This window comes from Rhipicephalus microplus, chromosome 8 (genome assembly GCF_043290135.1).
Source record: "Rhipicephalus microplus isolate Deutch F79 chromosome 8, USDA_Rmic, whole genome shotgun sequence".
NCBI classification, from domain to species: Eukaryota; Metazoa; Arthropoda; class Arachnida; order Ixodida; family Ixodidae; genus Rhipicephalus; species Rhipicephalus microplus.
In genome coordinates, this window is record NC_134707.1 from 63,528,154 (window position 1) to 63,816,511 (window position 288,358).

At 47.0% G+C, this 288,358-nt stretch overlaps 4 protein-coding genes across 10 annotated transcripts; all 4 read right to left on the reverse strand.

The window, feature by feature from the left end:
• Window positions 1–25,527: 25,527 nt before the first annotated feature.
• LOC119187299 (venom metalloproteinase antarease TserMP_A-like) lies at window positions 25,528–147,139 on the reverse strand. 4 transcript variants are annotated; one of them, XM_075872014.1, is made up of 14 exons: window positions 146,840–147,139; window positions 134,462–134,622; window positions 130,169–130,261; window positions 128,671–128,794; window positions 125,953–126,003; window positions 125,271–125,401; window positions 121,414–121,485; window positions 115,803–115,963; window positions 113,567–113,619; window positions 110,345–110,453; window positions 100,180–100,347; window positions 96,636–96,771; window positions 49,843–50,029; window positions 25,528–25,574 (listed from the first exon to the last, which is right to left on the reverse strand). In XM_075872014.1, exons 1-13 carry the CDS (start codon window positions 146,913–146,915, stop codon window positions 49,958–49,960), a joined length of 1,407 nt encoding a protein of 468 aa, XP_075728129.1. In that variant the 5' UTR covers window positions 146,916–147,139; the 3' UTR covers window positions 25,528–25,574; window positions 49,843–49,957. The 4 variants fall into 4 exon arrangements, with proteins under 4 accessions (XP_075728129.1, XP_075728128.1, XP_075728130.1 ...); XM_075872013.1 differs by lacking the exon at window positions 25,528–25,574 and adding an exon at window positions 33,660–33,875 and having other exon boundaries at window positions 146,840–147,135; XM_075872015.1 differs by lacking the exons at window positions 25,528–25,574; window positions 125,953–126,003 and adding an exon at window positions 33,660–33,875 and having other exon boundaries at window positions 146,840–147,138.
• Window positions 135,549–138,530, reverse strand: LOC142769163 (uncharacterized). The gene has a single exon (XM_075872133.1). The coding sequence runs from the start codon at window positions 138,237–138,239 to the stop codon at window positions 135,549–135,551; it is 2,691 nt and encodes an 896-aa protein (XP_075728248.1). The 5' UTR covers window positions 138,240–138,530.
• On the reverse strand, window positions 139,112–141,067 carry LOC142769164 (uncharacterized). Its single transcript, XM_075872134.1, has one exon. It carries the CDS (start codon window positions 141,065–141,067, stop codon window positions 139,112–139,114), a length of 1,956 nt encoding a protein of 651 aa, XP_075728249.1.
• Window positions 147,140–189,929: 42,790 nt separating the features above from the next.
• Window positions 189,930–252,291, reverse strand: LOC119182049 (venom metalloproteinase antarease TserMP_A-like). Of its 4 annotated transcripts, XM_075872017.1 has the most exons (14): window positions 252,039–252,291; window positions 248,804–248,964; window positions 236,021–236,113; window positions 232,138–232,261; window positions 230,731–230,775; window positions 218,780–218,910; window positions 214,854–214,925; window positions 210,932–211,092; window positions 209,205–209,257; window positions 202,422–202,530; window positions 200,266–200,433; window positions 197,344–197,479; window positions 193,784–193,978; window positions 189,930–190,193 (listed from the first exon to the last, which is right to left on the reverse strand). In XM_075872017.1, exons 1-14 carry the CDS (start codon window positions 252,112–252,114, stop codon window positions 190,107–190,109), a joined length of 1,611 nt encoding a protein of 536 aa, XP_075728132.1. In that variant the 5' UTR covers window positions 252,115–252,291; the 3' UTR covers window positions 189,930–190,106. The 4 variants fall into 4 exon arrangements, with proteins under 4 accessions (XP_075728132.1, XP_075728134.1, XP_075728133.1 ...); XM_075872019.1 differs by lacking the exon at window positions 236,021–236,113; XM_075872018.1 differs by lacking the exon at window positions 230,731–230,775.
• Between the last annotated feature and the right edge of the window lie 36,067 nt (window positions 252,292–288,358).

The window sequence follows — 288,358 nt, forward strand, 5'->3', positions numbered from 1 at the left end:
AACCAGCATGGCAGCTCCTACCACATCCACAGCTACCCTTCCATCGCAGACCATTCTTCCCTCCCAGGTGACTCTTGAACATCCTCGCGTTCCTGAAGTTTTCCATGGGGAAGAGTATGAGGATGTCGAGGACTGGCTCGAACAGTTCGAACGGATCGCTGTATCTAACCACTGGAACGAACAGCACAAACTTGGCCGTGCATATTTCGCCCTGGAAGATAGCGCTCGCACGTGGTACGAGAACCACGAGGCTACTTTCCAATCTTGGGAAGATTTCCGTCGAAAGCTCCTCGCCACATTTTTGAACAAGGACCGACTGGATCGCGCACAGCAACTGATTGAGGCTCGCGCACAAAAACCCAACGAAACAGCCGCCATGTACGCAGAGGGTATGATCCGTCTGTTTCGACGAGCTGACCCTGACATGCCCGAGGCGAAGAAGGTGCGTTACCTAATGCAGGGTGTCAAAGAACCAGTGTTTGCGGGCCTCGTACGAAATCCACCTACAACAGTAGATGAATTCATAAGAGAGGCGACTGTCATCGAGCGCTCACTGCGACAACGATACCGTCCCTTTGACCGCCTGCCGAACCACACGGCAGTAAGTTCTGCAGCTAAGAACACTGCCGTGTGTGAAAGTTCCCTGCGACAAATGATTAGGGAAATACTGCGTGAGGAATTTCGGACCCTCTGCATCCCTCCTACCCAACCGCCCGTCGCATCTGGTGCCGAATTCGTCCGCCAGGAGTTGAGGCAAGCCGTTACACCACCGGCCCCAAGTCCTGAGCCACATCCAGCGAGCTACGCTGATGTGGTCCGTCGTCATCCACCGTCATTTGTGGCGACCCCCTTCCAGCCACGACCCGCGGCCGTACTTTGGTGGCAACAGGATTCCATGAGACGACCACCAGTTCGCCGAACTGACTTGTGGCGCATGGCCGACCGTCGACCTATTTGCTTCCGCTGCGGAGAACCAGGTCACATTGCTCGCTATTGCTGTCATAGCGATTCCGGCTTCGGGAACTTTTCTCGTCCCGCTTCTTTCCACTCTGAACACCGTCGTGCTCACGATGCCGATCAACTGTCGACTGGCCAAGCAACTACACCGCGTCGCTGGCGATCTCCATCTCCTGCGCGTCACCGTGACTTCCCTCAGAGCTACGCGGACGTCACCAGAGTCCGTTCGCCTAGCCCGCGCCGGGAAAACTAACTGCTGCGACCTCCGGGGGCAAGGTTGCCAATCGTCGAGACACCGAAAAGTTCCCCCTATCATCGCAAGAAGATATGACGACAACCACGACGAATACGACGACGAATACGATGACGAATACGACGATGAATACGACGACGAATACTAATGCCGGTGAAGTTGTACGTGCTGATCTTGGCGTTTTCATTGACGGACATTACGTTACAGCACTGGTCGACGCTGGCGCCGACTTCTCAATCATGCGACAAGAACTCGCCGACCGCTTTAGAAAGGTCAAGACACCGTGGACAGGGCCACACATAAGGAGTGCTGGTGGTCAGCTGATGATTCCCACGGGTAAATGCACCACTCGACTTCGCATTGGGGATTCTAGCTTCGTGGCCACTTTCGTCCTGTTGCCAGACTGCTGTAAAGAGCTAATTTTGGGCATGAATTTTCTTCGAGATCATGGCGCTGTTATCAACATCCCTCAACGTATGGTGACGTTTTGCGCACATCCGTATGTCGACGACCGCAGCGACGAACTACGCGGCAGTTTGCAAATAGCCGACGATGCGACGCTCCCACCGAGATCCTGCTGCCTTGTGCCCGTGTCCAGTGGGTGGCCTTCCTATATAGTCGCTCTTTTGCTCACGCAAGGCATTTCCATCGCGAGAGGCATCCTAACGCTTACTGGTGGACAGGCAGAAGTGCTCCTTACAAACTTCAGCAACGAGCGCCGTCAAATCCAGAAGGGTACCGCAATTGCCTACTTCGACGATATAGACCAAGCCGGGGATTGCTGTGCTTTGCAAACAGATGACGCGACAGTCCCTGCCTCGACAACTTTGTCGGTGGACATCTGCTCCACGCTACCGCCCTCTGATAGGAAGCGTCTGCTGGGACTTATACACCAATTCGAAGACTGCTTTTCGCGTACGTCAAAGGTCCAGCGGACACCATTGACCAAGCACCGCATCATTACCGAAGACAACACGCGACCGATTCGGTAGAACCCCTACCGTGTGGCTCCGAAAGAACGCGAGGAGATTAAGAAGCAAGTACAGAAGGTGCTCATGGATGACGTCATACAACCTTCTAAAAGTCCTTGAGCGTCCCCCGTGGTTTTGGTCAAGAAAAAAGACGACAGCTTGCGTTTCTGTATTGATTATCGCAAGTTGAACCAAGTCACGAAGAAAGACGTCTATCCACTGCCTCGCATAGACGACTCACTCGATCGGCTGCGTCATGCGCGTTATTTCTCTTCAATGGACCTCCGAAGCGGCTACTGGCAGATAGAAGTCGACGAGAGAAATCGTGAAAAAACGGCCTTTGTGACGCCTGATGGCCTTTACGAATTTAAGGTGCTTCCTTTTGGGTTGTGCTCTGCGCCAGCCACTTTTCAGCGTCTCATGGGCACCGTACTATCGGGTCTGAAGTGGCAAACATGCTTAGTCTATCTGGACGATGTTGTATTCTCAGCCTCATTCGAGGAACATCTCAGCCGTCTATCCACGGTACTTCAAGCCATACGCTAGGCCGCCCTGATTTTAAAACCACAAAAATGTCATTTTGGTTTCAACGAACTCAGCTTCCTAGGCCACGTCGTCAGTCACGAGGGTGTTCGGCCTGACCCGGCCAAAATAGACGCCGTAGCGCAATTTCCTGCACCCCGTGACAAAAAGGCTGTGAGGTGCTTCTTAGGGTTGTGCGCCTATTACCGGCGATTTATAGAGGACTTTTCGTCTATTGCGGCGCCAACGACACGACTCACACGTGAGGACGTCCCCTTCTTTTGGGGTGAACAGGACCAAATGGCATTCAATGAACTGCGACAACGCTTGCAAATACCTCCAGTCCTTGCACACTTCGACCAGGACGCCCCTACAGTACTTCACACTGACGCCAGCAATGTAGGTCTAGGTGGCGTTCTGGTGCAGTGGCAAGACGGCTGTGAAAGAGTAATAGCCTACGCTAGCAGAACTCTCTCTCGCACGGAGGAGAACTACTCGACCACCGAAAAGGAGTGTCTCGCCGTGGTGTGGGCAGTCATCAAATTTCGTCCGTATTTGTACGGCCGCTCCTTCAAGGTTGTTAGCGACCATCACTCTTTGTGCTCGCTCACCAACCTTAAAGATCCATCTGGTCGTTTGGCGCGCTGGAGCCTAAGACTTCAAGAGTTTGACATGACCATCGTCTACAAATCTGGAAAGAGGCACACCGACGCCGACTGTCTCTCACGGTTGCCAGTGGAAACTGTCGCTCCTGATGACGAAAACATCGACGCGGCATTCTTGGGAGTTGTCAACACGGCCATTATTGCACGAGAGCAGCGCAGTGACCCTGAGCTGTTACCACTCATTGAATATTTAGAAGGACGACGTAAAGACGTGCCGCGGTTATTTGCTAGAGGACTGCCATCTTTTTGCATGCGGAACGATGTTCTCTCTAAGAAGAACTTCTCACCAACCGGTAACCCGCACTTGCTCGTCGTGCCTGCCTCTCTTCGAAAAGAAATTATGGAAGCGTGCCATGATGAAGCAACTTCTGGTCATCTAGGCTACAGCCGAAAATTGTGCCGAATACGATGCAAGTACTACTGGCCAAAGTTACCTGCTGCTGTTAACCATCACGTGCGAACGTGCACCGACTGCCAAAGACGCAAAGCGCCTCCCAGCAAGCCAGCCGGTCTTTTACATCCAGTCGAAGCACCAGAAAAGCCGTTCACCCAGATTGGAATGGATTTCCTGGGTCCCTTTCCAACTTCCACAACAGGGAACAGATGGATTATTGTGGTCACTGATTACCTGTCCCGTTATGCGGAGACTAAAGCTATGCAGCGTGGCACAGCAGCAGAAGCCGCTCAGTTTTTCATCGAAAATATCGTCCTTCGGCATGGCGTTCCGACAACAGTGATCACAGACAGAGGACCTGCCTTCACTGCCGAGCTTCTGGAGTCGGTGCTCAGACTCAGCAGTGCAGCTCACCGGAGAACAACTGCATACCATCCGCAGACAAACGGACTGACGGAGCGCCGCAATAGGACCCTCACAGACATGATCAGTATGTACGTTGACACGGAACATAAAAACTGGGATCAGATATTTCCGTACGTGACCTTTGCTTATAACACCGCTTGACAAGAAACCACTGGAATGACACCGTTCAGTCTGATCTATGGTCGCGAAGTCACGACAACATTGGACGCCATGTTGCTGCATGAGTGTGACGACATCCATGTAGACGCCGAAGATTTCACTCAGCGTGCCGAAGAAGCCAGACAGCTCGCGCGCGTGCGCATCTATCAGCAGCTTCAAGATGCACAACGCTACGACACCCGACACAAGTTTGTTAGCTACTCAGCAGGCGACAAAGTGTGGGTCTGGATTCCGATACGTCGACGTGGACTGTCTGAGAAACTGCTAAGACGGTACTTTGGTCCATACAGCGTCACGCGACGCTTGAGCGACGTGAACTACAAAGTCATTCCCGACACTAATTGTAGTTCTTAGCGCCAAAAGCGTTTGCCCGAAGTCGTGCACGTCGTGCGTATGAAACCGTATTTATCGAATTAATTAGCTCCCGGTTACCGTTTTCGTACGATCACTTCATACGCCTGGTAGAGCACTTAAGTTGCGCATCGGAACGATGCTTCTTTCGGAGGGAGGCAAATGTTACGTGCTTGCCCAAGAAAGACGATGACAGTAGTGCATGTGCCACGAAGGACTACGAAATGAACGAAGAAGAAGAGCTCGCTTGCGCGTTCTAATTAAAAAAAGATCGACCTGCATCTGGTGTCTCAGTCTCTATGGCAAGACCTCTGTTTTGACGTCGTGACAATATCATGAGAACTAACTGACAATAACACTGGAGAAAGCATAGGGGATGTTATTAGAAGTAATTGTAGAGTAAATGTGAAGAAAAAAAAGTGAACGAAAAGATAACTTGCCACTGGCAGAATCCAAACCTACAACCTTTGAATAACCCGTCCGATTCTCTACAGTCAAAACCCGCAATAACGAAAATCCGCGAGTACGAAATCCTCGCGACAAACAAATATTTCCGGATCCCCAGCGAACGTTGATAGAAGCCCATGTATTACGTATCTCGCGGCAACGAAATGTTTTTGGACAGCGATCCCACATTAACGAATTTTCTACCATGGTGCGGGCCTTAATTTACTCTCTTGTTAAAGTTTAACTGTCAAAAATATGCTCGTATGCGTGTTATACGCACTAAAAATTTGTAAACGTCTGCTTTGCCGTGGTAGCGTGGGTACCGCCATTTTTGTTTACTTATATCAGTGATGGGGCCTGTGTCCGGCAACATGCCTGGCCACACTGCAGCAGGCGATGGCAAATGATCATGTTGGAGTGCAGAGGGCGCCGTCAGATGAGCTCAACAGGCTGAAGCAACACCAACGGTTGGAATCAATTAAAACGACGAATAGAAGACTGGAACTGGTGACGAAATCAAGATGAAGTTACAATGGCGTCTGAGAAAAGCTTGATGCCGGAAGCGGATTCTCCGTTGATCGCAAAAAAAAAAGAAAGAATGGCAACAATATCATCATCATGTTAAGCAGCCTTGCAGCGACACAATCCCATCCTTCGTTGCGTCCATCATTTCGTCACTCTTTTCGTTCTGCTGGCCATATCAGTGTTTTTATGTCTCATACTTCCGGCAACAAAATTCTTACGGAAACGAAATTTTTCGGTTTCCCTGACGATTTCGTTATTGCGGGTTTTGATTGTATCACCGAGCTACAATTGTGGTCAGCCCCCCATCCACTTTATAGGATATATAAAGCGTGACAGAAGTGCGCAGATGAGCAGCCTTGTGGATTTAAACGGAGCTCCAATCAGCGCCATCTCATGCCATTGCAGCGAATGTGCAACTATTATGCCTTTTCGGAGTAACGTAGAACATGATCTTATTACTTATTCTCTCGGATACCAGCTCAAGGCATAAAGTCTGACAGAACGAAGCCCCCTGCTATGAAAGAAAGAAAGTGCAAACCTCATAAACTAACTGCGATATTTTTTCAAACATTTCAAGTAAACACGTGCATCGTGTGCAGAATGCCGTCGCGATCAAAGATTCTACACGTGGAAGCGCTACCAGCTGGCGGCGCGCCACAATTTCCAAAAATCAATCCCTCTTTTCTTCCAGGCCTTTTGTGCCCCCGCGTGGCGCGCCGTTCCAATATCCCTGGCGCGCCGATCCAAATATGCTGTGATTAGTAGAGAAAGAGTCTACGACTTCGGTAAGTCTGCAAGCAGCTGGGGGCAGCGTACAAAGCAGCAAGAGCGGGAAGGGCACGCATGTGCTGCAAGGATGATCACACCTCACGCCAGACAAAGCTCCAGTCTAAGATACTTCGCATCTCAAGAGCAATGGCAACTGTTTACCCTGACGTAAACCAGCAGGCCAATTCCTCAGCGAATGCCAGAAGGTCAACCAGGAGCAATTGCCTTCCCTCTCCATTCTCGCTGGTCTTGCCCACGAGTGTTCGAAAAAGAAATTAACTGCAATTGGTCACCTTGTTTACCGTGGCGTAAACCAATTGGCCGACTGCTCAGCAAACGTCAGTAGAAGACGAACCAGGACACTTCGCCTTTCTTCTCCATTCTCATTGATACGGCCTCAGGCTCTGCGTTACAATGAACCGAATACCTATGTTATGGCTGTTTTGAGCCCGGGACAGAAAATCACGCAGTCTTCTCACAAAAGGTGCCAAGCGTGACAGAAGTGCGCAGATGAGCAGCCTTCTTCGTTTCTTTTCTTTCTTATATTCTTTTTTTTTGTACTCAAACCTAATCATAATAAAGTTTCATCTTACACTAAAAAAGCTAGTTATATCCCAAAATTCGTCATGAATGTACGTTCTTAAAACTATATTTATTGCAAGACTACTTTCATTTACTTTGCTATAACAGATATCATATCGAGGTTTGAGTGTAGCTCTATTTCTTCTTATTTCTTCCCCTTTCTGTTCTCTATGTGTTTCTTTTTATTATTTTCCTTTCTTTCTATTTCCCACTTGCTTCCATTTTTTCTTTTTCTGCTGATGATTAAAAGGGATCAATCATCGAGGAGCTCAAAGGGCAAGAAAAAGACTTCTTGTGCAGGCATTCTCTCCATATGCTACACAAGAAGTGACAACAACAACATGCTGCTCAAACCTCATCTCAACAAAGTTGCATAATACATGACAATAAGTTTGTTATATCCGAAAATTCATTACAGAGGTTTACTCCAAACAATACATCAATTGAAAGGCTATTGTTATATAATTCATTACACTGAATATTTGGTTACATCATGGTTTGAGTTACAGTATACGAAAGCCTGGCCTCCCTAAAGCATAACTTGTAAGCCTAACTACATTTATGTCGCAAGTTTCAGCAAAGGAAACTTGCTGCAAGCCAGTAATGTCGTAACTTTTTCATTACTGTAAGCGCTAATCCACATTATGAGCACAAATATTTGACTGAATAAAAAATTATCATGATGCCTTTACAATATACCATATTTACTCACGCAATGAACGCACTTTTTTTTCGGGAAAAATTGGCGCATAATTTGGGGTGCATTCTTTATGCGGGGCGAATTTAATGACAACTTTTTCGGGATGAGCGACAAATGTAGTGATGGGAAAAAAGTTAGGTCGCTGAGCTTTTTGCAATTGATAAACGCATGCACTGTTTGGAAACATCTTCTTTGTTGCACTTCACTCATATTCGGTGGTTGGACCTTCTGCAAGCTGTCCGTGCAGAAGTGTGTCACAGTTCTGTGTGCTGACGTGGTCAAGAGCTCCACACGCTAGGTGGCGACAGTTGCACCCAATTTTTGGCACTCTCTCAAACCAAAACTGATTGATAATGAGGAGCCTGTAATTAATTATCTGTCACGTGCTGCAGCAAATGATGTGTCGTGTCATCACTAACAGGCCCCCAGCTACGCATTGGAGCAGAAAAACGCGAGGTCAAAGTTTTTGTGTCAGTACCCCTCTAAGCATGAAGAGCAAATCGCAACTGAAGCGATAATCGGGGTTGCTACCATGTTGCGGAAATAGCCATGATATTTTCTGTGCGACAAGCGTTTTTTTTTCTGGTTTTCCAGAAACTTGCGACACGATGGTGACGAATGGCTCGTGGTGGAGCAAGTGAAATATAGGCATCAATAAAATGTGATGCGGAATGCTGGCGAAATTTCGCACACGAGTCGAGAAACTGATGCCACACGGACGAAGAATCTTGTGAATGCCGAAAGGAACAACAGAGTGAAGCGAGTACCAACTTTCAAATTATTGCAATTTCAAGTTGCAGTGCAGACACAGCCTTGCAGCAAGTTTCTTCCGAGTGTCCCCCAATCTCTTCCTTGTTCCTCTGCTGTTTTTGACGTAACCATGCGTCAATGCCAACAATACGAATTAGGCATCATTATGTGCGGAATTTCGTCAGCTAAAAACATTGCCCACTCGTGTTTTTTCCACGTAATTATAGTACACAAACCTTCAGCTCTAGGAAATACCTGCTCGCGCATTTTGACTGAAAGTGCATTTCCTCACGCACTGTCAATCAACAGTTTATAAAGCCTACGTGCTAAGCTGCGGCACTAACGTTACTTATTTCACCTATACCTTGGTGATGACAACAGGCAAGCTAGCTAAGCTTTGCAACTCCATCGTCAACAAACCTGCCATAAAATGTTTTTAAGTTGAATCCTTCATGACGATAAGTAGGGTTTCGGGGCACGAGGGCCATAGGTGGCCAAAAGGCGCCATGGCTCTTCATATGGTGTTGGCGATGACCGATGGTTGCAATGGCGGTGTATCACGGCTGTAGAGAGGCCTTAAGTTAGGCGCTATACACCCAAACCTGAGAATAACAATGTTGCATCTCGCACGATAAATAAACTCGTTACATCAAAAACTTTGTTACAAAGGTATATTCATAACACTACAGCTATTGCTAGACTATTGTAAATTCACTTCGTTATAACAGATATTTTGTTATATCCGGGTTTGTTATATTGAGGTTTGAGTGTATAGGAGCGTAAAAAGGGCGTACAAAGTTTCAACCTTATAAACCGCCATGCTGCAGAGAGAAACTTAAGCACTGCTCATGTCAATAGGCCATTGAGAATGTTTTATAAATAAGATACCTATAAGTAAACTGTTTCGTAGCAGCCTTACACTGATCTGTTTACTCGCTTAGACACTGCTTAGGTTGAATGCTCACCCACATCATTTGCGTGGTGGTATTCTATGGCCAGTATTCGCAGTGACGGAAAGTTGGTGCTGATGGGTTGAACTGCGTCGGTTTCAAGCTTACTGCACCGGTCGGCAAGAAACTCCTGCAACATGAACAATCATCAAAAACCAACCGAACACAGAGCTTAAGCCTCAATCGCAAGGCTGTCAGACACTTCGCTTATGTCATTGCAAGGGTAGTGGCATTCGTCGTGACACAGCATTTCCTTATTGCTTTCCCTACACGCTTGAATAGGCTTCTCATCAAGAGCGTCGGCCAACATCACCAGGGTGCCATTTCACCAGGGTGCAACATCACCAGGGTGCCATCACCAGGGTGATGGCACCCTGGTGATGTTGAACTTCCTGATGACGGACAATAGTACCGCGATAAAGTGTGTGACAGTTTGTGAGGTAATTGATTGACTGATTTTTGGGGTTTAACGTCCCAAACCACGCTATGATTATCAGAGACGCTGTAGTGGAGGGCTCCGGAAATTTGGACCACCTGGGGTTCTTTGACGTGCACCCATATCTGAGCACATGGGCCTACAACATTTCCACCTCCATCGGAAATGCAGCCGCCGCAGCCGGGATTTGATCCCGCGACCTGCGGAGACTTTTTTTTTTTGAGGTGGTGCATCCTGGCATCTCTTCTTCTAACTACCTTCTGTGCAATAGCGGACTGCTACATTTTCTTATTTCGCAGCCACGCAGTTCAATCGATTGAGAGGTTAATGCTCGAGGCCATGTGTGTGTGCACAAGATCACAGCAGTTTCATGACGCTACCACTATTTTTATTTATATTTGTATTTATTCAGTAGTGCAGATGTTATACTAGTTCAACCAAGGTGAGGGCAAAAACAAAAAAGAAAACATAGTAAGCATAGCATAGTTTTCAGAAGGCAACAAACAAGCATTTTGATCTATTTAGTGCAGTTGTCTTAAGCTTTGTGCAAAGGGGAGAGCACAAAAAGTCAAGGTGACCGAAGAACTCCAAGTCCTCCTCTGCACTGACACACTCTAACGATATTGAAAATTCGGGGCCACATTTGGGGCACAACCGCAGAAAGCTGTCTGTGATGACAAACGAAAATCATGTATACGATTTCAGCATTGCATTTTTGTTGCACTCCGTAAGTATTGGCTCGCTCGCAAATAGGCAGCTAGTTTGCGGTGTCACTTCGTATCGCAGCGTTCAACCAGACAGCCACTACTGATGTGAGTAACGAAGTTCCTACTAAATCGCTAGCGGTGCACGATCCCTTTCTAAATGCCATTCCCTCTTCTGAAAAATGATCACGCAACAATAAAAAAAAGCGCCAGGCCTGCGCGGAAGGCGCAGGACCACCACAGGGAAAGCTAGAAGAGCAGCCTTTCAGAGGATTTTCTAAACACTCACTGGGTAACTGCTGCAATCACACTTGCAGACTTTGCTATGCTATTTTTCGTCATTCTTCCGAGAAAGCATTGTATCCGCTAAACACTTGCAAGAAATTTTGTACCAATTGTTCATGCAGTGGCTGACGACGATGAGCAATTACGCCCGAGGTGGGTATGCACCACAGTTCATAGGTGCCACAGCTAACTTAAAAAACAAGCCACCGTCCCATTCATGGCCTTTCCCCCTAAGAGGGTTGCGCCAAGATGTTGAAGAACCAACTAACCAATCATAGGCGATCAAAAACAAGCTTTTGTAATGTGTTGGACGATTCGACGACGCACTCGTTACACTATTCGCATTGTGTGGTGCCTCGTTGTTCCTTTACTGTTCTAAAACGCTTTATCACTCGTATTAACACAGTTATTTTCCCAGCATCAAGCCTGCCTAAGGCAAGTTTGCGAACAAGTCCCAAGCATCGGCGTGGCTCAGCGGATTCTGCTTTCGGCCACGGTAGTCAACGAACGCAGGATGCAGGGCTCCGTCGGGGCGGTTTCAGCGGCCCTTGAGGGCTGCGGTAGCAGGTCAACTGAACAGTACCAAGTGATTCCGCCTCATCTGCCAACAGGACGCGTTGCCTTAAATACTGTGTTTTTGCACGGATACGTTCGAGCGAGACCCTACAGGGTTGAAGATTTCAGAGACGCGTTGGGCCCCACTGGAGTGCTAACGGACGTCATTGCACTCGGAGCGTACCAGATTAATCACGTCTGGGCGGTTACACTGAACGGAGAAGACGCGATGAAGAAACTGCTGGCCTTCAAGGAACTTCAGATGAAGGGACACCGGTGTCTCATCGTTGATCCCCAGGACCAACAGATAAATCTGCGGCTTCATTGGCTGCTTTGCGGAGTCGCCGATGAGGATGTGCGGACGGCGTTCGCGGCCTTCGGCAATGTTGTCGAAGTGAATCGAGAGCACTGGAGAGTCGATGGCGTCAGCGACAAAGCGTCGACGACGAGAACCGTGCTACTCAAGTTAAAGAGTGGAGTTACGGTGGAGGACCTTCCGCACCAAGTCCGCGTTGCAGGGGAATGGGCCCTAGTTGTGGCGCCGGGCACGCCTATGCAATACTTGCGGTGCAAAGGGATTGGTCATGTACGGCGAGACTGCAGGGTGCCACGGTGTTCAATTTGTCGGCGATTCGGACATCGAGACGCTCAGTGCGTCCGGTCATATGCAGCAGTTACGAGCGCTGCAACGTGCTATGAAATCGAAGAGCAGACAAAGGACGCCGCTGAGGCGGAAGACGCGGCTAAGGGGGCAGGAGACGTGGCTAGTTCTCTGGCTGAATGTGGGCCGGTTTCGCCTGAAGATTATGATACAGCGTCGGAACCCGAGGAGAAAGAAACGGCTAAGGCGGACACCAGCCAAGAGAATTCTACTGAAGACGCATAAAGCCAATTGGTGGGCATGTCAACGCAAGCGGTGAGAGGACGCGACATTCCAGCGCACAGAATGACCAGCGGGATCAACACGAGCTCGGCGGTCAAGCGTTCGCTGGAGCAATCGGCGGGCTCTGCTCACGAAGGCAAAGTTGATGGACCACCAGCGAAGGCGACACCGGGGCGGCGCTCGAGCCTCAGGGCGAGGTCCAATCTACCTGTGGACCGACCGGTTGGCCCTCCAAGGGACCAGCAGCTAACTGATGACGGACCACCGGATGGCCCCGGAGACGTCTAGCAGGGAGCTAGACGTACACGGTAAGCACCATGCTCCGTGCCTACCCCCTCCTTTTTTTAGTGAGTAACGATGGCTAATCACTGGGCACTGAGCTTTGCAACCTTAAATGTCCGAGGTCTGGCCTCCAGGAAAAAGCAGGCTCAAGTGTATCGCTTGTTAATTGACCAAGATAATGACGTGTTAGCCATGCAGGAGACAAAAGTTGAAGGTGAGGAGGAGACCCGGAGCATGATGCTGTGGTTTACGTCTAAATATTATGCCATAGTTAGTCACGCAAATGAAACTTCGGCCGGTTGTGTGCTTTTTGTTAAAAAGATTCCGGGATTGATTGTTGAAAGTCGCTTTTCTTGTGACTCTGGTAGAAAAATGACTTGTGATTTTTGTACTAGCGGAATTGAATTGCGCGTCATTTGTGTCTATGCACCGAACGTGGAGGCAGACCGAGAAACTTTCTTTTCGTTAATTAAGCAACATTTACGGACACCAAAACAGCTTGTTTTATTGTGGAATTTCAACTGTGTATTGAGCGCGAAGGATAGACTTAATAACCGCCATGTGCGAGACAGAAGTGTTGAAGTGCTCTATGACTTGCTGAATGAATCTAACCTGCATGATGTTGCGGAGTGCCTCGAAGCAGGTCGCGAAGTTCGATTTACGCATTTTCAGGGAACCAGTCACACACGTCTTTATAGGATATACATGTCAGGGGATACGCTAGCTAAAAGCAATAGTTACACAGTCTTACCTGTCTCTTTCTCTGACCATTGTCTTGTACAATGCAACATGGAACTTAAACAAAAAGAAAACAAATTTAGTTGGGATTTATGGAACTTTAACACTAAACTACTTCGGGATGACATTTTCAATAATTCTGTGATTGAGGGAATTAAGAACATTAAAGTGATCGGAGCCTGTAATGTTGGCGAGGAATGGGAGCTTTTGAAGCAAAGCGTTAAAATGAAAGCCATATCGAGATCTAGTACTTTAAAATATCAAGAAAGAATGAAAGGAAATGAACTCAGAACAATGCTTGAGAAATTGGTAGCATTAGAAAGCAAGGAGTTCGGTGCATATAAAGAAGATATTCGAACGGTGAAACGACAAATTGAGCTAGTAGAGCAGGAACGCTACAGAAAAGCCCTTATTCGAGCGAGAGCAGAGGCGTGGGCTATGGGGGAGACTCCTATCAAGCGCGCACTTGGAATCGAGAAATCCCGAGCGCGTCGTAATCACATCGACGAAATAGAGGAAAATAGAATTCTGCTGAATACTAACAGTACTATCGCTGAAGCTTTCTTTCGGTATTACAACGGTCTCTTCGCTGCCGCATTAGTAGATGTTACGAAGTTCAAGGACACTTTCTTGAGCCGGATGCCACAATTATCCCTCGAAACGAAGGAAGCGTTAGAGAGGCCTATAACCGTTTCTGGAATTGAATATGCAATAAATAGTCTCGCCGCTGGGAAGTCACTGGGGCCTGACGGTCTCGGTGCGATGTGGTATAAAGCTTTTAAAACAGAAGTTTCACCAGTGTTACAAGCTCTGTTCAAGGAAGCCTACGCAAACAAAGCCTTACCACCTTCAATTGCCGACACGCACACTATTCTAATACCTAAGACGGTTGACAAAGCAAAATTAAAACTAGTTTTGTCATATAGGCCCATTTCGCTAACCAACACTGACTACAAAATACTCATGAAAGTATTGGCAGGTAGATTGCAGTCCGCAATCACCAGAATAGTTGGGGAGCACCAAACGTGCGGCATCAAGGGGCGCTCAATATTGATGAACACACACACAATGCGATGTGTCCTTGAGAGTTGCGGTGCTTTTAATTCTAATGTTGCGATCCTCCAGCTTGATTTAGAAAAGGCTTTTGACTGCGTCCCGCAACATGTGTTATTCTCCATACTGGAACATGTCAATGTCGGATCGGTGATTACAGAGGGCATAGTTTTGGCGTATAAGAACTCTACTACACGACTAATTATTAACAAGATCCCGGGGTATCCCATTAGGCTGGAACATTCTGTACGCCAGGGATGTCTCGCAAGTCCACTCTTAATTTGTTTGCATTGTACATAGAGAACTTATGCTTGGCCATAATAGAAAACGAGACCATCCGTAGTTTCAGACTGCTTGACGCCGAGGTAAAGGTTTTGGCATACGCTGATGATGTAGCAGTGTATTTCACTGCCAAAGAGAGTGTACAAGAGACAGTTGCCGTTGTTAAAAATTTAGGAGAAATTACAGGAAGTGGGGTTACTTGGGGAAAGTGTGTGGGGTTGTGGCACAGAGACTGGACATCAACCCCAAATACCTATGCTAACGTTCACTGGTTTAATACTCCAGTAAAATATCTAGGCGTGCCTATCCAGCACTACAAAGCACCAATGATTACTGGACTGAACAAATAAAAGAAACGCGCGAAAGGACAGCGCAGTGGAATGGCAACTGTCTCTCAATGTTTGCCAGAGCCACTGTATGCAACATATTTCTAATGAGCAAATTATGGTATGTGATGCAGGTTTTGTGTTGCTCGCGGGTGCATGTGCAAAAGCTGCATAGGATATTTGCTGTGTTTATATGGGGGTCTACTTGGGAAAAATGTAGTAGGACAAATCTGTTCCGAAGAGTAAAACAGGGGGGACTAAGCCTGTCGCATCTGTTCATGCGACAATTAGTTAATCGTTTTATTTTCTTTCGAGATGTTCAACACCTCTTTTTAAGAACGGTATGCCAGTTACGCCTTTGTCGTGTTCTGCCTAACTTTGTGGTTAGCACCGCAAGCATGCCGGGAGCTACGCGAGGTTTCTTTAAGGAAGTTGCAGACAGGGTCCGGTTCTTGTCAGTACGGTTTTCCAATGAATACCTTTCTTCGGTCGGGAGAAAGAAATTACATAAAGACATATGCTACATGATTTTTCCAGTTCCTATGTATAGGTTAATTATTAGCGGGGGAGAAGGCAATGATGTTTTTAAGCGTGTTAAGAAAATGCGAATTCAGCCTAGTGCAAGAAGCTTTTTCTTTAAATACACTCCGGAACACTGCCGGTTAAAACTTTTTTAGAAGATAGAGGAGTTTATATGCCATGGGGTTCGCGCTGTTTGATCTGCCGAAAGCCGGAGACAATAGATCACGTTTTTCTGCACTGTTGGGAAGGGGTATACTTCTTGGATGTTTTACAGAGAACTTTAAAAAAGGAACTTCCCTTATATTCACTGGGTATCATGTTTTTAACAGTAGAAAAAGAGGAGGGACTGCCTTTTGATCTTATAATGCTGCTTGGCCTCCATTGTCTATGGCGGGCAAGAATGGCCGGTTACTACTGTGACCCTGACAGGCGTCCGGCCCGTATGCTGTTCCGCGAAAGCATTTCTCAGTACATTGATCTACTCAAACAACAAGATTTTGTTCCAGAATGGCTCTCCAGGGTCGAACCCCTGGTGAACCTGAAGGAATGTTAGCACTGTAATCACTAATAGTTCCGCGGCTTTTTTTGTCATCACTTCTGTCTGTTACTGTTTACAGTGACTTATATTGATGTGTGTACCTTGTGCGAAACCGGTAATAAAGAAAAAAAAGATTTTCACTGTAATCACAAGCAGAGGTGTGGCTCTTCAGATAGGACACTTGCTTGCCACGCAAACGAGCCAGGTTCGACACCCACTCATTCCAAGAATATTTGATTATTTATTTTCTTAGTGTGTTTCTCATTTTTTGGTCACGCAAGGAATTCGACTTTTCGCTCACAATGAACGACGCCGGAATTTTTGAGAAACGAGTCCCTTAACGCTGTCCCGGTAATAAATGAGGGAAGGAAGTATGGTTTCACATAATGACTGCGCTACTGGGGCCAGTCTTCAACTTCTTCCCTTACACTTATGTTAAAAAAACGCCGCCAGCATCTTCCCAGAGGGGGAACTCGAGGAAATGCGCTGCCGAGTGGGGGGGGGGTATCACGTGAATATTGCGCAAGTGGGGTTTGCTTTGGGAATGCCTAATTGTTATTTCCTCTTCATTATTCTTACTTATTGAACGAAAGAGAAGCCTTGCCTTCAACTAGTGGTGAGGCGCTGATGCTGGGTTGTGCCCAACTACTTGTTGAAGGCACTGTTGCTTTCATATAATATACTCGAGTCGAGCAAAGCGTCAAGTAAAGCGAAAGGCAAGACGCCCGTATACGAACGCGTGATCCAGTGCCTACATATACGCGGTGGTCAATGAACTGTTACGCAGCGCGAGCAGTCGGTTTTTATAATAGCCGACGCTGCCTGCGACGGCCTTGCGAGGAGAGAGAAGAGAAAGGGAGCAACAGTTGTGACGAGACGCGAGCACGCAACGCGAGACACGAGACGCGAGCATGCGCAGTGGAGGTGTCGACGGGGCTACCGACGCCGGATTTTTGACAAGGTGCGACAATAAAATGTTCCGCACTAAAGAGCATTTGATATGAAGCAAACACTATATCATTTAACTTGAACACCTATCGTAACCATACGGAGTAAACAGCTCTTCTAAATTCATACTTTTGTAGCTGATCTAACCCCCGTAAAGCACACCAAAATTACGCCGAAGTGCAAAAAAAATTGTTAGCTACTTCGTGTAGTAACCTCTCGCACCTATGCTTTTAAACTACACAACCACTCTCATTCCAGCCTAACAGAAAGTTAAAAGAAGATCAACGCACCCTTATCAAGTTAATCAGGTCCAGAAAAGTTTGCCACTGAAAAAAATATAAAATTCGTTTGAGACAAGCACAAAACAAGTAATATATACCAAAATTTGTGCACTCAAACGCACGCCGTCACAGACAACCATAAGATTAAAGGAACACTCGTAACTATATTCTCATTCAAATTAGCCTTAAAAATACGGCAGGAAGAATGGAAGAATTTCAAGCTGAGAACCCAAAACTAGAATTGCATGCTTTAGACATCCAGTATTCTTAGAAGTGTAGAGTGAAGTCTAAATGATAGTGATAAAAGAAATGTTTGAGAATGAATGATGATAAATGAATTCCAACTTCACGGTTCATGTTTGTGCGAGCTGTTATTGAATTAAGCGGAGCATATAAAAAAAAGAGTAGGCTGACGATTTTTTTTCTATTGCAGTTGCCTTTTTTCAGTTTTAAGTAGATTACAGAGCCCTCGTTAATGCAGCTATTGTGACTGGGTAGAAATTTAGGTTAAGAAAATTACAGAAGATAAGAAATCTACGTTTGCCGAAGCTCATACGATGCGGGCTGAACTTAATCATGATGTTGCTTAGGTAACTAATAAAGTCACTTCTATTATTGAAAAGCTAAATAACAGTGACTGCAAAAAAATATGTCCTACTTACAGTGAGACTGTCTCCTTCCATGCATAGGTTTGTAATCTTGTTTCGCTGAGCGCACTGTGAAAAAAGCATTGGGGGACACGTAAGCTCGGCCTTTTCAAAGTTGACACGATAGCGACACGCCCAATGAAGATGGGGTGATGTTTTATCACCCAATTTAGCTGTCATTACGTGCTTTGTATTTTCCTTAGGTTGCAAAAAAATTACATCTCTTTCCGAGTTTTGAACTATCGATCAGTAAATAAGTTATCATGCACCTCCACATCAGATATAATCACGATGATACCAACTGCTCAGCTTATGACTCCAGCTTTTAAGCTCCTTTAGCGTTGACAGTTCAGAGTCAAGTGGTGGACATTCGCCAGATATCTGAGTATGTAACCTGGTAAAAGGCACACACTGTCGAAGTGAGTAGCAACCGCACTGACACACTCGTGAATGATTCGATATCGCTACTCCAATTTTAGGAATGTATTTGTTACCTGTTTTGTATCTTCTGCTCGCTGTATATTAGCGATGCATTTCTGGACCTTGCAAGGCCTTACAGACCGTAAACGTAGGGAATAACCGGGTACAAAAAATCGGATACACACGAACAGCGTCCACGTGTTTCTGCTTTTTGCTCTGCGGTTATCGCTTACTCTGTCCGCAAGCATGCTAAACCAGCTAGCTCCATCTTCAATCTATGAAAGTGACGTACTCGTCAAAGTCTGTTTAGTTCTAGAGGGCCAGGTCACATGTGTTGCAATGTGCTAATTTCATACAAGAAAAAAACACCTAATGAACTGATATGGCAGCGCGATAAAACGATAAGATAAAGTCACTGGCTCGTTTTTAAACAGCTGGATCAAGGCAACTTCTTCATTGAACAAGGAGTTATTTTCTCAGGATGTTTAGTGTCTTTTCATGTCTTATTGCGCTACCACGAACTCAGTAAGGACAAGTACAAAACAAATCTACGTAATCTGTTCTATTTGTTCTTACATCAATCTTGGACAGAGTGACCTGTCATGAAGGCAAGTAAACTAGCCTTCAGAGAAGCGTTACTTGAACGTCCTCAACGAAATAAAACTTTTCTAACACAGAAAAGTTGAAGCACCAGTCTTGATGGAAACGACAGAAGTAGTTGTTCTTACCTTGTCGAGGCCGTTGACGTCAGGTACACTTAAGGTAACCGGAGCGTCACAGATAACGGGTACCATAGCCAAGTACTCCTCACATGTGTAATTGTAGAGATGCCTTGGAAGAGCGTATCCACTGGAACACCACTGCACAATGAACTCTGTAACACCTACAAGAGGAGAAGTGCGTGCAATGAGGAGAAGACTTTGAATGTTGACTGTGTCGGCCTTGCCAGTTTTAGAATTTCTGCCAAAGATTTTGTTCTGTTCTGAGAGCCTACACTATGATAATGTAAGAATTAATGGCCAGGTTAAGTCAAGCACATCATTGGGACTGTGGAGAGGGCAACCCCCGACAATGTAGGCTGATCCTCTAATATGACAGCTTTAGAGGATCATCACTGCCGAATGGAGCCCCTTGATTGCATTTGCGTTCAGATACCACGATGACCAGTGCTTTTTGAGTGTTGACGAATTTTTCAACCATGGATCAAGTGACTGAGAGAAGAATCAAAAGGCTGAAATGGGAACTAACCAAAATGAATCTCCGCGTGTGTAGATTAGCCCTGAAGTTTTCAATTTGTTTCCACCAAGTGACTATTTCACTAAAAAAAAAGCTCAAAGTTCTGGAACCGCAACAGTAGCGCTACTCATGACAGACGGGTTTCTACTTTATCCACGCAGCTTTCTTTGTTTTTGCAGTCGTGATGACTGCTGCTTCAAAACATCCATTAAACATAGCACGGAAAGATTTTGTTGCAGGCGCTTGTTGTTCCATTTGTTGGAGGCAACTAATGCACCATTTGTAAGTTGGTCAGAAAAATGACAGAAAAATTACGCCTGACGAGTGAAACTGGCTAAAAACGAACACTGACGGCATTGTATACTTAAGAACCGCATTCATAAACCAACCTCAACCTTACCTAGAGTTTTCGTCATCGGTTTTAAGCCGTTATTGCTCTTGCTGCGCAAAGTAGGCTAGTGTACGTGAAGAACTCTCGTTGCTATATTGCACCCTGTTACCATTTCTGTGCGCTTATAACGCACGTGACAGAGAGTACAGAAACTTGAGGAAAACGTAAGAAAAGGCCAAGGTTGGTTCGTGATTACGGGCCTTAAAACCCACTGGAGCGTTTTCGTAAGATGTCAACACTGTCGTTGGAGCACGCAATAGGGGCAGGAACGAGCAATCCTTCCCCCCCTAATCATCTATAGGGGGCACCTATTCTGCCTTACATCTTTACTTAGACCATTCATGCAACATTTAGCCTATAGTTGTGGTTACACACGACTTTTTTTTTTACTATGACTAAGAAGGACCACTGATGTTTCATTCGAAGAACTGTTCACGCCGCGCCATTTCCGGAAAGCCTAGGACAAACTGCGGGCCTTTGTGAAGAGCACGACCTCGCTTTATTTTTGTTTTCCCATTTGTTGTGGACATTTGTTTTTTGTGTTCAACCTACAGCCTGCAGAAGGGAGGGGCATCGTGAGTAAACTTGAGCTTTCCGCCCTCTGATAGAGAACCGAGTGCACCCAAATTTATATCGTGTATGAAAGCACGTACGGGTTATCAATGCGATTCATTAATGCCCACCGTACACTCTTATTGACCGTGTTTTCTTTTTGGCTTTTACGGACGCTTAGGAACGTACCGTAACTTTGGTTGCGGTCTTCTTCCGGGAGAGTTGCCGCCACAGAAGCGTCGAGGGCCAGTGTCAGGGTGAGGACCTTGTAGTTAACGTCGTAGTTGGTGCACTGAAAGTGGCCATGAAATAATGCTATTATCAATCGCAATTGGCTATTCTGAAGGCTTTAGCGCGGTTTGCTGAGAGATGGTGACAATGCGCAGCATTTTTATATACAGCCCACATTAGTTAATCTCGTTTTGTATATGCATTTACTTACTGTAGTGTAGCCCCAAATAAGGCAAATAAACAGCAAGTAAACAAACATTAACGTGTATAAGAAAAGCAGTGTGAATTTAAAGAAGAAAAAGCTTAGAAATTGTTGAAGTGAAGTAATAGCACGAAAACATTTCACGAAATATGGCGTTCAGAACTGAAAACATTTGAAGAGTGCACGAGGAAATCAAATGCCAGTAGTCGGTCTCTATGAAATACGTCACTAATATCGAGGAGTGATATGAAATAGGTTGATTAAAAGAGGCACTAATGCATGTAGGCAAACAGTTAACTTCACTTTTCAACAGTAAAGAAAAAAAAAGATTTATTGGATTGATGAATGAGCATCATTTGGTCCTTCGGAACGTGATTTAGCACGTTGTGGGCCACTCCCACCTCGAAACAGAAAGACCAAGTCTCTCTGCTGCGTCGCGGGCCCATCGACGTAAAAAAATATAGGGCACAACGAGGCACATCCTCCATCGATTAAAGGCAACACAATTATTCGCACTTACGTGGTACCATGCTGCGTTTTTACTGCAAAGAACCTAATAATGTCAATGAGCGCAGCTCGTCTTTCAAACGAGGTGACGTCAGCCTGAGTACGACCTCAAATACACATCGGAAGTGAATCTTTATTGCCCGGAATAAATTCCAGTTATTCGTTGATAAGTTCACATGTGTCTTAAGCTCGGGCTCCGAATACCTCTTTATATGTCGATGGGGCGCACGAGTCAGGTGCAGTTAGGGTTAAACATGCCATAAATTTATATAGGGCTCGAGACGATCAGAATTGTAAGCGTTGTAAGCCTGTTTAAAATATACATTTCCGTACAAAATGTTTTACAAATTCCCAAGTTCAAGCTTAACACATTCACACCATACTCTTTGCGAAACCATTATAGCGTCACGTTTTAGGCAGAGGGACTGATTACATTGAGAAGGACGATTCGCTTCATTGAGGGTTTACTTCTGTTCATGACGAAGCTGATAAAGATCGGAGTTGATTAGCACTTACATTGATTTGTTCGCGTACTTTCTCCGTGTCATTTGCCTGAAACAACAAGACGTGCACGTGTGGTCATGTTGTTGAAGAAAACTTGGTGCAACGAACATTTACAACTAAGAAAAGATTAGATTAGGATAGCGTATGGAAGTCCACATAGCCAAAGTTTTCGAAAGAGATAACGAAAGAAGAGGCGACAATGATGGCGCACTCAAAGTTCTTATTCAATGAGCGAAGTACTCTTTACCTCCAAAGCGAGAGAAAAAAAAACCCATGAAAGAAGTGGGCGATGAAGTGTGTCGGAAAAGAAGGCCGAACACAAACTACACAAGGACACAGAAGACATGGACGAGATCCGAATCGTACTGATCCGTGCCTACAGCGTCCTTGTGTAGTTTGTGCGCAACCATCTTTAGTGTGCAAGTGTGAACTAACTTGCCCCACAGCAAATTTCATTGCAGTATCAAAATTTATGTACATGTCATGCATTACATTCGTGAAACTCATTTTCGGCCCGCCACTTCAGGGAACTGCTTATTTGGTTATTCTTCTTTGGTACAAGTACACCTACAGGTAATCACAGTTCATGTTATATACTAGGCTAACACTGAAAAGGCTTACGGCAGGCACAGTACCTCGTGAGCTGCTGTTCAAGAATGGACAACGCACCTCATTTGATCGTGCACTCATGGATACTTAATCTCTCCATGAAGGTACTTAAGAGCCAAAAACAGGCAAGATACTAAGTGTCTTCATGCTTGTCCAAGCTTCTGTACTCCTACGCGTTTCGTTCTTTATGTACATATATCGTGCTTTCAGTCATTTCTTAGATGGTCAAAAATTTTGCTGCGGAAAATCAAGGGACGACTTACATTGTACGGTGTGCAGATGTCAAGAGGCTGTTCATCATAGCAGTGAGTCTGGTAAACAAAAATGAAATTCTGAGTACACTTTTTTTTCAAGCGGAATTTGGTAAATGACTTTTACAACACTATCTAGATGGGAAACCAAGTTGCCGAGACGGTAGGCTTGTTGTACCGTGAAAACCGCTATCTTGTTGTACCGTGTGCAACCGCTATCGACTATCAAGCTTAGCATGAGTAGCTTCATTGTGCTTATGAAAAGAAAGAAATTTTAATTGTCAAAAAAACGCGCACGTTGCGTAAGTCGGACGAATTTACACACCACTTTGCACATAACACTCATATTTACATCCTCCCCGATTTTTTTCATTGCCCGTGTGCTCAGTTCAAGTCATCCGCGTGGGCCCGCAGTTGAAAAAGAGCTGCGAAATTTGTGTTGTTTAATTTCCGCTGTACATGCTCGTAAATATACTGCGAATGCTGCATTAAATTGTCTATTTACAACAAACAGTCAGTTTCAGGCAAGCTACGAGACTTGCGTGTCGGGCGTAGTTATGTATGCAAAGTGGAGAATTCTGTGTGTCTTTAGAAATTTTGTCAGCTTTTTTTTGAATATTTTATTCAACTGTATTATTTCTCGGCTTTGAAGAAAAAAGTCTTCGTTTATAGTCAAACGTATGACATCGGCAGATATCTGAGGATGAATGAAAATTTCCGACTTATTGAAAACGCTTACAACTTTTGTAGTGGACATATTTACTTAGAGTCGCCAACTTGAAAGACATGGCAGCTGAGCCTAAAGTAACAGCATAGCTTGGTGGCAGTCCTTCTTCCTGTTCATTATTTCTTGCATTCTTAGCTTTTTTCAGTCACTCTATTTGCGTTGTCTTTTTTGTTCTGTATTGTTCCCATTACTTCCCATCTATTTATTTCTCACTCTAATGATTTCTTCCTATTTCACGCTTTCTATCTCTACTTGTACTTCTTCCGTAGGTTTCTGTCAGCCTTTTCGCTCTCCGTTTCCATCTGATATTTTCATTTTTTTTCTATTTTTCTTCGCCATCTTTTCCTGGTGTCTCTTTCTTTCTTTTTCTATGTCCTCTCCATCTTTATATATTTCTTTTATTCATTTTACACACTGCTTCTTTCATTGTTTATTTCTCTTCAATTTTTAGCACTGTATCTTTTTTCTCTCTTTGTGTCTGCTTCTATTTGAGTTGTCTCCTTCTTTCCACACATTTGTATCTTGTTACGCTCTTGCCTTAATTTCTCTGTTTCCTCCTGGTAATATACCTAACGGCTTCTTTTGTCTTCCTTTTTCATTTATTTTTTTTCCATTCCTTTTTTCTCTTCATGTATCCCACTTTCACGCATTCCCGTTCGCCGAACAGAGTTAGGACCAGCGCCTGAGCCAAAGAGAAACGAGTGTTTGTGGCTCTGTGAACAAGTCGCCGAAGAGATGCGGGACTGGCGAAAGCCGTCCATATATATGTATTGTCCTCAAACCGATGAAGTGACGTGCCATGAAGTCACGACGCCGCAATGTGCACAATGAAACGACCAAAATTGTTTCGGTGGCGACACCCTCCTTGAAGAAAAAGAGGTGTCAGCGTGGACTGCAGCGCCACCCCGCTGATTGAGCGTGATGAGCGGTGACCCTTTTGATGCGATTGGTAGTAAGAGCAGGCACCCATCGGCCAGTAGTTTTCTCACTTAAAGCAAGGGACACCTCGGTGTCAAAGCTACGGTGTCGTCGCTACGCCCATGTCAAAGACGTTACCTGGGCGGGGGGGGGGGGCAACACCGTTGAAAGTGGCGTGTCCAGTGATTGGGCAGTGTGGTTTGGAGTCATTCCCTCATCCTTATATCTGGGGAAAAACGACCCTTCATAACCGATTCCTGCGGGGCGCTTCGAGAGCCTTCGACACGAGATCGTCACGATATACGACGAACTATTCGCCTGAATGTTCGTGGTGTAGCGAAGTGCTCGCTGGCGAAGTGCTCGCCTGCAATAACGTAAAAAAAAACTGCAAAGTTTTCCTCTTCAGTTCTTTTCATGCGTCTTCCACCCGGGTCCCCAGTGTGGGTAATGGCGAGGTCCCAACAACTCAACGCCAGAGTAGCAGCAGTTGGGATGCAGAGAACCTTCGGGTGCAACAGGGGCCAGTTTGACAGGCGCAGCATATGTACTTGTTTTTGAATAATATATGCAAGGAAGCAAGAAAGAAACTGGGGAGAAAGGTAAAGCACGGATGTTAACCAGTCTAGAGAGACCGGTATGCTACCCTACACTGGGGACAGGAATTACGGAGTTAGAAAGATGGAAAGAAATAGAGGAGAGCACGCACACAGAAAGTCGCACTTCACAGCCATCATAACACTTTTAGTCTACAACCACCGTTGCAAAGCTGTTGCCTTCAAAAAGCTGAAGACTGCTTTGATCGCCTCCACCTGTAGTGACCTTTCCGGACGACAATAATAGGTGCAAATTACCTAAAAAACCTTGCATGAAACGATGATGAAACTGATGGTAAAGCAGTATTGAGAGTGGTGATAAAAAACAAAGGTACCCGGGCTTCCAGATTTTCGTAATTGCAGCATGAGCCCAGTGTGCACTACAGCAACATGCGCCAATGGAGCGCTTTGGTGAGAATATATTTGACTCGTTACTATCTGCTGATTTCTAATACGGGGCTGGTTGGTGCATATGAAACGGCTTACCGTGTCAGCGGTCAGAAAGTCAGGCACAGTGATGCTAGTGCAGGGCGCTGCAAAGAAAAGGGACATATTCAATGGAAGGTAGCGTTACCATATTAGCGGCTCAGAAGAATTACCGCAGTAGAATAAACGAACGTCGGCATATTTAAGGCTGTTTTTTGTTGTTACACAACCTGAAGGAAATAATAGACATTTCACAAAACGTACAAGGAAAGTCATTGAGAGTAATTCTTATGAAAGTTCAAGAATAGACAACCTACGAATTTGGGATAAATCATTCGATGCTCTATACTGACTGAGCCCTTCGATCCACCTGATTTGGTACATCTGGGCGTGTAAAAGTGGCAAGCTTATTCAGCGCAACTCGTAGTCGTGACGGCGAGTGTGAAAGCCTCTTTATTGCCTGCTGGCTCTATGGAGCATGGGATCTATTTTTGAAGTTGCCGCTCTCCAATCACACCATAAAAATACGTAACTTAGCGAAGGATACTCCGGGTGCCCAAAGTGGGTTGATATCTTTTTTTGTTAGTCGTGAGTTAGAGCAGTTTAGAAGCTGCCACTGAAAGGCACTTCGCCACGCAAGGCTTGCTCACTTATTGTAAAATAATTTCAAATACGTAATTTATTTTTATTCAGAAATAGCGCCAATTCAAGGGAGCCACATACAAACTTTATTTACGTGTGTCTCGTGTACGTCCTGGGCATAAAAAATATCAGTGAATTTTGAGCGTGCAACAAGAAAAAATTAAAGCAAATGAAAATGTGGTGCTGGTTTCAATGCGGAAACAGTGATACGGACACTCCCGGCAACTTTTTGCCATCCCCGTTGACATCATGTTCTGTGTGAAGGCCACGTCAATAACGTCACCCCGTGCATCGTAAGTTCTATACGCAAGTAACATCGCTGCACGTGTGAGGCCAACAGGGCATGACTCCTCAGTGGGAAAGCAAACGCACCTGGCCTCTTTCGTCGGGCGCAGGAGCAACGGTTGGCGGGGCCGGGGGGCTACGTTGCCCAAGCCACATCCAGGAATTTTCCACACAAGGGTATGTTCGGGAGCGCTGGTGTGGGCGCTATCTCGACAGACACCAAGAGACGACCTGTGAACTTGCAGTGCTATATGAACGCATATTTATCAGACAGAGCACTCGCAGCTCGGAAACTACCTCGATCCATGGGAATCGCAGTCACATTCCTTTAAACGAGCATTCTGTTAAGTTTGGAGAGATGAGATCTACACGAGTTATCTGCTACTTCCTGTGTTGATTCCTAAGGCCACCTTGGCATTGGTCCTTGCCTCTCCCGCCACAATGGTGGCTTCCTAGGTATAGTACTTTCGTCACACAGGTGATTTCACGAAATATTCAAGCCCTTCGGCAAGTGCTCGCCCCCATCCCTTTTTCCCACCACCCGGAAAAAGATATTTCATTCAATAATGGCCTACCAGCGCGGCATATCCATAACTAGTCAAAATACATGAGCAGGTTCGTACAAGTCACAATACTTGGCTCAAAGCACTAAACTTGACATAGGTCACGAATAGCCTACTGTTTAACTTGAAGTGGAAACCCAAAACGAGTGAGATCTGTCAAGTTTTTTTAGTACGGTTGCCTTCAAGCAATTTTGATAAATATTTGAGCACTTCGAGCGAGAGTCTATGCAGTAAGACAGGAGCCATTGCATAACTAGGAGGCCGAAAGTATTCGCCGGCATAGCGAGATTAGTTTAGGAATAACGTGAGGGCATTTTTCTTCTTCAATGAAGCAAACTAGCTCATTGGACGATTACGCTAGTTTTATTGTCCAGCTGCCGCACAGAAATGATTCTCCGTGTATCAACAAGACGCAAAGGTAACCTCGGAAAGCTTCGAGTGCTAAGCAGTATTTCATTCGCCTAAATTCACAATATTTCATGCTTATCTAAATGCAGCACGGTAATTGGTCTACTTCTTGGCACCACCGGGACATCCCGGTATTGATAACAAAAAGGTTTTTAAAAATGTTGATCAGTTTACAATGCCACTAACACTTCGTCAACCAATAACATGTCTCCAAGGACAAAAAAAAGTGCACCGCTACTATACTGAGTACTGAACCACCAATTGATGCAGCTAAACTGATATCTGTGGACCGCAGAGTTTTCGTGAGTTAACTTCACCCCAAAAATATATAGTGGGCTCAGCGAGACCCTTGTAATAAATATTAGGCGAATGTTCTTTCTAAACATCTCTCACTATTCACAAAAACTGTTCGGCACATTTCTTAAACTGGAGATTTCGGCGAATGAATATGCTCTGAACTCAATATTGGGCTAAGCGAAGTGTTTGTAGACATTGCCGTTATGTACTGCAGGTGCTTTTCTGCAAGAAGCACACCTCTAAGGTAATACTTCCTTAATGGAAGCGCACTTTTCGAGAATCGCTGCTGAATTACTCCAGTAACGTGGTGGCAGTGCTTACCAGATCCTGCTTCTGCTGCAGCCAGCAGTGATAAAATGGCTGAAACAATAATAGTCACCATGTTGTCTGCTACGAGACTGAATGCCACGGACTCGGGGCTCGGGACGCAACAGCGCTCCTTTTATCGTTCGCGCCGAAACGAAAAGTCATGCCCACCTGTGGACTTTCCGTAAGTGAACAGACACGTGCGCCGCACATTGCACGCGTTATAGCCCATGCACGTGTTGACAGAACAGCTTGGAATGGTCGCGATAGCTATGTGAAGGATATTCAAGGAAGATCGGATACCTAAGCCATGCGACAGGATGCTATTGCAAGAGAAAATAGTTGAGCCTGCTGTTCTGCCGAATATGTTGCAGCTGAAGAGAAAAAGCGTGTGCGAATGAATCACGTGTTCTTAGTACTGCCGCCACGGGTCCAATAAATTAGCCTTGTCAATGGCAATTTTTGTAGCTTCAGAAGTCATCGCCGCTGAAGGCTTTACGCACGACGCGTTTTCTGCATCCATATGCAGTTATCGACCCTCTAGTAATGATCCGCAGGTGATAATGAAAAGGAGGGACGAATAAAAAATTGGCAGATCCCACGTTTAGTAAGAATCGATGATATGCGCCGCACGAATGAGAATGTTTGACATGTCACTTTAAAATCAGCTCACCGTTACGAGGTGGAGGTAAATGAAGCGTACATGACTTACGTGTCATGATTATCATGTTTGGATGTGTCGTTTACCTTCGTCATCTTTTCACACCACGCGATACCAAACTTAGCATATGTGCAACTAGCGGAATGGCCGCGAGCACGCTATGAGCGTGGTATGTTGTCATGTTCTTACATGACACATGTGTCAGGATTATCATGTTTGCACCAGTTATACATTTCGTCACCCACTAACGTCACGTAACATTTCCGATGGAGGCGGAAATGCTGTAGGCCCGTGTGCTCAGATTTGGGTGCACGTTAAAGAACCCCAGGTGGTCGAAATTTCCGGAGCCCTCCACTACGGCGTCTCTCATAATTATATGGTGGTTTTGGGACGTTAAACCCCACATATCAATTAACGTCACGTAACACCAAATTTGGTATATGCGGAGCTAGCAAAACGGTCACGAGCGCATTATGAAGGGCCCAATATACTCCAATGTAGCGTTTACGCGCGCGCACGGCGGACACAGCGATGCTACATTAGCAAAGCGCGAGCACTCTATATTCTGACGTCAGGCGCGACCAGCGTCCGTCGGCACCCCGACGCCAACCGTCGCGAAATGCGACATGCCGCATTTCGCGCCGATGCGTTACCCAGGCAACACTGCGTCTCCCTCTCTTTGTGACGGAGGGGCACCGGACGCGCTAAAACGCGCATGCGTCCAAGCAACGCAGCGCAGCGCGTGCCTGCGAGTATATGGCAGGACCGGCACCTGGCGTGGCAACGCCGGCGAGCCCGCGCACCACGTCACGTCAAAATGTATTGGCGCCTTGACTGTGGCATGTAGGCATGTTCTCACATGACACGCATCTCATGATTATCATGTTTCCACCAGTCACATACCTTCGTCATCCATTGGCGTCCCTTAAGAAATTTGGCATAGGTGAAGCTAGTGAAACACCGCTAGCGCATCATCAGCGTGGCATGTAATCATGTTACATGACCCGCATGTCGTGATTATCATGTTTCGATGTGTCATTTACCTATGTCGTCTGTTCGCGTCGCGTAATACCAAGTTTTGTACATGTGAAGCTAGCGAAACGGCCGCGAGCGCATCGTGGGCATAGCATGTAGTCAGGTTGTTACATGACATGCCTTTCATGTCCATCACGTTTGTACCAGTATCATACCTTCGTCATCCATTCACGTCTTGTAACACCAAACTTAGTATATGTTAAGCTAGAGAAATGGCCGTCAGCGCATCATGAGCCTGGCATGTCGCAATGTCGTTACATGACACGCATCTCTTGATTATTATGTTTGCACCAGGTACATACCTTCTTCATCCATTCACGTACTGTAATACCAAATCTTGTATATATGACGCTAGCGAAACGGCCGGGAGCGCATAATGAGCGTGGCATGTAGTCTTGTTGTTACATGACGCACATGTGATGATTTTTTTGTTAGGGTCTGTCGCTTGTGTTCGCCATTTAATCATGTCATGCCATACCAGTTTCGCAAAATGCCATGTGAACGAAACTACACCTAGAGCTGCAGGACTATGCAATGTAAATCATGACAATCATGACATACATGCTGTCACACAGGTCCCTTTAATTAGGCAGGCGATCGCCGGGCTAATTCCAAGGGCCGAAGTATCGGCCCCCCCGAACCGCCCCACGAAAGCGTGGGCAATTTAGAAGTGGTCCTTTTTGGCGCGGCAGCGGACGCCGGCTGTGGCCCAAAGAACAAGTCAGAGCCGAGAGTTGATAAACAAAACAAAATTATATTCTCAATAATGGCAGATCAAAAAACACCATACACAAATATGCACCCTCCACAATAGTTGCATACAATATGTCACCAATCAAACAACGTACTACACAGTACAATCAGCCACACTCGAAACAACGGACACAGACAACAATACGCACTACAATGCAGTCGCATGCATTGAACAACCAAGACACCTAAAGACTAAAGAGATAGAAGACCTATTCAGTCCAAAGTTCTTGGAACAAAAGTCGGGATGGTACTCTTCCGAGAATCACTCACTCAACGTCCAGCGTTGTTGTCGTTCCGTTGCCCCTGAAGTTTCTCTTCCAGAAAACCTCGCAAAAGTTTCTCTTCCAGGAAACCTCGCGTCTTCAATTGGCCTCTCTCCAAGCTTCAAACTTCTTCGCCGGAAACACGTCGGCTTCACACACGCAGCTGTTGCCACGCGTCTTCGCTCGATAGCGGTAAACACACACTCTTGCCTGTAGCTCGAGTCGTCACCCCTCAGGTGGAAATCATCTTCTTCTCCCGCTTTGTCTCTACGGACAAAACCTTCGCCAACTACACGGCGGTATACCCTACGCACTCTGGCGCTAACTTCCGTCTTCTCCTGCTCTCTCGTCTCGGCCGCTCGATTAAATACCTTCCACGCGAGATTCCAGAAAGTTCTCGTCATTTCGTCGGCGCGATACGCAGCAAAGGCTGGGGAGAGGGCGAGACGGTTCGAATGCCCTCCGCGTCGGATGACTCAACTCGGCATGACCACGCCTCTTTCGTTCTAGAAATTTCCAGTGCTTGCTCGGCCGCCGGTGTGGGTTGAGGAGGCTCGTCGGCGAAGCCACGCTTCCGAGAGGAGAGGCTCGCGCTCCCGGGGAGCCTTTAGATGTTTGTTTTCTTTTTTTTTGTTGACCTCGCGGCGTCACTCCGGCGGTTCGTAGCGAGAATTTGGCGGCGTGCCCTTTTTGAGCGCTCGTTCTGTGACACATGCCATAATTTTTATGTGATGACTAGTCAAGTATGTTTTTCATACAGTCATGTTGTGCTATACCAAGTTTGGTATCAATACCATTACTGAAATGGCCAGGAGAGCTAAAAGTCGTTGGCGGATAGATAGATAGATACGCTAAATGTCGCCGAAGATCGCTAAGAAATGTTTCACATTAAATATCTGCAATAATCATTAGCAGGGACAGTTTCGAGTGCGATTCGAAACGGGTGTCAAGCCAACCAGTTTGCAACCGTGGAATCCCATCCAACGCCTACGTCCTAAGAGCGCACCACCAGATCCTTCGCCCACACGAATTGGTGACGCGAGCTCCTGCTAATACTTGGCCTGAGAGACGCACTTTCGATACCAACATGGTTGTGTCTACATTGCCTATATATGAAGAAAAAACACTCTGGAATTGGACGCTTTGAAATGTTGCGAATCATGTTCGGTTTGATTTTCTGCTAAGAACCTATTCTGAAACTGAAACCGGCCATGGTATCGACGAATAGGCACCTGGATACGCGCACTTGGTCTATGCTGGCTGACATGAAGATACAATAAGATGAAATTTTGTGAACATGACAAGCGCTCGTAACCTGTCCACATTAAGAAGCAGTGCATTGGTGAATCACTGTAATTTGTCAGTAATTTGTGAATAAATGTGGAATGTCTCATGAAGGCTTAGAACACCTTTCGAGTCTGCTTATTCTTTCATTACACATGGTTCGCCTTCTTCCACTGCCCACCAACAGAGACAAGGCCACGCTTCGGTGCTGTGCGCATCTCGTCACTAGCCAGGCGTCCATGCTGGCGCTTCACCCATGTCAGGATCAAACTCCGAAGAGCAGTACAATCTCCGTGTCTTTGGGTATGTAAGGCCACTGTTCAATGCGTTTCGATGGTGCATAAACAGAAGAAAATTGCTTGTGCAGTCACATGTGGAAGCTTTTTGAAACCACCATTGCGTTTTTCTGCGACAAAGACATTCCTTTGCGGTACCTTGCCTGTTACGTTATTCATACACAACTGTCTGATGACAAGTTAGCTCGTACATCAGTGTAGATCTTCACTCCTCATTATCTCACGCTCGCGAGCGTGGGATAATAAGAAATTTGAAGTGGTGCCGTGAAGACACACAGGATTCTAGAAAAGGAATCCAGGCAATCGAAGAAAAACCGAATCCCAGAGTCGTCACCAGTCGGCACCATGACGCAACACCGAGATCATTGGCATTATCGTTACTATCGCATCGTCACTCAGTGCCTGTGGCATTGCCTGGGTGATTGTTGGACACGCCAAATGCTGTTGATGTAACGGACTCTGTTCATACTTTGATCGCAAAGCTTTAGCATTGAAGGTAACAAGGGAAGGCCACATATCGAGCTCAAAATTTAACGTAATTGCTCCTTCAAGAAAAACGGACATTTACTGGCGGCTGTGATAGTACGTAACGTCGCGTGTCATGGCAGAGTGACTCACTGTGACAAAATGTGTGTGTGTGTGTGTGCTCTTTCATTCTGGTTCCTTTTTTTCCTTTCCATTCTTTGGTCTACCTTATCCCGTTCCCATGTATGGGGTAGCAAACCGGTTGTTTTAAACATGTTAACCTAGCTCTCAGATTATACTTCTCTATTTCTTCTCTCTTGACAACCATAACAAATGAGACGTAGTTAAGGCGTTCGCCTTAGAAGCATCATAAGACGCAGAAAGCAACCACCAGTTTCGGTGTCAATTACAATCTGAGGGATTGAAAAATCGCCATGTGATTATGTATTTATATGACGTCACAGTGACGCGGCACATTGCAGAAATTTGTGTCATAAAACGGAATCATCACACCGTCGCGTGACGCGACTTCGCACGATGACGACCTCATGCGGAATAGTCGCCTGGGCAAAGTGAGCCAATCTGGGAGGCAATGGAAAGCCACTTGAGGTGCAAAAAGATTGCAGTGCCCGCGATGTCGGATAAAGTGCAAAATCATGATAGGTACGAAAAATTTTATAGCACATGGATTAACACAATTGACTCAGAAGGAAAAGGAGACAAAGAAAATGTCTTTCGCCTTTTCGGTCGTCTTCTGCAAATTCACAAGAGACCACGTCTTGTTTTCGCTAGTTATTTTAATGTGCAGATGACGCCTGCTTGTCATTATCAGGTAATGCCTTTCAATATGCTCGTACCATTTTCGCAAAATAGTATATGGCTGCTGCCGTATTTATGTACGAGAAAATAGAAGAAATGATTGGATATCCAAATGGCTCAGTTGGTAAAAACAAATATTTTATTTTAATTGTTCAGTGGTTCCCAGTTTTGTGCTCTCACAACACAAAGATTATTTCGTATCATTCTATACTTGAAACTCTTGTTTATAAAAGCGGCAGAAGTAATGTCATGTCTGGAATGTGCGGTCAGTATGATACATGTTATATATTTCGGTCCAGTTATGTTCACCACAAACACCTCGCCAGCACGTCTGTAAACAAGCAAAATAGAGTAATGGACCATATGCAAAATTGCTTTGTGCTCTGGCAACACTGTGCATTTTTACCCCACCGCCATTTTAATGTGGGCGAGCGGTCGACAACAACGCGTTCGCTAGTACGGCCGTACGACTCCTGAACACTTGTTTCACTGCGCTGAGCTACTGCGATGGGCACAACAAGACGTTTCCCAGTGCCCAAACATGCGATGTGGACAAACTGTTTGGGAATATTGCTACATCTTGCCACTTGTATGTCATCGCATCTTTCGGAAAGCGGTGGAAGGATACCTACAAGATATAAGCAAACAAACATTCAGTGCGACGTCATGAGCTAGGTTTCTCTTAGCTGTTTAAACGATTGTTTACAGGCACAGGCACTATCACAAATTCATCTCACAGGGAATAGAGGTCACACTTATATGTGCATTGCAGGGCTAATGATGCACTTGTAATAGGACCCCCTCCCCCTCAGTTTTTTTATGGGCACACTCCCGTTTCCTAGCAGCCTTTCCTAGTTATGGCCCTTCACAGCAAGCCTTAAGAGGCATTAGTCACTTGTGGACACTCGGGGGAATTTAAATAAGTTAATTTTTATATCTAAGTAGCTTCAAAGGCTTCTAGGAGCTGCGAGTGTAAGGCAGCCAAAATGCTGAATCCCATAAAACTAAGTTATGGCTGTCTCCACAGATCTATGTTTTATATGCAACATGAAACATTTTTCAAGTGAGGTGAGTTGCAACTAAAAAAAACCAGCTGCAACGCAACTGAGCCAAACAGACTAAAATGCAGAGAATAAATCCCGTCTTACGAATAAATAGGACTGCCGCGCACTGAACTCATGCAGAACGTCATTCAGTCAAGCCCTGGCGATACTCATGGTGTTAGTTTTCGAAACCTACGGCAGTGCGCCCCACTATCTTTTCGATTTTATTTCGTTGGTAAAGGAAAATTAGTGAGGGAGGCCCTAGTGGAAAAGTTGCGTCTGCGCATGTTGAGGGAATTGAAGTTAAGTGCCTGAGCAGATACTTTTCTGTTCCAAAGTGGGCATAGCCCTTATCTTCCAAATGACTGCTTTATTGCTCCGCGGTGACTGTACTTGCGGACACAACGGAGCTTGAACGCGGACAAGCAACCAAGCTGCCTTTCTAGGATGCGTGTACGGCATGTTACTCGGAGTAGCGAAAGCTCTGCTCGTCTCTATGCGCAATCACCTTCAAAAATAACATTTCTACGTCGTCTACCTACATGGTGTAATATCGTCACAAAAAAGCCCGTCCTAACAGTTCGGTTCTGTCACACTTTTTACCCCACCAGCAGTGGCGGACTCTCTATTCGACTGCAGGGAACCACCGGCGCTCTTCGATTTACCATCTCAGACTCACCGCGGATAGTCGGCGGGTAGTCCGAGGCTTCCCCGAAGTCATAAAAAATTTGAATGCCACACAGCTTTTCAGCGAGTTCGCAACGGTAAATCGAAGAGCAGCTCTGTCGTGTAGAGTCCCGACGTAGTGAAAACACCTAGTCGCAAAGCTGACAAACCTATAAAAACACGGCCTGTCTATGTAACACAGAAAAATGGTTAGTCCTGCATTGCTCTCGTGCAGCCCGCGCACCGCGGAGATACATTCATCCTAGACTGTGCCCATAAATTCTTGTGCACGTTATACCCTGTTTTGCGTTTAAATGATCGCTGCAAAATCGTAATTCATGCCGCATACCTAGCTCCCATCGCTGTCTGTGACTCCGCGCTGCTTGCACAGCGGCACACAGCAGTGTACTGACATTTCGCCAGCAAAAAAATCTCACTGCGACAGTCGAAGCGTTGAAACGCGTACGTTCACATGTGGGTCGCCCGCGCGTAGTGGTCAAGCCTCGCCAGCATCAAAATGGCGGATATGGTACTGGCTGCGTTCACTAGATGGCGCTAGTAATTTCGCATATTGCCTATTATCAAGATGAGCCTGACGGTAAAAGTAAAATTCCCAGAAATGGGGCACTGCTGATGATACCAAGCTCGATGCTTTTTTTAGGCACCTTGATTCCAAACTTCATGTAGCTAGACTTATGTTCGCTCGAAGAAAAGCATTATAGCTCAGAAGTTATGATATCAAGGCTACAGTACGCGAGAGCTGTCTCGCGTCGTTTAGTAACTGGTGCTAAATTCTACACTAAGTAGCCTCAACTGAAACAGAACTTGAGAGAGAGAGAGAGAGAAATAAATAAAAGGAAGAGAGAGTGAGGTTAACCTAGACGAACTGGTTTGCTACCCTGTACGGGGGTGGGGAAAAGGGTCGGAAAGAGGATAGAAATAGAGAGATAAAAAATATATTAGAAAAAAAAACACATGCGCACACATTCAGGGAACTCCGATCACAGTCGTTTGGACAGGCCGGTTGAACGCAAGAAGCGCAGGAGCGCCTTCACAGCCTTCTTCTGCGACACAAAGTCTTGTCGGCAGCGCAGGATTCTTTCTTCGAAAGTGGCTGGTTGTCCAGTTGGTCTAGTGCATTGCAGAGTGACTGTCTCTCCGAGCAGTATTGTGGGTATTCACACAGAATGTGCCCAGTTGTTTCATCACTGCCACAATGGTCGCATGCAGCGGTGTCGGCCATTCCTATACGGAACGCGTACGCATTGGTAAATGCGACGCCCAACCATAGTCTGCACAGCATAGTAGCGTCTCGTCGGCGTAATTCCAGAGGAATTCGAAGACTAAGAGTTGGGTCCAAAGTGCCTAACCGTGCATAGATGAAAGTGACTCGTTCCATTGTGACGAGGTGCGCTTGCGAGCAAGCATGTGGAGTTTCCGTGCAGCGTCAGTTCTGGAAAGCGGAATTGATATTTCATCGCTTTCAGTATGGGCAAAACGGACAGCTAGATCGGCCCGTTCATTGCCAATTATTGCACAATGACTTGAGAGCCATTGAAAGGCTATTTCATGTCCTTCCTCAATGAGTTGGTGAGTGTTTTCTGCAATCTCAAATACCAGCTGTTTGTACGGGCCGTGGCGTAAAGGTGATAGAAGGGATTGCAGTGCCGCCTTTGAGTCACTGAAAATTGTCCATTTTTGTGGCTGTTGGTCGTTGATGCATTGCAATGTGGCCCGAAGAGCTGTGAGCTCTGCTCCCTTTGATGTCGTAAGGTGGGAGGTATTGAATTTTCTTGTCGCGTCTTTTATCGGTATAACAAATGATGCCGTTGAACTCTTCTGTAAAACAGAGCCGCCGGTGTATACGTGTATACAGCCTTGATACGTCTCGTATAACAAGAGCAGAGCAAGCTGTCTAAGAGCAGGTGACGACATATCTGCTTTTTTCTGGATGTCAGGTATAGTTAGCCTGATGTTAGCCTGAGTCAGGCACCAGGGAGGAGTCGAAGGCCTGGCGGCGGGTGTGAAGCATGTTGGCAAAGAATCGTTATATGTGGTGACCATTTGGCAAAATGACGAACATGGTCTGTCTGCTGGTAAAGAGGCTTGGTGGTGGCAGGGTGTCCGAGCAATATGCCTTATATGTGTCCTGAGTGCCTCAAAGTCGATATGTGTCGTGATGGGGTGGTCACCAGCGATAGCTATAGTAGCCATTGTCGACGCACTACGAGGCAAGCCGAGTCAAATCCAGAGTGCCTGGGACTGAACACTCTGTAGCGTTTGAAGGCTTGTTTTGCTTGCATTGGTCAATGTCGGTAAACTGTACCGCAGAAATCCGAGAAAAAGTACTGTGTACAGCTGTAGCATTGCACTGGGAGACATTCCCCAAGTCTTCCCTGCAAAGAACTTCAGTATACTACAGATGTCCATTAACCGTTTCTTCATGTACGAAACGTGATCGCTCCATGAGAGATTCCTGTCAATTATGACGCCCAAAAACTTGTGCGATCGAACGTAGGGTACAGTTTGACCATTGATGCTTATAGTGTACTTATCCATAGGCTTTCATGTAAAAGCTACGAGGGCACATTTCTCGAAAGAAATTTCCAAGCCTTGATTTCGTAGGTAGCGTAATGTTTCAGTGGAAGCTTTTTGAATTCTCCCTCGTAACTGCAGGCGTGTTACAGCCGATGTCCAAATGCAGATATCATCTGCGTACTTTGATAGCCTGACCGTGCTTGGCAGATGCTAAGTGAGAGCAATTAACGCAAGATTGAACAGCACAGGGCTTAGTACGCCACCCTGGGGGACGCCACGGTGGCTGTAATGTGGAGAGGTTAGACCGTCTTCAGTGCTGACAAAGAAGGATCGCATTGACAAATAACTACGTATCCAGCGATACATCCGACCACCTACTCCTACATCTTCGAGAGCGGTGAGAACAGCTTCATGCGTAACGTTGTCGTACGCCCCTTTAACGTCTAGGAACAAAGATGCGCAGAGACGCTTACGGCCTTTCTCGTGTTGGACGTAAGTGACCAGGTCGACTACGTTATCAATCGATGCTCGACCACGCCGAAAACCTGCCATGGCATCTGGGTAGATGTTGTTACACTCCAAGAACCACTCCAGGCATCCCAGGATCATCCTCTCCATAACTTTGCCTACACAACTAGCCAATGCGATCGGACGATAAGATGAGAGCTCCAACGGTGACTTGCCTGGTTTCAGAAGTGGAACTAGGCGACTTGTCTTCCAGCTTGTCGGGAGCGCTCCATCTTGCCAGGATTTGTTGTACAGCTCCAAAAGGAGGATTCTCACGCGTTCACCCAGATGACACAAGGCCCTATAAGAAATTCTATCGGGCCCTGGTGCCGACGGGCGTCCACACAAAGCTAGTGCTGCTCTGAGCTCCCCGATTGAAAAAGGCATATCCATGCGGGAATCCAGTGTTTGTGGACAGTTAGTCGAGGGCAATAGGCTATTGGGCACTGCGAGTGGCCCAGATACTCTGGCACAGAAGTCTTCTGCCATGTCAATGCCACGTCTCTGTTCAGAAAGTGCGAGACCTCGTACCGTCTTCCACAATTGGGATAAAGGTTTTCGTGGGTCAAGTGACTCACAAAAAACAGTCCAACGTTGTGACTCGAGTTTAATTATCCAGCGCTGAATCTTCTTTTGTACACGTCGCGCAATTCGTAAGTCTTCTATTGCCTCCGTGCGTCGGTATCTTCGTTCAGCACGCCGTCGGATTGCTCGAAGTCGTTCTAGCTCGATATCAAATTCCGTTACTTTGGGAGAGCTGGTTAGGGTACACGTAGTATCGTGTATTGTGCTTTTAATTATCTCCTCTATGTCGAGGGATATGTTTGCCTCACATTGCTCTTCCATGCGAGACTGGAATTTCAACCAGTCTACTCTCTGAATACTATCGCGTACCTTAGCACAGGACAATCCTTCGATTTTGACGTAAGTAGGAGTGTGGTCACTTCCATGCGTTTATATGTCTGGAAACCACTCAGCACGCCTGACGAGGCCTCGTGAGACAAAGGCCAGGTCAAGGCAGCTGCTATACCTTGAACCACGTAGGAACGTTGGACTGCCATCATTTAGCAAGAAAAGTTGGTTGTCGGAGGCGAAGGACACCAACTCTCTCCCTTTAACATCGGTCTTCGAACTTCCCCATATTGTATGATGGGCGTCGAAGTCGCCAATTATAATGCATGGGTGAGAAGTTGCTGACAGGATACCTTGTAGTCTTGTATGGTCGAAACGGCTTGACGGAGAGAGGTAGGCACCCACAACCGTGATGGTAAGTCTCCTTTTCACTGTTATACTTATATATTGATTGTCGTCATGGGGTGACGCCGGATGATGGATGTAGGTGAGGTCGCGGCGAATAAACATCAGAACTTTGCTATTGTCCGCAGTTGTAGACGACATGAATGACTCATAACCAGAAAGTCTGATTTCTTTCTGTAAATTCAGCTCGCAGATGACAATGATGGGGAAGTTATTGCTGCACACAAACCGACGGAAATCGGCGATGCGTGACCTCAGTCCCTGGGCATTCCATTGAATAATCGCTGCCTTTTGGACCTCTTCTCTGAAAGACAGTGGCTGGTGAGCCATTATTTACTCAAGCGCTGCGAGTACTGGACTCAAAGCGTCCAGTAATTGCAATGCACTTCTTGCTGACGGTGTGTGCATGTTGCTTAACAACAAGCGAATGGCGTTAATTAAGGGTCGCAAAAGAGCTATCACTTGCTGACCTGTGTTCCGCAAGTCCTCCATTACAGCAGCTTGCTCTGAAGAAGACGGCTTCTGCTGCAGCTCTTCTGAGCGTTGTGTACGCGTAAGTGGAGGCCACTCTTCTGTAGAGACTGGTCTGCCCCTTTGCTCTTTTACAACGTCTGTGTTTGCCGTGCTTGAAACTGCAGCTGGCGATCTTTCCTGATGCGTCGACTTATTGCCTGAAGTTGGCGCTGTCCGACGTGAAGACCTTCGACGGCGGCGTCGTCTTCGCCGGATTTTCTCAGCAGCTTCTTTGTGGGTTGAGCTGTCTCGTACCATTTGGTTCAGAATAGAAAATTCTTTTTTTATGTGCGGACATTCTTTCGAAGAAGCCTTGTGAGCACCCTGACAGTTAGGACACCTCAGTGTCGTAGCACTACAGTTGTCTTCCGCGTGTGGTTCGGCGCACCGGGGGCTCGCTGCGGAGCTCCTGCAAACACCCTTTACATGGCGGATCTTCTGACAATTGAAGCATTGCACGGGTTTAGGAATAAACAGTCGAACTTGTTGACGAAAGTGGCCAACCTTCACGTATGCGGGAAGACAGTCACCTTTGAACGTTACTCTCCCACAGCGTGTGTTACCAAGCCGTCCAACACTGACAATGACGTAGTCTTGACTCACTGGTTTTATAAGTATTGGAAGATCTTCATTTGGGATTTCTGTGTTAATGTCGTAAATGACTCCTGATGTGGTCGCACCATCGGCTGGTATGATGGACCTAACTTCAATGTTTCCCAGTTGTGTTACTTGTTGCAGCGTGCTCAGCGCACTCGGGTGCACCACATCGACAGCCAGGATGTTTCTTCTTGTATTAAGCCGTACTTCTTTAATCTCCTCCGGCCCAGTGTTCTCGAAATAGAGTGAAAGCGCTTGCCTGTTCAGAGCACGCAGGCTTTCGGTAGCGTTCTTTGGCACGAACAGGATTGAATGGGGCCATCGCTGGGGCACCGCTTTCACGGTGGCTGTACTTGACACCGGCGATGAATTGATGATCCGTCGCTTGGCCTTGCGGTGCAGGACAGGTTGAAAGCCGTCGTCTGAGGACTCGTCGCAAGATGCGGAGTACATCTCCGTGTCATCGCTCTCACTGGAAGTGTTTCGTCGCTTCCTCGAGGTAGTGTCCGCGGTCGAACCGGAGTCGGACGTCACCCCGTGAGGTTGTACATCCATTACCGCAACGTACGGGGCAATACACCGCACAACTGCAGCGAAAAGTCTAGAAAAGCACTGAGACGAGCGAGATGTGTTCTACCAACAGAACTTGAAATTCGTGTAAACACATGCATCAGAACTTGAAATTCGTGTAAACACAGGCATCGCGACTTTCGAAAGTGAGAATGTTTTTAGGCAGGCGAAGTGCAAAAACAGAAGCAGCGAAAGGACCGAAACGTGCAAGGCGCTCAAGCTCTGGTCCAGTCACCGCCCGCGTATATTGCACTTCTGATGCCGGAAAATGCCGCGTTACCTAGAAAGCGCATAGAAACTAAAGTTGATCCGCTTGCTTTTACAAGGTAGTTGCGCTCTGTCAGCGGCACTCTAGTTCGCACAGCTGAATTCTCCGGCAGCGCCTCCTTCTCCGGTAGCGTCTCCGTGCTTGCTCGCGAAACGCTGCACTGCGTTAACGTGGACTCCGAGCCCTGAGCGCGTCCACTTGACGCGGTTGCCCATTGGTTCAACGAACATTCAAAAAACAAAAGTGAGCCTTCGAGCCGGGACCACATAGCAACGCATCGCCAGAGAGAGGGGAACGAGCCGAGATTCGAGCCGGGACCGGAGAGCAACGCACCGCAGAGCGAGCCGAGACGCGAGTGGCGTCGGACGTATCCGATCGAGCTCCTGCACCGAGTCCAGTTTCCTTATACATGCAACCACTGCCGATTCACCTGTAACTTAGCCTAATACAGTTTTTCTTAAAATTTGAACCTTGCTTTGACTACATTCATTCGGACATCACTGACATGGCGCAGTCGACAGGATGTGAATCGACCGAGCTGCATGCGGAGAAGGAAACGACGCCACGAGAAGGAGCGACGCCACGCCGTGCATCGTCTCAGGACTCCGAAACGACCATCGTCGAAAGCGTGTTCACGACCCTCGACCACAGCATGATGGCCAATGCAACGAAAAAGCAACTCGTCGACGAGCTGAAAGCACGAGGTCTACGGTGCTCTGGACGAAAGGACGAGCTCATCGCAAGAATCATCCGCGACAACATCACTCGCCAAGCCCTAGAGCCGACGGACTCGTCAACGAAGGACCAGGCTGCCTACGACGACGACAGGCAGGCGCACCTGGAGACACTGTCCGCCGACAACGCGAGGCTTTGCGCTGAACTGAGAAGCCTGCGAGCCCAGCTTAACCGTGCGACCACGAGTGAACGTAAGACATTGCACGAAGCCCATCAGAACGCTTCACTGCCAACGGAACGGGTGACGACTCCAACCCTCGGGCTGCACCATTCCGTCTCTGCTGACATAACGATGTCCTCGCGTTCGACGCGGCCACCGTCACTGAACGACGGCACCAACCAAGACGCGGCACGCCCCGCCGCGCCGACCGTTTCAACGCATGAGGGAGAACCTTCCATGGCCGAGATCCTCGCCGCGCTCGTGAACACACAAGCCCTGCTCGCCAACACGCTGTCGAGAGGTCCACCGACGACGAGCCCGATCCAGATTCATTCCACAAGCGACACGCCATCCTCAATCCCCTTGTTCGATGGGACGCCGCAACATAGTGCTCACGAATGGATTACGCAAGTGGAGAGAATCGCAGCGCTCGCCCACTGGACGCCATCGCTGACGTTGGTGACAGCAGCAAGCTGCTTGACGGGATCTGCCAAGGATTGGCACAGCGCCTACGGCTCACAGTATGACAGCTGGGAGCAATGGAAGGAAGCGCTCATTCTCCGATTCAAACGAAAGCTGACAATGCAGGAGTTCCTGGAACTGCAGACGAAGCGACGCCTTCAGAGCCAAGAGACGATCGTCGAGTACATGTACTCGAAGAACGCCATTCTGAACAAGGCGCCGTACCGTTTAGCAGAGGAAGAACGTATTTTCCTCATTCTCAGCAGCATCGAGGACGACACATGGGCCAACCCACTCGCAACGCAGCTGTATGGCACAGTAACCGAACTCATTGACAGAGCGGCTTTGCTCGACGCGAGGCGTCGCACGACCGTGTGTGCCGAGAACGACAAGAAAGCGTCATCGTCTACAGCAAGCCGTGGTCAGGGTTCGAACCAGCGGGTGCCAGCCAGCAGCTCTGCCAACTTGCTGAAGGCCAACCCGCGCAGCGATTTCTCGGGAGCTCCACACCCGCGGCCCATCTCTGCTCGTTCGTGCTTCAACTGCGGCGACATCGGTCACCTGTCCCGTGATTGCAGAAAGCCGAAAACGCCAGCAACGATCAGAGCGGACGAGAAACGAGCGAAGAGGGACAATAGCAGCCACGAAACAGGGACTACGTCACCTAGGCAAGCGAACTGTTTTTTGCATTCGACGGGCGGCACATTACCAATAGTGTGCGGTACTGCTAACAACCGACCCGTCCGCGTGTGCATTGACAGTGGCGCCAACTTATCCATCATGAGTGCCAATGCCTTGACGGACGACATTCCCACGCACGCATGGGTATCGCGCAAGAACATTGAAGTTCTCAACCGCAGCATGTGCCCAACTCTCGCTGCAACGCTTGATGTGACATTGGGCACCACGAATGTGCGACTCGAAGACGTCGTGGTAACGGAACTGCCCAGCGGCATCGACCTGATTCTGGGATCAGACTGGCGACGAGTCGCGAACGTCGACGTAACGTTTCACACGTCAAACGATGTGACTATCGTTCCAGTCGAGCCCTCCGGAAAATTTTCATCGTCCGAAGTGCCACCCCCGAAACAAGGCACACCACACTGCACCGGGGAAACGCTTATTGCGACGTTCTGCCGGCAATCGGACGAGAGTGTTTCCAAAGACGAAGGCTACGTGCGTCTCAACACGAAATGTCCCGCGCCCGACGAAGACTTCACGAGTCTAGTCGAAGACGCCACGCGGAAGATGACAAAGGATGCCACCGAGGCAGAGAGGGAACAGCTTCACGCAATTCTGTTAAGACATCACCAAGCGTTCACTTCCAAAGGCGACACTTTGGGCGTGTGTCCTCACACCGAACACAGCATCGAACTCAGAGACAATATACCAGTGTCATCGAGGCCGTACAGGTGCTCACCGGCTGATCGCAAGGTCATCCGAGAACAGGTGAATGACTACCTCTCCAAGGGTATCATAAGGCCGAGCGAAAGCGAGTACGGTGCCCCAACGATAGTCGTCGACCAACCGCACCACCCGACGACTCCACGAAGAATGGTACACGACTATCGCAAGCTCAACGAGAAAACCATCAACCCTTCTTATTTAATGCCCGTCATGGATGACGTTATTGACGATGTCATGAGCGACGGATCGGCTTACTTCACTGTGTTGGACGTGAAGACGGCATTTCTGACTATACGAATGAAGGCGGACGACGTACACAAGACCGCATTCGTCACTCCAGACGGAAAGTACGAATACCTTCAAATGGCCTTTGGGTTTTGCAAGGCTCCTCAGACCATGCAAAGAGTCATGCGTCGCACGTTCGATGGCTTACCTAGGACAGCTACGTACATGGACGATGTCGGGCAGGGAACCACAACAGTGAAGGAGGCTTTGGATTTGCTGAACGAAGCACTCAGGAGAGTCGTGATCAACGGCTTGAAGATGGATCTCCGGAAATGCCAGTTGATTCAAGACAAAGTATCTTTCCTGGGTTACGTGATCTCCGCCGAAGGACGAACACTGGACGAATCCAGAGTTGCCGCTGTCGAGAAGTTCGAGCCGCATCGCAACGCAAAGAAGCTGTACTCCTTCCTGCAGTTTGCTAACCACTACCGAAAGTTCATACCGGAGTTTGCAAAGGTCACGCACAAGCTACGGCGCCTTCTGGCGAAGGACGTTCCTTTTGTATAGACTGACGCTCATGAAGCAACCGTCAACGCCATAAAACACGCCTTGAAGAACCCACCGATTTTGGCGAGCTTCCGCCCAAACTGCCCGACTAACGTTCACGTCGACGCTTCGCAAACCGGGCTGGGTGCGGTGCTTTCTCAAACTCAAGACGGAAAGGAGCGAATCATAGAGTACGCAAGCAGATCACTAAACGAGCACGATCGTGGTCTACACTCTAATATGCTCGAGTGCATGGCGCTCCACTGGGCGATCACTGAGAAGTTTTCGGTCTACCTGAGAGGAGGCCCTCGTTTTACAGTGTTCACGGACAACTTCAGCTTGTCATACCTCGTACAAAAGGGAGCCAGCAACCGCAGATTTGCGAGGTGGACGCTCTACGTAGCAGAGTACACCTTCGACGTCAAGCACAAGCCGGGACGCCAGAACTCCGCTGCTGATGCACTCTCGAGGCAGTCGGAATCTGCAGAGGCTTTCGACCAGGGCGTTTCGACCCGAGACCTCCACTGCTACGCAGTAGTGGTCGGCAAACACAGTCGCCTACGCGAGTTTCAGGAGAAGGATACTGACTGCGAAAAATTTCGGGAGGAGGCCAAGCACAAATCTTCAGACTACGAGATCGAAAACGACATACTGGTGAAGAAATCTCTCGAGGGAGGACGGGTCCGTCGGAGGGTGATCATTTCCGCTGCCCTCCGAAGCAGTGTGATGATCGTTTTCCACGACAACAACGGCCACCTAGGCGTCGAGAAGACAAGAGACCTGATCCAGCGAAAGTACTGGTGGCCATCGATGAGAAAGGACATACGCGAGTATGTTGACTCCTGCCACACGTGCCAGACTATCAACGCCCGCACGTCACGGAATGAAGGTTGCCTCACCCCCACGCGATATTCCTACTGAGCCAAACGCTGTGATATCCCTGGATCACATGGGTCCGCTAAACGAGAAGGGAGACCACATCCTCGTGTGTATCGACCACGCCACGAGATACATGGACGCCGTGACCGTACCGAGCACTTCGTCGACGCACAACCTTGACTTCATGACAAACCGGAGGATTCCGCGATTTGGAGTTCCCAGTGTCATTATTACGGACCAAGCCAAGGGATTCGTGAACAAGAAAACCAACTAATTCTATCACAGACTGAGAATTACTCATCAGAACTCCCCACAGTACTGGCCACAATAAACGGACTGATTAAGCGAATGGTAGGAACGTTGAACCAGGTGCTACGCAAAATGCTAAACAACAAGGACAAATGGCAGAAGGAACTACCCCGAGCAGCGCTAGCAATCAACGCCACGAAGCATCGTCACAGTGGCCACAGCCCATTTCGACTCATGCACGGCTACGACCCAAAACTGCCAGGAGAGCTCAACCTCGCCTCAGTCGAGGGAGACATCGACGAGTCTCATAGACTACACGACTTGGCAAGGGGACGTGCGGAGACAAGAGAGAGGCTACTGCAGAGTCAGCGCAAAACAACGGTCCGATACGACAAGAAGCGGCGAACTCCGAGGTTCATAACGGGAGACCTCGTCCGGCTTGAGTTGAGCGCTCGAGGCACATTAGACCCTCGCTATGAAGGTCCATTCGAGATAACAGCCCTCGTCGGAGGAAACAGGGCCGAGATCCAAAGAGTACCCCACACACAGGGCATGATCAACCAAAAAATTGTCAACGTGAAGCAGCTTCGTAGATATAAGGAGCCGCTCCTAGAAGTTACGGACCATCGCCATCCAACGACACGCACGCCTGAGGACAGGCGCAATTTTCGTGAGGGCCGTGTCAGCGGCACTCTAGTTCGCACAGCTGAATTCTCCGGCAGCGTCTCATTCTCCGGCAGCGCCTCCTTCTCCGGTAGCGTCTCCGTGCTTGCTCGGGAAACGCTGCACTGCGTTAACGTGGACTCCGAGCCCTGAGCGCGTCCACTCGACGCGGTTGCCCATTGGTTCAACGAACATTCAAAAAACAAAAGTGAGCCTTCAAGCCGGGACCGCATAGCAACGCATCGCCAGAGAGAGGGGAACGAGCCGAGATTCGAGCCGGGACCGGAGAGCAACGCACCGCAGAGCGAGCCGAGACGCCAGTGGCGTCGGACGTATCCGATCGAGCTCCTGCACCGAGTCCAGTTTCCTTATACATGCAACCACTGCCGATTCACCTGTAACTTATCACAATACAGTTTTTCTTAAAATTTGAACCTTGCCTTGACTACATTCATTCGGACATCGCTGACACGCTTCATATGTGACTACGGAAGTCTATGCGCGAGCTAACGAATCAAAGAAATATGCATTGCGAAACAGCCACAGATTTCTATCTGCTGAACTCCAAACAGGTAGGAAAAAACAAAGACGCGGACAATTTCCTGCTGCTCAAATCACATGAACCACCGTAGAAGGAGGGCAGTCCGTCTGCTTCGCAAATCGGGAGACCATGGAAGATAGTGCTTTAGCACGCTTCACGACAGCCGCCGCAGACAGGCCTCCGTTCATGCGAAGCTTTATTTTCATGTACGGTATCCGTGGATGTTCTCACCGCGCATCTGAGCTAAAACGCCATCGGTGACCGCAGGCAGATAAAAAATTTGGGGGTCACTCAGACTGAGTCTCACCGAGATTTTTCTCAGCCTGTAGCTCACTCCGACTCAGACTTCAGGCTTCAACAAAGCCTGAATAGACCTGAGTGGCTCGACTGACGCATCATTTAGCGTGATATCAGCTCTTTTGATTAAGGTGTCAACACTCGTTGACGTCAACATGTTACGTAATCGATACTCTACAATATGCATTTTGATCGTGTACCTCAATATACGAGTTATCAGTGATCCCAATCCAGCAGTAAGGACTTTTCTATTAATGAAACGTGTGACATGAACGAGGGTTTTGTAAATAACTTCCCATGAAAAGCTCACGTGGGGACTCATTGCTTCTTCCCAATTCATGCCTCTGATCACGAAGGCGAAAATGCTGTAGGCACGTGTGCCCATATTTGGGTGCGCGGTAACAAACCACAGGTGGTCAAAATTTCCTGTGCGCTCAGCTATGGCGTCTCGTAAAATCATATTGCTATGGTATGAGCCGGGCTGTAGTATGTGCCGGGTAGGTAGAAGAGGAAGACGACGTTGTCTGGTGTGGGCTGAGGACTCTATCTTTACCGCGACTGTCGAACTTCATCCTCACTCTGTAAATAAATCCACATATCCTTTAAATCAACCGTAACAGTTTTGTGATGGAGGCGCTGGGTAATCAACCAAGCAACACGACACTTCAAGCGCCTGATCTACGACGAAGCCGCCGCCTTGCTGGACTGCCCCCGTTACCACTGGCAGCTGAGATGTCTCACGGCGAAGAAGGAAACCGGATCCCCGCAGCTGCAGACCTTCTACCAGTCCTAGCAGCACCGCTAGTGCCAGGTTCGCGTGCGGCTGGTCCCTGGTTGCGTCAGGATCTGATAGTGCCTCGCACATTCGGTAGCAAATCTGGCGAGGACGTGGACGCCTGGCTCACACACTACAAACGGGTGAGCGAATACTACCAGTGGGACGCGGCGACCCAGCTGACCAATGTAGCACAGCAATGATGTCTTAACGGGCACAGCACTCGTGTGGTACGAGAACCACGAAGATGCCCTCACGTCGTGGGATCGCTTCGTTTCCGAAATAAGAGCGTGTTTTGGTTTGGAGACTCCGTAGCTAAGAGAAAGCAAGCCGAACAAACGTTACTGCAGAGAGCTCAGATCGCAGGAGAGACGTGCACGACCTATGTCGAGGCAATCTTGAAGCTCTGCAAGATTGTCAGCCCTTCTATGTCAGAGGAAGACAAAGTTGGCCACCTGTTGAAGGACATTGCCAAGAATGTGTATCAGTTCCTCATCGGCAAAGACAGCCTTGCTACGGTAACTGACGTCATAAACCACTGTCGCACATTCGAGACCCTGAAGATGCGACGTATCACCCCCTAGTTAGGTCGCCTACCGAATGTAACCACCGTAGCAATATTATAGTTTCGGGACGTTAAATCACACATATCAATCAAATCAATCAATGCCTCTGATCAATAACATACATAGATGCCGCTTGAAGGTTAGTGTGTTCATATATGCGTCAATACACTTGAGTATAAATATAAGCTGACATAGGGCTGTCAATAAGGCTAAAAATGAATAGTCGGAACTGTATGTCAGCCATGAAAGACGGAGGTCACTCAGGGCAACTCAAAAGCTATAGTTTCTGCTTAGCACTTACCGAGGCACAGCTTAAATAATATTTTTCTCAACCAGACTCACTCGGACTAGAACTCGTCAATTTATTACTCACCCGACTGAGTCGACTCAGGAGAGAGTTTGCTTACCCATGACTCAATATAGTTTAAATTAACTTAAATTAAACTTATACTAAACCTAAATTAATCTTAGAACCCAAATTTCCCAAGTTTTGTTTGAGGGGAACAGATAAGCAAAACTTTTCCAAATGAATTTCAGACGTCACCGTGAAGTTACATACACTGCCACTGTTAGGTACACATAGTGGTAGGTCAGCGTTCTATTTGGAACATTTAGTAACACGAGAAAATCACAATGTGTAATCTACACAGCTGAAAACGCGCTAATACGACAATGTATTTCAGTGAAAACCTAATTAGTAGGTATGGTTACAGTTCAGTGGGAAGTCCTGGGCGCTGGCATGACATGTTGGTTGTGAACACTTATAATAGAAAAAAAGGTCCATGCCACCTTTGTCAAGCTAGTGAGTGCAAGCGAAAAATATGGTACGAGTACCTTGTTCTCGCCACACGACATTGCTTCCAGCAAATTGTGGGGCTGGCATTCCTTTAGGTCTTCATAATTATATAAATCATCGTAAGCACTCAAGTCAATACTAATGTCCTCCCGTTCATGGAAGTTGGAGATCTTTGACTTCCAGCAACAGTTTATTTTTGCACTGTTGGTAGTCAGTGTAACTTTGCTGAAAAAAAAATCAAATTAGCAAACATGTAAAGATGTACTAGGCCTAAGTATTATAATAATGTGAATAGAAAAGAGTCATTTCACCCACTCACTCACTCACTTACAGTAAGCGTGGCATTGATTTAAAAAAAATGAAAGGAGCTAATTAGAAAAATGTGGGCAGCCCTACTTTAGTTGAACGATGGGGAAGTGCCAAACACTCCCTGTCCCCGTTTTTCTCGTTTTGATTCATTTCATTCACGACCGAATTTTGGGGTCGGCTCAATACCGACATATTGCTTGTGATTGTCTGGCTGTCACCTTGGGATTTTCCTTACATGGTTTTCGTTTCGCTGATGAGGATATGTGGGATTTAACGTCCCAAAACTACCATATGATTATGAGAGACAATGTAGTGGAGAGTTCCAGAAATTGTGACCATCTGGGGTTCTTTAACGTGCACCCAAATCTGAGTACACAGGCCGACATCATTTTCGCCTCCATCGAAAATACATCCGCCGTCACGGGGGTTCGATCCCACGACTTGCGGGTCAGTAGCCGAATACCTTGGCCACTAGGCCACCGCGGCGGGGCTGCAATTTGGGTGCTGTGCCTGTTTTCCGAAATATGATTGAGCCGTCGAAGTCGTCACTCTTCATCTGCTTTCTCAGCTCTGAGATCTTCCCATTGTGGATCCCGAGCGAGTGCGCGTCATCGTTTTCGGCAAGCCTCCTAGGTGGCGTCCGTGGCAAACAAATAACAAAAATTCTTTACGTACACATAACATGCTAGCTATACTTTTAGTTTGTTTTGCTATTCGTGACTCCAGCTGAGCGCTCTCCCCCAAGCGGCCAAGCCTGAAAATGACGCTAACAGGTACAAATTTGATAGGAGATGTGTTACCACGTTGCCACCATTGTGTAGCGGCCTTTATTTTCGCCATGTTGAATGCGGGAGCCCCAAAAAGGAAAAAGTGACGTAGAAAGACCATTGCTGTGGGCCGAAATGTGTGGTGTCGCGGTGGAAAGATGGCAAAGTATTGTTCAATCACTCCCCGAAAAATGCAGACGACGCGCGACAGAGATTGGTTTAAATCAGAAACTTGCCCATTGGGAAGAAGTCGACGGACACTAAGGTAGTTTGTTTTGATGCACCCGAGGGCTTTATTCGCCTCGGTTAGCACACCATTATCTAGTGTATGTTCATTATTCAAGCTTTTTTTCAGCGCGTAGTATAGTTTCGTTTATATAACCGCTTTGGGAAGTTTGTAGCGTTACATGTATGAGTGCATTTTTCGCATGTGCTCGTTTTATGCGCAACTCATAGTGTGACCTATTCTGAAATCAAGCTGTGGTAATTCTTCCCTCCGAACATTTTTTTCGCATGTATATATATATATATATATATATATATATATATATATATATATATATATATATATATATATATATATATATATATATATATATATATATATATATATATTGATACGTGTATAGAACTGTCGCCCCGACACAGCTGAATTGGCACCCAAATGAAGAAGACGACAACGTGGTTGTAGTGGGTTGGACTCTCAAGCTTCTCCCGTTGGCCTGCTTGACTGTGCGCTCTCTAAGCCGTTAGCAAGACCATCTCTCGGTGAATAAATCTTTCCCGTAACGTCTTTTGGTGGAAGGTGCTGGGTCTTCACACAACCCGGCTCTGGAACTCCGCAGTGGACGCCAGGTTTGTCCAGCCACGATGCCTGAAACTGGCACTCAGGCCTCGCCATCCGCGCCGGCTCCATCACCTGTGATTCCCCCCCCCCATCTTCTCGACACTGGCACGTTTTCCGGGACGGACAGCACGGACGTCGAAGAATGGCTCGCATTATTCGAGCGCGTCAGCAAGCACTACAGGTGGGACGAAACGCTTATGCTGGCAAATATTCTATTCTACCTACGTGGTACAGCACGCGCCTGGTATGAGACGCATGAAGAAGAATTAACCAGCTGGGACACATGCAAGCAAAAGCTTCGCGATTTTTTCGGTCGGTCAGTTGCTCGTCAGATGACAGCCAGGCAGGAACTCGCGTCACGTGTTCAATCATCGACGGAGTCGCACGTCACGTACACCCAAGACGTACTGGCACTGTGCCGGAAGACTGACAAAAACATGTCCGAGGCGGACAAGATCAGTAACGTGTTGAAAGGCATTGCTGATGATGCTTTCAACGTACTAATGTGCAAGAACTGCACCACTGTTGACTCCATCATATCTGAATGCCGGCGATTTGAGCAAGCTAAAAGCAGGCGAATCACCCACCACATCGCGAGACTACCAAACACTGCTGCGACTTCGTCTTGCGAGGATTCTGCAGCGCCCCGTTCACTTGCGCCTCCTGCCAATATCGCAAGGATTGTTCGCCAGGAGCTGGAAGCCATGGCACCCGCTTCCTATCAGCCCCCTGCGCAAGACAACTGGGCAACAGTCTCGCTTATTCAAGCCGTCGTACGTCAGGAGTTTTCCAACCTGGGCGTCCAGGTTCCCCAGCCCGCCAGACTTATGCCGCAGCCCATGAGCACTCCCGTCCACAACGCTGACCACCACTCTGCTCCACTTGTCGCTGCGGCAGCTTCGACTCCTCGGTTTCCACCACGCTACCGAAATCCATCTGAGTGGCGCACGCATGATGATCGACCAATCTGCTTTTCTTGCTCTCGAGTTGGGCACATCTCCCGCCATTGCCGCAACAGGTCGTATTTCCGGCCAAGCTTTCGTAATGTAGATCGCCGTCAGACCGCGGACACTATTCGCAACCCGGTTTTCCGGATGACCATATTCTGGACCCTTCAGCTCGCCGTTCATTTCCACGCTCCGACAGTCCTACGCTGACGTCGTCGCCCAGAGAAACTGGTCTAGCCGCTCGCCGTCACCGCAGGGTCGGCCGTCACGCTCCCCTCAACGCCACCGCTCTCCGTCACCGGCTTATTCTGCCCATTCCCCGGGAAACTGACGAGTGCAGCTCCTGGAGGTGGCGCTGCGTTGACGACTTGGAACGAAAACCCTCAACCGGCTACAAATTCAAGACGCAATTTACTTCGGGTGTTCGTTGATGGCCACGCCGTTACTGCTCTAATTGACACTGGTGCCCAAGTATCTGTTATGAGTTCTGCACTTCGATCTCGCCTGAAAAAGGTTCTCACACTAGCTATGTTCTCTACTGTTGGAGTTGCCAACGGAAGTCGAACATCGGTGCTTGGTATGTGCACTGCCCGCGTTACTGTTGCTGGCCACCACACTTCCGTTCTCTTCGCAGTCCTCGATGCTTGCCCACACGACGTCATCCTTGGAATTGACTTCTTAACCGCCCACTCCGCCCTCATCGATTGTTCTACCAGTATCTTACGGCTCGAATTGCCTTTGTGCTTCGATTTCACTCCTCCAAGTCGCACTCGGCTACGATCCGTGGAGTCTATACGGCTACCGCCCCAGGCTGCTATGTACATTCCTCTGTTGCCCTCCCCGTCCGTTCCTGATGGAGACTATCTGGTAGCTCCCCTCATTGATTTGACCCTTACTCACCACATCGCACTACCACATACTATAGTGGTTGTTGCTAACAACACGGTGCTACTTCCAGTTCTGAACTTCTCTACGTCGACCCAAGTGCTTCCCCAAGGCATCACTTTAGCCGATTTTTCCACCCTTGATGAATGTTCGATTTGTTCTTTTACACCTGACACTAAGACCATGACGAAACCTGTCATCACCTCGCAAAATAAGGCGTTCCTCGACAAAATGATATCCAGCGACCTCTTACCTTCCCAAGTTGCGGCGCTCCGGGGTGTTCTATTTTCTTACCTGGATATCTTTGACGTTGACGACCGTCCCCTGGGCCACACAAGTGCCGTAACCCACCGCATCGACACCGGCGACGCCAGTCCACTTCACAAACGCCCTTATCGCTTGTCACGTGCTGAGCGCCAAGTAATACAGACGGAGGTCGAGAAAATGCTGAGTAAAGACGTCATTGAGCCGTCATCGAGTCCTTGGGCCTCCCCTGTGGTCTTAGTTAAAAAGAAGGACAACACCTGGCGTTTTTGCGTCGACTGTCGCCACGTGAATCGGATCACCAAGAAGGACGTTTATCTTTTACCTCGAATCGATGATGCGGTCGACCGCCTCCACGGCGCCAACTATTTCTCGTCCCTTGACCTTCGATCCGGATATTGGCAAATTTCGGTAGACGACGGCGACCGCGAGAAGACGGCATTCATCACACCCGACGGCCTTTACCAATTCAAGGTCATGCCTTTTGGGTTGTGCAATGCCCCGGCTACTTTTGAACGTATGATGGACTCCCTTCTTCGCGGTTTCAAATGGTCGACCTGCCTCTGCTATCTGGATGATGTAATAGTTTTCTCGCCCACCTTCGAAAGCCACCTGTCTCGTCTCTGGGCAATTCTTGACGTTTTTCGTTGCGCTGGTCTCAACTGAATTCGTCGAAATGCTCATTTGGACGTCGGCAGATTAAACTACTTGGCCACCTTGTTGACGCCACTGGTGTTCAACCCGACCCTGACAAAGTCCGTGCAGTCCGAGAATTCCCAGTTCCGCGTTTCACACAAAAAGTTCGCAGTTTTATTGGGCTCTACTCATACTTCCGCCACTTTGTCTTCAATTTCCCGGATATTGCTAGGCCCCTCACGGATCTCCTCAAAAAGAATGTGGCATTTTCTTGGGGAAGGGACCAAGAACATTCCTTCGCGTCACTAATTACCGCCCTCACATCACCACCTGTGTTGGCTCATTTTGATCCAGCGGCTCGAACAGAGCTTCGCACCAATGCAAGCGGCCATGGCATTGGTGCTATACTCGCTCAGATACAGAATGGCACCAACCGTGTGATAGCCTATGCTAGCCGCCTTTTGTCGCAAGTGGAACAAAATTATTCCATCACTGAGCGGGAATGCTTAGCCCTCGTTTGGGCTATTGCGAAATTCCGTCCGTACTTATACGGACGTCCGTTCGCCGTCATCACGGACCATCATGCGCTTTGCTGGTTGTCGACGCTTAAGGACTCTACAGGAAGACTCGGCCGATGGGCACTTCGATTACAGAAGTACACGTTCTCGGTTGTTTACAAATCTGGAAAGCTGCACAGCAATGCTGACTGCTTATCCCGGTGTGATGGTTAAGGACGTTCGTCACTATGTTTGCTTATAGCGGACGAGAAAGGATTAACATGAACTTTTTATTTCATGGCATGGGTGGAACGGCTGACGACGCACGGATACGCTACCGTGTGCAGCGCCGTTGAGTCGGACGTCGCGGCCAACTCAGCCGTCAGGGTCGCAACTCCGGAGATCCAGGATCAGGCCACGGCTCCCGAGGACCACGCCCGGTAGGCCTCGCCCACGAACCTGCTCCCGGCCACTGCACCCAGGCAGGAGCCGTTCAGCAGGCCCCGTCCTTGGACCTTGTACAGGCCCACGGACTCGACCTCTACCGGACACACCGGAGCTCGACCTGGCCGACACGTACGGGTCCCACGTCCGGCTTAGGAACGCTTTCAGGAACTCGTCCTCTCGAGTGGCGCACTGCTTCGTCTGCCTTCGTGGCCTCAACCCTCGAGCTCTCTTTTCCGCACGTTCCTTCTTCTTGGCCAGGGCACCGCCAGGTACCCTCGGGTGCACCCTGTAGCTCATGAGCTCGTGGCCCACGTCCGAGTCTGGCGCGTCGCTCGGCACCGCTCGGCGATCCTAGATTCAGCCAGCAACTCCCCTGGCATATGGATCCTCGGCCACTCTGAATCCACGCCCGGCTCCGTGCTCCTCTGTGCGCACTCCCGTGTCTCGCCCGGCAGAACGTCTCGCTCGTGCCTTGCCGATGTGTGACGCTCTGGTGACACCGGCGCTTGATGGCGTGGGTGCGGCCACGGAGCAGTCAACCCGCAAAGGAGACGCGATGCTCCATGCGGGGCATGGCCATCCCGTCCAGCGAAGAGCGTGCGCCGAGACGCGATGCTCGACGCAACCGTGACCATTAGCCAGGCCACGTTCATCGCTGTGTCGAACGGCTGACCGTGAAGACGCCTCGCCGAGATCCGCGATGCCCTCGGCAAGGAAGAGAACAGCAGGCCAGGCCGCGCCCCGAGATGCAGTACTCGTGCCGGCAATGCCACCCCAGCTGGTGGTTGGACGGCAGCAGCGTGGACGGCCGCGTTCCCTAGCCGGAACCTGGCTCGCCTGCGTCCGACGCTTCGGCCCGCTGTCTCCCGTCTGCCGCTGCTTCGGCTCGTCCCCAGCCACAAAGCCCACTGCCACGTGATGGTCGCCCGTGGCCCAATCGTGGCACGCCACCTCTATGGGCCAGCACAGGTCATCAGCTGATTCGCCGACATTCACGCGCACAATACACGCGCCTTGCCCCGCACTTCCGTCGTTGTCGTTTTCTTCACTCATCCCACCCGGCACCCTGTTGATCCACCTAGCTCCACTGATTTGGAATCTGATGCCTGCGTTTTAGCCATCACTGACTTTCTGAACGTGGCTGACGAACAGCGCCAAGATCCATCGCTGCTCACCATCATTGACCGCCTTCGATCGCGTTATGCTGACCCTTCTCTTAGCAGATACCTTCTTTAAGACAACGTTTTGTACCGCCGCAACTTACCCCGACGGCGCGGAACGTTTACTCGTCGTACCGCATCACCTGCGAAAGGATGTTCTGCGACAATTCCACGACGCTCCAACTTCTGGACATCTAGGAGTCTCCAGAACTTTCGACCGCATTCGACGACGAGTATTCTGGAAGGGTCTGTACCGCTCTGTTCACCGTTACGTCACATCTTGTGACCTCTGCCAGTGCCGAAAGAAGCCTACGACTCCCCCTGCCGGTCTACTTCAACCTATCGAAGTTCCAGCCGAGCCATTTTATTGAGTGGGGTTGGACTTGCTAGGCCCTTTTCCTACTTCTACAACTGGAAATAAATGAATTGCAGTGGCCACAGACTATGCCACTCGGTATGCAATCACTCGAGCGCTACCAACCAGCTGCGCAACCGACGTTGCCGACTTCCTGCTGTTCGACATTATTCTCCAGCATGGCGCTCCGACTCATCTGCCCACAGACCGTGGTCGCTACTTTCTATCTCGTGTGGTTGATGATCTACTCCGATCTTGTGCTACCCGTCACAACTTCACCACATCTTACCACCCTCAGACTAACGGCCTTACGGAGCGACTAAACCACACATTGACGGACATGCTTTCCATGTACGTATCTACCGACCACACTTATTGGGACATAGCTCTTCCGTTCGTAACCTTCGCCTATAACTCGTCGCGTCATGAAACAGCGGGCTACTCCCCTTTTTATCTACTCTACGGACGTCATCCCTTACTGCCCTTCAACATACTGCTTTCATCAGACCACCCATCCTCCACCTAGTACGCTCAGGATGCAATCACCCGTGCCCGCACGGCCCCTGCGGTAGCGCGTGCTCGGTTATCGTCGTCGCAGACAGCACAGAAGTCTCTTTGAGACCGTCGACATAGAGATGCCGTTTTTTCTGCGGGATCTCTTGTTCTCCTGTGGCTCCCATCTCGACGTGTTGGCCTCTGCGAGAAACTACTATCACGATACGCTGGGCCCTACCAAGTCATTCGTCAGGTCACACCTGTGACCTACGAGATTGCCGTTACCACAAACTCATCAGCTGCTGCACCCAGAACGGAAGTGGTCCACGTTTCTCGTCCCAAGCCTTACAACGCCGACTCGCTCATTTAACAGGCACCGAGACGGTGCCTTACGGGCCGGGGTGATGATACGTTTATGGAACTGTCGGCCCGACACAGCTGAATTGGCACCCAAATGAAGAAGACGACAACGTGGTTGTAGTGGGTTGGACTCTCAAGCTTCTCCCGTTGGCCTGCTTGACTGTGTGCTCTCTAAGCCGTTAGCAAGACCAGCTCGGGGTGATAAATCTTTCCCGTAACAATATATATATACATATTGTAATGAATTAATGAATCTGAGTAACGGACGCTCTGCTGGCAACGAAGAAGACGATGATGATCGGTGGCTGCAGTAGTAGCTCGCGCACGTCGTTCGCCATTAGCCAGACCTGCCTGTTAAAGCTCATTTTGCCAAGCTGCGTCTGAACCTTTCTCGACGTACAACACCTCTATTTTAAGTGGTGGAGGAGCCGGGGTTCCCATCAACCTGGAACTTCGCAATCGGACGCTACCCTCACCGTTCACCATGACTGCTCCTGGCCCTTCTCAAGCTGCCTCGCCAACGACAGTCTACTGTACTGGCGCGCCTCGGCAACGTGACCCACCAATTTTTCGCGGCAACGATGAACAAGACGTCGAGGACTGGCTCGTCGAGTACGAAATCGTAAGCGCTTCCAACAAGTGGAACGCCTGCGACCAGCTCACAAACGTGCGCTTTTACCTAGCTGATGTGGCCAGCCTCTGGTTCAAGAACCACCAAGGCGAAATTACCAACTGGTCCGCCTTCAAGACCACCATCTCCGCGGTCTTCGGCCGTCCCGCCGTGCGCCGGCTTCGCGCGGAACAGCGTCTCCGTAGTCGAGTCCAGCGCAGGGACGAGACCTTTACGAGTTACATTGAAGATGTCTTGTCCCTTTGCAAGCGCGTCGATGAATCTCTAACCGAACGCGACAAAATCAAGCACATCATCAAAGGAGTTGACGACGATACCTTCCAGATGCTCGTCGCTAGGAATCCACAGACCGTCACCGATGTGTTCCACTTCTGTCAGGAGTACGACGAGTTGCGTAAGCAGCGTGTCTCGACACGCAGAGCCGCAGAAGATACGGCTGAAGTTTCCGCCCTCGTACACGACGTCGCTGCTGATCAGACCGTCTTACTCCCCCAAATCAAACAATTCATTCGTGAGGAAGTTGCGCGTCAGCTTTCTCTTGTGGCCGAAGCATCCGCGCCAGTGACCTCGTTAGACCCACGTCTACGCCAGGTCATTGAGACACAGGTCGCGCAAGCACTGCCTCCATCGCCACCTGTCCCTACGCCGCTGACCTACGCTGCCGTCGTTGCTAGACCCCCAGCCCCACCTGTCTCTGGTGCATACCGGGGCACCGGGTCCTCCTACCCTACGACGCTGCCTACATACACGGCACCCCATCCCGTTTCGCCCCCTGCACCTTCTGTCGTTAACCCATGGCGCACCTTGGATAATCGACCCATCTGTTTCGCATGCGGTTTCGTGGGACATATAGCACGCTACTGTCGCCGTCGCAACTTCCAGCCTCCAGACCATGGGAATTCTGCAATTTACCAGGCTGCCCAGAATCCCCGGCGACCATCTTCTCCTATCACCGACTCATTGTCCCCACGACGCCCCGTCGATTCTCGCCGGTCATTACCACTCCGTCGCCGATCTGTCTCCCCGATGCTTCGGCGCACGAGCCCCGCTCGAGAGGAAAACTGACAGCCGCAGTTCCGGAGGCAAGAACTGCGTCGTCGTCGAACTTTCTAAGACCTCCTCTTTGTCCGTCCAACGAAATTGATGTGCTAGTAGAAGGTGTTGCTGTACGTGCACATGTCGACACCGGCGCCGTCGTTTCTGTAATTAGTGAAAAACTGTGTCGCGATTTGAGAAAAGTTATAACGCCGCTTACGAATCTTGCTCTGCGTACAGCCACCTCCCATTTCATCGCGCCGACAGCTCAGTGCACAGCACGCGTTCTTATTCAAGATGTTTGGTACGCCGTCAACTTTGTTGTTCTCCCACGTTCATCTTACGACGTGATACTAGGATGGGATTTCCTTTCTACCCATCAGGCTCTCGTCGACTGCGCTCGTGCTGAACTCACGTTGACGAATCCGTGCCTTGATATCGACCACCACAGTCCCTCGAAAGTGTTTGCCGCAGCTGACGTCCGCATCGCGCCGTTGTCCGCCGTCCTAGTGCCTGTGTTTTCCCCTGCTGCCACTAACTCGACGCTCCTGTTCCAACCAACTATAGCTAGTGTGCAACACCGAACCATCGTCCTCCCGTTTGCCGTCATCAACTTTTCCAATGGTTCGGCGGTACTTTATGCGTGCAACGTTTCTGCTTGCCCGTACATCCTGCTACGCGGTCAGTGTCTGGGAAGCCTCGAGACCTTAAATTGTATTTTCGAAGAACCGATCTATCCAGACAAGCCATTTCTACCGACTTGTGCCATTACACCCGCAACTGACGCTAATGAACCTATGGATGTATTCCGCAAGTCCATCGATTGTAACCTCACGCCTGGGCAGCAGAAACAGCTGATCAAGCTCCTACAGCGTTTTCGAGCCTCGTTTGACCACAATCAGCCTTCCTTAGGTAGAGTGTCATCTGTTGTACACCGTATAGATACCGGTCAAGAGACGCCATTACGGCAGCGTCCATATCGTGTGTCAACTACCGAACGCCGTGCCATCAATGAACAGGTTGACGACATGCTGACACGTGGCATAATCGAACCGTCAAGCAGTCCCTGGGCCTCTCCAGTTGTGTTGGTGAAGAAGAAGGACGGATCCATCAGGTTTTGCGTGGACTACCGGCGTCTCAACCGAATCACGCGCAAGGATGTCTATCCGCTGCCACGCATTGACGATGCCTTGGACTGCCTACAGGGAGCCGAATTTTTCTCTTCTTTAGATCTCCGCTCTGGATACTGGCAGGTACCCATGGCAGAGGCTGATCGTGAAAAAACTGCTTTCATCACACCCGACGGGCTTTACGAATTCACAGTGATGCCCTTCGGCCTCTGCAACGCGCCAGCTACTTTCGAGCGGATGATGGACTCTATCCTTCGAGGCCTCAAATGGAACGTTTGCCTTTGTTATTTAGATGATATTGTCGTCTTTTCAACTGATTTTGCAACCCATTTAACCCGCCTCGAGAAAGTCCTCGCGTGTATATCTGCCGCGGGGCTGCAACTGAATCTGAAGAAGTGCAATTTCGCCGCTCGAAAGCTTACGATCCTTGGCCACGTGGTTTCAAAAGACGGCATTCTTCCTGACCCTGCCAAACTTACAGCCGTTTCAGCGTTTCCCAAACCGACCACCATGAAAGAGCTCCGAAGCTTCATAGGCCTTTGCTCTTACTTCCGGCGCTTCGTCCGCAATTTCGCGACGATCATCGCTCCTTTGACCAAGCTCCTCGCCGGCTCCAGAGACCTTTCAGCCTGGTCTGCCACCTGTGACGACTCTTTCAATGAACTGCGCCGCCTCCTCACGTCGCCGCCTATTCTGCGACACTACGACCCATCGGCACCCACAGAGATCCACACCGACGCTAGTGGTGTCGGGCTAGGCGCTATTCTTGCACAGAAGAAAGACGGCTTCCAAGAGTACGTGGTTGCCTACGCAAGCCGAACTCTTAGCAAAGCCGAAAGCAACTATTCTGTCACCGAAAAGGAATGCCTCGCCATTATTTGGGCGATAGAAAAATTTCGACCTTACGTGTACGGGCGCCCTTTTGACGTCGTGACTGACCACCACGCCCTCTGCTGGTTGTCGTCATTGAAGGATCCAAGCGGTCGCCTCGCCCGATGGGCATTACGCCTCCAAGAATATAATATTCGCGTGGTCTATCGCTCCGGCCGGAAACATTCGGACGCAGACGCCCTATCCCGTTCGCCTCTACCACCTGACCCGGACTGCTGCGAAAGTATAACCTGTGATGCCACTGGCGTCACCATCGCCGACATGCCATCTGAGCAACGCAAGGACCCTTGGGTTGCTTCGATTCTAGACATCCTGGCTGGGCGGACGGCTTCCCCCCCTTCTCGCACGTTGCGTCGGCAAGTGGAGCACTTCGCCACTCGCGACGACGTGCTGTACCGACGCAACTACGCACCCGGTGGACGTCAGTGGCTACTCGTGATTCCACGTCATCTGCGATCCGAAATTTGTTAAACGTTTCATGACGACCCACAATGTGGCCACGCAGGTTTCCTGAAGACTTATTCTCGCATACGTCTCCGATATTACTGGCGTGGCATGTACCGTTTTATACGACAATACGTTCGGGCCTGCTCGACGTGCCAGAGACGAAAAACTCCCCCTTGTCACGCCAGTGGTACCTTGCTACCCTTACCATGCCCATCTCGACCATTCGACCGCGTCGGCATCGATATCTATGGTCCCCTTCCCAACACTGCTGACGGTAACCGCTGGATCATAGTTGCCGTCGACCATCTCACGCGGTATGCCGAAACTTCATCCCTTCCCTCGTCTACAGCAAAAGACGTTGCGACTTTCGTTCTTCACAACATCGTATTACGTCATGGAGCACCTCGGGAGTTACTGAGCGATCGTGGTCGCGTATTCTTGTCAGACGTCATCACAGCATTGCTGCGTGAGTGCCACGTCGTTCACCGCACTACAAGCGCCTATCATCCTCAGACCAATGGAATGACAGAGCGCTTCAACCGCACCCTTGGTGACATGCTGTCTATGTATATCTCGTCAGACCACTCCAATTGGGACCGAGTGCTCCCGTTTATCACGTTCGCTTATAATACCGCCATTCAAAGCACTACAGGGTTCTCTCCTTTTTTCCTCCTTTACGGACGCGAACCTTCTTGCACTATGGACACCATTATTTCGTACAAACCTGACTCCTCAGAGTCCACGACTTTGTCTCAAGCCGCTACATACGCTGAGGAATGCCGCCAACTGGCAAGAGCATTCACAACCCAAGACCAAGGACGCCAAAAGCACCACCATGACGCATCAAATAACACCACTTCCTACTATCCAGGTTCACTCGTCTGGCTGCATGTTCCCTCTGCTACACCTGGCCTTTCTACCAAGTTGGTCCCCAAGTATCACGGCCCATATCGTGTGCTACAAAAAACGTCACCGGTGAATTACCTCATCGAGCCACTGGAACCATCTTCTGACCAACGTCGTCGTGGCCAGGAAATTGTCCGCGTCTCGAGACTTAAGCCCTGCTACGACCCTCCCGTGTTTACTTGTCCATAGGTCGCCAGGATGGCTCCTTATTTCGCGGGGAGTAATTGTAATGAATTAATGAATCTGAGTAACGGACGCTCTGCTGGCAACGAAGAAGACGATGATGATCGGTGGCTGCAGTAGTAGCTCGCGCACGTCGTTCGCCATTAGCCAGACCTGCCTGTTAAAGCTCATTTTGCCAAGCTGCGTCTGAACCTTTCTCGACGTACAACACCTCTATTTTAATATATATATATATATATATTGCATCGGCGCATTGGTGCATTTATAATGTGGATGCATATATCTGGTTTGAATATCTACTACATCCAATATGAACAAGTGGGTGCTCGGAAACCCGCAGTCTTATTCATTAGTAACCTACTAACATGAATCGGTGAACAAAAAAAAGAGAACTTCCATTACAACACAAACGATGATTTGCATTATCTGAAGATACACTGTCCCAGGCTTAGCTCCGTTCTGTCATCAAGTGAACGGCAGGCGTATTCAGTTTCTGACGGGACAGCGGAACTCAATAGGATCCATGGAATCGGCAGCACGAGTCACAGCGTAGTTACCTAGAACTCTGTTAAGGCCTTGCCTGTAGCAGTGTAGCAACGCAGTGAAAAAGAGATAATACCTTTCGTAGAAGCCTGCTACACATGAGAACTTGCCTCCCTCAACTTCGGGCTCACCAGATAGCTCCTTCAATTTGAAGTAGGTCTGATGCGATTGGTCGAAGAGGCTCGATGTTTGCGCACACAGCGCAACTATTCCCGTTATTTGGCCAGTCAAATTCTTTATGCCAATGAGAATAAGACAGTTCGCAGCCAGCACCCTTTCGCCTTTGACAAAAAAAAAACGCGATTCGACGCCACAATCGAGAAACTTCAGCACAGCGCCGAGCAAAAGTGTCTGCTAACCCTGCTAAGCGCAGCCATCTTTGTTTTTTTTCGATCAGCACTGCTCGCGCACGAAGCGTTTTAGGGAGTTGCGAATAGGCATTTGATGGACATTTGGGATGTGAAGAGAGAGAGAAAGAGCTTGAAAAAAAAGGCGCATCTTCTGCAGCCCTAGTTTGGCTCAGCAGTTTGGCTTGCAGATGATGAGCTTACAGGACTGGGGTGAGGTTAATAAATTCTGAGAAGAGTGAAGAAGGGAAACAGTGCCCATGACTGAGAACGCAGTGGGTGGCTTCTATATCCGGTTGTCCAGTTCAGTGTCCTCAACAAAGTGAAAAACCACCTGGAAGACCTGGGTGTAGTACCCTGCACGGAAAAAGAGGTCCCTGGGTGTAGCTGCGGGCATCCTATGGCGACGGAGTGTGGCGAGCAAGGCGGCTCGTTATGCGCGAAGCGATGGGCAAACACACAATAGGTGCCGGATGGTTTCGTCTGCTCCGCACGCAGTACACGCAGGGAACAAGGCTCTGTCAAGTCAATGACACCGGGCATGGCTTTCGAGATGGCGGGCGCGCAGCGAGTTTATCTCCGGGCTTCCGGCCGTCGCGATTGCACGGAAAGCGTGTTTCCAGAGGTGGGCGTGGCCCGCTGCGTTCTCCGTGCCGCGGCGCTTCCACTGAGGACCGGAAAGGCTGTGGCGCTAGTGCAGCTTCCAGGTGGCGAGAGTGCGAAGTTATATAAAAGCTTTGTGCTTTTATATAACTTCGCACTCATTTGGAAATATCGGGTCAATGTAAACGACAGAAAAAATTATTGCTGGGGCGTGTATATTCTCAAATGGGTCAATCTGTTGTAAAAATAACAGACCCTTTGTTATTCAAGACTGCAATTTCTCAGCAATGCTTGTAACTATACGCAGTTTCCATTATCTACCTTTGTCTTGTATGTGCTTGAATTCTTACTTATACATTTTTAGTTGACTTATGTTGCCTTCCTGATTTGCGCATCTGACACTTCTTTCTTTATTTTGTCTTTTTTTTCTTGTGTGTTATAAATGTTGTTGAGGAGCAATACAGTGCTCGGCGCGCGAGGGATAAATAAAAAAGCAATAAAACCACGTCGCGCTGCACGTCACAGCTGTGATCACGTTAGGGCGCCAGCAATAATTCTCGAAACAGCGTTAAAATGTAAAGCAGCCGTTGTTACATGAAACGAATGAGGAAGGAACCCACTCATTTATGGTTAACTCGTGAGCGCAGAATGAGGCAATTTAATTTCGCTTGGAAACTGTGGTCCCAATTTTTATGTATTCCGTGTGCGCCGCGCAGCCAGAAAACTTTAGCGGTGATTTTCACTCATTCGCGAAAAAAAATTCTTGCGCATGATCGAATCCTGTGCGCTTTGCTTTCCCTCGTGGTCTTCGCCGCCACCAGAATCCACCGTGAATACGCCCTCTCACGGTAGCGAGGTGCTCAAGGTGATACACATTACTTTTGCTGGGGAGTGCGGCGAGTGGGACGGCCGGAGAGAAACACGCCCCACGCCTGCAATCTTAAGGGCCATGCACCGGGCTGCAGTGCAGAAGCAGCCAATGCGTAAACGAAGTAGAAGGAATCTCTTCTTCTTGGTGAAACCACGGTCAGGCCGCCGGGTGGGCGGTTCTATTCTGACTAAAAGATCTTCAGAGGGACAGCGTAATAGTAGCCTCCTCAATGTGAGCCTCGAAAACTCTCAGGAGACCACTGCGCGGCATACGGAGATGAAGAACTGAAGCGCTTCTTTCGCCATGGTGGCTGCCTGCTCATATTCCTGGATTCTCTATGAGATGGGACCCATTGCACAGAAACATCAATGCCACTGCCAAGGAGCGCATGCAGCTTGCTGACGAGCAGCTGCCATCCGACGGCTGCCCATTCCAGCTTCGCCATGAGCAGCAACGCAGCTATTTAGTGACATACAACAGCCATGAGGCACATTGAAGAGTCTGTCACTTGGAGGTAAACGCCCAGGTGGAGACCGACTGTCTGCAGCGGTAGAGCAGTCGGCAAAGGGGAGATGACAGGAGGCTTTCCTACCAAGTGCTGGAATTACACAGCTAGGAAGCTGTGGCCGAGCCTGTGGAGGAGGATGGAGCCGTCAGTGTACGCAATAAGCCTTCCAGCGAGCTCTTCCTCAAGCTGGGAGGCAGGCGCCTGCTAGAGTGCAGGCTGGTGAGTGACCCTTCGAGAGTTCTTCCCGACCGGTAATGATAGCCAGTGGTTTTTCTCACTAGCCACATTTATCACTAGCCCCCCCCCCTCCGTCCTTCATTTTAGTCCATGGTTGGGACATATTAGTAACAAACACCAAGTTCTTAACAACTAACAAGTTCTTATCATGTACACCACTTATTTACAAAGCCCAAAATACACACAGTTTAAGAGCGTAACGAAAAATTGGTCTCATTGTATTGAAGCCAGACCAGTGACCGGTGCCCTTGGTTCAGCTTTTCTGAACGTTGCACTGCTGAGTTTGGCTGCTGCTGTACCCCAGAATATGGCTACTGGCGCCCAGAGGGGGGCCGCAGCACAGAAGGTTGCACTACGCTTGGAGACAGTGGCTGCGTGTGACATGGAAGTTTGCATTACGTTAGAAAACGGCAGATGCAGCCCGGCAGGTTCAAACATGTCAGCAGGTGGGAGCTGTGACAAGGCAGGTGGCAGTGCGCAAGCAGGCGGTAGCTGCGACAAGGCAGGCTGTGGTGTGGCAGCAGGTGGCGGATCGGACACGAAAGGTTAGAGCTATGCAGGCTAAGTCACCATGACCGGAAACTACAACCCAGGTAGCTTTGGCTAGTGAGAAGCACCTCCCCCTCCTCTGGAATACAGGAAAGCTTGGAAGCATTTCATGCACGGTCGTCTTCAAGTCTGTAAGAAGCAGGTCCCTTCTTTTGCGACACTTCGGTTGCTGAGAATATGCAGTCGCCTTAAAGCGAACAGGTGGTTTCTTGACGTGAGCAGTGACACCTGCTGCCATCCCTGGTTCCTTGACAGCTCTCGTTTTGACACTCTACAGCTTGCAGCTGTGCTGTTGACACGGGACTCTACTATGTAATAGGGACAATTTCTTAACTGTTTTTTGGCAAAGGCTGACGTTGAAAAGCCAACGTAATTCAGCCCGGTTTGAGGGATCCTGTCATACAGCAGAGCTGCAGCGGAAACCGGAGTTCCTTCTGCCTTTTGCAGTTCTTTTTTTCTTTTTCTGCAGTTCTTGCAGTTTTTTGCAGTTCCATTTTCCAATTGCCTGTGGAGTAGCCCTGTAAATAGCAGGGTAGTCTATGACTGTTTGTAAGAGTCGTAGTTTTTCGAGAAGCGCATCTTGAATAAAGTTTCCGAATGTCTGCTGCAACCATTCTCTTTCTCCATTCTCCTAAGGGCAGTGTCCTAGCTAATGAAAAAGATGGATGGACCTGCCTTGCAGAAAGGTAATGAATTCACGTGAGCTTGACAGCCCTATAGCCGCAAACAATTTCCTCAGGGTAGCCTTCGCGACCAAGATCATTTCTCAAGTCTTTCACTGTGCTCATGGATAGCTCACGACAAAAATTTACGTCTGCCAATTGAAGTGGTAATCAACAAGCGTTATAGCAGTATGCCGTTGTGAGGCGCACAATTCAATAGACTAACGATGTATAAAACAAGCTGTTGCCATGGTCTTTCAGGTCATTGAACCGGTTGCAATGGTGCTGGAGATGCCTTGCAAGATTTACCTTACTCTAGACACATGTGGCAGTTTTTCAGTGCTGTCTCAACTGGCCAATACGTGCGTGGCCAGGAGAGCCACCCAAGAAATCGCGCTTCGGTGCGCGTGATACCAAGTTGCCTCTCGTGTGTGGTGGCAATGATCTGGCCAGTGAGAATGTCGCAATCACGAAAAACTTTGCACTCTGTAGAAGATCATTAACAGAAATTTCCTTTCTTATAAACTCCTCATCGAGTAATTGATTTTGTTGATCGATATGTCCTTTTTAACTTCCTGCAACCACCTTATGATTATGGCAGACGCCGTTTAGAGGGCTCCGGAAATTTCTAACACCTGGTGTTCTTTAAAGTGCACCCAAAATCTGAGCACAGCACATGGGCCTACAAGATTTTTGCCTCTATCGATAATGCAGCCGTCGCAACTGGGATTCAATCCCGCAACCTGCGGGTCAGCAGCCGAGTACCTTAGCCACTAGAGCGTCGTGGCGGGCCTAGGACTTTTGTGGCGGCCAGAAACTAGGCTCTAATCACGGTTTCTAGACAACCACAGTCGAGGAGGGCCTCTGCCACACAAGCTGGCTCAGTGAGCGACAGAGTTTGTGCGACACATGTGCATCGGTGAAGGCATTTGTGGAGCCCTTGTGGTATTTGACAATGACGTTATCGCAAAGCAGTCAGGAACTCCTTGCGATTTAAGGTAAGCAACTTCCACGTCTTTATTACGACACCAAAGGAAGAAGTGCAGGGTGGTCTGGATTTCGAAATGGCCACCACAAGGGTGTGTGTGCCATCGCCCACATGCCCAACTACATTCCAGTGTTTCTGGTTCCCCGACCTAATTCTTTTTCTCCGCAAGAGACAACGTACGAGATGCGAAAGCGACTGAGCCGAGCTCTTGAACATTTTGTTGCTGGAGGACTGCTCCCATTTCATAGTCGGAAGCATCTGTCCATACAATCGTACTGAGTTTTAACCATGAACTCTATCTTATCTGTAAGTAGCGTGATACCACGTGCAGTGACCTTGTGCCCTAGAAATACCAGCTCTCGAACGTAAAGCACAATTGTTTAGTTTCAGGCCCGCATCCTTGATTTTCTGCAGGGCTATTTCAAGTTCAAGAGGTGTTGTTCTGCATTCTTGCCAATAATGATCGCATCCTAAATATAGAACAACACACTAGGGCGACAGTACTGCTAGAAGTACTGCCATCATCATCTGAAATACCAATTAAGCAGAATATAAACCAAAGTGTACTATCTTGAAGTAGAAGAGTCCATCGTGAGTGATGAAGACTGTCAGGACTCTGCTGTGAGGTGCAAAAGAACTTGATTGTAAGCGGAAGCCGAGCCATGTTTTAAGAAGTGTGTAGCGCCTAATGAATCATGGAGAAGCTCTTGTGTGTGGTAACGGTAAGCTATCTGGAACAATAGCCTTATTCGGCTCTACACAGAGTCTGACGCTGCCGTCGTTCTACGAAAGCGCATTATGACGGGGTTCATCAAGTCTTAAGTAACGCATTTACGTCACGGAACTAACGTAAAAATACGTATAACTAGATGACAAAGAAGAAATGTTGCGTCAAGGGGATTTGAACCCACGACCTCTGGATGTTCGACTATAGATGCCGGGTACACTTCACTGCACTACGATCATATTTTTTAAGAAGACAGTGAACTTTGCCGTTTTCTTCCTCTTCTTTTTTGTTCATGTTTGTCCTTTGTTTGATGTATATTTATTTGTCACGCCGCTACATGGTTGTGCGCTTTAAAACTACGTCTTTTATATCTACCGCTGCCCTCTCAAAGCGTTCTTGGTAAAGTACAGTAATTTTATCTTCACCGTAACATCTGTGATTAGTTCTTTCAATGCGTCGTTTCTAAGCATACGTCAAATTCTGCACATTTCCAAAAGAAGTTCGATTTGGTCAATGCTTTAACACACCCCCAGGTGGCAATGTTACCCCAAGCATCGGCACCGATCATAGCGTCTATTAACACCAAACCTCTAAAACGTGCCTGTTTCACTTTAATGTAACTCCACGTTACTTACGCTTGCCCGTGAATAATCGCGCTGCCCAAAGGAAAGACACGACACGCGTTGCGTTTCCTCTGGTCGGGCAGTGGTGTTCAATAACTCCTACATGTCGCCAGTAGGCGGCAGCCTGAGCTCGGCATCCAATCAGTCACGCTCTTCTGGCTATTACGTCGCTTTCTCTGGCTCTCCTCTAACCGTTAATTACCACAGCTTTTTATTCCAAAGACTGCCCTTTGGCATAACAAGGATACCTAGAAACGGCACAGGCTCATCACACAACTAAACAAGTTAAACTCATGCATAAAATTTAGCAAGGATCGGCAGAACGGTCCTCTTATTCATCCTTGTAAGTCCGAAGGGCGACCAGGATGGCGATCTGTTGTGCTAAATGACGAAGGGGCGCTTGCTCTAGGCTCGGGCAGCTAATTACATGAATTTTCACAGTACTTTGTGGTAAATGGCGGACACGTCGAGACTAATGGCGTCATCCATTGGCAGATTTAGAGCACTTGCGGTAATACTTTTTTCTGCTCCACGTGGAGCACGTCTATTCCATTCGAAGATTGAAAGTGCTCCCTGTATGTTCCATTGGCATATATAGAGCAGCTCCGTCACGAGATCCGCTACACGGAGCAACATTTTCTACTTCGCGAAAATCGGTGGATTCAACCAGAAGTAGCAAGCGAATCTTGCCATGAAACGGTACGACCTTTAATCGTGCCCACGGACGCTAGTCGCATCGATTGTGCGTGGTGTCGGAACTCACGATTTGTTAGCCTATAGTCGCTGTTCGAAGCGTGCCCACTCATGCAAGAAGAGAGACGCGCGAATCGTGTTCCATTGTGACCCTGCCATATGCTTCAGAGGGAGTGCGTGTGTTCCTTTGGTAGATTTCCTCCTGTGGCTCTTCGCCAGAGTGGAATGCTCCGGCGCAGAGATCGTCAGCCACTCCGAATCAGCCAGTCAATAACACCATTAGTGTAAGCATACTTGCGAAGAAGCAAAAAGGATAAGGATGAACTTCCTGCCGACGTTGGCTCTTGCGATCCCAACTGGCCTCCTCAAGGCAGTCCAGTGTGTCACACTATCCCGGAGAGAAGTATTGCGTTCTATGTTGTTTACTAGTCTTATACGCCCTGGCCACCGGTAAAAAATGGAACAATAAGTATACATAACTACAACGGTTTGTTTATTGACTAGTGATGGACGTGTCGTTAGTCATCTGGATGTAGATGTATGAGTAGATGTGCACGTGGATGCATCCACATTAATGCTATATCTGTCAAACATCAATAGACATCACGCAAGTTCTTTTATATCAATGTACTGTAAACAATCAACTATACCTCGGTAACACATTTTACTTTCATGTGTTATCAATTCCTATGACAGATGGATAAATTATGTTTTTCTAACAACGACAATGGGGACACCCAATCAGAAGCATCGATGTGCTCAATTAGTCAAAGCCCTATATTATTTGAAGCTCATTTGAAACTGGCGCATGAAGAGAATATTGCAGATGACGAAGCTTGAAAGTGATAGTCTGCACACGCGGACAAGCGTTCACACGATGCAAGAACCCCATAGCAAGGCCCAAGTTTGAACTGAAAATTGGAGCGAACTCGCTTGCCAGGGCTGGCGAAAGGTTTGCTAAACCGGGCTGTATGTTGGAAAATGCGGAAATGGAACGAGGTACCGAGTCCTTGGCCGACGTCGACGGAGCAGAAGACGTAGTTGTATGTTAGCCCTTAAAATAACTCTCAATGCGAAGACTTCAAGCCTGAATGCCGTGAAGTCCGATAAGTTAAGTTCCTCGGCGAACAACATCAAACAAAGTGACACAGTGTGCCATTTGAACTGTACGTCTGGCGTCAAACAATCCAATGGGACGCTGGGAATAGTAAAACAAACTGACGTGTGGTGCAGGTGAAGCGAAATTCTATGCAAATGTCGACAAAATTATCGCTCTGGCAAACGTGAGACAGACGACCCAGAACCAACAAGTGACTGTCCTACATCAGACACCAGCACTTCTATTTTTTTAATGTTTCATTACTGTAAATCTCAGAGGGATGATAACAGGTCAACAATCTAAGACAATGATTTAATACAATCAAAAGAAAAAAAAAAGAAAAAGGCAACTATATATCAATAAAACAAGCATACAAGCGCACTTTCAACACTACAAACATATTGGCACATTGTTTGAATAAGAACGAAAAAATATTGTATCACCATAGCATATTTTTGAGGCTATCAAGTCGCCTTCTACTAGTTCTGTGAAAGTGGCGAAGGCTGCGCTTCTCGTAATGGAGGGAACATGTTATTCCATTCTCTGATCTCAAGTGGGAAGAAGGAGAACTTGAAAACATCTGTGTGAAATTTGAAAAGGGCAAATGTATGAGAGTGTTTGTGGCGGGCGGTTCTATCTGCGGATGGTCTTACGCAGAGGGACTTATTTATGGGTTTATGACTGTGTAACAGTTGTTACATTACGTTCAAGCGTGCCAATTTCCTCGTTTTTTATGGTTAGTAATCCAGCCTTCTAGGGCGATTCCACAGGTGAATCTGAGTGATTTATTTTGTTCAAAATGTGAATTTTTTCACGAGGGGAAAGTCGCACAGTAAGAACTTGAGCAGCCCTGCTACTCGAAGAAACATCGTCATCACATTCAACTTCGCGGACGCTGCCTTGCAGTTGGGTTCGTTTACAGTTGCATACATTCTGAAAGTGACCCTTGCAAAAGCAAAACAAACAGCTTTTCCCCTGTGCTGGGCAATGCGTATTCGATGCGAAGTGGTCCCAAGGTATTTGTAAACTGGCAGCGTAAGTTCCATAGAAGCTCATGTATTCAGTTGTTGGCGGCTCGTTGTCCCCGTCACAATCTACGTACGGAGGAAACGACTTAAATAAGCAAAAAGTAAAATATTAATATATGACGTCAGAACCATGTAGGAAATTTGCGGTACATGGCGCGAAATTTTTTTGTTGCTGACCATTTTCATGGCGTTATAAATACGCAATTTTACTGCGCCTGATGACTCTGATGACTCGCTGACTGTGTGCGCGAGAGAAAAACAAGACAAAGTATAAAGTTGGAGGAAGCACGCTTGTTTTATTAGCCAAATAGCGTACTCACTATATACACGACAAACTTTGATGATATTTGATGTTTTGTGGCGCAAGGGCCATTTCATGGCCAAAGAGCGCCAGTCCGCCTTACTAGAGATATGGACAATGATTGTGAAAAGCGGCTGTATAGGGATTATAGCATTCCTCGCATCAAGGCGGGTAAAAACATAAAAGTAATAAAATAATGACCATGCCGTGAAAGGTTATGGTGTTAATGGATGACAAAAGTTTGTGATAATAAAAAAAAGATGGTGGACATGTATGGCATAGCACAAGTGTCTCACTCGTTCACACCCTTGCGTCCAAGGGCCGCGGGGCAAGTGCTCTGTTGAGTGTAGCCACCGCAGTGGAGACCTCTTTACAGAGGTCGTGCTACGAAATGCCCGGGTATATGGTATGCAAAGTACGAATTCTTTTTACAGAAGCTAACAATGATTTATGAGTAAAAAGTCGTTCCCTACCGACGAACATTGCAGGATGTAGTGGTATCTGTTGTCTGTAGGGTAATGGAAAGTGTCTTTTTAGCTTGTCTAATTCTTTACACTGTATTAGAATGTGAAGTACGGTGAGTGCTTCTCCACATCTGTCACACAAAGGTGGATCGCCTCCGGATAAAAGAAAAGAATGTGTTGTGTGAGTATGTCCTGTTCTTAACCTTCTAAGGATTACTTCTGTGTGGCGTGACTTTGATACTGGTGGCCAATGACCAAGTTGCGGCTTGATGACATGCAATTGATTACCTGTGTATGTGTCCCATGTGCTCTGCCAGTAGCCCCTGAGCTTTTGTTTTAGAAAAGGTTTCAAGTCGAGTGCAGGAACTGGTATCGATATACTGGAAGCGGTCAGCGGTTTTGTTGGTGGATCCAGCTATAGCTGGTCCAGCAGAACGTTGTCTTGTATTTCGCGGTGTCCTGACACCCAGCAGACTACAACAGGCTGCTTAGATGAGTAGACTGTGCATAAGAGCAAATAAAGCGAGACAAAGACAAGGTTCTTGTGCTTTTTGAGAGTTTTCAGAGCTTTTACTACGCTGAGAGAATCTGTATATACTATTGCCTTCTGTAGTTTTATTTGTTTGTTGTGTTTGACAACCACGAGTATCGCATAAGCTTCGCCGATGAAAATGCTTGAATCAGAGTGCAAGGCGCCAGCTTCCGAAAAAGATGGGCCCACGGCTGCGTACGAGACAGAAGTGTCGGACTTTGAAGCATCTTAGAACTCAGGACATGTGTATTTATGTTGTAGTTCTAGGAAGTATGTCTTGATTTGTGCAATTGGTGCATGCTTGGTAACCTCCAAAAAAATTCCCAAGCATTTCCCTGAGGGTGAACATGGTTAAGTGCGAATGCACGGGGTGATGCTATGAGGGGTATTAATTCGCACTATTATATTTAATAATCACACTACGGTGCCTTTATGGTGTAATGGTTCATGGGAATCGCAATTTGATCACACGGGGGAGTTTACGTTAACTCACTGGCGAATGCCAACGGATTTTAACTTTACTTCCCCTCATAGCATCACCCCGTGCATTCGCACTTAACCATGTTCACCCTCGGGAAAATGCTTGGGAGTTTTATTACTGATGATAATGATTGAAGTGTAATTAATGAATTTAAGTGTTGTTTGTCATGAAGCATTTGTACACAGATACATTATATACGAAGTATTATTTATTTACACTTCACGACGCGTCCGGACGAGCAAAGTCCAGGGCTCGCACCCTCTCCCGCGCGGCACGTTCACTGGCTGGAACGGCTTCGGGAACGTCCACTCGCCGTTGACGATTGCGAGCGGCGTCTTGACGCCGGCCTTCATCGCCCTTCTCCGCCTGACGCTTGCGTTGTCGTTCCGCTTCTTGGGCCGCGTTCGCGGCTCGATGCTGACGCCTCATCTCGGCCTCGCGAGCGCGCAGTTCACCATCCGCTGCACGCTTCGCCCGCTTGTCCTCGGCCTCGCGAGCGCGTAGTTCGGCATCCGCTGCACGCTTCGCCCGTTTGCATTCGGCCTCGCGAGCACGCAGTTCGGCATCCACTGCACGCTTCGCCCGCTTACGTTCGATCTCACGAGCCCTTCGCAGCGCCGCCTTGTCTTCCAACGTCGGCGAAACCACCGCGGTACCGTCACCTCCAACGACGGGTGCAGTGGTGGCATTCGGTTGTACTGCATTCGTTGTTGATGGTAGCGTTGCCTCCGGGACATCCATCGCACGACCCGCTCTCGACGGGAGACAGAGAGAAGGTGGGCGCGCGAGAGAGAGGGGTGCGCGCGCAGCTGCAGCGAGTGAGGAGAGCGGAGGAACGAACGAAGGGGGAGGGGGTATAAGGCGCGTTACTGACACTGATATCAGCGTCGCGTCTGTGGCTTATTCGGTAGAGCGTCGCGCTGCGGCCCGCCAAGTCCTCTTTCTTTTAAAGATAGAGAGAAGACTGCGGACGCCGCCGACGGCGGTGGATGGTTTGGGGTCGCTTATGAAGTGTATTCACACTTAAAAGACACGTCGCAATCTATTGCCTGCCATTGCCATGGTGGCAGGCATACTGCGGGAGCCATCAAACGGTGTTCAAGTGGCACACCGGTTTCCTTCGCTAGGCTTCTCACACGGAGTGAGTAGGGCTGTCTCATAGAATGCCGTTTCTCAAACACAGCAAGGCTTGATATGTCACTAATTGTGGAATGTGATGGGTGATCCTTGTCTGCATTTACATTATGATATTATTTAAAAGACTTGTCACATCTCTGTAGGTGGAGCGACCATTCGTTCAATTCCACGTACAGGCTTTCCACAGGGCAAGTGCGAAAAGCAGCCGTGGAGAGACGGATGCCTAGATGACGAACTGGGTCAAGCATTTTAAGGGCAATAGGTGTCGCAGACTGGTATGCTATTTTCTCACAGTCTAGGCGGGTACGTACGAGGCTTTTATACAAAATCAATAAACACTTCTTGTCGCTTCCTCACGTAGTGCGAGACAACACATTTATAACGTTCATAGCTTTTATGCACTTGTTTTTTAAATATTTGATGTGTGGTATGAAGGTTAGCTCGGTGTCCAAGATAAGACTTAAGAATTTGTGTTCGGTGTTAACAGAAAGACGTTGACCATGCAGTTGAATATCGGGTTCGGGATGAATGCCTCTCTTTCTGGAGAACAAGACACACGTGCTTTTTTGTGGGTTCAGTCGCAATCCGTTTTCCTCTGCCCATTTGGAGACCTTGTTTAAACCAAGCTGAACCAGGCGCTCACACATGGCCAGATTGAAAGATCTAAAGCCAAGCTGGACGTCATCGACATATGTACAATAAACCATATTGTGAGGGATGGACAAGCGCAAAGAATTCATTTTGATGAGAAAAAGCGCGCAACTAAGTACACCACCTTGCGGCACGCCTGTTTTTTCGGAGAAATGTTTGGGAAAGAACGCTGCCTACTCGAACTCGGAATGTCCGGTTTGACAGGCCATTTTTGATTATAGTAAGCATTCTGCCACGCACGCCAAGGTGGGATAGGTCTCTTAGTATTCCAAAGCGCCATGTTGTATCATATGCCTTTTCGATATCGAGGAACACAGAGAGGAAGCATTCGTTATGAACCAAAGCGTTTCTGATCTGTGCCTCGATACGAACAAGGTGGTCGGTGGTGGATCTACTCTTTCGAAACCCGCACTGAAATGGGTCGAGTAAATTTTTTGTCTGAAGAATATGTATAAGTCGGCAGTTTATCATTTTTTCGAATACTTTGCACAAGCAGCTTGTAAGCGCAATAGGCCTATAACTTGAAGCTAAAGAAGGGTCCTTGCCCTCTTTCAAAATGGGAATAACAATAGCCTATTTCCAGGAAGTAGGGATAGCGCCGGAGAACCAGATAGCATTGTACAAACAAAGTAAGGTTTTTCGCGTTTCCATTGGTAGCTTTTTAACATTTCGTAAACCACATGGTCAGAACCTGCAGCGGAATCACTGCAGGAGTTCAGTGATGTTTGGAGCTCAGCTCAGCTGAACGCTTGGTTGTAAGCCTCGTATCTCGTACATTTGTGTTCGAGTTTTTGCTTTTCTATTTTCGTTCTGTATTTTTGGAAAGCGTCAGTATAGTGCAAGCAGCTAGACAGCCGCTCGAAGTGTGCACCGAGGAAGTTCGCCTGATCTTCCAAGGTGTCACCCTGTGTGTTTACAAGTGGGAGTGTGTGTGCTTGTCTTCCTGCTACCCTGCCAACCATGTTCTAGACTTTTGCTTCCTGTGTATATAAATTGATCCCTGATAAAACTTGTGCCAACTTTTCCTTCTGGCCTGCCGACGCGTTCTCCTGACCTGATACTTCATTTTCTTAAAGATGTCAAGATTTTCGGCCGTTGGCGAGTTCCGAAGCAACCTCCATGCTTTGTTTTGCTACTTGCGCGCATTTCGGCACTCTGAGTTCCACCATGGCACACGCCGTTTTCCAGAGCGTCTATTCGTTTGTGGGATGAATTTTGTTGCTGCATCAATCAGAAACGCTATGAAGTAGTTGACAGCCGCATCAATGCTTAAAGTGCACATGTCGCGCCAATTTAAATGATTGATGGTATAAAACTGTTCCCAGTTGGCTTTGCTTAATAGCCATTTCGGAACCTGTGGCGGGCATTCAGTTGATGTAGGTGTGCTCAAAACTACGGGAAAATGGTCACTTCCGTAGGGATTAGTGATGACTTTCCAATGAAGTAGAGGCACAAGTGATTGAGATACTATGCTTGGGTCTATTGAGGAATAGGTGTATTGTTAGCGAGGTTATAATAGGTTGGTTCTTTTCAATCCAGGAGACAGGCACTGGAAGAGACAAGAAACTTTTCAATCAGTCGACCTCGGGCGTCACAACGAGAGTCGCCCCATAGCCTGCTATGTGAATTGATGTCTCCAAGGAAAACAAAAGGTTCCGGAAGTTCATCGATAGAGGACTGGAAGTCGTGATTTTGTAGGTGATAGCTAGGAGGTACGTAAAGAGTGCAAATTGTGGTCAGTTTGTCGAAAAGCACAGCACGAATAGCCAATGCCTCAAGGGATGTTTGGAGCTGTGTGTGCATGCAATCCCTTGGTTCACGATAATGGCAACACCTCCGGATGATGTCATGGCATCATCACGGTTCTTTCGGAAAATAACGTACTTACGAAGGAAGTTGGTGTATTTTGAATTTAGGTGCGTTTCTTGTACACATAGAACTTTTGGTGAGCGTTCGTGTCAAAGTTCTTGGACGTCGTCAAGGTTTTTGAGAAGGCCCCTGACGTTCCAGTGTATAATTTGAGTGTTCATGGTGAAAGTAAAGTAGTGCTGTGTGTACGAAAAGTGAGTGGCTGTTTAGTTGGAGAGTTCGAATTCAAGTAACAGGGCTGTTATCAGGCCCTGTTATGAGCTTTTTAGTTCTCTTGGCGCGCTCCAGAGAGCCGCACCGCTCTTCCGGCACCAGAGGTGCCGCCGTATCCATTGCCTCCTTGGAGGCACTGGATGCCCGCTCACGCGATTTGGTTGTTCAAAGTTAGGGCCTCGCCTGGTGAGGTGAGGACTTGAGACCCGAGGACCCTGGAGTCTCTGGTCGCTGTTCAATAGTAGGCGGAGTAGGTTCAACTACTGCTGCCTTGGAGGCAGGCGCCACAGTCGATGGATGATGATGTTTGATGTTTTATGGCGCAAGGGCCATTTCACGGCCAAAGAGCGCCAGTTCATCTTACTAAAAATATGGACAATGATTGTGATAAGCGGCTCTATAAGGGCCATAAAATTCATCGTAGTAAGGCGGGTAAAAACATACAAGTAATAAAATCATGACCATGCCGTGAAAGGTGTGTGTGATGTGAACAGATGACAAAAGTTGGTGATAATAAAAGACGATGGTGTACATGTATGGCATTAGCACAAGTGCCTTACTCGTTGATACCCTTGCGTCCAAGGGCCGTGAGGCATGTGCTTTCTTGTGTAGCCACCGCAGCAAAAACCTCTCTGGAGAGGTCTTGCTACGGTATGCCCGAGTATATGAGATGAAAGCTATGAATTTCTTTTAAAAACGCTAACAATGATTTATGACCAACAAGCGGTTCCCTACCGACAAAAATTGGAGGGTGTAAAGGTATATGTTGTCGGTAGAGTAATGGAAAATGTTGTTTTCTCAGAGTTTCTAAGTGTTTACACTGAATTAACATGTGAAGGACGGTTAAGGATTCACCACATCTGTCACATAATAGTGGATCGCCACCAGACAACACATATGTGTGTGTCGTGTATGTGTGTCCTATCCTGAGTCGTTAGTGTTACCTCTGTATGACGCGATTTCGATACGGGCAGCCAATGACCAAGGTGTGGCTTAATAATGTGTAGTTTGTTTTGTGTGTGTGTATTCCACTTGCTCTGCCAGTAGTCCCTAAGGTTTCGTTTGAGAGACGGCATAAGATCGAGGGCCGGGATTGATATGGTTGTAGGGGCAGTGATTTTGTGGACGGATGCAGCGAGCTGATCCGCCCTCACGTTGCCTTGGATCTCACGGTGCCCTGGCACCCAGCACACTACAACATGTTGTTTAAGTGTGTAGAGTGTGCACAAAATGGAGTAAAGTGAGACAAGGACCGGGTTTTTTGTTTTTTAAGACTGTGCAGAGCCGTTACCACACTGAGGGAGTCTGTATAAATTACTGCTTTTTGTATTTGTAATTGTTTGATGTGTTTAGCTGCCACAAGTATCGCGTAAGCTTCCGCTGTGAAGATACTTGTGCGTGGATGTAGAGGGCCAGCATCCGAAAAGGAAGGGCCAACAACAGCGTAGGACACAGAGGAGTTGGACTTAGAGGCATCTGTAAAGAACTCAGGACGTGTGTATTTGTGTTGAAGTTCGAGGAAGTATGTTCGAATATGGGCAATAGGCGCATGCTTTGTAACTTCTAGAAAAGATACATCGCAGTCTATAGTCTGCCACTGCCACTGTGGCGGGTATGCTACAGGAGCCATTAAACTGTGTTCAAGTGACACTGCAGTTTCTTCAGCTAGACACTACAGGCGAACTGAGAAGGGCTGCCTCATCGAGGCCTGTTTTGAAACAGAGTTGAGCTCGACAAATCATTAATTGTAGAGTATGAGGGGTGCTCCTTGTCTGCTTTCACCTTAAGGAAATAAACAAAGGACATGTAAGTTCTCTGCAGATGAAGCGACCACTCATTTGACTCAACATAAAGGCTTTCTACGGGGCTGGTGCGAAAAGCACCCGTAGAAAGGCGGATGCCCAAATGGTGCACGGGGTCCAGCATCTTCAAGGCACTTTGAGTAGCAGACTGATAGACAACGGCCCCATAATCTAAGCGGGTGCGAATGAGGCTTCTATAGAGATTCACGAGGCATTGCTTATCACTACCCCACGTAGTACGTGACAACACTTTTATAACATTCATGGTTTTTAAACATTTTGTTTTTAAATACTTGATGTACGGTACGAAGGTCAACTTGTCCAAGATTAAGCCTAAAAATTTATGCTCGGCTTTGACGGACAGACGTTGCCCGTTCAGTCGAATGTCAGGTTCCGAGTGCATGCCTCTCTTTCGAGAGAACAAAACACACGTGCTTTTTTGTGGGTTCAGTCGAAATCTGTTTTCATCTACCCATTTGGAGACCTTATTTAAACCCAGCTGAACCTGCCGCTCACACATGGCCAAGTTGCATGACTTGAAGCCAAGCTGAACGTCGTCGACATATGTACAATAGAACATATTGCGGGGAATGGACAAGTGCAAAGAATTCATTTTGATAATAAAAAGTGTGCAGCTAAGCACGCCACCTTGTGGCACGCCTGTTTCCTGGACAAACGTTTGGGAGAGCACACTGCCCAGACGGACGCGGAATGTCCGGTTTGACAGGTAACTTTCGATTATATGAAACATTCTTCCGCGCACACCAAGGTGGGACAGGTCTCTTAGAATTCCAAACCGCCATGTTGTATCATACGCCTTTTCGATGTCGAGGAACACAGAGAGAAAATATTGCCTATGGACGAAGGCGTCTCTGATCTGTGCCTTGATACGAACAAGGTGGTCTGTGGTGGATCTACTTTCTCGAAACCCGCACTGAAATGGGTCGAGCAAATTGTTTGTCTCAAGAATATGTATAAGTCGGCAGTTTATCATTTTTTCGAATACTTTGCACAAGCAGCTTGTAAGTGCAATAGGCCTATAACTTGAAGCTAAAGAAGGGTCCTTGCCCTCTTTCAAAATGGGAATAATAATAGCCTCTTTCCAGGAGGTAGGGATAGTGCCAGAAAACCAGATAGCATTGTACAAACAAAATAGGGTTTGTCTTGTTTCGGCTGGTAGGTTTTTTAACATTTCATATACCACACGGTCAGAGCCTGGGGCAGAAGTACTGCAGGAGTTTAGGGATGTTCGGAGCTCCGCTAGACTGAAAGCTTGGTTATATGCCTCGTATCTAGTGGATTTGTGTTCGACTGTCTGCTTTTCTATTCTTGTTCCGTATTTTTCGAAAGTGTCAGTATAGTGGGACGAGCTGGATACCCGTTCAAAATGTGCCCCGAGGAAGTTTGCCTGATCTTCCAAGGTATCACCTTGAGTATTTACGAGTGGAAGTGTGTGTACTTGTTTCCCTGCTATCCTACCGACCATGTTCCAGAATTTGGCCTCTTGTGTGTATGAATTGATCCCTGACAAAAACTTCTGCAGCTTTTTCTTCTGGCCTGCCGACATGTTCTCCTGCCTTGAGACTTTATTTTCTTGAAGGTGTCAAGATTTTTGGCTGTCGGTGAGTTCCGAAGCAGCCTCCAAGCTCTGTTTTGATGTTTGCGCGCGTTTTGGCATTCAGAGTTCCACCATGGCACATGCCGTTTTCCTGGGTGTCCATTTGTTTGTGGGATGCATTTTGTTGCAGCATCAATCAAAAAAGCTGTGAAGTAGTCGACAGCAACATCAATGCTTAAAGTACATATGTCACTCCAATCTATAAGAGCGATGGTATGAAACCGTTTCCAGTCGGCTCTCTTTATGAGCCATTTGGGAACACGGGGTGTACACTCAGTTGCTGTAGTTGTGCTCAAAACTATGGGAAAGTGGTCACTTCCGTACAGATTACTGACGACTTTCAACTGGAGTAGAGGCACAAGAGATGGAGATACTATGCTTAGGTCTATGGAGGAGTAGGTGTTACGTGCGAGATTATAATAGGTTGGTTCTTTACGGTTTAGGAGACACGCGCTCGACGAGAGAAGGAACTGTTCGATCAGTCGACCTGGCGCGTCATACCGAGAGTCACCCCATAGCCTGCTATGCGCAATAAAGTCTCGAATGAGAACATAAGGTTCCGGAAGTTCATCAATTAAAGAGTGTAAATCACGTTTTTGCAGCTGATAACAAGGAGGAATGTAAATCGTGCAGATTGTGATCAGTTTATCGAAAAGAACCGCTCGAACAGCCACTGCCTCAAGGGATGTTTGGAGTTGTAAATGTGTGCATGCAATTCCTTGATTCACTATGATGGCAGCACCTCCGGATGATGTCATGGCATCATCACGGTCCTTTCGAAAAATAACGTATTTGCGAAGAAAATTTGTGTGTTTTGAATTAAGGTGTGTTTCTTGTACACACAGCACTTTTGGTGAGTGTTCGTGTAGGAGTTCTCGGATGTCGTCAAGGTTTCTGAGAAGGCCCCTGACGTTCCATTGTATAATTTGAGTGTTCATGGTGAATGTAAAATAATGCTGTGTGTACGAAAAGCGAGTGGCTGTTTAGACGGGGAGTTTGAGTTCACTTAACAGGGCCGTCACCAGGCCCTGTTATTTGCTTTTTTGTTTTCTTGGCGCGCTCCAAGGAGCCACGCCGCTCTTTCGGCACCAAGGGTGCCGACGTATCCATTGCCTTCTCGGAGGCACTGGATGCCCGCACGCTCGGGCTGTTCGGATTTTGGGCCTCGCCTGGTGAGGGAAAGCCTTGAGACCCGAAGACTCTGGAGTCTCCGGTCTCTGTTTGGCAGTAGGCCGTGTAGCCTGGGCTACAGCCGCCTTGGGGGCAGGTGCCACAGCCGACGGCTCGCTCTGCGCGGGCCGAAGGGGTGGCGAGGGCTGTGCGGCTTTGCCCCCTGACGCGCGGCATCAGCATATGTTGCGCTGTAAAATGGCGACACTCTTCGTCTTGCTTCTTTGAATGTGATGTTTTCTTTGACTTTAAGAGTGATTATTTCTTTTTTTTTCTTTCAGTTAGGACACGAACGCGAATACGCGGCGTGTTCCCCGTCACAATTCACGCAGTGAGGCGTAGTAACACAGGCGTAGTTCTGCGAGCCATGACCATATCGTTGACATTTATAACACCGTCTTGGATTGGGAATGTAGGGACGGACAGAGAGTTTGATGTAGCCTGTGTCTATAGATGAAGGCAGTGTGCTAGATGCAAAAGTGAGTATTATATGTTTGGTAGGTATTTCTTTGTTGTCGCGTCTGATGACGATTCGTTTCACATCCGTGACATTTTGCTCTTTACACCCTTCAAGCAGTTCCTGTTCAGACATTTCAAGAAGGTCTGCTTCTGAAACAACTCCGCGTGAGGTGTTCGTTGATCTATGAGGTGAAACAGATACTGGGATATTACCAAATGCTTTGAGACTGTCACGTTTTTCATAGTGGTGTTTTTCTGGCAGCTCAAGGAGAAGGTCTCCGCTAGCCATCTTTGTAACCTTGTATCCTGGGCCAAAGAGCTCAGTCAGAGATTTAGCAACGAGAAATGGAGATATGGCTCTGGCTTGTTTTGTTGGCTTTTCGCTGTGCACTACATATAATTTCGGAAAGCATTGTCTGGGTTGGTTGAAAATTAATATTTCATCGGTGCGTCTCCTCTTAAGCGGAAGACGATCTAGGAGATGGGGAAATGCAGGTGTTCCCATAGTAGTGTACTTTTTTTTCGGCAGCAATGGCGACCACCCACCATGGAGTCCAACCAGGGGACGCTGAAGCACTTAATTGCATAAGGCTGCAGACGCCAGCCATACATTGCCACTATAACCAAATATAACTACTCAACGTTGAGTAATTACACAAGGTTAACCCTTGCCGCCAGGAAAAATCGGAAGTAAGTGGAAGAGAGAAGAAGACAGGACCGATTTAAAGATGAGAAAAGAATAAGATGTAGGAAGAGAGAGATAGGAAAAGGCGACTGCCGATTTCCCCTGGGTGGGTCAGCCCAGGGGTGCCGTCTACGTGAAGCCGGGGCCAAAGGGGTGTGTTGCCTCTGCCGGGGGGCCTTAACGGTCCAATCACCCAGCATTGGCTCAACCCCCAGGATCCCCTTTTCCCCGCACACGGCAAAGCCACGCACGGCTAGGCGTGAGAGGGGGTCAAAACTACCCCGTTAGCTCGGGTCCGTGGTGTCGCTACACACCAAACGCCTACTTGCGCAGGTGCCCCTGCGGGGGCCACAGTCGATGGATCGCTCTGTGCCGGCCGAAGGACTGGCAAGGGCTGGTGCGACGCTGCCTTCTGACGCGCCACATCAGCATATGTGGAGCCATAAAATGGCGAGACTCTTCTTCTTGCTTCTTTAAATGTAATGTTTTCTCTATACTTTAATGTGATAATCTCTTTTTTTTCAAAAAGAACAGAAGCGTGAGTATGCGGCATGATTCCCGTCACAGTTCACACAGTGTGCCGGTGCTTCGCAGTTGTCGGACGCGTGGCCCACGACTCCACACAGAGCACAAGTCTTCCGGCCACGACAGCTTTGCGGGCCGTGGCCATATCTCTGACATTGGAAGCAACGGCGGGGGTTAGGAATTTATGGCCTCACGGAAGTCTGTGTATACCTGGTTTGAATGGTTTCGGGCAGATCGCTCGAAGCAAAGGTATTAGGTGTTTAGTCCTTTTTTCTCTTCTTATCTTAATACGTTGTACGTTGGTCCCGTTCTGGATCTTCCATCGTTCCAAAAGTTCAGCTTCGGTCAGGTCAAGCAAATCTGCATCTGATACTACACAGCGAGCCGCATTCATAGACCTGTGTGGTGTAATACTAATTGATGTGTCGCCAAAAGTTCTAAGAGAGTTCAGCTCTTCAAATTGGTCTTTCTCTCGTATCTCAAGAAGTAGATCTCCGCTGGCCATTTTGGTAACCGTGTAGCCGGCCACGGGAGTTTCGGTTAAGCACCTATCCACTACGAAAGGGGATACAGTTCTGGCTTGTTCGTTAGTTTTCTCGCAGTGTATGACATGGAAGTGAGGAAAGATTTGTTTTTGCCGGTTGAAAAAAATTGTTGTCTTCGGTGCGTACCCGCTTTGAGGAGGAACGATCACTAAGCAAGGGAAATGCTTTATGCATGCTAATTGTATGTTGTTCAGCAGCGTTGGCGGCCACCCACCACGGAGCCTAACGAGGGGATGCTGCAAGTTGGCGGATGGTGAAAGCTTGCAGACGTCAGCCGTACAACCCTGCTATAACCCAATGCGCCTAGGCCAAGGTAGGCTATTTGCACAGGGTTAACCCTTGCCACCGAAAACATTGGAAGTGAACAGAAGGGAGAAGTAGACAGTAACGATAAAAAGAAAGAAAGAAAGACGAAGATGTTGGGAGAGATAGGAAAAGGCGACGGCCGATTTGCCCTGGGTGGGTCAGCCCAGGGGTGCCGTCTACGTGAAGCCGGGGCTAATGGGGTGTGTGGCCTCTGCCAGGGGGCCTTAATGGTCCAATCACCCGGCATCGGCTCAACCCCCAGGATCCCCTTTCCCCCGGAAACTACAAAGCCACGCACTGTGACAGAAGTGTTCACGAGCACACAAGCATATAAAATAGTTCGAAAACTGACGTTGCCCAATCGTGGAAAACCACTGCAGCGAGACAGCAGTCTTGAGAATGTCGCTTTGGCAACCGTAGAGTAAAGCGTCTCGTTGCTCAGCGTGTCGCATTGATCGTCGCCGAAGGTGAGGGCAAGTGGGCAGTGCACCAGGGATAGCAGTCGGCAGTCGCAAAAGCGGCTATCTGCACATTCTCTGAGCTAGTCCAGCTCTGAAATGTCATGGCAGTAAACAGAAAATAAGTAAATAAATAAACTACAAAAGGTACACGCTCAAAGCCACCACGCAGAAGTGAGCGATGCCTCGTAGACCTGGAAATGCGACAAACTAAACACATACCTTGATAACAGATGGCCTGGATACGCCCTCTTCATTCTTTACACTCGACCAAAAAGTGGGGAAATCAATGATTCAGCCAAGTGTCGGATAAACCATGAAAAATTACAGTGATCTTTCACGTATAAAAATTACTATTTGAAAAATATTAGTGGTCCAGTAATCTTCGCCTTTAAAGGGGCCCTGAAACACTTTTTCAAGTAATCACGGAACAAATTCTCCGGAAGAGCTTATTGCCTCACAAATTCAACGCCGCAAAAATTTTAAGAATCCGTCCAGTACGAGTGGAGTTGCAAAGGTTTGTCGCATGCTGCAATTCCATTCTCTGTTCTTTCGTCCCAACGAAAGCGCCGGAAGTCAAGCAGAGAGGGATGGCAGGGCCACAGAAAAACGTCACGCGCGCCTTTTGACCTTGAGCAATTTTTTTTAATTTTTTTACTTCGAATGTGCGGCTTTCTTAGTGTGATCGCGCGCGCAAGCGTGGACAAGTAGTGGCCTCCCGCGGCGATCTCTGTAAAGAGCGAGCACGCTATGTTCAAATGAGCTAATGGCTGATATAGATGGGCTTGCTACGTGTGGTTTTCGAGCATATTCCGTGATTTGTGGAAAGAAGAGAAAGCAATTTTCAGCTGGCTTTCATAAGTTATTGGGAATTCCAGGCCTCGTGCTGCGCTATATTATTTGGCTCGCGTGTTGTCGGGAGCCTCTACTACCGATCAGCACCGTTTTCTGACCATGCTCAAAAAGTGTTGCAGGGCTCCTTTAAGAGTTGAACGCAGTAGCGATATTCTGTTCCTATAGTGCGTGCTTGACACACGTGATGTATGAAACCTTTTCGAACATGCTATGCACCCACTACGTGGCCTTAAGGTTGCAATGACGCGTGTGCCTATTGTAGTGGGTGATGAACTAGCTTCAAAATATGAAGTAGTTGCGATGATGCCGCGTTCTGACACTCGGTGACAACGTAGTATTGTAATGCGAATTATTACGGCAATGTTTTATGTTGTATTATAAAGCATGTACCCAGGACGCGTGAGTTTGGTAAAGCATGAAAGTTAATTTCACTGCATTTCCAAGCAGAGAGACTCATTTTTTACGTATTCACAAGCAGATGTGTGGCTGTGTGGTAGAACATTTGCTTTTAGCGCAAACGACCCGGGTTTGATTCCAGCTCATACCCAGAATTTTCGTTATTTTATTTGCATCTGTCTCAATCTTGCGGTCACGCAAAGATGCTTGAATATCCGGCCACGCAAGCATAACTTTTTCGCTCAAAATCAATGACGCTGACGCAGGAATTTCTGGGAAACGATCTATTAACGCCATAGCGTTAAAAATATATTGAGTTGTTTCTTTCGGTTCTTTTGCCCCTCCTCACCTGGTCGCACTTCAATCTTCGAAGGGGGTTCAATGCCTGTGGGAACAAGCTTTCGACACTTCTCGTTCCAAGTTTCGCGACGCGCACAATTCGACCATAGTGGTCTCTCGAGACACATCACAAACAGTGCGGCGACGCGCAGCGCCTACTGTGCTCTCTATTGCGGTCAGGGGGTGCTGCAGCTCGAAGCAGAATTTGCACCGAGCTCTCAGACGAAAATGATGGATGAGCTCTCAAGCGATAACAGCAGAGGTACGCGGTTGAAAGCTAGGCCAGAAACGAATTCGTTCCGCAGAGAGCAATCTTGTGAAACGAACGAACAATGCGACACTAGCTGCCGTAACGTGGCAACAAAATAATGAGATTACTCGCCTCAGTGTTGACACTGGCGGGGGAAAACGATGATGCTCGATGACATGACTTCGAAAAGTGGTACCGTAATTCCTCGGGTGCTGTGTTGTATTCGCCAGAAGTCGCCGCGGCAGGCCTATGCACCCCCAAACAATGCAAAAAAGGACGGCCTTTCGTCGGTCTGGCGCGAATTCGGTGGGCCCAGACGCCACCAGGTACTCATTGAGCATCTGCTCGCACTGCTCCTGTGGCAGTGGCGGTCGGTCGGGCGTCGCAATGAAAAACGGTGGCGGAGCGAGTCCGGGGAACCTCGTGCTGTGGCGGCACGAACGGGATGCACTCGCAGTTGCTTGAGTGTGTTTACAACGTCCTCAAGACCCTTTACTTAAAATGTACTGTAAACCAGAGATGTTTACGGAGCACGCGAGCATGTGGCCAGGAGCCTCTGCGCTACATTGCCGCTACGCCAGCGACGATCGACAGGAGCGCAGCGGCCAAGACACATCCCTCCTTTATTTGACAGCCATTCTGTTTTATGACTAAACGCAAACATTTACCACCTTTTACACTTTAACACGACGCACTCTTCGGTAAGCTGCGGCTACTTACTTCTTTCTCGAGAGCAGTCATTCGGCATGGCTGTTATCAGTAAGAACCTTTCTTGCGAACTGATATCTACCCAACCATACGCCGTTCGAAGCACGTCGCGATATCTGATTGTGCTATCGAAGCAGAAGTGTGACGGTTGTGGGGCAGACAGATTTTGTGTGAAACCTGTGAAGCAACAATAAGCAGCGCGACAAGAGAAAAATGAAAGGCCAGATGAATATTCCAACAAGATCCACTTTCGGCCCTGTGCTGTGGTCGACGGTAAATGGTGTACCGCTAGGTGGCACGTAAAAGCAGTTTGGCGCGCGCTCGTGTGGTCTGTGAACTTTTGTGGTCGACTGTACATGGGTTTTTCCAGCAATGAATAAATGCGCCCCCTGGGAATTGAAGAAAATAAACGAAATCGAAACTGAATTGAACAGTGTGTAGCGAGAAGGTCCTGGCTGGGCTAGGCGTTTCCAAGTTTTGCGGAGTGCTGCTCGGTCGATTGGTACGCGTGATGAAAGACGGCTGCACGAAGCGTTCCCATGATCTCTCTAGCAAACAAAGCTTCAGCATATAGGTAATCTGATTATCTGATTATCTACCGCGTCGGCATCGATTCCCCGTCTCAGAGCAGCAGCTCGTAACACCCAGCAGCTCCTTTCTTTCACAAACGTGGCTGCTACAGCGAGTGAAGTGACCTTCGTGCGCTGCCTGGGCAGCTCCAACGCAAACTTTGCGGTGGAAACATCAGGCTATGTACATACCAGCCTCTCACGATATGAGCCCACGCGTACGGTTGATCACGCTGTGTGGGGCAAAGTACAGGTGGTGCAGCGGAAAGGAGCTCACGCATCGCCACTCCAGGGAAGAACGAGCAGGACGACGACTTTGAAAGTGCACCCTTCGCGCCAACTCGCTGGTGGTACAGAGAACACGCTGAAGCCTTTTTGAGTTCTGCATAATGCCAGGTGGTAAATGATCTGTGTAAATGGCTTGCCGTACGTATGCCGAAGTACCTATGCTCCATGAGTGAGCCATTTAACACGGCGCGCTGCAAAGTGAGGGGTCGTACTACATTCAAATACTTGGTGATGCACTTCGGGAAATAATTCTTTTAAACTGTGTTCGTTTTATATATATATTAGAAAACGCATACGCTGTGAAGAGATATATTAGAGGTCTGAGGACGTTATGTTTATCAGCGGCAAGACAGCGTGACCAGTCGTCCACAGAGGTGGCAGTGTTTACAAGCACGAGTCCAGCGTTGGTGTTGCTGTTGAATCAAATCCCGCATTCTAAACAGTGCATATAGAAAAGATGACGACCACGGCAGCGGTGACCCAGATAGTAAGAGGCAATCAAAAGTGTTCATATGTCCGTCATTCGGATAATACGCGAAGAATGGCTACAATAAGGTAAGGCTAACAAATCCAGGGTAAAAGCTATGCCACCACGCTCTGGCTTCATACGGAATGTAAGAGCGCATGCAACCTTGGTCCTGACATACGTTTTCCCCATGTTGTTACGCGTAAAGTGCCCAGACTTTTAAGTGAGTTGCGAGCTCTGTACAAGCCAGTGGGCTCGGGGCGGAACAGTGTAAGGGATAGCGAGCCAGAACAGCTGTGCAATCGGTTATTAGGTAACACGTGGTGTCTCTGTGCGGCACCTTTTCGTGTTCGCGTTCGACAGATTGTGCTGGCCTAAACAACTCCACTGCTAAGAAGGGCTGCTATAGAAAAGATGAGTGATACAGCCGTAGAATTGAAGAAGGATGTGTTACTGTCATTTCAGAATGTGCTTCCTTCATTATTTGGGACGTTTCAATCATGCTATGAATTAAATACAAGCTATTAGTTTGTAGTTGTTAAAAGCTTGTGTGATACAGTTTTAAACGTGGCGGAATCAGCGTTACTGTAAAAACAGTTTCTTCAGCGCACTAAAACACCACGCTTTTCAACGCATGTAAAACTTATAGTCACCAAAATACACTGTCTGTGAGGATGATGAAACTTGGAATGTTTCACGCTTGTGCGTATTAGTAGGCACTTATGTTGTTGAAAGTGAGAATTTGAAACAAATTTGCGAGCACGAATTTAGAAGACAGTACAGATCCGAATGAAATATTGTCACGACGCAGACACAGCAGGAGTCTAATATAGAAGAGCTCACTTTAATTAAAAATGAAAGGCGCTCGTAAAGAGGACCGGGCAAGAGCTTCGTCTTCCTCTCTGGCTGTGCGAGCTCTCCTCTGCAGGTTGAATGCGGCATTTGCCTCCCTCCAGGAAGAGGATTGACCCGATGCTCGGCTACAGAATACGCGGTGTATGTAGTTGACGTATTACGCAACTGGCTCACTGCAATATGGCTTCATCCGCACAACGTGTACGATTTCAGATTTTTGAGCTCGCGAAGAACTGTCAGGGATGACCTCATAATTCCCGTCACTTAGGCGCCGTATAACATTGTAGGAACCGAAGTACTTCTTCAGTAACTTTTCAGAAAGGCCGCGTCGGCGAATAGGGCTCCAGACTCACACTTTCTCGCCTGGTTGATAACTGACATATCGGTGTCACCGGTTATAACGTTGTGCGTCATAACTCTGCTGTCAGGCGATTCGCACGCGTGCTAGCTGCCGTGCCTCTTCAGCTCGTTGGGTAAAGGCTTGAACATCCGTGTCTGTATCCTCGCAGTCGTGCAGCAGCACGGCATCAAGCTTTGTCGTCACTTCACGGCCATAAAGAAGACTAAATGGCATGCTCCGTGTAGTTTCCTGCTGCACCGTATTATAGGCAGACGTCACGTATGGTAGAACGTCGTCCCAATTTTTATGATCCACGTCGACGTACATAGTGAGCATATCAGCAATTGTCTTGTTGAGGCGTTCTGTTAAGCCTTTGGTTTGTGGGTGGTAGGAAATAGTTTTTGGATGCGCTGTTCCACTCAATTCAAGCACTGACTTGAGGAGCATGGCCGCGAAAGTGGTACCTCTGCCTGTTAATATAATTCTAGGAGCACCATGCCTCAGAACGATATTTTCAATGAAAAATCGTGCCGCTTCTACTGCGGTTACACTTGATAAAGCCTTTATTTCTGCGTAGCGAGTAAGATAGTCTGTTGCGACAATCACCCACTTGTTTCCAGTATGCGAAGTCGGAAATTGTCCAAGGAGATCCATTCCGATTTGGGCAAAAGGCATGGTGGGCACATGAACTGGTTGCAACAATCCGGCTGGTTTTAAAGGTGACGATTTTCGTCGTTGACAATCGAGGCACGTGCGGACGTAATGCTTTACAGTGCCTGGAAGATTCGGCCAGTAGTACTTCTGTTGGATTCTGGCCAATGTGCGCGTGTATCTCAGGTGACCGGAGGTTGGCTCATCGTGGCAAGCACTAAGGATCTCATCGCGAATGGATGTCGGGACAACAAGTAAGTGGGCATTTCCGCTGGGGGCAAAGTTCTTCTTGTATAGGACACCACTGCGCAAGCAGAATCATGGCAGGCTCCTTGCAAATATCTTGGGAACGCTTGTAGACTGGCCTTTAAGAAAATAATAAGAGGGAGTAACTCACTGTATTCTTTCTGTTTAGACGAAATGGTGACTGTCTATACCACTCCTAAAAATGCCATGTCATCATCTTCTGAGACATCATCTTGCTTTATTGGCGACCTGGATAAGCAATCAGCATCAGAGTGCTGCCGCCCCGGCTTATAGACGACCGTCATATCGAATTCTTGTAGGCGTAAGCTCCAGCGCGCTAGCCGACCGGATGGGTCCTTCAAGTTGGTCAGCCAGCAAAGGGAGTGGTGGTCGCTGTCTACGTGGAAGGGACGGCCGTAGAGGTATGGGCGAAACTTCAGAACTGCCCATACTACAGTAAGACATTCCTTTTCCGTTGTGGAAGAATGGGACTCGGCACGGGAAAGCGTCCTACTTGCATATGCAATCAATCTCTCGGCTGAGTCTTGCCACTGGACGAATACAGCGCCTAAACCTACGTTGCTGGCATCAGTGTGTATCATGGTTGGAGCGTCCTCGTCAAAGTGAGCAAGCACAGGTGGTGTCTGCAGGTGCTGTCGTAGACCGTCAAATTCTGCTTGTTCCTCTTCGCCCCATAAAAATGGAACATCGTCTCTCGTTATGCGTGTTAAGGGCGATGCTATGTGCGAGAAATTGGCGATAAACCTGCGGTAGTAGGTGCAAAGGCCAAGAAAACGTCTTACGGCCTTCTTTTTTGTTGGCACTGAAAGTTTTCGAACGGCGTCGATCTTGTCGGGGTCCGGACAAACACCTTCATGGCTCACCACATGTCCTGAGAATCGGAGTTCCTTGAAACTGAAATGACATTTCTCAGGTTTCAGCGATAAGCCAGCGGACCGTATTGCTCGAAATACTTATAGCAACCGTCTTAGATGTTGCTCGAATGTTGGTGAGAAAACAATGACGTCGTCGAGGTATACCAGACACGTCTGCCACTTAAGGCTTGATAGGACGGTATCCATCAGTCTCTGAAATGTTGCTGGGGCTGAGCACAATCTGAAGGGCAAGACTTTAAACTCGTAAATCCCGTCAGGCGTAACAAAAACAGTCTTTTCTCTGTCCCGCTCATCGACCTCGATTTGCCAATAACCGCTTTTCAGGTCCATCGACGAGAAGAAGCGTGCATGCCTCAACCGGTCAAGTGAATCGTCAATATGCGGTAGTGGGTATACGTCTTTGTTTGTCACGCGGTTCAGCTTGCGGTAGTCCACACAGAAGCGTAAGCTGCCGTTTTTTTTCTTAACTAGCACTACCGGTGATGCCCAAGGGCTTTTTGATGGCTGAATGATGTCATCATTGAGCATTTTCTGGACTTGTTCTTGGATTGCTTCGCGTTCTTTCGGTGCCACGCGGTATGGGTTTTGTCGAATTGGTCTTGCCGTCTCTTCCGTTATAATTCGGTACTTTGTCAGTGGCGTTTGATTTACCCTCGAGGTCGACAAAAAACAACCTTCAAACTGGCCGAGAATATCTAGAAGACTCTGCCTCTACGCTGGCGATAAATCTGCTCACGTCGACAGGCAGTGGTGTTGAAGCGGCCGGCGTCTCTGCCTGTTGTACTGCGAAGCACTCTCGGAGCTCTACGATTTCTTCGGAGTATGCAACTGTAGTACCCTCTGTGATGTGTCGAAGCTCGTTGCTGAAGTTTGTCAACAGGACCTCTGCTTGCCCAGACACTACGCTGACGAGACTTCTGGCAATAGCGATTCCTCGAGAGAGTAAAAGCATCAATATTTGTTCCGCGACACCTTCTCCAGTATGCTGCGTGTTACACGTGACAGAGACGAGGCAGCATGACAACGGTGGCATGGTCACGTCTTAAATCACGCGCATTGGCTTGCGCTGTAGCGCTGCGCTAAGGTCCGTTGAGAAGGTCAGTACACCGTCCGGTATATTTATGATGGCACCGTACTTCCGCAAGAAAGCCATACCCAAGATGGCCTGTTTACAACACTCAGAAAGAATAACGAAGGTTGCCACGAATGATGAATCCCCGATCTTTATTCGTGCGGTGCATTTTCCGGTAGGCGTCAGCAGCTGGCCTCCGGCTTCTGTAATTTGCGGCCCCGTCCATTTCATTTTTACCTTCTTCATTTTGTCGGCCAGATTCGCACTCATTATTAAAAAGTCCGCAACAGTGTCCACCAGTGCGGTCACGTCGTGACCGTCAATTGAAAGTGTAATGTCGGCGGTGACAATCTGGTCTTTCGTCGGTTCATTCGAAATGTGCGGCACTTCGTGCGGCGGTAATGGGGGATTTTCAAATCTTCGGCAATTCGTAACCTTCCACCCTAAGGTCGCTGCTTTTAGTTTCCCCAGCGTGGACTGGGAGATCTTCCTCCCGCCATGTCCGTGGTGCTACCTCTATTAGATTGGGGAAAATGACCTGGGAAGGGCGAGCGTGACCGGAACCCAGGAGGAACATGCTCGTTTCAACGTTGCGTCTTCCGTCGAAATAGCACTGAGGGGTAGTGGACGGAAATCCTTGATACCCAGCAACGCGATCAGGACAATACCGCACGATGTGGCCTGCTTCCCCACAATGGAAGCACAGGGGCCTGTAGTCAAGGTTACGCCATATGTCGGTTTTGCGGAGTGGGGGTCGCATCGGCGTCGACGTTTCCCTGTAGTACCAAGGCACTGTCGGCGGCTGTTGCTGGTGGTACTGCTGAGGTGGCGGCACGTTAGATCTAGGCTGTCGACGGAGAATATCTGCATATGTTGGCCTAATCATTTGAGTGTTCGGCTTGGGAAGTGAAAGCGCTTGCCTTATTTATGGGCGAACAACTTCTGTGACCGACGCAATCGCGCAGTCATTCGGTGTGGCGGTGAGCTTCTTCACCTCTTCTTGCACAATTTCGCGTATCAGGTCACGCAAAGAACGCTCGTCAGGTGTCACAGTGGTCACGGCAGTTGCACTGATTTGTCCGCTGTTGTTTGGACGGTCGTACTGGCGGTACCATAGCTGTAGTGCGCGCTCGATGGCGGTCGCCTCCTTCGAAAATTCGTCGACGCTTGAAGGTGGGTTCTGTACGAGACCAGCAAACAGCTGCTCTTTAACACCACGCATGAGGTGGCTGATCTTTCTGTTCTCCGACATATTGGGATCGGCTCGATGAAAGAGACGAGCCATGTCCTCAACAAACATAGCAACAGACTCGTTGGGCTTTTGAAACCGCGATTCGAGGAGTCGTTGTGCATGTTCCCGCCTTTCGACGTTTGCGAAGGTGTCCAGGAACGTCCACCGGAACTCGTCTAACTTTGACCAAACGCGATTCGTGAACCACGTGCGAGCCCCGTCTTGACTTCTGTGCGGCGTTCCACCCGTTAACGTTGGCTGTGCGCTCGAACTCCTCATGCCAATCATCTGCGTCCTCATATGTGTTGCCATGGAAGTCCACATGGGTTTTAGGGGTGAAAACAGTGATCTGTGTCGTTCTTGGGCTCGTCATGGTGGGGCAACTGCTTCCCGGCGTGGTCATGTTTTCCGTCCAAGGAGCGAACTCAGGACTCAGGCCTAACAGGCGGCGGCTGGCGCAGTGAACGGGTGTTTCGACGAGCGGAAGTCTGTGGACTAGATCCCGGGCTGTTGGAAGGTGTCCTGGACATGTACCCAGCACCTCCACCAGTGTCACGACGCAGACACAGCAGGAGTCCAATATAGAAGAGCTCTTTTTAATTAAAAATGAAAGGCGCTCGTGATGATGATGATGAAGTTGATGATGATGATGATGACCTCTTAAGGATGGCGCTCACCCACAGAGGGGAATGGGCCAAGAACCGGGTGGCAGGATACTTAAATGAAACTAAAATGAAAATGAAGCCAATCTGAAGAAGTAGTTTAAAAATAATACTACAGAAAAAATGTTTGCTGAGCAAGCGGTCAAACCATCTCTTGTTTTTGATAGACATAACTACGAATTACAAACTAAATATCTGAAAAGGTTGGGGTTCACTAGCAAGGTAATCTTTTTGTTGCGTTGATGTAATCAAACACAGTGGAGCATACATCCCTGTGGCAGTAACCAAATGAAGTTCCGCCAAGTGATAAAATTACTGGTAGATTTACTTGTATTCCTAGCTTTTGTATCGAAGCTACTAAAAATCTTTTTCTCTGATAAAAATAACGTTGGCAGAATAAAAAGAAATGTTCAATTGTTTCAATTTCGTTGCACCAAATCCATAGCGGTGACGCCTTGAGTCGAGCTTTGTTAAGGTAATAATTTAGTTGCGGAACTGCACAGTGCAATCTGGTATAAGTGACCTCTAACTGGCGAGATGCACACCACTGTTTATTCCAGAAATAGCTCAAATGCTCGAAATCTTTGAATCTATCCAAATTAGTAAAGAGTACCGGGCAAGAGCTTCGTCTTCCTCTCTGGCTGTGCGAGCTCTCCTCTGCAGGTTGAATGCGGCAATATAATGTATTTCCCCGATTATTACGCTACCACAATAGTAACGCCAGGGACAAGGAATTGAATGCAGGCTGCGGCAGCTGCATTTTCGATTGAGGCGAAAGTGCTTGAAACCGAGAAGATGAGATTAGGTGCATGTGAAAGAACACCAGCTGGTCTAAATTTCATTTCTAGAGCCCTCCGCTACATGCGCGGCGGCTCTCGTAATCGTCTCCTGGTTTTGGGACGTTAAACCCCAGATACTCTTAGGGTGACTTTCGATTGGGTGCAGAAAGAAAAAAAAAACTGAAATAGAATATTCGTGTTGAATATTTTACTTTTCACACAACTTGAACTTCGATATTGCATTTAAGCGCGAGGGTCAACTCCAAGTAGCGAGAATGGGGAAAACGCTCGCGCTACATTTAAATGAATACATAGTAATAATACAGTGACATGAGCACGTACCTTTTGTGCTTCCACGTCGTCATGTTCTGGATGTTTATTTTTACAAAACGTCTCTGCAGTCATATTTTGCCCAGGATAAAATTTGTTCAAGTAGTTGGCTTTTGTATGGACCTGAATGCAAGACTCCGACAAAGTGCTGCGTAAGAAAAAAAAATAACATCCTCGTAAATTACGCTTGTTTGTTGCTTTGTTTATTAATACTGTCAACCCCAGGTGGGATTTTATTTCGCAGGTGTGGGAACACAATTTTACAAGACATTTAATGCCAAGTTTAAATGCAAGCAAAAAATGAAACAGCTGAGAAGTACATAAAAAATAGAAAGATACAGAGAACCAAGGTATGTACACTAACCATGGCACGCATTGAAAATAAAATATAACACCAGCATGTACACTCATGCTTGTACGCGCTACATGCCCTGCATGTAGCACGTAGACAGGATAACCGCTGGTCATTAAGGGTAACTAACTGGATTCCCAGAGAAGGCAAGCGGGTTAGGGGGAGACAGAAGGTTAGGTGGGCAGATGAGATTAGGAAGTTTACGGGTATAAATTGGCAGCAGCAAGCACAGGACCGGGTTAACTGGCGGAACATGGGAGAGGCCTTTGTCCTGCAGTAGACGTAGTCAAGCTGATGATGATTATGATGATGATGATGTACACTCACACTGCGCGCATTGAAAAAAAACAACAACAAATATGGCCATAATACTTGAACTAGAGGGAGAAAAGAAAAACAAATAATAAAAATAAGGGCTATAACCAATTTGTTACAGTTATACGAGGTTTCCTATTCCTGCCCTGCCATTAAAATGACCAAGTCAAGCGCGAATAACACACATGGCCAGGCAGTTTTTTTTCATCGCAATCTTTAATTTCGCGGAGAGCACTGATTTCATGTTGAGGCGTGAAGTTGAACCAAAATAATAAGGGATGTTTCTATTCCGTAATCACATCGGAGAGGGACATAGTTCCGCATGACGTCAAAGACCCGCAATAAAAGGACGGAGAATATGCTCTGGAACTTCACTGAAAATGAAATGGCGCACCTTGCTCATTGCTTTTGTTGTTAGGTTTTGCTAATGTTCTTCCCTTCTCTCTGTTTCTTTTCTATTTTTTTCTTTTATCATCTCCTTCTCTTCCAGACATTTCTTCCCCTCTTTGCTTCTCTATTTCTCATTGTTACTACACTATACTTTACTCTCTACCCTTCTCCTTTATCTCCTTCTGACACCATATCTCCTTATCACCCTTCCGATTCACACTCCCTTGCTGCACTACATCGCACAAGACTATGATACGCTCTGCTAGAGGGCCTGCCAGGCCATGCAGGGTAGAACATTTTGCACACCTAATCGAATTTCAAGGAAAGCCAGTACCTTTTGTTCATCAGTTTTTTGTTGATGATCTCGACATCGTCGTAGTATTGTCTATTATTGTAAATGTCTGTTATTCCTCTATAGGCAGCGTTAACAAGCCCGTAGTAAAGGAAGAAAAAAAACAGCAGAGTAGTTCGGATGCTCGCTTTGGTTTAGAGAGTATCTGAGTTCGAAGACCACTTCATGAAGAGTTTTTTTTTTCGCCAGGAATTCTTTTCCTCCTTTTTTCTTTCTTTTTCTCTGTACTGATCATCTCGCCAACCAGAGTTATTTTAGGCCAAGCCGGAAAAATTGGCTCAGCTGTTCTAAGAGTTAAGCAGCAGGAGTTGAAGACAAATGCGCGAACGTGGTGATCCCGTGCCTGTTCATAATGTTGAATGTTCTTTTCCTACAGACTAACTACGGCGAGCTTTGACAGCTTCGCTTTCAAAAATTCGTGACACTTTGTACTTTGCTCACGGAATCACTGCGTTGCATTGCGGTATAGAGTGAGGAAGAAAACCCCTACGGAGCAGCATTACTCCTACCAGTCTCTAAAAATGTGACATTTAGTTCACAAAGTGCAAACTGTCAGTGAGGCGTTGCGAGGCTCGCGCGCACACGCACATTCGCACGCATGGCTGATCGAACTGGTTCGCCGCTGTGCATCACTTACATTGCGGCGCCAGCAGACGACCCTCTCGTTCTGCGCGCTTAGATGCTGCGGTTGACATTCTGTCCAGGTATGAGGCACGATTAAGCTAGACGATTGCACCTTGCATTCACCCGTAGACACGATAAGCGTCTCCATAGAAGCGCAGAAACTATGCTTCGTGGTTTATGTCAGGACATGAAAGTTATTCGCAAGCCTGCGCAACAAGGCAACAATATCGTGCATTGGAGTTCATGGGGCAAACTGGGGGCTATTGTTGAATAAAAATGGCAGAATATGGCTCGCTCTTCCATGGCTTGTAGCTGTACGAATGTTTGCCACGCAGAAAAGCTACAGTATTGGCTGCTTAGGCGAAACAACAAAATACTAACGCATTTTTTCTAATCTTGCACGAGAACAGGCTAGTGACTACTGCTTTTCTTTTTAGTTGTTACAAGAAGCACGACAAACTTTCTATGTATTTGTGCAGCTTATTTATCATGTCTATAAACGCACATCATTCAAATTTTTTTAGCTGAATTCTGTTTCTTGCGGAGCATGCATGCCACATCTTTAGGTGCGCAGAACGAGAGCGACGTCTACTGGCGCCGCTGTATACATGGCGTGCGCCACTGAGCCTATTCGGACGGCATGCGAAAGCACGCTAGTCTTGCAGCGTCACGCTGGCTTTGTGAAGTTTGTGAACTAAACGCCGACTGTTTAGCGGCCGGAAAGAGTAATCCCGCTCTGTAGGTGCTCTCCCCGTCACTCTATGCCACAATGAAACACTTTGGTTTCCCGAGCACTCACGAGCGGCAGCACATGTGCCGGCGGCCACACGCTCCGAGTGTCTTGTTTCCATCTGCGAGTATGGTAAATACTAAAAGGTTTCAACCAGATATCCATCTTCCCATTTGGTAATGCACCAAGGTATATAACCTGTTACCACACTCGCCGCAAGACACGAGCCACGCGCGTAATAAATTCCACTAATGTCTACGGTAGATTCCAATGTTACTCTCCTTCCACATGTCGTGCTCTGCACGACATGGTGTTGTGGTGTTAGGTGGGGTGTTAGGTGGTGTTGCACCGCCTTCAAAATGACTCTGCCAGTGGCTTATAAAATACATGTTTAGTGATGCCGCCATCACGTGACATGATGTAGTTGCATCATCAGAGAATGCCACCCCGACATCTTGGTGATATCACAAATACTCGCTCCGCATTGTTACAACCTCTGCTGAAATTATGAACGACGTAGCCCTCATCAAATTGTCAGTAATGACAATTGCTCAAATAACAGCTCCTTCGTTTCATTACGAGCCCGTGAAGATCGAGCGTATACTACATGTCCCCTTCATCGCAGTCACTGCCTCATTGTGGCGTAGTCTGGACTACTACTTAAGAAGGCGCCATTATACAAATGACTGGTTGGTGGAGCGCAGAAATAAACCTGCGTCCTTAAGCCGCATTACAGAACAAAGCAGTTCTTTCCCACCCTACGAGCTCGTGATATTCAACTGCCTTCACCTACCAGAGATATATCTTGATTTGGGCCACTGAGCAGTTTGAAAACTTGTGCGAATTCTCTCCATGAGGCGCTGTGCTCATCAAGTATCCATCCTTCCAAGAACAGTTAAGTGCATCGGGATAGCCTTCGATGGGAAGTGTTAGATTTTCGTCGTCATGACTGGCCCCTAGTCTGAAAAAAAAGCAAGCCTGCTCATGGACATTGCCTCAAGGAACACTCCGCATTACCACTCTATCGAAGGACGTGAAATATGTGGGCAAAACATGTTTTACTTCAGTGAGGTCTCTGTGGTAGCTTGCCTGGTTTTTGCATGGTTATTCTATTCATGAAGATTTATGTGCCTCTAGTTCACCTCCTTGTAGCTCATATGAGTGTATACTGTCGGAAATCATTAGGTGAACACATTGTTATTTAATAACTGTGAGCTATTGTTGCCAGTAAAAGTTCGAAACACTTACTTCGCTTACATACATTGATAACAGTGGTACAAGATGTATAGTTCCTAGACAGTCGGGGTCATGTTTGCAGTGATATGCTACTCTTTAAACCATGCAACCTTCGTACTAATGCTGGAGTTACCTTATCTTTAACGTTATTAGGGCAAGTATGGTCCTGTTAAGTTCACGGTGTAACAATAGACAAGTGCTGACACTCTCCCCACAATGCGCTGAAAAGCGCAATGCCAGTGGGTCCAGATAATGCTAGGGCCGTTATCAGTTATCTGGCAGCTTTTTCGGTGCCTTCTTAGATGACACTGTGACGAGCGGGGTCAGCCGTCTTGACAGCACGTTCGGCAGAAAAGCACATGCGGCCTATACTGGGTCTTTTTGCTGGTATGTGTGACCACGCTGTTGAGAAGTCATGCTTTTTGTTCGCGTGCGTTTAATGCATTCTATCGATGAAGGTAACGAAGAATATCTGAGAGATTTCCGCAATGGTTAAAACTTGTCTTGTACCGAACGGCCGTTTTGGCTATCGGACTGGTGTGGAGCACGTGCCGCTCTTCAAAGTGCCATCTGACTGTGATCGTATGGGACAATGGCCTCGTGCAATACCAAAGGTAGACCAAAACGTAATGTCTACGGGCCATTACTACGCCAAAGATTTTACAGAGGACATAATTTTCACGGGATTTCACGCAGAGTTGAAGCGAAGAGTGCTACTCAATGTGCCAAAGCGGCCATTCCTACCTTAGTCCCGAACTGTCCGAAGTACCCCACACGGTTAAGTACAGCGAGTACTAGTGAATTCCTGTCGATGACAACGTTACTTTCCAGGACCGCCGGACCATCACTGATATCAGTGTTGCGTATGACACCCATGCACGTGCTGTGTGGAGCCGTTTTGTAGGCGCCGACTTCGGAGTCCTCACCTCCAACCAGGCTTAGGCTAATTGTGGAGCATTTGTCCGTGTTGTGCCTCTCAGGAGTGCTAGCAACCATAATACTTTGCAGTTGAGACAGATTACGTCCTCGATGGTCTGTGACGGGTTGAGTGCGGCCGCATCGATGATATCCCTTCCAATGATGCTGGGGCCTGTCTTGGTTAGGTCCTCCTCTTGGTCTGATTACAATCTTGACGTGTTTCTTCAATATAGGTGGCCTGCGAGATGCTGTCACAATTCGGTTTTTCAATATATTGTTACACGCAAGAAGTACACGAAAAGGTTGAAAAACAGGCGAGCCTGGATGGTTCGCGTTTACTTCCACAAGGGGTCTCGAGACAGCACACCCAACGTCGTCTTCCTTCTTCACCTTTTTTCTGAATGTTCATTCGCGCTGTATGCGCCGTGCATTGCAACCGCTCGTGACATTTCCCCGTTGGCAGACGAAGCCCGCCGGGCGAGTCACTCAGTGGTTCGTGCATTGCATAGCTTCATGCGAGCGACGTGCGCCACTTCTGTTTTAGCCGAGCGCCGTCCAGTGCTTGTGAGCCGTGCTATGCGGTAGTTGACCTCACTGAGGCGTTCGAGGATAACGTAGGGCCCGACATAGTGAGCGAGAAATTTCTGGTACAGGCCACGTTTCCGTAAAGGCGTCCAGAGCCACACCTGATCTCCAGGATTGAAGTGAACATGTCGGTGACGGTCGTCATAGCGGATCTTTGACCGGTCTTGCGAGGTGACGGTGCGTAGCCGAGCGAGGCGTCGCGCTTCTTCTGCTTTACAGAGAATCTCGTTGATCGGCTCACTGTGATGAGCAGAGTAGGGAAGCATAGTGTCAAGATTATAGCGTGGTGGACGAGCATAAAGGAGAAAGAAAGGTGAGTAACCAGTGGTCTCATGTCTTGCGGTGTTGAAAGCATAGGTGATGAAAGGCAAAATTGTGTCCCAGTTTTTGTGCGCGGAGTCGATGTACATGGACAGCATGTTGGCAAGCGTTCGGTTCGTGCGTTCCACTAGACCATTAGTCTGTGGATGGTATGGAGTGGAATGGCGGAAGCTTGATGAGCACAGACGAAGGGTCTCTTCGACAACATCCGCGGTAAATTGCCGCCCACGGTCGCTGATTACGATGCGAGGAGGTCCGTGTCTGAGGATAACTTGAAACAGCAAGAAGATGGAAACGTCTTTTGCTGTGGCCGACGGCAGTGCTGCCGTCTCACAATAACGGGTTAAGTGGTCTACGCAAACGATGACCCAACGATTGCCGTCTGTGGATCGCGGAAAAGGGCCCAGAAGATCTATACCAACTTGCTCAAAGGGGGTGCTAGGAGGCGAAACAGGCTGAAGGCGACCAGACGGCGCGTCAGTTGGTCGCTTGTAACGCTGACATTGGGTGCAGCTGGCGACGTACCGTTCGGTATCATTGCGCATCCGGGGCCAATAGAAGCGTTCCTGAGCACGGTAGAGTGTTCTTGTGCATCCAAGATGTCCGGAAGTTGGTTCGTCGTGCATGGCAGATAATACGTGACTGCGAAGGCTCTTGGGGACAACCAAAAGGTAGCGCGCACCGGTAGCCGAGAAGTTCGTCTTATATAGGGCGCCGTCACGTAAGCGAAAACGATTGTCTGCAGCGGACTCCCGCGCGGCCGCGAATAGCGGCTGTAAGCTGTCGTCTTTCCTCTGCTCTGATATGAAGGTATCCATATCCGGGAATCCCGTGGACACAAAAGCGATGTATTCATCAAAGTTGTCCGCGTCACATTCAGTCGTTGGGAGTGGCAGGCGAGAGAGACAATCAGCATCAGCGTGTCGCCGGCCGCTCTTGTAGGAAACAACGAAATCATACTCCTGCAGACGGAGCGCCCAGCGTGCTAGTCGACCAGAGGGATCCCGAAGATTCACAAGCCAGCATAGAGAGTGATGATCCGTGACGACAGTAAAGGGGCGCCCGTAGAGATACGATCGAAACCGTTGCACAGCGAAGACGACCGCCAGACACTCTTGTTCGGTGACAGTGTAGTTGCGCTCGGGGCGACTCAATGAGCGGCTAGCGTACGATATCACATGCTCGCTGTCGCCGACACGCTGAACTAGTACGGCGCCAATGCCAACACCACTAGCATCGGTATGAACTTCTGTCGGTGATGACGGATTGAAGTGGCGAAGAATAGGCTGGGACGTCAACAGTAGCTTTAGCTGCCGAAACGATGAGTCGCATTCCGAGCTCCACTCGAAAGGAACACCTTTTTGGAGAAGGCATGTGAGCGGATGAGCTATGTCAGCAAATTTGGGAATGAAACGGCGAAAGTAGGAGCATAACCCTAAAAAACTTCGTAGCTGCTTCACAGAGCGAGGTGCCTCGAATGCCTCCACAGCTGTTGTCTTTTGTGGATCTGGTCGTATACCTTCTTTGTCTATCAGGTGTCCCAGCACAAGTGTCTGTCGTTCACCAAAATGGCACTTTTTAGAATTAAGCACAAGACCGGCCTTCCTCAAGCAGTTTAGTACCAAGTCCAGGCGCTCGTTATGCTCACGAAATGTTCGGCCGAAGATCACAACGTCGTCTAGGTAGCACATACAAACTTCCCACTTCAAACCGCGAAGTATAGTGTCCATGAACCTTTCAAACGTTGCGGGGGCGTTACAAAGCCCGAAAGGCATCACGTTGAATTCAAATAGTCCATCGGGCGTTACAAAAGCGGTCTTCTCTCTGTCATCCGGGTGCATAGGGATTTGCCAGTAACCTGATCGTAAATCCACAGAAGAGAAGTAAGAAGCCGCAAAGAGGCAATCGATGGCGTCGTCAATTCGTGGGAGTGGATATACGTCTTTCCTAGTAACGGCATTTAGGCGACGGTAATCGACACAGAATCGCCACGTGCCGTCTTTCTTCTTCACCAGTATCACTGGAGCTGCCCAAGGGCTAGACGATTCCCGAATTACTCCTTTACCCATCATTTCTTCGACTTGAGCGCTGATGATCTTTCGCTCCGCAGAGGACACACGATATGGTTTTTGACGAATCGGTTCAGCGGATCCTGTGTTGATGCGATGGCGAGTACGGGATGCAGGAATCGATGTGGGGCCGTCGTGCTGTGCAAAGTCGAATATTGAAGAGTGTTTCGAGAGCAGGGCCATCAAAACACGACGTTCATGGTCACTGAGCGATGTAGCTACCATTCCGAGCATGTGTTCGTTTGCGGTGTGCGAGACACTGGTTTGTGCTGTATCCGGTAGTTCTGCAAGCACTGCCATAGGTATAAATGACTCTCCCTGAAACGTAGCAAGTTTTAGGCCTTGAGACAGCACTACTGCTTCAGTGGAGCAATTTAGCGTCCATAGCCCTGCGCATCCATCGGTAACTGAAACCATACAATACGGAACCAACACATTTTTCTTAAGACAGTTTCTATGGACCGGTTCCACTGCAACATCGAACGAAGTACTAACAGAAGACGAACAAACAACAGGAACGCGCATCGCGGATAAAGCGGGCACAACAGTGTCTTCAGAAACACAAAACACACTCTCTTGCTGGGATGATTCTTCTAAGAGCGCAGAGGACACACTTCCGCAAATACTGAGTTCTCCTGTTCGGCAGTCAACATTGGCGCCACACAATTTCAAAAAGTCAATGCCGAGAATTACATCGTGTGTGGAACGCGGAAGCACGGTAAACTCAGTGTTAAAGGTTTGACCACCCAAGGAGACATCCACGTTACACACACCAACCGGGTATAATGAGTCCCCACTCACTCCACGAAAGCTTGTGCTGTGGTCCCAATGAAACATAACCTTGCGTCCCAGCAGATTTTTGAACACCACACTCATGACAGAAACAGTTGCTCCCGTGTCGACTAAAGCCATGGTAGAAACGCCATCAATAAGTACATTAACCTTATTCTTCAGCATGAAGATAGGTGGAGGTATCCGAGTCGGCAGCAAAGATTTTCCAGCGACCTCACCTCCATCGGCCGCGCTGGCTAGTTTCCCGGCGGTGGTGACGCGAAGCGGCGTCGAGGAGATGATGACGTCACACGCCGTCTGGGAGATGGAGATCGAGACGCTCGGAAAGCTGGTGGTGGTGTCAGAGTACGTTCGGAGGCAGGAGAGCGGTAACGGTTTCGATACCTTTCTTGTTCTCCAGAATAGCTGTCCAGAGGGAAGTGACGGCTTCTTTCTTCTCGGAAGTAGCCTTCAAAAGTGGTGTTTCCTGGCCTATTAGTGTCCATTGCACGACCACCGTGTTGCATAAACGATCCCGACTGTCCATTGCTGAATGCCCGACGTCGGTTACAATACCTAGCTATGTGGCCAGGCGTGCCACAGTTGTAACACACGGGCAGAGGGCGAACTTCCGGACGCTGATTGAAATATTCCACAGCGGCCACAGGCTGAGAGTAACTCATCCCCTCCCCTTGGATGTCGTAGGCAGTGCTGGGTCTTCGTGGGCGAACGTCGCGTGGATGCTGATCAAAACGCCGATCAATCGAGTCGTAATGGCGTTGTTCGGTCTGGCCATAATGCGGGTCGTGTCGGTAGCTGTTACAATCCGCAGCATTCACCGAATGCTGCCAAGTAGCCGGAGGAGATGCGCAGACGGCGTCTCGGAAAGCGACGGAGGCGCAACGCGGCACCGCATAACGCGTTTGTTCTTCGTGCCGCAGGAGCTCCTCACGGACAATCTGCCGAATGGTAGCTGAGAGGTCTGTCTGCGGACTCGCGTCAACGCTGGCCACAGTCGTGACATTGGCTAGCCGTCCAAACTTCGGCGTGATTCGGCGAGTTTTCAGCGCCTCGAATGTGCGGCAGTGCCGAATCACGTCTGATACGGTGTTCAGGTTGTCTTTTCCAATGAGGAAGTTATAGACGTCTTCCGCAATACCTTTTAAAAGGTGTCCCACTTTATCTTCCTCGGGCATTCGAGAGTCGATGGTCTTACACAGCTTGAGAACTTCTTCAATATATGTCGTGCAAGTCTCGCCGATCACCTGAGCTCTCTGAGCTAAAGCTGTTTCCGCTCGTTTCTTCTTAGTGTCCGAGTCGCTAAAGCACTTCTTCATTTCTTCAATAAGACTGCTCCATGTAGTAAGCGTGTCGGCGTGGTTTTCATACCAAACCAGGGCCGTGTCCGTCAAATAAAAAACGACATGCCTGAGCTGGCTGGCCGGGTTCCAGTTGTTGCATTGGCTTACCCTTTCGTAATGGGTCAGCCATTCATCGAAGTCTTCCCCTGGCTTTGCTGAGAACGGCCGTGGCTCTCGGTAATGCTGATACAGCGGTGGTCTTGCCGAGGCATTGCTGAGGGGGTCATTTTGCTCCAGAGACATGTCGGGGCGCGATGGCGAAAGTCCGGCAAGGCGACGGCTTCTACGAAGTTCTGGTGCTGACGGCTCCGTCGTAGGTCGTGGGAGGTACCCAGCACAGCTCCACCAAATGTTACACGCAAGAAGTACACGAAAAGGTTGAAAAACAGGCGAGCCTGGATGGTTCGCGTTTACTTCCACAAGGGGTCTCGAGACAGCACACCCAACGTCGTCTTCCTTCTTCACCTTTTTTCTGAATGTTCATTCGCGCTGTATGCGCCGTGCATTGCAACCGCTCGTGACAATATGACCACCCGTATTCATCCTGGGAGCCTTGCTGATGCAATGCCCATACCAACTCGAAGTGCTTACGTGGTGAATGACTCAGCTGGCTACGGCACTTGTTCTCTTCGAAGATTCTGTTTTCCAGCGATATTTCTCAGTAAACCCTTCGGGAGGGGGGAGGGGGAGGGCAAATCCAACTTTTCTACAATTATTTCTGTCATTGCTGACTTGTCGGTAGCAGTCGCCGACCCTCTTGCAGCAGCACCGTGCGGCGCACGCTAAGGCCTACCACAGTGGTGGTGTGGTTTGATCACACAGTCTTATAAAGTAGAAAACTCGACCCACCGTGAGAGCCTCAGTATCGGAGCAATCCACAGCACTTTACATCTTGGTTGGTAACATCTTGGAAGCATTGGGTGTGAAATGTCGGCTGAACACCTTTCAGAAAACAGGAATTTCAATGCTCTAGTGCCATTTTTCTGCGTTCCTTTGGCCACGGTGCCATTTTTCAGCTCGCAGCCCGTTGCACCCGCGAGACCGAACATTATCTGGCCGCTCAGGCACGCTCAGCGTCAACAGCCTAATATTCTTACACGATGGTCAAGTATAGAATACCGGTTGAATAGAACTTCTGGTTATAGAACTTCTAGAATAGAACTTCTACAAGCGCACGGCCTTATCGACGCGACATTAAGGAGGTACGGAGGGGATCAGAAAAAGAAAAACGTGAACAGCTACATTCATGCGAAAATGGATGACCGCCGAAGCTGTAACAACGTCGATGCTGTGACAACCTTCCACTAAAGTAAACTCGATCACCGCTCGTCGCTCAAGCGTACGCGAACTGTGCTGTCTCTCCTACTCGAGTTCCTCTCAGAGCTCTACGTCGTACTTCAGCGCCACCACACTGTGCCGAATGCAGTGCCACCTCAACACACTTCTCCTTCAACCTTGCTATTCGTCACAGGTAACCTCCTTGATTAGCGGCCTGCCAGGGCTATACGTAGTGGTCATGCTCCTGTATATCGAAGATACGGGCGTGAGCAACTGTACTAACACATGGGCTAGAGGGAAACCGTTTAACTATGAAAACGGCCAAGCCTGGACGACCACTTCAGACAAACCATAAAGAAAGGAACACATGGGTCTCGAAATAGAGGGTCTTGTCTTGAGCTGTGCGTGCTACTGTTTCAGCATTAAAAGTTATTTCACCCAGCCACATGAAGGGCTGCCGTAGATGCTTGATAATATGCACCACATTATCTGCAGACGCGTGTAGTGTGTACCTAAGCAAATGTGAAATAATGTACGTACTTTGCGCGGACTCTGGGCACTTTACAGACTGCAAAAAATATTCGTCGCCCAGGCATCTTAGCCATCGACAACGCGTGCTCACAACCTTGTTGAACTTGAGTGAGCCAAGTAAAAAATGACAGTTTCTAGTGTACTAGAGTGTGTGCTATGTAAAGATGGCTATACGTAATACGTAGCGCACGTCCACAAATGAAAAAAAAACACGACACGAGTCACTGCAAAGCAAAATCACCTGCAACCATTTTTCTGCCTGTGGCTCCACCACTTCGTCTTACACCATTCACGAAAAGCAGGCTTTAGGGACGCTTTTCAGGCTAGCCTCTCTGATATTTACTTCATTAAGTATTACTGACGTTGTTTTTCTCGAAATTTCTTCTCTGTTGGCACCAAAGGATACCAGAAAGTGTGCTCTTTCTTTGCGAGCATGCTGTTATTCTCGGTGACTTCTAGTCCGATCAGTCTACCTCGGTGCAAAAGTAGTTATAGTGCTTCGATGCTGACCAGAAGGTCGGAGACTTAATTCCGGCCGTGGCGGTCGCATTCCCATGGAGGAGAAATGATTGAAGCCCATGTACTGTGCGATGTCAGTGCACGATAAAGAGCACCAGATGGTCGAAAATCCGGAGCCCTCCACTACGACGTCTGTCATAATCATTTCGTGGCATTCAGACATAAAACCCCCGAGAATATTATTCTGCAGGTCCATGAGCTCAAATTTGGGCGCACTTTAAGGAACCCCAGATGGTCGAAATTTCCGCAGCCCTCCACTACGGCGTCTTTCATAATCATATAGTGGTTTTGGGACGTTGAACCCCACATATAAATCAAATAATCCGATAATATTATTGCCGAGCATAATGAAAAACTCAAGAACAACAAAACAAACTTACGTCACCTGGCCCATCGGAATCTTGTATCTCGGAGCGCGCCCTAACGCTTGGTCATGTGCCTAACCTGAGCACATCCACAGAGTTTAACCTCTGTAGCTCCATAAACTCAACAGGCCTAGAAACCTTTACGCCGAGCTGTATGTTTAAGCAAACTGATGTCATCCAAGATTCAAAATAAGCATGCCTGTAGACTTATACTCCTAGTTGTATGTTTAAGTTAACTGATGAGAGCAAACAATCATCTTGTTCACAAAAACAAACAAAAAACCTTGCTTATCTTTCAGAACAGAGGTTCACGGTTCTTTACATGGTAGCCACACCGAAACGGTAATTAAAAGTCTTTGTGAGTACGCGTGACATGAATCACTTAGGAAAAAAATATGATAGAACGGTGTTAGGAGTGAGTGAGTGATTGAGGAAGTGAATAAGCGAGCGAGCGAAGCAACTTTACTGAAGAAACCAGAGGACTGAGGCCCCGGCTAAGGCGTTGTCAGGGGCGATGGAGAAATCCTGTCTCCAAGGGCCTCCCGGGCTGACTGGATGGCCCACACTTGTTGGAACTAAAAGATGTTGTAAGTGTTGCATGAGAAATCAGTTGCACTGGATTAATCCCTTCAGTCACGAACTTTGAAGGATATTTAAGGAGGCCTCTAAATTTGTATTTATGCAAACGTCTTGGAGAACACCGCAGACTAATACAGTCACACCTTTTCAATCACTATTTGAGGAAACATTAAATAGTTTCTCAAACGCGAAAAACTTATTTATGAATATTGACGAGCAATGTATCTTGTGTTATTTCACAAAAAAAGTTATTCGTAAACGAATTAAGGGCATTTTCAAGTTGGTGATTTGCATATCACAAATGCCACTGTTCACAGCTGCAATGCCTTGCAAAAGGTATGTAGAATTTCTTTGATGAAAATACCAGCCCTGCTTATGCTACCAGAGCATGTATTTAGGATGCAAAAAAGAAAAAAAAAACATACGCATGAGCGATCTCATGAGCCATCGTAGATACTCCGCTGTAGAGCAGTGGCTCGTCTTCTACAACTGCAGCACTGTAGTTTGTGCAAACTCCGCCCAAATTAGTCACACCTGCATGATTCGAGCATTGACATTGAAAAGAAAAAAATGTTTCTCTGCAATAGCGTAGCAATGAATGGGATAGAAACAAAGTGTATGATTAAACGGAGTAAAGCTGGCACGTAATACTTCTGGATCCGATCACGAATAACTATACAAAACGTCGGTGTGAAAGAGAACGGCTGCTCCAGGCTGGAAACTACCTTCAACAGTTTCCTCGCGTTGAGAGTACCCCACGTATAAGGGTGTACGAGCCGTCTGCTGATCTCTGCCGAGGTTTTGAAGTAAAAGAATACCATGCCCTTAGAGTCAAAGTCCACAGTTGCTGCTCTAGTGTCAGTGAAGGCCTTCATGTCGGCGCAACGAAAGTCGTCATGTTGGGCGCTGCGTATGCGATTCTATATGCAATGTTCTGAACGACCCCATCAATTTTCGAGCTGCGGTTGCTTAACGGGGCTAGGCGAAAAACCGTCAACATTTTCTGTCACGCTGCCTTTCGTGCGTTTCCGCCATGGAATAGGTCGGTTTAAGTCTCCGCTACTTCCAATACTCCTAGTGTGTTTTTTGACGTCCCACATTAGCTTGGGTGATGTCACAAGTCACAGACGCTATCAAGCGGGTTAACAAGAACCGCTTTGTTTGTCGGCGGTTCTTTCTTCTAGCACGGTGAGCCAACAAACAGAGCGTGGCGAAAGAAAGAGCCATGCCAGAAAGGGCCGCCTATAGACTATCTAAGGGTTTGAGACGTGTATTACCGTTAACGTTCGCTGTAGACTAGTGGTGCGCGAGTGGAACGACCCAACCAAACTTGAAGCCCTCAATGGTAACCGAAAAACAATATATATATATATATATATATATATATATATATATATATATATATATATATATATATATATATATATATATATAATTATATAAAACCTCTTCCTCTTACTTTTTGACCTTGGGACATACTTCTGTGCCAGCTGACGAGTCAGTCAGTTCAAGCTTACTGTAGACGACGTGGTTGTCACGATAAAAGAGCTACAGCGGGGTGTGCCTTTCCCGCTTTCATGTTTCTTCCAATGGCAGGACTGACTTGACTTGACTTGTGTCGCTTGTTTTTGTGTAGTTTAGCAGCTGACTTTATGGCTTGTTTCTTGGCCTTGCGCACACCACCTGCTGGTCCCTTATCTCGTAGATGCTCAATCTTACAACTGAGATGCGGTCGGGGCTAATCAAAAGAACTGAAACGTGCTAGTACGGCCGAGTACATGCTTGCATGGGCATCTTTTTGTTTCTTCGTGTTCAATTGATTGATTTGCGGTGGTTGGCTAACTTTCTGGCAATGTTCCGGGTCCAGCCATCCTTTCTTGACGCTTGAGTCCTCAGCATGAAGCTCTTGAGATTGGCTTCGGATGAAATCGCCCTCCTCTTGGCTGGATACATGCAGGCATCATATGTATGATAATACATCTGGCGAAAGATCACTTGAGTGGTCAGTACTTTTGTCAAGCCCCAAGTCATTGTCATCAGTGCCAAACACACATACACGCTGGTGCAACACCTGTTGAACGGCAGTGAATTCTTGTTCTAACTGAGGAATTACGTGGGAATCACGTAGTTGCGGCCATGGCGATTACAACGTGGTATCGGTCAAGTAAAGTTCCGCCACGTTTGGTTCACGCGGCATCACATTAGGTAACCCTTTTTTTGGTTCGAGGAATAACCATGTGTGCTGGGGTTTTTGCGGCAACGGTGAAAACAGTGAACGGGCTGTAGCAGACGTTGCCTGTGTAAAAAAAAGGCGTCGAGCTCTGGGATGGTGAATTTCTGATGAGTGAGGTGGCCGGACGATGAGCTCAGCGTGAGCGGCTTTAAACCAGTCCTCTCCCAGGATCGAAAGCAAGGACTTTATAGCCAGAGCTAGAACCTCAATGACTGCAGCAATAGACCCCACAGCGATGCGAGTACATAATGTACCAACTGCCATGACGGCAATATCGCTTACAACAGATATGGAAGACTTGGAGCATCTTAACAGGTTCGAAAATCCAACAACACTAGCATTGTGTGTTTGGAACCACTACCTTGAAACGCATCAACAAGGCCTACAAGTGGAATGTAGGCTTGAATTACGGCACACTGCACAAATCGTTTTTCGAGTGGCTCTGAAGCTTGAAATCAGGCCATGGAAGAAAGATTCGTTTGTTGTCCCTCAGTATTGCATCTGGAACGAGGGCACTTGGATGCAAAATGGCTAGTTTGCCGTCAATGACTGCATGTGGCCTTGCTTAGGTCATGCGCCATTTCTAGAGCTGATTGCAGAGTAAGGACTGCTTCGCTCTTCCTATGGTAACGAGGAAATACTACACGAGACTGGCGACTGAGCCGCCGGGGCTGGTGACGAAGATCAGTAGTTCATATTATCAATCTGCTGTACAGGCATGGCAGGCACTCGTGATGCTGATGTTGTGTTTGCAATGGCCGGCTGACTTGGGAAAACAGAGGCGTGCTCTAAAGATCGGTCGAGTTGGGCGATGATGGACAGAAATACACTTAAAGTTGGTGGCCGTTGGGCAGTGATCGTTGTTGCTAAATGTGGGTCGCGCACACCTTGTAGTGCTTATACAATGCACTGAGGATCTGCCAGTTGGACGAGACATTGTGAAGTTATGCACAGTTTCACCAACAAGTAGTCAACGAGGTTTTAAATGCGCGACTGGAGGCATCTGATGACTATGTGCTGCCACTGCAAGAGCGTAAGCTTGTCCCAAACTGATTCTCGAACGCAGCTTTGAAGTTCTTACACGTGTCAACCTGGTTTCCTGCCACGCTTTTCCGATTTGCAGCAGAGCCACGGAGCTTACCCAGTGCTACCGCGAGGAGACTGGACGCTGACCATGTCTGCGCATGACTACGCCAAGCCTTCACTACGGCCGATTCAGCAAATATTTTTATTGCTAGTTGAACTTTTACAGAGACTCTAAATTGATAATGGTGCATAATAATAATGACTTGCTGAGCGCAAGAATCGTGGCAACACACATGTCTCTTGTGGATGCTATTTGTTTGTTGCACTGACACGCAGTAATTTTTTATCATTAGTTTTATTGCTATGTCTTGTAGTGAGGAGAACCTACCTTGAACTTTCCTGTTGATACATGTGCCGTTGACCTCCATCGCAAGGTTGCCTCTAGGAAAGAAAAAAAAAGTATTTACCTTGTCACACTTCAAAAAAAAAATAGAACTGAAAGAAGCACGAAAGGACGAAAATAGAGCTGCAGATGAAAGAAATCTCGAAAATGATCGCGTTGTCATGATCAATTTGTTGTCATGTAGTACTCGTTAATTGTAGAGATTCTACATTTGTTATTCAACACTCGTGTCCTCACTTCTTGCTTCATTATTGCCAGAGATTGAACATTGCAGCTGCTTTTGGCAATCGCTTCCCAGCGCAATACAAGAAGTAGAAAACAAAGAGGTTGATAGGGCAAATGATTAGTCACGAGAAAATCTTATTGAAAAAGAGGTGTGCTTAAAATTAACCAGGAGTGATTGATTAGGAACTATGGCTGACCAGGGGCTGCTCCTAACGACCGAAAGGTGAGGTAAGCACCATAATCTTAGAAGAAAGTCTCACAGGTATACTGTCGCAGAAAAAAAATTCATTGGCTTCTTAGGGTTCTGACTGTTTAAAATATTCTGTTTACTCAAATATCCTAGTACATTGTTGATCTTTGGCAAGCTACTACAAGACCTACAGCCTTTCTTTAACTAAATGCAGCTCGTAATGCGAGTTTAAACTGTGGTTGCATTGTCTCCGTCATAAATTAAAAAAAAACAATGGTTCCGGCCTTATATACACCATGCCATGGGGATTTAGTATGTAGCATATAGAACAACAATTCTTAAACGAAGAATAATTTTCATGCACCTTACTGCACTGACTTTTATTGCTGAAAATCAGTGTCCATTAGGGCTTGCGAACCCTGAAGGCTAAGTGCTTCATGCACTCCATAGTGATTTAAAATGAAGAATGGCCATGCCTTTTTTTATTACAGCATACAGTATTTGCGAACACGGAAACTACAGTTATATTCAAATTCTTAGTATGATTAATTTGAGGTTCCACAAAAGTTGCTTTCATAAGTATACAAAGGCGTATCGCAGTAAGCTCATAGTGTACGTCGCGACAAACAGCTAGCCAATAATATATCTCTAACAAGAATAAAGCTTCTGCTAACGAGAAGACACACCTGATTGATTGATTGATTGATTGATTGACTGATTTATTTGTGGGGTTTAACCTCCCAAAACCACCATATAATTATGAGAGACGCCGCAGGAGCCCTCCACTACGGCGTCTCTCATTTTTTGGCCACGTGAGGCTCTTTAGGAGAAGACAAACGTGCGAGATTTTGCGAGTATAGATTGAAAATTGTGCTATGACATCGTAATGTTCAATATTTGTTTCGGTGATCTTGGTTAGAGGATCACGTACGATGGTCAGGGGAAACGCTGTAGACCTAAATCTGAAAGTTACGATAGCTCGAACTTTGATTTCTCCTCCTTTTTTTCTTCCAACTTCGGAGAAAATTTACGTGGTGCGCTTGGTATGCGCTAAAACATGAATGTGAAAGCCATCTCAAGCCTCTCTCAATTGAAGCACAAGCACCATGGCCAGTTTGCACGACAACTTTCACAAGCTTTTACATTAGCAAGTTTAGTGATTCTTGATTTGGGCAACTTTCGGTCACGTTGCCCAAACGTGATTTTCTTTATTGTATAAAAAATCAGTTGAAAATTTTTTTTTCAGAAGCGAAGCTCAGTTCATATGCGCGGTTTGTACTTGTAAGTTCATGTTCTCTTCCAATAGGCTTTCACTTGTGAGCACAGTACTTTGTGTCTTTCCTGTCCTTTTTGCCTACCTTGGTGCACACTTTTTGATCTCAGAACTTTTCAGAACGCGCGTCTAGCCTCATTAAGGAGCACGAACATGTGATCAATAATTGTGAAAGTCTTCAGTTCCCCGTCGGGCTTAACCCACTGCTAAACGCCGGGGCCACAGGTTTAAGCTTTTGCTGGTTAAACATTTGTACAGTATACGTGGGCGATGATTTTTTGAGACCTTGGTCATTTATTGTACCCAGGTTTGAAGTATTGAAAGCCTTGTTTCAGGCTTTTATTTACTTCATTTCGAGCGTGAATCCGTGAACACGCCAAATGAGATCTTTGGACAGGTGACAACCCAGAGCCTCAAAACGCGATTCCCTTCAAGAATCTCAAACGCTGAGCATCTAGAGCTAGAAAAACGCCGCGTTCTTTGAAAATAACGCACGACGGTACTCACACACATGATCACTAGAGTCTGTCTACCTGGTAAGCTGCAAAAGGAGGTCGCAACCTTCCAAACCACATTCATTTTTCAGGTCTACAGTGGCATTCAATGCGTCAAGTATGTCTGCCGCACAGGTATTGTGGTTGTTCAGCTCGTAGAGTGTTGGTCCACAGATATTTCTGCCAGCTATGGAATCGTTCTGCAAAAAGAGACACACAGAACACTAAATACACCGGGGAAAAAGAAGCAGACGCCAAGCCTGCGCTGCACACAGCACAGTAATATCGTAAGCAAGAACAGTGGCCATATTAGAGCCCGTATGAGCTCCATTGAACAGACATCAGCAAGTAGACGATAGTTATAGCGCGAGAACAAAACGACGACACAGAGACAAGAAGGACACGAAAGACACGAGCGTGTCCGTCTTGTCTCTGTGTCGTCGTTTTTTTCTCGCGCTATAACTATCGTCATGCCATAACAACTAGCCCAAGCTGTCACACAGCAAGTAGAGCTGCGAGGTATCCAGCACGTTAATATTCGTTGTTTCGCCAAAAATGAGACTGTTCATTTCGCCATATTTGATTTTGCTGCGAAGTAGTGAGGTACGCAATGATTGTCTATGCGGTGATTCGTGCACCTACAACACTGCCCACTTTGATGATGCTGTGACTAATGACGAAAAGTTATATGCTGAGGCCTTTGTAATTGGCAGAAAGCTTGAGACGACTTACTCGTCACGCAACTCAGATCGTGTGTTGCATACTGCGATTCTACTCTTCAGCCACGCACTATTACAAATGTTAACATGATTTTTCTATCGACATGATGCGTGAGCAGGTCGTTTTCAGATATTGCGCGGCTCTGTGTGAGCTCACGAACCATGAAGCAATGCACCTTAAATCGGTACTGGTTTGTGCCCTGTTTCTTTTCTGAACATGCGTAATATCGGAGGCGGTACATAGCCACCTAAATTGGCCATTTCTGTGTGGTCAAAAGAGCCTGACGTTCTGTAATAATAATAATAATAATAATAATAATAATAATAATAATAATAATAATAATACTGTTGGTATAATTACACATTTTAGGTGAAGATTTCGATTTATTTCAAGCTCGCGCATACATGATGTACCGGAGACGTCATAGTGGCCGATGGCACCACTAGTGCACCCTTGCGCATGCGCACGAGGTGAGGACGATGACATGCAGCAACCATATTGAGACAAGCCAACCTTTCAGCGCATTGGCGGAACAATGAAGAAGGTAACATTATATTGACTGATACACAAAGTAAGGCCCGGAGGTGACTTAGGTTATAAGTAAGGTTAGCAGGTACCATGTCTTGAGGCCTTGTCGACGCATGTACCGATTGTATGTTTCGGCATTTCGATCAGTACATGCCCACTTAAGAGGTCAGTAATTGAGACGTAGTCGTCATGCAGACAAGTGAGTCGCTCTAAATTAGCAAGAAGGAAAGCTTTACGAAGAGGTTGCGCATCAAGCAGGTGAAAGGAATTTCTGTCTGCTTCATACATGTAGTGCTGTAAATCCTATCAAACCGCCTTGGCTGCCCGTATTAAAGCGTACCTTTCAGTAGCGGTAAGCACCTTTCTAAAGCACGTACTTAAGTGCAAACACGCTTTATAATTGTCATATTTCAACTTCACACTTTCTTTATGTGTGTTGGCTATTTTCTTGATTGATTGATATGTGGGGTTTAACGTCCCAAAACCACTATATGATTATGAGAGACGCCGTAGTGGAGGGCTCCGGAAATTTAGACCACCTGGGGTTCTTTAACGTGTACCCAAATCTGTTGGCTATTTTCTTGGAAAGTAAGTAAAGCCATCTATCTTGTGCGCCAATATGAGGAGACAGGGGCTTGAAACGCGCCTGGCACTGTGATCGTGTCTGGACAAGGAGTGCGGGTTCGTTCAACTGCGCGTTTGTGTGAGTTCGACAGAATGTGTGAGTTCGACGAACGTTAGGATCGGGCCCCGTGCAATGAACTTTAGTACGTGTGTTGCCTCATGAGAATTTTTTTATGCTAGTACTTTTATACTAACCTTTGAAATGCGGTTTTTTTTGTTCAAATAATTTATTTTAAGCAAACTCTCATTTGTGAGTCCCAGGTTTTCAGCATATCAAAAAATAATAAAAGTTTGCGTGGAGGAACCCGAAGAAATATCGAAAGCATTTGAAAAACTATACTTATTTCCAACTCGATTAATAACAAGCTATGCAAGGCTTTTGCTTATTTGAAATATAAAAAAGCCAAATTGGTCTATGATTTTCTTAGCAAAAACACAAATAATGCAGTGTAATTAGTTGAAAATACGCAACCCGTTTTATTCTTTCAAGTTAGAATAGAACTGCCTGCGTAACACATTGAAACTGGCTTTTTGTCCAATCTCTTGCAGCTCATTGTAACGTTGCCCATGTATCGTTCCTTCATGATCTTTTTGGCCACTCAGCTCCGCACTATGTATTTTTGCGTACGACGCACAATGTATTGTGTCGCATCGGCCATTTTTAAAAGAATCGCATCCTTTCTAGCAGCATGAACACATTCAGCAAGCAATTCAATTTTCGTGCATCCCTACAGTTGGACCATCTTCCAGAAAACATTTTAGGTTTAGTGATAACTGCTCGTTTCGTGGAGCCTTAAACGACACCAATGACAAGACTGGTACCTAATTTTCCTGTATAGCCGCGTTCCACATGTATTATTTATTTATTTATTTATTTATTTATTTACTACACACCGACAGCACACCTCATGGCATTATAGTGGAGGGGAAAAGACCAATGAAAATTCACAGCATACAGTGCGGTAGCAAGTTCTAGCAGCATCAAGAAAAAATACATAAATACACACTTAAGAACATCATTACCGTAACACTAGAATGCAACATACCGATTCTATAAAGCATACCTGTGCAAATAATCATAAACAATACAAAATAAGAAGTGTACTAGAATACATAAGCTTATTTAACAAGAAAGTTCATTATAATAACAAAAGCACAAATATATCACAAATACTAAACCATAAAAAATTAAGATACAGCAGCAGTGATCACTAGCAGTAGCATGAGGGACCAGTAATACAGCAAGAATTATTCTACCAGTACAAAAATATGTCATAAGGTGATATAATGTGTTCTTATTCTGGGATATTCTGTATACATTGTATACCTCTTAGCTTGTTTATTCACAGAATGGGTTGTAAAAACAGCTTCCTGGAAGTCAGTTTTAGTGAAGGTTTCCGAAGGCTACCAGCGCCTAGTGTGATTTGGCACGGGCGGCGAGATTGGAGGCACTGAAAGCTTTTTCCACCTCGCGTTGTTTTGCGGGGACTCCGGGATCGCCACACCTTTGACCGAGCCACGATGTCACATGATGACTTTATAACGCGAGGTGACACTACGTGGCGTCGTGATTACGTCATAGTGTGACGTAGCACATAATTGTGATTTTTTAACAGCGGAGCCATTCTAGCTTTGAAGTAACACCACGCGGCACCCAAGAAACTTGGATGCAGTAAGTTCCTGATCACAGGAATCAACTAAGCTCTTAGAGTATTCTCTAAATACACTAGATATAATAACATAGTAATATCTGGGATTCAGCGTCTTAGTAAAAGCACGACATCATCATGAGAGGCACTGTTGTGGAGGGCTTCGGAAATTTCGACCATCAGAGGTTTTTAACATGCACACTAAATGTAAGTACACGAGCCTAAAACATTTTCGCCTCCTTCGAAAATGCAGCCAACCCAGCCGGAAAACATATACACTAGAGAAAACTCCTGCGCTAGTGTCTATGGCAGCAGCAGCGCACCGTGCTTCAGTCAACATGGGAATGATGAGTAGTATACGGGCTTGTCTAATTTTCATTATTTCAGCTCCGTATGGCTCTGTGTGGCTTGAATGCGCTTTGCCGCAAGACGAAGTCCCACCAATGTTGAGCTGTTGCACTTCACCGTCTTAAAGTTTTAGGCTCACAAATTCAAAATGGGTAACGAAGTTAGGAGTGGTTCGTTCTTTTATTTGAAACAAAAGCAAAACAGAGCAATAAACAAAGCCTCAAGCGTGTTTGAAACCGCAAGCACGAAGACTACAGGAAAATTTGCGTACTACCCGTCGTTCGGATGGTGGCTGAACTAACGCAGCACCAGAGTCCTTCCTAGTTAGTTTTAGGAAACTCTATCGGTAAACCCCACAGCCAAGTACAACAGGGGTAACAGAAAGCGATGACAGCGAAGGGAGAGAACGGAGCGCAGGAGATTGATGGGGAGCAGTGGGGAGTGACGTTGGAGCCTAGGAAAAGGAGAGATTTAGGCCTAGAGTGAAACGAGGACTGGTCAGGCAGTGAGCCAGAGAAGAGGAGGGATGCGAGTGCGAAAGAGACTGACAACTGGCCCGAGCACGTGATTAGATTGATTGATATGTGGGGTTTAACGTCCCAAAACCACCACATGATTATGAGAGACGCCGTAGTGGAGGGCTCCGGAAATTTTGACCACCTGGGGTTCTTTAACGCGCACCCAAATCTGAGCACACGGGCCTACAACACTTCCGCCTCCATTGGAACTGCAGGTGCCGCAACCGTGATTCGATCCCGCAACCTGCGGGTCACTAGCCGAGTACCTTAGCCACTATAGAGACCACTGCGGTGGGGCAACGTGATTGGATCCCAGCAGAAATGAGAAGACCGTGAAATATAGCGACAGCTTCGATCATTCTCTTCGCGTTGCGACTAGGATATATATATATATATATATATATATATATATATATATATATATATATATATATATATATATATATATATTCAAATTGTGCTGGAAAGCAATCAAAACCGTAATGTTGGGCATCCTAGAGAAAGATCCTTATAGCAGTGGTGTCTATCTCTTTGCTGCGTGTAGTCGCTTAATCTGATGCTGTCATGCGCTACAGTCATCCAAATTTGAGTGTGTGTATTTCTATGGAACCCCACCAAATGCGGCGCTGCCTAGGACGTAAAAGGACTTGCACTGTAACAAGTGACGCTGCCTTTGTGGTGGCCGGTGGACTAAGTCGAGCGGCGGCGCATGAGCGCGGAGTGCGGGGCATTTGCAGTAAACCACCGCACTCGAAGACGAGTCGCTCTTGCGCTCACCGTTTGCAGCGCGTAACCATGTGTTGTCACATCTGCATACAACTTCATATTCACCGCAGATAGAAAATTCTCATAACACAAGTTTCACGGCGTTTTCCACTCTGCCATCCCATGATTAGACTCGCTGACCGGTAAACATTCCGTAGCGCTAAACAAAATGGACATGATAAAAAAACTTGCCGGTTCCTTTGAGCGGAAACTCTGTTATCCGATGTGGAGAGGAGGGACCACCAATATCGTTTTGCGTAATTGCACGAGCTGTCACACTACTTTGACATGTAGATCCCTACCGTGACGGGGAGTGAATTTTTTTTCAGGTACCACCGAGTAGCCGACGAATACCGGAGTAACACGAGGAGTATATGAAATGTGTACTGAGGCAATTAGGTTACTTTGTTTCTTCACATGGCAGATCGTATTTAAGGCTTATCAGGCCATCGTACTAGAATGACACAAACATATATGCGCCACTTCCAAAAAGCTCACCTCATATTTGATAATTCGATTAAGCTGCAACTTGACCGCCGGTTTCTCCATGTCAGTGAACCAGAAGTTAGCCTGTAGGTGCAGAGAAAAAGCCTCGATAGTAAGAGTCGTCGGCAACCTGCAGGGCGTCAGTTCGATAGTTGAAAATGCAACTTGAACACTGTATAACGAATTTAGTATAGTCGCGGAGGATGCTATGAACAATTATTTTCATTGCAGCTAAAATCTTGATTTGTACATGAACCTGCTTGCTATAGGAAAAAAAAAGAAAGTCGCACCCGCTATTGCTATAACCTGAATAGCAAGTTTGAATCCACTTACAAATTGTATGGCTACATAAGCAGCATTAGTAGCATGTTCATGAGCTCATAACGACAGCGTCCCAGAATACCGAGAGGGATTGCAAAAACATAACGAAAACTTTCGGCAGGCAAGAGGTCGATGAAAGTTCGTATCATCAGGCTTCATGGTGAGGATGAAAATGCAGTTACTGACCAAGTGATCGCAAGGTCACTGACCAACCCGTAGGGCTCCCGAAACGTGCCTGTGTTCTCACCTTGACTTGTTGAGTTGCCACGCCCTCATACTAAATAACTCACGGGCGACTGGTGGCCTATTATGTCACGCCTTTCGTCCCATTGCCAAGAAAGTGATTGCTCTAGCTACTACCAGCCTAATATTATGTCTTAGTTTCCCGTCACTATTAAGCAGAAACCATTATCGAGAAGCTCCACCATGTCCTGTTTTTTAAAAGGCATGAAAATGTGCACAAGAGCAACGTTGCACCAACGTTGACCATGAGCGCAGGTACGCGTCTTTCATGCCAAATTGCTGGAGCACGAGAGAACTGACCTTAGGCGAAATCGCACAATCCATTCATTCGTTTGTCTACATAAATATAGTCTGATTTCATGCTTATAACATATCTAGCGGAGAAAGAAAACCAGCGTGGGAAGCGAAGCCATCGTAATTATGTTTTTTGCTTACTTGTCGGCCGATTTGACCGACATGTTGGTCGGGAAATTGACAACTACCAATATTTAGCACGAAGAGAAGTTTCATACGGGTTCCTCGGGATAGAAAACTTCTCAGTTGAAAAAAAATTGCCCACTGGTTCGGGAAATAAAAACCCGGGATCAACGCCTTTCCTGGGAGCCGTCCTATCAGTCGAGCTAACTAGCGTGCTAGCAATTAGCATGGCGACGGTGAATCAGCACATGGGCATAGAATGCCACAAGTGAGTTCTGCGAAAGCTTAGAAGGTCGCAGAAGTCTTAATTTATAATCCCACTCTCGCTTATTTCGACAACTAGCGGTTGATGTTTTGTGCAGCAATGCTTTTGTGTTTAAGCTAGCAAAAGAAATATAAACCTGGCACCTAGGGCTATAGACTTGACTTTTTGTTTGAGCTTGGATAAAAATTCTGAAAGTACAGTAGGGTGGAAGCTGAACAAAAAAAAACTGGAATAAATGCTTACCAACATAATTGAACAAATTGTTTCACACGCTTATCTGTATTAGTGCTTACTCAATTGTGTTCTTTGTTATTAAAGTTGTCTTGAAAGAAATATGCATTAGTACGTTTATTTGTAACAAACACTCTGTTGTTTGCCAGTATGACGTATCACAAGCTGAGGCGTCCCCCACCGTCCCCCCTAAGTACATAGAAGCACACCATTCTTTCATTTCGTAAGTGCATGACTGCAGACATCACCACATAGCCACAATGTGTTTTGTTTTCAAATGCGATGGCTAGCATACCATGCTGCTCGCCACAACACACTGATCAGTGTTAGTGTATGTTCTCAAAAAAGCTAACTTGAGAGATCACAGCCAAATTTCATCTTAAATGATAATAGAAGGGCAAGTTATGTCCCTTGCTGATTCTTTCTTTCGTTCACTCCAGGATAATACAGAGAAAGAAAAAGGCAAATCGACGTTATTTCAAATAGAAAGGTTCTACATAGGCAAATTTTAAAAGTTAGTATGTAGTTGCACTTGATAGACAATCTAAGAACAGTGCCTACGCTGAAAAACGTTCTCGCTGCTTTACTATCATAGAGCTCTCGAGGCAACTACCTTCATAATAGACGTTTTTATAAATAGGCTTATGAGCATAGTACTCATAACTTGAAAACAATTCACAATGACTGACTATAGGGCTGTACTAATTAATAATTTTTATTAGCTTATTAACTATGGAGATGTATGAATTGAGACATTTAGATAAGTTCATTGCAGTGTTCCAGGAATGCATAAAGGTACGTTGTTCGTAATTTTAATCCCCTCCATTCCTTTCCTTAGCGCCTGTTAAAATGCAAGTTCACAGCCTTGACTGGTTGACGACCTATTGGGCAGATCGTAAGCTCTAAGGCAATTGTGCCTTGCACCTGTAGGACAAAAATTGGCTGACAGATCCGAAAATCCTGCCATGAACTGAGCAGGTTGAAGGAGCAAATGGAAATTGCTTTCTTCTTTTTTATTGAGAAAATTTCCCTGAGAAGCATATGAGCAGAATTGGCAGGATGTTATAGCCATGTGGTCCTCTGCAGGTAAATAATGATATGATTGATTTAAGCATGTTAGCGAAGGTAAGAGTCACTGATTAAATTCAATGACCATGACTTCTACGATCGAAGAACATGTATTGAAATAAGATCTCAATGTAAATAAGAAAGGAAATAGTCATGCCAACCGACTAACGCTAAGAAGCAGCCAAAGTGGTCGATTTCAAATGTTTAACGTGCTCTTCTTGCATGATTCTAAGCCTCTCCTTGACCCGCAGGGCGCGGGTTCGAATCCCGGCTGCGGCGGCTGCATTTCCGATGGAGGCGGAAATGTTGTAGGCCCGTGTGCTCAGATTTGGGTGCACGTTAAAGAACCCCAGGTGGTCTAAATTTCCGGAGCCCTCCACTACGGCGTCTCTCATAATCATAGAGTGGTTTTGGGACGTTAAACCCCACATATCAATCAATCAATTAAGCCTCTCCTTAGCGTACACAGGGTTAAGTCAAACTACGGCCTGTCACCGACCATGCAAAAGAGTCGAAGCTACCGCACCAGAACGTTACAACACCAGAACAAAACTGAATGGCACCCTGGTTGAAGCGAGGACCTTTCATTGCTCGTACTAGGCTCGCACCAAGTCAGGCTAACGGCGCGGTAGCTGTGCGGACTATCTCCGTCTGAGAGCAGTGGCTTGGTGGCTGCTGATCCTCAGCGAATGCGTGACTAGGCGAGGTTAGATCATTTGGCTTGATTATTGACGAGCAAAAGGGTGGAGGGTTTTCCACGCTCACATGGCCTTTTGCCTTGAGGCTCTTGTATCTTGAAGTTTGAGTCCATAAAAATAGACAACTTCAACATAATTGAAGGAAAGTAGCTGTAACACATACGCAATAAAAAAGATATCTTCTCGCAGAACCGAAATAAAGGAAGCTCCTTTTGCCGATCTACAATAATGAATATAACTCTTTTCAAAGACTAACTGGGATTAGTTTTGCAAGGGCTGTCCCGAGATAAAACATTTGGTTAAGGCAACATCCACTTTGAAATAACTGATGAAGATGGACCGAGATATGTAAATTATATGGCTAAAGCACAACTTTTTGGGGGCGCAGAAAAGCTTATTAATTTTTCACTACCAGTGAGCTCCTTAACGTTCCACTAAATATCATTACGCGGCTGCCTTCGCACTCATCCCGCACCGAAATAAAACTGTAATTCCGCGGACCAGGAATTCATGGGATCGTGCTGAAGCTCGACAACCCTATACCTTAGTCACTAAGATACCAATACAGGCAAGAATAACAATATTGTGCCGAAGAAAATGTTCGAAATTAATGTCTCGCAGCTTACCGCATTCATTTCCGTCCCTACATAAGTTACGAGATCCTCAGTTCCATCGAACACGCTCCAGTATGTGGGGCCCGCTACCACGCACACTTCGACAACAAACTCACTGGTACAGTTGCTTATACTTGTTCTCGCTGAAAAATCAAAAGAAAAAAAACTATAATATATTACTGCTTGGCCGGAACATCACAAGTAATTTATCTTAGAAATGTTACATAGAACAACGCTTAAGACTTCTGAATTTCAAGTAAAGGGACAATTGTAAGTAATAGGTTGTACATTATATCAAGGCGGAAAAGAAGTGGTTTTGTCAGCTTGATACTGGTCATATTTATAGAGATACCACATGTAGGTCATGGTGCGCCAATATTTAGAGCAAGAAAGACAACTGAATTTCAACGTCTCGTGTAGAAGAGGTCACCCATCTGTCCGTCCGTCCGTTCATGCATCCATCAGTCCGTCCTTGTGTACATCTATTGGTGCGTCCGTTCGTGCCTTTGTTGGTCCATCCGTCTGTCCGTCTGGACACATGGATGAATGGGCAGACACATGAGCGGATGCACATATGGACCAAGGCACGGACGCTTCGCTCCACTCATCATCATTCACTCCGGGGATATGTTGTGATTTTTTTCTCTGAAAGCGCAACATATTTGCGGCAAAAAGAACTACAGTATGTACTTGCCAGTACTTTTCGTGTTGTCCTTTGTGCACGTATCATTCGTGAAATGTACAGCTGCACCAGGAAAAGAAAAGCAGTTAAAAGAATGAGACAATTTGTTATGTTTTGTTTACTCTGTTAGAGCATGAAGACGTGCACAATGCAAAGCTACGAACTGCAATATTTGGGTTTCAGTTTGATCCTGCTCAAAATTTGATCACTAAATGGCCGACACACGTGAAATAAAATAACAAGCAGCAGTGTATCAAAGCTTGCATTCTCATTGTTACTCTAGCGTAGAACATAATTTTTGAGTATATATAGACCCCACATGCGTCCACAAAGACGAAAAACAATCGTCGACGGCTGCAAGACGAAGTGATGAAAAAATCACGTGATGACACCATACGTCACCAGAATATCCAACGTTATTGTGTCGTAATTGTGACGTCACTGTGACTTTACGAAATGTGACACCATGTAACGACCGCGTACGGTCAAACATGAGCCGATCTCGTGAGCGGTGCTGGAAAACCAGCTCAGGTACAGAAACCTTGAAGTGTGGTGTTGGCCAGAATCAATACAAATGACCGAAAAGATGAAGAACCAAGCCTTTCGCTCTAAGGTTGTTTAGACGAACGCATAAAAACTTATGGGCCATTTTCGCCATCTTGATTAGGTAGAGAAATAGCAGACTTGAGAAATAACAGAATTGATCACCAAACCTTGTTAGAAAAATTGTTTTATTACGGGATTAGAGGCATCGCGCTCGATTTAATAGAAAGCTACCTTAGTGATCGGTACCAGTGTGTGTCTATAAATAGGCAAACATCTATGCCCAAAAAAATCAAACGCGGTGTACCACAGGGAAGCATATTAGGACCTCTTCCATTTAACCTTTATATCAATGATATTGTAAATGTGGATCACTCAATAACGTACATTATTTATGCAGATGATACAAGCTTATTCTTTACGGGAACAAATATAGACGATTTGATAAAAGCAGCTAATAAAACGTTAGTCAATTTTTCGAAATGGTCCTGCCAAAATTCGTTACAGATCAACAGCTCTAAAACCAAGGCCGTTCTTTTCCGTGCGAAAGGAATGACATGTACGTACACACAAAAACTGATGCTAAATAATTTCAATATCGAACTTTCAGAGACTGCCAAAACTTTGGGCGTCATCTTTCATCAACATATGTTCTGGAATTCTCACACTGAACAATTGTGTATTAAGCTAAGAAAAGCGCTTGGCGTGCTGAGAAGGTGTCAGTCGTTTCTACCGCTCCCCCAGAAACTTCTTATCTTTAATACGCTTTTTTGTTCTCATCTACGCTATTGTCAGTTGGTATGGGCTTCTGGAACTGAAACATCAAAACAAAAGTTGTATACACTTCAAAAAAGCGCTTTACGGGCTGTTGCAAATATAGGTTACAGAGAACACACATCCCATTTATTTGTCAAGTTTAAAGTTTTAAAGTTTTGTGTTGCATATGAACATAACTTGTTGTTGTCTTTGAGGTCTGAAATTCGAAAGAATTGCGCAAACCTGAGAGGCTCAGCACACTTACAGCCGAACATTTTGTTGCGTCCGATGCGGAGTTCTGAACACTGGCACATCCCCCGACCGCGAACAAATTACGGACTCCAAATGCTAAAACATTCTGTTCCCCATATACTAAATAAGTTCAAGCTCACAGAACAGCAATTGCGTCTCCTTTCAAGTAGTGATATATTAAACCTGTTTGTATAAGGAGCTATAAACCCAGAAAAATTGCACCCAGTACTTGTAAATGCATGAAATTTTAAGTGTACCCGTTTCTGTTATAGCGTCTTATTTTGGTTGCCTTTTTTTCCAATACTTGTTTGTTTGTAAACACCCAAGTGTGCATCTATTCTGTACTTCATAAACAACCACTAGAATGTTATTTTCTTTTCTTTTTTCTTTCAATCATACGTGAGCACCGTATGGAGTTTGGTGTGCCATTGTTTCTGTGTCCTTGTACAAATGGGAGGTGGGGCTAGTAAGCTGCTATAGCGCAGCTTTTTTCATACTTTCCATGCCACAATTGTTTCTTGTTTGTGTAAATCACGGTGTATCGTGGTGGTGAAATAAATTTCAACTTTCAACTTTCAACACAAGACACGAGATACCTCAGTACACTGCTGAATAGCACTATTGAGTGCGCACGTCTGATTGAACCATCAGCTACATACACGTAAGCCCATATCTATTTTCAGGCACTTACAATAAGTAACAATGGTCACTGCCAGGGTAATCCTCGCGCTATGGCATGAACCTTTTCATAATTCTTTAGATGCAGAGCTACCGAAACCTTGTGCAAAGTCTTACTACTTTTTGTTGTTGATAAGGTGGTCTTGAAAGACCTCTATTGTGAAATGATTGCCACTAGTGGAAATATTAGAGTATGACGAAAGGCTGGGGTACGCCCTTCTTCTGAATTGTACCGAGCGTCTGTACGTAGAAAGAGAGAGAAACGAGAAAAGAGGAAGGCAGGGAAGTTAAGGATTGAACCTACGACTCGCATTTCAGTTCCATCTCATGATGTTCCAGGAAAGTAATATGGCCACATGTTCTTTGGTACAGTTCATGAGAACTCGCGATGAAGAACTGTACAGGCATTTGATCTTTCCGGTGCATTCCTGCCTAAAGACAGACATGTTTTCTTTTTGTTTGTTTGGTGATGGATCTATACGCTTTGTTTTTGTGACTTACGTGAATTCATAGGAGTGCTTGATCTTTCTTCGACCGTAAATACATCGTGAGGAATGAGACCTTCATCAGAACGTTGGGAAAGAACAGCCGGCGTAATCCTGAGTTGATCGCTCAAGATTCCTCTCTGAAATGCAGAAATAACGATGCCATGGATGCCATCGCACAGGAGGAAGTAAAAGGTTCCCCCGTCACCACGCAATATATTTTTATAGAACCGTGTCCTGGAAACTTATGACCAGCACTCTGTGTTTGCAAAACCTGAACATGAATTTAATACAAGTAATAAAAATGGTAAATATTATGTGCTTAGCTCAGTAATACAAATGTCAGGTATTGTAATTTACTCCATAAATAATTGGCGCACGTTGGTTTTGTTGTGCAATCTATGGGGAACAAAAACTGCCGCTCGATCAGACATTCGTAATATATTAAGAAACTCATTCCTTACTGCAGTGAGGAATGGAAGTGGCTGTTGTCATAGCTCCAAATGTATGTTAATGTGGTTCAAACAAGATAATGATTGAGAAGACCAGAGAAGGGGAAAAGAAAACTGTAAAAGTAGCTACAAACGCAAAACAAATGTTAATTTAGTCTCTTTTGTTCACGTTTCTGAAAATCAATAAACAAAGAGTTTTGACTTTGTTTCGAACGTTTTTGTGAAGTACTTGCATTAAATACAATTTGCCTGCAATCAACTAGAAACAAAGCCCATACATTAGGTGATGAATATTTGAAATAAGCTGCAGTGGTAAATTCAGACTCCCTAATAGTGACATTTCGCTCGTATGTGCAAATGAGTATTCACGTTGATGTGATTGATGCTCCTTGTTGTGCATTTGCGACTTCGTGACGCGGTGTTGTTCACAGTCCCCTTCTATTAAAAACGTATCTTACAGAAACCCCGCTTGCAGAACATGTATCATTCACGAAACTCTCAATTCGACAGCACGCTGGAATAATGGTGGACATTCTTGAAACGATGGGATGTGCTCTCGTAGGATTTTCTATCATTATTTGCTTGTGTAAGGCCTTAAAATCTTACGATTTCTATGATGATATCAACCAGCTTGCACAAAGTTCACATAATTTTTGCATTGTGCACAAGACTTGCGAATGCCATGAGAACAATAAATGTTACGCGGCTTCATATGTACTATCTAGAATAGTCGAGCTTGAAAATCAACCTCTTAGTGTTATTCGCTGTCGGTCGGACTTGTCTCCTCAGCCCCCCCCCCCTTCCCTCCACTCTAACTTGATGAGACAGATGCTTGCGCTAGTTGGGGACTGGGAATTAACATATTTGCACAACGCAAGACTACGAGTAGTTACGACGCAACTACAGAAGACGAGACAAGGACAGAATTAGCACTTTTTCTGTCCGTGTCTCTTCTTCTGTAGTTGCACCGTAACTACTCGTGCAAATATGTTAAATCCCCTGTAAGTTTTGCACATAATCTGGTCAGGTAGTCTAGCGTCATTTTCGTTAGCCACCACTCACCACCTCCACGCCGTTTTCCTTTCGCCTCACGATAATCGAAGAACGCTGCTCCGTGTCGTGGTACAAGTCGCGCTCGAGTTCCGGCCCGTTCAGCTGGAACAAAGTAGGTGAAAACACACAGTGGTAAACCTCTGGCAGAACAAAAAAGTATGTTCTACGGATGATAGAAAGGAGAAGGAAGTTTTTCGAAATGAATAAATGCGGGTCCTATCCTGGTTTCTGAACAAAAGTACATAAGTGACGAGAACTTTGCTGGGTTCCAGGATTGAAACTCGGTACCATTGCTTATCTAATGTCGACATCTCACCATTCAAGTTAATGAAGAAACTCTATACCAATTTATTGCGATATATGGACACTCTCAGCTGCATTTCGCCGCCAGCGTCGGCGTCGATGTCATAAACCGTATATGTATATTTATCTATATAAATGAATACGCAAGAAAAAAAAAGCCAAATAAAAGACTCCGGCACGCGGAATCGAACGTGGGACTTCCCCGCCATGAATGCAAGGCGTTAACCACTGAGAAACCGAGACGTGCCTCCCTAAACGTTTAAATGGCAAGCCATTTATATCTACCTCTTCTTGCTGCTGGTGGGCATGTCGAGGGAGGGGGGGTAACTGTCGTGTTTTTAGCTTTATCAGCAAGTAACGCAATGAGTGCGTGGCAGCGGCTCCCATCTCTCACGCGTACTTTGGCCCGCAGAAAGGAGGGGAGTGGACGATCTCTTGCGGGCCCTTATCTCCAGGTGGGGAGGATCGCACGTCTTGGCTGGCGTTGGGAGTGCATGTAAGGATTCTGTTGTAGTTATGGGGCGCACAAAGGTCACTGCAATCCTTGCACAGCCTCCGTTTGCGAAAAGGGCGTGCTTTTCAGACACAGCGAAGTAACAACTGAGACGCTTATTCGTATTCATCTCTACCTGTGAGTACGTTTCGTGCGTCATTTGTGCGTGAAAAGCGCGGGGCACGTTTCGATCTACTTTCTATTTCTGCGCGTGACCTTCCAATTTGTGGCTATCACGTTTATTGCTTCGCCTTTGAGGCGGAGCTGTGACTTTTTTTGGATATTCGCAAATTTGAGCATAATATTTGCTCGGGTGTAACGTTTCGAAACTACCATAATATTTCGAGAGACACCATAGTGGAGGGCTTCGGAAAGGTCGATCACCTGGGGTTCTTCAACATGCACCTAAATAGAAGCACACGGGCCTTAATCATTGTCTCCTCTATCAAAAATGCGGTCCCGCGATCTGCGGGTCAGCAGCCGAGTGCTTCAGCCACTATACCACCGTGGCCGGAATTCGTAAAAACTAGTTTACAATTTTCGCCGGCACTTAGAACATTTTCAGGCTCTTTGAAGCGTGGTCGCGCTGGCTGCACTGGCGCTCTACGAAGCTTGATATCAGGGAGCCTTGATGCGGGCACATCTAAGTACTACGCCGCCACGTCTACCCCGAAAATGGACGCCATTGTATGCTCTACTTGTAGATTGATTTGTTGCCGCTCAGCAATCAGCTACAGCCTCCCGGGTAACACCGATTGCATATGGATACAATACAAGAACGTGGATTCTGGGTGCGAACTGGGTTAGATGGATGGATGGAGGAGTTTTGTTTTTGTAGTCCTGAAAAAGGAGCAATGAAGGAGGATGGACAGGGAGGTTTCTATGCGAATGCGCGAGCTGCATCTCAGTATAGTCCTGAGAAACACGGCTAGCACGCAGTGGGCTTCTCCCAGGTTGGGACAGGCAGGTGAAGCCTCACCGCCTCATCGCACGCTCTCTGGACCACCCAAAGCTGATCGCCCTCGTTGGGGTTTTTGGTGGCGGAGAACTACTTCTTGGCGTGGTTGGCTTGATAGCTTCCCAGTAATCAGGGGCATCGCCAGAGCATATTCTCTAAAGTAACTCCTTCCCCACAACGGGGGCACAAGCTGGTAGTGTAAATATTGGGGTAAATCGTATGAGAGAAGGTGAGATTTGAATATGCATCCATTTGTAAGAGTCTAAGTGTTATCCCCTGGGCTGTGCAGCTTTCTGTAAGGAGGGGGGTGCACCCTATTGCTTAGGTAGTTGTGCTGTGTTAGATCATTGTATGTCGTATGCTGATCCCTATAGTCCATCGTCGTGGGCTAGGGAGAACCGCCATGTGCGCGGAACGTCATATACCGCGACCCTTGAAGTGGACCAGCTTGTATTGGAAACCTGAATAAACATTTAGCCAATCACGAAGCATTGCAGTGAAAGCCATGTGCATTTAGTTCCTGGGATTGTGCTAAAACTGGTCGATGGCAATTTTTTTTTATTTCATAACATTCGTGTACAGGCATAGATAGCCACGCGGAAACGTTTGGAGAAGTATTGGTACCGCAAAGATTTGTTTCTGTGCAGGTATGTTGTTCGCAATATGAAAACTCAGCAAAGCTTCCCAGTTCGCATAATTTCGCTAACCAACGTGTTGCAGTGGCGCTAATGAAATGCCTATTTTATTGCTGGCGCCTTGATCTCTAATCTGTACGCCAATGCTAACGTGCGAAGGAAAACATAAGAGCGAGTGTGAACAAGAGATATGAAATACGGTATCATCGCAGCGAAGACGGCAAGTTCGCTTTGTGTCTGTGATGTGACGGGCCCTCACGAAAGAATCTTTCGTGAACCTGTTTGAGAAAGGGCAGCATGCAGGTTCTACTGCTTGGAAAGATCTTGCTTATTAAGAAAAAAATCCGTCTTCGGCTTCACGAGCAGCAACGAATATAAAAATGCTGACCTTAAAGAGGTTAGAAATGTGAACTAGAAAGTAACTCCTACACTCTGCGTTGTTCTTCGGCAAAGCTTAACAGTACTTTTACAGAATCAGACATCTGTTGTGCTGCTGCGCACTTTGTAGATAGTGGCACATGGTTGTAAACTTGAGGAAGTCGATTGGTGGCGGGCGTTAGACGAAACTTTTTATTTGCGTGAACTTGTGCTAAAAGAAATGCGAAGTTAACGTTCAGGCAATACATACTCCACATTTATAGACCAACCGTGGTGATGAAATGGCTGAAGTACTCGGCTGCTGATCCCCAAGTCGCGGAATCGAATCCCGTCTGCGGCAGCTGCATTTTCGATGGAGGCTAAAATGCTGTCGGCCCGTGTGCTCAGATTTCGGTGCACGTTAAAGAACTCCAGGTGGTCTAAATTTCCGGAGCCTTCACTACGGCACCTCTCATAATCATATGGTGGTTTTGGGACGTTAAACCTCAAACATCAATCATTACTCGACATTGATAGTGGCAAGTATTGTGGTCGGTAATTTTCTCCGCAGTAAAGCACGTCGGACTTTTATTTTGGTGGCCTCAAAGATTATGTTATTATATTAAAGTCAACCATTCACGTACTGCCCACAATCTTATCAGAATATTCTCAGATTATCTGAAATGTTTCTAGACACTCGGGCCTTGTTCGCGCAAAGTGGTGGTTATATGCGTAGCGGACTGGTTACCAAAAAAATCACAGCATATCCGCGGAGTGAATGATGATGAGCGGCGCAGAGCGTCCGTCCATCCATCCATTCGCCCGTCTGACCGTCCGTCCGTCCGTCCGTCCGTCCGCCCACCCGCCCGCCCGACCGCCTGCCTGCCTGCCTGCCTACCTGCCTGCCTGCCTGCCTGCCTGCCTGCCTGCCTGCCTGCCTGCCTGTCTGTCTGTCTGTCTGTCTGTCTGTCTGTCTGTCTGTCTGTCTGTCTGTCTGTCTGTCTGTCTGTGGATATGCTGTGCTGGCTAAGGCAGATGGATAGACTCCCCTAGACCATAAAGAGCTTCACACCTAAAGATACAAAAAAAAACAAAACAAGAGCGCGTGGGAAAACTGCTACTGCTGATGGCGACTACAAATCATTTCTGAGCTGTCTGGGCTTGCCTTCAGGCCACCCACACGCTGTGTAATTCACAACGTGTGCTGCTTGCTGCAGTTCTACGTTACTGCAAAGCAATACTACCCAGTTAACTGTAACTATCTTCCCTTTACGTGAAGCCCACACAAGCTTTCTTTCCGGAACACTTTCAAACCCTGGCGTGACCCTGTGGCAGTACTTAAAACCCAGACGGCCTTGGATCAATTACTGGAGAGAGCCAGCAATATTGTTTGCATCCATCTAACTTTTGTCGCACAGAAACTCACAATTTTTTTCTCGCAACAACGACACCGATCCAGACACCAACACCTTAGTTTCTGCGACGCAGTTTCTGAATGTCATCACATGAAACCGTGGGCTTTGAATGCGCTAGGCACTTAGTGATGTGAAACTCACGATTATGCTATGTGTTTCAGTGCCAGAGGCTGATGTAAGGATGAACTCTCTTGCGAGTATTGAACTTTTGCGAAGGTGAAGAGTCAGGCCCGTATGGATGTTCAGCGACAAGTCGCCGTCATCAGCCCTACCTTCAATCAGTCTTGGGTACACACGTGTTTCTGAAACGAAAATAATACCACAAGTAGTGAGTGGCATTAAACAATTCTGAAAATGCAAATAGGCACCATAAAAACCTGTGCTACGTCACTTAGACTCGTAGTAAAAGTAGATATTTGCTATACCTGTAGGTCAAAATGAACCTCAACATGATGTAGGAGAAGTTTATACCATTGACCAAAAACAAATGAGTCAAAGAATACTGCAACAAATGTAGAATGTGATGCCAGTGAAAGTGACTGTTGCAATGATATCACGAACCAATCTCTGCGCGTGACATGGCACAACGAAAAATGGCAGCATTTCCACGGAGTGAATGATGGAGAGTAGGGCGAAGCATTCGTCTGTCCACTCGTTCTTGCTTCCGTCCGTCCATGCGTCCATCTGTGTGACCGTCCATGCGTCCATCCGCCCGTCCGTGCGTGCGTCTGTTCGTGCGTCCGTCCCTGCGTTCGTCCATGCATCCGCCCCTGCGTCCGTTCATGCGTCCATCCAAGCATCTGTCTGTGTGTGCGTTCATCCATCTATTCGACACTCCAAGTACCACCATCTCGCATCTTTTCATCATATATTTCTCATATAGAAGCACCGCCATCCAGCGGACATTCCAAGGACTAAACGAGAGGTGGCACACGAACACTTTCATACGGCTTGCGCTTCGGGTCTACTTCCCACCTTTAACCACCTCGAGTTCATGAGTGAGTGAAACAACTTTATTGACGATCCGGCATAAAGGGGGAAGGGGTAGCGGGATTAAAGCGAGACACTAGCGTGCTCGGACGTCCCGGAGCAGCAACCTACTCGCGTAAAACCCGTGGGGGCGCCGCTTTCGGCCGCTGGCGTTCCAGGATGCTAAGCACGTGCTGGACCACGTCTCTTTGATTGCCTGGCTCTCGGCTGATAATTTTGCTGCTTATGGCAGTTGGCATTACTTCTTGGTTACCGGCGGTGATGCACAGTCCCAAAGGAGGTGTCTCTGGGTGGCTCGCGCCTTCTTGCAGTGTTGGCATACATCAGTGGTGTAAACCTCCGGGCAAACGTGCTTTGCCCAGACGGGGGTCCATATTGCTTGTACTTGCAGCTGCGGTAGTGTGGCTGCTTCTCTGCGTTGTAGGTCTCGGTGAGGTGGTGGGTAGAGGCGTCTGCTCGTTCTGTACCACTGCAGAACGTCGGCGTAGGTTGTGATGAAATACTCTCCGTCTTCGGCATCGGGTCGTTGCGGCTCCGAGGAATGCGTTGACAGAGACCCACGGCTAGTTAGCGCGTGTGCCTCCGTATCTGCCTCCTCGTTGCGGTTCGGGCCCACGTCCAGCTCCCCGGCGTGCGCAGGGAACCACTTGACGGTAATGTTGGTTTCCGGTCTTGCTATAGTTGAACATACTCTTGCAGTGGTTCCATGGACGTTGTTTGTAGCAAAGTTGGCTATTGCCGTCTTCGAGTCGCTGAGGACCGTGCGGCAATCCGGGATCGCTAGTGCCAGTGCGATTGCAAACTCTTCGGCTTGCGTGGGCGACTTGCACCGTATGCTTCCCGACGTTGTGAGTACTCCAGTGTCTGCTGCGATGACTGCTGCTGCGTACGTGTTTGGCCGGTGGGGATACTTCGCCACGTCCACGTAGTACGCGCGCGAATCGTTGGCGGGACCTTTTGTGAGGGCCATGGCTCTCGCCGTTCTTCTTTCTTGGTGCTCTTGTGGATACATGTGCTTCGGTAAGGGTGGAACCTTCAGTCTTTGGAGAACGTCTCGGGGTAGCTGCTTTGCTACCTCCGGAGTCGTCGCTGGCGCGTTGATTCCGATGCGCTGTAGTATCGTTCTTCCCGTCCTGGTCTGGGACAGGCGGTGATACTGCGACGTTCGCTGGGCTTCGGCGATTTCTTCCAGCGTGTTGTGAACGCCCAACGCGAGCATGCGTTTTGTGTTGGTGTGGGGGTATAAGCCCAGGGCCGTCTTGTACGCCTTTCTGAACATCGCGTCAATCTTGATCTTCTCCGCCGCTTTCCAATTGTGGGACGACGCTACGTAAGAGATGTGGCTGACTGCAAACGACTGGGTGAGTCGTAGTAGACTGTCTTCTCGCATGCCCTGGTACCGCGTGGCCACCTTCTTGAGTAGGCGGGTGGCCAGCGAGAGCTTTGCGTGGAGCTTCTGTACCGTCACGTTGTTGCGGTTCAAGTCCTGGAGGTGCAGCCCCAAAACTCGGAGTGTCTGCACGTGCGGTATCGGCGTTCCGTCTTGGGTTACAACGTTGATGTTCTGCGTTGTCGGGCGTCGCGCACTTCGCGGTGAGATCACTAGCAGTTCCGACTTGGTTGGTGAACATTTGAGTCCGGTGGGTCGTAGGTATTCTTCTACGGCGGCGACGGCTTCTTGGAGGGCTGCCTCGATCTGGCTGTCGCTTCCTCCCGTTGACCACAGCGTGATGTCGTCTACGTAGATCGTGTACTTGATGTTTCTAACGCGTTCCAATCTTCTTGCAACGCCTATCATGACAAGGTTGAACAACAGAGGGGAGATCACCGAGCCCTGTGGTGTCCCCGTGCTCCCCAGCTGCTTGAGCGGTAGTTGTAGTTCCCCTGCCACAAGCCGCGTGGTGCGGTTGGTCAGGAAATCTTTGATGTAAGCGAACGTCCTCTCCCCCATGTTGAAGTGGGACACCTGCCGAAGGACGACCGAGTGGTGTACGTTGTCGAATGCTCCCTGGAGATCCAGTCCGAGCACCGCTCTGTTATCCAACGTGGGAAAGTGTCTATCCACGATTTCATTCTTGAGCAACAGCATGGCGTCCTGGGTACACAGTTTGGCCCGGAACCCCAGCATTGTATGTGGATATATGTTGGATTCTTCCAAATAACGTTGCCATCTGTTGAGTAGGACGTGTTCAAGCACCTTGCCCACGCACGACGTTAGAGAGATGGGTCTCAGGTTGTCTATGCTGGGTGGTTTGCCCAGTTTGGGGATCAGGACCGTTTTCGCGGTCTTCCATTGTTGCGGTAGCTTGCCCGTCCGCCAGCACTGGTTGTAGTACTTGTTGAGGGCTTCGATTGCCATGTCGTTCAAGTTCCTCAATGCCTTGTAGGTGACGTGGTCCGGTCCGGATGCTGATTTACAGTTGATTGTTTGTAGAACCGCTCGCACTTCCCATTCTTCGATGTCGGCATCTAGTTTCTCGCTGGTTGCCCCTTCGTAGCTGGGGAGTGGGTGCGTTGGTGTTACGGGGAGATACTTGGCGTCGAGGCGTCGTTGCACCTCAGCCTCTCCCATTTCTTTGACGGCTTTGTGAATTGTCTTGTTCAGCATGTAATGCTGAGCTCCCTTGGTTGTCTGATCGTTGAGCAAGTGGCGTAGCGGGCGCCACGTCTTGCCTTTGTGTAGTTGACCGTCCGCTTCTTGACACACCGCGTGCCACTGCTGTCTGCAGAGGACTGCGCTGTGATGCTCGATGTCTCTGTTGAGTTGTGCTATACGTTTGCGTAGCTTTCTGTTGTGGCGTTGACGTTTCCAGCGCCGTATCAGCGAGTTGCGGGCTTCCATGAGGTGCGCTAGTCTGCTGTCCAGCATCGTAGCCTCCGGCTCCGCTTCTACCGTCTGAGTGGCGTCTTTGGTCGTGGCGTTCAACATGTTGGCCCATGCTTCTATGTTTTCAATGGTTTCCGTAACGTTGTCTTCTAATTTCTTTCTGTACTCGTGCCAGTCGATGATTTGCTGTTGCTGTGCTCTTTGCGTGTTCTCTGCGATGGGTATTGTAATTTCGAGTATGCAGTGGTCACTTCCCAACGTCTCCCCGGTGTTCCGCCACGTGACTCCACGCAGTGCTGAGGCCGTGCTTATGAAAGCGAGGTCCGGGTTTGTGTCTCGCTGCGACGACGTTCCGTTTCTCGTAGGTGCGTTGGGGTCGTTTAGCAATTGGTAACCTGCGCCCATTGTTTCGTCGTAGAGACTGTGGCCCTTCGCCGTCGTGTATGGATACCCCCATGCCGTATGTTGAGCGTTAAAGTCTCCACACAGTAGGCTTACGTTGGAGCCCGCGAGCTGTTGCGCTTTGTGCACAAGGGTGCGGAATTTTTGCTGGAAATGCTTCGGATTGCTGTACACGTTGATTATCAAAGTGCTTTCACGGCGCTTGCGCTTCCCGGTGACGATTTCAACCGTTCTGGGCTCGATGGCGCCGTTGGGTAGCAGCTCGTGATCTATTGAAGTTAGATTCTTCTTTACCAAGGTGCAGACCCCCTGCCCTGCACCTTTCCCAACTGTTCGTGCGCTGGGGGGCTTCGCAAAGGATCTGTACCCTGGTAACGTCGGTGGGGTTTCACTGTGCGTCTCTTGTAGTATTATAACGTCGGGTCTCTTGGTACTTTGTTTTATGTACTGTTGTAACGATGCTTTTCTCCCCTGTATGCGGTTGGGATTCCATTGCCATATGAGGAGATGATGCTGTTGTGTCTGTGCTCTGTTTCTGTGGTTAGCGGTGCCTGTTGCCGTTGTCCCGTCCATTATTGCGGTTGGGTGAAGGCCTGTTGGGGGATTAGTCCTGACGCCGTCAGCGCGTGTATTAGTGCATCCAACTTAGTCTGTATTCCTTGTATGGTAGACTGCATGCCATGTACGGGTGTCACCAATGTGTCGAGGCGTGCGTTGGTAGCATCGAGGCGATCGTTAGTAGCTTTGATGACTTGGCTCAGGGTTTCGTAGTTGGCTTTCATGGTCTGTTCTAGTCGATCTTGACATTCTTCTAGGCTGTCCAGCCTAGCGTTGACTCTTCGTTCACGTGCGTATTCGAGCGCTCGCTTCTTGGGTGCCGGTTCGCTTGTCCTAGCAACGTCGATCGTTTCGGGTTCTGCGCTGTTAGCTTCCGTAGTAACTGGGACTTGTACCTCCATGGCTGAGTTTGTGTTGTTTTCCTTTGGCGTTGGGGGTCTTGGTTGACTCTGCGGTGGCGACAGTGGCGGTGGCGGAGTCACCTGTTGTTGCTGCTGCTGCTGCTGTGCGTTGATGAGTTGGTTCAACTTAGCGTTCATCTCTTGCATTTGAGCTCTCTGTTCAGCGATGCATCGCTTGAGCTGCTCATTTTCATTGCGTAGTGACTGGATGGTGTTGTCCTTTGCTTCAGCTACGTGGTTGAGCGGATTGTGGTTCGCCGCTTGCGGGTTGATTGCTTGGGCCCCATTTATCACATTGCCCGGTCGCTGCTGGTTGCGGTTGTAATTCATGTTTTCGCTGCGCTTGCCGTCGGTGCTTCTGCCGCAGCTCGCCGATTGTCTCCTGCTTTTGTCCCGCTTCCTCGAGCGGCTGCGTCCTCTCTTTGATAGATGCGCTTCGTTCTGTTTTCGCGGTGGCAGCTGCGGGAAGTCTTGCGACGAAAACGCTGACGCCGCGTTTCTGCGCTTCCATCTGCGCTGAGTAACTACGAAGGGCACCTTGTACTTGTTCGTACAGCCTTCCGTGCCCATGGCGTGGGCTCCGTTACACAGTTTGCAACGTGGCTTGCACCGCGCCACGTGGTCTGCCGTCGGGTTAGGCGCGCCACACGCAAAGCAGATCTTGGTTTCCGGCGTGGGGCATACATCGGCTCGATGGCCGATTTTGCCGCATGTCTTGCATACGTTGTGGTGTTGTCTGTATAATCCACACTTTACTATAATGGAGCCATACTTTATGTAGTTGGGAACCTTTGTTCCTGCGAACAAAATGACGATCGAGGTAGTGTTTCCAATCCTGTGTGCTTCGAGGGCCTGCGGGTTTGCTTGGTTAACGATATTCTCGTGCAGATCTTCGGCAGTGTTCTCTACTGCGATGCCACGGATTACTCCTTTCACTGTGCCGTGAGGCGCGGTGCAGTAGGCATGCGTTTCGTAGCTACGGCCCCCAATGTACAGAGAGCGTACGCTTGCGTAGTAACGTGCTCGTTCTTCATCGGGCGTGCTGATCACGATGATGTTCTGCGTGGGATTAATACAGATCGTATCTGCTTTCGCTGTGGTCTTGGGAACGTTGGCTGCCGTTATGACTGCGGACATTGCGATGTCAGCTTCCAGTTTTGCTAGGAATAGCCCTCCTCTCGGTCGTATTACAATCTTCTGCTCTTCCCGCGGCAAATTCAGTGGCATGCGGGACGCTTTAGTAATTCTCGCTACCATGCGTTTTGCTTGAGCTTCACTAAATTGCGGAGTTGGCTTGTTGCTTTGGGTAACTTCGTTAAGCTGGGGCTTATTAAGTCGTTGGCTTACTTGTTTTCCGGAGATTTTCCATCCCGCGATGTCGCTTGGGTGTAAGTCATTGCCGCACACCGCGACTGCGGTGCGGCCGGTGCTGCGTAGCACCTCTTGGTCGTTGATCGTGTCGGTGGTCGTAGTGTCGTTGCCGCCAGCACAAAAGTCCATGTCTTCCGTAGCAAGGGCCGCGAAACGGTTGTGGGAAACGGCGTTGAGCTGCGATGAGGCCGAGGCCATCTTCGGCGATGAGGAGTCAAGCGTTGAGCCGGGCCGGGCGGCCGACGCAGTTGCGCGTCCCCGCCGTACTCGCGCTAAGCCTAGGCGTGGTCCGCTAGGCCCAGCGTCGCACAAGTGAAGAAAACGTCAAAAATTGACAAAACGTCCGGTTGGCCGGACCAAAAATAGCATCAATCGAGTCCAGGGATGTTCACGGACACTGTAGTGATGATATACAATCGATTGGAAGCAGTTAAGGCGGCACAATTAGCGAAAACTGCGGAGCTCATTCGGAGCACGTCTGCTCAGCTCGGCGACCGGAGCACCACCACCTCGAGTTCATGGTATATACTAGTTCACTGTATGCATGACACTGCGGCCCAACGCTCGCTAAACCTTTCTAAAACCAAGAAGGTTACGCCCAGCGAGTATAACGTAGCATCCTTTTCCTGTCAGATAGTGCTCAATGTACATGCCAGTGGCTGCTAATGGGGAATGAGAGACAGGAGCATTCGGCTTTTACTTAACGCGCACGCCGCGAACTTTTTATTGTTCAATAAAGCACAGGAGAAAGCTACCACCGGCACCACCTTGCAGGTCAAAATGTGACACTGGTTACACACTACGACTACGACTACGACTACGAGGGACGAACGGGTGCCGCTTTAAGGAGCTTGTCCCCTAAAACATACATGTGTCATGGCGTTTACATAGAGACATATTAGCTGTGTTTTACTGGCCTACACGCGCGGACAAATGTGCAAAATTCAAATAGCCCACAGTGTCTGTCAACACGGCTCTCATGAGGTACGCATTTGGGTGTCCAGACGCGAATTTTCGGATGATCATTGAATTAACTTTGACAGTATGCAAATGTTTTTGGAGTCCACTAGAATGCAGCTGTTGTCACAGACGTTTCCCAAGAAGTTTACAGCTATAGAACATCTATCACGTGGTTTCCTGTTTCACTAATTTTGCCAGCCATATCGAATGAGTTTTCAGTGACGTAGACTAACAATAAACGAAGTGAGAAAGATCATATGACCAATGCCAACGAGCGTTTACGGCTGCTAACGCTTACGGCATTGTCCACGCTTGGCGCAACCAGGAGTGAAGGTTGGCTGGAAAGACAGGTACTTTACTGGCAGAATACCATAATGCCCATGCGCAGATATTTCACTGAGTACGCCGCAAGCAGTGCCCTCGAGTTTCTGGCGTAACACTCCAAACCGCAACGGTCATCACAAAGGCTATCATGCTGAGTACGCTTAGAAAGAGCTCTGAATTTCTTGAAACTTACACTGAACAGAATTACTGCACAATGGTTTGCTGGTAATAAAAGTTTGCGAAAGCTCTCTTCAATTGTATACAGTGGAAAGCTATCAGGTGACCTACGCGTTCATGGAGGTAGTTTACAGTGAAATGGGACTCGCACCTCTTAAAGTGGCTTAGTTCCGCCTTGTAGTCATAACCGTTTGACCTTTCAAGGCAAAAAGAATGCATTCAAGCTAGACAAAACTTAAATTAACCCGCTCACAATCTCGTTCATGAACCTATGAAAGGTTTGCTATATATACTTGAAGCTGTAAAGTATACATGCGAAAATAAAACAAAACTAACGTAGTCGTTATTGTTTTCTATATTTCACTCAGTTTGACATGAATTTGGCAGTACAAGGGCATCAAACATATCGTCACGCGTTACGACTGCGAGGAGAGCTGTAGAGACAAGGGAAAATGCTGAACTTGTTATTTTGCTGAATAAATTTGATGTGGAACTCACTCTTTACCCTTCTGGCGGCGTGGACAGTCGCCGGCCGTCAAGTAATGAGTTCATCGTCGAAACGCCCCCTCTTTTACCATCAGTCATAGAACATTTCAGCATTACCGCTGGTGCTTGCGTAATTTCTTGACTGGACCTAACTATTCACGTCCCGCTCGTAATCTTAACAGAACTATCTGAAACGATCGGGAAGCTTTCCGACATGGTGCTGTTTGGTCTGCGCCGAGAGTGCTAACAGTTTTTGTGAGTGATACCCAAATGAATAAAAAGAAAGCAATAAAACTCGTGGTAGTGTATCCTTGTATATTTCGGATCCCGCGAGATGAGTGCCGAAGACTTGTATGCCGGAAAGTCATTATTACCCGAAATAGTAACGGCATTCGAAGCTCGGTGGTGCCCACAATGCAGGCAGTCGTCATTTTAGTGGGAATTGCGAGGAGAATGCTGGCTGCTAAGGAAAGACGAACAAAGCCGAGCTAAAGCGTGTGTTTCGCCCAATATCCGGCGACTTGAAATTATATTTGAGCGGGCCTCTTCGGACGGGTTGTGACAAGTTGATCAGTGGCAGTGGCATGATGCTACACTTTGTATTTCACGGGCAGCTCATAATTTCAGGTCTTCATGAGTTTCGAGCTCTGAGCAAGTATTTTACTGTGGTTTGATACTGGCTGAAACATACACAAGCCAGTGAGGGGATCCTGGACTGAGAGTCAGGTGCAGTGAGGAACGTGACGTTCTAGGATACTTACGCACCGACCAGGTGTACTCACATCCAGGCTGCAATACCTCAGGTAGTTCCCGTCAAGTGTGGTAAATCCGACGTATGTAATCCTGTACACCAATCTCTACACGTGCCTGAGTGCCAGTGTAAAGTCCCTGACTAGTGCCCATAAGACGCGGAAGATACCTTCACAGCATTCCGCTTTTGTCGAACTTGTGATCTTCACAACGTGGCGGGTACGATACAAAGCTCGCATTTTGTGTTTTTGATAAACCGGTGAATGATGGAGTTGACCACGATAATGCCTAGTTCACACTGAAACATCCGCTTTCTACAGCGACCGAAATTCCCCTGCCGCCGAAACGGAGCGTCGTTCGCACTGGATGAGCCCCGCGCCGCCGAATATGCCATATACTACGGGGCGAACGCGGGATGGATGCGCTGTCACCCGGTTGTTGTCGCGGCTTGCAAACGCTACTACGCTAGCCGGTGGTGTATACTTCGACGATTCTCGTACGCAAGAAGCAAGAAAAGACAGTACTGCTTACTTTGCTGGCAAGTGGCTGTCTTGTAACGCACGAAGAGCAGAAAAACCACCGACGCCAGCAGCGTTGGTGGGTTTGTTTTGCTCTGCAAGACCGCAAGAAGCTCGGACACGCCAACAGCAAGCTCGGTCACCTCTTTCACGAAATACGGAGGCGAAGTAGGCACAGAGTATGTTAAACTCCCGTTGGTTTCAACATTCAGTTACGTGCACTGCGGCATAACAAGTGAGTAGGGCTTGGTCGCCATTTTTCAAAATTCCTTGACTAGCGCTCCTATTGGTCCGCGGTGACCGATTCGGCGGCAGACGCCGCAAAAATTGGTCCGAGAGCGATCGGCGCGGAGAAGGCCCTTTCGGCGGAACTCGCCGCCGCCGAACCGAATTCGGAGCACTTTCGGCGGCCGGAATGCTCAGTGTGAACGCGGCCTAACAGGCGCTTTTAAAGAGTTCCAATGTCGCATGGCACCGGTGATGTCTGGCCGTTGCGTTTCATGTCCACGAACAAGTCTGAATACAGCGACTGGCTCGTTCGCGAAAGTGGCGGTCGTACTGGCAAAGTTCCACCAGCCAGTCGCTAGGTTATCGGGGAGACTGTCAAGCCGAATGGTTGCGTCGAAGCACTAAGCACTAGTCAGCGTTGTAATGAGTCGGAAGCACTTTAAGTGCACTTCTAAGGAGGTTGACTGTTTCATTCACGCTCGAGAGTCGGTATATTCTGGTTCCTGTGCTCTCGAAGCACTGCGTGCTTCGAGAGCACAGGAACGCGTCTGCTTGTGATTACAGCGAAAATAACTTCATCGGCTTGGAAATGCAGTGAAAGTGACTTTCGTTCTTTGCAAACACACGCGTTCTGCATACATGTTTCGCAATACAGCATGAAATGTTATAGTGTAAGTGCGTCGTACAAGCGTACAATGTCATCGGGCGTAAGAGCAGGCGATTATCATGATGACGATCAGGATGCAGATGATGATGATGATGGCCTAAACGAGTGGTTCACACCCCCTCTGGGAGTTTGGCCAAGAAACGATTATTTAGATAGTGGATCACATAATACTTTTAAATCTAATGAATTTAAAAAGAATGACTTCATAGTATAACGCCAGTCACCCACAACAACAGGCGCAAACGTTACTGCGTTTACTATACCAAGGCCACGTAGGGGGCGCAAAGCAAGTTCGAGAAAAATTCGTGCCTGAAGTTTTTGGAGTACGCACAAGGAACAGGATATCGCTATCGCGTTAAACTGTTGAAGGCGAAGTTTTTCGCTCTCTTCAACGTACGCAATTGCTTTTAAACCACGAGCAAAGTATAATCAGGCAGGGCTTGAAAGCTCCATAAAGCCACATGTTAGGCGATGCGGTTGTTTTGCAAACGTAGCTGACGCTGTATGGTCTGGCTCGTCTGTTAATGAAACATTAGACATCAGCGACTGCTGGCAATTTAGTATTTGCCATCCATTAATTTTCATTGCATCCATTATTAATGGAGAGTACCTTAGTAACCCGTGCTTTGCCGATGACATTGCATTGCTGAGTAACTCAGGGGATGAATCGCAACTCATGATTACAGAGCTAGACAAGGAGAGTAAAAAGGTAGGTCTTAAAATTATTCAGCAGAAAACGAAAGTAATGTACAAGTATCTCGAAAGAGAACCGCTCCTCGAGATAGGTAATAGTACACTTGAAGTTGTAAAAGACTACGTACGCTTAGAACAGGTAATAACCGAGGAGCCGAACCACAAGATGGGAGTAACTAGAATAATATGAATGGGGTGGCACATTTGGCAAGCACTCTCAAGACGTAACTGGTAGATTGCCACTATCCTTCAAGAGGAAGGTATATAACAGCTGCACCTTGCCGGTACTTAGCTACGGAGCAGAAACCTGGAGACTTAAAGAGAGGGTTCAGCCTATATTGTGGACCGCGCAGCGAGCGACGGAAAAGAAAATGGTAGGTGTAACCTTAAAAGAAAAGAAGAGGGCAGAGTGGATCAGGGGAGAAACCAGGGTTGAAAATATCATAGTTGAAATCAAGAAGAGGAAATTATAATGGGTCGGGCATGTAGTGCTAGGCAGGATAACCGCTGGTTGTTAAGTGTAACTGACTTGATTCCAAGGAAAGGCAAGCGGGTTAGGGGGAGACAGAAAGTTAGGTGGGCAGATGGAATTAAGAAGTTTCCAGGTATAAAATGGCAGCAGCAAGCACAAGACCAAGTTGACTGGGGTATAATGCTAGAGGCCTTTGTTATGCAGAAGACATAGTCAGGCCGATGATGATGATGATGATGATGATGATGATGATGAACTTTCAAATGTAAAGACATATCTTGAAGCGCCAGGAATGAAGAATCGGCCTTGCTGTGCAATTATCACGTGCAATTTGGGCATCAAGTGATGTTTAGGCGCACAACATGTGAATGCATAATTTGGCGGATTAGAAGGAGACGTAAAGTTAGGTGAGCAGATGTGATTAAGAAGTTTGCGGGTATAAAATGGCAGCAGCAAGCACAGGACCGAGTTGACTGGCAGAACATGCGAGAGGCCGTCGTGCTGCAGCGGACGTAGTCAGGCTGATGATGATGATGATGAACTTTCAAATGTAACGACATAATATGGAGCGCCAGGAATGAAGAATCGGCTTTGCTATGCAATTATCACGTGAGTTAGGGCATCAAGTGATGTTCAGGGTGATGTTTAGTGATGTTTAGTGATGATCAGCTTTCGCAAATGATCGAAGATCTTACCTGCATGAGGTGTTGTCCAGAGCAGAGCGAACAAAACGGCACCGGTGACAGCTAGTTCTTTTCTAGGGATCCCCATACTGCACTTTCTTTTGTCTTGTGACTGCCTAATTCGTTATATACGGGTAAATTGAAACGCTAATTTGCTGCTCCTGCCCCCGACATACATAATCATAGAAGAAGTACAGCTCTCACTAAGACCTACAAGCGTCCTAGCCACTATATAAGGTTAAAACAGTAACGGTCATTGTGTTTTAGAAATGACAACAACTAGTGGTACCACGTGCATTTTGTTCTCTTCTGAAAACTTGAGCTTTTGATCCCCGTGTGGTTCTAAATGAAAAAAAAAGTCACCTCTTTCATTTTTTACACGCTCCTATTCCTGGAGATGTACACGTGATTACAGCTGGTGACATTTGTGCCGGGGGCGTGCACTAGCCAGAAGGCGTTGCTCGCGGTGTGCCAGTGTCTAGAAAAACATAGATTTGTGCATTCCTTTCGAGTAGTTCGTAGCTTTTTGATAAAACTTTTTTTCAGTCTGAATTTATTCAAGTTAAAGTGCCGTCTCAGGTACAGTGTCTTCTAAAGGGCAAAAGCGGGCATACATAACATTTACCAGTAATGCAGAGACAAAAGAAACATTTCTGGAAACATTGGTCCATATGCTGAGTCATGTACGGCTTGTACTGACATGATCTAGCTACAATTCCAAGTATAGTCTTACTGTGACATCTGAGCGACTCCATTGTGAATCGAAATCTTTTAAAAGCAACAGGAGAACTTGAAACTGGCCTATTTAGTGCTTACTGTTCAACATTTTCGCCCGTGTCTTAATGCCTTCTTCTGTTCTTGACTTTTTTGTGCAGTCAATATGTCGGCCTCAAAAGCAAGCAACGGGAATCAGTGGGGGCCTTTGGAGGTAATGACCTCTGGCAGCATTAACTATTTAACAATATTAAGCGCGGCTTGCATTGGACAGCTAGGTGAGATATTCAGACCTTGCGATTCTGCAGTCACCGGGCTTGGTTTGATGAATGGGGTGGAGTGGGTCGTACATTCACTAAGTAGTCGGGTGGTACAACCGAGAGGCAGCTCGCTACGCGCGGGTCAGGCAAGTAGCGAAAGCAAGTGGGACGCTGCCTTCCGAGACGTTGCTCTAGCATTATGTGTATTTTGAAATTCTGCGCACCTGCTCCGAGTCTGTTAGAAGTGCTCTTTTGCGTTCGTTCCTCAATGACCGCTTTTACCGGAAGTGTTGTATGCCGGTTTCACCAAGGTATCAATGTCGTCATTTCTGTCGTGGAATAGGTATCGTTAAAATACACAAAAACATATCATAAAGAGAAACTAGAATAAAGGTTGCGTTGACACAGATAAACTGGGTAGGCCACGCACAACTTTCCCAACGACGGCTCGCGACGTAAAGACTGATCGTTTAGGAACAATTTAAGAGGGATGCACTCCGTATCAAAAACGACTTAGTCTGCAATGGAATCAACCATGCGGCCGTATGCAGGCCACATGCACAAACACACTCCGTGGGCAACCCGCTGTCGAATGAACTGTCATCCTTGCTCCCGGGTCAGTCTTTTCATTTAGATTCGTGGTGGCGTGTTGGCGCTTGTGTCGCGCTCGACAATACTTAGACGATGTCACAACTACGCCTTTGTGGTGCCTTAGATATACACGTGTGCGGAGATGAATGCCTGGTGCCACTTTTACGTTTCGAAGCACCCCTCAGTTTTGGAGCTAGGCTGTATTTCTTTGGTGTGGTGACGGAGCAGCATCACCTGCGGCTGAGAATGGTGGCCGAGAAAACAGTATACACCTATCAGATCAACGGTTTTAATCAGGCTCAAGCAGAATTGAAGGTTGTGTTGTTTCGCAAGTGATCATTCTTTGTTCTGCCGTACCTGCGCTCAAATGGCTTATCGACTGCCGAAAATGGGATCGATTGTGCTGCATATTACGGGCACGAAATGCAGCGCGAATGACGGCTTGGGCGTCAGCTCGCCTCTGCTTTGTGACCACCTGGAAATTTGCCGCCATTACCATCGCCGCCAGGATGCTCGCTCATCGAGGGTTCAACGCGGTGATAAGTTGTGGGCCCATAGTATAAGGGAGAGGGCTCACCGCTGCTCGGCAATTCGTACAGAGCGAATTGGGATGGCCGACAACATCTCGATTCTTTCCATTGCCTTAAATGCCTTAAATGCACTGGCATGGGTTGGCTGGCCTTTGTAAGGCGACTTTGGCTTTGCTTCAGAATACCGGAGAACATGGTCACCAATACTGTCTGCTCTCTCTTCATTCTTATGCAAACAGTTCGCCGCCGTTCGTGGTGGTGGCTCTCGTTCGGCCGCTCTTTTTCCGATCACTGGAGGTGCGTTCATCGCCGGGACGGCTGGCGTGTTTGCTCGAGCTGTACGGCGCCACCCGCACAAAACTGGCCAACTTGTTGGCAGCATGGCTGTTGGCGGCGCCTCGGCTTGATAGCTGTGTCTGAAGTGCTTTATTTGTTGCGATATGACAGTTTAATTGCGCCTTTGATTTAATTGAGTCTTTGGCATGAGGGTGGTATATTAGCATGCCATATTTCAAACGCCTGATTTACAGCGAAAGCTGTGTATGGCTAATTGACTTATTGAATGAATGAATAAACTTTGTATAAAGTCCAGCAGTTTTACCGGGCAAGGTGCAGGATATGGCTAGGAGAAACGAAAAAAATTATGAGCATCTGCCCGAAGAGAACCATGACGGGATGCAAAGCAGCAACATTGCGCCCGCCGTAGACCCAGCGGAAACGGGCGGCGGCGCAGGTGCTGGAAGAACGGTTTTAAGCGAAACTCGATGTAGCCTTCAGTCAAATAAGCGTTTCTTTAAAACGGAAAGACATGGTAGGCGTGTTGGGTATTGTGTAAGCTTGATCGCATATTACTTGAAAGAGTGTTTCCCCTCGACGTGTGGTCAAGGGCTTCGGGTGGTGGAGAAGGTAAAGTGAGAGAGAAGTGTTTTGAGAGTGGGCGGAGGAGCAACACCGCCTGTGTGTGTTGGGAGGAGCCGGCAGCTGCTGGGGTTGAGGGACGGAATGACGTCAACGCGCAGCTGCGACTTGACCTACTTGGCATCGTTCCGACCACAGCAGAGAGGGCAACGCGGTGCAGCGCGTTGGCATGGAGACACCAACACACAGCGTTATACAGGCTTGTCAAAGAGCTGCTTTGCATCTAAAACCGTTGGGCAGTGGTGTCATGAGTAGCCTCCATTGGCTGAGCCCTGCGTCGCACGCAAGCACGTACGTCGTACCCAAGCACGCGCACCATTGGCTGCGCTGTGAGTGACGTCGTCCACCCAGTCGCAGCCGTGGCGTTGTGCAAGCGCGCATTAGTTTGAAAGACGATGGTCTTTCTTGGAGACCTTCAACGCAAAAAAATATGGTCTGTCTGTCTGTACATTTGTTTGTTTGTCCACCCTTAACAGTAATGGGTTCTCTAATCGGCACCAGCCGATACCTCAGACAGCCGACCCCATCCGCAGCACCCACCAATGATGCCCAAGATTCAGCGTTCGTACTTGTGCGATTGTCAATTAAAAGCCATTATTGCGCATATCTGAGGCACCATAACAACATCATAGTATTCTGTATGTGTGTATTTTTTCTACAAATTACATACATAAGTAATTTTAAGGACTGTAGTGTTTATCGCGGTGCACTGACCACGCAACGCTTGCACGAAAAGGCGAGTGTTCCCAACGCTTTGTTAGATGACACGGTGGTGGCACCTACCCGTCGCCTTTCGTTCTACACATTATCGCCTCTGAGACGGGCGAGCACGCCCGTCTCAGGGCCGCGCGCTTTGTTTTCCAAAAAAACTGCCAGATGGTGCTCATGTCTCACGAGTGACGTGACTTGATGCGCTCGTTCGCTTCCGCTGCACGCTCGAGGCACTCTAACGCAGTGCCTCCAGAATACCATTCACCGATTTTCTTGCGCAGAACATCAAATAACTGATTCGTTCACTCTCTCCACACGCAAGAATATCGAGCTTTGACGAAATTTGCAGATTAACATGCAAATACGGGCCCAATTTTTACTTAAAACAACTTCCGCATGGTTAGGTCACGCGCAACTGTAAAAGAGCGTCAACAGTGAAAACGTGAGAGATTTGCATTCGCCGGGCCGATGGTGCAGTCTGGGCACAAAAACAGGCATGGGAGGCCAAGTGCTGGCCGAGACTGTGTATCGATCATCCGGCCGCCTTTCCAGCCGCGCGAAATCACTAACATGAAGTGGTGCGAAGCACTCGTTTGCCTCGCCTTCGAGGCACTTTACGGGAACGGGAATGCAAGTGCCGGTGGAGAGCGGGTCCTGCGAACCGCGCCTCTCAAGTAGCTCGCGATGTGAAACGCTTGCTGTTCTTTCTAATGCGCGCAAATTGAAAGGAACAAATTACAGCATTGCACAAGACTTCCCCCGCTCTGTTAAAAATGCTCGTAAGCATTCGGTGGCTTTCGCCAAAACGAAATCTGCTCACTTTTCTCTGCTTTACAAGACCCTCTCCATTGGCTCCAAGAAATATTTTCATGATGAAGTCTCGCAATTTGTCAAAGAATGCCAGTGACAATCAACACGCTGTAAAAAAAAACAAAAACTTCTGATAGCAAAGTTTTTCGGGCTAACCTTGCATTCTCTGTAATCTTTACTGATATTCGTAGTTTTTTGCCGAATCGTCAACGTGTGTCAAGCATTGTATTATCTTTTATCAGCAATGTATTTATACTAACGGAAACATAGCTACATAGCAAGATCAGTGATGCTGAAATTCTGCCGATATGCCTAACTTTAATCTCTATCGCAAGGATTGCCAAGATGGACGTGGGGAGAGGTCCTTGTGGCAGAGGATCAGCAGCTATCATCTTCAACGTTTGACACTGGTACAGAAATTGAAATGTTATGGTTTATCTGCCATGCAGTACCGCGTACCGAACTTTTAGGCGTTTGCTATCGACCGCCCCTAACCCCCGTATTCACAAACGCTCCTCGACTCGACTTTCACCCTCCACTTGACAGAGTTGACCACTGCACCACCACTCGGCTGAAAATGACGCTGCGCTACTCAAGAATTGCAACAGACTATCGCTAATGTGCAGTGACTTGCCATACCTAGAGATGGCGCTCTCATCAGCTTTCTCAAGTGAAGGTGAAGCGTTAAGTGAAGGGAAGTCCTAGAATACGGGGGTAAGTAACCCCGACTTCCCCTGCAATCTGAACAGCGTTCTAAGCAGCCTTACAAAAGTGCATCCAAACACCGACATCGCTCTGTTCGGGGATTTTAATTATCCTCACATCGATTGGCAAAACTACACAACTTCAAGTAGTAGCCCAGAAGCATGCAACTTTATTCATGTATGCCTCAACTTTAACCTCTCGCAGTTTAGAACTAAACCAACGCGTGTCATGCAGGGCTCGTCAAACATCCTAGATTTGATATTAACTAACAACCTAGACTGCATGATGACACTATCACACATCTAAGGGAAATAAGAGATCAGAAAATTATTCGTGCAACTTTCACTTTTGCCCCGCTAGTACACGAATCTTGCAAAAAAAACAATTTGACTTTATGATAAGGCCAATTATAAAGCTATTGACAATGAGCTAACCAGTTCTTTTCCTGTATTTGAGACGGACTTTTGTAATCGCCCAGTGCACGAAAATTGGCTGCTTCTCAAGAACAAGGTACTAGAACTAATTGATAAGCATATACCTGTATGTAGCTTCCGCGCTAAGATAAACAAACAACGGTGAAACAAATAACTAAAGTGGTTAGAAATAAAAAAAAGAGATACTTTCGAGCTGCCAAAGAGAAAAACAACCCAATAATGTGGGATAAGTACTGCTCAGCCGAAACCGAATACCTAAAAGCTGTACAGAACGCTAAGTACAAGTTTTTTCATAACGACCTTCCTGGTATGCTAACACGAAACCCAAAACATTTTAGGCGCGTAATTAACCCAGAACACAAACACACGATAACACTGGTCAATGAAACCAATTGTGTCTTAGCTCACGCAGAATGTGTGGACGTATTTAACACCGCCTTCGCAATTGTATTTACTAATAATCGTGCCATGGTTCCACCCGTATAAAGATCTACGCGTATTTCTAGTGAACGTCTGATGCCTGACATTGTATTTTCCATTGATGGCATATCATCCCGTATAGAACATCTGAAGATGACATTATCAGCTCGTTTTGACAAAATCAATTCAAAGTTTTTGCTAAATACCAAGAGTATTCTGCTGCTTATCTATGTCTTTTGTATTCCCAGTCCCTTTCAACAGGTCACTTATCCGATGACTGGAAAGCTAAAAAGGTCGTTCCCATTCATAAATCCGGTAGTAAGCAGTTACCATTGAATTATGGTCCAATATCATTAACAAGCATACCGTACAAAATCATCGAGCATGTCCTTTATTCGCAAATCATGGCCTTTCTAGATTCAACCGACTTCTTTCATTGTCCACAACACGGTTTCCGTAAAGGTTTCTCCTGTGAAACTCAGCTAACTAACTTCCTTCGTGATTTACACTTAAACGTAGATTGTAATCAACAAACTGACTCCATCTTTTTAGACTTCGCGAAAGCGTTTGATAAGGTGTCACATCAGCTTCTTTTTAAAATATCTGGCGTAAACATTAACCCTAGTGTTCCTAATTGGATTGAAGCCTTTCTAAAGGACCACTCGCAATCAGTTTTTGTTAATGAGCACATTGATAACCCTCTTCCAGTAACGTCCGGTGTCTCTCAGAATTCTCTATTGGGCCTTCTATTGTTCTTGATCTATATTAACGACTTACCTTTGCACGTTTCATGTCACATTCGTATGTTCGCTGATAATTGCGTCATTTATCGCACTATTACTAACTCATCCGAGCAGCAATCACTTTAGGATGACCTTAACTCTATTCAAGCATGGTGTGATCAGTGGCTCATCACACTTAACCCAACAAAATGCAAATAATTGTCCTTCTCGCGTCGTCAAAGCCCCTTTAATTTCCCTTACACAATCGGTGACGTCGCCTTGGACGCGGTACATTCTTACAAGTACCTATAGGTGTAACACTGTCCCATGATCTAACGTGGGGTGAACATGCCGTGAACATAATCTCGGGTGCTAACAAATCGCTCGGATTTCTAGAACGGCATTTAGGTCATGCTCCTAAACATTTGAAATTGCTAGCCTACAAATCCATCATGAGACCGAAACTTGAGTACGCCGCTGACATTTGGAGCCCACCTCAGGCATATCTAACAAATTCACTTGAGGCTTCACAGAACCGTGTGGTACGATTTATTCATTCTTCATATTCGTAACATGTCAGTGTGTCATATTTAAAAAAGAATCATCCCTATCAACGCTTGCACTTCGTCGCCGCATTGCTACTTTGGCCATCTTTCACAAATTTATTACAGCTCACATGACCGGCCAGACTTTATCAACCCTCCAGCCCGCAAATCTCACCGTACCGGTCATGCCTCGCCAGTCGCCATGACCACGCAGCCACACCACGACATTCTCCACCTCCTTCTTCCCACGTGCATTGGCTGAATGGAACAACCTTTCCCACAGCACGGCGGCCACTACCTGCCCGACTTTATTCCTGCAAGGTATAACCCATCATCACCTGTAACACAATTAACATATGTGGTTGTTTGTACAATATATATATATATATATATATATATATATATATATATATATATATATATATATATATATATATATATATATATATATATTTATATATATATATATATATATATATATAGTGGTTGTTGCTAACAACACGGTGCTACTTCCAGGTCTGAACTTCTCTACGTCGACCCAAGTGCTTCCCCAAGGCATCACTTTAGCCGATCTTTCCACCCTTGATGAATGTTCGATTTGTTCTTTTACACCTGACACTAACACCATGACAAAACCTGTCATCACGTCGCAAAATAAGGCGTTCATCGACAAAATGATATCCAGCGACCTCTTTCTTACCTTCCCAAGTTGCGGCGCTCCGGGGTGTTCTATTTTCTTACCTTGATATCTTTGACGTCGACGACCGTCCCCTGGGCCGCACAAGTGCCGTAACCCACCGCATCGACACCGGCGACGCCAGTCCACTCCACAAACGCCCTTATCGCGTGTCACATGCTGAGCGCCAAGTAATACAGATGGAGGTCGAGAAAATGCTGAGTAAAGACGTCATTGAGCCTTCATCAAGTCCTTGGGCCTCCCCTGTGGTCTTAGTTAAAAAGAAGGACAACACCTGGCGTTTTTGCGTCGACTATCGCCACCTGAATCAGATCACCAAGAAGGACGTTTATCCTTTACCTCGAATCGATGATGCGCTCGGCTGCCTCCACGGCGCCAACTATTTCTCGTCCCTTGACCTTCGATCCGGATACTGGCAAATTTCGGTCGACGACCGCGACCACGAGAAGACAGCATTCATCACACCCGACGGCCTTTACCAATTCAAGGTCATGCATTTTGGGTTGTGCAATGCCCCGGCTACTTTTGAACGTATGATGGACTCTCTTCTTCGCGGTTTCAAATGGTCGACCTGCCTCTGCTATCTGGATGATGTAAAAGTTTTCTCGCCCTCCTTCGAAAGCCACCTGTCTCGTCTCTCGGCAATTCTTGACGTTTTTCGTTGCGCTGGTCTCCAAGTGAATTCGTCGAAATGCTCATTTGCACGTCGGCAAATTAAACTACTCGGCCACCTTGTTGACGCCACTGGTGTTCAACACGACCCTGACAAAGTCCGTGCAGTCCGACAATTCCTGGTTCTGCGTTCCACACAAGAAGTTCGCAGTTTTATTGGGCTCTGCTCATACTTCCGCCGCTTTGTCTTCAATTTCGCGGATATTGCTAGGCCCCTCACGGACCTCAAAAAGAATGTGGCCTCCTCCACCTCGTACGCTCCGGATGCAATCACCCGTGCCCTCACGGCACGTGCGGTAGCGCGTGCTCGCTTATCGTCATCGCAGACAGCACAGAAGTCTCTTTATGACTTCTGTCAGTTTCTCTGAAACTTTGGGACCTCCTGCTGTAATAACGCTAACCATGTAACTCAACTGAACTATTTAATAAACTTGACTTGACTTGACTTGACCGTCGACATAGAGATGCCGTTTTTTCTGCGGGTTCTCTTGTTCTCCTGTGGCTCCCATCTCGACGTGTTGGCCTCTGCGAGAAACTACTATCGCGATACGCTGGGCCATACCGAGTCATTCGTCAGGTCACACCTGTGACCAACGAGATTGCCACTACCACAAACTCATCAGCTGCTGCACCCAGAACGGAAGTCGTCCACGTTTCTCGTCTCAAGCCCTACAACGCCGACTCGCTCATTTAACGGGCACCGAGACGGTGCCTTACGGGCCGGGGTGATGATACGTGTATAGAACTGTCGCCCCGACACAGCTGAATTGGCACCCAAATGAAGAAGACGACAACGTGGTTGTATTGGGTTAAACTCTCGAGCTTCTCCCGTTGGCCTGCTTGACTGAGCGCTCTCTAAGCCGTTAGCAAGACCAGCTCTCGGTGAATAAAGCTTCCCCGTAACAATATTCGTGTTTGCGTGTTTTGACACAATGATAATGAGATCTAACAGATAATAATGCCAATGAATGTACAGGGAGAGTTATTAGAACTAATGTAATTTAAATGACAAGAAAGAAAAGTTGGTGAAAAAGCAACTTGCAGTGAGCAGGAACTGAACCTACTACCTTTGAATAACGCGTTCAATGCTCTACCGCTGAGCTATCATGGCAGCTAATCCCCCAGCCACTTTATTGGGCTTATATGTGAATTTAAACGTGGGAGTGCCAGTCAGCGCCACCTGTAGCCATGGCGGCGAGTGTGGCACACTCTTTTACGAGCCTGTATGGCGTCACGTAGCACGCGAACTTGTTACGAGCTGGCAGTTGACCAATACTCTCTAGTATACAACCTATCGACACCAAGTCTGCTAGTACGACACCTTCGTTAATGAATGGGGGAAAGAAGTGTGTACCTAAGGGCTTGCTTTTCCCTGTTTCGAAACAATATTAATGAGATATATCAGACAATGATGATGCGTAGGGCATGGCGCAAGGGCCAATTGGTGGCCAAAAAGCGCCATTTCAGTGACTAAATATGTGAACAATGATATGGTGCGTGGCTGTATAGGGGCCTTAAAATTCCTCGCGCTAACGTGGGTAAAAACATAACTAACAATATCCTGGCGATGGCGTGATATGGATAGTAAAATTGGGTGACAAAAGGTTTCGATAATAAAAGCTTGTATAAAAATATTTGGCACTAGCATAAATGCCTCATCAGCGCCCTTGTGTCCAAGGGCCAAGAGGCACGTGCTTCTCAATGTAGCCACTGCAGCAGCAACCTCTCTTCAGAGGTTACGCTACGCAATGCCTGGGTATATTACATGGTAAAAACCGACATCTCTTAAAAAAACTAGCAATGATTTATGGGTGAAAAGTGGTTCCCTACCAACAAACATTGCGGGGTCTAATGGTATATGTTGTCGGTAAGGTAATGGAAAGTGTTGTCTTCCTAGAGTGTCTACTTGTTTACATTGAATTAAAACGTGAAAATCTGTTAATGCCTCACCGCATCTGTCACACAGTGGTGGATCGCCACCGGACAAAAGATATGAGTGTGTCGTGTATGTGTGTCCTATCCTGAGCCTTGTTAGTGTTACCTCTGTTAGACGTGATTTTGATACTGGTGGCCAATGGCCAAGGTGTGGCTTGATAACGTGTAGCTTGTTTTGTGTGTGTCTATCCCACTTGCTCTGCCAGTAGTCCCTGAGCTTTCGTTTGAGAGACGGCTTAAGATCAGGGGGCGGAATCGATATGGGTGTAGTGGCACTGATTTCGTGGACGGATGCAGCAAGCTGATCCGCCATCACGTTGCCTTGGATCTCACGGTGCCCTGGCACCCAGCACACTACAACATGTTGTTTGAGTGTGAGGAGTGTGCATAAAATAGAGTAAAGTGAGACGAGGACAGGGTTTTTTGTTTTTTAAGATTGTTTAGAGCCGTAACCACACTGAGGGAGTCCGTATAAATTAGTGCTTTTTGTATTTGTGATTGCTTGATGTGTTTAGCTGCCACAAGTATCGCGTAAGCGCTTGCGCTGGGAAGATACTTGTGTATGGATGTAGAGGGCCAGCATCCGAAAAGGATGGGCCGACAGCAGCGTAGGACACAGAGGGGTTAGACTTGGAGGCATCTGTAAAGAGCTCAGGACGTGTGTATTTGTGTTGAAGTTCCAGGAAGTAGTTTCGGATATGGGCAATGGGTGCATGTTTTGTAACTTCTAGGAAAGACAAATCGCAGTCTATAATCTGCCACTGCCATGGTGTCGGGTATATACAGGAGCTATTAAACTGTGTTCAAGTGACACTCCAGTTTCCTCAGCTACACCCTTCAAGCGAACTGAGAAGGGCTGCCTCATCGAAGGCCTGTTTCGAAACATAATAGAGCTCGACAAATCATTAATAGTGGAGTATGAGGGGTGCTTCTTGTCTGCTTTCACCTTAAGGAAACAAACAAAGTACATGTAAGTTCTCTGCAGATGAAGCGACCACTCATTTAACTCAACGTAAAGAGCTCAGGACGTGTGTATTTGTGTTGAAGTTCTAGGAAGTAGTTTCGGATATGGGCAATAGGTGCATGTTTTGTAACTTCTAGGAAAGACACATCGCACTCTATAATCTGCCACTGCCATGGTGGCGGGTATACTACAGGAGCTATTAAACTGTGTTCAAGTGACACTCCAGTTTCTTCAGCTAGACCCTTTCTACGGGGCTGGTGTGAAAAGCACCCGTAGAAAGGCGGATGCCCAAATGGTGCACGGGATCCAGCATCTTCAAAGCACTTTGAGTCGCAGACTGATAAACAACGGCCCCATAATCTAAGCGGGTGCGAATGAGGCTTCTATACAGGTTCATGAGACATTGCCTGTCACTACCCCACGTAGTACGTGACAACACTTTTATAACATTCATGGCTTTTAAACATTTTTTTAAAATACTTGATGTGTGGTACGAAGGTCAACTTGTTGCCCAAGATTAAGCCTAAGAATTTATGCTCCGCATTGATGGACAGACGTTGACCGTTCAGTTCAATTTCAGGTCAGTTCAGTTCAGTTTCTGGGTTCAGCCGGAATTCGTTTTTCTCAGCCCATTTGGAGACCTTGTTTAAGCCTAACTGAACCTGCCGCTCACATATTGCTAGGTTGCATGACTTAAAGCCAAGCTGGCTGGACGTCATCGACATATGTGGAATAGAACATGTTGCGGGGGATGGACAGGTGCAAGGAATTCATTTTGATAATAAAAAGTGCACAAATAAGTACACCACCTTGCGGTAGTCCCGTTTCTTGCACAAATGTTTGGGAGAGAATACTGCCCGCACGGACACAGAATTTCCGATTGGACAAGTAACACTCGATTATGGAAAGCATTCTACCGCGCACACCCAGGTGAGACAAGTCTTTTAATATGCCAAAACGCCATGTTGTGTCGTAAGTCTTCTCAATATCGAGAAACACTTAGAGGAAGTATTGTTCGTGGACGAAAGCGTCTCGGATCTGTGCCTCGACACCAGATGGTCGGTGGTGGATCTACCCTCTGGAAACCCACATTGGTATTGGTCAAGCAGATTGTGTGTTTCAAGGAAGTGTAAATGTTGGCGGTTTATCATTTTTTCAAAAAGTTTACAAAGGCAGCTGGTGAGTGCAATGGGCCTATAACTTGAAACTGAGGAAGGGTCCTTGCCCTGTTCCAAAAAAGGGATAACAATGGCCTCTTTCTAAGAGGCAGGGATGGTGCCAGAAAGCCAGATAGCATTGTATAGAGAGAGTAAAGTTTTTCGCGTTTTGAACGGCAGGTTTTTCAACATTTCATACGTGACACGGTCGTAGCCTGGGGCAGAATTACTGCAAGAGTTTAGTGATGTTTGTAGCTCACCTAAGTTGAAAGGTTGGTTGTATGCCCCGTGATTTGTGCACTTGTATTCTAGTTTCTGCTTTTCTATCCTTGCTTTATATCTTTGGAAAGCTTCAGTACAGTGCGACGATCTAGCCACTTGCTCGTAGTGTGCACCGAGGAAGTTCGCCTGAGCTTGCAGGCTGTCACCCTGTGTGTTTACGAGTGGTAGTGAGTGTACTTGTCTTCCTTCTACCCTACGAACCATGTTCCAGACTTTAGCCACTTGTGTATATGAATTTATCCCTGATAAAAACTTGTGCTAGCTTTCTCTTCTGGCCTGCCGACGCGTTCTCCTGCATCGAGATTTTTATTTTCTTAAAGTTCTCAAGGTTTTCCGTTGTCGGCGAGTTCCGAAGCAACCTCCATGCCCTGTTCTGTTCGTTTCGCGCATTCTGGCACTGAGTGTTCCACCACGGGGCGTGTCGTTTGCCGGGCAGTCCAGATGTTTGTGGAATGCACTTGGCTGCTGCGTCAGTAAGAAAGGCCGTGAAGTACTGCACAGCTTCATCTATGCCTAATTCGCTTATGTCAGTCCAATTTAAGTGAGTAAGCTTTTGAAATGGTTCCCAGTTGGCTTTGTTTATCAGCCCTTTGGGAACATGTGGAGGACATTCATATATTATTGGTGTACTCAAAACTAAAGGAAAACGGTCACTTTCGTATGGATTATTTATGACTTTCCACTCAAGTAATGGTACAAGTGAAGGAGATGCGATACCGATTTTTATCGAAGAGTAAGTTTTGTTGGCAAGGTTATAGTATGTTGCCTCTTTCCTATTCAACAGACAAGCACCTGATGAAATGAGGAATCGTTCAATGAGACAACCTCGTGCATCACAGCGAGAGTCACCCCACAGACCATTATGTGCGTTCAGGTCCCCAATGACCAGATAAAGTTCAGGTAGTTCGTCTATTAAAGACTGGAATTGAAGTTTTTCAAGACGGTGGTGCGGAGGTATGTAGAAAGAGCAGACAGTGACAAGTTTGTTTAGAACGACTGCTTGGACAGCCACTGCCTCGAGGGAAGTTTGAAGGGGTAATTGTGTACATGCTATACCTCCACTAACTATAACTGCTACACCACCGGATGGTGGCATGGCATCATCTCTATCCTTTCGGAAGATTACGTAGTTGCGTAAAAAGTTTGTGTTAGTTCGTTTTAAATGTGTCTCATTTACACACAGCACCCTAGGATTGTGTTTATTGAGGAGAAGGTCTTGGATGTTCCACTGTAATATTTCTGTCTGCATATTAAAAAAAGAGATGGTGCTGTGCGTACAGAGAGTATCCTGTGTTAGAGTGAGCTTGTTAATTCAGGTGGCAGGGCGGTCGTCTGGCCCCGTTATGGTTTTTTATTTTTCTTGGCGCGCTCCAAGGAGCCGCGCCGCTCTATCGGTACCAAGGGTACCTTTGTATCCATTGCCTCCTCAGAGGCAATGGATGCCCGCAATGCGAGCTGGTGGTTCGGATTTTAGGCCTCACCTGGTGAGGTGAGGCCTTGAGACCAGAGGACCCTGGAGTCTGCGGCCTCAATTTGCTTGGAGGGGGAGTAGACTGAGCTACTGCCGCCTTGGGGCAGGCACCACAGCCGCTGGCTCGCTCTGCGCTGGCCAAAGGAGTGGCGAGGGCTGGTGCGGCGTCACCCCCTGACGTGCCGCATCAGCATATGTTGCGCCGTAAAATGGCGACCCTCTTCGTCTTGCTTCTTTGAATGGGATATTTTCTTTAATTTTCAATGCGATGATTTCTTTTTCTTTTTTCCAAAATGAACAAGACCGTGAGTATGCGGCATGATTTCCGCCTCAGTTCACACAGTGTGATGGTTCTTCGCAGTTGTCAAAATTGTGGCCTGACACTCCACATTGTGCACAAGTTTGGTGACCACGACAGCTTTGTGAGCCGTGGCCATACCTCTGGCATATAAAACAATGACGTGGGTTAGGTATGTATGGTCTGATCGACGTCTTCGTGTAGCCTGTTCGAATACTTTCTGGCAAATTAATTGAAGCGAACGTGAGTATTAGGTGTTTTGTTGGTGTTACCTTGTTGTCTTTTCTGATGATGATCCTTTGTAAATTGGTCACATCGGTCAAGCCGAGCAAATCAGCATCAGATACCACTCCACGGGTTGTGTTCATAGATCTGTGTGGTGTTACAGTGATCGGAGCGTCACGAAAAGCTGAAAGATTCTGTAGCTTCTCAAACTGTTCTTTTTCTCGTACTTCAAGGAGGAGGTCCCCACTGGCCATTTTGGTAACTTTGTACCCGGCCCCAAGAGTTTCTGTGAGACACCTGGCTACTACAAAGGGGGCTTGCCACTTATCTCACTATGTATAACATGAAAATGGGGAAAGTTTTCATTTGATCGATTGAAAAAGCCTAAGTCTTCGGTGCGATCACTTAACAAGGGGAACGCTGTATTCATGCCAGTTTACTTTTCTTCAGAAGCATTGACGGCCGCCCACCACGGAGCCCAACGAGGGGACGCTACAAGTTTGCGGATGCTAAAACCTGCAGACGCCAGCCGTACAACGCTACTATAACCCAATGCACCTAGACCAAGGTAGGCTATTTGCACAGGGTTAACCCTAGCCGCCAGGAAGTTTGGAAGTGAACAGAAGAGAGTAGGAGACAGGACAGATAAATAGTAAGAGATAAAGACGAAGATGTAAGAAGAGAGAGATAGGAAAAGGCGACTGCCGATTTCTCCTGGGTGGGTCAGCCCAGGGGTGCCGTCTACGTGAAGCCGGGGACAAAGGGGTGTGTTGCCGCCACTGGGGGGCCTTAAAGGTCCAATTACCCAGCGTCATCTCAACCCCCAGGATCCTGTTTTCCCCGGACACGGCAAAGCCACGCACGGGTAGGCGTGGTAGGGAGTCAAAACTCCCCCGTGAGCTCGGGTCCGTGGGGTCGCTACACACCAAACGCCTACTTGCGCAGGCGCCCCTGCGGGGATATAACAGACAATAATATCAAGGAATACATAGGGGAAGTTATTAGAACCAACGTAGTGTAAATAAGAAAAAGAAAAGTGAGTGAAAAAATAACTTGCCTCGGCAAGTTATTTTTTCACCTTCATTTCTGTCTCTCTTAGTTACATTACATTGGTTCTAATAACTTCCCCTATGAATTCCTTGGCATTATTGTCTATTAGAACTTTATATATAAACACACTCTTTTGCAACACCCCCAATTGGGGTCTTTAAGGAAATAAAAATGAAATGCTGAACAGGCACACCAGCGTTAGCACACGGTGATTGCGGGAGCGCGTTCACCAGGGCAAATGCACGTTAAAGAACTCCAGGTGGTCAAAATTTCCGGAGCCCTCCACTACGGCGTCTCTCATAATCATATAGTGGTTTTGGGACGTCAAACCCCACAAGTAAATCAATAAATCAACCAGGGCAAATGTCCAATGTCGGCACGAGTTTCTCCAGTGGCACTTTGGGTTGAATTACGACGTCTGTGACCGCCACGCTGATTGTTCGAGAGCAATCGCTGCGATTAACACATTGCGAACCACATTCAACCGCTCATCACACTTTTTCATGACAGCAATCTAGCGAGGCACCATTTGCGGCATGTGAAATATACCCTGTGGTAAACTCTAGCCAAACGTGTGTTTAACCTCAATAAGAAATATTGCCACCATTGATGAACGAGCCGCTGTGGCTCATACTTGTTTTGGGCTGCGAAGAAGAAGAGAACATTTTCGTTGCTCTGGTTCAAGTGAACTCCTCGCAGCAGGTCTTGTTTTGCTCCTGACAATATGAACATGTTACCAATAATTGCAAAAAAGTTCTCAGTTCGGCGTTGCATTGAACCCACGACTAAACACCGGGGTCGCATATTTCAGCTTTCACTGGTTAATCATTTGTGCGGAGTGCTTGGGCGGCGATATTGAATTCACTTTACGTATACTTGCCATGCGCGCGTATCTTCATCTTCCCCATAACGTGTGACTATTTGTCAGTTTTCGTGCTCTACAGGATCCAGCCCTTGCCCACAACGAGCAGACGTGCTGGAAACTGCGTGTGCTGGCGAGTGAAACGCCAGCAATTGAATACTTCTATATGAGCAGCTTCAGGAAATTGGCTTTGGCAGATGTGGCAGCACGGCTGCACCAGTTTTGAACATTTTAAGGTGAATTCACTGAAAGAATGCAGACTTCATACATTAATATACAGTAGTAAATCATTCCAATGGCTCATTACTGTCTTTCGTTGTCGCGTTTACTGCGAAAGGAGGGAAAGACGCACAATTAAATACTGTTTCGCGTTTTCTTATTGGCACCATTTCTTGCTCACTGATGAGACAAAGAAGTGAGATAAGTGGTAAGCCTTGGGGAGCGTACCTTTAGAATATGATGCCCATGGAATTATGAATCGCTTGCGCTAGGGAGAAAACATTCATTCTAAGTGTACATCTGAGTTGACCTACCATTTGATTGATTGATTTATTGACGAGGTTGCAAAACCACCGTATGATTATGAGAGACGCCGTAGTGGAGGACTCCGGGAATTTCGACGGCCAGGGGTTATTTAACTTGCACCCAAATCTGAGCACACGGGCCTACAGCATTTTCGTCTTTATCTAAAATGCAGCCGCCGCAGCCGGAATCACACAAAGAACATCTGCCAGGTTACAATTCTGAAATGTTCAAATTTCAACGGGCACCATTACGTCCGCACCTTGATCAGGTGTGTCCGCAGGTAGGATACCTTGCATCGTCGAGTGGCAGGGCCAACCTCGCTTACGAGGGGCGTCACAGTTGCTGGTACTGTTACGGGGAATAAAGTATACACTGGCGAGCAAATGCGTACTGACGAATATACTGGCGAGTTAATGCGTACAACGCTGCTGCAGTCCGAGCACGGTCACGTTCAGCACTTCGTCGTCGTCATCCTTAGGCATCTATTTAGCCCGTGACATTACCCGCCGGCGGCAGAAGCACCGTCCAGGTGCGATCAATTCTCGAGGCGTGGGTAGTATAGTTTAAGCCGTGAGACGTGCATTATATCGGTCGGGACTGAAGCTGGTACTGACGTGGTATGAAGTGGAGATCTGTCATAGGTAACGCTGGTGACCTTGCGTATGACGCGGTAGGGGCCAACGTAACAAGACATCAGTTTTTCGCAGAGACCAACACGACGTGACGGTAACCACAGCAAGACGAGTGACCCCGGAGAGTACTGTACGTCGTGGTGCCGGCGATCGTAAGCACTCTTTTGGTTAAGCTGCGAGGCACATAAACGATTTCGGGTGACTTGGCGGCCGATGTCAGCTCGGGCCAGGGCATCACGAGCATAAGCAGTCGATGAGGAAGCGTCAGATTGGAGCATGGTGTCCATGGGCAAAGGCGGGTCATAACCAAACAGTAGGTAAAAAGGTGAAGATCCAGCTGTATCATGACGTGAACTGTTGTATGCGAAGGTAACAAAAGGTAAGTGGATGTCCCAATCTTTGTGATCCTAGGAGACGTACATTGCTAACATATTCGTCAGGGTACGGTTGAGGCGTTCAGTGAGGCCGTTGGTTTGCGGATGGTACGCTGTAGTGAACTTGTGGTGGGTAGAGCAGGATCGCAGGAGCTCGTCGCCTACTTTAGATAGAAAACAGCGGCCGCGGTCGGTGATCAACTGACGAGGAGCACCATGACGCAGAATGATGTCATGAAGAAGGAAATCGGCTACATCAGTAGCGCAGCTGGTGGGGATGGCGTGTGTAACGGCATACCGCGTTGCGTAGTCGGTAGCAATAGCAATCCACTTATTACCGGTGGCCGACACGGGAAAAGGTCCTAGAAGATCGAGGACGACTCGGAAAAATGCCTCATCTGGTACTTCAATGGTCTGGAGGGCACCAGCAGGTCTCAGAGCAGGTGTCTTGCGGCGCTGGCAGAGGTCGCATGCCGCAACATACTGTCGCACAGAAAGGTAGAGACCAGGCCAAAAGAATCGGCGGGGAATGCGGTAATACGTGCGTGACACCCCTAGGTGTCCAGCGGAGGGGGAATCATGCAGCTGGGCCAAAACGTCTGAGCGAAGATGCACAGGAACAACGAGAAAAAGCTCAGCACCATCAGAGCGGGCGTTGTAGCGGTGCAAGATGTCGTTGTGAAGAACGAACAGTTGTAAGGAGTGATCAGGGTGGGGAGAGTGCAGACCATTGATAATAGCACGCAAAGAGGGGTCACGGCGTTGTTCAGCAGCTATGTCGGTGAAGTCGGTAATTGAAAGAACGAGGGCCTCTTGTTCATCTTCCCTCGTGTCAGGGGGATCGACTGCGTAACGGGACAAGCAGTCGGCATTCTTGTGAAGTTGTCCGGATTTATAGGATACGGAAAAAGTGTACTCTTGTAAGCGCAGCACCCAGCGACCAAGGCGTCCCGTAGGGTCCTTGAGTGAGGAGAGCCAGCAAAGCGCATGGTGGTCCGTAATGACTGAGAATGGTCGGCCATACAGGTATGGTCGGAATTTCGCAATGGCCCAGACGAGAGCTAAGCACTGGCGTTCTGTGATGGAATAATTTTGTTCCGAGCGCGACAACAGTCGGCTTGCATACGCGACGACGCGGTGCATGTCTTGTTGCCGCTGCGCCAGCACTGCGCCTATGCCATGGCCACTGGCGTCAGTAGGAAGCTCCGTGGCGGCAGATGGGTCGACGTTTGCTAGGACTGGTGGATTGGTGAGAATGTCAACAAGCGACGAGGAGGCGTTTGCTTGCTGTTGGCCCCAGGTGAATGCGACATCCGTTTTGAGGAGGCAGGTTAGAGGACGGGCTACTTCAGCAAACTTCTCGACAAAACGACGGAAATAGGAGCACAGTCCCAGAAAACTTCGGACGTCCTTGGCGGAGCGGGGTGTGGGGAAGTCGCGAACTGCTCGGACTTTCGCAGGGTCTGGTGGAACGCCCGCAGCGTTAACAAGATGGCCGAGTACGCATATTTGGCGTTGCCCAAAGCGGTATTTGGACGAGTTAAGTTGCAAGTTGGCACGTCGAAAAACATCAAGCACTGTGGACAGAGGGTAAGATGGTCGTCGAAAGTAGTCGAAAAAACAATAACGTCGTCAAGATAGCAGAGGCAGATGGTCCACTTCATGCCTTGAAGGAGAGAGTGCATCATGCACTCAAATGTCGCGGGGGCATTGCATAATCCAAAAGGCATCATCTTGAACTGATAAAGTCCATCAGGAGTCACGAAGGCCGTCTTCTCTCTGTCTTTGTCGCCCACAGTGATCTGACAGTAGCCTGAGCGAAGGTCTATTGAAGAGAAATATTTGGCACCGTGCAAGCAATCGAGTGCATCATCTATGCGCGGTAGGGGATAGACATCTTTCTTAGTAATATGGTTGAGATGGCGGTAATCAACACAGAATCTCCAGCTATTGTCCTTCTTTTTAACAAGTACAACGGGTGAGGACCAGGGACTAGATGAGGGTTCGATTATGCCCTTATCAAGCATTTTATCAACTTCTCGTTGTATAATAGCACGCTCCGGGGCTGACACACGGTAGGGTTGTCGGCAAATGGGTCGAGCCTCACCGGTGTTGATGCGATGGGTTACCATGGATGTCTGGCCCAAATTACGGTCGCCGAAGTCAAAGATGTCCTGATAAGAAGCAAGCACATGGCAGAAAGCAGAGATTTGTTCAGAGGTGAGCTTGTCAGATAGCATTGGCTTGAAAAGGTCGGAACAGGAACGTGACGAGAGCGACGTTGATGAAAAATTGGGTGGCGAATCGGTGGTTAGGGCGGAAACTGTGTGGTCGACCAGTGGTGTCAGATGCGCAAGTGACATGCCGCGAGGAACAACTTGCGCTGAGAAGCCGAAATTGAGGACGGGAAATGAAGTTCGGTTGTCCTTAACAGTAACCACCGTGTTGGGGAGTGCAACATTGCGTGTCAAGGCCACGTCGGAAATTGGGGCAGCAACATAATCACCATCGGGTATTGGAGGATATGGCGAGAGTTGAACTTGGACTGCGGCTTGCGGCGGAAGTCTGAGGAAATCGACAGAGCGTAGACAAGGTGGGCTGGTAGAGACGGTCTCTGAGAAGGATGGTAGTTAGAGCCGAACAAGACCTTTGGAACAGTCAATGAGTGCAGCGTGTGAAGTCAGAAAGTCGAGTTCAAAGATGAGGTCATGAGAGCAATTTTCCAGTGCAGCGAACAGAACTGAAGTTTGATGCTCAGAAATCGTTAATCGCGCAGTGCACATTCCAAGCACAGCAGGAGTACTCCCATCCGCTGTACGAATGGTAGGTGCAATCGCAGGCGTCAGAACTTTTTGGAGGCGGCAGTGGAGGTCTGAGCTCATCACAGATATTTGTGCACCGGTATCAATAAGAGCAGTTACAGGTAAACCATCAACCAAAAATTGTAAAAAGGTTGCACCGCTGGTCGGGAGTAATCAGATGATTTGCAGTCCGAGTCGTGTATGCAGCGTCACCTCCGGGAGCTGCACCGGCTAGTTTTCCGAGCGACGGTCGTAGGGAGACCGAGAACGGCGGGGTTGGGGCGAGCGGGACTGACGACGCACGGGCGATGGCGAGCGGCTAGTCCGATGTTTTGAATTATGCTCTGCACCTGTCTCAGCACGGTAGGACGGGGCATAAGGTGCACGTTCAGAGCGAGGCCGCCAATCATAGAAGCTTGGTCGAGTGGATGAGGTCCAACGGCTGCGGCAATGGCGAGCGATGTGTCCTATCCGATGGCACGTGAAACATATGGGCCGATCATCATGAGTGCGCCATTCAGCTGGGTTTCGTCGATGCGCAAACGTGCGCTTCGGAGTGGTAGCCGCAACGACTGGAGCCGAGCTGGAAGTAGCAGGGGCGTTTTGATGAGGTGGCGAAATGCCCAAATTCGCGATCTCTTGGCGAACCACGGTCTGTATAATTGAAACAGCATCGAGCTTGTGTCCTGGGGCGCTGACGCTAGACATAGCAGGAGCCATAGCTTCGAGTTCCCGACGGACTATTCTGGTGACGTTTTTTGGCACTGGTGGTTGATGTAGTGTGGGCAAATCTTCGCAAGAGGACGTAGCCGCTGTGTTGGGAAGGCGGTCAAATCGATGAACTATGCGCCTACTTTTTGCCTGTTCGAAGCGACGACATGCTTCGATGACCGACTCCACCATCGAGCAGTCCTTGCACAGGAGGAAATTGAAGGCGTCATCGGCAATTCCTTTCAGGATGTGTCCGACTTTGTCCTCGTCGAGCATGTCCTTGTCGACCTTGCGGCACAAAGCCAACACGTCCTGGATGTACGCGATGTACGGCTTTGTGGATGTCTGGGCACGAGTCGCAAGCTCTTTCTTTGCGGCCACTTGACGTCCGATGGGTTTCCCAAATAGATAGCGCAATTTCTGCTTACAAACGCCCAGCTAGTCAACTCTTCTTGATGTGTCTCGTACCAGAGCTTTGCCGTGCCATGCAAGTAGAAGATGATGTTCGCCAATATAAGCGTCGGATCCCAATGGTTGCTGCTGCTGACGCGCTCATATAAAACCAGCCAGTCATCGACGTCTATGCCACTTGTGCCGTTGAATAAGCCTGGGTCACGAGGTTGCACCACAACGATCGGCTGCGGAGCTGACGGATCTTGTTTACATTGAGTAGCTTGGTCAATCATCGTGGTAGCTGCAATGCGCCGTCCGCGTCGAAGATCCAGCTCGTTGGGCTGTATAGCGAGTGGTACCCCGGCACCTCCACCAATGATGTTACGGGGAATAAAGTATACACTGGCGAGCAAATGCGTACTGGCGAATATACTGGCGAGCTAATGCGTACAACGCTGCTGCAGTCCGAGCACGGTCACGTTCAGCACTTCGTCGTCGTCATCCTTAGGCATCTACTTAGCCCGTGACATTATGTAGTAACGTGTTGGTCTTGTGCATTAAGTTCTCACCCGCGGAAATGCAGGGTCCACGCCACCGAGGTACAAGACCTCGCCCGTGTAGGGTCAGCAGAATGACGTGGCCCACCAATCCCATGGCACGCACCTACTGATTAACAGGTTACTGGTGCCTTATTAGGCGAAAAATAGGCCGGCAACTTTCACGGGCCCGGCACCCACTTGCAAAGCGCGATGTTGTTGTCCTCCTATGAACATTTCAGGGCCCACGCCTGTTAATAATCCTGTTATCTGAAAGGAGATAGCAATGATGAAGAAAAAGGTGTACGATCAGTCGTTATCCCACGAATTAGGTGCAGTCGTTACGCGACGGTAGTCACGTAACCGGCGGTGCATCAAGGCCACCAGGCCCTCGTTGCCAAGAGAACCACGTGCAACACCGTCTCCCTTGCCTCAAGGTCCAAATGCCGTCAGGTTTAAGGAGAAAGACTCTTCAGTCAACAATGCAGCTGAGGCTTCATATATGCCACCAGGCTAAACGTAGCCGTGCCTAGGGACAAGGACACTTCTACCATCCACGAGATTGAAGTTTGGCCTGAACTCCCAAAGCTACTTGCACCTTACGAGGGACGCCAGATTTCGACAGAAAGGGTGAGCTCATCTCCGCCTTACAAATTGATGGACGAAGATGGAAAAGTTTTCGCCATGGTCAGCATCGTTTTCGCCATGGTCAGCATTTCTTGTTGAGCAAGATGCAGGCACCAATAGCTCGGAGCATGTTGCAACTTCTGGACAGTTACAGAAGTGTAGCTTACAGAAGTGTATTACTAGAGAATACCAGCAGCACCACCACAGATTTACCGTCGACAATTTCGGAAGTATGGGACTGCGCATTCAAGTTACGTAATCCAAGGAACGCACTGCTGTGATTTCAACCATGGGACTGACCTCACCGTCTGTGATGTCAGGCGCGAAACTGCTGTAGCGCTGATGCCTACAGAGCTTTTAAGGGCGAAGGTCATAAGGCGCGGGTCCGTCCATCCCTTGTTTGTACGTTACCGCCTTTAGTTTCACCTTTGAAAACCGCCCACTACTTCGTCCTTGCAACCATCCCACTCCGCTCAATCACCGATCCACCAATTCACCGAGAATAAAGCCGTTATAACGAAGGGGGAACGGAAGCGACGTATAGCTACGAATTAAAAACGATTGCCAGGGACGAACCACTTGGAAACAGGTGCCTTGGGAGAGGCCCGGTGCGCCATACAACCAGACTGACCGCCTAATAGAAATAGTCAGCTTTGTAATGAGACCTGAGAACTCCAACGCTCGTTAAACGCTACGACCCCTCTGCCGCTAGAACCACTAGATTTCGAAATCCGGAATGCCAGCACTCCGGGCGAACCGTCAAAGCACACTTTTTCGAACTGTAGTCTACCTGGACGCATATCAACTCCACCCGGCCCGAGCTTACGCATGTACACAAGTATATACAGTGTTTGTCACGCCTTTGATGATGTAGTGTCCGATTAACACTGATGGTTCGTGGTTTAGCGATGAAACCCTTCAGATCTTCACTCCGCTCATCGTAATTTTCTTGAATAAGGCATTTAATATAATAAGAGTTCTGTCTCTTGAGCATTGGGGTTTTGATAGGTTATGCCTACGGAATGTTTATCGTTCCGTCGTACGTAGTATCTTAGATTATGGGCGTGTCGTTTGCGGCTCGGCCACAAAATCCTACATTCAGCAGGTTGTGAACCCCGTACACAATGTCGGTCTACGTTTGTCCAGTGGAGCTTATAGAGCATCACCGGTGCAAAGTTTATACATTGATTGCAAGGAATCTCCGCTATGCCAGCGTCGCGTGCTTTTAACCCTCTCGTATGTTTTAAGAATCAGGTCACTATCTCACCACATAAGCAACGACCCCACCACGCAATGCCACTCACGCTTACACTATTCTAACAGGCCCAACTTCATCAATCCATTGATTTTACGTTTTGAAAAGTATTGCCGCACATACAAAATTTGTAATGACGCACTAAATGTTGCCATCAAACCGCCGAGACTACCGCCACAAATGTCTAGTACCAATACACGTGAGTCGCATTCTAGGATAGAACCCATTTGTTCCCCTGAGTAAAACTTCAATATTCTGAAAGAAAGCGGCTTTTTAGGTAAAATTTGCCGCTATTGGTTACTATAGAACACCTTGTGTTTGGCGCTGGTAGGCCTGAGTTGCCCTTGCACCAGTCAACCGAATATAACTATAACTATCCTAATTCACTCCGTGGATATGCTGTGATTTTTTGTCTCCACTCTATAACTTTTCTTCCCTCTTACTCTTTTCCCAGTGCCCGGTAGTCTACCGGGCTCAGCCCTGGTTAACCTGCCTGATTTTCTTTTACCACTGTCCTTACTCTCTCTCTACGAAAGGTACACATGAAACCACCACGCCAAAATGAGCGGTGCTTTGTTGACCCGGCAATGCGCCGAACTAAACGCAAGTTCTAATAGTGGATTACCTGGATACCGAACTATCCCATTTATGGCACTCGGCCGAAAATTGAGGCAATCAACAATTAAGCCAGGTGTCAGGTAAACCGTAAAGTAAATTTACAGTTAATTTTGACATAGATAAAATTCCGACTATTTGAAAAAAGCTATACTGAGCTTTTAGTTTTGATTATTTGGTCCCTCTTTCGCGTTTCGATCACCGGCTGGTTTTGATGCCTGTGGCAATAGATTTTCGACACTTCTCGTTCCATGTTTCAAGACCCATGTAATTGACCATGCATCACACGCGTGTTCGCGGAAGCGTTCATTGAGGGAACGCTCTGTCTGTCCTACGTAGAAGCGTCCGCAAGACAATGAAATTCGGTACACCATTTCACCCTTACACGCAACAAAAGGCCTCGCGGCTTCTGTGTACACCTTTTAGCCCGATGACTGCAATTAATGTGTCGGCACAGGCTGCTTAGCTTGTTGGTTGCCAAAACAAATTGGTTGATCCCAAGTACAGGGGGATCGATGATATACGAAACACTAACGAGGAAGGTTGAATTGTCACATAAAAATCAGCACATAGTTACCAGGCAGACGTAAATTATGCCGCACATGACTTCATGTAATAATAACTATGTTTCTGCCTGGAATTTCATTCCCGATCACCGAGCCTGTGGCCAACCACATGAACGTAGAAAATGGCTGCCATTTTCTTTAGGAGCTTGATAGGCAAGCTTTTAATGCTCACACCTTGCCTCGCGGCGATGTCTGCCAGAGCGGCCCATGTGCGCCAGTGTTGCCGATGTGAGCTAGTGTTGCCGGCGTATGCCAGTGTTGCTGGTGGGTCCGGTGTATGCCAGTGTTGCCGGTGTACACTTCTTTGGTCTCCGCTCAAGGCGGTGATTCTAACAATGATCACTAGATGGCGTGTCGCCACTTGGGTCGAAATAGGCACTAAACAAATTGAGAAAGTAATCACCGAGGATAATAAAACAGTGTGGACATACACGAATCTAATTAGACTGTTTGAGCTAGAGATTGCTAAGGCACGTGACAAGTCACTCCGGAAAAGAAGACAAAAACCCAAAAGTTGGTGGGATGAGAAGTTAAGAGAGCCACATCAAAACGTCAGGAAGCCTCTAGGGAACACAGACATGCTAAGCAGTGGGGTGAACCGACAGATGATGTTCAAAGAAAATGGTAAATCTTTCTAAGCTGTAGAAGGGATGCTTCTCTTCTGATCAATGAAAAGATTTGAAGAAATGGAGCTCAGTGGCTGGCAGAAGTACATAAAAAAGACAGAAAGGCAGCTGCAAAATTTCGGAACCATCTAAACGCCCTAAGAAATGAGACGAGCCTATAGCAGAGGTTTATAATTACAGCTCAAGGTGCTAGGCTAGAAAGGGACGAAGCTATTGAATATATAAGAACAAGGGTGACAGAAAAATTTCAACAAAGAAGTGCTTTATGCACCACAATAGACAACGACTAATCAAGTGGCGCAATGGCTCCATTTTCACAATGAGAGTGGGAAAGGGCTGAGAAAAGGGTTCCTAGTAGTACATCAAAAGGCCCAGATGGCATTCCAATTATGCCGATAAAGACATTAGGTTCGAAGTCCAAGCAGGCTTTGAGAGAAGCAGTGAGCAAAATATTAATCGATGGTGAAGTTCCCGATGGATGGAAACTTAGCAGGATGAGCATGATCTATAAAGGAAAGGGGGACAAAACTGACATAAACAACTACCGTCCTATAAGAATGACATCAGTGGTCTACAGGCTGGTGATGCAGATTTTAATTAAAAGACTGCAGACATGGATGGAGGATGAGGTGGTGCTGGGGGAACTGCAGAATGGGTTTCGGAAATACAGGACGTTGGAAGACAATCGGTTCTCACTGACGCAGTGCATCGAAATAGCAGAAAAGGAACACAGGCCCCTGTGGCTAGCATTTTTGGATATCAAGGGAGCGTACGATAGCATGGTACAAGAGGAGTTGTGAGGAATACTGGACACACTAGGCGTGGAAGATGTAGTCACTAATCTTTTAAAGGATATCTATAAAGGTAACAAGGTAGTTATAAATTGGGAAAAACAGGTATCCAAGCATGTAGAGGTGAAACCGGGCCCGGGCTTGTGAAGGGGTGTCCCCTGTCACCCTTATTATTCATGATGTTCCTACATGGATTAGAGGCCAAATTAGAGAGAAGTGGACTGGGCCTCAACCTCGCTTTCGTAAAACAAGGAAAACTCCTTGGACAGGCAATACCATCATTGATGTACGCAGATGATATAGTGCTAATGGCCGACAACAAGGAAGATTTGAAGAGATTGGTGGACATCTGCAGTAATGAGGGAGATAGGCTAGATTTCAGATTCAGTAAGAAAAAATCAGCAGTCATGATTTTTAATGACGATGAAGGTAGTGAGCTTAGAATACAGGATGTCACGCTTGAGATAACAGATAAATACAAATATCTGGGCGTGTGGATAAGCAACGGGGCCGAGTACCTAAGGGAACACGAAATATACGTGACCACTAAAGGTAACAGGAATGAAGCGGTAATGAAAAACAGGGCACTGTGGAATTACGATAGGTTTGATGTTGTGAGAGAAATATGGAAAGGGGTCATGGTTCCTGGACTGACGTTCGGTAATGCGGTCGTGTGCATGAGATCAGAAGTTTAACCAAAATTAGAAATTGAGCAACGTGGAGTAGGTAGGCTTGCCTTAGCAGCTCACTAAATCAGGGAGTACAAGGTGATATGGGATGGACATAGTTTTAGGGCAGAGAAGCTAGCAGCAAGATAAAATTTGAGAAGCAATTGAGAGAAATGGGGGAGGAGCGTTGGGCTAGGAAGGTATTCAGGTACTTGTACATGAAGAATGTCGATACAAAATGAAGGAAGCGAACCAGAAAATTGACTGGTAAATACTTAGAAAATAGCAGGGGGTCAAACCAAAAAATATTATTGCTTAAGAAGAAGGTTAAGGAAGCTGAGACCGGTATGTGGAGAATCGGCGTGATTAAGAAGTGCGCACTAGAGATCATGATGATGATGAACAAACTTTATTTAATTAGCAGAAAGGTCTTCTTCCCCTTTCAGGTGCGAGAGGAGAAGGGAGGTCCAAACCTAGATGACGACCATGATCCCATGGGCCCTGGCGGCGTCTTCGGCCTGCCGTATTAAGCGTGCTTGTAATTGAGAGTCAGAGCTGAGGAGCGCGGCATCCCATCCACTCCCGTCTGGAAATTCGCCTCTCATGGGGGTCTGTGGGCATGCCCATAAAATGTGGCTCAAATCCACCCTGTTGTGGCAAAATTTACACTTGTCCGAATGAAGTTCCGGCACGCAGCGGTTCATTGTTACCGGACTAGAAAACGCGCGTGGTTCTGGAGTAGGCGCCACGCCACCGCCTGTCCTTTGTCCAATGACGAGTGTGCGGAAGGATAAACGTTCCTGCTTAGCCTGTAATACTGCGTAATATCTCTGTAAGTGGTCATCCGCTCAAATCTCTCATCGTCCTCCCCGTTCGACCAGGGCAATCCAGAGGCTCAGTCTGTAAGTCCTCGAGCTGTCTGGTGTGCAGCCTCATTGCCGGGCAAGGAGGAGTGAGCGGGTGCCCAGACTATTTCTATTGTTCGTTGGTCTTTGTATCCAACCAATATTCTTAAAGCTATTTGGGATATTCGCCCTCGTTCAAAGTTTCTCACAGCCGTCTGCGAGTCGCTAACAATTAGTGAAGTCGAGGTGGATGCTATGGCCATTGCAATAGCTGCTTCCTTCGCCTCTTCTGCAAAGCTCGTTCTCACCGAGCCGCTGACCTTATGATTTCCTTTGTAGTCCACTACTGCTATAGTCATGTTGTCATTTCCTTTGTATTTGGCCGCGTCTACGTATGTTGTTTCCGGTAAATCTTTTACGTTGTTATGTATATTTTTCGCTCTTTCAGCTCTCCTTTCTTTGTGATGTTCGGGGTGCATGTTTTTTGGAATTGGTAGGATTACTAAACATTTCCTGATTTCATACGGGATATCCTTTTTGGCGCCAAATTGATTTGCGTAGTTTATACCCAGTTCCTCTAGTATGGCTCTACCTGTTTTACTCTGCGTTAGTCTTTCATATTGTGCGATTCTTTGAGCTTCTATAAGCTCTTCTGATGTGTTGTGAAGCCCTAATTGAAGTAATTTATCATTAGAGGTAGTAATTGGAAGTCCGATCGCCTGTTTGAAAACTCGTCTAATGATTCTGTCAAACTTTTCTCTCTCGGCCACTTGCAGTCTTAGGTACGGAAACACATATACAATACGGCTCATGACAAAAGCCTGTACCAGTCTTATCATATTATTTTCCTTCATACCATAGTGCCGGTTTGCAATTCGTTTAAGTAGACTCATAGTTTGCTGCGCACTGGTTTCAAGTATTCTAATCACCCCTCCGTTGTGCCCGTTTGAGCTGATTCGGAGTCCCAGAATTCTTATGCTTTCGACCGTAGGTATTTGCGTTTTTCCAACAAAGACTTTAATGTTAGGTTTTTCCTGGATGCTTTTCCGACCCCTACATGTCGGGCTATAGAAGAGAAGTTCCGATTTTTCCGGTGAACATTGTAATTCTGTATGGATGGCATATTCTTCTACAACATTCACTGCTGTTTGTAAAGTTTCCTCTATGTATCCGTCACTACCCTCTGCTACCCATAAGGTAATGTCATCTACATAGAGGCTATGGTGGAGTCCTGGAATTTCCTTCAGTCTGGTAGGGAGACCTATCATGGCCACATTAAAAAGAAAGGGGGATAGGACTGAGCCTTGCGGCGTACCTCTGCTGCCCAGACTAAACTCTTGGGATTCTGCTTCGCCTAGTATTATTCTTGCAGTCCGGTCAGTTAAAAAGTCTTTTATATAATCGTATACTCTTTTTCCTACCCCTAACGCTTGAAGATTGGCAAGTATAGCTTTATGTGATGTATTATCGAATGCATTTTTAAGATCTAGGCCAACTATTACCTTTGTGTCGTGTGTATTGAGAACCGAATCAGTTATTTGGTGTTTAACCTTAAGCATAATGTCCTGTGTAGACAATTTCGCTCTGGAGCCTACCATCGTATGAGGAGAGAGCTCATTGTCTTCCATATAATTTGACAGGAGCGTTAGGATGACATGCTCTAATAACTTTTCTATGCAGGATGTCAGGGAAAAAGGCCTAAGATTTTCAAGATCTAGTTTCTTGCCTGGCTTGGGAATCATTATGATTGTTGCCATTTTCCATTGCTTGGGTATCTTACCTTTTTCCCAACACTTGTTCATATATTCGGTGAGGGCTGTGATAGATTTGTCGTCTAAGTTTCTGAGCGTTTTATTCGTGATCCCGTCGGGGCCCGGGGCTGATGTTGTGCTCATTATCATGAGTTCCGATCGTACCTCGGCCTCTAATATGGGTCGGTCTAAAGAATCACTTTCTTTACCTTTGTACGAGCTTAATTGCTTTTTGGTTGTACCCCCAATGTATCTCTGTCTGATTTCTTCAATCAGTTCTTCCTCCGTGCCTTTGTATTTACGGACAAGTCTAATAAAGTTTTGTTGTTGGGCCGTCTTGCTCGCTTCCGAGTCTATCAGACATCTGAACAGGTTTCATGTTTTAGAGAGACTTATTTGTTTTTCCATCGCATCACACTTTTCCTCCCATTGTTGTCTGCATAGTTGCTCCGCGTACTTCTCAATATCTTTACTGAGGGTGGCTATCCTTTTTCTAAGGCGTTTGTTGTCTTTTTTTGTTTTCCACCGTTTTTCTAGGCTCTTTTTTGCCTCCCACATATGTAGGAGCTTACTGTCACTGCTTTCTAGTCCTTCTGTTTTTGGTATGGTCTTAGTTGCGATTTGAATATTTCGCTTAAGGTTCCCTAGCTATTCGTCTAAGTCTTCGATGACATCGCATGCTTCCTTCTCTCTGATTTTTCTAAAGCTATCCCATTCAACCATCCTTAATTCTTTGCCTCCTCTTTTACGTGGACCTGCTTTAAACGTGGTCTCAATTATATAGTGGTCACTGCCCATATTTTCTTGTGTATTAAGCCAATAAGGTTCGATGATATTCTTAGTAAACGTGAGGTCAGGAGACGTGTCTTTGGATACGCTGTTTCCAATCCTATTTGGGAAAAGGGGGTCGGTTATTAACGTAGGTAATGCTGATCGTTTTTCAAAAAAGTGATCTAAATTTGGTTTTTTGTCTAGGGCTGCTATAGGCATTTTATATAAATAGACTTTCACCACTCTTCTGCGATGGAACTAATTCAACAAGAACATGATCGACATCGCAGATTTCTGTATCATGTTCTATCACCGTGAGATTTCTTCACACGAGGGTTGTTACGGACGTTTTTTCATCAGGCGTACCATAAGATTTGTAATTCGACAATTTAGCCATTCCTCCAGTTTCCTGTAAGGCGATGACGTCTGGTGCCTCCTTTCCGTTTAGGAACTGTTGTAAGTTACCCCGTTTCCGGCGATACCCACGACAGTTCCACTGCCAAATTTTATACTGATTGCGTCATGCCATGTCTAGGAATGGTCCCTTCCCGTGCGATTTAGATTACTTCGGTTGTAGTCGGCCGGTTGTAGGGTTAAGTCGTAGTTTTAACCGGGCCTGCTCCTATAGACCTCAAATCTGTTTGCGTGTTCTCCACCAGCGTTAGTCGATTTTCTATGCTATCTATTCTTTGTTTTATTTCTACGAGCTGCAGCTGCAATCCTGCGAATTGTTGTTGCATTACCTTAGTGAGTTCTCCGAGCATATTCTCGACTTTCGTTTTGAGGGGTTTTGAGACGTCTTCATTTTCTACAGGAGATATTTCCTCTGCTCTTCGTTTCGCTGCATGCACTCCTGACTCCTTTGCAGGCGCTGGAGTTAAAATTCGACTACACGATGCTATGGAGCTAGTTGACTCGCGCAGCTGATTTCGCCTCAGTTTAGAGTTCTCTTCCTTTAGTTGTTTTATTTCGTCCCTCTATTTCGCGTTTTCACGAGTGAGTTGCTCTAGCATTTCCTTAATATGGTTTAGCTCTTGACCTAGGGTGGGCCCTTCTGCCACAACCTCAGGCAAACTCCCAGACCGGAGAGACTCCCCTGATACCTCGCCCACCCAGTTCACCATTTGTTGACTGCCCGGACCACCGCCAGGACCCTCGTGGGACTGTTCTTGAGGTGATGTCGTTGTCCTTGGCTTGGGTTTGGCCCGTGACCTGGATCTGTGTTGACAAGTGGACCTTGATCTGGATGTGGATCTGGGTTCGTGTTGAGTCCCTTCTCTTTCCCCTTCGGCGAGTCGCGGGAAGGAGCTGGAACTATCTCTGCGTCGTCCCCCTCTGTCCTGGGTGGCGTTGCCCTTCTCCTCCGCTGGATTTTCTGGTGAATACCCTTCCCTCCATGCCTGTGTTGCTCTAGTGTTCGACAAAATCTTCATTTCTCTTCGTTCATCGCCTTGTTGTTGTTCCTTTCCCCCCATCTTTTCTTCAAAAGGTACGGGGTCCTAAACCGTTTTTTGCATTTTTTGTCCCCTGTAAGATGACCTTTCCCGCAAAGGCTGCACCTAGGGACGCACTGGTGGTTTTCAGTTGGATTGAGCACTCCACAACCACGGCATTTCTTGCTGTCAGGCTGTGGGCAGACATCCGCCCGATGTCCAATTCGACCACAAGTGGTGCATGTTTCATATTGCTTCTTGTATAGGAAGCACCTATATTCGGCACCACGGTAGTATACAAAATATGGCACAAACAACCCTTCGAAAACAATAACCACTGAGTCCGTAAGTCCCATACGTCGTGCATGTAGAATCGTCGGGTTCCTCTGATTGACCAAGCTTTTTTTTATGTCTTCTTGATTATCATACTTCGGTATTCCGTGGATGACCCCTTTGGATGTGTTTTCTGGTGCTGTTACATAAGCGGCTGTAGCATAGCTTTTGTCATTGATCATAATTTCCTTGATGTTGCTGTATTCCTTCGCATTGGTCAGACTAGGTGTGCTCATGATCATAGTATTTTGTCGCATGTTGATTCTGAGAGTATCTTCCCCAGCAATGTCAGGCTGTACTTTTGCCGCTCGTAGAACACAGTCTCTTCTGAGCGCTAGACTCGGTCGCGTCAAGTCCAGACCTCCTCTTGGGCGTATTACAACCTTGTAATCGTCTTCTGGTAGTTGCGGTTCTTTTGGCACTGGCCGGCGATGCAAAAAAATCCTTCAGTCTCCGAGACGCCTCCATGGACGCACCTCCCGCGTTCGTGGCTGGTTCCGCGTTTCTCTTGTCTTTTGCCTTCTTGCGTCGTTCATGGGCCACGACCCATCCTTGAGTGTCGTTGTACTCTTCGGGAGACAGCGTCTCCCCCTCAATTTCCACAGCATTCTTTTCGCAGGCTTCGAACAAGCCGAGGGCCTGGCTTGTCGCCTAGTTGCCAGCGCGTCGATGGCACTGCGTCGGCACTGCGATGACGTAGCTAGGGCGACGCAGTTGTGGGAACTTAAAAGAAGTGTCCCGGCTAAAAAAAAAAGTTGGCCCACCTGGTATATCCTGGCATCGGATGAATCGGGTGATCGTCTGGCGACAGCTGTGATGGTCTTGAATCACGTGGTTGCCCTTATTCAGCCGCGAAAGTGAAAAACTGGCAGAGCCCATTCGAGAGGCGTCCGAGTGGCTCAGCCCTCTAGCGGCAGACCTCCCGCACTAGAGATCTATCAAACTTTTAGGCAGGAAATTGCCAAGGAAATGATCTATGATAATACACGTATAATGAAGGAATGATGACAACAAAAGGGAACAACAAGCATCATCGCAAAGTAAGTCACCACGAGATCGGCGCTCGAGCTCCTCCATCTTCCCCGTCCTGTCGCTATCTCGAATCCTCCACCTGCCCGTTTGGTTCGCCCAATAAACCTCTTTACATTTGGTGGATCGTGCTGGGTAACCACATCGCCTACAATCTGGAACTCCGATCCCACACGCTGCCGTCGACCATGGAAGTTGAGCCCCGCCGCGGTGGTCTAGTGGCTAAGGTACTCGGCTGCTGACCCGCAGGGCGCGGATTCGAATCCCGGCTGCGGCGGTTGCATTTCCGATGGAGGCGGAAATATTGTAGGCCCGTGTGCTCAGATTTGGGTGCACGTTAAAGAACCCCAGGTGGTCTAAATTTCCGGAGCCCTCCACTACGGTGTCTCTCATAATCATATGGTGGTTTTGGGACGTTAAACCCCACATATCAAATCAAGTTGACGCTGCCCAACAAACAATACATCTCGCGGCCGCTACTTGCCCCTGCCCGGCTCATCAGCGAGACCCCCCGATCTTTGCGGGTACCGAAGACCAGGACGTCGAGGACTGGCTGTCGTCATACGAGAAAGTCAGTGGACCCAACAGGTGGGATGACGCTGCTAAGTTGGGCACTGTATATTTTTACCTCACCGACGTGGCCAAGCTGTGGTATACGAACCACGAAACCGAGTTCGCGAATTGGTCCGCCTTCAAGGAGGCGATATGTGCTGTTTTTGGTCGTCCTGCCTTACGGAAGCTACGCGCCGAACAACGTCTGCGCTCACGGGCACAGGAGCCAGGTGAAACTTTCACATCACATATAGAAAATGTGATCGATCTCTGCCGGCGCGTCGATGCTTCCATGAGCGAGAGTGCGAAGATACAGCACAGATACAGCACAGACGATGACGTTTTCCAAATGCTTCTCGCGAAGTTTCCTAGCACTGTGGCAGAAGTAGTGACTTTGTGCCAAAGCTATTATGAATTGCGGAGCCAACGAGCTCAGACGCGACGCTCATTCCAGACAATCCAACCAGTGACCGCACTGGACGTTATGACTGACCAGACAAACCTTCTCGCACAAATGAAAGACTTCGTGCGAGAGGAAGTGGCTCGGCAGCTTTCTCTGCTGCCTTTTGCTCAACGCCAAGAGCTCTCGCATCAACAGCCACTGCGACACCCACCACCATTGGCTCCCATGCTCCGACATGTGGTCCAGGAGCAGATTTCTGAGGCTATGCCGGTGCCCTTGCAGCAGCCACCGTCACTGCGCCTCTTATGCTGAGGCACTAAAGCGGTGGCAGCCACACCACACGCCGTTGTTTCAGGGACTGCCGCATACCTCAGCCCCAACTCAGCCGTCCACCGCCTGGGTTCCTCCCATTGACAGCCTCAACTCACCCGTTTGCCGCATGGGCTGCTCCCCTCGTCGCCAATACTTGGAGAACGCGCGATAACCGGCCCACCTGTTTTGCATGTGGCCGTCCTGGCCATATCGCCCGTTACTGCCGTCGTCGCGTGCCGGAATACACAGACGCCCGGACAGAGAACAGCTTCATGGACCTTTCTCCATCTTGTCTGGAAAATTCAGGCCCTCAGTCAAGCTCGTCTTCACGGGAATGCCCGCGTACTATGTCTGGTCGCTCACCTTCACCCCGTCGTCGCTCCCTCTCACCCATGCGTCATTGGCCAGCTCCTGAACACGAGGGAAACTAACCGCCGCAGTTCAGGAGGCAAGAACTGCGCTGTCGAAATGCTCAAGTCCTCACACATTGCCTTCGAATATTGTCGTAGTTTTTGTAGAAGGCATTTGAGCATATGCTCTAGTGGATACCGGTGCTGCCGTTTCCGTGCTAGACGCTAAACTTTGCCGCAAGCTCCCAAAAGTGACGACGCCTCCTAATATGATGTCCTTGCAAACAGCGAATGGGGACCCGGTTCAGCCTGTAGCCGCCTGTACTGTCCGACTGATGATCGCAAAGGACCACTACACTATTGAGTTTATTGTCCTTTCGTCATGCTCACACGACATCATACCCGGATGGAATTTTTGTCGCGTAACCATGCCGTTATTGATTGTGCAAGATCGGAGCTTGAACTTTTCTTGTTTTATGAACAACCAACGAGCCGCATTCAGCCCAGCGTACACAAACTCGTCGTCAAAGAAGGCACCGAAATTCCTCCGACAGCAGCTGTGTTGCTCCCCATGTTCTGTGACGGCATTAGGAACGAAGCTGCATTCTTTGAGCCATCAAGCCTCTTCCTTAGTCGAAGATCACTTCTTCTGCCTTATTCAACCCTCTCTATTTCTGAAGGAAACAGTGCTCTTTGCCTCATCAATCCCCTTCCGTATCCCGTCGAACTGTTGCAAGGCGAATCTCTTGGACACGTGCATGCCATTGATAAAGAACAAATTTTTACCATGCCGCCAGATTGTTCCGGTGACTACGACGCCATCAGTTCCCTCAAACCTTCCAGTATACCATCTTGCGAGCTTTTCGATTCATCGATTGCCGACAGACTATCGCCATCTGAACGCTCTGAGCTCCTTCAGCTGCTCTACCAGTTTCGTGAATCTTTTGACGTTGCTCAACCTACCCTTGGCCGAACTCCCAGTTTTTTTCACTGCATCGACACAGGTTCCAACGCACCAGTGCGACAGCGACCATACCGTGTTTCCGCCACAGAACGTCAGGTTATCACCGAACAGGTTTACGATATGCTCAAGCGCGACGTTATCTGACCTTCCCAAAGTCCATGGGCATCGCCTGTCGTTCTCGTTAAGAAGAAGGATGGTACAATTCGCTTCTGCGTTGATTACAGGCGCTTAAATAAGATCACTCGCAAAGACGTGTACCCTTTGCCCAGGATTGATGACGCCCTTGATTGCTTACAAGGTGCCGAGTTTTTTTCGTCGTTAGATTTGCGTTCAGGGTATTGGCAGGTGCCCTTAGCAGATGGTGATCGTCCAAAAACAGCCTTCGTGACACCGGACGGGCTATATGTGTTCAATGTCATGCCCTTCAGCCTCTGCAATGCGCCGGCCACATTCGAGCGCATGATGGACTCGGTTCTGCGGGGTTCGAAATTGAACATGTGCCTCTGCTACCTCGACGATATCGGCGTCTTTGCACCCGATTTTGCAACACATCTTGTACGCTTTAAAGATGTCCTCACGTGTCTGAAGAATGCGCAGCTTCAACTGAATCTCAAAAAATGCCACTTCGCTGCTCGGACGCTCACAATTCTCGGTCACGTCATATCAAAGAATGGCGTTCTTCCCGACCCGGCTAAACTACGCACTGTCGCTGAATTCTTCAAAGCGACGACTGTAAAACAGTTACGCAGCTTCGTAAGATTGTGCTCCTACTTTCGTCGGTTTGTGCGAAACTTTGCCTCCATAATTGACCCTTTGACTAAACTTTTAAGCAGTGCCAATGACCTCTCATCATGGTCTTCCGAATGTGATCACGCATTTACCACTCTTCGCCGTCTCCTGACATCACCGCTTATATTGCGCCACTATGATCCCACGGCTGCAACTGAAATCCATACAGACACCAGCGGTGTCGGTCTCGGTGCAGTTCTCGCTCAACGCAAGCCTGGATCCCCTGAGTATGTCGTCGCCTACGCCAGCAGAACGCTCAACAAGGCTGAGGTAAACTACAGTGTTACTGAAAAAGAGTGCTTAGCCATACTTTGGGCGATTGTGAACTTTCGCCCATACTTATATGGCCGCACCTTTGCTGTAGTTACAGACCATCATGCCTTATGTTGGTTGTCGTCACTGAAGAATCCATCAGGTCGTCTTGCTCGTTGGGCTCTGCGACTTCAAGAGTATGACATCTGCGTCATGTACCGGTGCGGTCGCCAACATACCGATGCTGATGCGCTCTCACGATCACCACTGTCCGCTGAGGTTGCCTCTATATCTTCTATAAAACACGCGCTGTCAGCTCTCGACATCGACACAATGTCATCTGCACAGCGCGATGATCTATGGACAACTTCGCTTCTGGACGTCTTATCTAGAATACCGACATTTCCCACCACTCGAGCAATGCGACGCCAGGCATCGCACTTCAACATTCGAGGTGGCCTCTTGTACCGGCGCAATTACTCACCAGACGGCAAGAAGTGGCTGCTCGTTATTCCCCGAAAGCTGCGCTCTACAATCTGTGCATCATTTCACTCCGACCCGCAATGCGCTCACGCCGGTGTCTTCAAGACCTACGAATGTTTAAGGAAGCGGTACCTCTGGCGTGTGATGTTTACTTTTGTTCGACAGTTTATTCGCGGCTTCCACGAGTGTCAGCGACAAAAAGAGCCACCGAATGCAGGAGCAGCTCCACTACAGCCGCTTGCGTGCCCTGACCGCCCATTCGATCGCGTCGGAATTGACCTTTATGGACCACTGCCATTGACCACAGCAGGTAACAGGTGGGCTATCGTTGCCGTAGATCACCTTACACGGTACGCCGAAACCACTGCTCTTCCTACGGCGACCACTCAGGACGTCGCATCTTTCATCCTCCATCGGTTTGTGTTGCGTCACGGCCCACCTCGCGAGCTCCTCAGTGACCGGGGCTGTGTATTTCTATCCGACGTAATCCAAGCACTTCTCCGTCAGTGCCATATTGTACACCGGATGAGTACTGCTTACCACCCTCAGACGAATGGCCTTACTGAGCGGTTTAATCGGACCCTGGGTGACATGCTCGCGGCGCATGGGGCATCTGACCAAACGAACTGGGACCTGGTTCTTCCGTTTGCGACCTACGCGTACAACACCGCTACCCAAGTCACCACCGGCTTTTCCCCATTCTACCTTCTATACGGACGTCAACCATCGCACACAATTGACACTTTGCTGCCATACGCACCAGATGTATCTGAGTGCAGGACCGTGTCTAAAGCCGCCCGTCACGCCGAAGAATACCGCCAACTAGCGAAGCAGTTTACTACGGCTGACCAGCAACGTCAGAAAAAGGCCCGCGATGACGACCACCCTCCTGCCGCAGAGTTTTCCCCTGGAACCCTTGTATGGCTGTATGTACCACCCTGTGCACCTAATTTGTCTACCAAGCTACTTTCAAATTACCATGGTCCATACCACGTGGTAGAGCGCACATCGCCCGTCAATTACGCCATTGAACTGCTTACGCCACTCGGTGACCATCGTCGGCGTGGACACGATATTGTTCATGTGGACCGCTTGAAGCCGTACTTCGACCCGCTCGTTCCCACCTGTTAGATCGCCAGGATGGCTTCATGTTTTTCGACAGGGGCAATTATAATGAAGGAATGATGACAACAAAAGGGAACAACAAGCATCATTGCAAAGTAAGGCACCACGAGATCGGCGCTCGAGCTCCTCCATCTTCCTCGTCCTGTCGCTATCTCGAATCTGCCACCTGCACATTTGGTTCGCCCAATAAACCTCTTTACACACAGGGTAGTTCTCTACTGTTTGAGGCCAGGACGAGAGTTTTGCGAACCAAGACATATCGGGCCAAACACGAAGGGGTAGACACGGTATGCAGTGCGTGTGGAGAGGAAGAAGAAACTGCCGAACACTTGATAATGTTCTGTAAAGGGCTTCACCCTAGAGTTCAGGATGATGGCGCAGAGTTTTTCAAAGCACTGGGATTTGGGGACAGGGAGGGCAAAATAGACATTAAGCGGGTAGAATTAACAAGAAGGAGGTTATCTGATTAGTGGCTAAAGTCAAGGCACGAGTGAAAATTAAACCCTTCACCGCAAAGTACGAATCCTCAACCTCACTATTTAAAGGAAAAAAAAATAAGTTTAATTTTTGGTCCATTACATATTACGGCTTGCTGGCGCTAGCCACCGCCCGATCTAAAGGGTACAACCACATCCGTTCGTCCGTCCGTCCGTCCCTCCGTCCGTCCGTCCGTCCGTCCGTCCGTCCGTCCATCCATCCATCCATCCATCCATCCATCCGTCCGTCCGTCCATCCATCCATCCATCCATCCATCCATCCATCCATCCATCCATCCATCCATCCATCCATCCATCCATCCATCCATCCATCCATCCATCCATCCATCCATCCATCCATCCATCCATCCATCCATCCATCTATCCATCCATCCATCCATCCGTTAGGGAGCCTTTCTGCGCACGCCGGAGGAGGTGGGGCAGCGCGCTCATGGACGCTTCCTACAAGACGTTGGTTTTAGGTGGCCCACATGCTCGCTTATTTACGGCTTCTTGCCACGTGACATTCAGGGTACGTACACTTTGTGCTATGACTGAAGTTGTCGTGCCGAAGGGTTGTCCCTTTTTCGGGTCTCTCTAGCTTGGATGTCGTGAGGCAAACCGCGACTGCTCGGCGCCTGCCGCCGAGCGGTGGCCCCCTTGTCAGCGTACTTACCGTACGGCCAAGAGAAATCTACCCTCTCACCAACCATGGGAGGCACGTAGTGCCGGGGCAGACCGACGAATGATGATGGGTGGATGAGTTGTGTGAGGCTCTGAGACAAAGTGCCTCCGGACGCCACGTGTCCTTCCTATCTGAAAGCGAAACTACGATGAGTACTACGCACGGGTACGAATATCCTGTCAAGCCCCATCACCTGCCTGCTTTCAATCCGGTTGAAAAACTTCTGATAGCTAACGTCTGCCATATTTGAGCGTTAAACATTTCACTCAAAGCAGCAGCCAGTATGGCATAAAGGGGCAGGTGGTTAATGAGCCGACCGACGTGGCTAACGCTGTTAATTGCTGGCCGCGGAACATGCCCGGCAGCGCTGCCTTGGACGTACTGCACACATAATGCACCCGCTTGTTAAACCTTCCTACAGAAACGTTCTCGCAAAGAAGTGACTGGTCCACTTGGAGCAAGTTCCTATAACTTCATTCACTTTGTGAATATGGCGGTGATTTTTTTTTCCTCCACGAGGTTCTTCTCCAGGTGGTGCTCTTTGGAAGTGCTTCAAAAGCTTGTAGCCTTTTCTGCAAGGATCGAGTCTGCATAACCAGCTAGGCGCACACAGCGTCATTGTTCACCAAGGCTCTCTTCACGCGGTGAAAGCAAAATCTACTCAACGAACTCCCGAAGACAGACATGGCCACTCCCCACTTAGCAAGCTATTAGTGTTCCTATGTGAATGCATGAAACCTTTTTGTGAATGAGGGGCGCACCTCCCGCACAAATGCTCAGCACTCAGATCTAGCCTGAGATCTAAGAACAGAAGTTCGTTTTTTGAGGGTACCTTCTCCGTTCGCACTAAGTCCTCTCCATTTTCTGCCAACACTAAAAGAATGCCGTGGACAGGTTGTCCGTATTTTTTTTACCTAGTGAATGATAAGCTAGCCATCGTCAATCCAAAATACCTTTTGTACTGTACTGCCTTCGAGAGACGCAAGTAGGCCTCTGTCATCGCGAGCAAGAACAACGTCAATTAGCGTGGGTGCAATACATTAGCCGATGCAGATGCTTTTGTTTTGGATGTACAGTCTCTTTTCAACTTAGTCAATGTGGCGCGCAAATGAAAGGACACAAACTCAATGAATCCTTTAATGTTGATCTTTCATCCATTTTGAAAACAAAATGGCAGCTATGCTCGTATTGCCAAGGCCTCGTCAACAGCTTCGAAACTGAAGGATGTGGCGGTGAGTAATAAATATATTTCAGGTGTATCAGAAAACACTCACGAGTTTTGGTTGCTCAGTTTCGATGGATGCTGAGTGATTTCGCACTTATGTAACAACAAAAGGGTCATCAGCAAACAACAGGGCTAGGGACTGCTGCAAAAAGAACCCCACGCAATGCTCCCAAGTGCCTCGCTCCAAAACTGCAACACAGAATGGATGTTTAGGCTTGTGAATCTTGGCGGAAAAAATACTAACAGGCAAGAGTGTCTGCGCTTCTTGATAGACGCAGCAAACTTGCCCAACTTCAATTGATTGATATGTGGGTTTAACGTCCCAAAACCACCATATGATTATGACAGACGCCGTAGTAGAGGGCTCGAGGAATTTCGACCCCCTGTGTTTTTTAAGGTGCACCCAAATCTGAGCACACGGGCCTACAACATTTCCGCCTCCATCGAAAATGCAGCCACCGCGGCAGGGATTTGATCCCGCGACCTGCGGGTCAGCAGCCGAGTACCTTAGCCACTAGACCATCGCGGCGGGGCTTGCCCAACTTCAAGTCTTGGCATCGCTTCACTTCTAACTTCTTTACTTTTTAAGACCTTATGTCTTAAACACGACGAAAGTTGCTGGTTATTGCTTCATTTGCCTTTCCTGCGTGAGTTCCCGAAGTCGTGATGGTAAAGCCTCCATCGTTGTTGCATAAAAAAGGATTTAGGTATGGTTCTCAACTGAAGGAAGTCACCTGTTTCATGTCCATTGTATATGCGGTATTTCGCATGGTCCCCAAGACGTGATCTCTCTCGCTCACCACCTATCGAAGTTATCTGCAACGCCTATTCTTGCGGACGCACTTGTTAAATTGGGAATCAGCCCAACCTTGCCGTCTTCCCATGACATGTTAGCTTGGCCCAAGATGGGTAGATCGCAGGTATAATAAAAACTAGGTAAGATGTCGAAAACTTGCAATACATGCGAACCTGAAAGCAGTGCTAAAGCTTCAGAAAACTTTCTGAAGGGTATGCGGGAGGATATATACATAAAGTGACATGAAGTAAGAAGACCGCTTTCACGTTCAAGCTGTTTTTGCCAAATGAACAAGGGACCAGGTGAGTGTTCATATAAGATACGCCAGTGTGCACTTTTTCATTCAACTAATGCCATACAATATACACGTAACGTTTTGGAAAAATGGCGGGGTTCCTCTCTGGTTTTCCGCGAAAGGACAAAACAAAATTGAACTTATCGAGAAAAATTTAGTGTATAATGAAAACTTGAACTATAATTGTTCAACGGATGTAGGTTTTCTGCTTTTATGGTATTCGAAGACTCGCAATGTTGGTTCCTAAATATTCTCTTCGCCAAAACAAAAGTGTAATTCTAATGCTGTGAGGTGCCCGACGCCCAGTGGAAGACAAATCATATGGTCTGAAAGGTGCGGTATGTACGATACAGGTTGTATATCTCGGTCCAGTTGTGTTCACCACAGACACCTTGTCTGCACGTCTGTAAATGAGGTAAAGTAAGTAGTAAGTACAAATATTTTGACAGTTCAAACATCTACTTCAAAATTGTACTTGGTATGCCACAATGCTTCATGTTTTTTTTCTCTCTAAACTCTAACTTCTCTTACGATGCCCGAGTTTCTGGCCGGTTTACATGAACTGCCATCGAATTCCTTGTATATAGGAGGTTACAACAAGCAAGCTGGTCTTACATCTCCTATGAGATTTGTGTACTACGTAGAAAGTATTGAAGGAAGCTTCTAACATTTACCTGAATAGCAGTTACGTGACGCCAGATGTCAGCAGAGCTGCCATGGCACTGGTCGCCATGGCATATGTATTTCATACCTTTTGCCATGGCGACCAGTGGCGCTCAAAAACACTTCTAAGTTCGCATTCACGCAAATAGCAGAAAAGTTGATGAAAGAATTGACAACCCGCGCATATCATGCGCGGGTTGTCATTTAAAGAGCATCGGGTGGGTCATTTAAATGTTACAGGTTCAGACCTTGCCAGCTGCAAATCGTATTTTCGTTCATTGTTCTACGTGCATGTTTACATCACACTGCCATACATTTAAAACAGTAGAATTAACGTCCCCCGCACCATACTTGGCTTCAGTATGATTCGCAATATATTAAAGTTGCATCAAAGAAGCAGTTCAAATTCTCTAACATTCGGTCACTGATGGTTTAAGGTATCGTTGGCACACTAGATTCGCACATAAATGCCACGTTACGTTTTGCGTGAACGTGTTACGATCTGCGCATTTCGCAGTGCTATAAATCAGCAAAGCGCCGATGTGCCACAAGCGGTATAGCAAAAGTTACATGGTCATTTACGTGCCTGCCTAGATGACTGAAAGGGCAAAGCCCCATTTTTTGGAAGAGTCTACTGTATTAATTTCTTTTGAATGCTCCCCGTTCCCGACGTGGTTTGCATTGTTTCGCGGATCGCAGAAATTATAACCATTCTGCACATCATGTGGTTTCTCTTGTGCCTCCGTGAAAGGCTCACCTTTGAACGAGCGACTATGTCTTATGTTGACGCCACCATGTTACGTCCCATTGAAGTTAGGAGAGTGGTACATACCGTAATACCAAATTAGGAGAGTGGTACATCCCGTAATACCAAATTTGGTATAAGTGAAGCTATAGGTGAAGAATGCTAACATTATCCTAATACATCGGAAGGAGATGACAAGGACTTGAAGAATTACAGGCCGATCTTCTTGCTCTCTGTAGTATACAAGCTATTTACAAAAGTAATTGCTAACAGAGTAAAGAAAACATTAGAATTTAATCAACCAAAGGAACAAGCAGGATTTCGAACAGGCTACTCAACAATCGACCACGTTCATACTATCAATCAGGTAATAGAGAAATGCTCAGAGTATAACCAACCACTATACATAGCCTTCATAGATTACGAGAAGGCGCTTGATTCAGTAGAAATATGAGCCGTCATGCAGACACTGTGGAATCAGGGCGTCGATGAAGTATATATAAACATCCTGGAAGAGATTTACAGGGGATCAACTGCTACCATAATGCTTCATAAAGAAAGCAACAGAATACCAATCAAGAAGGGTGTAAGGCAGGGGGATACAATCTCCCCAATGCTATTTACCGCGTGCTTACAGGATGTTTTCAGAAGCCTAAATTGGGAACAGTTTGGGACAAGAGTTAATGGAGAGTACCTTAGTAACCTGCGCTTTGCCGATGACATTGCATTGCTGAGTAACTCAGGGGACGCATTGCAACTCATGATTACGGAGTTAGACAAGGAGAGCAGGAAGGTGGACCTTAAAATGAATCTGCAGAAAACGAAAGTAATGTACAACAACCTCGGAAAACAGCAGCACTTCGAGATAGCTAATAGTGCACTTCAAGTTGTAAAAGACTATGTCTACTTAGGGCAGGTAACAACCGTGGAGCCGAACCACGAGATTGAAGTAACTAGAAGAATAAGAATGGAGTGAAGCACATTTGGCAAGCACTCTCAAGTTATGACAGGTAGATTGCCACTATACCTCAAGAAGAAGGTATATAACAAGTGTATCTTCCCGGTACTTAGCTACGGAACAGAAACCTCGAGACTTACAAAGAGGGTTCAGCTGAAATTGAGGAAGACGTAACGAGCAATGGAAAGAAAAATGGTAGGTGTAACCTTAAAAGACAAGAAGAGAGCAGAGTGGATTAGGGAACAAACGGGGGTTAAGGATAACATAGCTGAAATCAAGAAAAAGAAATGGACATGGGCCGGGCATGTAGCGCGTAGACAGGATAACCACTGGCCGTTAAGGGTAACTTACTGGATTCCCAGAGAAGGCAAGCGGGTTAGGGGGCGACAGAAGGCTAGGTGGGCAGATGAGATTAAGAAGTTTGCGGGTATGAATTGACAGCAGCAAGCACAGGACCGGGTTAACTGGCAGAAAATGGGAGAGGCCTTTGTCCTGCAGTGGATGTAGTCAGGCTGATGATGATGATGATATGAGCCGGAGTCTGCATTTCTACGGTGAGCTGATAGAAATGAAGAGGAAAATAATTCGAAAGAAGACGACGCTCTCCGATATTCTCTCTGTGTCCACACATGCATAAACTTGTGCAAAGTTTGTGATGTCTTTATTCTACGACCATCATTTCTCTAAAACTCCGTAAGATTTTAAAAGGCCACTCAGTTCTTGACCAAATTCCCGTCAGTGGGTATGAGTCACAAGAAAAGATAATCAAGAACTTGAATTGGGGGCCTTGGCTCTTTTGTGCTTGTCACCGACTTCTCCGCTATAAACACACGCGAACAGCGGGACGCGCTGTTTCCATCACGCACTTAATGTGGTGGCAATAAATAGACGCTATAATGTTTCTTCATTGTATGATGCATGGCCCTAGTTTTTGTTCAACACGAACGCGTTTTATGCCGGGGTCCACCACCGCTACGCTGACGTATTCCCTTCACGAATAGAACCTTGCACAATATGAACTAACAGATTTCAATGTAAATGCGAAGAGGAAAAGTTCTGTCGCGGGAAGTCGAACTAGCGACCTCTCCATCCGCAGCGCGCGGCACTAACCACAAGGCCACGGAGCGTGTGTTGGCAAAACTACTGGCGACAAGCCATTTATACGCACCATATACCGTTTGGCGGTCATCAGAGTATGCTAATTTCTTTCGTTCTTTCCGCTGGAGGTGCACTTTGCAAGGTTTGAGCTGGTTGTCGTTCTCCGCATGACTTTGGAGTTGCTGCAGCATTCATTGTTTTGCCCTTGTGACGAGACAATGCACAATAAACGCTGACTACTTGTGAGAAGACGTGCAAGGATTTTATGTTATACCAATTCCTAGTAAAAGGGATCAGCTACATTTTTTTTCGCCATTCAAGCTACAGCAGCTTGATAACAAATGAGAAGCAGCAGAGATTGTAGACGTCACACTGTGTATAGGTATTTCCACCCCTATTCTGCATACGTTGCAAATGTATTGTGAAACGAGTCTTCACCCCGCAACAATATGGAGTGCAATACCATAGAACGAGAAAAACAATTCTACTCCCTCTGCGCAAACAAATGGGAATACAACTTATATAAGTACCTTATTTTCGCCACAAGGCATTGCTTCTGGCGTGCTGTACTTTTCACAATCCCTGGGCTCTCCATAATAGTACTCACTGCTCTCGTCGGAAATATCCGGATAGTCAATGCTGATAACCTCTCGCTCTTGCACATTTCCAAGTTCATATTTCCAGCAACACTCTATTGTGCATTGTTGATCGCCACTGCCATTGGGCTGCATGAAGTAACAGAAAAAGAAGCAAAGGTGACACGACGTGCCAGACAAAGAACTACTCAGCTACACATGGCGTATTTGATGAGAACAGAAATGAAAAAAGTAAAAAAAAATATTTCACGGCTTTACGAGTAACAATTATGACATCGTTATGAAGGAAGCATTATCGGGATCCTGTCGATTGTACTTGACCGCGTGTTTGTCTTTAAGGTAGACATGATTACGTATGCCAATGCATTTTTGTATTTCGAACCATCAAATTCAGCTCGACAGGGTCGCTAATCTTAGCCGCCTGCCCGTGATTAGCACATGACGCCGCCGCAGCTAAAACACTATGGCGGCTAATATGGACTAATAAAGATTGTAGGCGCAAAAGAATTAGGACAAGGAAAGGCAGGACTGGTGACAAAACTGGCTTTCTAATGCTCGTTCTTTGTGCCTCCAGCTTTTGTATTGCACCATGCACCAACTAGCGAGACAACTCGTTTTGGTTCACATATAGAGGCGTTTTAAGAATAATATCTGGGGTTTTACATGAAAAACCGAATTATGATTATGAGACGTGCCGTAGTGGAGGAGTTCGGAAACTTCTGCTATATGGTGTTACTTAATGTACACTGATTCACACAGCGGAAGGTCCTCTAGCAATTTGCCTCCACCTAAATGTGACTGCCGCGGTGGGAATCGAACCTGTCACCTAGACGTCAGGAGTCGAGCACCGTCAGAGCCGCACAGAAAACATACCAATGATCAATGACATCTAATCTGTTCACGGATGGTGGACTATTAACTAGCCGACGCAAGTTAGGCTACTGTGATCAACAGGTCTACAAACTGACTCATCCTTAGACTCAGATCAAGCCTTAAGTCTGAGGCTGAGTGAGTGCGGATGAGCCATATTTTGGCAAGTTCGAGGAAGAGTGAGTCTAAATTAGTAAAATATTGGTTAGTCCGTGTTATCTCGAAGAACGAAATGTATAACATTGATTGAGTCTGCATGAGCTGCACTTCTTTTTTCTACCCATGGTGTCACTATTTGATTTTAGTGTTTATATCACTTCAGAAAAGCAGTTGAATCATTCTCGTGACCAATAACCTGTAAGGGACGTTTCTTTTCCTTGCTGTATTATGCTTGAAATCACTCGTAGGCAGCTACAAGTTAAGATGTCGTTTGTAAGCAGTTTTAATCCGCTAGCACAAGTAAAAATGAAGAAAGTCAGTACATGACGATATCTATAGCAAAACGTGTCAAAAATACTTTGTTAACCTGAAGAATGGTGTTCTTAAACACACGTTTTATTATTACGGTTCTTAGGGGTTGCAGTATAACTTTTCAACATCTTAGTTGGCATGTATAGAATGAGAATTTTAAGTTCAAGACTGGATGTTCACGCCATTGAGTTTCCTATAATTAATTAGAGGGGACTCTGGCGCTGCAATCGTTCAGCGACCATGGGAATAAAGAGTAGTACACGGATTTCCCTTGTCTTTATACTTGTGGCCGGCGGACCGGATTTGCCATCATTTATTGCGGCGTATCGGTTTTGTTTTGAAGGAAAGAATGAACCCATCCGAACTTCGTGACCCGATATGAAATGGTTAGCCTAAAAAATAAGGTGGTAAAGCCGAACCACTGGACATATGCCAATTTTTTTTCGAAAGGAAACAGCCCCAAGCCGCACGAACACACATAAAGCCAGAAGTATGAAAATTAGCCAAATCCGTGTACCACCCACCATTCCCGTCTTCGCTGAAGCGCCGTGCGATTCCGCTCCTATAGACATTAGCGCCAAAGTTTTCCCTTGCGTATATTTAAAAAATTGTGTGGTTCACGCCAAAAAAAAAAAAACTTGACATTAATTTAGACAGGTGTTTCATAGGAGCATTCTACAAAATACAAATCATAGAATCAAATTGAAACTGTATTTGCTCTGAGGAGAGTGTGACATATAGTTATAGCACTGAATAATGTTAGGTTAACATTTCTTGACAGCGTCCTTTATTCACTCATTCATTTATTCATTCATCCATCACTCTGGTGTGGCCATGTAGCTAAGTGGCGATCTAGCAGTTTTAGAAGAGCGGTGTAAGTATTCAAAATAAGAACGTAATGCATTGCCATGCATTAGGTTTTAATTTAAAAAATACTTCATAGCATTCCCGGTTTATACGTTACATTTTTTAAGCACTCTTGTGAAGCTTGTCGACGCCAAGCTATATTATAATAAAGACGATAGTGTTTCTTGGGGGCCTTCAACGCGAAAATTTCGGTCTGTCGGTCTGTCTTTCTCTTTTTCTGTCTGTCTGTGCATTGGTCTGTTTGTCTGCAGTAACGATACTCTAAACGGCACCAATAAATACCCGAAACGGCCAACCGCATCCTCAGACCCCAACAATATTGCTCAAGTTTCAGCGTTCATACTTGTGCGATTGTCAATTAAAAAGCAATAATTGCGCATATCTGAGGCACCATAACAAGTTTCAATATTTTGTAAGTGCGTCTTTATACTAGAGAAGGCAGACATAAGTAATTCTAAGGTCCGTAGCGTTTATCACGCTGCACTGACAATGCAACGCGATGCTCAAAAAGGCAAGTGTTTCCAACACTCTGCTAAGATGACTCTGTGGTGGCACCAGCCCGTCGCTTTGCGTTCTACACCTTATTGCCTTCGAGACAGGCGCACATCTTTCTCCGTGGGCGCGCACACCTTCCTTCGTTTTCGAAGATAACTGGCAGATAGTGCACGGGTCTAACGTGATTGATTGATTAGTGGGGTTTAACGTCCCAAAACCACCATATGATTATGAGAGACGCCGTAGTGGAGGGCTCCGGAAATTTCGACCCCCTGGGGATCTTTAACGTGCACCCAAATCTGAGTACACGAGCCTACAACATTTCCGCCTCCATCGGAAATGCAGCTGCCACAGCCCGGATTTGATCCCGCGACCTGCGGGTCAGCAGCCGACTTTAGCCACTAGACCACCGTGGCGGGGCTGTGTAACGTGCCTCAACGCGCTCGTTCGCCATCACTGCACGGATCGAGACTCTCTAACACAGCGCTTCCATAATACAATTCACCAATTGTCTCGCGCAGAACATCAAATAAATGTATTGTTCACTCTCTCCTCACGCAGTCTTTCTACGGCATTTGCAGTGAAACATGCATATACAGGGCCAATTTTTACTAACAATAAAAATCGTGACAAAGTTGGAAGCTTGGACATGTCAGTGGGTGTTCGCGTAATTTATAAGCACACACAAAAAAATCTCCAAGCAGTAACTGAAAAAAAATCCTCATAAACGGGAAAATCTTCAAAACCTGTAAAGTGGATCATGATAATAAGGAACTGACATGGCTACATACCTCGGAGGCGTTGACGTCCTTTTGCTGTGGATGCATTGTCTTACAAAATGTCTCTGGTGTCATGTTTTGTCCGGGATAAAACTTGTTGGAGTAGTTCGCTTCCGTACTAACCTTGATACAATTCTTTGGCAAAGTACTGCATGAGAGAGAATGAGAGAGAGAGAGAAGAATGTCGTTAGGAACAAAGCACGACAGATAACTGCAGCAACGAAAGTAGCTTTTATTATAGGCATGTGTGGTATTAAAGCTCCTGTGCGTGTCAAATAAATGAGAGAGCATGCGTCAAACACCACACGGCTACTTCCACACGGCTGATATGCACGGGAAGGTGCTCCTGGGAAGTGTTGTCACTTTTGGAAGGAAATGACAAGGTGTGCACTCTCCAATAATTGGGCAACCTAGCACTCTGCTCTTGCAGTAGCACACAAAGCTTCATGACTGGAAAGGGTGTGCTTATAGCTTAAGCCCTGAACTAGCGAAGGCGTTCCGCTTCCTGCGTATATGGATTTTGCTGCACAAAGGCAAACACCCAAACGAGCAGGAATACACGGATAACAGGCCATCTTCTCTCTTCTTAACATTGTTTTTGTGCTCTCTTACTCATGCATTCCGGCCGGTGTGGGTGTTCGCCCGTTTTTTGATAAGTGGTTGGTTATACGCATGCACAAAGATGAAACTATGTAATTCATAGAAACAACAGCCATTAGCTAGGCGAAAATGTGGCAACTCATCAACATTGTCATAATCTAATAAATTTTGTCATTTCGCTCATGCCACAACATTCGCGCATGCCCGAGTGTCCGGCTTCTGTATGTATATATTGAGTGATCCGGCATCTATTGAATCACTGTTGAAAATTAGCGCTTGTGTGTTCTGTAGGCCCTATCCTCGTGAATTCAGTGCCGCGCTTCACTTTATCCACATGTTAGACCAACAAGGTCAACAAGCTACACTTGCTAAGTTCATTAGGATTATGAGAACTTTAGATTGTTTTCAGCATTTTTTATTGATACCAATAGAAAAATGTTGCATGTGTTAGTATACATAAGGGCGTCCCAAAGTCGAAGACTGTATCGAGACCTCGTGTTAAGAGCACATTGTGGTGAAACGTAGTGTTTGTGGCAACATTAGCAATAATCATAAAAATGAACTAAACACGTAAAAAGCATAGCAGTAAAGAATCATACAAAATGAAAACAAAACATACGCAATGAAACAAAACGAAGCGATGAATAAAGCTAAGCAGTAGAAGCGAAACAAAGATACAAAACACTGTAATACATAAAATCTGCCAATTTAAACAAAGTGAAGCTATGGAAAGGATCAACAGTAATACTTACCACAGATGAAGGCTGATTTACATACATTGAAACAAAATGAAACGCACAATGAAACATATGTACAATGAAAAATTATGCACAATGAAACAAAATGAAGCGATGTATAAAACTAAGCAGTGGTGCCGCAAAAAAGAAAAAAATGCTATAGTAGGCATGATGTACCAAAGCTGATGTACCAACTGTTACATGGTCACCTAAACATAGACAAGTCCCGCTACATAAAGCTATCCGCAGCTACAACTATCGGCCACAAATACTCTCATACCCTTGCCCCTTACAGATTTCACACAGATGCCTTCAAATTCTCGTTCTTCCCGCTTGCGATCAGAGAATGGAATAACCTGTCCCCCTCCATTACCAGTAGCACATCCTTACCCACTTTCAGAAAACTTCTAGAAAGCGACTTGATAGCCTCGCAAACATATATGGTGCTATGTGATCTCTCTGCTTATTTAAGTAAAGTGCCAATGTGATCGTACGTTGGCAAATGTGCTTATATGTTTTCTTTTTTTCTTGTTGTTTTGCTAATATATTTTTTTATTATCTTTTTCTTTTCTATTGACTGTACTTAATCACTGCCTTAGATTATCCACCTGTTATAATCCATCTGGGATTGACAGTATGTATCAATAAATAATAAATAAATAAATAAATAAATAAATAAATAAATAAATAAAAGGAAGAACACTCTTGCTAAGCATTATATGTGTGCTTTCAGTTCAGTCCTAAATTGATGTAAAGGTCTTGCATTTTTAGGGAAGCTGGTATTCTATTTCATAATGTATCAATGAAAATTGAACACTGAGTTCAACTTAGTGTGTACTTTCGGCAAGATAACGTTACTGTTAAGCGCAAATCTAGTACCACTATGGGTAAACAGGTCAGTAGATGAGAAGCAGATTGAAGGTAGCGCCTGGGTTATGTAGACCCCATAATGAAGGCTGATGAAAATTTCGACCACCTGCGATTGTTTAACGTGCACTTAAATCTAAACACGTGAACCTCGAGGATTTATTGTCCTACTGTATGCAGCTGAGGTGGCCGAAATTCGATTAGATGTCCAGCGAGCCAGTATTCGGCCAGCCAAACCACAAGACGAAAGTGTTGATGAAGGTGGGGGAACGTGGTAGCAGATTGATTGATATGTGTGGTTTAACGTTCCAAAACCACCATTTGATTATGAGAGACGCCGTAGTGGAGGGCTCCGGAAATTTCCACCACCTGGGGTTCTTTAACGTGCACCCAAATCTGAACACACGGGCCTGCAACATTTCCGCCTCCATCGAAAATGCAGCCGCCGCAGCCGGGATTCAATCCCACGACCTGCGAGTCAGCAGACGAGTACCTTAGTCACTAGGCCACCCAGACGGGGCAGTGGGGTAGCAGAGTAGTCCTGATTAACTTGGACCATCTGAGGCCCTTTCACGTCCAACGAAGTGTGGGCGCACTGGTATTCTGGCATTCCTGTGGGGTGTAGAGTAGGACCTGCGTACCCGAGCTAAGCAGGGCAGCAACTCGCTTGACAGACTAAAGTGCTGCTTGTGAAGCGGGCAGGCCCATGATTAAAATTGGACTAACCTACCTGACTACAAACTTGATTTGCTCCTTCGTGCAGTTTGAAAGCTTTCCACTGTTTTTCCCTCCGCTCGCTGGGCTCATCAAGTATTCATCTTCCCACGTGCAGTTCAGATCATTTGGATACCCATCCATGACAAGCTCTGACTTTTCACCGTCGTGAGTGGCCCCTAGGCTGGAAACAAATGTACCAAGTGAACTCGCTGCCGTAACGTTGAACACTCTTTAGTAACGACTCTGGGGCATTCTTACCGAAGCACTTGAATTCTGTTAGCGTCACTCCGTGTTCACGTTCAATTGGGTTGATATCCTAGCTGGACTGACATTCACACGATATTCATAGGAATGGCACATTGCGCTCCTTCTGGAGTGTTTTAGCAGAAGCATATTCGCCGGACAAGACAAGCAGAGTCAAACAAGTGATAGCGGTTGACTAATGACCAACCATGTAGAGTGTTATTTCTTCGTACTTATGTGTCTAAAGCCTGTCATCGTAGGGTTTGTTTCTTCAAAGAGCTCGACGGGAAAAAGTGGCTCAAGTGATGAGACGCGGCTTAATAAGTGGCCCTTAACTATTTCGGTAGAGACTTTTTGTTAAATGTGCACTGAAAACAAACACACAGTACTTATGCCAACGGCAGCTTATCTTCATTGATTGCCACTTGCGTGACTTGAGTCACCATTCAAGCAAGTATGGCGGCTACTCTGCCGTACTGAAAGTCCATGCAACCACATGCAAGTGTCTGCATGCTTCCTTAGTAAACGGATGAGCGAGAGCCATAGCTTAACATGCGATCGATTCTCTGGACTTTATGCGATCAATTCTCTGGCCACTTTATGAACGATTCATTCTTTTGACCCGAGGACGTGCTCACCTCACACGGCTCTCGTTGAAATCCGCACGGAGGTAAAGTGCGTGAAGGTTGGAACCTACATAGGCCCTGCAACACTTTCTGAGCATTCTCAAAAGATGCCACCGAACGGTAGTGGCGGCTTCTTAGAACATACCAGCTGAATACTGCAGTGCGGCACGATGCTCGGGATATACAATCAGTTTTTGAAAGAACTTCAAGATCACTCGCTTCTATTTGTTTGTAGAAGTGATGCCAACACTCAAAATGACCCCTCCATACACAGAAAATCCACGACCCTTCTCTACACCGTGAACCGCGTATTTTGGCCGCGGCATGCTACGACGTTTTCGCACTGCCCTCTGTCGTGCTACAATAACACACAATGAAAAATTACATCGTTACGCGCACCCCCTATACCATGTAGCTTAAAGTGCGTTCACTAGACAAAAGGGGAAAGAAAGCGCTTTAATCACGTGGCGAAATTTGTAATTATACTCGTGCTTTCCGGATTTCAAAGACTTTTGCCACAGTCGATTATTCATTTTACAGTCAACTCATTTAATAATGTCACTTGACGTTTACAGGACCTCATTAGGCGTGTCATGACCGGCGCTATAAACCACTAGAACACAAACAAATGCGACATGTACAGGCTTCTGTACATAGTGGATATCGCACATTGTGTCGTGGAATAACGCGACAGCTGTACAAGGCATTGTAGTATGCCAGTCACTTGCATGTACTTTTATTTATTGACATATCTCATGTTGCCTATACTCCGATAGGAATTAGAAGGCTAGAGGTACGCTGGCCAGGTCAACATCTGCATTCTTTTGATTAAACATCATCGTCATCTCAAAGATACATTTTTGTGTTTTTTGCACAAAATGATCCGATTAGGAATTTTTAGCAGTTATCTTCCGTCGAGAAATCTGTAACGCTGAATAAACCGCTTGTGACTACGAGCTTCAGGTGACATTGTGTGATCACGCATGACTTCATAGTTTACACAAACTGCTCATGCAAGACCACAGAATACCATATTGAGATCATGACTGGATATTTCATGGACATAAGACAACTCTGCGTGCATAAAAGTTTTGATTACATGTGCTACACGTGGTGCGTTTTTTGCCAAACAAAACAAAGACATTTGTGTAAAATGAACAAGCCTAGTGTGATCAAGCTGGTGTCTTACTAATAAGAGAAACAAATATTCAACCCCAGTGTCACAAAATGGGTCTTTGAATTTCGCGGTTGTAAATGGTAGACAATGAGTGCATGCGTGCATGCTGACAGTAAAACATACGCATGTGCGATCTCATGAGCGACCGTAAGTACTCCGCTGTACGTAAGTGGGTTATCCTGTGCCACTACGGCACTGTCGTTTGAGCAAACTTCTGCGACACTAGCCACACCTGCAAAGATAACACAGTTGAATTTTGTAAAAACAAGACACGCAGTGTTCTGGCACATGACAACACAACAATTAATTACGTTTCTAGTGTTAGTCATGTTCAGAGTGCTGTTGCAAAAGCGATTAACTTTCGTGTCACATGGGTGCGGCAAGTGGCATTAACTTGCTAATACTTTACACTTTATGGCATTTTTATGAAGCCACACATACTAAAACGCGTCTCATATGGCTCAATGTCATTAGAACTTAACCCACTCGCGAGTACTCTTTCAACTGCGAAGTGCATATTCTCGACTACATTACCTGTACAGTAACAGTAATCGAAGCAATTAGTGTGGTCTCTCAAATTGAAATCATTTTACGCATAACCTGACCACGATGCTTGTCAGACGAGTTCAACTTCACGAACATGTTTCTGTTAGCTTCTAGGCACCATGTTGCTTCTATAGACGTTTGAATCAATATGTAGTAGACGCAGTTCCTACGGTTGGCGGCAAACTTCTAAAATACCAACATATTTTACTACCAGCAAAATACTAAGCTTGCTTTTTTAATTTAACAGCCTTGAAAGCAGATAAACCTTGTAAAGCCGTGCATATTTTTATTATTAGCCCGAAATAACTGGCTTCTGAAGCTTTTCATACTAAAATTGTAGGATCAAGTTTTATTAAAGTATCTGACCTTAAATACGCCATTCAGGAATACAAAAATAGTAGATCCCCCGTACTTTGGGAATCGGTGATATGCGAAACAAGAATGAGGAAGGTTAAACTGTGACATTAAAATCAGCGGACCGGTACGAGACGGACGTGAACTATGCCATACATGACTTTCATGTCATTATTTTCATGTTTCCGCCTGGCATTTGCGTTCGTCATCCGTTCGCCTTACGTCATAGCAAATTTGGTACTTGTAAAGCTACCGAAACGGCCGTGAGCGCATCATGAGCATGGCATGGAGTCATATTTTACGTGACTTGCATGTCATGATTACTATGTTTGGATGTGTCATTAATCTTCGTCGTCCATTTGCGTCACGTTACACTAAATTTAGTATATGTAAAGCTAGCGAAACGGCCGCAAACACACAATGACCATAGCATGTAGTCATGTTTTACGTGACACGCATGTCGTGATTATAATGTATGGACACGTCATTACCTTCACCGTCCGTTCACGTCACGAAATACCAAACTTAGTATATGTGAAGCTAGTAAAATGGCCGCATCATGAACATTGCATGTAGTCATGTTGTTCCAAGACAGGCATGTCATGATTTTGTTTGGACGCGTCATAATCCTTGGCCATCCATCCATGTCACGTAATACCAAATTTTCTATACATGAAGCTAGCAAAACGACCACTAGCGTATCATGAGCGTGGAATGTAGTCATGTTCGTACATGACGCGCATTTCATGATTGCCATGTTTGCGCCAGTCGCATACCTTCATCATCCATTCCCGTTACGTAATACGGAATTCCGCACATGCGACGCTAGCGAAATAAGTGTGAGGGCACCATGAGCGTGGCATGTAGTCTTGTCCTCAAATGACACCCATGTCATGATTATCATGTTTGCATCATTCGAATACCCTTATATTTCATTCATGTCACGTAATACCAAATTTGGTGCGTATGAAGCCCCCGAAACGACCGCAAGCACATCAAGAGCGTGGCATGTAGTCATTTTCTTACATGACACGCATGTCAAGATTTTCACGTGAGGGCCTACCACTTATGTCCGCCATGCAGTCATGACATACCATACCAGTTTCGCGATATACCATGTGAAGGAAACCATAGCAGGAGCAACAAGACCATGACATGTAAATAATGACATTCATAACATACATGTCTTGATTTTCATGATATGAGTAGTCACTTATGCTCATCCTTCGGTCATGTCATGCCATACCAATTTTCATATAGATTTCTGTATCCAAACGGCCAGGAGAACTAAATGTCTTAGGCGGCTAGATATCTATGCTCAAACTCGCCGAAGTTCGCTAAGAAATGCTTCGCAATTAAAACTTACTAAATTTTATTTTGTGATAGTAGTATTAGGCTAAGCTGTGTGGCAGCCATACATAAGAAACATTTCCACTAATTGCGGCATGCACTGCATTATTTAAGCATATTAGTAAATCTTTGAAAAAGTTTGGCCATATGCTTCTAAGCCATTTTTAAGAGTATAGCGTATTCAGGCACCCTTCATATCACATTTTCACTCGCAGTCGTGGTTTCACTGGTAGACGGAATCCTCAACCATTATGGAAGAAACGGAACCTCTTCGTGCACAACATTCACCATTAAATTCTGCACGATGCTATTGCGACTACAGTGTAATAGTGCCCCCTCCGCCACCATTCGTTTTTGTAAATGAGCAAAGTACCCATTGCGCCTCAGTAGGTAACACACGCACCTATGTAGGTGCAAACCCAGTTGTTCATGTGGCTGTTGATCATTGTGCATTTTGATTGAGCTCATTGTGATCATTTGACAGCTTTCAATCACCACTTGCTTCAAAGTTTAATACGCTTCCTCACACTAGATGACGTTTGTATAGTTTTTTTCTGCGAAAATAGTTTCAAGCAGTGGTTTGGATGTTTGCGAAGACACCTGTTTGTCACGCAGAAGCCTGTGTTCGATGTTCTTCGCCCATATAGTATGTCACCTCATAAAACCAAATGGAAAAGTCCACTCTCCGGGCGTCTGTCCTTCCATTTGTTCATCCGTTCGTTTGTGCGTCTGTAAGTCTTTCTATCCGTCCGTCCACGCGTCCATTTGTCTGTCTGTCTGTATATTTGTTTGTCCGTGCGTCTGTTTATCCATCCGTCTGTGTGTCCGTGCATCTGTCTGTCCGTTCATCTAGTGAATACTCCAAGTACCGCCATCTCGCATCTTTTCATCGTATATTCATCATGTACAAGTACAACTATCCAGCGGAAACTCATGGACTGAACTAGATGTGGCTATTACGACTACAACACGGGACACTCGACCCATAACGTAAGAAGCTTCGCCCCTAAAAGAAGCTCTGTTTGACATGTAACTTCATTCAATGGTGGTGCTAAAGCGAAACGTCTCTGTGACACTGTGAGGCCCGAGGAACCACAGCAAGAAATTTGATAGCATGAGGTACACGCTGGGTCTCTCGAGCTAAGACTATGTCTTGAAAAGCTTGCGATGTCTTCCTGCCAAAGGAAATTCCGGCCGGTTGAACTTCAAAAATAACACCTAATAACGCTAACACAGCTACGCAAAAGCTACATGATACAACAGTGCTGGCACACGCACAGCGTCTTCACTTTGTCTAGGTAGTCTAAACTCCTCCTGCACGCACAGCGGTGCGTCTGACTGTCCCAGCCTCACCTCGGCTGCGTTTTTAATGTCCGTGAGTTGGACACGTGCATAACTGGTTCGTAGCACGTGTCACTCAAGTCGTGCGACAGTTGTGGTTCCCACACATTCTCCCCTTGAAAGAAGTGGCTTCATTCACATGGTTACCGTCGTCGCTTCCCATGATGACGTTCTTCACTTCGGGTGCCGCCGATGCAGACTTTGCATCTAACGTCGGCCTCACAAGCGATGCCCTTCTTGCCCGTGATGTTCTCCCTGTCACCGGACTCGACATCTTGACGTTACCTTTGTTCTTCGAAGTAGTGGGGGTCTCCGCAACTTTAACCATAGGAAATAGAGCTCCGTCCTGTAAATTGCGCAGGACACCACAGAGCGCATGTCCACACAACAGCGCCTCGCTGTCGGTCGCTTACGTGTTGTTGGCCAGATCGTTCAGCAGGAGTTTGTGGGTAAGCTCACTGTCCACAGTTTCAGTTGTCATCGTCACCGTGACCTTGCCATCAAGCTTTGCATGAGGAGTACAGTGAATACAGTGAGTACAGAGCCTTATTGAATTGATCTCTGCCGCTTGCACGGGTGCCTTTCATGGGCTCCGCCACAACTGCTACCGGAATTTTCCCCGTGATCTGCGTCTTGGCATCAACATCCACGCCAGGTGTAGGCGTGCCAGTAGTACTCATTTCGCAGCAGCAGCTTGGTGCTCATCACCGATGTCCTCATCCAAGTCCTGGTTAACAATGGCATACACGGGAAAGATTCTCTGAGCCCCGCAATTTCAGGTCTTTAAAATTTCTATGACGTTTACTTCGTCGTCCTCGTTACCACCGCCAGCGCCATCGCTGTGCCCACTAGGGTCGACTTCACCCTGGTTCCGCTTCTCGCTTGGTCGGCCTGTTCCAGCTTTCCTTCACCGAACCCTTTCTGCTCTTGGTGCTGTGCCCGCATACCTATTTGCTCAGGCCGAAGTGTCACCCATCGTCCCCCAGCCTTGGTCGGAACAACAACTCCGTTCACTTCAATGTATGCGCCATAGTCATTTCGTGCATCTGTTGGAAAGCCTACCAAAACCCTTGCATTCTTGCTTCCATATAGCTGGTAGGAGACACGCAACACGCTCATTGGGCACCAGATGAAGGGTTCATGCCTTCTTGCTGCTAAAGAAATGATGCCTGCCAGTCAAACTCCGAAAATAAACATTTAATAACACTAACAGGATTACGCAAAAGTTACACAATACGGCAGTGCAAGCACACACACTGCCCCTAGCTTTCCCCCACCGAGGCGCACCCTTCCCGCGCGCACAGCGCTCTGTTGCCACCTGTACTGGCCGCGCCTCGGCTGTCGCTTTAAATGTCCGCGAGTACGACACACGCATAACTGGTACGCAGCACTTGTCAAGCAAGTCGCGCGATTGGCGTGATTGATACAGTCCCCATCATGAAAATAGTCGGATCAGCACTGTTCCTCCGGTAGACTTTGAACAACCTGGCTGTGTAAAACTGTTAGAGGTCTTTGCTGAAGTGCTTGCCGAAAAATATACAGCGTTGGCCATAGGCCGCATTCGCGTCCACATCAGGCGAATCAAGTTTGACAAATAACTCCTGGGGCATGCAGACCAAGCTTGCATTGGTTATATCGTGGCAAGGGTGGTAAGTTGAGAAAGATCGCACTCTCAGAGAAGTACACCTACTTGTGTATGCGAATTGGTTCAGCCGAGCTCTGGTTTAAAGCATCTGATTGATATTTGAAGTTTACCGTCCCAAAACAACTATATGTATGTGAGAGACGCCGTAGTGGAGGGATCCAGAAATTTCGACCACCTGGGGTTCTTTAACGTGCACACAAGTCTGAGAACACCTCAAGTTTAAAGCAAACGTATTGAAAATATCTCAAGAGCAGGATACGACAGCATCTTCTATGGTGGACTGTTCAGTGGGAGGCCACGAGTATGACAAAAGTTCAATGAAAACATTGCTATCATTGTCGCTTTGTGAACCGACCGATGAGAAATCCCAGACCGCGGATCCTAATTGTACGTTGATTGATGACGATAAAATGATTCGACATGATGGCGGCAGAGTGGTGTCTACCATGGAGATCTTGTTGCAATTCAAAACAGGGTCACATGGTGCCGGATTCAGATTTGGTGTGAAGCATATTGACACTGCCGGGTAGATTGGGTGCCTCGTGAGTTGAAAACTTTTTGTGAGCAGAAGACGAATATTTGTGTATCTCTCTCAAAGTCTGAGTCAATTCAAAGCAGCTGTCGCATTACCACTGGTGCCACTAGTGTGCGAATGTATCTTCAGGAGTGCTCAATGTAGCCGGTACGACCCCAGCAGAACTGTGCGAGGGTTGCCTTGGGGCCACAACGTCATCATGAGTGAAACCTAATGGAGTTGAACAGGACAGTACAGAATGCATCCAAGATCTCAGGAGTGACCACGTCAGGCAGTATTTCAAATAGAAATCGTATGCTTCAATATGAGATACGCAGATCTCACCCAGTCATAACACTGCAGTTTGAGTGGCGAAGAGTAGTCTTGACGTACCAATTTAAGATCTAGAACTGCATGAAATGGGAGCAAATCCTGACGTGGAAAAGGCACTTTTGCTGGCGTGCAGGTTCACAAAGCTAGGGCACGTTTCACTGGTGCACTTCTAACTTTGGGATATAAGGACCACGTCCTAAGAGAAAATGTATATGCTTTTGAGTACCGAAGGTGCGCATTGTATTCGACGATTGTATATCAAGCCTTTTCACTGGTGTAGTTCGTAAACTACTACGCGTGTGTTGTCCGACCAGTGTGCAACCTAACGCCTGGAGGCATGGTGACGCTGACATTGAAAACAGAACGAAGACCAAGACAGTACAGGCGCACATACAATCGCACGTAGCACTGTTGAATTAACCAGCCGACATGTTAAACCTAAACACTTCAGTATTGCTTCGCTATACAATTATAGCAACGTGTACCTTTGTTCGGCTGGCGTCACTCAGTGATCGGGTGGAGCAGTTCCAGTCTCTTCCCTTTTAGGGCTTCAAGTGAAAGTGCTTCATGAACGTTGGCAGGACTACAAAGCCACGCAATAATCTGAGTTGATACTTCACAAACGCTTGGTTTAAATGACTTTAAGGCTGTGGCGTCAGCTTGAGAGGCAAAATGGTCTTTATAGGGCATGACTTATTAGTGCGGGACAACCGAGATTCAAGATAGAACTCACCATCTTGTTTTGATAATAACATTGCTTTAATTACGGTGTCAATGGGTTGGTATAGCGATCATTCTATCTATTTCAGGGACGACCACTTACCATTGACGAGCGTATTAATGTGTGTGTCGTTGACTGCCATCGCCAGGTTGCCACTAGAAAAACAAAGTAAACTTTTTGCCTCACACAAAAGTGCAATATCCTCAACTAAACACAGGCAAAAAAACATTCTCTCAAAATACCTGTATTGTCGTGTACTATGATCGATGCGAACCTGTGTTTGTCTAGGCTCTGGAACTTTACGCCATGAAGCTGCAAAAATACTAGCTAAAAAGTCTCGGTGGAGTGACGAGCAAGCAAAGCAAACGCATAACGTGACTCGCTCAGAGCTAGGGTGAAATGTGTTTCGAAGGAGGGAGGGGGGAGGGTTGGCTCAGCAGAGGTGCGACTGTGAACGCAGTCAGTGCAGTCTTCGACCTTCTACCTTCCGTTTTCAAAGACGATAGTCTGTTTTGGGAACCTTCAATGCAAAACTTTTGGTCTGTCTGTCTGTCTATCTGTACATTTGTCTGTTTGTCCACTCTTAACGGCACTGGGTATTTGAAATGGTTGACCCCATCCGCAGCGCCCACCAATGTTGCTCAAGATTGAGCGTTCATACATGTGCAATTGTCAATTAATAAGCAACTACTGCACAAGTCTGCACAAGACCATAACAACACGTATGTATTCTGCGTGTGCATCTTTTACTAGAAAATACATACATAAGTAATTTTAAGGACCGTAGCGCTTATCACGCTGCGCTGACCATGCAACGCTTGCAAGAAAAGGTGAGTATTTCCAACGCTTTCTAAGACACGATGGTGGTGGCGCCTACCGGTCGCCTTGCGTTCCTCACCTTACCACCTCTGAGACGGGTGCGCACACCCGCCTCAGAGCCACGCGCTTTGTTTTGAAAGAAGACTGTCAGGTGGCGCTCATGTCTCACGAGTGACGAGACGATGCGCTCGTTCGCCTTTGCTGCACGCTCGAGGCACTCTAACGCAGTGGCCCCAAAATACCATTCACCAATTTTCTTGCGCAGAACACCAAAAAAAAAATGTCTTGTTCACTCTCTCCACACGCAAGCATGTCGTCTTTCGACGATATTTGCAGATTACATGCAGATATGGGGCCAATTTTTGTTTAAATTGTTTGCACAAAAGAAGGAGCTGCCATGAACTGAACCACCATGTTTAATAATAATAATAATAATAATAATAATAATAATAATAATAATAATAATAATAATAATAATAATAATAATAATAATAATAATAATAATAATAATAATAATAATAATAATAATAATAATAATAATAATATTAATCGCAATTTTCGGAGCCCTCTACTACACCGTCTGTCATATCAATATGGTGGTTTTGGGACGTTAAGCTCCAATAAATAATTATTATTATCAGACCGTAAAAAGGTTCACACGGCTGAAGAGAGAGGCCGCTCACCAGAATTGCGGTGCGCTGCCAAGCGAGACTGCTGGTCTCTACTCGGTGAATGTAGCAAGTGACGTATTACAGCGGTAACAGCTAGACACGACTATGCTGTACTTGAATAGAACTTGACATCACTTGGCGATACTTTATACAAAGTATCATAATTTTGCATCGCGTCGTATAACTTGGCATCGCTTCGTACGACCATACCCACCTATGAACAAATCAGCTCAGTTCTACCTTCAACGTTTCAGCGTTTCCTAAGCAGCAAGAAATGCTGAAATATTTTAAAAAGCACTCAGCAGACACTTATAATCCTGTGCAGAACAATGCACCTACCTCAGTAGCTGCAAAGCAAGGTCACAATGTGTAAACTGGCATGAGTTCACCAGGTTAACGGTAGCATCTCGGGCACTTAATATGTCGGTTGCGCAGATACACTCGGAGCTGAGTATGTCAACTGTCAGTCCACAAATTGTTCTGCCAGCGATATCTTGATCCTGAAAGAACAAAGCATGAAAAACTAAATAGGTGAACAAAAAAAAACTTCCTTTCTAGCGGTAAACGCTAGAGGTACGTTATGTTAGCGTGATAGCGTTGAAGAGCTCATTTCACAGAAAGCCGGCGTGGGCCTCATTGGTTGGGAGTGAAGAATGACCTCGCTTATCAACGAAAAATTGTGCCATTCGAATCAAATAAATAATTAAATTACAGTAAAGATCAAACATAAGCCATCTGCACGGCAATAAGTTGTAGCATATAGCCACAATAAATAAAAAATGATACGTGAACATTATGTTGTGGAAGCAATGTCCTTATCGCAGCATATATTACGTAGCAGAAGCGTGCAATCTTGTCAGGCTTCAAAAAGAAGTGAATTGAGCAACGAGTGAGTGTTTTGATGCCAGCCCAGTGCAAATAAGCGCTCTGAAGTATTTAATCGTTACCAGCAACAGACGCATCAACAAGGATTACAGTACGTAGGTTCTCGAGTTGCCCTACGGACGTGTAGTGGGTTCTTCACTGACTCACTAAAGCAATAAATATGGCATATTGCCCGCTTAACTGTGCTTGCAATAGGCATTCAAAGGAACGTTGAAACGGCCACTATTCCATGCAAAGTCGTTGATTTTATAACGCCACGGTAGAGACATGCACGCATTAGCGAAGCAGGCTAGCTGTTCTGAAGGAGATGTACGTGAGTCCCGATTGCGCTTCCATGATCTGCTGCCCCGCCGCAGTAGTCTAGTGGCTAACGTACTCGGCATGCTGACCTGCAGGTCGCGGGATCGTATCGCGGCTGCGGTGGCTGCACTTTCGATGGAGGCGAAAATGCTGTAGGCCCGAATGTAAACATACGACAGAATTCTGTCTGGTTGGCTATGAAACTGGGAGATGTAGACTCCAACCAATTATCCAATTATCCGCCCCGCGAGTGCTTTGAAGACGCCGCTGCTATGTAGCCCCGCAGTCACCCCTGAGGAAGGAACCAAGTCGGTTTCGAAACGTCGGGTTTCTTAAAAACTTTTGGTTGGAGCCTTAATCATCTCACGGCTGTAGGCCCGTGTGCTCAGATTTCGGTGCAAGAACCCCGGGCGGTCGAACTTTCTGGAGTCATCCACTACGGCATCTCTCATATTGATGTGGTAGTTTGGGGTCATTAAACCCCACATATCAATCTGACTGACAGCAAGCTGGTAAGATTGTGAAAGCACTGTGTACTGCGCCGGCAGCTTGGTATAGTGGAGCCATGGCTTACGCGCAGAATCAGATCACGCAAAAGCAGCGATGAGATCACGTTCATTCAGAAGAAAAACAGTTTCTGTTGTACGGTGGTTGGCCCATCCCAGGGCTGCAGATGACTGTCTTGCTGCGAAGCATAAGCTTTAAAAGAGTGTGTTGTGGTGCTCGTCGGTCCATAATCGTCAGAATAGGAGCGAAAACAAACAGATGAAACAGTCGGAGACAAGAACAAGCCATTTTTGCGGTAGTTTAAAGACTGAGCAAGAAGCCATGATTGTAAGGCGAGAATGCCGGTTTAAGGGAAAACGGGGGCAACCCGCCGGTGTAACCTGAGGAGCACATCTGTCTTGCAAAGTGACGGTAATGGGCTGACAGCTCCTAGAATGTAGTGGAAGGCGATCATTACATAGACTTCTAGTATCTGGTCTGAATTTGGCGTGGTAGAGGGTGTTTTCAGACAACATAGTGGGTTGTGTAACACAGAATTGTGAGCTCGCTAGATGGCTACCTAGACAAAATTATCCCTAGTTGCAGTGGGCGCCAAACGCAAGACAACGAACAACAAAAGAAAAATGATTGATTGTCTGTTCCGAGGTCGTGTGTTTGCACTCACTGCAATTATGACTGAGTGGAGGAACGAAAGCAACAGTTGGTGTTTAAGATAGGCTTGTTTCGTGTCGTTGCGAAACCGAGCCTCTTGTGTACGCGAAGGTCAAACTTCAAGGCTTTCCCTGAACGCGAAGTCACACGAAAGTGCTTTTCATTCATTGATTGATATGTGCGGTTTAACGTCCCAAAATCACCATATAACGTCCCAAAACCACCATAGAGACGCTGTAGTGGAGGGCAGCAGAAATTTCGACCACCTGGGGTTCTTTAACGTGCACCCAAATCTGAGCACACAGGCCTACAACATTTCCGCCTTCATAGGAAATGCAGCCATCGCAGCCGGGATTCGATCCCGCGACCTACGGGTCAGCAGCCGAGTACCTTAGCCACTAGACCACCGCGGCGGGGCGAAAGTGCTTTGCGTAGGTAAAAAACAGAGAATGATTTTAAAGTGGCGTGGAAAAAAGGAGAGCGTAGCTGTGTCCCTTGTCAGAACACTGAACACATGGTGTCTTCGGGCGATATGTGGTAGTGCGGGTTGAAGCTGGCCACGCCAAGAATCAATCGTGGATTTCGATCACTTAATGATAGAGAATGTGCGCTGCTTTCTCTTCAAATTCATTGTTAATCGCTGTTGAGAACAACAGTAGTATTATGACCAGCTTTATGACCATTTGCTGTTTGGCCAGTCTGGCGGCCTGTGACGCCAATAGCTGTTGGTGGAGATGCTCGAACACACTGTTGCTTTCTGTATGGTAGGCTGTGGTTTTATGAAAGCACGTGCGAAGCAGTCTCGCCTGCTCATACTAAAGCAAGATTTGGAAGTGCTGGCCTTGGTCAATGCTTTTCCGATTAGCACAACCGCAACATGACACTCTCGTCGCAACACATGTTTCTGGCACTGGTCCACTCATGCGTCTAGTACAGGGGCAACCTCAGGCCATCTTCAATACGAGTCGACACACGGGACAAGACACTTGACTACTTGAAACAGCGTAAGAGAAGCATAGGCTTAGAAACTGGGGCACATACCAACGCTAGGAACTTGGCCAAAAACCAGACAGTTTTTAAAAAAGAATTCTTCAAATCAATTTAAAATTTTGTTTATTGAAGATGAAAGAAGTAAAATTGAAGCAATAAATTCAGGATAAGAAACGAAATCCTAAAATAGAATTGATGCAATAAAGTAAAGAAGTTGAATAATAAATGAGGCGATTAGAAAAATATGAATTTGATATCGCGATTTTCTAACGTTCCTAAAACATCGCAAAGCATCAACAATCTTTGTTTCACTGTATACAAGGAACAAGACGTCTAAAAAGGTAGACTCGGTGGATTTAATGTAATCTAAAGAGCCGTTCTACTGATCCTATACGCATGTGGTCAAAACAGCAGTACGACCGAACCAGTAGGCCTGGCAATGATGAAAATGTATGCAATAGATATATGGCTGCCAAAAAGCGCACCAAGTTGAATAGAGAAAGCTTATAGATACTCAACCAAGTGAGATATTACAGAGGTACTCTGTATCAACTCACAAGGGGATGAGGCTTTGAAAACAACTTCTAAAAGTCGGTTGTACAAAATTTGTGAGAAACAATATGTCTATAGCATTTGCGTGAAACATTAAGGATGGATATAGGCAGCTACGAAAGCTGACACAGCTGTGAGAGGGAGATATTTTAAACCGCCAACGCCCTTTAACATTTTCTCAAGACCATAAACTGTAGTCTAAGTACACAATCAATTTGCCTATAACTTTTGATGAAACCAGGAGTATGCTACAACCGCAGTAAAAAAGGCATCGTTGTATTGTTTATTAATTAAAAAAGTACGCTCTCTGCGTAAGGAGAACGCACAAGGGCAAAGAAGTACATGAAGTGCACCGCGCCACTTTTAAATAGCTCACCTGAGGTGTCAGTATTCCATTCAGCTGTAACTTTATCGCTGGCTCAGTCAAGTCTGTGAAGACGAGGCTAACCTGAGTGAAAAAAATATTCGGAGACATCACCCAACACTTCAGACTCAACACATGCAAATATCCACCACCACACAACTAAACAAGAAACAGGAGGTTGCCTAGAGACTATTACAGACTCACACGTACCCGAACCCAGTGACCCTGCGCCTGTGTTAACCAGACATTTATACATCTGACGACTCTAAAGCGTGTGGAGCAAGAACGACGCTGCTGTACATGCTGTGAGAGTGCACCGAAAGCGTGCAGCAGTCCCTTATGAACCAGGCAGACATGGCAGTCTCGAACCGCGAAGCATGATGGAAGGTGGCTCTGCTCAGCCGCGACCTCGCCGATAAGCTGTGGGCAGTGCGGCACGCCCAGAAAACCGCCCGTGTCCAAGGACTCGAGGCCGTCACCTAGGCTGGGGTGCTTGTAGCCCCGCCCCACTAAATACCACAGGACAATGTCAATAAAGTTTTTACTCACTCACTGGCCAGTAAACAGTCCCTCGTCAAACCCCACGTCATTCTTGAAGGTTAGGAACGCTAAGTCAGTATTACTTATATGAATGGACAACTTTCATATCACTACAGATGAAGCAACAGACACTTGAATGCGTCAAAGGTGAGAGTCAGAACCTTGGGAGCCACCAAACTTTAGGTACGTCAGGCAGTTTCCTGACTATTATGTTACTGTGTTATGCAAAATATCAACTCAGCTGCATGCGTGCTTTCATTTTGCTGTCTACAGAAGAAAATAATTTCAGACATTTATGTATGGGGGGGGGGAGGGGTTGGGTTGGAAAAAAACGCATACATCGTGGTGCGCTGTTTACACCTGTCTCTGAACGCATGGGGAAGAACAACTTGAAGTAGGCCTCTTCCCCTCTCTAAGCCCACTCTAGGATGACGTCCTGAATTTCAGGACTCGACCTGTGTGAAGCAGACCCCTTTCGTCACATGAAATTATGCTTTTCGGGAATATGAGAAGAGTGTGCGGAGGGCACCCCGAAATTACTTGATTTAAATCTCCTATGAAAAAAAAGAACCAGAAGTCCACCAAATTTATATGCCTTGTGCAAATAGTTCATATGTTCCTTTTGGTGACACGACATACAGACACACTGTAATTGAACTCATTACTTACATATCGTGGCGTAGACCTATCCCTTGTTGCCACTGCAGAACTGATCGGTTCTTTAGGTTTGACTAAAGATTGCCCCTGCGGTACTTCCTAATAGAATACACTCTACCAGCTTGGTGAGGTTGTTGCTTTTTTTTTACATTTGGGTAATGTATGTGTGAGACTTCTGAATATGTAACTTCTTTTAGGTGAGCGAATCACTCATGCTGTCCCTGTACAATTCTAGGTACTGGAGTAATATCCGCAATGGTGGGGAATTCTCAGTTACTAGGTTGTAGTACAGCAGAAGTGGTGCCACAAGTATAAGCACTATGCAATTGCATCTACTAAATTTCACGAATGACATGATCACTAGACAGTAAAGGAGAAAATTATCTTGATTAGGTAGTATTCTTAAATACATGATGCTTGTTGTCGCTAGGAAGGCATCTTGTGGGCTCTTTATACGCCGCTTTACAACTCCTGCATTCCTTTACGGAAGTACTCTTGCCCGACAGTGTGGAGATCATTCATTGCAATACATAGTATGTGAGAAATTGAGTGGAAATGCTTGTCATCGAAGCTGTTAACGCTGTCTTTGTAGCCGGATTGCATGCGTGGAATAGTTACTCACCAGCAGTTACAATTTACGTAAGGAACTGAGGTTTTGAAAATAACTTCTCAAAGTTGGTGCTACACGAGTTGAGAAAAGATACATCAGTGGCATTTGCGTGGAATATTAGGAATATATGCAGCTTGCACAAGAGCTCAAAATTGAGTTTTAGTGTTATTTAGTATTCATATATTTTGTTTTTGAGTTTTTAGCTTATGTATCTTTTTTCTGAATTCTACTCGTAGTAAAGCATTGCGATTATGTAGAAAGTTAGAGTGCTAAACATGAAATAAGTGGAACTAAGATAATGTTCGTACATCAAAGCTGGTATTGTTTATTTTTAAGTTTGTAGATGTTCGATGTTTCAAAAATGCCACTCATGAAGAATTATTGATTAGGCTAAGAATAGAAATCTACCGAGGCTATCCATTTCAGTTCCAGTTATGTGAACACCAGCAGTCAACGGATCTATGAATATTTTTGCGTCGGCTTCATACTTTCAGAGAAAGAGGAAAACAAACCTCTCAAAATTTTATTCTGAATAAAACTGCAATAAAGCCTTATGAAATAATTTTAGTTTTAAAAAATGTCTGGGCTGTTGTTCTTTCAAATGTCACAACTGCTATGCTTTGCATTTTAAATTATCTAAGTATACTACGTCGTAGAAAACACGGACGGGAAAAAGACAAGGTCAAGTGCAGATCATGTATCACCAACTGCCCCAATCACCCACTTTGACTTGCATTTTAAAATTCTCCATCGGATTTCTTTGCAATTGCAGACAGAAAAAGGCGGAGTCCCGGACCATAAGCTAAAGACTTTCTGCAAATATTCGAAGAAAAGTATCAAGTTGAGATTCCCCTACTTTTTCAGTCAACGTGTCGAAGAAAACGCACAAACTGTATTTGAAACCACGAATACGCGACCGCGATGAATGACCTGAGAAATGGCAGCAAACTCTCAAAATCAAAATTTCTGACTGCAGGTCTGGCGTCATCTTTCTATGTATTTTTTGGCCACTTGAACTCACTCTTGACATAAGGACATCCATTTCTTTCTTGTTTTGCTATAACAATGCGAGACACAAATCTGGAAAACATGGTCTTGTTTCGTAGATATTTTCTCTCGGAATCTTCTGCACAGTATTATTACAAATGTTCGACTCAATGATCTTGAAAAAAATTACCGTGATTTTTAGCTAGACAGTCCAGTGTCTTGGCACCATTTTCGTCAGTTCGAATGGTGACCGGATGAGTCAGTACAAGGATGCCCATTTGGGCGCATTGGTGACCGTACATCTTTTAAAGAAACAGCGTGTAATTGAAGAGAAGACAAAAAGTGTTATAAAGAGGCGAGAGTGCTAATGCTGTCCTCATTTTGTTTTCGTTTCACCTATGTGTTGTTCCTTCACAGCATGTATGGACGGGCCCGGTGAAAAGTCACCTGTTACAACCTCCCAGCCCTCACGAAAACAACGTTGCCACACGAACGATATACGCATAAAATTTAACTAACGCAACCTCGTAAACGCCAGTGTAGCGTCACGTGACTTGCACTCCGCGCGCCACTCTCTGCTTTAGTTCACTGACCACAGAGCGCTAAATAAAGCGTAGCTCACGGAAATCTGTTTCACTCGTAGAGTTCGCTAAATAAAACAGAACTGCATGATATGGCCCGCACACTCGGTGCAAAAAGCTATGCACAATAATGAGTTAATGGCGCCAGCTGACATCTCGCACTGCTGCCAGCCTTGGAATTTAGTAGACACACTGCGAAAGGTGAAGAGATTTTGCAGTGGCTATCACCAGTGCGCGTGTTCCAGATGCTACCTTGTTAAACTCGTTAAGAAAACAGGGTCAGCGGGTACAAATGCTAGCACAAAATTACGTCATCAATTTAAGATGAGGACATAATGGTAAAGCAAGTCTCATTTGGATTCCTTTACACGTAAAGAAATGTCAGTGTACTGGTGTTTCGGCATTAGCCCTCCTGACTCCGTCCCGCAGACCCCGTGGCCTGGATTCAGAGCCGCGTCCTGGAGCTTAGCAACACAACGCCTTATATAGCTACGCTAGCCCGCAAGGCAGAAAGGGTGGTATCACGCTGCAGAACACTTTGTAATGCATTTATACCTACTTACCGCATTTAACATCGTCCCTATATATGAGACCAGGTCCTTAGTTCTATTGAACGCACGTTGATATACGGGCCCTACCACCACACAGAGCTCGACGGTGAAATTATCTGGTAACTTGCTTTTATTTGTTGCTTCTGCAAAATAAGGCGGAAAGTTTATAAGCCCTTCCGCTATTGGGGAAAGGAGACAAGAAAAGTTCGGCGTGCACGTGACTTCCCTACCACTTTTCTTTCTTTCTTTCAGGGGCAAACCTCCTTATAACGGCACCCGTTCGTCCCTCGTAGTCGTAGTAGTAGTGTGCTACCAGTCTTACATTTTGACCACCAAGGTGGTGGCGGTGTGAGATTTCTTCTGTGCGTTGTTGAACAATAAAAAGTTCGCAGCGTGCGCGTTAACTAAAAGCCGAATTCTCCTGTCTCTCATTCCCCCTTAGCAGCGATTGGCATGTACATTGAGCACTATCTGACCAGAAAGGGTTGCTACGTTATACTCGCTGGGCGTAACCTCCTTGGTTTTGAAAGGTTTAGCGAGCGTTGGGCCGCAGTGCCATGAATACAGTTAACTAGTATATACCATGAACTCAAAGTGGTTAAAGGTGGGAAATAGACACGAAGCGCAAGACTTAAAGTGTGCGTGTGCCTCCTCTCGTTCAGTGCTTAGAATGTCCGCTGGATGGCGGTGCTTATATATGAGGAATATATGACGAAAAGATACGAGATGTTGGTACTTGGAGTGTTGCATATATATATATATATATATATATATATATATATATATATATATATATATATATATATATATATATATATATATATATATATATAAGGGAAAGAAGTGCATACTTAGGGGTTTGTTTTTCGTGTTTTACACAATATTAATGAGATCTAACAGACAATAATGCCAAGGAAGGGTATAGGGGAAGTTATTAGGCCAATTGTAATGTAAATGAGAAGAAATAAAACTGGGTGAAAAGATAAGTTGCCGTGGGCAGGATCTGAACCTGCGACCTTCGAATAACGCGTTCAATGCTCCACCACTGAGCTACCACGACAGCTATCCCCCCAGCTACTTTATTGGGTATCTATGCCAATTTAAACGTGGGAGTGTCAGTCACCGCCCCTAGTAGCCATGGCGGCGAGTGTGGCACACTATTTATGAGTCTGTTTGGCGTCACGTAGCACGTGAACTTATTACTAACTGGCAGCTGACCAATAGTCCCCCGTATATTATACTTATACTTTCCTCGTATAGTCCCCCGCATATTATACATTATACTTTCCTTGGCAACAGTGCCAAGGAAAGTACAATGGTTTGATTGATTTGTGGGGTTTAACGTCCCAAAACCACGATATGATTATGAGAGACGCCGTAGTGGAGGGCTCCGAAAATTTTGACCACCTGGGGTTCTTTAACGTGCAGACACTTGCCTAAAAGACGGTGCCAAGCCGTGGTTTTTGAAGAGGGATGATGTTCTGTTCTGATACTGAGGACGAGCTGCGTAACCTACACGGCGTAGCAATTTTCTCCCAGTAGTGGTTAAGTTAAGCCTCTCCCGTTGAGAAACGAACACCGCTGCGCGTAACTCCTCATAATGACTGTGTATACCAAGGGCTGCGAGACGTTCTGTGGACGTTGCAAGTGGTAGGCCGAGAGTCGCCTTGTACGATGTTCGTATCAACGCATCTAGGGTCTTTAAACTGGTTTTGTCAATCTCCTGGAAAGGAAGACTATATGTTAGCCGACTGAGGACAAAAGCCTGAACCAGCCGGAGCGTCTCAGCTTCCTTGAGATCTTTCCGGTGTTAGGTGACTTTATAAATCATACGGGAGATCTGCTTCACCATTGTTCTGAGGGTTTTTATTGTGTGGTCCACTCGCTTGCTGCTTTGTAGCCACAGTCCGAGGACTCGCATATTATGTACCTCTTTTATCTTGTGGTCTCCTAAAAAGAGGTTCACCGGCTCGTGAATGCGGTGGCCTCTGCCTCGGACTCTAATAAATTCATGTTTATCGGGAGCACCGCTCACTCCACTCTGGTAAGCGAAGTCGTCAACAGCGGTCACTGCGTCTTGTAGGATTTGCTCTTTTTGTCCTAAAGAGCTACTGTTGGCCCATAGGGTATTATCATCCGCATTAAGGCCAGAAAGACTGAAAATAGTCGTGTTTATCGTATTTCTAACGCAAACGACCTGGCCATATTTACATAATCAGTGCGCCTGCACATCCTTTTTTTTCGTGTTTCTACCATGAACAGAGGCATGTTCTCGTGTGACAAAACGAAAGCATTGCTCCATGATAAACCGCCTCAATTTTCATTCCTTCATTGCAATATTCGCAGTCTTCGTAAGCATCAAGATGATCTGATCAACTTTCTTTCTATACTTGACCATAACTTTTCAATCATCTGTTTGTCGGAAACGTGGCTGACACAGGTAGATGGCAATCTATTTGATCTGCCAGGGTACATCAGTGAACATAGTTACCGTGGAAATCAGAGAAGTGGTGGATCTGCTATTTTTGTGAATTCGTCGATTGCGTACACCCGTCGTCTCGATCTTTCATTCCGAAATTTATTGTGCGAGTCTGTATGGTTAGAGTTCGACCGGAATGTCTTGCCACTCAATAACAGGCCTACAATCCTGGCATCCATTTATCGTTCCCCGTCATCATCTTATTCGGACTTCTGTTCACAGCTAGAATAAATACTTAATCTCTTAACCAATGAAAATAAGAACATCATCATTTGTGGTGACATCAATATAAACATACTTCCTCCTAGCTGTCCATTGTGCTCTGATTATATCAACTGCTTATTTGGCTATGGTTTCTCTTCCTTAATTGATGTTCCCACTAGGTGTGACACTGCCGGTTCTTGCACGTTAATAGACCACATATTTTCATCATCAACCTCTGATTACACCACCGGAGTGATAGATTATTCCATTACAGATCATTATCCCCTGTTCTTCGTTCTTGGTACCGGAAAACGTGCACAGCACCGTCAATATACGAAAAATTCCTTCAATGAAGCTTTATTTGCACTAAAAGTGCATGACACATGCTGGAATAACGTTTTTCGAGAAGATTGTCCTGAGAAGGCATATTCGATTTTTCTATCAACAATAACGAATTACATTAATGATTGCACAACCCATGTAACCCATAAGCACACATTCTCGTCTCCTAGGAATCCATGGATTACAAATGCGCTGCTGCGCTCAATAATAAAGAGAAATAATCTTCACAAAAAGGTGAAATTGCAGCCTTTCAACGCATCTTTGCGAGCTAGGTTTAAAAATTATAGCAACATTCTTTCTAGCGTCCTCAAACGTGCAAAACGGGAATATTATGAACGGCGAATAATTGAAAACGGAACAAATACTCGGCGTAATTGGGAGCTAATTAAAGAATTTCTGAATGTTAGGGAGTCCGATGCCAGCATTAAAAAAATAATTTACAAAGACAAGGAATACTCTACCGAAGCTGATATGTCAAATGTTTTTAGCGATAATTTTGCCGCGTGCCAAAATACGCTCTCACTTAGCGTTCCAACCCATCTTCCACGTAGCCCTCAGTCCTTCTTCCTTCGCCCGGTTTCTTCTTCAGAAGTTTTTAACGTAATTTCTTCCCTCAAAGTTACGGCACCAGGCCTGGACTCCATCCGACCCTCTAGAATAAAACTGGTTGCTGCAGACATATCATTAGTTTTTGCAGATATTGCTAACAAAATTTTCAGAAACGGTATATTTCCTGAGTTGTTGAAACGTGGTAAAATAATTCCTGTGTACAAAAAAAGGCTCTCGTGATAACATTAACAACTATCGCCCCATTTGCATTTTGCCATTTTTTGGCAAAGTCATTGAAAAGCTTATCTACAGTCGTCTGATGCACTATCTAAACAAATTTAATCTTCTTTCCCCGCACCAGTTTGGCTTTAGGAATGGTTATTCAACGGAACAAGCATTGATCAAATTCACGGATAACATTAAACAATTTATTGACGAAGGGTTCGTTGTAGGTGCCATATTCATTGATCTAACAAAGGCATTTGACACACTAGAACATTCTATTCTTCTGGATAAGCTCGAGTCTTTTGGTATTACTGGCCCAACTCTAAATCTTATTCGTAGCTACTTGTCTAACAGGCCACAAGTCGTATATCTTAATGGTCAATTTTCATCGACTAAATTAATTAACTGCGGTGTTCCCCAAGGTTCTATATTAGGTCCGTTGTTGTTTCTACTATTCATAAATGACTTACCTAATACGCTTACGCTTTCTAAGTGTTTGCTATATGCTGACGACACGACCATTTACTCACCACATAAATCGCTCACCGCACTTCAAGACACACTTAATGCAGATCTTAACAACGTGCATTCATGGTGTAGAAATAACAGACTTCGGATTAATCCTACTAAAACAACTTTCGTACTCTTTCATAGCCCACAAACTGTGGTTTCTTCCTCCATAACTGTCTTGCTGGATAATTATACTTTACTGGCATCTGACAATGTTAAATTCCTTGGTGTTACTCTCGATAAACATCTTAAATACAATAGTCATGCCAATTCACTTATAAAAAGGGTTTCATTTGGTATCCGCATTATCATTACAACACGTGCATTTTTTCAACCTCATGTTCTCATCTCACTTTATCATGCTTATATTAATAGCCATTTATCATACTGCTTATCATCATGGGGTAACACATACGCCATTCATCTCAAACCGCTTCAACGTCTTCAAAACCAAGCGATCAAGTTAATGACTTTTAGCCCATTCCGTTGCCATTCTCTACCTATCTATCAACATCTCCGAATCCTACCCATTCAACAATTGTTTTATCATAGATTGTCGCTCATCACATACCATCTCATTCATCGCGAAATATCACTTGATAATATTCCTTTCCATATCTTCGTCAACAACAATTATACCAGGTTTTCAGAGCGTAATAACTTCCTTTTACCTGAAATCAGATCAAACTATGGCAGATACACAGCACGCTTCTTTTGTGTTCATCTTTGGAATAATATCCCTCTTCATGTTAAGTCGTCTCATTCATTGCAGTCTTTTATACATAACATGAAAAGCATACTGTTAATTGAGCCCCTTGTTCATTTGTAATAAAACATTTTCATTATTACCTCTACGTTTTCAATTCCTGCTTTTTCGTATTCTTGTAGTTTTGTATAATGTTGTTCTGGTAAATTAACTTTTTCAATTTGACTATTTATTGTTCTGTGTTGAATGCACTTTTTATTTTTGTTCGCACTTGTAGCTTTTGCTGCTGTTACTTACCTTTTATGTACCCCATTAACGATAGGAGGTCCCCCTGACAGTTTCTTACTTTGGGACCTCCTGACGCTGTATATATTATGTGAGCTCATTTTTTTTGTACTCATGTACTCAGCAATAAATAAACTTGAAAGAATAAACTTGAATGAATATAACGCATACCCTAGCCCTGAAATGCTGTCTAGTCTTCTTGCTGAGCGTCTCATGCCGATGTTGAAGAGAAGAGGAGATAGTATCGCCCCTTGTGGTGTGCCTCTATTGGGCACAGGAAACGGATCTGAGCGTGTATTGCCTAGGCCTATTGTAGCAGTGCGAGAGGTTAGAAAAGAGCGAACGTATTCATATATCTTTTGCCCTCAGCCGATGTCATTTAGCTCAGATAAGATCACCTCATCTTATCTGTGTCAAATGCGCTTTTCAAATCAAGAGCTACGACGAGATATTCTGCACCAACCGTGCTATTGCAGAGTACCTCTTCCCGAAGTAGAAGGAAGACGTCCTGCGTTGACAAATGTTGGCGAAATCCAAACATGCTTGTTGGAAAAAGGTTTCGATCTTCAATGTAAGCCGTGAGGCGTGTGTGAATCACCCATTCGAATAATTTGCTAAGACAGGATGTTAATGATATTGGTCTTAGATTTTCTAGGTCGGGTGTTTTTCCTGGCTTCGGAATAAGAATAATTTTGGCTTCCTTCCAATGTTGAGGAACCACGCCCTTCTGCTATACCTGTTCATTAAAATATCGAGTAAGTTGTTTTAGGTGTTCATCGCTCAGATTCGGAATCATGGCGTTTGTTAGCTGGTCAGGTCCGGGGGCAGTATTGCGCTTTGCTGCTTGCGTGGCCGTGAATAGTTCTGCCTTGGTGATCGGTGCGTCGAGCCCTGCGTTTTGCTTGCCTTGGTGTGCTCAAGTGCACGGGGTAGTTCTGAACGCACCTATGTACTTGTCTCGGAGCTTAGCGAGGAGGGTGTCATCTGTTCCAGGGAATTCCCCAGCAAGCTTCTTAAGAGTTCGGTTTGCTGCCGTTTTGGTTTTGCCAGGTTCCATTATGCTGCGCAGTATTGCCCATGTATTGGAGGTGTGTAAGGTTCCTCAGAGTGAGTCTCAAAAATTCGCCCAGCTCGCCGTCTCCAACTGCTGCGCGTAAGCGTTTGCCCACTCAGATATCTCAGCAATTTTGTGGCGCAATTTTCTATTGAGTCGCTGTTGTTTCCATCGCTTGGTCAGCCCTCTCCTGGATTCCCACATATATATCAGATGGCTATCGACTAGAGTGTTGAATAGGTGGACGAACGGACACACAGACAGATGCACAGATGCATGGACGGACGCCCGGATGGCTGCATGGACAGATGGACGCAGGGACGGACGCAGGAGCGGATGCATGGACGAACGCAGGAACGGACGCACAGATGGACGTGCGGGCGCACCAACAGACGCACGCACGGACGGGCGGATGGACGCACGAGGGGCCACACAGAAGCACGAATAGACGGACGGAAGCAAAAACGAATGGACGGACGGATGCTTCGCCCCACTCTCCATCATTCACTCCTTAGATATACTGCCATTTTTTCCTTTCTTTCTTTCTTTAACATTGCTGAATGCTCTCGGCTAATGCAAGCGTTCAGTTTTATACAGAGTAGCGCAGCCCCCGTAATCAGGCAGAATCGTCATGGCGTCTTTCATGTTATTTACAGCTTTGGTCAGCCTTTAGATAGGCCAAAGATGAGCCCATAAAAACACCATGCGATCATGTAAACGCACGCTATTAATTCTATTCTGCCGAAGTCGGAATTCTCCGGAAATGTGTGGTTCTTGATAGCGATCTCACGTTCTCAAGGTCAGTTGGACAAATAGAAAAAGCTTTATTTATACGTCCTGTGTAGGGTGTTGCCAATTGCCAGGCTAATCCCACGTCGGGACCGGCAAGTCACGCCTCCTAGCCCTGTCATGGGCGTACTGGACAGCCAGGACTTGAAGGATATGGTCGGGAAACTTTATCATTCCTGTAAACCTATCCCGCGAAATGCCAGTGCCAAGCGACCCACACTTCCAGAGCGTATGTTAAAGCGTGCATACTTCTTTCTTGCATGCTTCGCAAAGAGCATCGCTATCTTTTATTTCCATTATTCTGCCTCTGCCGATGAGCAATAACGCTTTTTCTGTTTTGTCTGAGTGTGACCACATGTGCTCTGTTTAGTCTATTGTTAAGAAGTGCAAACTCTTGGTTTAAACAAGTCACTTCACCGGTGAGCCACCTTGGATGGGCGGTGACCATCAATATTGTTACGTAAAAATGACACGAGGTGTGTATATTTAAAGTCTATATTCAAAACGATGCGTATGGCGTCGACTAAGATGGAAGCAGCACGCACAACCGACAGACCACTTCCTCGTTGTCGTCTTCTGACCGCTGATACAGCTACGTAGCATTACCCCCCCCCCCCCCCCCCCCGGCGGTAAAAGCGCCGTCTCGGTGCACATTAACTACGGTCTTCAGTAGGCAGGTGGTAAGGTTTTAGCCTGCTGACGTGCACAACATCACTGGGTGTGTTTGCAGGCAGGCTTGTGGTCTCAGATGCAGGAATGATCTCATAGGTGACGTCGGTTACCTGGCGGATGATGCGGTAAGGACCCATGTAGCGAGACAATAACTTCTCTGATAAGCCAAATCGACGAACTGGGCAACACAGGAGAACAAAAGAACCGGGTGAGAAGTGAACGTCAGCATGCCGGCTGTCGTAGATGTAGATGGCTTTCTGGGTGGCTTGCGAAGCCGGAAGTCTAGAGCGGGCGATCTGACGTGCGTGGTCGGCACGAGCAATAGCGTCACGTGCATATTCGGTTGACGGCGTTGTAGTGGTTGAAAGTAAGTTGTCGAGTGGTAACGTCAGATCACGGCCATAAAGCAATTAAAAGGGTGAATAACCAGTGGTGTCGTGGCGCGAAGAATTGTACGCGAAGGTCACGTGAGGTAGCGCCAGGTCCCAGTCATGGTGGTCGGAGGACACATACATCGCGAGCATGTCCGTTAGGGTCCGATTTAGCCGTTCGGTAAGGCCATTTGTTTGGGGATGGTAGGAAGTGGTCAGCTTGTGGTGCGTCGAGGAAGAGCGCAGAAGATCGTCGATCACACGGGACAAAAATGTGCGGCCACGATCTGTGAGTAATTGGCGAGGAGCGCCATGGTGTAGGATGACGTCGTGGAGCAAAAAGTCCGCAACGTCAGTAGCGGTTCTGGTCGGGAGCGCTCGAGTGATGGTATACCTAGTCGCGTAGTCTACAGCAACCGCGACCCCCTTGTTGCCCGATTTCGACTCGGGAAAAGGACCGAGAAGATCTATATCAACCACGTCAGACTTTCTCTACCTCGGCGCTCATGCATCCAACGACCCCTCGACGTTCAGTCACCACACTCTTCAATTTCTATTCGTCATCATCTTACGAGCCTTCCACTGACGCACCTTTGCCCGGTCGCCACTACCCTGACGCCCCTTCGTCCGGTCGCCGCAGCTCTCGCTCCCCGTCGCCGCTACGTCGCCAATCCCGCTCTCCGCCACTTCGGCGCTTTTCCTCGCCGAGCTTCTCTGGACGACCGCAGCAGGAAAACTAGATATTGCAGCTTATAGAGGTGAAGCTGCAATATCAATGACGGCCGAAAATCCTCTACTGACGCTTCGCACGCACCATAGCCTGCTTGAAGTACAAGTCGACCATGTTCCTGTGACCGCCCTCATTGACACAGGTGCGCACCTGTCTATTATGAGCGCTTTTCTACGCTGCCGCTTACAAAAGATTATGACGCCATCTACGACGCAGGCAATACGTGTTGCCGATGGCGGGTCTGTACCAGTAATCGGAATGTGCACTGCTCGTGTCAGCATTGCCGGTCGTCACGTCGTGGTCCTTTTTGCCGTGCTAGCCTGCTGCTCTCATGACCTCATACTTGGCCTTGATTTCCTTTCGGCACACTCGGCCTTAATTGATTGTTCGTCTGGTACCCTCAGCCTTGATCTACCAATATTTGCCGACTACTGTGCAAAGCCCACCAGCTGCTTGAGCCCAACCACTTTCGTTCGCCTGCCACTTCGAGCCGTCACGTACGTGTCCTTGTCATCGACCCTTCCCGTTCCTGACGGTGATTATATCGTTACGCCAATTACTGACGTTCGGCTGACGCGCAGTGTTACTGTGCCATATACCATCGCGATCATAGCGGATAACTGTGTGTTACTTCCGCTCCTTAACTTTGGTTTCACCCCTCAAGTGTTGCCCTGCCAGATGTCTCTAGCCCAGCTAACTGCCATAACAGAGGACGATGTCAGTGTTGTCGCTGTATCTGCTCTTGATCGAAGCGCAGTCTCACGGTCACCCAGCTCAGACGATGGTATGTTTCGAAACATGATTGGATCGGAGCTTTCGCCTCACCAGACCGACGCTCTCTGCCAGGCTTTGACCTCATACAGTGACATTTTAGACACTGACGATCGCCCCTTGGGCTAGACTAAAATTGTCACTCACCGAATCAACATTGGTGACTCTGCGCCCATTCACCGTCGACCGTACCGCGTGTCAGCGTCCGAGCGAGAAGTGATTCAGAAAGAAGTGGCCAAAATGCTTACGAAAAACGTAATCGAACCATCAACGAGCCCTTGGGCATCTCCCGTGGTATTAGTAAAAAAAGAAAGACGGCTCATGGCGTTTCTGCGTTGATTATCGCCACCTCAACAAAATTACCAAAAAAGACGTGTACCCTCTACCAGCATTGACGATGCCCTTGATTGCCTCCATGGCGCCACCTTCTTTTCATCTCTCGACCTCCAATCTGGCTACTGGCAAATTGCTGTAGATGACATGGACCGAGAAAAGACCACCTTCGTTACCCCTGGCGGTCTTTACCAATTCAAGGTCATGCCATTCGGGCTCTGCAACGCTCCAGCGACCTTCGAGAGAATGATGTACACGCTCCTACAAGGATTTAAATGGTCGACATGTTTGTGTTACCTGGACGACGTGATCATTTTCTCACCTACCTTTGCAACCCACCTTGAACGCCTTTCGACCATTCTATCCTTATTTCGACGGGCCGGCCTGCAGCTCAATTCCTCCAAGTGCCATTTCGGCGCCTTCGTCAGATTACCGTATTGGGTCACCTTGTTGACACTGCCGGCGTACGGCCAGACCCGGTGAAAGTACGCGCTGTAACAAACTTCCCAGTCCCACGCTCTGTCCATGATGTTCGCAGTTTTGTGGGCCTCTGCTCCTACTTTCGCCGGTTCGTGAAAAACTTTGCGGCACTCGCACGGCCACTCACCGACCTTCTCAAACAAGACGTCTCATTTTCTTGGGGCCCTCCTCAAGCTGACGCCTTCTCTCAGCTAATCACCGCTCTAACGACACCTCCTATTCTTGCACATTTCGAGCCTGATGCTCCTACAGAAGTGCGAACAGACGCGAGTGGTCACGGAATTGGTGCACTTTTGGCGCGAATTCAGCGGGGCAACGACCGTGTAATCGCGTACGCAAGCCGTCTACTTTCTAAGTCTGAATGCAATGATTCTATAACAGAACGGGAATGTCTCGCTCTTGTTTGGGCGGTTTCGAAATTCCGTCCTTACTTGTATAGCCGCCCTTTCCGTGTCATCACAGATCATCACGCGCTGTGTTGGCTTTCTTCTCTGAAGGACCCCACTGGACGACTTGGTAGTTGGGCATTATGCCTACAGGAGTATTCCTACTCGGTTGCTTAAAAGTCTGGACTTCTCCATCTGGACGCCGATTGCTTATCCCGCTACCCAGGGATAAGGGGAAATGTTAAGGGAAAATTAGGGGAAAAAGCAATATTAAGGGAAAAAGCTGTCCACATATATTTTTCGTCTGCTGTGGCACTTAACCGGCAGAGTACAGGCGCCGGCCGTACATCGTCAATAGACTTATTATTGTGACTAGGCAATTAGGAATGACAGTGAGGCACGGGCTGAGGACATGGGCAGAAGTAAACCAATATGAAGCTCGAAGACCGCAACGAGTTCTGTTGGTAAAGTGTATAAATATTCTTTTTGAGTGCTTTGGGTGCTAAATTCGGTGGCAGCGGTTTAATACGAGGCATGCGAGAGCTAGAAAGTAGGGTAGCAGCATTCAATCAGCAAGGGAAAGCGAAAACATCAGGTCCCCAAAATGTGTGGGAATATCCTTGGCCACCAAAAAGAGACGCAAGTAAGTAGAACAAAGAAGCTACAGGAAGAACAAAGAGTTCCAAAAAAACTGTGGAAAGTCATGGGCAGTAACAGGCAGCTGCGCATTTTCTTTGGTGGCCTAGCCCAAGGGCTCCGTCTTCGTAAAGTGGGGGCAAACGGAGTGTGTTGGCTTTGAGAGATGCATCAAGTGTCCAAAGGTCCGGACTCGGAGAAGACAGCCGAGCCAACTGCCCCTTTTAGCTTGTCTCCCAGTTTGTGCTACACCCAATGGCCTGTGAAAGCCAATGCCACTGTGAGTCTTATTAGCCTGTATGACTTTTAGGCTGATCTAGTTGCAGGGCTACAGATACGTGATTGCACTGTAAAGCTGAAAGCTATTTACAGCATGAAATATTCTATGTAAACATAGTGTAGATAAAGATTGATGCAGATGAGACAACAGTATGTACTTGCCAAGACTTGCGTTATCCCTTGCGATCATATTTTCTGGCTCTTCAGCTGCACCACAAAATAAATAGCACCGAAAGAGTATTCGATCAATTGTGTTAATGCATTAAAACATTTCGCATGACGATGAACATGTATGTAAGTTTGTTGGCAATAGGGCCCGTCACGGCCTCAAACCAGCTTGAGAAGGTACAATATGTATGTTATGGTGCGATGAATAGTAATGGTAGGGGTACATGGCTGTGAATGGGCCAACAATCTTAGCAGTAAACATGCGTTAGGTATATGTAATTATTACGATTACGACAATTCAGTCAATAAAGACAGTTGATTGTTTAGAGGCTTAAACCTCGCCCGCGTAAGAGTGCGAAACATTCACACAAATAAGACAGAGGCTATGAATGTGGCAAGCAGTAAAAATTGTGGTTTCAAGGTAAATTCATAGATAATCATAACATAAAAATGGCATTCCATTTGCCAGGAACGAATGGCTAATTAGGGTCCTTTAGCCCGAGGGCAAAGGGACAAACATATTTTTTGTGTGCGTGATTACCCAGAAAGAACCTTTCATACGAGCTCACGTACTGTTTGTGTTGTATACATACCATGAGGACTACTTCTTCTAGAGAATGGCAACCCTCATTTATAACTAAAGAACGCTCCCGTTTTAATTAGCATACGAGGACGCCATGTAATATGTCCCTGTGATGGTACTAAAATGCTTTTACGTGGTAGCTTCAAGACGAGGATCTCGCAGCAGGGTGTGGAGCACTGTGCTCCAGCCGTTGCATCAGCTTCAGATCACCAAGTCTGCAAACTGGGCGCTGATATCTTTGAAAGCGTTTAAACACCACGATTCAATTTGACAAGTATTTTATTTTATTGCGTACTTTTCTAATTATAAGTGCTGCCAGTAATTCTTTACGTTTGTTTTTTATCTTACGAATAAGTTGCAATCAATAACGCAACTTTGTGGGACACCTACGCAGAATTTCTGACTTTGGTACTGGTTTCAGCCCATGTTGTTGACTCTTGGTCTTCACTGCAATGTTTCCCTCACAATAGACGGCGAGTGTTCGCTAACAACCAAGGCTATATACCGATGCTGATTTCTGAACATGGTATTTTAATAGCTACGACAGAATATCTAAAGCAGGCATGCACCTATGTTCTGAACAGCGCGGAGTAAAGATATGGACGCCAATACGTGGTAAACAATTCGGCCTAACTTATATACTGTGGTTACTTTTGGTCCTATATTCTTTAATTACAGCTTGCAGAGAAAAAAATAGGTTTGTAATTGAGTACTTGAATTCTGAGAATCAGCACTGGAACGCGTCAAAACGTTTTGACGCATTGTTTTTATTCTTTTTATGACAAGTTATTTACTGCTTAGTGACATTGGTGGCTTACTTGAATGCCCACAAACGTTTGATCTTTCTTCCACTGAAAATACCGTATGGGGAATAAGACCTCCATCAGAACGTTCAGTAAAGACAGCTGGTGCAATCCTGAGCCTGTCATTCAGAATTCCTCTCTGAAACGCAACGATGATGAAGTAATCACATCATCAGACGCTATCAGTATCGTATACAAGTTCAATAGAAATATTAGTATACGATATACAAGTAGGCTGCTGGCCTATCCTCCTTGCATGCTTTATTGTAAGTAAGGAGTGCTTGACTAGACGTTCATTATATAAGCATGAGCTCATTGTTTACATATATGAGGAGTGCAAGCGGCTGTTGCAAGCTTTCCAAATATTGATTCATTACTTATATACCTGAAGCTAGGTAATGCAAAGAGGAAAGGCAGAAAAATGCAAAATTTAAAAAAGTAGAATTGAAAACATATCTATGTCAACGTGAACAAACGTACCATCATCATCAGCCTAAGGCCACTGCAGGACAAAGGCTTCTCCCATGTTCCGCCAGTCAACTAACTAAGGTACAACAAGCGTCATAACTAACGTGAACAGCGTACAGCAAACTTCAAAGATTGTTCTAGTTTATGTAAGAGAAAATAAAGAACCGCTCGTTTGTGGCTGGAACCCCCCAAAAATGCGGACGTATTTCTCAGAAAAAACAGCTTCTTAGTTGCCGAAAAATTTGTCCTGGTCTTGGTATCGAACACGAAATTACGGGACGGTTGCTGTACCAACTGAGCCAACTCTGCAAGAAGCTAGAAAGTGGTCGCGCGAAAGCCAATTCTTCGACAACTCGAAGTGCATGGAGACAAGTAATGCAAATGAGTTTTCCGAAGACCTGCAAGGTAGAGGAAGGGTTAAGAAAGGCAAAAGAGAGAACCACCCGGATTTCCTTGTCGCTTCGTGCCACAAACGAGTGGTTCTGTATGTTTTCTTTCTTAACCCTACCGCCTCCTAGCGAGTTTCCGGAGAACTCATTCGCATTTTTTAACTAGTTTGTACCCTACTCCGCGAGTTCTTATTGACATGAAGAAATACAAGTTAAGAACGAAGCGCGTGGACACCACGAGGCATTGACTAACACCTTAAAATTTATTTCGGAAAACGCAAATATCAATAGGAAAAACACAGGGAACAACGAGGCTCATACTATTTCGGGGCTCAGACTCACATCAACCATGGTTTCTCGTGAAGTGAAGCCGGGCATCACGAAGTTATGAGGCGAAGGGAAACATTTCTTTCATAATAGGGTTCTTCGCTCAATGACAAGCCCCGTCAGCTGGTAGGTCCATGCATGACACATACTAGCAGTTGTTCCGTGTGCAAATACAACCGATGGGCGAAGTTCTTTAGAAATGAGAGGCAAAAGACTGTGTGCCTGATCTCGTTGCTGGCTTTCATGAAGGCGATAGGGTGTGGAGCGAGCGAAGAGAGCATCTGCTGCGCTCGGTGGGGGGAAACGACTGAGTCAGTGAGTGTGTGGCGCGCGCTGCGCAGCGTGAGCCATCTACCACCGCGCCTGCGCCGCGCATTGGGGTTGCACCTGTTCTTTTGCTCGGCACACTTGCCCGGTGCACTTGCCCGGCGCAGAGAGATTCAATGGTGTCAGGGACGTAGGTTATGAGCCAACAAACCTTCGATGCTAAAAAAAACTTGGAGGATGCTCGATCTTCGCTTCCAGGTGTAGAACGTGACAGTGTAATTGGGCCCCGTGCACAATATCTTCTCCAACACTACCTGCATTACATCTTCGCTTTTCAGTCCATGCCTCAGCCGTGTTGTAAGAAAACGCACGACTGTGCTCGTAACATCGGCTGCTTCCAACTATTCTAGTATGCCTACTGTAACCATAGTTCAGGGCCTACTATGCCCTATTTCTTCCTTTTTCAAGTAAGCTGTGGGCGCACTACGTGTTCAAAGGACAATACGCGAACCTACACAGTTATATTACATGCATTATGGAGACTCCTCACAATACATGGCTTTCGTTCGCGAAACTACACAGTTATATTACATGCAATAGGGAGATTCCTTACAATACATGACTTTTATTGTGATTTTTTTAGATACGAAGCAGCTCATTGCCCAGCCTGTGTAACGCTGTCCGTCCGTGTCTCTGTGCCAACGCGCCGCACCACGTTCCCCCGCCGCAGTTGTTGGAACGATGCCAAGTAGGTCAAGTCAAAGGTGCACGTTGACGTCACTCTCTCTCCTGCAGCAGCTGCTGGCTCCTCCCAACACACCCAGGTGGTGTTGCTCCTCAGCCCACTCGCAACACACTTCTCACTCGCTCGACCTTCTCCATCGCCCACAACGCTCGCCAGCACGTCAAGTGGAAACAGTCTTTCGGCTCGTTGATCTAAGATTGAACTTGCATGAAACCAACCCGCCTACCATGTCTCTGCGTTTCGAAGAAACGTTCACTCGAGTAAAGGCCACACTAAATACGCTTCAAACCGTTCCTCCAGCCTCGCATCGACGCCCGTTTCAGCCGCATTAACGTCATGCACAGCGCTGCTGCTTCGCATCTCATCATGGCTCCTTTCGGGGAGACGGTTCATAAACTTTCGACGTATTTGCATGCAGTCCTTTTTTCGGAAGGTAGAATTTAGCATAATGTGATGTGTTCGTTAAGTTTATCTTGACGAAAACAGGAGATAACGAAGAAAAAGTAGCATGGATCTGAAGGAGAACTCCTACGTCCAACACCGAAAGCTTGGTTGGGATTTGGGCTTGAATCGAAGCTTTTTATTATTTATTTTACTTGCACCTTTCTCGGTTGTTCGGTCACAAAGATGACAATATTGCGCTTAGAAGCAGCCACGCTGATGTCAATGCCATAACGAAATGTTTTTCAAAACCAGGTAAACTAGTCAAAGTGCATAAATGTGCACTTTCACGAGCACCTTTGCGATCTGCTCATAGGAAATGTCTGGCGTTTTAGCTCAACTTACAAAGACTGGTGCATCTCTGTATAGAACTGGTATAGGAGTGTTTACAGAAGCAGTAATGAGCTGACGGGAAATATTGCTGAGGTGGCCAAGATGGCTCGTTCAGGCGATGCCTATGTAAGAATGCCATCCTGTCTTCTATACAACTTCATCACATATGTTGTCTTCATCTGTATTTATTCGATATAATGGCTCTGTTTTGCATCGCAACGGCTTTTTTTGCGTAGTAAACCTGTTAGGCCTGTGTACCTTTACTTTTATTTGCACTTAACGAAATGAATTCTAGCTGAAAGAATGCACCTGTCTGCATCCTCTCGCTCCATTTGTCACTTATATTTCTAGTGTTTGGACATCGCCCGTCAAATGAATTGCCCTAACCTAAGGTATAAAATACCTTTATTGTAGGTCACTTCCATTATATGCATTGAAAGTGTGTTTTGCGTATTTGCAGTAGATAAACATTGGGAATTCACAATATGTATTAAGGTCCTCATATAGTTATTTAAAAAAACCACTTACACGGCTGTTGCTATAAAGTACCAACGATCACTAGTATAAAAAGCTAACTTACTCATGTCACCACATGGCACGGGACTTTCCATAAGTTAGTTGTCTACTTAGTTATGAACACTTTCAGTTCTTCAAGAGATAATCACTAAAAAAGGATGCTCGAATTTTGTACTAGAATGTAAATCACACTTATGGGATCAACGAATCAAACAAACAAAAGGCAGCGAGAAAATACAAGAAAGGAATGGAGATGAACCACACCTCCAAATCGCAAACCCTATGTGTACAGATGGGAATGAAATGATTAAACAGAGGGACATACAATATGAATTGCCAGGAACTCATGAATGTATTGAGGTATGAAATCTCGTAACAAATTTTCGCCACATGCTGGTTAGCCTCCTCTTACCACCTCCACCCCGTTTCCATATCTCGTGACAAGAAGCGAAGAGCGGTGCTCTGTGTCGTGGTACAAATCCCGCTCGAGTTCCAATCCATTTACCTGGATAGAATAATAAAAGAAAATAAAGAAAAGTAAAACTTTGGCCCACATTAAATGATTTCTGCTAAAGCTCGTAAGGCTGTTAAAGAAGGCTTGCGAAAAAGAAAATTTCTGCCCCTGCTGTAGCACCAAGCTACCGAATAAATACTTTGGTGTAGTCCGGGATTGAAACCCGAAACTAACGCCCAAACTTGGTAGTCCCTTCACCATAAGACGTGGTTTATTTTAGTTTTTTTACATTATATATAACCATGCGCATTAGAATAAAAAAGAAAACTTGAGGCAGTCCCGTAATAGTTGTGCGAAGACTGTAGAAAAAAGGGACCTGATGCGTTACCCTCCTGCTTTTCCTCCTCTTCCCTTTACTTTCCTCTCTAACACCTTGCAATACCATACAAGGCTATGTCATGCCTTATTTACGATCATCATCATTTCCTTCCTCCTCACTGTCACTTCTCTTTCCCACCCCTCACTATGCCATACTATGCATGGTTACTTAATCTCTAACCTCTCTCCTTCCCTTTTCCTCCTATTTCCCATTAAAATATTCCTCCTCGTCCTCACTTCCCTCTCACGACTCCTTGTGGCGCTACACTGCACTTGCTGCGCTATGCTTCCTTTCAATTTCTCACTCTTTCTTTCAATCTCTTGCTCTCACTCTATTTCTTTTTGTTCTTTTTCTATCTTTCTTTGTGTTTCTTCCCTTTGTGTTTTTTGTACTTTATTTGTACCTCGTTCTTCTCTCGCCCATAGCAATGCAGTTGAAAAATAAACCTTAGAATAGATGTGTACAGTTCAGTATAGGCGAGATGCAAAAGAGAAGGAAGAATGAGGAAGGAGTTTTTTTTTGTATTGATGATGATGATTAGTGGAGTTTTGCGGCGCGATGGCCATGGGTGGCCAAAGAGCGCCATGTCTTTGATGTGACGTAGGCAATGACCAATGATTGCAATGGGAGGGTGTGTTACGGCTGTATAAAGACCTAAAATCACGTTCTGTATAAAAGCGTAAAATGTGTGTATGAAGTATAAAATTATGACAGTGATACGCGATTGGATGCATGGGTGTACGATGAATTGCAAGTGACCATGGTATTTAGAAGTGAGCTATTGCAAAATAGCATGAATGCCTTCTCAACCCCTTTGAAACCAAAGCGTGAGAAGCAGGTGCTTCTCAAAGTAGCTACCGCTGCAACAATCTCTGCGGAGAGGTTATGCTACGGATTTTTCTTGTATATGATGCTGAAGCTTTGAATTTTATTTAAAATGCAAATGCTGATTGATATTCAAAAAGTCGTTCTTTGCCAATGAGCATCCCAGGATGAAGTGGAATGTGTTCACGGTATGCTAACGAAAAATGATTTTTTTTTCTAATACAGTCGAACTCACTACATTGTATGAGGATGTGGTTGACGGTGAGTGATTGACTAAATTTATCACACAAAGGTAGATCACTACCGCACAAAAGGTATGAGTGTGTTGTGTGAATGTCCTGTTCGTAGCCCTGCAAGTTTAACTTCTGGGTGGCGTGATTTTGATACCGGTGGCCAATGACCGATGAACGGCTTGATGATGTGTAATTTATTTTCTGTCTAGCTATCCCATGTGATCTGCCGATAAGCTCTGAGCTTTCGTTTAAGATTTGGTTTTAGGTCAGGAGCATGGATAGCTGTGGGTGTATTACAGCACTGTCGTAGACAGATGCGGTTAAGCGATCCGCCATCACGTTACCTTGGATTTTGGGGTGTTCTTTTAGCCAGCATACTCTAACATGCTGTTTAGACTTGTTCATTGTGCAAAGACATGAATAAAGTGAGACAAAGACGTGGTTTTCGTGTTTGTTAAGAATTTTCAAAGGTTTTACGATGATTAGGGAATTTGTGTAAGTTACTGCCTTTTCTACTTTTGATTGTTTTGATTGGCCGCAAGTATCACGTAGGCTTATGCAGTGAAGATGGTCGTACCAGGATGCAGCAAGCCAGCCACCGAAAAACATGGGCCGACTGCTGCGTACAACACAGAAGTGTGAGACTTAAAGGCATCTGTGAAGAAGTCAGGACAATTGTATTTGTGTTGAAGCTCTAGGAACTACACGCAAATATGTGACACACGTTCGTGTTTCGTAACTTCTTCGAAGGATATGTCCTATTCTATGAGCTGCCATTGACACGGTGGCAGATGCGCGGCAGGAGCAATCAGACACTGATAAAAAATTGGCACTGCCGTTTCCTCAGCGAGGCCTCTCACTCGAAGCGAGTCGGGCTGTCGGAACAAAGGATGGTTATCATACAGTGTGAAACTGGACAAGTCAATTATTACGGAGTGTGAGGGGTTGATTGATATGTGGGGTTTAGCGTCCCAAAACGACTATATGATTATGAGAGACGCCGTAGTGGAGGGCTCCGGAAATTTAGACCACCTGGGGTTCTTTAACGTGTACCCAAATCTGAGCACACGGGCCTACAACATTTCCGCCTTCATCGGAAATGCAGCCGCCGCAACCGGGATTCGAACCCGCGCCCTGCGGGTCATCAGCCGAGTACCTTAGCCACTAGACCACCGCGGTGGGGTGGAGTGTGAGGGGTGCTTGTTGTCTGCATTTGCTTTGAGGTAATACACAAAAGACATGTAAGTCCTCTGCAGCTGCAACGACCACTCGTTCGACTCCACGTGCAGGCTTTGTACGAGACTAGAGCAAAAAGCACCCATAGAAAGACAAATGCCTAAATGATGGACCAGGTCAAGCATTTTCAGAGTGCTTGGTGCGGCAGACTGATAGACAATAGCTCCGTAATCTATGATGATATATGGTGTTTTTTGGCGCAAGGGCCATTTGATGGCCAAAGAGCGCCAGTTCATGAGACAGGAATGTGGACAATGGTTGTGATTAGCGGCTGTATAAGGGCCATAAAATTCCTCGCAGTAAAGCGGGTAAAAACATACAAGTAATAAAATCATGACCATGCCGTGAAAGGTTTGTGTGGTGTGAATAGGTGACAAAAGTTGGTGATAATGAAAAACGATGGTGGACATGTATGGCATTAGCACAAGTACCTCACACGTTAGTACCCTTGCGTGCAAGGGCCGTGAGGCAAGTGCTTTCCTGTGTAGCCACCGCAGCAAAAACCTCTCTAGAGAGGTCGTGCTACGGTATGCCCGGGTATATGATATGAAAATTATGAATTTCCTTTAAAAACGCTAATAATGATTTGTGGCTAAAAAGCGGTTCCCTACCGACGAACATTGCAGGGTGTAAAGGTATATGTTGTCGGTAGGATAGTGGGAAGTGTTGTCTTCTTAGAGTGTTTAAATGTTTACATTGAATTAAAACGTGAAGAACTGTTAATGCCTCACCACATTTATCACATATTGGTGGATCACCACCGGACAAAAGATGTGTGTGTGTGTCGTGTATATGTGTCCTATCCTGAGTCTTGTTAGTGTTACCTCTGTTAGACATGATTTTGATACTGGTGTCCAATGACCAAGGTGTGGCTTGATAACGTGTAGTTTGTTTTGTGTGTGTGTATCCCACTTGCTCTGCCAGTAGTTCCTGAGTTTTCGTTTGAGGGACGGCTTAAGATCAAGGGCCGGGATTGATGTCGGTGTAATGGCGGTGCTTTCGTGGGCGGATGCAGCAAGCTGATCCGCCATCACGTTGCCTTGAATCTCACGGTGCCCTGGCACCCAGCACACAACAACATGTCTGTTGAGTGTGTAGAGGGTGCATAAAATGGAGTAAAGTGAAACGAGGACAGGGTTTTTTTGTTTTTTAAGACTGTGCAGAGCCGTTACCACACTGAGGGAGTCTGTATAAATTACTGCTTTTTGTATTTGTGATTGTTTGATGTGTTTAGCTGCCACAAGTATCGCGTAAGCTTCCGCTGTGAAGATACTTGTACCTGGATGTAGAGGGCCAGCATCCGAAAAGGAATGGCCAACAGCAGCGTAGGACACAGAGGAGTTAGACTTAGAGGCATCTGTAAAAAACTCAGGACGTGTGTATTTGTGTTGAAGTTCCAAGAAGTATGTTCGAATATGGGCAATAGGCGCATGTTTAGTAACTTCTAAAAAAGACACATCGCAATCTATAGTCTGCCACTGCCACGGTGGCGGGTATGCTACAGGAGCCATTAAACTGTGTTCGAGTGACACTCCAGTGTCCTCAGCTAGACCCTTCAGGCGAACTGAGAAGGGCTGCCTCATTGAAGGCCTGTTTTGAAAAAGAATGGAGCTCGACAAGTCATTATTAGGAGAGTATGAGGGGTGCCTCTTGTCTGCTTTCACCTTAAGGAAATATAGAAAGGGCATGTAGGTTCTTTGCAGATGAAGCGACCACTCATTTGACTCAACGTAAAGGCTTTCTACGGGGCTGGTGCGAAAAGCAGCCGTAGAAAGGCGGATGCCCGAATGGTGCACGGGATCCAGCATCTTCAAAGCACTTTGAGTCGCTGACTGATAAACAATGGCCCCATAATCTAAGCGGGTGCGAATAAGGCTTCGATACAGATTTATGAGGCATTGCCTATCACTACCCCACGTAGTAAGTGACAACACTTTTATAACATTCATGGCTTTTAAACATTTTGTTTTTAAATACTTTATGTGGGGTACGAAGGTCAACTTGTTGTCCAAGATTAAGCCTAAGAATTTATGCTCGGCTTTGACGGACAGTTGTTGCCCGTTCAGATGAATGTCGGGTTCCGAGTGCATGCCTCTCTTTCGAGAGAACAAGACACACGTGCTTTTTAGATGCGGAGCATCTTATACTCGCGCCTTGTAGTGCGCCGTCCGCGTCGTCCGCGCCGTCCACACCGCTTCTCGAACATTCGACAGCTGACGCGCGCGCATGCGCCGTCGCGCCGTCGCCCACTCTTCCAGCATCTGTGCATCCCTTCCTCCTCTACACACCGCGCGCGCTTCACTCCTCCACCATCTGTGCACCCTTCCTCCTCTACACACCGCGTTCGACATCTACAATTCTCCTGATTGTCCAGTGGACGCGCATGTGGCGTCGCGCTTCGAGAACATTCAACAGCTGACAGTGCATGCGCCGTCGTGCTGTATATATACTCAAGGTCGGCGCTCGCTCGCTCAGTTGCCGCTCGTCGGTTGGTTTGTACGGCGCGTCGACGTCCAAGGTCGCGGTGAAATGAATTCCAACGAATCCACAAACAGAATTATCGACGTCCCTTCGAGAAGCGCCGCCCTTTCGCATACGTGTGTACGTGTTCACTCATTTAACACCCCCTCCCACAACCACGTTAACCAATTTAGCCATCGACCCAAGTAAGTCGCAATTTAACACCCCATTTCACAACCACGTTAACCAATTTAGCCATCGACCCAAGTAAGTCGCACTTTAACACCCCGTTAACCAATTATATGGTCCGCATCCTCCTCAGTGTTCCCCCGAGGGAAGCTGCGGGCATTTTTTTTGTGGGTTAAGTCGAAATCCGTTTTCATCTGCCCATTTTGGAGATCTTATTTAAACCCAGCTGAACCTGCCGCTCACACATGGCCAAGTTGAATGACTTGAAGCCAAGCTGAACGTCGTCGACATATGTACAATAGAACATATTGCGGGGAATGGACAAGTGCAAAGAATTCATTTTAATAATAAAAAGTGTGCAGCTAAGCACACCACCTTGTGGCACGCCTGTTTCCTGGACAAATGTTTGGGAGAGCACACTGCCCAGACGGACATGGAATGTCCGGTTTGACAGGTAACTTTCGATTATATGAAAGATTCTTCCGCGCACACCAAGGTGGAACGGGTCTCTTAGAATTCCGTAACGCCATGTAGTATCATAAGCCTTTTCGATATCGAGGAACACAGAGAGAAAATATTGTTTATGGACGAACGCATCTCTGATCTGTGCCTCGATACGAACAAGGTGGTCTGTGGTGGATCTACTTTCTCGAAACCCGCACTGAAATGGGTCGAGCAAATTATTTGTTTCAAGAAAATGTACAAGTCGGCAGTTTATCATTTTTTCGAAGACTTTGCACAAGCAGCTTGTAAGTGCTATAGGCCTATGACTCGAGGGTAAAGAAGGGTCCTTGCCCTCTTTCAAAATGGGAATAACAATAGCCTCTTTCCAGGAGGTAGGAATAGTGCCAGAAAACCAGATAGCATTGTACAGACAAAGTAGGGTTTTTCGTGTTTCGGCTGGTAGGTTTTTTAGCATTTCATACACCACACGGTCAAAACCTGGGGCAGAAGTGCTGCAGGAGTTTAGAGATGTTCGGAGCTCCGCTAGACTGAAAGCTTGGTTATATGCCTCGTATCTAGTGGATTTGTGTTCGAGTTTCTGCTTTTCTATTCTTGTTCTGTATTTTTGGAAAGTGTCAGTATAGTGGGACGAGCTGGATACCCGTTCAAAGTGTGCCCCGAGGAAGTTTGCCTGATCTTCCAAGGTATCACCTTGAGTGTTTACGAGTGGAAGTGTGTGTACTTGTTTTCCTGCTATCCTACCGACCATGTTCCAGACTTTTGCCTCCTGTGTGTATGAATTGATCCCTGACAAAAACTTCTGCCAGCTTTCTCTTCTGGCCTGCCGACGCGTTCTCCTTCCTTGAGACTTTATTTTCTTGAACGTGTCAAGATTTTCCGCTGTTGGCGAGTTGCGCAGCAATCTCCATGCCCTGTTCTGTTCCTTTCGTGCATTACGACACTCTGTGTTCCACCATGGGACGTGTCGTTTGCCGGGCATTCCAGATGTTTGCGGTATGCACCTGGCTGCTGCGTCAGTTAGAAAAGCTGTGAAGTACTTCACAGCTTCATCTATGTTTAACCTACACATGTCTGTCCAACTCAAACGTGTAGTGTTGTGGAACTGTTCCCAGTCTGCTTTGTTTATCAGCCATTTGGCAACATGTAGAGGACATTCATATGTTGTTTGTGAACTCAACACTACAGGAAAATGGTCACTTCCATATAGATTATTTATGATTTTCCATTTCAGTAGGGGTAGGAGTGAAGGTGATACGATGCTGAGGTCTATAGACGAGTAAGTTTTGTTGGCAACGTTATAGTATGTTGGCTCTTTCCTATTCAACAAACAGGCACCGGAAGAGAAGAGAAATTGTTCAATGATACGACCTCGTGCATCACAGCGAGAATTGCCCCACAGTCCACTATGTTCATTTAGGTCGCCAAGAAGCAAATAGGGTTCAGGCAGTTCGTCTATTAAAGACTGAAATTCACGTCTTTCAAGACGGTGGTGGGGAGGTACATACAAAGAGCAAATGGTGACGAGTTTGTTTAAAAGTACCGCTCGAACAGCCACTGCCTCAAGGGATGTTTGGAGTGGTAAATGTGTACACGCTACTCCTTGGTTAATAATAATGGCTACGCCACCGGATGACGCAACAGCATCATCTCGGTCCTTTCGGTATATGACGTAAGCACGTAAAAAATTTGTATTGGAGGATTTTAGGTGTGTTTCCTGTACACACAGCACTTGAGGTGAGTGTTTGTATAAAAGCTCTTGGACGTCGTCGAGGTTCCTAAGCAGTCCTCTGACGTTCCATTGTATAATTTGTGTTTCCATATTGGAAGTAAAGTAGTGCTGTGTATACGTTAAGGGAGTGACTTGTTTAAGCTGAAAGGTCGAGCTCAAATAACAGGGCTATTATCAGGCCCTGTTATGAGCTTTTTAGTTCTCTTGGCGCGCTCCAAAGAGCCGCGCCGTTCTTTTGGCACAAGGGGTGCCGCCGTATCCATGCCCGCTCATGCGAGCTGGTGGTTTTTCGAAGCTTGGGCCTCGCCTGGCGAGGTGAGGCCTTGAGACCCGAGGACCCTGGAGTCCCTGGTCTCTGTTCAATAGTAGGCGGAGTAGACTCAACTACTGCCGCCTTGGGGGCAGGCGCCACAGCCAATGGCTCGCTCTGCGCAGGCCGAAGGAGTGGCGAGGGCTAGTGCGACACTGCCCCCTGGCGCGCCGCATCAGCATATGTAGGGCCATAAAATGGCGAGACTCTTTTTCTTGCTTCTTAAATGTAATGTTTTATTTTATCTTTAAAGTGATGATTTCTTTTTCTTTTTTCCAGAAAGAACAAGAACGTGAGTACGCGGCATGATTACCGCCACAGTTTACACAGTGTGCAGGTGCTTCGCAGTTGTCGGACGCATGGCCCACGACTCCACACATAGCACAAGTTCTCTGGCCACGACAGCTTTGCGAGCCCTGGCCATATCTCTGACAATGGAAGCAACGGCGGGGGTTGGGAATATATGGCCTCACAGATGTCTTCGTATACCCAGTCTCGATTGTTTCCGGCAAATCGCTCGAAGCAAAGGTCAGTACTAAGTGTTTTGTTGGTATTTCCTTTTGATCTCTTCTTATCTTAATACGCTGTACGTTTGTCACGTTCTCGCTCTTCCATCCTTCAAGAAGTTCAGCTTCGGTCAGGTCAAGCAAATCTGCGTCCGATACGACCCCGCGAGATGAGTTCATAGACCTGTGTGGCGTAATACTGATGGGTGTGTCTCCAAACGTTGTGAGGGTGTTCAGTTTATCGAATTGGTCTTTGTCACGTATTTCAAGGAGTAGATCTCCACTGGCCATTTTGGTAACCTTGTACCCGGCACCGAGACTTTCGGTTAAGGACCTAGCCACTACGAAGGGGGATACTGTTCTTGCTTGCTTGTTAGTTTCTCGCAGTGTATGACGTGGAAATGAGGAAAGGTTTGTCTTGGCCGGATGAAAAAATTGATATCTTCGGTGCGTACCCGCTTTGAGGAGGCACGATCACTAAGTAAAGGAAATGCTTTGTGCATGCTAATTGTATGTTGTTCAGTAGCGTTGGCGGCCACCCACCACGGAGCCCAACGAGGGGACGCTGCAAGTTTACGGATGCTGAAACCTGCAGACGCCAGCCGTACAACGCCACTATAACCCAATGCGCCTAGACCAAGGTAGGCTATTTGCACAGGGTTAACCCTAGCCGCCAGGAAGTTTGGAAGTAAACGGAAGACAGTAGAAGACAGGACAGATAAATAGTAAGAGATAAAGACGAAGATGTAGGGAGAGAGGGATAGGAAAAGGCGACTGCCGATTTCCCCTGGGTGGGTCAGCCCAGGGGTGCCGTCTACGTGAAGCCGGGGCCAAAAGGGTGTGTTGCCTCTGCCGGGGGGCCTCAAAGGTCCAATCACCCAGTGTCAGCTCAACCCCCAGGATTCCCTTTTCCCCGGACACGGCAAAGCCACCCACGGCTAGGCGTGGGAGGGAGTAGAAACTCCCCCGTTAGCTCGGGTCCGTGGTGTCGCTACACACCAAACGCCTGCTTTATCAGGCGCCCCTGCGGGGAGCTCCGTAATCTAAGCGGGTGAGTATGAGGCATTTATAAAAATTCATCAGGCAATTTTCTATCACTGCCCCATGATGCCCGCGACAAAACCTTGAGCATATTTAGAGCTTTCAGGCAATTGTTCTTTAGAATTTTCTGGTGACGGAAAAATATTAATTTTTTGTCTAAGCCTAAGCCTAGAAATTTAAGTTCACTTTTCACAGCCAATTGCTGTCGGTGGAGGTCAATAATCCGATCGGGTCAGACCTCTTTTACTTGTAAATAAAACACACGTGCTTTTCTGCGGGTCAAAAATGACCCCATCCTCATCTGCCTATTTTGTAACCTTATTCAAACCAAGTTCAAGCTGCTGCTCACACATTGCAAGGTTGCATGATTTGTAAACTATCTGCCTATCGTCAACGTGTGCGCAATAAAACATATTGCGTGGAATACAGGAACGGAGGGTATAATTTTTATAATAAAAAGTGTGCAGCTCAAGACACCACCTTGTGGTACTCCAGTCTTCTGGACAAAAGTTCGTGAGAAGACATTCCCCACCCGTACAAAAAAGTGCGGTTGGACAAATAGCTTTCGTTAATGGTCAGCATTTTACCTCGGACACCTAATAGTGAGAGGTCTCGCAGTATGCCGAAGCGACAGGTGGTATCGTTATATTTTTCCATATCGACAAACAGTGAAAGAAAGAATTGATTAAGAAAAAGCATCAAGGATCTGTGCTTTGATTCGTAACAGATGGTCAGTGCTGGAACTACCCACACAAAATCTGCACTGGTATGCATCCAGTAGATTGTTTGTTTCTAGAAAGTAGAGAAGGCAGCAGTTAATTGTCTTTTCGAAAGTTTATATAATCAACTTGCCAATGCAATCGACCTGTAACTAGCAACATAAGATGGCTATTTTCCTTGCTTTAGAATTAGAGTTACAATGGCTTCTTTCTAGGCAGAGGGATCTCGCCGGAAATCCGAACGGCATTATACAAGTGGAGAAGGGCTTTTTGTGTTTCACAGGACAAGTGCTTTAACATTTCGTATACTACACCGTCGGAGCCTGGGGCAGAGGTATTGCATCAAGTTAGTGATGCCTGTAGTTGAGCTAAAGCTAAAGGTTCATGATATGCTTCTTGGTTTGTGGATTTGCGCTCGAGTTTCTGTCTTTCGATTATTGTTTTGTATCGCTGGAACGATGTGGCATAGTGTGACGAGCTCGAGACCTGTTCGAAGTGCACCCAAGTAGAGTTCACTTGGTCCTCGAAGCTGTCGCCTTGTGTTTTCACAAGAGGAAGTGGGTGAGATTGCCGTACCACTATCTTGACTACAAGGTTCCAGACCTTCTCCTCCGGTGTATATGAATCGATTCCGGATAAAAAGTTGTGCAAACTTTTCCTAATCGCCTGCCTGTGCGTTCTTCTGCCTTGAGACTTTATGATCTTAAAAATTGTCAAAGTTCTCGGCTGTCGGTGAGTTCCAGGACAGCCTCCAAGCATTATTTAGCTTTTTTCGAGCGCTTCGACAATCACTGTTCTACCAAGGGACGCGTCGTTTGGTGAGCGGTCCAGATTGTCGGATACAATTTGCTGCAGCATCGATAAGAAGTGCTGTAAAAATGTCTACAGCTGTATCTCTACTTAATACACATATGTGAAACCAACTAAAGCGAATAGCTTCTCTGAACTTTTTTCAGTGCGATTTGTCTGTCTGTCATCTGGGAACCTGCGGAGGACCTTTGTCTATCGATGTGCCTAGGATGATTAGAAAGACGTCACTTCCAAAGGTTTGTTGATCACTTTCCATTGAAGTAGGGGTAAAAGCGATGGGGACACAATTCAGAGATCGATGCATGAGCAGACTTTGTTGGCGAGGCTAAAGTGTGTTGGTTCTTTCACATTAAACAGACACGGACCCGAAGAAAAGAGAAACTGTTCGATTTGACGACTTCGTGCATCGCAGCGAGAGTAGCCTCATATACCATTCTGTGCATTTAAGTTCCCAAAGACGGCATAAGGTTCCGGTAGGTCGTCTATAAGGGACTGGAATTCGTGTTTTTCGAGACGGTACTGAGAAGGTATGTAAAGAAAGCGGATGGTGACAAGTTGGTTAAAAACTGCTCTAACAGCGGCTGCGTCAAGCAATATTTGTAGTGGTAGATGTGTACATGCTACGCCCCCAGATGATGCCATAGCGTCATTGTGATCCTTTCTCAATATTACACAATGGCGTAGAGAAATGGTGTTTCTAGAATTTAAGTGTGTCGCTTGTACACACAGCACGTTTGGTGAATTTTTGTGTAAGAGTTCCTGGATATTGTCGAGGTTTCTAAGTAGTCCTCTGACGTTCCATTGTAATATTTGTGTATTTGTTATGAGTGTGAATGAGTGCTGTATGTACTAAAGAAATATTGCGTCAAGTCAAGAACCCTTGTCAAGCCCCGTCATGATGGTTTTTGATTTTCTGGCGCGTTCCAAAGAGCCACGCCGGTCCTTCGGCACCGGAGACCTTGTTGGACTTGCTGTTGTGTCCATCACCTCGTACGAGGTGCTGAATGCCCGCTCGCGGTTCGCGCGTGTGGGCGCGGATGTCTTAGGGCTATGGGTCAAAACAGAATGCCCTGGGGCTTCAGGTTCAGAGGCCTGAAGCCTTTTGTTGGCGGAAGACCCTGTGCTATGTCCACTGAGGGGACGAATAGCGCTGCTGCCCGTCCACTTTGTGTGGTACGAGCGGGCGCAGCGGAATTGGGGGCACTGCCCCCATTCTTGCCACCTCCGCGAACGAAGGACCCTGCAAAGGTAGACGCTGTACAAAGCCACTATAACCCAATATTATGTCACCAAGAAAGGGCACATACACAAGGCTAACGCTTGCTCCCTGGAAGATGCAAGTAAAGAGAAATGAGGAGAGGATAGGAAAGTATGAAAGTGAGAAAAGGGCGAAAATCTGAGAGGAGAGGGAGACAGGAAAAGGCGACTGCCGATTTCCCGTGGGTGGGTCCGTCCAGGCGTGCCATCTACGTGAAGCCAGGGCCAAAGGGGTGTTTTGCACCTGCTGGGGGGCTCCAAAGGTCCAATCACACAGCATCGGCTCAACCCCCGGGATTCCCTTTTCCCCGGAAATGGCTAAGCCACACACGGCGAAGTGTGGGGGGAGGTCGAAATCCCCCCGTTGTCTCGGGTCCGTAGTGTTGCTACACACCAAACGCCTGCTTGCGCAGACGCCCCTGCGGAGTCCCTGTACCTATTGAACACGAAACATTTTGCACATCTCAAACACCAGCGCGTGCCTGCCCGTGAATGTCAACGTCACCGAGGGCCGGCGAAATTATGCTCCCTCTATAAGTCTGCCAGTCAGCTTCTAGATAGACTAGGCACTTGAAAACTTACCACCACCCTATGTGAATGATTCTTCGTGGTGGATGTAATGACAAATTCTTTCGCGAGTATTGAGCTTTTGCGAAGGTTCAGCGTCAGTGCTTCATTGACGTGCAGCAAGATGTTGGCGTCGTCGGCCCTGCTTTCAAGGAGTCTCGGGTACACGAGGGTTCCTGAAAGGGTAAGGCAAGGCTAATGAGTTTTTGTTGTTGAGTGAGAAACAGTGACGTGTTATTTCAATGGTAATTTATCTATTTACTTTACACTGCCTACTAATAACATCCTGGATACGTTTCATGACATCGGTTCTTGTCAGTTGTTCTTTTGTTTCAGACAAAAACACAAGCCTTAAAATTTTAGCTTCATCATTTTTTTCTTTTCTTGAGAAATAACCATACCTTCTTGAGGAAACGATAACGCAGTGGCCCTCAAGGACATGTCCTGGTAGCGCACACGGAAGCAGAACAAGTTTTAGAATTGCATAAAACTTCGCTTCCAGCAAGGCCCGAGATTATTGTTGGCGATGTCCTAATTTCTTACGAAGTAGTTGCACTAAGAGCTGTAAAGTAGGTGAATGAAACGTTTGTCGTGCCCTACCCACGCGAGGCACTCTGAAAAAGAGAGCTTAGAAGCTAGCGCCATCATGAGGTTCCTTGGCGAAGCCGTGCTTCACTCCTACGAAACGCTTCCTCCGCTAGCTGAACGCCCCCGCCGCCGCTGTTAGACGATAGCACAGGTGAGACTTGCGCAGCTGGAGTAAAATAAAAATCTGAATTAATGGCAAACGTCTGAGTGCTGCGTCAACAAGCGTCTTTCGTATATTGAACTGTTGCTTCCGCGAATAACTCGTGACGTGCCGTTGCTTGAGCTAATCGATGAGGCCACGCATCAGCATGTCTCAAGTTGCAAGCAACTTCATATACCGAGAATGACGTCACGGCATTCGTTCAGCCTCTCAAAAATCCCTGTGGCCGCCGCCTTTGTTTCTTTTTCATTGATTGATGATGATCGATTTGTGGTGTTTAACGTCCCAAAACCACCATATGATTATGAGAGACGCCGTAGTGGAGGGCTCCGGAAATTTTGACCACCTGGGGTTCTTTAACGTGCACCTGAATCTGAGCACACGGGCCTTGTTTCTTTTTCAGAATAGTGTAATATGCGTTCATGACATCACATCTATGTATGGTGTTTTATAGCACAAGGGACATTTGATGGCGAAAGAGTGTCAGTTCATGGGGCAAAAGAAGGGAACAGTGATTATGGCGAACACTGTATGAAGAGTTCCATGCACAAAGGCTGCTAAAACGTATAAATATTGAAAGCGTAAGAGTGACTGTAAATGACTGGCAAGGCTATATTCATTCAATTTTTAGAACTCCTACTTCACGTTACGAAAGCAGCGAGGATCAAAGCGTCTTTAAACGTTACAAGTGATTTTTAGGTCTTTCAGATTCCCTTGAATGCCACAAATCTGTCACATGGTTTTCTATTCTAATGAAAGCAATGGAACAATACCTTTCCTCAAAAAAGAACAAAATTAACTATCTCCCCGAAGGAAACCCTGATGGGATGCGAAACCGCAGCGGTGCGCATGGGATTGACCCGGTTGAAACGGGTGTCGAAACGGGTGCTGGAAGAACGGTTTGAAGTGAAATTCGGTGTAGCGTTTACTCGAGTAAACGTCTGATTGAAACGCAAAGACACGAGTGGCAGGACACGTTGAAGACGCTTGCAACCGGCTTCTTTGGCTCGCATCTCGTCGGTGTTACCCGTGCGCCGTCTGTATTCTCGAACGCGATCGGCGTTCGTGACTCGCACCTCGTCGGTGTCATTGGTCTTCCGCTGCCGACGCTTGCGTCCGGCTTCCCTGGCTTGCGCCTCGTAAGTGTCAACGTCACCATTCGCGAACGCAATCGACTTCGCTAACCCGGTGAGAGCCTTGAAAGCCACGCGCACACTAGCGTGAAGGATGTCGCCGCGTCGGCGTCGTGCCCGTCGGTGCGATAGCGCAGCAAGCAGCGGCGTACTTCCACATTGTCGGGCACCGTGAGACTCTCGAGGTGCGCGGTTTTTAGAGGGCCATTTTGAGAAAACACAGCCCCCTCTTGCCAGTGAACGGTGCCCATAAATGTGCTTTCATGATTTTACAAAACAGTTCTGCGCGCTCCAGCGAGGTGTTGGAAGGTTCAATAAATAAAAAGTGACAAACACCACTCTGTAGCTCAAAGTCACGAAAAAAAAATACACGCGGATTTTTTAGAGCCCCTTAGTTGCTGAAGTATTCGTCATGTCTTGAGATTGTATCTCGATTCGACCCTATTGGGACCACGCCTATTTTGCGTGGTCCCTTCCCGATTTGAGAATACCAGGAAGCTACAGCGAAGCAGTGGGGCAGCACACTGCTCAGTCCTGACCCTAACAGACTGGTCCGGGTCACGGCACTCACACAGGCAGCCGCCGAGGAGCATAAGCTCCTGACTGAATAACCGACATCCCCTACTTCAGCCGAGGAAATTCATTTGTTTTATTGAAGGTACTGTCTGTTCTCTCCTCCTTTCATCAATGTACAGTGCAAGGTTGGATTGATAGACTACTTGAAGTGCGTAGAGCCGAAATATTGCACGTGTCCACACAGTGGCTCTTTCCTAAAGAGACTTTTTTCAAGAAAAGAGATTGTGCGACGGATAATCTTGTGGTATCTTTTGGTATTAGCAGTAAGGAATGCTTTCTAAGGAATTACATTAAGAAATCTTCAATCATATCTTCCAAAGATGTCTTACTGTTGAAGGAGAGGGAGAAAGGCTGTGCTTCTTCTGCCGCCACACGCCTGTGTCTCGTTCCTGCGATTTTCTAGACTAGCAATGCACACGCACGGGTTGAATTCCCCGAATAATATGTATTAGGATAGAGCACGCAGGTCCCATGACAGCTCGCATTTGACGACTGAGAATTTCTTTTAAAATGCACCTCACGCCAACTAGTGTATTCATTACTACAACGTTCAGCATCAACGGCCACTGATTATGCACTGTATTCGAGTTGTTGCATAGATTGAACGTTGAGGGCACACATTAGGAATCCCGTACCACGTGGCCTCATACATTCAGACAGGTGCATTGGAGAATGGGTCTTTTATTCTACTTATTAAGCGATATTTGTTTGTCTAACTATAAGAGTGCACGAGCTTATACATTCTTCTGCGGGGATAGCGGGTCATTTGCTTTGAACAAAAGAGATATCTTACCTGAATGAGCTGTGGTCCCTAGAAGACAAAACAGAAGGGCCGTGACTATTACTGTTGCTTGTCTGGAAGACTCCATTGCCCACTCCCTTTCGACTTCGGATCAAACAAACTGTTAAATATTCAGCAAATTACATTGCGAATTCGTTCTGCCCATCTTTATTACATGTAAAAACAGACATTTCAGCTACTATTATGAGCACTAAGGCTGTTAATGAAAAATTTTCGCACTCGCGGTCATGGTTTTTTCCAAATGGCAACATTTACCTCAGCAGAACTTCATTTGTCTTGTTCATTTCTGAATTATTCATGCATCTGTTGACCCGGCATAGCTTTCGATGGACGAAATGTCACCCTTTCTTCTGTCATGCATTCCAGTTGCTGACAGCATGCTCCTGATTCCAGCCGGTGACGCTTGCAGAAGGTACATGAACTGCTTACGAGAACACCCCTCGAATTCTTCCCGTTGCTGAAAGTGTCGACCAAAGGCTTGAATAATAAGTGTAAGTTATTTATCTAGATATTGGTCCACACTTTCAAAATGTCTATATCATAAATCTAATATTTTTGCAGGTGTTTGACATTATATACTCAAAGTTAACATGCCACCGTTGCTGGTGATTACGACGCTTCACAGCTGACCCGCAGGTTGCGAGATCCCGATAACGGCTGCCGCCTTTCGAGTGACGAGAAATCCTTGAGGCTCGTGTGCCTACGTTTAGGCACCCATTAAATTAGCCCAGGTGGTCGAAGTTGGTTGCATGAGAACGCTCTACGTGGCAGCACTGTTTATCTCGCTTTGCTCCACTAATCCTTGTTTTCGTTTACGCTGTTTATTTGAACGAGTTTGTCAAAATTACCACTCCTCTCCCGAGGCGTCTATATTATAAATGTCGAGGCTTTAAGCCATAGAAACCCCTCACAATTGTTATTATTAGTCAGACTTGGAAGTGGTCAGCTGAGAGTGTCGTTCCTTGTTGCATTTTCAAGAGGGTGGAAAAGTATGCGTATCTTGCCAGTAATGCCATGAGCAAAGTAGTTTAGGAAAGAAGAAAACAGTCGTAGAAAAAAACCAGTTTTGTGGTATTGGTCATGCCCTTTTGTCAGTGTTGACCACAAAAGCGTTCAACTCATATTTCGACCGAAGTTGTGCAAAACAGGGCCCGTCGAGTATTCTTTCATAATTCCTTTTGTAACCGATTTCTTTTCAATTACATCTACTGTATCATCTTACATTTGTGTTCACTGTATCATTATACACCATGGTGTTCTTTTGTTCATGCATGCCACGTGTGTCATGTAAATTGTAGCAATGATGTGTGGACTACAACATAGTGATGTTTGCCGTGGCACATAGACGTTATGCATTTTTTTTCATTTTCTGCAGAGTGTAAATGAACTTTATCGAAACAAAAAAAAGAGGTCGCGTCATCTTATGCTGATGCCACGCAATATTGCATGTGTTAAGAAAGCTTTTCTCACTACATGACAATCACGTTGACTTCTTTCCGAAGAAGTTTACACCAATAGCGTGGCTCCGTGGTAGAACACCTGCTTTCCACGCGAATGGCCCGAGTTCGATTCGTACTCACACCAAAGTATTTCAATCTTTAGTGACTTATTTGCATCTTTGTAAATTTTTCAGACATAGCTAAAACAATCTTTCACTGACAACCAATCACATCGACGCCGACACCTGAATTTCTATGAAATGAGTTCATTAGTACTAGCACGTTGGAATGTATAGCCAAGCCTTGTATTGCGTGCCACCATTACTAACATACCCTTAGGTAATGATGCTACAGAGAAAGGGAGACAAGCATACATCGTCTGACAACCCCCTCCCGTAATGCCATTTAGCCCTTCTCGAGTACTAGCGTTTCACTAGCAAGTATAGCCAAAGATGGGTGACTCACGGAAATGGACTCTCATCAGTTTATATGAAAGAATTCTGCAGGTGCTGATGTTGTACCCCCTCTTGTCCCTGGTCGTATAGTCCTTTTCATTTCCTTATTTATAAATCACTTTCGGCATGCACTGGCGTGAGAGGAACAGTATCTGTAGTGATTTTATAGAGAGGAGGAAAAGGTATACTGCACAGAGTCAGCGAGATAACTATGGTCAGTTCTCTTTCCGAGGACACAGCCAGTAGCCCACCAACCTCAGCAGCATTTCCTGGCTTCCCGATGTGATTAGAGTTCATGATATGGTTTCAAGCTCGGCATCTCGGGTTCTTACTTTGCGCACATCACCTGGGTATGTTCTAGTGGGCTCAATAGCATACCCTGGTTATATGATTGTAAATTGTGGTATGCTACCGAATTCAGATAAGTATTCGTCCGTAGAAAGCACCAGAACGTCGCTTGTTGTTTGTTAAGGAAGCAGTGTGCCAGGTGAAACGGGGTTCTTTTTAACTTGTAGGTGTTGATCATCTATTTGAAGCTGACCCTCCCATTTCTCTCCGTCCCCGGTAACCACTCTTCTTCCGCTTAGTCGATTAGCCCTCAAGCTAAGTTATGCCCAATCGCGAAAGTTGAAACTTCAGAGAAAATTAAACAACGGGTTAAAAGAAAAATAACTTTACTGTGAATTCAGATGAGGCGACCACTATTGTTTAAACATTCCCATTTCCGACATTCCACGGGCCTTGTGGTGGAGATACAAGGCCTTGAGGATTCAATGTGATGACTTTCGGTGAGAGCTTGCTGAATGGGTCAAGTCGGCTGTATACTTCCACGACTAGGGCTGGTGTCATAACTGGCAAACAACGAACTGTGCACTGGCATCGCACTAGCCGAGTGAATTATGGCCGATTTTGGTGTGTTGTGAAATGGTGGGCACCTACTAAGTGAATTCTTTAAATACGTTATTCCTTTCCTCAATTGCGGAGACCTGCGGTGTACTTAGTTTTCTTGCCTTCTTAGCCCTCTGCACGCTCGTCACCCCTGTCAGAACTATTATGTACATTGATTCCAGCGGGGAAAAGAGCACTACCAGCTTGTGTTTACCCAAGTAGTTTACGAAATGTGATGGGTAGGCACAGCTCTTATAAGAATTGATGCAACACCCCTCAGAACATACAGCATCAGCAATCTCTGGTCAAAGGAAGGGAAACCATCGGAGTCGGTGGGGCCCGCATTTATATTCAGGGCAACAAGAAGGCTGTGATTCAAACGCTTCAAACTACCTGCACCAATAGCTACCGTATATTATTTAGAACTTCCAATCAACCGCAAGACATGAAGGAAGCGGAGGCATTGTGTTGTAAAAGGCTTTGTGATAAGTGGTGTCGCTTATAGCTTGCCGTACATGCACATCCTTAAAAAGGTCTACCCAAATTAAGGGGTAATGGATAGCACAGAGAGGGGCGCAACGACTACTGCCCGTCGCTCTGTTATTATTAAAGCTAGCTCCACAAAGCTTAGCAAGTTGCTTGAATTAGGATTCTACCAGTTGTTCTGTAATTATGGCCAGAAAATACAAACACATGGATGCACTCTAAAAATATTGAGAAATCAGTTATTTTACAATTTTGATCTTTGAAAGGAACACTTGTAAAAACTATTTTTGTTGTAGAATGGTGAAATCTCTTCTGGTCATCACTTGAGCCGAGGGCATCATTCTGAACCAACGTAATAATCATAGGTACGAACCCTGTTCAGTAAAAAATTTATATGTGTAATGACTTGAATTTTACAGTTTATTCATGTAAGAAAAAGTTTCTTAAAAGTAGAATTGTACCGACAGCACCATATTTCTTGCTTCAGTAAGGGTGCATGCTATTTAGAAAAATGCCACAAATGTTTGCACTCGATAGCTGCAGTGGTTACAGAGAAAATGTTCCTTTTTTTTATGAAAAGTCGTGTTTGAAAAAAAAACGCCGTTTAACGTTCAAGTTGCCGCAGTGCATACATGGGATCAGGTGCGCTTGGTGCCATTTTAAAGTGCTTTTCACAGCGCGTACAATCGTGCTACTTTGTGAAAGCATTTGTCAGTATTGCTGAAATACCAAGATACAAAAAATTAGAAAATCTTGTTTTCAGTCAATTTTGCCCTTCATCCTCCTTAAACTGACAACTACGACTATCAGAAAGGTTTTAATGTACGACCATGGGTAATACATCACAAATCGCTCACGACGGGTATCTATAATAAAGCGTCACAGCTTTTCGAAACTCATCACACGAACCACGTTCTTCGGCTCGAACAAACTAAAACAGGTCACACCACACTAGACGCCATCGGCATCATTCCACCAATACAGGTCGCGAGTATATCATCACTAACGGCACAATTGCAGAAGGGAATCAGTGTTCGCCTTTCGCTACGCAGTATGCACCCCGTCAGCCCCACACCGCACTTACGAAGTACACCCAATTTGTCTAAGCTCTGTTTTCCTGGCTCCACGTGGCTTGGAACTGCTTTGTAACGAAGCAAAAAGGCTTACGCTTCACCGTCTCAACTTCTTAGCCTTACCAATTCAAATCAGGTCAAGAAGTACGCAGTGTTTCGTTATTTCATTTGTAACAATGGGAAAACATAGCAATAAACAAAATTACACGTGCGTTTGAAGCCCACAAGCACGAAGACTAAGCAAATCCGTGTACCCCCTTTCATTCCCGTGGCCTCTTAGCGATCGCCGAACTGGAGTTCCCTCTAGTTCATTAAAAAAAAAACTCTACGGCGCACTCGGCCTGTTTCTGTGCTTAAGCTGCCTTGGCATCGTGCACCATGACGTCTTGCCAAGTGTCGTGCAGGTACTCTTTAGAAAAACATGCCTGTTGCATTAGGTGGACGTGTGGCGTTGTTACTCGACCTATCCTGGAGCTACGCAACTGGCGCTTACCATCGGATCCCGGAAAGACCAAGTATGCCACTCATTCCCAAGTCCCATCTACACCCACGTCAATCGCGTGGCTGGGATGCTTCGTCAACATGACCCACTCGTGTTCAGCGACACCGATGAGCTTGACGCTGAAGACTGGCTTGACGTATGAACGTGTTAGTGGCCATAACCAATGGTACGACTGCGCTGAATTGACGCACACCAGCTTTTACCTGACTGATGTGGTCAAGCTATGGTACAACAACCATGAGGCCAACTTCACTACCTGACCGGCAGTCAGTCAAATCATCACTTTGTTCTTGATGATGACGTGTAGAGCTTGATGACACAAGGGCCAATTGATGGCCGAAAGAGCTATTTCAGTAGACAGGAGAGGTGAACAATGATATGGTATGTGGCTGTATAGGGGCCCTAATATTCCTCCCGCTTACGTGGGTAAAAACATAGAAGTATTAAAAGCATGATAGTGGCGCGAAATATGTACAGTGAAACTTAAAAGCAAAATATGGGTTGAAAGCTATGTATATCATTTAGAAACCGACCGTGATTCGACTTCAAAAAGCGGATCCCTGCCGATGAGCATGGCCGGATGTTGCGGCACCTGCTGTAGGCAGGGAAGCAAAACGTGCTTGTTTCTCAGGGCATCTAGCTCATTGCACTGCACAAGGATGTGGGGAACCGTAAGTTGTTTTCCACATGTTGTTTCACACCATGGCGGATCGCCACCACACAAAAGGTGTGAATGTGTTGAGTAAGTGTGTCCTATTTATAACCTTGTAAGTGTGACTTGTGTGCAGCGGGATCTGAATACTTTTGGCCAATTTTCAAGTCTTGGTTTAATAACGTGAAATTTATTATCCGTTTGCCTATCCCACAGGCGTTGCCAGAACGCCCTGAGCTCCAGTGGTAGGAAGGGTTTCATGTTAATTGCAGGGATGGCCAGGGATGTATTGGCGGGTGCGTGGTTGTGCACAGACCCAGCCAGCTGGTCCGCCACCTCGTTTCTCAGCAATCTCGCGGTGTCCTGGCACCCAGCACACCCCAACCTGTCATTTGAGGGCATAATTGTGCATAAAAGAAAGTAAACTGATATAAGGACAAGATTTTTATGTTTTTTTCAGCGTTTTCAAAGCTGTTACGACACTCAGCGATTATGTGTACACAACCACATTTTCAAGTTGTATATCCTTGATATGCTTGACGGCCACATATATCGCATGGGCTTTTGCAGCGAAGATACTTGTTTGCAGGTGCAGAGTACCGGATTTTGAAAAGTATGGCCCAACAGCTACATAGGACACACCAGTACGAGACCTAGACGCATATGTAAAGAATTCCGGGCAAGTGTATTTATGTTGAAGTTTGAGGAAGTGTGTGCGGACGTGTGCAGTAGGTACGTGTTTAGTAACCTCCACGAAGGGCACGTCACAGTCAACTATCTGCCACTGCCACGGCAGTGGATATGCTGCGGGAGCCATCAACCAGTGCTCTAGATGTGACACGCCTGTTTCCTCAGCGAGGCTCCTCACACAGAGCGAGTAGGGCTGTCTCAGTGAGGGACGGTTGTTGAACAAGGCAGCATCGGACACATCAATAATAATGGTGCGAGTGGGATGTTCCTCGTCAGCGTTAACCTTGTAGTAGTACGTAAAGGACATGTAACATCTCTTCAGATGGAGCGACTATTCATTTGATTCTACATACATGGTTTCTACGGAGCTAGTTCGAAAGGCACTCGTAGAAAGACGAATGCCTATACGTTGGACGGGGTCGAGCATCTTCTAGGCTGATGGGGTTGCAGACTGATAGGTGATAGCACCGTAATATAGGCACGTGCGTACGAGGCTTCTATACAAATCCATCAGGCATTTTATGTCACTACCCCACGTAGTGCGCAACAACACTTTCAGAATATTGATTGTCTTTAAGCACCTGTTCTGTAAGTACTTGATATATGGTATGAAGGTCAGTTCTGAGTCCAATATTAGGCCCAGGAACGTATGCTCAGGCTTTACAGCCAGACTAGTACTGTGCAGGTCAATATCAGGATCGGGATGAACTGTTCTCTTCCGGCAGAACAGGATGCAGGTACTCTTTTGCGCTTTCAGCTTGAAGCCATTCTCATCTGCCCATTGAGAGACCTTGTTCAAACCTAATTGAACCTGACGTTCACACACTGATAGGGTACAAGACTGAAAACCGACCTGCACATCGTCAACATATGCACAGTAAAACATATTTCGTGGTATAGCTGGGCGTAAGGAGTTCATTTTGACTATAAATAGTGTACAACTCAATACACCTCCTTGCGGCACTCCTATTCCTTGAACGAATGTACGGAAAAATATACAGTTCCTACTCGTACACAGAATGTCCTATTGAGCAGGCAGTTTTCGATTATATGCAACGTACTGCTCCACACACCTAGGTGTGACAGGTCTCGGAGTGTGCCAAAGCGCCACGTTGTGCCATAGGCCTTCTTCATATCTAGTAACACAGAAATAGAATGAAACCATCACGAATTTGTGCCTCGATACGGACAAGGTGGTCAGTAGTGGATTCAGCCTCCCGAATCCCGCACTGGTATGGGACAAGTAGGCTCTTTGTTTCAAGGAAGTGCATGAGTCGCCTGTTTTTCATTTTTTCAAAGACCTTGCACAGACAACTCGTGAATGCTATGGTCCTGTAACTTAATGCTGAAGATGGGTCCTTACTCTATTTAGGAATTGGAATAATGATGGCTTTTTTTCAGGCGGAAAGGATCTCTCCAGAAAACCAAACAGCATGGTACAAGAAAAGGAGAGTTTTTTAGGGTTTCAGGGGGCGGACGTTTCAGCATTTCGTGCATTATTCGGTTGGCGCCTGGGGTAGTCCTGTTACAGCAATTTAGCGATGCTTCTAGCTCTGCCAAGATGAAAGGTTCATTGTATGTGTCATTATTTGTGGATTGCCGTTCTATTTTTGTTTTTCTGTTTTTGCTTTCTAACGTTGGAAAGTCGGACTGTAATGGGTTGAGCTGGAGACTGGTTCGAAGTGTGCACCGTGGGAGTTTGTTTGGTCTTCCCAACCACTGCCTTGTGTGTTTACTTGAGGAAGAGGGTGTGCTTCTAGCCGTACCACCCTATTGACCCTGCTCCAGACTCTTGCCTCATGTGTATATGAGTTGATGCCAGATAGAAACTTCTGCCAGTTCTCCCTTCTGGCCTGTCGACGCGTTCTCCTGCCTTTGACTTTGTTTTTAAAACTTGACAAAGTTCTCTGTGGTTTTGGAGTCTTGAAGACGCTTCCACGTTTTGTTTTGTTGTTTGCGCGCATTGGGACACTTACTGTTCAACCAGGGAACACGCCGTTTTATGGGAAGTCCAGATGTTTGCGGAATGCACTTAGTCACAGCTTCAATAATCAATGCAGTAAAGTACTCTGGAGATGCTTTTATGCTAGAACCGCATATGTCAGTCCAACTTAAGCTAGCTATCTTATAAAATCGGTCCCAATCAGCTTTTTCTATGAACCATTTGGGAACATGAGCACGACACCCAGATGATGTTAGTGTACTCGAAATTACAAGGAAATGGTCACTTCCGTAAGGAATATTTATGACTTTCCATGTGTGTATTGGTAGAAGCTATGAGAGAGACAATGCTGAGGTCTATCATCGAGTAGCTATTATTAGCCAGGCTATAGTATGTTGACTCTTTTCGATTGAGGATACACGCACCAGAAAAGAAAAGGAACTGTTCAATAAGGCGGCCTCGCGCATCGCAGCGACAGTCACCATATAGGCGGCTGTTAGCATTAAAGGGGCATGAAGTCAGCTATTAAGTTGACGTTGATTGTTGACAAGGTGGCCCAGAAACCTTGTAGTGTTACTGTTGTGCCACACAAGGGCCTATTTTGAAATAAAATCACGTTTTAGTTCTCCGCACCGGGTTATCGCACTTTACATTACCCGCCTCAAAAAGCGGACCGACCGCACCGTCTCACGTCACTGTGGCCGTGCATAACGTTGCCCGGCTTTACTGCGCTAGTAACAGGAGACTGAAAGCAACAGGAGTCACAGCAGCAACAATGGCCATTGATCAATTTCCCGCCATTGGCTTCGAGATTGTACACGCTCTTGTTTCAACTGCGTACCGCTAGATGGCATCACCTGTACCGTGTAACTACGCGAAAGTTGAATTTTTGAACCACTCATGCCATTCCCATTAGTAACGTCCGGTGGCTCTTTTTTTTTTCATGAATCATGCAGGAACAAACAAGCAACATCTTATTGCGGCTCTTCATGCACGGAACGTTCTTCATTCAGTGCAGTCAGATCAATTACTAGTCAATATTTGTAGGCGGTCCATCTGATGCCATCGCGATCATTTTGAAAATGTCCAACTGCGGCACTTGTATTCTTGTGCATTTACTTAAGTTTCTCGGTAAGTAAAACACTGTTTATAACATTGTTGTTTTAGATGTTTCCATACATTGCGCTTTCACTCTGACGCAAATAGTTGTTTGAATTTAGAGTCCGTTCAAAGTCCCCTAGGACGAGAGACGGTTCTGGAAGTTCATAGATCAGCGACTGAAATTCGTTTTTATTCAGTTGATGGAGTGGAGGTATGTAAATACTGCAAATTGTTACCAATTTGTTGAAGACGACAGCTCGGACAGCTACTGCTTCCAAGTGTGTCCGAAGGGGTAAATGTGTAGAGGCTGTTCCTTGATTATAACACCACTGGATGAGGAGACAGCATCATCTCCGTCCTTACGAAAGGTAACGTGATTGCGTAGAAAGTTAGTGTGTCTTGATTTTAAGCGCGTTTATTGCACACACAGCACTTTTTGTTTATGTTTGTGTAAAAGTTCCTGGATATCGTCGAGGTTCCTCAGCAGTCCTCTGGCGTTCCACTGTATTATATGTGTCATTTCAAAGATGTGTGGTGCTGTGTGAACAAAAAGTGTTACTTCAGGTTACATGGCCTTTTGGGGGCCCTGCAATTCAACGTTTTTCTTTCTGGGAGCGCTCCAAAGAGTCGCGCCTATCCTTTCGCGTCTGAGGCGCCGGAGGAGTGGGACTTGTATCTATCACCTCCTGCGAGATGGCGGATGGTGCCTGATGAGCAGGCACATTCAAAGAAGTTTCGGACGTATGATGATGATGAGTGGTTTTTAATGGCGCAAGGGCCAATTGATGGCCAAAGAGCACCATTCCAGTAGACTAGAGATATGAACAATGATATGATGCGTGGCTGTAAAGGGGCCTTAAAATTCCTCGCGCTAACGCGAGTTAAAACATGAGAGTAATATAAACATGGCAGTGGTGTGAAATATGTGCTGTGAAAGTGGATGGCACAATGTCATGATAATATTATCATGGAGGAGATGTAGTCACCGCAGCCACAACCCTGGTACAGAGGTCGTGCTACGAATCTCCTCGAAATATGGGGTGAAAGCTGTGAAGATGTTTGAAATAAGAGAAAAGTGATTGCAGTTTAAAAAGCGGATCCCTACCGTTGAGAATCCCGGTGTGTAGTGGGAGCTGCTGTCGGTAGGGCAGTAAAAAATGCTTTTTCCTTAGAGCATCAAGCTCATTGCACTGGACGAGAATGTGGAGAACCGTAAGTGGTTCTCCACATCTCTCACAATGCGGTGGATTGCCGGTACACAAGAGATATGAATGTGTAGAGTATGTATGTCCTAGACTAAGCCTTGTTAGTGTTACTTCTGTGTGTCGTGATTTTGATAGTGGCGGCCAATTACCTTGTTGCGGCTTAATAGCATGAAGTTTATTGTCTGTCTATCTATCCCACGTGCTCTTCCAATACCCCCTGAGCTTTCGTTTTAGAAAAAAAATTAGGTAAAGTGCAGGGATTGGTATTGATGCATTGGAAGTGGTGTCGTTGGCAGAAGCAGCCAGCTTGTCAGCCAATACGTTCCCTTGTATCTCACGGTGCCCTGGTACCCAGCAGACAACGACGTGCTGTTTTGAAGTGTACAGTGTGCACAGAAAAAAGTAAAGTGACACCAGCAAGGGGTTCTTGTGTTTTTAGGAGTTTTCAGGGCTTTGACCTCGCTTAGCGAATCTGCGTATATTACGGCCCTTTGTAACTTTAACTGTTTGATGTGTTTTACGACCACCAGTATTGCGTAAGCTTCTCCTGTGAAAATGCTTCCATCAGGATGAAGAACGCCGAGCTCGGAAAAGCATTGGCCCACCGCTGCATATGACACAGAAGTGTTGGACTTTGAGGCATCGGTAAAGAAATCAGGGCATGTGTATTTATGTTGTAGTTCTGGGAAGTATGTATGCATGTGTGCAAGTGGTGCGTGCTTTGTGACTTCAACAAAAGAGAAAGCACAGCCTATAAGCTGCCACTGCCACGGCGGTAGATATGCAGAAGGAGCCATCAAACAGTGTTCTAGAAGTGGCACATCTGTTTCCTCAGCGAGCCCTCTCACACGAAGTGAATAGGGCTGCCTCATTGAAGGACGGCTGTAGAACAGGGTAAAATAAGACCGATCATTGATTGTGAAATGAAAAAGGTGTTGTTTGTCTGCATTCACCGTGAGTTAGTACAGAAAAGATGTGTAACATCTCTGTAAGTAAAGTGACCACTCATTCGATTCCACATACTGGCTTTCCACAGAGCTACTGCGGAAAGCACCCATAGAAAGGCGAATGCCCAAATGGTGCACGGGGTCGAGCATCTGCAAAGCACGTTGAGTCGCACACTGATCAACAACGACCCCATAATTTAAGCGGGTGCGAATGAGGCTTCTGTACGAATTCATAAGACATTGCCTATAACTACCCCACTAAGTTCGTGAAAACACTTTTAGAACATTCATGGCTTTTACACAATTTGTTTTTAAATACTTGATGTGCGGTATGAAGGTGCACTTACAATCCAAGATTAGGCCTAAGAATTTGTACTCTGCTTTGACAGACAAACGTTGACCGTTCAGTCAAATATCAGGTTCTGAGTGCTTGCCTCTGTTTCTGGAGAACAAGACACGCGTGCTTTTTGTGGGTTATGTCGGAATCCGTTTTCATCTGCCCATTTGGAGACCTTGTTTAAACCCAGCTGAACCTGCCGCTCACACATTGCCAAGTTGCATGACTTGAAGCCAAGCTGGACGTCATCGACATATGTACAATGTAACACATTGATTGATTGATTTGTGGGGTTTAACGTCCCAAAACCACTATATGATTATGAGAGACGCCGTAGTGGAGGGCTCCGCAAATTTAGACCACCTGGGGTTCTTTAACGCGCACCCAAATCTGAGCACACGGGCCTACAACATTTCCGCCTCCATCGGAAATGCAACAATGTAACATATTGCGGGGGATGGACAGGTGCAAGGAATTCATTCTGATAATAAAAAGTGTACAACTAAGTACACCACCTAGCGGTACTCCCGTTTCTTGGACAAATGTTTGGGAGAGAATACTGCCCACACGGACACCGAATGTCCTATTGGACAAGTAACTCTCAATTATGGAAAGCATTCTACCGCGCACACCCAAGTGAGACAGGTCTCTTATATGCCAAGACGCCATGTTGTGTCGTATGCCTTCTCGATATCGAGAAACACAGAGAGGAAGTATTGTTTGTGGATGAAAGCGTCTCGGATCTCTCCCTCAATGCGCACCAGATGGTCGATGGCGGATCTATCCTCTCGACTCCCGCACTGGAATCGGTCGAGCAGATTGTGTGTTTCGAGGAAATGTAATAGTCGGCAGCTTATCATCTTCTCAAAAAGTTTACAAAGGCAGCTTGTAAGTGCAATGGGCCTATAACTCGAAACTGAGGAGGGGTCTTTGCTCAGTTTCAAAATAGGGATAACAATAGCGTCTTTCCAGGAGGCAGGGATGGTGACAGAAAGCCAGATAGCATTGTATAGGGAGAGCAAAGTTTTTCGCGTTTCGAGCGGCAGGTTTTTCAACATTTCATACATGACACGGTCGTAGCCTGGGGCAGAATTACTGCAGGAGTTTAGTGATGTTTGTAGCTCAGCTAAGTTGAAAGGTTGGTTGTATGGCTCGTAATTTTTGCACTTGTATTCTGGTTTCTGCTTTTCTATCCTTCCTTTGTATCTTTGGAAACCTTCAGTATAGTGTGACGAGCTAGACACTTGCTCGTAGTATACACCGAGGAAGATCGCCTGATCTTCCAGGCAGTCACCCTGTGTGTTTACGAGTGGGAGTGAGTGCACTTGTCTTCCTGCTACCCTACCAACCATGTTCAAGACTTTAGCCTCTTGTGTATATGAATTTATTCCTGATAAAACTTGTGCCAGCTTTCTCTTCTGGCCTGCCTATGCGTTCTCCTGCCTAAAGACTTTATTTTCTTAAAGCCGTTAAGATTTTCGGCTGTCGGTGAGTTCTGAAGCAACCTTTACGCCTTGTTCTGCTCCTTTTACGCATTACGACACTCAGTGTTCCACCATCGGACGCGTCGCTTGCCGGGCAGTCCAGATGTTTGCGGGATGCACTTGGCTGGTGCATCAATAAGGAAAGCTGTGAATTAATGCACAGCTTCCCCTATGCTTAAACCACATATGGCAGTACAACTTAAATGAGTAATGTTATAAAACTGTTCCAAGTCGGCTTTCTGTGTCAGCCATTTAGGAACACGTGAAGAATATTCGTATGATGTTGGTGAACTCAAAACGAAAGGAAAATGGTCACTTCCGTAGGGATTATTTACAGTTTTCTATTGGAGTAATTGCGCAAGTGAAGGAGATGCGATACTGAGGTCTATGGAGGAGTAAGTTTTGTTGGCAAGGTTATAATATGTTGCCTCTTTCCTATTCAACAGACAAGCACCTGATGAAAAGAGGAACTGTTTGCTGAGGCGACATCGTGCATCACATCGACAGTCGCCCCATAAACCGCTGTGGGCATTAAGGTTCCCAAGAACCAGATAAGGTTCTAGTAACGCATCTATCAGAGGCTGGAATTCATGTTTTTTCAGGCGGTGTTGCGGCGGTATGTATAGAGAGCAGATGGTGACGAGCTTAATCAATATAACTGCTCGCACAGCCACTGCCTCTAGGGTTGTTATTAGCGGTAGATGAGTACACGCTACTCTTCGATTAGCAATAATGGCTACACCACCAGACGACGCTACAGCATCTTCTCTGTCCTTTCGAAAGATAACCTATTGATCCAAAAAATTTGTATTCTTGGATTTTAAGTGTGTTTCTTGTACACACAGCACTTTTTGAGAATGTTTGTTCAGAGGTCCTTGAACATCGTCGAGGTTTCGAAGTAGTCCTCGGACGTTCCATTGTATAATTTGTGTCTCCATATTCTGAGTAAAGAAGTGCAATGTGTACGAAATGAGTGTGGCTGGTGTCTCAAAAGAGAAGCGCCTTATTCTACAGGGCCTTTTGGAGGCCGTCTAATTACTGTTTTGTCGTTCTTGGAGTGGTCGAGGAGACCTCGTCGCTGGTTTGGCGCAGTCTGCGTCGACGCACCAGATATGTCCATCACCTCAGTAGAGGCGCCAGACAGCCCTGTTCTCAGGGTAGGCTTCGTCGTGACGGACGGAGCCTTCATCTCCACCGGGCCAAAGGTCAAGGCGACCTCTTTGGTACCTTGGCTGCTGCCAGGGTTTCCAGAGGCCTTCGGTGGGGCCGGGTTCAGGGAGGGTGTGGCAGCCGAGGCTGCTCCCACCGTGGGGGCTTGTGGCGTTTCCTTCGGCACGCCAGACGTGGTCTGAGGCATCGCTGAATACCGTAGTGGTTGCGTCCCCCCTCGCACCACTTTGGCGTACGTTGTGTTGCCTGCATAATGTGGGGAAACACGCTGTCTCGCTTCGCGGAAGCTGATGTTTAGTTTGAATTTAGTAATGATGATTTCTTTTTCTTTCTTTCTGGCCTCACAGGACCAAGAATATGCCGGATGGTCTCCATCACAGCTGGCACAATGCAGCTTGCATTGACAGTGATCGTCTGCGGAATGCGCTCTGCTGCCACATTTGGCGCATGTAAGCTGCCCTCGGCAGCTCGGAGTGCCATGGCCAAACCGCTGGCAACAGCGCCGAATGTACGGAATGTAAGGCCTCAGTTGTAGCTTGAGGTAGGCTGTTGTTATTTCAGTAGGAAGTGTTGTGGAACCAAAAGTAAGTATAGTATGTTTGGTGGGAGTTTCTTGTTTGTCTTTTCGTATTTTAATGCGCTGTACATGGATGGCATTCTCATCTTTCCAGCCTTCTCATCGTCATCATTCGTCGTCGGATAGTTCCATTAGGTCACCGTCAGATACGACACCCTTTACAGTGTTCATTGTACGGTGTGGGGTTATGGTGATTTGATGGTCACCGAATGCAGTCAAGTTGCATGGTCTTTCGTATTGTACATCATCTTTCGATTCAAGGAGCAGGCCACCACTGGCGGTCTTGTTTGCCTTGTAGCCCATGCCCAGCGTTTCCATGAGGCACTTTGCTACAAGGAAAGGTGATATATTCCTCGCTATCTTTTCTGTTCTCTGACTGAATATTATGATAATTTGGAAAGTAGTCTTTCTTCTTGAGCAACAGTTTAAAGATTGCATCGGTCCGCCACCTCTTCGAGGGACGATCAGTTTGGAAAGGGTTAGAGGATCACATGAAATATGTTATTGATTCGACGGCTCTGGAAGCCGCCCACCACGGAGCCCTACAAGGGTACGCTACGAGACCCGTTGAAAACGTAGGTGCTAGCTGTACATGGCCGCTATAACCTAATATATCTACCCAAGGTTGGATATATACGCCAGGTTAACCATTGCCGCCAGGAAAAAAGCGAAGTAAATAGAAGAGAAGAGTGGATAGGAAAGCATAAAAGCGAGAAAGAGGCGAAGATCTAAGAGGAGTGGGAGACAGGATAAGGTGACTGCCGATTCACCCTGGGTGGGTCAGCCCAGGGGTGCCGTATACGTGAAGCCAGGGCCAAAGGGGTGTGTTGCCTCTGCCGGGGGCGGGGGGGGGGGGGGGGGCTCAAAGGTCTAATCACCCACAGGTCCGCAGGCACCCCTGTGGGGAAGTTTCGGACGTAACTGCAGGTGCAGTGGTCTGGGGTCTGGCAGACTCTGAAGTCTGCTGAACCTGTTTAGCAGGAGGCGGAGAAGCACAGGCTACTCCAGCCGTAGGCGCAGACGGCATGACCGTGGTCAAACTTTGTGTGATAATTGTGGGCGGGGAATGATGTGATGCGGTGCCCTGGCGCGCCACATCTGCAAAGAAAGGAGAGTGCTTGTTATGGAGAAAGAAGTGCTAACGCGCCTTTAGGAAAGACAGATTGAATTACAGTTTAAGCTCAATTTATTTTTTTTCCTTTTTCCAGGATGGGCGCGCTCGTGAGTAGGTGGGATGGTTCCTTCCGCAGTTCGCACAGCGGGCTGCAGTAGTACAGTCGTCCGATGGGTGTTTGTTGGAGCTACAGTTTGCGCAAGAAGCGTGCCCTCTGCAGCTTTGCGACCCATGTCCAAAGTGCTCACATTTGAAACACCTACGAGGATTTGGTATTTAGGACCTCACACGATGCTTGCAGTAGCCGGTCTCAATTGAATCGGGTAAGTCACTGGCACCGAAGGTGATAATTATATGTTTTGTTTGTGTTTTGTTTTGTTTCGTCGTATCACTATAATATTTGGACCTTCACTACATTCTGGTCTTGCCAGCCTTCCAATAGTTCACTCACAGATAAACCAAGGAGGGCGTCATCAGAAATGACACCGCGAACTGTGTTCAAGGATCTAAGGGGGCCTACGGAAATTGGGACATCCCCAGACGCTACTAGTTTAGGTAAGTTGTCATATTGGAGCTTGTCGCGAACCTCTAAAAGGAGTTCGCCGCTTCCCAACTTCGTTAGACGATACCCAGGGCCGATTGCTTCAGTGAGTGTTTTTGAGACAAGATAAGGTGAGATTGCTCGGACTGTTTTGTTTTGTTTCTGACTATGCACAACATGAAACTTGGGGAAAGACTGCTTTGGTTTTGACGAAAGGAACTGTTTTTCGGTGTGCCACCTTTTCGGGCAGCGATCAGGGAAATGGAAGGGGGGGGAGTTGGCCATACAAATGGTGTAATGTTCGGCGGCTATGGTGGCCACCCACCACTGAGCTCAACAAGGGGACGCTACAAGGTTGAATAGCAAACACTTGGAGACGCCAGCCATGTATCGCTGCTATAACCGAACTACCCAAGGTTGGATAACGACGCAGGGTAAACCATCGCTGCCAGGAAATTGGGAAGTAAATAAAAAAGAGATCATGACAGGACAGATAAAAAGTCAGAGATAAAGACGAATATGCAGGGAGGAAGAGATAGCAAAAGGCGACTGCCGATTTACCCTGGGTGGGTCAGCGCAAGAGTGCCGTCTACGAGAAGCCGGGGTCAAAGGGGTGCGTTGCCTCTGCCGGTCGGCCTTAAAGGTCCAAGCGCCCAGCGCCAGCTCAACCCCCAAGATCCCCTTTTCTCCGAACATGGCTCAGCCACGCACGACTAGGCGTGGGAGGGAGTCGAAACTCCCCCATTAGCTCGGGTCCATTGTGTCACTACACACCAAACGCCTGCTTGCGCAGACGCCCCTGTGGGGCATCGTTTTGTTCTTGGGTCGGCCACACTGGTGAAAGCTTTGAGCGGGAAAACACCTGCGTGGCAGAGCCTAAAGAACTGACGAGGCCTTTGCAAGCTATATTGCGGATGACATCGACTTCTGTAGTGAGTGAGAATTTATTAGAAGGCAGAGAGGTCGGCCTGAGCTAGTTCGCTCTAGCCTGCTACTCTACACAGGGGATAAGGGAAAGGGGAAGGAAAGAGGGATAAAGGGTGATGATGGGGACAAGAAGAGGTGGTGCGTATGTACAGTAGCCACTTAGCATAGTACCCTACAGTCTAGTTTCTAGTCCAGTGCTTTTTAAAAATTCTAGAACAGCCTTTGTAGCAGTTTTTGACACTGTTTGGTCGTTCATTGCTGACAATATGTGGCTTTCACTTAATGGTGTTCGTCCAATGCTTGCCAACGTTGCAGTTCGCATTTTTCTTTGCGCCACGTATAATGCACAGTCACAAAATATGTGTGCTATCGTTTTGCGCACTTCGCAGCGTTCACAATTTGGGCTGTCCGCACGGCCGATTAGGTGGGTGTAGTGGCGAGTGAAGGCGATGCCCAGGCGAATTCGGTGCAGTATATTAGCATGTCTTCGGCTGATTTTATCTGGAAGACGAAAAGTCATACCGGGGTCTGTTTCCCACAGGCGCTTGTTCCGGTGATCTGGTAGCGACCAGTAAGTGGCAGCGCATTCGCGCAGGATTGATCTCAACAATGTGTTGACGTCACCTCGCGAGTAGGGTACTTTGACGTACATAGGAGCGTTGTATATTGCCACTCTTGCTTCACTATCGGCTGTTTCGTTGCCAACCAGGCCGCAGTGTCCAGGAATCCATTGGAGTGTAATCAAGTGACCGCTCCTGTGTGTTAGGTCAAATGCTTGGACGATTCCTAACGTTAACTCGTAAAATTGGCCTCTTCTTGAGCAAGAATGGATAGCTTGAAGCGCTGATTTTGAATCAGACAGAATCGTCCATTTACGCGGTGCTTGGTCGTTCACAAATTTTATGGCTTCTTGTATAGCAACAAGTTCTGCAGCTGTCGAAGATGACCTATGATCTAATTTGTACTGTCGGGAAATACCGAGTTGAGGGATCACGAAGGCTGCAGCTGAGGCGGATGAAATTGCGGATCCATCGGTGTAAATGTGCACAGAGTCGCTGTATTGGTCATCTAAATGTGCCAAGGTGAGTTGCTTGAGGGCAATATTGTCACAATGCAGAAACAGCAGCAGTCGAATCCAGGGAACTCACTTTAATTGTATTAGAATACTGGCAAACTGATCGGGAGAGAACCTCGTCTTCTTCACTCGCTGCGCGTGTTCTTCGTTGTCCTCTTCGCGCTGCATATTCAATGTGGCATTTGCCCCCCTCCAGAGAGCAGCGTCCCGATGCTCTTCTACAAAAGACGGTGTAGTAGATGTATGGTGTAAATCAGTCCGAAAAGTAGGGCTTCATTCGCACAGCATGCACGATTTCTGATTTTTGCTGGCGAGTTGTCGAGGGGTTGTCAGGAACGACCACGTAATTAACGTCACTCAGGCGTTGTAAACTGTGTAGGGGCCAAAATACTTCTTCAGCAATTTTTCAGACAGTCCCCGGCGGCGGATAGGACTCCGTACCCAGACTTTGCCGCCGGCCCGATAGACGACATGTCGGTGTCGCAGATTATAACGTTGGGCGTCATAATTTTGCTGCTGGGTGATTCGGACGTGCGCAAGCTGCCTCGCTTCTTCTGCTCGTTGGATAAAAGATGCAGCGTCCAAATCGATGTCATTGCAGTCGTGCAGTAACATGGCGTCAAGCATCGTCGTCACTTCACGGCCATGAAGGAGACTGAACGGCGTTCTTCGTGTAGTTTCTTGCTGCGCTGTATTATAGGCGAACGTGATGTACGGTAGAATGTCGTCCCAGTTCTTGTGATCCACGTCAACGTACATACTCAACATGTCGGCAATAGTATTGTTGAGGCGTTCTGTTAAGCCGTTGGTTTGTGGATGATAGGAAGTGGTTTTTCGATGGGCGGTTCCACTGAGCTCAAGCACTGTCTTCAGGAGCGCGGCCATGAAAGCGGCACCTCGATCCGTTATTATGATTGTTGGAGCGCCATGCCTCAGGACGATATTTTCTACGAAGAATCGTGCGGTTTCAACGGCGGTGCCACTTGACAAAGCCTTTGTTTCGGCATAGCGCGTAAGATAATCAGTGGCGACTATTACCCACTTGTTGCCAGCATGGGAAGTCAGATATGGTCCAAGGAGATCCATTCCAATTTGGGCAAAAGGTACCGTGGGCACTTGAATTGGTTGTAATAGCCCAGCTGGTTTTAACGGTGGCGATTTTCGTCGTTGGCAATCGAGGCACGTGCGCACGTAATGCTTCACAATAGCTGGAAGTCTTGGCCAGTAGTATTTCTGTTGGATTCTGGCCAATGTGCGTGTGTATCCGAGATGACCAGATGTTGGCTCATCGTGGCAAGCACAAAGTATCTCCTCACGAAGTGACGTCGGAACGACAAGTAGGTGGGTACTTCCTCTGGGAGAAAAGTTCTTCTTATAGAGAACACCACTACGTAAGCAGAATGACGGCAGGCTCCTTGCAAATCTTCTAGGGACGGTTGTTGTCCGGCCATTCAAAAATTCAATAAGAGGAAGCAACTCACTGTCTTCTTTCTGCTTGCACAAAATCGCTGTGGTGTCAACGACTCCTACAAACGCCATGCTGTCATCTTCTGTGTCATCGTCGCGCTTTATCGGTGACCTTGATAAGCAATCGGCGTCGGCGTGCTGCCGTCCGGACTTATACACGACCGTCATATCAAACTCTTGGAGGCGTAAGCTCCACCGTGCGAGCCGACCAGACGGGTCTTTCAAGTTGGTCAGCCAGCAGAGGGAAGGATGGTCGCTGACTACGTGGAAGGAACGACCATAGAGGTACGGACGAAACTTCATAACCGCCCATACGACAGCAAGACACTCTTTTTCCGTTGTGGAGTAGTTGGACTCGGCGCGGGAAAGCGTCCTACTAGCATATGCGATCACACGCTCGGCTGAGTCTTGCCACTGGACGAGTACAGCGCCTAAACCGACGTTGCTGGCGTCTGTATGGACCATGGTAGGAGCATCCTCATCAAAGTGAGCAAGTACAGGCGGAGTCTGCAGGCATTGTCGGAGATCGTCAAATGCCACCTGTTGATCGTCGCCCCATGTGAACGAAACGTCTTTTCTTGTGAGTCGTGTTAACGGCGAGGCTATGTTGGAGAAATTGGCAATAAACCTTCGGTAGTATGCGCATAGGCCAAGGAAACACCTGACTGCTTTCTTGTCTTTTGGTACCGGAAATTTTCTGACGGCCGCAATCTTATCGGGATCAGGTCGAACACCTTCATGGCTCACCACATGGCCTAAAAATTTAAGCTCATTGAAACCGAAATGACACTTCTCGGGTTTCAGTGTCAGGCCGGCAGACCTTATTGCCCTAAATACCAATAGCAGCCTGCTCAGGTGTTCCTCAAATGTTTTTGAAAAAACAATGACGTCGTCCAGATAGACCAGACATGTCTGCCACTTAAGGCCTAACAGAACGGTATCCATTAGTCTCTGAAATGTTGCGGGGGCGGAGCACAATCCGAATGGCAAGACTTTAAATTCATAAAGCCCGTCAGGCGTTACAAAAGCCGTTTTTTCTCTATCTCGCTCGTCGACCTCTATTTGCCAATACCCACTTTTGAGGTCCATTGACAAAAAGTAGCGTGCATACCTCAGCCTGTCGAGTGAATCATCGATGCGCGGTAATGGGTACACGTCTTTCTTTGTCACATGGTTCAGCTTGCGGTAGTCGACACAAAATCGCAAGCTTCCGTCTTTCTTTTTAACCAGCACTACCGGCGATGCCCAAGGACTTCTTGACGGCTGGATGACGTCATCATCGAGCATTTTCTTCACTTGTTCCTGGATTGCTTCACGCTCTTTCGGTGCTACGCGGTATGGGTTCTGTCGTATTGGCCTTGCCGTCTCCTCCGTTATTATCCGATGCTTCGTCAGTGGCTTTTGACTGACCCTCGAGGTCGATGAAAAACAGTCTTTGAACTGGTGAAGAAGATCTACTAGACGCTGTCTCTGCGCTGGTGACAAATCCAAGCTTACGTCAATAGGTGGTGGGGCTGACGTGGCTTGCGGCTCGTCCTGTTGTACTACACAGCACTCGCAGATTTCGGTGATCTCGTCGAAGTAGGCAACTGTAGTGCCTTGTGTAATGTGTCGTCGCTCGTTGGTAAAATTTGTCAACAGAACCTCTGCTTCACCGCACACAACGTTGACGATACTTCTGGCAATTGCAACACCGCGAGAGAGTAGGAGCGTCAATACTTGTTCAGCGATTCCTTCTCCAGTATTCTGCTCGCTGCACGTGACTGCAACAAGGCGGCACGATAACGGAGGTATGGTCACATCGTCAATGACTCGTAGGGATTTTCGGTGTAGCGCTGCGCTTTGATCCGCTGAAAAGGTCAGTACACCGTCCGGAATATTGATGATGGCACCATATTCACGCAAGAAATCCATCCCCAAGATTGCCTGCTTGCAACACTCAGAAAGGATAACAAAAGTTGCGACGAAGGATGCATACCCTATCTTCATTCTTGCGGTGCACTTTCCGGTAGGTGTGAGTAGCTGCCCTCCAGCTCCTCTAATCTGCGGTCCTGTCCATTCCATTCTAACCTTCCTGAGCGTGTCTGCCAGACTCTCACTCATTATTGAGAAGTCCGCGCCAGTGTCGACCAATGCCATGACGTCATGTCCGTCAATCGTAATTGCAACTTCGGCAGTAACAACCCCATCTTTCGTCGATTCATTGAAAATGTGTCTCTCTTCGCTCGGCAGTAATGGGGGATTTTCAGCACTTCGACGATTCGCAACCTTCCCCCCTAAGGTCGCTGCTTTTAGTTTCCCCGGCGTGGACTAGGAGATCTCCCTCTTGGCATGTCAGTGGTGCTCCGTCTAGAGGATGGAGAAAAACGCCCAGGAGAGGGTGAGCGTGACCGAAACCCAGGAGGAACATCCCGCGGGGTCATGACACTCGTGTCGACGTCAGATGTTCCGTTGAAATGGCGCCGAGGAACCGTAGAAGGAAACCCTTGGTACCCTGCGGCGCGATACGGGCAATACCGAACGATGTGGCCTGCTTCCCCACAGTGAAAGCACAAGGGCCTATGATCAGGGGTACGCCAGATGTCAGTTTTGCGAAGTGGTGGCCGCCTCGGCATCGAAGTTTCTCTGTAGTACCAAGGCGCTGTCGGCGGATGTTGCTGGTGGTACTGATGTGGTGTCGGCACGTTCGCTGGCTGTCGGCGGACTACGTCTGCATAGCTTGCCCTGGGACCGCTCGTGTTCGGCTCAGGAAGCGAGAGCGCTTGCCTGATCTCCTGGCGTACAACTTCCGTTACTGAGGCGATCGCGCAGTCATTCGGTTTGGCGACGAATTTCTTGACCTCTTCTTGTACGATATCTCGTATTAGTTGGCGCAAAGAACCTTCGTCGGGTGTTGTTGCTGTGGTAGAGGCTGCCACGCTGATCGGTGAACTGTGGGTTGGGCGGTCATACTGGCGATAACGTAGATGCAGTGCACGTTCGATAGATGTCGCCTCCTTGGAGAATTGATCCACACTTGTAGGCGGGTTTCGTACGAGGCCAGCGAACAGCTGCTCCTTAACGCCCCGCATGAGGTGGCTAACCTTTTTGGCCTCGGGCATAATAGGATCTGCTCGACGAAATAGCCGCGTTATGTCCTCAACAAACATCGTAACGGATTCATTTGGTTTCTGAATCCGTGACTCGAGGAGACGCTGTGCGATTTCTCGTCTTTCAGTGCTCGCGAACGTGTCGAGAAACTTCTGCCGGAACTCGTCCCAAGACGACCACACGCGATTCGTGAACCACGTTCGGGCTCCGTCTTGAAGCGGAAAATAAACGTAGCCCAATTTCTGTGTGGTGTTCCAACCGTTAACATTCGCTGTGTGCTCGAATTCCTCGAGCCAGTCATGTGCATCCTCATATGCGTTTCCGTGGAAGTCAACCGGAAGTCGAGGGTTCAAAACAGTCACCTGTGTCGTGCTTGGGTTGGACATGTTGGGGCCAGTGCTTCCAGGCGCCGTCATGCTTTCTGGCACAGTCACGCTTTCCGGCAATGGACCAAACTCCGGGCTGAGGCCTAACAGGCGCCGGCTGCTGCGGTGAACGGGAGTGTCGATGCGCGGAAGTCTTTCTTGACCAGATGCGGGGCTGTTGTCAGGCGTCCCGAACATGTACCCAGCGCCTCCACCAGTGTCACAATGCAGAAACAGCAGCAGTCGAATCCAGGGAACTCACTTTAATTGTATTAGAATACTGGCAAACTGATCGGGAGAGAACCTCGTCTTCTTCACTCGCTGCGCGTGTTCTTCGTTGTCCTGTTCGCGCTGCATATTCAATGTGGCAATATAAGAAACACGCCACCTATACGAAATTCCATGTATGTGAAGGCACACCAGCGGTTTAGTCAATGTCCATGGAGGCACTGCAGGGATTACGGCAGGTGCAAAGCCTGAAGGGATCATGTGCCTATGCGTATCGAGGCATCACGAATAGGTACAGCCTGGTCGGTCCACTTGTAGCGAAGACAACAGCTGCTGTGCATGCCGCGTCAGCAGACAAAGGTGCACTCGAAGAGGCTCACAGGACGTGTAAACCTGTATAGGGTAGGTGCGTGACTCCTCTATAGTGCCAGAGGTAGATGTGCACCGTGGCAGGCCAAGGCATATTCTCAGTGCTCGTGCCTGAAGGCTCTCTAAAGTATGAAGGCACGTTGTCCGCATGCTGGAAAGCACAGATGAGCTGTACCTTATATAGCCCACAAACAATGCCTTGTATAACTGCAGAAGACTTTTCTCCGAAGGGCCCCATCTCCGTCCTGCTATAACACGAAGAACATACACAAAACTGATTAGCTTGTTTCGCAGCACAGTCACATGCTTTGACCAGGACAGGCTGCGATCAATGACGACCCCAAAATAGCGGTGGTGCTTAACCACGGGAATCACTGCTCCGTGAGCGAAGATTGGGTACCGCGACATTGATTTCTTCGTAAATGCCAATGCAGCACATTTTGCTACTGAAAGTTACAGGCCCTGACGGCGTAAGTACTTAGATGTTATTGATGTGCCTTGTTGTAGCCTTGCTCGCAGTTGTGGTCGCGTTGCTCCAGATGCCCATATGCATATGTCGTCCGCATACGCACTGATTCTGACAACGTCGGGAAGCTCAGCTTCCAGGCCAATGAGTGTTATGTTAAAAAGCATGGGGCTCAGGACGGCGCCTTGCGGAACTCCACGGCTCACGAGGTGCCTGGCCGTGTCACCGTCGGATGTCGACATAAAAATGGTACGTCCTCTGAGATAGCTCCCTATCGATGCGCGTAGTCGGCCACCTACGCCGATGTCTTCAAGTGCGTCAAGAATGGCCTCATGGTAGACGCTATCGTACGCGCCCTTTACATCTAAGATATGGCCCCTACCAATCTCCGACGTTGTCTTTCCTTTTCAACAGAAGAAACTAGATCTACGACACCATCTATAGATGATCGACCTCTACGGAAGCCATTTATAAAATCTGGTAAGCCGACATTATTCTCCAGCAGCCATTCCAATCTTGCCAGCACCATGCGTTCCATCACCTTACCGATGCAACTGGCTAGGGCAATGGGTCTATAAGAAGACAACTCGTGTGAACACTTGCCTGGTTTCAGTAAGGCCACTATGCGGCTGCACTTCCAACTCTCTGGGACTGTCGCTGTTGCCCACGTAGAGTTGTAGAACGACAAGAGAGCCTGCCTTGCTTCCTGGCTGAGGTGATATAGAGCCGAATAAGTAATTGCGTCAGGACCTGGTGCGGACGACCATCGGGACGTAGAAATCGCAGCGTCGAGTTCGTGCATTGTGAATGGCAAGTCGAGGCGATCGTCGCTGGATGGCGGTGAGGCTAAATACGAAGGTGATATCGATGAGGAGGACATACCTACGAGTAAGTGGCAGTAATGTTCTGCAACTTCTGTAAGTAGGTGAATGCCTCTATGATGGAGTCTGGTGCATTCACGTGCTTGATAGAATATCATGCAGTGTGACGGAGTCTACCGTAAACTACGTAGTCGAGCCAGTAGACTCATCGTCCGATCAACGCTGCTGAGGAAACGATCCAGTTCACGTCGCACTGACTAAACCCTGCCACGACCCACCTGTAGCGTTCTTTCCCTATGCCACCAGGACTGCTCGTTTTGGGGCCTGGAGAGATCGTACTGCTATACAATGGAGCCACCTCTGTGCCAGCGGTAGAAAAGAAGACGTTTGTGTGCTGTGCTGTCGGCTTGTTTGCGCTTAAGTTGCCTTGACGTCATGTGCATCTTTCCAGGTGCCGTGCCGATACTCTTAAAAAGAATACGCTTGTTACAAATGGTGGAAGTTCGGGGTAGTTCCCCTTCTTGTCCTGGAAGAGAACCAGTGGCATCGGCACCACATCTGTGCCAGTGAGATGAAATACGATGACGTGCGTGTGTTCTTTAAATGCCTACATTCTTTGCAATTAAGTGTATGAAACTCACAGTGAACTAAGCTGAAGGAATCGCACCTTTACGAGGCGCTTTTTAAATGTCCAATAAAACAGCCAACCGATCCTCAAAGACTGTTACTACGCGAAAAAGGAAACGAGCGGACAAAAAGGACAGACACAAGTAGTGACGTGCATGTGAATCTGCGGGTGCATAGCAGAAGAAAAAACAAGCACGACGAGGAAAAAAGTAATGAATGAAGTGAAATGTCATTTACCAAGAGGCACCACAATTAAGACAGAAACTGTTTTCTTAGGGGTAAAGAAAAAAAATGAGAAAAAATGTGATAAAATGCGAAGCGGAAGATGCGCGCGTTTTTCAGGGTGACCGCAAAGTATACCCGTTATCATGCAAAGAAAGCGGCTGATAACGACGAGGATGCCAAAGGGAAGAGGAGGAGCTGTGAGTACGTATGGTCCGTTCCGTATGTCACTCCAATAGTTCCGTATGTTTCCGCAGGATACTTACAGTAAAGATGTTCCTTCCGTAAGCTAACATATGTAAATATTGGAACGACATACGGAACGTTTCAACTGGAATAAGTGCGATAGTTTCCCGAGATGATGGTGTGATTTGTGGGGTTTAAAGACCCAAAACCACCATACCAATATGAGAGACGCCTTAGTGGAGGGCACCGGAAATTTTGACCACCTGGGGTTCTTTAACGTGCACCCAAATCTGAGTACACGGGCCTACAACGTTTCCACCTTCATCGGAAATGCAGCCGCCACAGCCGGGATTCGATCCCGCGACCTGCGGGTCAGCAGCCGAGCACCTTAGCCACTAGACTACCGTGGCGGGGCGATACTTTGCCGAGACAAAGGGGCTTTAGCGCAGGACGTTTCTCAGCATGAGAGTGTTGATCACGTGCGTCATTACAAGCAACTCGTGTGTCTTCACGACAGCGACAATGGCCTGCGGCAAAGCACCAGTGCGCCGCAGAGAATGTTCGGGGTTCACATGACATTTCATTTTGGTAAGAATTATGGGGACGCTCTCGGTAAGTATTTGCCATCGCCATCATGTGTTGAATAAATATACGTATGTAGAAATAGGGAATAGGCACACACAAAAAAGACAGAAGAAAAAAATTCAGGAGCGCATGACAGGGGATCTGAATCAGTGACCCCTCGCGGTGCTTTTACAGCTCAACCAGATGCCATGCATCTACAGGCTTAATAACGGTGAGCTATATATATGAACTATTTATCGCTGGTTGTACGCTTTAGTTTAAGCGTGTGAATTTCCACGTAACACCCGCATTTTCTTTTAGCTTGAAAACTACCTATAAGACGCACACGAAGCGGTGGCTCTTTCTGCACCCACTCCTGATTTGGAGCTTGAAAAAATTATACCATTTCCAATTAAGGGGGACCATGTGGGGTTGGCAAGCATCATTAGTGTTCACTTGTGTTTTCATTTGTCGTTTCTGTTTGTATGTTTTCGAGGATGTTTCGTTTATGTGCGAAGTTGTGTATATTTTGTGTACCGTTTATGTTACCCTCTTCTCGCATCTTTGTGTATTACCATGTGTGTGACGTAAATTGAACACCTATCGCTGCTAGGAGAGTGCAACGGAGCAAGCGTGCACCGTATTATATGCGAGAGCACATTAGTGGCGTAGAGGAAAGTGGAGGCAGCGCTCTGCCACCTCCTCCACACAACCTCCTCGATTGAGCGCGAGGAGAAGGGGAGAGGCTGGCGCACGCGCATGAAGGGTGGTCACGCCGCACACCGGATTTAACTCCGCCATAAGCTACTTCGCATCTAAAAAAATAGATGCGAAGCTACTTCGCCGCACACCTTACGTCAAGGCCACCGCGGGGCAGAAGATGCAGCGGGGTCACTCCACGCGCCGCATAAGAGTTATAAAAGACGCCCGGCTTCTCATTCTGGAAGCTCCCAGCGCATTGCTCCAACAAAGAGACGTAAGAACTGTGACAACTCTTAGTCAACGCCTGTCTTGTGTATAGCTGAGCGTTCTTTCAAGCTTACTTTGTGTATCTGCGGCTCGCTGCAAGTATAGAGCTGCCTGTCCTTCTTCATTCGATACTGCATTTCTTACTGTCACATTCGCTGCTTTGCCTTTAAGGCTTAATTGTGACATTTTTTTTATAAAACACCAGCTTTCTCCTTTACTTTTAGAAAATGTCCTAAATAATTCACATTAAGCTTGCGTGGAGTGGTAGGGTTACTCTCAAAGTTTTACACGGTTTTACACGGAAGCAAAAAGCTGATTTGGTCTTCTACAAATGAGCACATAAAGAAAAATTTATTTGTTTTGTTCAACCATTAATAGTTTCTTGCTCCTGTGTGGTATCAAGAGCCTCGCATCATTTCATTCTTGAACATTCCGTTCACCAAAGCACAGGTAACGTCTCGGTGTTACAAATTACGAGACGCACAGCGTATGAGAAATCACAGGGTCTTGAATGTGCTATAAGTATGATACATGTTGTATATCGCCGTCCAGTTATGATCCCCACAAACTCCTTGCCTGCACGTCTGTAAAAAAGCAACAATAAGTAGCTAACAAATCTATTGTTACAGCACAATTATCCGCTTCAAATGGTGCAGCAGAGGACGCCACCAAACTTCAGGCGTTATTCCTGCACCTCGAATCGTATTCTGACAATGAGTGCTTTGTGTTGGCTAGAGTACACAAGCAGCAATTCAAAGTAGTTGTAAAAAATTACAACATGTATATTTATTTTGCGCCATTCGGTAACCTCGCGGGAAATTTGTGGATTATTAAGTACCGAAATAGTCATTAAACACACACGTAAAGCTTGCCGTGGTACGTAACTCCAAAGAATGATAGCTGGGAGTCGCTCAGAAAACTAAGAAATTGGAAGCGCTGCCCAGAAAGGCACTATGTTAGGCGGGATGACGAGATTAGAAGACTTGCAGGAAAAATTTCAATCAGCTCAAAGAACATAGTGAACGTTGGAGGACACTAGAAGGAACTTTAATCAATAATTTCTTGTGTGAGGATGTATTATTTGTTATTGAAACAAGTACTAAACAATCAAAACACAAATTTTAAGTATGAGAAGCAGGTCCTAATACAGCAGTACTCTAAACATACGACAAAATAAAGCTTCTTGTGACTAAACGAATGAACAGGTTTTGCATGGTTAGGGAATGGTTGTGTTGCACTGCTTGACTGCCGAATTTTGAATACGGCGTTCTTCAGACACATGTCCCGGCTACACTATTCAATTGTTCTTTCAAAATTTTGTTATATAAGAACGCTGGGTTATAAATAGAAAAAACCACTTTATCACACTGATCAAGCAGTCAGTGACGCACAGCTTCTGCTCACAATCTTCGTCTGTTCAGTTCATCCGTTCTGTCTGCGAGCCTAGGTGTGTTTATTGCTGTAGCAATTATATCGTCCCTTGAGCTGCAACACTGCCCTCGTCTTGATATCCGCAAAAAAGCTATATCAATAACACCACTCTACGCATCGTATGTTCTACGTACGACTCAAAGCTTGAGAAGACAGCAGATGGGGGCGGCTCAAGCACGATAAAACACGCCGACAGGCTTCCGCCGGTGTAGGAGCGTGAAGAGGTGGCGGAAGTGGAATGCGTCGCTGGTGACATAGTGACCAAAAGGCGCAGTCACACGCGTGGGCGCCTGCGCAAACTCAGCAGATATGAGAAGGCTTGTTCCCTAGCCTTGTACCTTCTGTTTTCGAACAGTTTCGCGTTGAGGCAACTAACCGCACAATAGCCGTTTCACTCACACGACTGGCGGCATTTCCTTTCGGCCAGCGTTTCTTGAACATACACGATATCAGACTCTAAACAACTTAGCTCTCAGCCTTAGTTCGTACAGGATTCCAGTTCGTAGCCATAGTATTCATCACCACGTCTTTTTTTTTGTTACGTTCACCCGCACTGTAACAGGGATACAAAAGAAAAGGTGAACCACCTTCGCGCGGGGTTATTAGGCCGTCCGTTCAGAGGTACACTCAAGAGGACAACTATTTTTCTTCTATTAGTAAGCTAGCCTTTCACAATACTACAATAGTCGCGCTAAGAAAACGCGCAAAAAAGAAAATGCGAGTTGTGACGCCGTCTTAATATTCCAGCAGAAAACGTAACGTCATACAATTTCAAGGCGTCTACTAGGCTTCACATAGTTTCTAATCGTTCAATAGTACATTGTCCACTTATCGGGCAGTAGAAACTACATGCCAAGTTTCAAAAATGTTCGAAAACATGTAGCCAGAATACGATAAATACGCTTAGAAAGCCAGCACAGTCTGTGTCGTGCTTTCAGCGCGAAATTAAACAATATTACTTTCTCTTTTGTTTTTTCCTTTTAATGAAATTATGATGAAGTTAACATTGATACGGTTCTAAGAGCCTAAGTCATTGATATAAACAGACTTTTTTTATTGCGTTATAGGCTTGCCTTCAAAGCATAACATTTTCCGTGTATGTGCAATAAATGTGCGCCGTTAGGCCGGCATTGTGCATGAAGTACTGCTTTGTGGAATGTGTTGTCACGTATCCAACAGTTGTAACTGGTTGTGTAGCTGTAGCGAAGGCCGGCTTGAAGGAGGTTACGAGAGCGCTCCGGCTGCAGCCCATGAAATGTCCATATAAGGTGGTATGCATCTTCTTGCATCATTGGTGTGGTACAATATGGACCAGCTGGTAAATGCGACCAGTGCCACGATTATATACCGGCCGGCGTAAGGGCCACCCCTACCCGAAGCCTCCTAAGCACAACTTCCTCCACCCCTGTAAGGTGAGGGGGGAGAGAACAAACACACTGTGGAATGAGAGCACGTGTATCCTGCATTTTTGCGTGTATATAATGAGTTAAGGGGCTGACGTGGAAGGAGAATGGTTTCAAGGTATATGCCTGGAGGGCAGCGCGCTTGCTGGTCAGCATCAATGTTGTGTGGATTCGCAGCATGGCCCTAAATTCAATGTATCTTGAAGCAAGTAGCTGTATTGTGGCTCATCTTATGAATCGCCTTGCAGATCCCCATGACATTGTAAACTATCCTGAGCTTCTTAATGGCTCCTAAGGAATCAGTGAATATGTCCACTTGCTTTCTTGTAGGCAGCTCAGAGGTGGCATCCTGGATTGCGTAATGGACGGCTCGAAGTTCTATCACAAGAGGACTGGCTGCCGTAGATAAATTACGCTGGTGACCAGTGACAAAATTATGCGTAGTACTCGGTAATGATGTACTTCCGCCGCCTTGTAGAATAGCAGCATCTTTATATACTTTGCAGTATTTAGCGCATGGGTGTTCGACGATAAAGCGTTCGTCAGGTGTGCCTGATGTATCGGTGCGCTATGAATTTGTCGCGATATTAGATGTGATGGTTGATTGATTGATATGTGGGGTTTAACGTCCCAAAACCACCCTATGATTATAAGACACGCCATAGTGGAGGCCTCCGGGAATTTCGACCACCTGGGGTTCTTTAACGTACACCTAAATCTGGGCACACCGGCCTACAACATTTCCGCCTCCATCGGAAATACAGCCGCCGCAGCCGAGATTCGAACGCGTGACCTGCGGGTCAGCAGCCGAGTACCATAGCCACTAGACGACCGTGGCGGGGCTATTAGATATTGTCGCAGTGCAACGCGAACAAAAGATGACAGCAGCTTACGGCAGCGAAAAGAGCGTATTCAGGATCAGCTGTACAGCAAGATGCCTGCTTCGTTGTCGTCCCGAAAAACCACCGGACCCACTAGCGGGGATCTACAAAACATTCCTATCACCATTCGTTTTCATATAAACACGTGTCAATTGCCCCTCCTTATAAGAGCATCGCCCCGATGCTGATTCAGACGCATAGTATTTTTTTAACGTGCAGTCAGTCACTCATATACGGCTTCATACGCACTACATGAACAAGTTCAGGCTGGTGCTGTCGACGCCTCGGACATTGGGGACTGTCGGAGACAACCTCGTAGGTGACGTCACTTAGCTGGCGCGATACTCGGTATGGCCCGAAATATCGCCTTAGCAGCTTCTCGGACAGTCCACGTTTTCGTACGGGTGTCCAAACCCACACTCTGTCACCGATTTTGTACGTTACAGTTCTATGGCGAGCGTTGTAGCGGCCTGCGTCGTAGTCTTGTCGCTGGTGGATCCGTAAGCGCGCGAGCTGTCTAGCTTCTTCCGCGCGTTCAGTGAACACGTCAGCGCCTGTGTCGGTAGCGTCCCATTCATGTGGCAACATCGCATCCAGCATAGTCCGTACCTCCCGTCCATGAACCAAGCTGAATGGAGTCATGCGAGTCGTCTCTTGTTTAGCCGTATTGTATGCGAACGTGATATAGGGTAAAATCTCGTCCCAATTCTTATGTTGGACATCCACGTACATCGACAGCATGTCTTCAATCGTCTTGTTGAGGCGCTCCGTTAGTCCATTTGTTTGCGGGTGGTACGCAGTGGTCTTACGGTGAGTCGTTCCACTAAGCATCAGGACGTGGTCTAAAATGGCTGCCGTAAATGCTGTTCCGCGGTCTGTGATCACGATAGTCGGAGCACCGTAGCGTAGCACAATATTTTCTATGAAAAATCTCGCCACTTCCACGGCGGTGTTTTTTTGGATAGCTTTTGTTCCGGCATACCTGGTTAGGTAGTCTGTTGCGACTATAACCCAGCGATTCCCTGCAGTAGCAGTAGGAAGGGGTCCTAAAATATCCATTCCTACCTGTTCAAACGGTGTACGTGGAACCTGAACTGGTTGCAGCTGACCGGCGGGTCTCTTTGGAGGTGACTTGCGTCGCTGGCAATCGATGCAAGTGTGAACGTGGTGCTTGACGGCTGTTGTGAGTCGTGGCCAGTAGTATCCCTGCTGTACTCTTGCCAATGTGCGAGTGTAGCCTAAATGGCGAGACGTCGGCTCATTGTGACATGCTTGGAGCACTTCAGTTCGAAGGGGTGCAGGAATAACGAGCAAATAGGGAGCTCCGATGGACGAAAAGTTTCTCTTGTAGAGGACGCCATTGCGTAAGCAAAACGACGATAATGTCCTTGCAAAGACTCTAGGTGCCCTCGAAGAACGTCTGTCCACGTAATTAATCAAATCAAGCAATTCAGGGTCACTTCGTTGTTGTTGAGCAATCGTGGACGCGTCGAGAACACCAAGGAAGGCCATATCGTCGTCGTCAGAAAGAGAAGCTGACTGTACTGGTGATCAAGACAGGCAGTCGGCGTCCGTATGACGCTTCCCAGACTTGTGTATGACCGTCATATCAAACTCTTGTAACTTCAGACTCTACCGTGCTAATCGGCCGGTCGGATCTCTTGAATTAGTCAACCAACAGAGGGAATGATGGTCACTTATAACTTTGAAAGGGCGGCCATACAAGTACGGGCGAAATTTCATAACTGCCCAGACCACGGCGAGGCATTCTTTCTCAGTTGTTGAATAATTGGCCTAAGCGCGTGTTAGCGTCCTGCTTGCGTTGGCGATTACTCGTTCCGTGTCTTCTTGCCACTGCACAAGCACAGCTCCGAGGCCTACATTGCTTGCGTCAGTGTGAAGCATTGTTAGCGCTTGTTCGTCAACGTGAGCAAGCACTGGAGGTGTTTGAAGACGTTGGCGGAGGTCATTAAACGCTGCTTGCTGTTCGTGATTCCACTCAAAGGTGGCGTCGTCTCTAGTGAGGCGAGTTAACGGAGACGCAATCCGTGCGAAGTCGGCGATGAACCGGCGATAGTAGGCGCATAGGCCCAGAAAGCGCCTGACAGCTTTCTTATCGGACGGTACTGGGAACTGTGCCACAGCCGCAAGTTTTTCGGGATCAGGCCGAACGCCGGTACAGCTGACGACATGACCGAGAAACAGCAGTTCTTCAAAACAAAAGTGGCATTTCTCTGGTTTCAATGTGAGGCCTGCGGATCGTATGGCTCGTAAAACAACTTCTAGCCTCTTGAGATGCTCGTGAAATGTTGGGGAAAACACTATGACGTCGTCTAGATAAACTAATCAGGTCTTCCATTTTAACCCTGAAAGTACAGTGTCCATGAGCCTTTGAAAAGTAGCGGGCGCTGAGCACAGACCGAACGGTAGAACTTTAAATTCATATAAACCATCCGGCGTCACAAAAGCGGTTTTTTCCCGATCTCTTGGGTCTACCTTGATCTGCCAATATCCACTTCTGAGGCCCATTGAAGAAAAGTAGCGAGCGTTTCGTAGCCTATCGAGGGAGTCATCAATACGTGGAAGTGGATACACATCTTTCTTAGTCACTTGATTCAGCTTCCTGTAATCCACGCAAAAACGCAGGGTACCGTCCTTTTTCTTAACTAATACTACAGGCGATGCCCACGGGCTCTGTGATGGCTGAATCACATCATCTTCAAGCATTTTAGCGACTTGTTGCTGTATCACTTCCCGTTCCTTTAGAGCCACACGATAAGGATTCTGGTGTATAGGCCTTGCTGCGTCGTGGGTAATTATTCGATGCTTTGTTAGCGGCGTTCGACCGACCCGTGATGTCGATGAAAAACAGTCCTTGAATTCGGCTAGCTGCTTAAGAAGTCTCGTTCGTTCGTCCCTTGACAACGTAGTACCAACGTCAAGATTAGGTAGTGATTCTTCTTGAGGTGCTTCGTCTAGGGCCGATAAACTGCCTTGGATTTCCGCAGTAGTGTCAAAGTAAGCGACGGCTGTACCCTTCGGGAGATGTCGGCGCTCAGTGCTGAAGTTAGTGAGCAGCACGTTTGTGCGTCCAGCAGTGACAGTGACGAGACCTCGAGCAACTGAAATACCGTGGCTAAATATCAGTGAGCTTATTTGGTCAGCAATGCCGTCGCCGTCAAACGGCTAATCCCCTGCCACCGAAACAAGCGTACACGATCGTGGCGGGACGACCACATCGTCATCCGTCAGACGCAAAGGCCCTGAACAAGACGTATGTCTCGGCTCTGAACAATCGACTAAAGTAGGGCTGTTGTTGTGAAATGTAATGACACTGTCAGGGATGTTGATCACGGCGCCATGTTCTCTCAAGAAATCCATTCCGATAATCATGTCTTTACAGCATGAAGCGAGAACGACGAACGTCGCCACGAAAGTAGAGCCACCGATGTCGAGCCTTGCTGTGCACATTCCGACAGGCATCAGTAATTGGCCGCCTGCCGTCCTTAAGTGAGGTCCCGTGCACGCTGTCTTTACTTTCTTGAGGCGTACGGCAAGGTCATCACTGATAATAGAGAAGTCAGCCCCGGTGTCGACTAAAGCTTTGACTTGCTGTCCATTCACAAGAACGGTAAGGCCTGGGGTCACAGTTTCGTCGGTATTACGTCTTGTCGGCTTTACATCGTCCTGAGGTGGGAGTAATGGGGGCTTTTTTTCTTCGTCTTGACAGCCTGCAACCTTACCCCCTGAGGTCACCGCCTTCAGTTTCCCCGGTGTGGGCTGGGTGACCTCGCTCCTCTGGTGTCGACAAAAGTGCGGCGCTGCAACGAAGGTGACTGGGCAGGAGAAGGAGAGCGTGGTCGATGTCGGGGGACTGGCTCGTAATCAGTTATAGCCTCGTCATCACTGTTACGGCGGCCGTCGAATGGGTGTCGGAGTACCGGAGGTCCTTGAGAACCGACATCTCCACGGCGGGATACGTACTGGTTGGCATGTCGAATGTCATACCGTGGCCTGAAAGGGCGAGACGGATCGGCGCGGTGCCAGCAATAGCGGGCTATGTGGCCTACACCTCCGCAGTTGAAACAAAGTGGACGCCTGTCGGCAGTGCGCCAGGTGTCTGTTCGGCGAAGCTGTGGTTGCCGTGATGACTCCTCACACGACGAAGGCCATGGCAAGCCAGAAGACGACTGGTCGTATGGGGGCTGGATGGATTGGCGCCACGGTGTCTCCCCTTGTGGTGGTGACCAAGGAACAGTTGCAGGTGGGGGGTAGTATGAAGGCGGAGCGGGTGGGGAGCTTCCAAGGGCGGCGGCGTACGTCATGGGACGTTGTTCGGGGGCAGGATCAGCTGTCGAGAATGCTTGGCGGATTTCGTCACGGACGACTTGAGCGACAGATGCCATGGGTGTGCCCACTACCGGAGTCCGCAGCCTTTGCAATTCTTCACGAACAATCTCTCTAATCATGTCACGTAAGAAGCTATGGCTGTCAAACGTCACAGCGGCGGCCTGAGTTTGGGGGCTGCTGCAGAAGCGGTCATATTGTCGGCAGCGTTGGTGAAGGGCCCGCTCGATAGCCGACGCTTCTTTGATGAAGTTCTCTACAGTGCTTGGC

Bases quoted from the DNA above. Each gene is read 5' to 3' on its own strand.
- LOC119187299 (XM_075872014.1), bottom strand. From the start codon at position 146,915: ATGGGGATCCCTAGAAAAGAACTAGCTGTCACCGGTGCCGTTTTGTTC. The intron at 134,623-146,839 runs GTAAGATCTTCG...TTTTCGTTTCAG, and splicing joins CTGGACAACACCTCATGCAG to AAACACGTGTGTACCCAAGA. The intron at 128,795-130,168 runs GTGAGTGGTGGC...TCTGCATTTCAG, and splicing joins AGGAAAACGGCGTGGAGGTG to AGAGGAATCTTGAGCGATCA.
- LOC119182049 (XM_075872017.1), bottom strand. From the start codon at position 252,114: ATGGAGTCTTCCAGACAAGCAACAGTAATAGTCACGGCCCTTCTGTTT. The intron at 218,911-230,730 runs GCAAGTACATAC...CTTATTTTGCAG, and splicing joins AAGGGATAACGCAAGTCTTG to AAGCAACAAATAAAAGCAAG. The intron at 211,093-214,853 runs GTGAGCTATTTA...TTGTTCTTTCAG, and splicing joins ATGGAATACTGACACCTCAG to GATCAAGATATCGCTGGCAG.
- LOC142769163 (XM_075872133.1), bottom strand. From the start codon at position 138,239: ATGTTGAACGCCACGACCAAAGACGCCACTCAGACGGTAGAAGCGGAG.
- LOC142769164 (XM_075872134.1), bottom strand. From the start codon at position 141,067: ATGGCCTCGGCCTCATCGCAGCTCAACGCCGTTTCCCACAACCGTTTC.